The 288,358-nt window shown below is 39.8% G+C and overlaps 2 protein-coding genes across 2 annotated transcripts; one reads left to right on the top strand and one right to left on the bottom strand.

Annotated features, from left to right (window-relative positions):
• The first annotated feature begins 50,346 nt into the window (after positions 1 to 50,346).
• SULF1 (sulfatase 1) lies at positions 50,347 to 181,096 on the top strand. Its single transcript, XM_034067644.1, has 23 exons — positions 50,347 to 50,507; positions 51,774 to 51,866; positions 75,223 to 75,320; positions 110,494 to 110,553; positions 110,873 to 111,107; positions 116,634 to 116,873; positions 138,361 to 138,512; positions 140,553 to 140,722; positions 151,117 to 151,267; positions 152,288 to 152,463; positions 153,025 to 153,153; positions 153,420 to 153,476; positions 154,488 to 154,617; positions 167,767 to 167,983; positions 170,935 to 171,181; positions 172,635 to 172,731; positions 172,817 to 172,911; positions 173,321 to 173,386; positions 173,783 to 173,955; positions 174,078 to 174,220; positions 174,329 to 174,452; positions 175,328 to 175,361; positions 180,553 to 181,096. The coding sequence occupies exons 5-23, from the start codon at positions 110,936 to 110,938 to the stop codon at positions 180,581 to 180,583; spliced, it is 2,604 nt and encodes an 867-aa protein (XP_033923535.1). The 5' UTR covers positions 50,347 to 50,507; positions 51,774 to 51,866; positions 75,223 to 75,320; positions 110,494 to 110,553; positions 110,873 to 110,935; the 3' UTR covers positions 180,584 to 181,096.
• Positions 181,097 to 194,054: 12,958 nt separating this feature from the next.
• SLCO5A1 (solute carrier organic anion transporter family member 5A1) lies at positions 194,055 to 257,371 on the bottom strand. The gene is made up of 9 exons (XM_034066177.1): positions 256,462 to 257,371; positions 228,715 to 228,847; positions 222,999 to 223,225; positions 214,915 to 215,079; positions 209,993 to 210,191; positions 200,970 to 201,129; positions 197,121 to 197,362; positions 195,718 to 195,782; positions 194,055 to 194,500 (listed from the first exon to the last, which is right to left on the bottom strand). Exons 1-9 carry the CDS (start codon positions 257,369 to 257,371, stop codon positions 194,055 to 194,057), a joined length of 2,547 nt encoding a protein of 848 aa, XP_033922068.1.
• Between the last annotated feature and the right edge of the window lie 30,987 nt (positions 257,372 to 288,358).

Below are 288,358 nucleotides of genomic sequence, written 5' to 3'. Positions count from 1 at the left end.
TCCTTACAGTTTCTAGGCATGTTGGAAAAAGTGTGTGGCCTGGCTGATTTGAGAGTGGCCTTCCTTTCCTGAAGAGTGCTTGGTAAACAGAAGCAGCTCAGGTACAGAGACTTATCTTTCTCTAGAACCATGCTGAAAGTAGAAGCCTTCCCCTCCAGGAAGCAGAGAGAGTGGTTCAAGTTGATTAGGTTTCCAGGTGATTTTCAATAACTTAGGCACCACCTGAATGGCTGTTGGCTTAATACACAGAGTAATTATTAGTATTATTACTACTATTACTATTAATAATAAAATAGTGTTTCTTCCAAAAGTGCCTAAGGAGCAAGCTGAGGTAAGCTTCATCTTGCTAGGTGCTCTGCAACTTTGGGCTGTCATTCAAGAACACAGTAAACACTGCTTCAGGGCTCCCACTGCTGGATCAAAAGCACCAAAGCCACATGAGCCAAAATGCTGACCTTGTATGAAATAATTCTGCAAATTCAACTGTATATTTAAATGTTGGTAATTTAGCTTTATATTGGTTGGGTTTATGCCAGCTTCAGTATCATCTTCCCCCAGCCATCCAACCTTGTACCAAACCAACTGCAGCCTACTTTCTCAGCACTGATGCAGAGTCAGCATAAACCCCAGATCAGGTGCTCCTAAAGTGCAGTTGTGTGCCCTCTTCTGTGTCAAACCTTTGCTGCTCACACATCTGGGGTTAGTTTTTACAGCAACATGGTTTCAGAAGATTCAGTGGTTTTCTCCTGAAGAGCTTGCTAGCTACACAGACAAGAGAGCTGTCAGAGAGGAGGTTTAATGGCAAAGTGAAGGGGACAGAAAGATGCCAGTAAAACTTGGTCACTTTTGCAAGGGCAGTGAAGAAGGAGTGAAAGATTGTAAGGAGAATACCCACATGGAAAGGTGGGTGAGGGCACAAAAACACAAGGAGAAATGAGAAAAAGGAGGTGAATGGGGAAGCTGTTAAAAGAGCTGGCTGAGAGAAGTGAAAGAAAGAGACAATCAGAAGGGAACTGGAAAGCCTGGGCTTAACTGGAAAGTTGATGCTGTACAGTGAATATCCCTTTGCTTGGGCTGCTTCTGCTCCTTTCCATGTTTGGCTGCAGCTTTTTGTCTTCTGTTCTCTGGGTTCCCTGATACATTCCTGGAAGAGGACCCAAAAGGTTTTCTTGCTCAGGGGCAGCAGGAATACTTCTGCCACATCCAGAGCTGCAGTCCTTCCTTTCATCTACTCTCCTTGATGGTCTTTGCTGATTCTAACAAAGCCTCTTCTAGTCTGGGGTAGATAAGGGAGGTATAAATGGCAGCAACTACCTGCAGGGTTTGCTCATCACAAAAGGCTGAGGTGCTCTGTCTTCTAAAACCAACACCTTAGCAGAAATGCAGAACTTGATGACATTTAGCTCTTGTTGCAAATATTTGCATGTAAAGACGTGTCAAATTTACCACGCTCAGTCATACACAGCAGAGTCTGGCTTATTTATAGTAGGTTTTCACATCTCACACAGCTTTAATCAGACTGGAGTATGGACTGGGTTTTTTTTCCACTGGTGGTTCCTGCATGTAGATTAGAAGAATTATTATTGCTTTGACTTATCTAGTGTCACACCATGAGGACATTATTGGCAGTAGTTATTATTATTATGCCCTCCAGCTCATTCAGTCTGATTGTAAGTTTGGATTAGTGATGTGGTTTGGCTGCTGTGTCAAGATCCAGAATTAGTCTTTTTTTTTTGTCTTTTTTTTTTCCCCAGTATTTCATGTGAAAACTAGAAGGCAGCAATGTGTATGCATCTGCATACTGAAACTGATTATGAGTAAGGTTATTGTAAGTGAGTATGGTATCATCTGATACCAAGATTACTAGACACTATCATAAACCTCTGACATCTGCAATACCCATCTTCTGCCCATTTGGGCTTCTTTTCCCTTTCCTTCTACTACTGCCTGCCCCTAGCTGGGGGCCGTGCTGCTGCACAACTGCAGCTCTCCTGAAGGAGTGGAGAGCAGGTCTGGAAATGGACCACACTCTTTCCCAAGGCTTCCCGTGGGTGCGTTGTAGCACACTAGGGCTGCTGCAAATATGAGCCAGGTGGATTGCAAAGGCAATGTCTGAAGACTACAGTGACATTTTGTTTTCTTTAAAGGAAAATCTGTGCTGTTCCCAAAGGTGTTGTGATATAACTATGAATATCTGTGGTGGTAAAGATTCAAATGCTACAATCTGTATCTATTAGAGGCTGCATGTTAAGCCTGCTATCCCTGTTTCAGAAGAAGAAACTTCTAGTGGTGGCTCAGCATTTCCATTTGGCATCTTTTATTTTGTAAAATGTGTATAATCACAAAATGCTGAGGTGATGTGCATTGTAAAAAGGAGACATGACTCCTGAATAGTCCTGGCAAGCAAATTGAGGAAATGGCTGTCAGGAGGATGAAGGAAGGCACAATGGATGTGGCAAACAAATCACTGTATGTCTACCACAATTGAAATATCCCTGATTTACTAAAATGAAGAGGAAAGGTAGCAATCTAGAAAGGCTTCAAAATCTTTTTGAGTAACTCTAAAAATCTGAAGGAAGTTGATCCAAAAAGAAAAATCTTTTAATAAGTCAACACTAAGTGATTTATTAAGCATGTTACAAATCGCACAGAATATTACACTGTAAATAACATCTTCTGAACCTGTGAACTAATTGAAGGATCACTAGTCAAACTCTTTATTCCTTTTCTACTGTTAAAAAGGGTTTAGTATATAAATGTTTCTCTACATGAACAAAAAGATTTGTTTTACTGAGAACAGTAATGAAGTATTAGTTGCTACTGGTGTAAGCTGAATGCTCCATAATTTTATATTTTTCTGTACACTGAAGTAAATTATGAAATTATATTCCTTTAAATATATATAAGGATTATTTTGCATTACCTAAGCACTTATTTTACAACCCTACTTCTATCAGAAATAAAATAAAACCAAACTGCAAAAGGTAAAAACCAAAGGAGATCAGCAAGTTAAGAATAATCTCAGATGAAACCATTGTGATCAGGTTATCTGTCATTGTGAGATATATATATATATACATATATATATATATATACTCACACACATATTCTCAATTTTGAGGAGCTTGTTTTATGTGATGGCCCTTTACCTTCCCTGAGCTCCAGTGAGAGTTTTCAGAACGGTGGACCAGAACTTGCAGTTCCGTGGGCTTCCTCCCCTCACCTTCCTCCTTCTCCCAGGACTTACACATTTTCTTCTAGAAAGCCTATTTTATTAAGTAAATCAAGCTCAAATTCAAATGTGCATCAGAACGTGCTTGCAAAGTTGGGAGTGCTAATAAAGGATCCTGCGGGTGTGTAGGGCAGTGATGGTGCTCCCTGGGGGGGAGGATAGGTGTACAGATCAGCCTCCTGTTCCACTGTGCTGCACTGCCGCTGCTGATGGAGAGCGCAGGGGGAGGAAAGCAAAGGCCTCCTTCAACCTCTCCAGCTCCTGATACAAAGCCTGTAAAAACATCTGTCTTTACAGATTTGAAAGGAAAAGAAATTCTTTTACATAAGAATACAAATTGGGAAACATATTTCTTTACAAGCCCTTGGAAATGAGTGTCACCCACCACATACATTATGTCCCTGAACTGAACTAAATTGAAACCAGACATATACTTTGATGACTCCATCAAGGTATGTTTTAATTCTTCTCCCCAGTCCTTTAGTCTCTCAAAAGATACATGTGTAGATAAGGGAGCAGCCTCAAACCCATGCAAAGCAATAGCAGCCCAACAAATAATTTTAAAAAGAAAAATCCAGCTTTGTAGTTCTTTCTTCCTGCAAACAATTTCCTTTTCCAGTTATAAATTTCACCTTCTAAATTAAAAAAGCCCTGAAAGAGGAAGAGGAGACAGGGAGATAAACAGAGTTTGAGTAACCCTATGCATTCTGAAAGTGGAGAAATCTAACTCAAATTTTCTAAGCCTTTCTCAGATGTACAAATAATTATGTGAAACACCTCTGATTTGCCTGCTTGCATGTCCTAGTCAGGGCACATACACATGCTTGTCAAAGATCTAGTGGTGTTCAACAGGCTTGCTCTGCAGAATTTGAGTAGTGTAGAGTTGTTTGATAGCATTGTTACTGTTAATGACATTACTATTACTTGATAAATGCTGCTTATTCTTTATTACCTCTTCCTGTCAAAACCAGCCTAATAGCTTATCAGTATTTGACATATACTGTCAGGTCTAAGAACCAAAAACTGTTGTGAATTATACTTTGAAATGTTGGACCTGCTGAAAATATACCAGATACCCTCACTGGAGGCCAACCTTCCCCTGCTTTTGCAACTGCTCCCAAAGACGTCATCATGTCTTCAGAGATAAATGGCCCCTTATAAGATCAGGAAGACTGGATGAATTGTTAAGAAAATGCACTTCCTCACCAATTCCCATCTCCATAGAAACTCCATGCTTCTGCTCTGTCTTCTGCCTATACAGATTAGGCAGCCCAGTTTTCCAATGACAGACAGTGAAGTCTGACGCCTGCATTGTCTCTCAGAGGGGTATCTTGAAGAGCAGAATTTAAGTATAAAAAGAGAACTTTGCCAAGTGCTTAGCATTGCTTCCTCCAACTTTCAGATTCTTCCTATTGCTTTTCAGGTTCCTAAGAAAATTTCTCATGAGAATCATCAGTATCTGCTGCCAGAGTATCCACAACTCTGATGATGCTTTTGTTGACTATTTTTGCTTCAAAGGATTCACTGTCATTGAAAGAGCAGTGCACACTATCCAGTATCACAATTCATGTCACTTATGGGGAAGACAGGGAATCATCAGGAGCAGACTATGGGATGCTGATTTAAACATAAAGCTTTATTTTCAAATTCATTGGATAATTTATGCATGAATGTATGTGCTTTGTCAGCAGTTCAGATAAGCAGATAAAGATAGTTGGGTGGTTTTTTTTTTGTGAAGCAAAATATATTAGAGAACATTCATTGATTACTGTTAGGAAAAGAAGTTATTAAACTGTAGTAGCTAAGCATCAGCATGTAAAGTTCTTTTGTTAATAAGAATAAATTAATAGATTTATAGACTTTAAGTTCTGGCAAGATCATTTGATTGTCTCATGAGACCTGTAAATCAAAGCCATTAAATCTCACAGTATTACCTCTGAGCTGAACAGAGCTAGACAAAACATGTTGATAAAGCAATACATGAAACAGAAGATGCAGTTCAACTTGATGCAAGCTTTATAGCTTTGGGTCAAATCTACCTTCCTTAAGAGTCAAACATAGTGAGAACAACTAAAATTGAAGTGCCATTTTCCCCAGTTTTTCTGCTTTGGCTAAATGTACTGCATTTGGGTTTATCTGTGAAAATGGCATGTTGTTTTCTTTGTTCTAGACTTAGTCCATAACACACATGTGGCAAAATCATACCCCTCAGAAAAACACAGTTTTGACATGAGGATTTCAAACAACAAGAGTTTCTAAAGCTTCTCTTGTTTCAGGGATTGATCTCCTATTCTATTTGAAAACACAGTGTACTTAATTTCTACATACATATGCCCAGCTTCAGCCTTCGACCTCTATCATACTTTCTTGGCTTCTAAAGGGCCCTCTATTTTCATCTCATAAAAGTGCTTATGCACTATAGTCAAGTGTCTCAATTTTCTTTTTAATGGGACTAAATCTGTTGAAGTATTCAAGTCTCTCCTAGTAGGGTACTTTCTGTGGCTCCTGAACAAGTGTGTGATTCTGCTTTTAAAAGCTCAGTCTTTTCCAGTATATCTACCTTTCTAATTAATTCATCTTGGCTATAAAAATCACTTTGCAGTATTTGTTCTTTGTTTTCAGTCTGGTGTTCTGTACAAATTTTATCTGGAATACTTTGTATTTGCAAATTATTAATTGAAACAGTAATTGGATTTAGTCTTCATGCTAACGTGACCAGAAATATGCCATTTCAGTGTTGTTATCAGCAAGTATTTGAGGAACCTTAGGAACAAGAAAGTTACGTACTTTGATTTCTTTCCACATGTATATTTAATCCAAATACAAGTGCTGTTGCTTCTGCATCCTTTTACCCAGCCCTCCTTGTCCCTCTGTGTCATGTTGTCCCTGTCCCATGCTCTCTGATTCACTGCTCATGGCTATCCTCAGGTTCTTGTCTCTTCCCCAAACTCTTCATCTCAGCTTCATTTTTAACAAAAATTCTCTTACTTTTTCCTCTTGATGGCTTTTGGGATACCTTCCCTGACCTATAGTTCAAAGTACAATGTAGAAATAGTATTGCTTGGGTGAAGGATGAAAAATTGTGTGCTGATCTCATGCTTCATCTATAAAGACTTTCCCTTCAGCCTGCAGCCCCAGCCTTTTGGAATTTACAAGGTATTGATGCCAAAGGGGAAGAATTAGTGTCTGACATCTATACCATATTCTATATTAGCAGCCAAAGAAGAGCTGGGATTTACCTAATGAGGTTTAAATATCTCCTTTTGCAGCTGCTGGAAGAAGGAGTCACTTTTGAGATGCAATTAGTATCAGGGCTATGTCTTTTTGTCAGACTTAAACACCTGAAGCACATTGTCCCTGGAGAATCTGGGCCCTTTCTTGAACACCATGTAGGCAGAGTTGTAATGATTTCTCTGTCTCTGTTCTGTCACTTATTTCAGTATAATATAAATATGGAGAGAGATGGAAATTTCACAGTTTAGAAGAAATTAATTGTTCCTTTCATCTGTGAATGCAACATTTTTTTCCTGTGGTTCCTGTAATACTAAAATAACTAGGTAGCTATGCAGGTATGTTACATATATGAGGCACAAAACGAAGTTTCCTGAGGTGTCCTAACACTGACTCTTGATATGTCAAGAGTATTCTTAATATAAACCAGAAGGAGTATACAGTTGTTTCCAGCAGCAGGCATTCGGCCATCCTCTGCACTTACACATCTGAGAAGAGTTTCTCTCTGAGAGATAGGACAAGGTGACAAAATTTCTTTCTTTGTGATTCATGATCAGCCCATGATACAAAGTATTACAAGGGTAATATGAATTATTATAAGTCTGCTTGGCTTCCTTCGTCTTCCTCTTGACTACTTAGCCTTTTAACATCACAAAATGGCTCTGACATGAGCTATCAGAAAGCAGTGCACCAAAGTCACTATTGCACATAGGGCTGTCTGCACACACTAATAAGGAATTTGCCACTACTGTTAGAAATCCTTCCTCTCTTATTTGTTTTTTCTGCTTTGGGAGCTCTGGGGTCACTAGATGTTATCATTTAAACCCACTCATTCTTTGCATCATCCTTCTTCATGCTCAGGAAAGTCATGTGAACACCAGCCTTGTTATTTCTCTTGCACAGCCATGGCACCCCTTGCAACCAGGAAAAAACATGAGACTCATCATTTCTGTATAGAAATACTCAGCTAGATACATAATTATGAGTTAGCATTTCAAAGCAGTACTTTTTGAATCAGTCTAATCATAAATTGCATCTCGGTGTTTGCTTTCATATTCCACTTTTCCTCTTCATTCCCTGTTTTGCACCATCAAGAAATATTGAATTTTATTTTTTAAGAAATACTCAGAGTAATCTTGGTCCCTTTAATCCTATCATACACCTACATAGGTGTCATATCAGATTATCCCTTAAATCACTGTTTTTCAAACAGCAGGGAACAAAACAAAGCTCAATAGAGAGCTGAAATGAGCCGTCCTCCTCACAGAGCTGGAACACACTCTTTCCTGGAAATGGAAGAAAAATAGGAAGGTTTGGGAGGAGGATATAGGAGTGTGAGGGAGCCCTTCTGACGCAGAGTGGTTGGGCAAAATGGACATGTAACCTGAAATAGCTATTCAAGTGTTAGTTTTAAGTAGTTAGATTTTTTTTTCCTATGGGAAGACATTTGGATCTTCCATTGTGATCAAAATTGATATATTAAGTCATTTGCACCCAAAATGTCCTGATTTTAAAGGATTCTATTGTGAACTACAGCACAGCTCTGTAACAGTTGCACTCTCCTTTTTAGCAACTTGTTCTTTTTCTCCACTTTGATAGTGAAAATTCAGGCTGTCTTACTTTCCCATTTAAGATGTCTTCAAATGGTTTTTAGCCCCTAGAGAAAGCTCGGACAACAACCATATATCGGTCTTTCTTCAGCTAATGCCTACCACAGCTCTTTCCCCATACTGCTGCTCCTGTGCTCTCCATGCCAGCTTTTTAATTGGTACCTAGAGCAGGCAGTTACCAGGAGAGTTTCTCTAGGGGAGCCTTATCTACAGTAGTTCAGCTACTTTGCTAAGAAGGGTTTTTTCAGGTACCCTTCAAGATACTTAGAAAGAAGAAAGATTCGTTTTGAAATTGCATTTTCTGTAACTTTTTCAACTTGATTCAATTCCTGCTTTAGAGAAAATTATCATTAAGAGCTCATAGATAGATATATGATTATTATTCTTCTGAGAAAACATTTAGCATTGAGGTAATTATGTCTTTTTAAATATTTATCTTGAAAATGGTTGCAATGCACAACCAGAAGTTGCTCTGAATACATTACAAAAAGAGTTTCTTTTCTTTCCACGAACAACTGAAATGGAAATCCTTCTATTGACTGGTCAGGCACTTATACAATTTGTTAACGATTTTCTTAGGGAACACATTGGTGGTATTGATTTACAGCTGTGGAGAGGAAAAGGTTCATTACTCTATTTAAACATGAGTGCCAAAAAGATGACTGCTAAAGGTACCAGAGGTTGGCTAAACACGGCCTCTTCATGACAAGCTTTCTCGAATGTTACTTCTCCCAGACAGCTAAACTAAATGCTATATGCCTGATTTCCCATGTGTTTTCATTCACCATGACAACTAGTTAACTGTGACCTTGACTTGTAAAACCATGTGTTGTCATCTGTAGTAAAGATGAAAAACTCCTTCACATTTTTTCTCCCAAAGGAAAGGTAGGAGTATTATGTGATTTCCTCTACCTTTGGACAACATGGTAGGAAAAGTCTGCTTAATTAAAAATAAGACAGTAACAAAAGAGGTGCATTTGTGTTTAGGGCATGAAAAATCAGTCAATATTAAGGCATAATTTACTAGGGTTGTATTAGGATTGTTCAAATATTTTCAATGATACTGTTTTTCTGTGGAAAACATGTTTTTCAACTTTTTTTTGTGCCTGATGTATTTGGTTTTTATAAAATTCTCTCTGTCCCTCTTTAAGGTTCTCAAGTATTGAGTTAGAATCCATTTTCCAAATTAGGTTTACTGGAACTGCTGTTGAAGTCTCTTGTGTCCCATATTAACCACGTTTGCAGCCAGATGTCACCTCCTGTCAGCAGTCATAAGGATCCCCAAGATTCAAATTGCCTGGGAAGACCGGGAAAAATGGGAAGTAAACCTCTGGTGTTTGGATGGAAGGTAACCTCAAAATGCCTTTTTTAATATCTTTTTTTTTTCATTTTTTTGGGGAGAACTTTCAAGAAAATGAAAGCAAATTAAAGGGAATTTTAAGTAAGTTAAAGATTGGTAACTTCCCATCTTTTACCAGAGACTTTACCAGTTAGGTCTTTCTTCCAGAACTGGAAAGTGGGGATCAATTTTCTGATCCTCCTGATTTTAACATACATGTCCCATTTTCTAGAGCAGTGCCCCAGCCAGCCATCAAACATTAGAGGTAAGATCTTCTTCAGCTAAGAGTTTTCTACCTTGCTAAAAGAATTATGCTTCTCATATAGAATCATAGAATCATAGAATAGTTAGGGTTGAAAAGGACCTTAAGATCATCTGGTTCCAACTACCCTGCCATGGGCAGGGACAGCTCACACTAAACCATATCACCCAAGGCTTCATCCAACCTGGCCTTGAACACTGCCAGGGATGGAGCATTCACTACTTCCCTGGGCAACCCATTCCAGTGCCTCACCACCCTAACAGGAAAAAACTTCTTTATATTCAATCTAAACTTCCCCTGTTTAAGTTTTAACCTGTTACCCCTTGTGCTATCACTACAGTCCCTAAAGAATAGTCCCTCACCAGCATCCCTGTAGGCCCCCTTCAGATACTGGAAGGCTGCTATGAGGTCTCCATGCAGCCTTCTCTTCTCCAGGCTGAACAGCCCCAACTTTCTCAGCCTGTCTTCATACAGGAGGTGCTCCAGTCCCCTGATCATCCTCATGGCCCTTCTCTGGACTTGTTCCAACAGTTCCATGTCCTTTTTATGTTGAGGACACCAGAACTGCACACAATACTCCAAGTGAGGTCTCATGAGAGCAGAGTAGAGGGGCAGGATCACCTCCTTCTACCTGCTGGTCATATAGAGTATTCTAAGGCAAGCACTACTCAGTTGTCCATATGAAATAATCCCATCCTGTATAATATAAAAACATGCACATTTCTGACACACAATGAGAGTGACTCAGGCTAGGCTTGTGTCAGAAAAGGGCTGGGCTATTCTTCTACCCAAATCTGGCCAATTTTGAAGACTTTTTAAATTGTAGGTTGAACACTCTCAATTGAAACTCCATAAGGAACTTGTTTCCAAAGAAAATTTTTACATATGAGTTGGATGTGTAATTGAAATAGACTAGTTTGTGTTGTTCAGGCTTTCAAATCCATTTAACCATGTCTTTAGGGATTTCCTGCCAGGTCCTGGCAACATGGAAAAAAAGTGGTGGTGTTCTTGAATGAAGAACAAGACTTGAATGGCTGAGCAGCAACAGGAAAACTAGAAAATAGATGGCAATAGGAATTTAAGAGGGAAAGTGATTGGTTGGAAAATAATATTGCAGGAAGAATTGGGGTGGGAAGATGATTTGGACCTAGGGTAATTGGGCCTGACTGGTGTGCAGGGTAGATGAGACAGTGGGGAATAGACAGAGGTCTGTGCATGCCACAGCACACCTTTCTCTAAAGGACAAGAATAGATCACAGTGCTTCTGAGTCTTACTGGTCTGCAGACAGAATACAGCTCTTACACCTCCACAGCACAGCTGCCCATGCCAGATATGATCCAGCTTGTGCAGAGCCCATAGCAGCAAGAAGTTGTCCATACCCACAAGTATCAGAAGTTAATGTGATGGCACTAAGCCTTCTAGCTCTGGGGTGTCCAGCACAGGTTTTGTTATGAGAACAGAAGGGAAACCTTCTGTTTTCCACCAAGAGTTTTGTGAGTAAATTCCCAAGGTATTTTCCTCTTTAAATACCAGCTTGGAAGAATATAATATTGCAAAGCTAAGCAAAGAAAGATGGAAAATGCCAGAAGGTAGTTTGCCTGCAAAACATCTTTCTCTCATGCATCACACCCTGGCACCTTGCCTATACAATCCCATCCTCTGATTCAGTGAGCTCATAGGGGTATCCAGGGGGAGTTACACTGAATGATACTAGCCATCCACCCCACTGAAGTAGTCAGAATTGCTCTTTGGAGGCACTTACCTCTCTTTGACTATACATGAGCTTGGTTCCTAACTATAAGGTAGATGCTTTAGTGTAAAGGCATCCAGATGATCTTGACTCTGCTTTTATTCCACAGGACATCATCCTCTCTATACAGAAAAGCTACACCTTTTCTGAGAAATAATCAAAGCCATTTAACAAAGACACTGCGGTTTGTGGGACTCTGCTGTTTGCTAAGGGCAAACAGGGTAGGAATGGCAAGAAGTGAAAAATGAACCTTGTCCTTAAATTTTGGGCTTCTCTGTGATTTGTGGCCATTCAATGAAGCCAAAATTTTTCAAATGGTCACTTACATTTGGCATGTTTTTCTGGATGGATGTGGGCACATTTGTAGAGAGAAAAAAAATATACTTGGGTAGGAAGTAAACAAAGTTATTTGTGTTTTAAATAGATGAAGATCTTCTTAATGTGAAGTACTCTCAAAAATATCAGGTCCTTGTGCTTTAAATTACATGTCCCAAATAGTTTCAGCCTTTTGACCTTAAGTTCCCCCTGCATGAAACAGTGGTAACACTTGCCTCTTGCAGTGTGTCCCTGTCCTCAGAAACATGCTTTAAAAATAAATTCATTTTGTTCACAAAGCCCTTAGACACAATACCATGTGTAAAGCCATGAAAAAGTTCATGGGGAATTTAATAACTTTGTCTTCAGAGCAGGATATGAATTGTGTATAGTAAATAAGGCCTGCGGGCACAAATATTGCAAAGCTACTCATTGTTTGAACTCTGCCCGTCCTGTGCGCTGAAGAGAGGAATGGAGAAAAAAAAGCTGATTTTACTTTTTATGCTTGCTTTTGCCTAGACAGTTTTGCTTTTGATTCTTCTCAGCTTCTGAAAGCTTGCCTTGCCAGCTCTTGTGGACTTTTAAGATATATTTAACATGCAATTAAAAAAGCGCTCTTCAAGTCAGCAGGAGGTTTGCTTTGCATGCAGCTCCCAAATTGCTCCTGGCTACATCCATGTTTTGATTCAGATCAGATTCTAGGCAGCTGAAAAAGGTCCATAAATATATCTGTTCCTCAGAGCGGGCCTTTTCGCTGCTCCCCCGTATTGATGTCAGGGAATCTCAGCTGCTATTAGTAAGAAAACCTGTGCTGATAAGAAAGACTTATTGTATTTTTTGGCACTGAAAGCAGATACAATTCCTCATAGAACCGACTGCTTAAATTAACACAAGATAGATTTAAGATTTTTTTTATTCTCCACCTTTGCTTATTTTAGTATTTAAGATAATCTTGTTCACTCCAAAGTCTAACTTAAAGGTTTTTGCTTGGTCTTGTCTCTGAGTTATACTGACCATTGTTCTGAAAACAGTACTGTTGGTGGTGCATCCTGTCATACAAAGTAGAGGACCTATCATTCCTAAAGCATAGCAAAGAAATATCTAGAATGAATCATTCCAAAACATGAATATAACAAGGTGAGATATTATTTCATGTCATTCTTTCCTACATTCTTTTAATTCTCTGTATAGCTATAAAATAGATGATACTGATAAATGAGTTTGAGTACAGTTTGCTTTCATTGGTCTTGCTTATTTTCCATCCTTTTTTTAAGTAAGAGTCAGAGATATACTTCTCTTTGGTCCCTGAAAAGGCAGGGAGAAACCCACTTAGGAAATAACTAGCTGATATGATGAGGTGAATTGCCTGCCTGCTACAAGGGTGGATAGAATGGCTGGGGGTGAGCCCTGCTTGAGCTGGTGCAGAATCATAAAACAGTCAGGTTTTACCTGTTCAAATTTGAAAAGATAGCCTCTAATACAGGTTTTTATCTGGGGTATTCAAGTCAACAATTGCAATCTAGTTTTCTTGAAACAGCTGCATCATGTCATGCATCATCACACACGCACCTCTCTACTGAAGCCAAAGGAATTTCTGTTAAACCTGAATCTATGCTTATTGTATACTAAGCCTACTAAAGCTAAATAATATCTTCCTCCTGAAATCCTTTTTTCCCAGTTAGCCATTTCAGACATCTTCAGAAATAACCATCTGTGGTACAGATGCTACAAGTTAAAGATCAAGTGGTAGACTTAATGCTGAATTTAACTTTTATGTTTAGACTTGTATGACGAGGTCTCATTCTCTAGTGAATTTATATGATTCTATTTTCCTCTTTAAAATATATGAGATAAAGTTTCAGATGCTTAAATGCAGCAGTATGAGTACATCACTGCAATGAGTGGCCTGGTCTACTCACCTCTTTTTTTATTTTCAGTGTACAAGTCCTGTGGAGTTTGCAGATTGATTCAATTGCAAAGTTAGATTCCCACTGTGATGTCAGTTTTCAAACTACTGGGCCTTTCTGCCTGTCCTGCCAGCCAAGGAACAATGGGTGCTAATTAAAACCCTGCTTAAAAGGTTCCCCTTTACTTCAGCATTGAGGCTTTCAGGGGGCAGACAGGGGAAGGATGCCTTGTTCTGTTTATGCATATGCAAGCACTTAGTGAGCTGGGCAGCTGACTGTGGGTCAGAAAACACTACAAAAGCCTGGTGCTTATAGGAAAGGGCTGGATTTCAACCTGATGAGGTTAGTTAACAGATTAGACTGAAGACAGCCCAGCTGTATTTTCTTTCCAAAATTTGAGGGATATTTCAAAATACAGCTTGCTTTTTTTGCCATTTGCCTCTACTGAAATGCTCAGGTCTCTGTTTTCTTGTACTAAAGTGAGCATTTTTCTTAAAGTGCAAGGATAAGAAGTAACAGTTTCCTTTATTTTGACTAGTAAGATTAATATTTTAAACAACTGGATTTGCTGATAAACTGGACTGCCTTTGTCAAAATGTACATAGGGAATAGGATTACTTTTCTATGTCAACATTTTTTTCTTGAGCAACAGTCTTTTTAATGGAAAGGATCTCATCAGACATTTCTGTTGCTCAGTGCTCTAATAATTTCTAAGTATTCAGACTTCTATTTCTAAGGATTCTAAGTATTCAGACTTCTGCCGTTTTTGACAAAAAAAAAAAAGAGAAATTAACTACACCTTAGAGCTTTATTTGTAAATGTATATGAAATTGCTCAGTGCCAGAATATGGCAGATAAATAATCAGCTTCATTATGGCAAGCAAATTCAATATGCTTTGGTTTTCAGCAATAGGAAAGAACAGAAAATGCAGCATTGCAAATAAACTCATCAATAAGCCAGACAAGTTTCTGTTTGATGTTATTTGTAACTGACAGTTTGATCCATCTTACATTGAATGTCACCTAGAAATAACAAGAGTAATAGGAGCAGAATCTGTCTCATGTCTTTGTTGAATAGCAGTTCGCTTGGTGGCATTCACAAACCTATCCTGGCCTTCTTCAGCTGTTTTTCTTGTATAAAACTATCTCTCCCATTGAGATAGTAGAAAATATTTCATGGGACAAATTGCATTTTATTGATAGTGAATGGTCAAAGTGAACAATTCACAGATAACCTCACAGTTTGACAGGTATTATTCTAAAGTTGGGTTTTTTTTTCAATCTCCATGAAGAATGAGTGCTTTCCCGGAGATCAGGAATGCCTTACAAATAACTCACCCACCAAAAAATACTATTAATTTATCTTTCTCCCTGTCTACAAACATTGCCTAGGAAGTTAGCTGTACAGCTATTTTAATTAAAGGACTTAAGAGATAGTTCTCATTTTTATCTTTACAGCCATATGCTGTAATAATTAATGCTGCTTAATAGAGCTACTTGCATGCTGAAGACTGCATAAAAGACTAAAGACTTCTAGGATCAGGGCATATGGCCTTTGTTGTGAGCCACATGCACCTAGGAATAAAGGCAGTGAAGCCCAACCTCCTACTCTTACTCTGTCACTCAGTAGCTGTTCACACTGTGATTCCTGCTGTGGGGAGAAGACAACTGCTTTTTTTCCTCCTTCCTTTATTTTTTTTTAATTGTTTAATTGTTTTAGTTTTTCCATAGAACTGAGGAGTGAGACTGTTGGAGAGAAATCTGCCTCTGCCCATTTTCCTTTCCCATTTAAACAGCTGGTCAGGCAGAAAGTCCCTTCAGAAAATGGGACAGGGTCCATTGTGTCCCCCCAACCACCCTTCTCATGGGCAGAGCTAAACGCCTATGAATGCAAAAGCAAGGTGCTTCTGACAAAACAGCAGTCAGTCCCAAGCCCAGATGCAAATGCTGGTTCATGAACTGGAAGGAGCTTTACTGGTGCAACACTCAATGCAGCTATTTAGCTCTGAAGGAACATGGCTATTGTGCAGCCTCCAAGGCCTGATCTTGTACCCACACATACCACTCTGCCTTGCCACAGTGAAGAGACAGGAACCACATAAGGAGGCTCTCTGTATAACAAACACCTACAGTGGGTGCTAAGGACCAGTTCTGCAACTGTCTTTGAAGGCCTCTTGACCAGATACTTCAGAGGGTGAAGATGATTTTGGGAACACCTCAACTAGGCTGTTACTTCCTTATTGACTGGAGCTTTTTCAGGGAGACTGGATCGCTCAACAGTAGAAGCTGAAATAATCAAATCATAAAGGCTGTTGCCAGACCTCTATTAACAAAGCGTGAACAGCATCTTGCCTGGCCACAGGAGAAAGCGGTGATTTGTCAGTTGCTGTGGCTACAGGCAAGAATCCAAAAAAGATTAACAAACCCCCTCTGAGCGGATAATCCCTGGAAAGGTATTCTAACAGAAGACTTCTCCCTCTTCTGTCAGCATCACCCAGACTTACCTAGCTTCCTGTTTTGATAGCTAAACCTTGAGAAGGTGCTAATTTCAGCTGGGCAGCTGGCCAGCATTAAACAAGTTTGCTGTAAAGGAGATGTACATATCCACACCAAGTGCCTTCTGATCTCGTCTCACCTACTCATCTTCACACCTGCTGGTGCCACTGCCACCTCAGGAAAATGTGATGCCAGCTAAGGGCTTTATTTCTCATCAGATAAATAGATTTGAATGGTGTAATTTGCCTCAGCCCATCTATCTCCACTTTCCTAAAGGATCATACCATCTGTTCCTCAGCTTGATGCTAGCTAGCCAGGAGCAGATAAGATTTTCTCTGGAACATGCTATTGATTGCTCCTGGGAAACTAAGACAGAGATTCCTGGGAGACTTTGACAAAGTGCTCCACTGCATTAATGTAAAAATGAATACTGCATCTCGTCTGTCCTGTGATCTTCACAATGATACTGTGTGAGATGGTAGCAAGAAAAAGATTTTCACCGTTTTCACAGCTATTTTATGCATAAGTTGGGCTGTCTCATCTGGTGTGTCCCAGTCATCTTTTGTTCTCTGAAGCCAAATTAACTCTGTTACCTACACTCCTTCCCTGCTCTCTGCCAGATATAGACAGCTCCAGTGTAAACCTGAGTAGTCAGCTTCTGGAACAAACTTTCCGTCAAAGTAAGATGGGGAAGGAGGGAGAGAGGGGAAAATAAATCTGATTTTAGGGACTTCGTGAACTTGAAGGAATTTCATGATCTGAGAGTGGGTGACTAAGCTGATGACCCAGGAAGTTGCTTCCAGGCAGCTGTAGTGCATGGATTTGTTTGGTGGAGGAAAACAGGACAGCTGTTAACCTTGGGTAAATACAGTCTGATCTAAAGAGAATGTTTGAACTTTGCTGCATGATTGGCAGAATATTTTATTAAGATGCTGCACATGGGCTTTAAAGTATTGAATTCTCACCTTTTTATGACATTCTCCGACAAATGATAGTATGTCTCTGATAACTAAATCCCTATTTGCTTAAGGACGGTAGATTCAAGGTTAGTCAGCAAATTCTTTCCTTTTCAAACACCTCATTTATACAGCTGCTGAGCTTCAATCTTGAATGAAGTTCACGGGTACCATGATTAACACAGTTATGTGCCAATCAGTTTCTTCTTATCCCCTGTTCTATCGCTATGATTAAACTTTAGTACCACCTGTGAGACTAGCAGGAAGGGGGGTCATGTCTTCTCTTGCAAAGGAGAACTTGTGCTGTGCAGAACTGAGCTGGCCAGGGATCCTGTGGGACCTTTCTCTCATCCCACTTATTTCTGGCTCTGCAAATCAGTGTGACTACTTAGATTGCTTGATTGCAGAAAGGTCAAGAATTTATGGAGCCTTCTGGGAGTCAAGGCAGCTCTGCAACATTTCGTAGGCCAGCTCTGACAATGTACATGCATTACTGCATGCTCATGCATAAACCTTGCCCTAGACTCTAATGAACTAAAAGTTGGTGATTACTGTAGTACATGTTTTAACCTAGATCTGTCTAATTCAAGCAGGTGGTTAGATAACCTACCATTTAACCCAGCCTTTGCCCTCTGATGGAGTCTAGCCAGGAGCTAGGTATACTGGATGTTAGTTGAAGCTGGCTTGGAAATGTCCTTAGTTTAATCAAAGGCAATCTCATCAACCTTATTCTGGTAAGAAAGACAAGCTTTCTCTGGTGTTCCCTTTTCCTCTGTTCTCAGGGAAGGATCTGAAAAAAATTCTTAAGGGTTCATATACCAATGTGAAGGTATTTATCATCATTTTGCTGTTAATTTTTAACCATTGCCATGGAGGTATTCATTATTGCCAGCAACCAACGTTTTGGTGGGTGATGGTGATGTGCTGTGATGTGTGTTTATGTTTCTGATAGCCTTTGGAAGCCTATGCCTGAGCATTTTTAAGAGTCCAAGAGCAGTTTGTATTTATTCTACAATTTGCTCCAGTAGTACTGAAGAAATCAGCTTTTGCACTGGGGAAAACATGACACCATTTTGTGATTTTGAATGTGTTTCTCAAAGTATATGTGGATGAAACTTCCAGCTACGAGTGACAGCATGTGGGTGGATGTTGATCAAATAGGTGAATAATTGTAATAAATTTACATTTACCAATATAAACTATAAACATCATTTCAGTATGTTGCAAAAAAACATTTTCAGAGACTGTGCTGCTTAATTTAAATGTGATTTGAATATAGTTAAGTAGATTCTACTGGGTTTGGTAACAAGATGCAGGTGATGTGCACAAAACAGATGTAGTGAAATTGTACAGCTTGCTGACAGTGGAGATTTCACATACTTATGCTTTATCCTGAATGTTATAGTTTCCTGCTCTGGGAAGCTTCAGAATATGTATCAGACAGTATTTTTATAATCCAGCTGCATTTATACATAATGGTGAGACAAATGCCCATGCCTATAATGTCTGCAGTTTTGCATAGTGGAAGTTTCTTCAAAAGTGACATCAGTGTAAATCTTTACTGAAATATCGAAAACTGCAGCCTAAAGCTGGCAGCAAGTGCTCAGTCTGAAAAAAAAGTGTAACAAAAACAATAACAAAAAGCTGCTTTCTGTTCCCTATTAGTGCTGAGGACCTTAGCACTGTGCAGGTAGTATATAAATAAACCACTGTGATCAACACCTGAGAGCTTATAAATGTTTGAAATGTGTGGTGACAATTTGCAGAACCTCTACATTGCTCCCTCATGCCCACTTACAGACTATTTGAATAATCCAATATACCATATACCATATGCAATAGAATATACCATTTTTTGGTGGTCTCCTCCATGCTTACACAGCACAGTAATGAACACTGCAAGGAATGCTTCAGTTTACATGAGGCAGCAGTAGAGACATACAGCTTTCCTTCAATTTTTGCAGTGCAAGTGTGCCCAATAAAATGAGTCACAATCAGGTTCCTTAGCCACCTGGTAAAAACCATGCCTGCTTTCAACTACCAGTATTACATCTTAATAGTTCGGGTTTCACCCAGATTTGCAGTATCCTTCTTTTCATGTGTCTGAGTGTTTGTGTTACTGTAGTTTTATCACTTGGGGTCTGTTTGCTGCGGGAAACTAGGTCTAGAAAACTGTAATGCTGGCTCAGTTCTCCTTGACTATAACTCTATGGATTCAAGAGTACTTGGCGTCCAAATGCCCCTGCAGCTGTTTGCGGCAAGCAGATGGAAATTCCGCAGAGGTCTCTGGACCTCGTTCAGAACTGACCTGAATGATTGTTACTCATCAGGTGTAAGTGATCATTAAAAGGCTTTTAAGTGTTTCCAAGCTGTTCCCCAATTTATCGCACAGTTTGGATGCAGGAGAGGAAAAAAAAAAAAAAGAAAAAAATTCAAGTTCCAGTTGAAGAAAAGGAGCAGTAAAAAGAACAGAGAAGGTCCTGTTCACCTTCTACCCTCCTCTTTCCTTGCTTCTTTCCTGCTCTTTTCCCCTTCTGTGCTGTTCCACATCCATACGCCCTTCACATATCCTTCCCATCACTAATTCCTACACTGTCTAAAATGCTTTTGAGTCCTATTTCAGTTCTGGTGTTCAATAGATGTAAGTCCCATTGATTTATGCCAGGGCTGAATTTTGTCCCCATAGCATACCAAATTGCTTCTGCACACAGATGGAATGCCAAATCAGTGTACAGGCATACTACTTTGTAACTACTTTATTACTCATTTGCACTTGGAATGAAATTTATACCCTTATTTATGTCACCGCAGAGTCTGGATTGTTATATAAATTTGATCCTGTACAAAGCTGGATGGTTTAGAGGACTGGCAGTGGATACAACACCTATCCCTTGTAAATTACCAGCTCATATTCTAATCAAATCATTAAATCAAACCAACCAAAACTTCTTTCTGTGTGATGCTGTTGTAAAAGTAAGGTTGGTCTCCTCCTGGTTCCCAATACACGTGTGTCAACACCACAGTTGACTCTAATTAGCACCCTTGCTGGCTACGAAAGCTCCCAAGCCAAGGATTTAAGCAGGCAAGGAGACTGAACTCTTTGTCCTGGCCTCAGGTCATGGCAGGTTGTTGAACAAGCACGTCCTACTTCTGCCTCAGCTATAGCTGCCTTCAGTCTCTGGGACTAGCAGCTTGGCACCTTTCACAAGCATGTTGTTTTCATAAAAAACATTTAACGCTAGTCTCATTGTATAGCATAGGTCTTTTCTCCCTTTTTTAGGGTAGTTTTAGAGTTAATAGTATTTTGGTCTGAGTAAGGATTACAGGATCTTGACCTCTCTGGGATCTTTGTCCTAGATTTCAGCTTTGGCAGGTGGAGCATTCTGTAGCCAGTTGACATTTTAGTGGCTAGTTTGTGAGTCAAGGATCTTGGTTTATGTTTTCCTTTTTGGTTTGGATGAGCTTATATGGGTTTCTGGAGTATTTGGGAAAGTTGCATGAGCTTTGTGGTGCCACTGCACCTTCCTTGAGCCAAAGAAGTTGCTTTCCTCATTGAGAAATCACACTTCAAAAGAAGTTGGGATGTTTTTTAAATTAATGTTTCAGATGGCTTTAATTTCCAAATGTCTGCATCACTCAGAAAATCTGAGTTTATCCTGGTTTGTGGTATTTCTGATTTATTTTTCCTATTTAAAGGGATTTTTTTTTACATGTGTCCACTTTCTTCACACACAAAAACACACACACAGAAAAGAATTTGGAGTGACCTCTGGTCTAATTTCAGTTTGAGGAAAGAAATAAGAATGTAAAAAGATTCTGGACCTCAGCCATTACAATGAAAAACATCTGTTGAAGCCTTTGCAAGCATAAATTTATCTTACCATGGGCATGATTATTGATTAAAATTCAGATCCTTTTTTTTTCTAATAAGTTGCTTCAGCTTCATAATCTGAAAAAAGAAAGAAAGCAGCCTTTTTCATGTTGTTGCCACTGTAAAGCACCAATGATCAAACTTTATTTTAGGCACTACCTGATAGTGGTCCAGAAAGCTGGATGATCACACAATGCTGGCTCCTTTGCTCTCTTTCTTACTGTTAAATTACATAAAATAGTTTCCTACTGTTGTGTTTCCATGTAAGCAACCAAACAAAGTAGTGTGGAAGTATGGTGGAGTCCCAGATCAGAGGGGTGGCTTCTATGACTGTAAATGTGAAAGGCAGTTTGAGGCAAATCTGTCAAACTACTATTCATATTTCAACAAATCTGTCATATTTGAGGAAATCAATGTCTCCAGAGTTTCAAAGACAGTGCATTCCTGTGGCCAAAGTTACCTGTGGCAGTTTGGATATGAATGTGTATTACACAGTCTTGCTGGGATACCAATCTGTTTTGGGATCTGTGTTAGAGCCAGGACTTGCCCTCACCTGAGTCATACCAACGCATCTGAAGAGTCAGAAGCGGCCAGACCTGGAAGGGTGTCAGCCCCATCCTGGGCTGGGAGCCTGCAGGAAACGCTTGCCACAGAGATCTCCATGCACTCCCACCCCAAAGAAATTTTGGTGAGGAAACAGGAAAACGCTCTCTCAACAGATCCCATCACACAGCTTTCTTCAGGGTGGAATTCTTCTATAATTGCACTGATGAAGCTCCTCCTCATGATTTATTTTATGGGACTTCTGTAGGTTTAACAAGGCAAGTGAGCTATGGTGAAGGTATGCTCTGTGCAGTTCTGTTCAAACTAAAAATGTATCTTCCACAGAAAATCCTCTTTTCATGCCCCTATATTGTTTTTTTGTTTGTTTTGTTTTGTTTTAGTCCTCCAAACCTGTATGTAATCTAAAGGTATAAATCACTTTCCAAGATACAGTAAATTCAATGGGTGTGTTATACTCAGTTAGGTAACGAATCTGGCCGTGGACTTACTTAGCAATGTTTGATAGAAATTGTAAATGATGCCTGTTTTTATTGGAGTGAAGTAACATTTAAGCATAGGTAATAGAGATGATAAACTTGCAACGCTAGCAAACCAAAAAACACATGGGACACATACGTGTGCCAATTCAAATACAGCTTTATTAAACGCACCTGATTTTAAGCTACCTTTTAGTATCCCATTTAGTAGTTTAATGAGAACCAGTTATAATATAGTTGGGTTTTTTCTGTGTTCAGCATTCAGCAAGCTACACAGCTGACATGCATATCCATTCATTTAAGCAGACAGCATCAGAAAGATACAATGAAAGGCTTTACTGTAAGTAAATACAGGACAACTAAGCGATCTTCTAAACCAGCACATCATTTATGCAGTCTGCTGAGAACATCTGAAGCAGAAGCTATCAGTGTTTTCTTGAGACCTTTTAGCATAAAGACTGTATCATGAATTAAAGAGCTCAAGCTGTTGACTACAGGGACTCCAGCATTACTAGAGAATGGTACCTAGCAGTGTCCATTCTTACACTAACATCTGCAGCCATTGAAATGGCCACTTGCTCCTGAAGGCAGGGGAGCAGTCTATTATGGACATGTTATAGAGTCCTCTTTCAGCTGCTGTTTTGCTGAAGTGCCAGGTGCAAAAGATGTGCTCAGAAAGAGACTATAGAAGAGGGTAATGGTCACATCGATTACAAACTGATAATTGCTCACTCACTATTTCCTTGGTATTCAGCTGACTAGCTGTTTCAGCAATTATTTTCCTGTTCTTTCTTTCTATTAATGGCGTGCCCAATATTGGGGGCTGTTTTTCTCCTTTATAGCTCTAACCCGCTATTGAAATCGTGGAAGTGTAATGTATAGCATTAACTCTAGTGTGTATGATTAATGTAATCACAAGTTTAGCTCTGGAAGAAATCCACCCTGTAGTTTATATTAGCTGTTAGATGACCTAAAATTCTCCCCACTCCTCCCATCCCTGTGCAAAGAACTAGTTGCATATTTTTCTTTTCACTTATTCTTATGAATTTGTCAAGTCTGGTGAAAAAGCTGACTGCCTGCCATTTTCCACATTCACAGTAACCTTGTAGTTTTGAGTTCTGTTTTCAGACACACAGGGATGATGAGGGTCACAGAGCACTACAAATCTTTGTTAGCTTAACTCCTGCATCTGTGGCTGCTGTTTCATATAGGCTAGAATGCAACCGTTCAAAAGCTATTCACAAAAGCCTGCAAGCATCTCTTTTTTTTTTTTGTTTTGTTTTGGGGTTGTTTTTTTGTTTGTTTGCTTTTTTGGTTGGTTGGTTGGTTTTTTTTTGTTTGTTTTTTTTTTTTTTTTAGTGACAATTCTTCATCTTTTTTTTTTTTTTTTCCAGCTGAGATATTATGAGGAGTGACACCCTTTGTGTGAAGTTATCAAATCATTGTTTTTAAAGGTAGATAGGCAAATTACTACCACACAAGTTCTTTAGCTATCATTTCTTTTCTCAAGACAGAAATTTCAAGATCATATGCAAGTTGACTATATTTTATTTAGGCTCCAGAAATGTAGATTCTTCGGGGGGTTGTTTAGTTTGGAGCTTTTTGTTGTTTTATTCTTGGGTTTTTTTTAAGTTATAGGGAATTAAATTCCATGGCAGCATATACCAGTTACTAAAAGAGGCTAAAAGAAACAAACCCTGCAATTTCCTGTTCTCGAAGAAGAAGAAAGTGGACTATTTGAAGAGGCCAATTATGGAAACTGGGATCAATATAGCATTAAAAATCAGTTAGGATAAAATGCCAGACGATGACAGATTATCATATGAATTAGATCTTTGCTAGAAGGAACAATTATCACAGCACCTGTTAGAAGCTCTCTGTTATTATTTCAGTACAGCAAATCTCCTCTTATCAATGAACAAAAAAACTCAATAATATTGACTAAAAAGAAAAAAATGATGGCAGATTCCCTACTGTGGTAAAGAAGTCAGGGAACAGTATAACAGATAAAATGCCACTAAAATGTGGCAGGTTGCAGGTGGAGAGCTGGAGATGAAAGTGATCAAATTATTTGTAACAGTGTTCTCCAGAGTGTCAGGCTCCTCAGAGTTATCCGCAAAGCTGGTGATATTCATGAGCCCAGAACAGTTTTCATGATAGCTGCAAGAAGCTTTTAGAGTCAGTAGCTACATACTACCATGTAAAGCTTTGAGATATGGATTGGATTTAGCCAGTGAATTGAGATACTAGAAAAATCGCCCCATCAACTGGAATAAAAAATTATTCCCTCCCACTCAGGTTAAGCAGAAATAAAAGGCAGGGGTCTCTGGGATTATTGTTAGTGCTGCTGGAAGTGGGAATGTTGAAGCTCAGGAATACACAGCATATAGTCTGGCCTCCCTCACTGCCAATGTATGTTAATTGTTTTATTTCTAATGTCAGAAACTCAAGGCTAGCAAGTCTGGGGCAAGCTAATTGTTGAATCCTGTGTTTCAATGTCATTCAGTCACGAACAAAATTTGCTGCGAGAATCACTTGGCATTTTTTATGAGTGTTATCAAGTCTATTCTGGCCTTATCAGCAAAAAGGTTGAGTCTACCCCAAACAGAGTAAAAGCAGATCCCTTTGCCAGTGCAAGCAGTCTCAAATACCTGCTGGCTCTACAGGCAGCTTCCTGCCTCCCCAGGGCAATTTGCTTGCTGTTGGCTGAAAGAGTGTCACTTGCTCCTTCCATTTTGTAGTGCTGCTTTCTGGTGGCAGCTCACAAGCCTGGAAGGAAGCAGCAGTCCTTCGTCATCCTTTCAATATGGTGCTGTACAGAAACCCTGATATGCACTTCCCTGTGAGGAGGACAGTGCATACAGAAAATAAGTATAAATTTTCTGGTGGTTATTTCACCCAAATATAGGTCAGGGAGCACAATCCTTACCTTGGAGCTGCTGTGCCGGTGGAGCAGGGCTGTAGGAGGGAGCCTGTGCTGAGGAGCTGGGCTGCATGGCAATGGCACGGCCTGGCTGCAGCATTGTGTGAGTGCCCTAATTGGGAATGCCAGGTCTCATCCATCCAGCAAAGCATGCTGAAAGCACAGTTGCTTGCCCAGGCTCAGCACTGTCCTACCCCCTTCCTGGCTGAGAAATGAACTGTAATCACAGCCAGACAGTATAGGAGACTACTTGTGGTGAGTACTGTATATGGCAATACGTGGGAAGGGTTTTAAGCCCCTTGTTGCAGTTACAGCTGGTGCATCGGATGTTGTTCTGTGTACTGTCTTTCCTGAACTTTTAACCTCATCCTACCTCTAGCCATGCTCAAAATGACAGCTAGCGAAAAGGTGGGGGTGGGTGAATGTTTTCCATTCCTTTCTCTGTCTAAATATGCAAATATGCAAATATACAAATACACTTAAGCTGGCCATGGGACTTGGTAGTGTTTCTCTCCTGCTGAGTGACTCCATCCTCCTAGCCAATGTAGTGGTCCCCATGAGTAAACGGGAGATTATTTTGAGGTAAGGTACTTTATTGTAGGACAGATGCCAGAAGAAAACAGGAAAGCACTTAGGCAGTTTTAATGGACAATGGTTTTACTGATGCTCTCAACTTTGAGCTAACATATGGGGTATTATGAGCTGTCATCCAGTTGTATGTACTCACATTTCTCAAAAAGAAAACACTCTAACAACTATAACCTCTTAATGTTACTGGAGAAGGCTATTCACTTTCCAGTTCATTTTTTGCTGATGTGTGGATATTAAAAATGAAAAGCCAAAAATAGTTTTTAACTTTGCCAGCGATATCCACATGAATGCATATCTGTCAGTGCTACCCACTTAGTCTGTGGTTCCCCTGTGTAACTTGACAGAGGGTCAGAGCCATTCTGACAGCTCCACAATGGGAGTAAGATGTGGTGACAGGCAGTGCTGAAGAGATGAAGATGTCAACAAGATCTCCAAATATCCAACAGCCTTGAAAACCAGAACTCTGAGCTGCAGAAAGGTAGTAAGTTTGTCTAACATAGGAAAGGCAATCTTCCATTAAATGGGTCTTTTAGGCAGAATCAGAGGATTCCTGGAGATACTGGGGTGCCTAAGCATTTATGCATCCTATTTATGGACTGCCAGGCTGCCCAAAAACCACTGAAGTCACTTTGCAGCTGACTATAAAAGTTTAACTGATCATTTTTTTCCAACTGAGGGTTAGGTGGCAATCTTTTTGTGCTTCTCTTACAAATCCCATTAGAAAAGAATTCCAAAGATTTTTTCTCAATTTGTGATTTTCTGGTAGTAACTACCGATCCTACTATATGGTTTATTTTAAGTGGAATAAAATTATTTCATTTAGTTCACTACTTTCTTTCCCAAAGTATCTCATAGCTTGCAAGGAAGACAGCAAAGAGGATAATCGTTCTTGTTTTATATTTTGAAAGAGCAGGGGTAACTGTGGCTTAGGGTTAGGTTTGGAGTTTATGAATATATATTCCTTGTAATCTGATATCTATACTTTTGCCATCTGTACTTATGCAGTTAAATGTATAATTAGGATTTTAGGTGATACAAGCTTATATTTCCACAGTCTTGGTTAATCACTTAACTGTACACTGGCTTCCGAAATGATGTTCAGCAATGATGGATGTTCAACAGTGTGGATGCCCCATCCCCGGAAGTGTTCAAGGATAGGGTTGGATGGGGTTTTGAGCAACCTGATCTAGTGGAATGTGTCCCTGCCCATGGCATGGCACTGGAACTAGATGATCTTTAAGGTGCCTTCCAACCTAAACCATTCTGTGATTCTGTGATGGGGATAATTTTGAATTTCCAGACTTAAAGATAGGGGGTAAGGATAAATTCATCAGATGCTATGTGATGCCTGTGAATCTGTTATCTGCCTGCGATACTGGCAACTGGCAACTAACAGAAAAGGAGCTAGAAAGTGGCATGTTGAGGAAACTTAGAAAGGAAGGTTGACATGATTGCTCTCAGATGCACACTTAAAAATCTATGATCTTTTGTCTAGATACTGTTATTACTCCACAGAGACCCTGTGAAATACTGAATAACTCTAGAGGGAACACTCTGGAGAAAAAAAAAAACACCAAAAAAAGAGAAATTTTGTTGCTTCCTGGGTGCTCAGATGGTAGCTGCAGTTAACAGCTCCTTGTTGAAACTGAGATCTTGGCTTGGTCAATGAACTGGAGCATAAGATTTGTGAAATACAGAGGGGACATGATTCTGTTGTGGTTGCTGCATCTGATGGACATAGACCTGAAGGCATGGAATAAGATATACAATTTCTTAGTACTACCAAGGTCCTGCTCCCCCTTTGCAAATCTTGCTCCTTCCACACTCTCTGCCACGTTGTCCCACTGCTTCATTTTGGCACCACCCTCCATGAGCCAGCTCAACTCCCCAGTCTGACAGGAAAGGCAGCAAAAGCATGGGCAATTCTCTTCTGGTTTTGGTGAGTTAAATCTCTCAGCTAATGGACTCTGCCACAAGGCAAGTGTGGGAGGAAGGCATGAGATGAAGAAGAGGCAGAGGGACAGACAGTGGAAGGTGCAGGGTGAAGGAGAGAAAGCAGGAGCTGATGCCAGCTTAGCACATGAAACCACAGCGAGAGCATGTCCTGGAGGCAGAGAAATGCAACCACAAAATGCTCTGCCCAACTTCATTGACCTAAGAAAGAGGTACCTTAGAGAATCTGCCATGGTGTTGGGAACACATACTTTAACAATAACATCTCTTTAAAAAAAAAAAAAAAGAAAAAGACAAACCCAAAAAGAATATATGAGTAATTTGGATCTGGGACAAAGAAAAAGAAAATTTTGGTTGTTTTTTTCACACAGGATGTGTGTGTCTATTTGACTGAGAGATACTTCTTTTTTTTAAAGAATTGTATGTTATGTTTCTTCTTGCTATGCTATGGACTAAGGCAGCAATTCCTAACTCTTTTTGAAGAGTTAAATGACTTAAAATGGTCCCTGGAAAAGGCTAGAGGGGAAAACTTATGAACTGCATAGAGAAAAGTATAAATGTCCAGCTGACACTCCACAAGTGTCATGCAGATGTTTCACATCATATTTACATTCCATGAGCATGTATTGGATGAGCAGCGCAAAGTCCTAGATAGAAGGATTATACTGACATCCTTATGGCCTAGTCACCAAACCTTAAAAATGAATACTGGTATTTCAGTCATTATTAAAAATACTTTGTTTATGTTTTATGCGCAAAGTAATTGTGCGTTTGTTCTTGCCAAGCCCTGATTTTTCAGCTATTAGCAAGACTTATATGCAGAGGTAGTGTGGGATCATAAGGGTTAAATTTGACAGTTTATGGTATATTAGGGTAAAGATCCTTCTCCTAGATCTAGTGAGTGGAAAATCTGACTAGCTTCTACCATAATATCACCAAGGAAAACTTGCTGGTTCCCTTTTTCTACAGATATTCAGGTCCCACCATTTATTTCCTGTCCATGTTGCAATCAGAGGTATGTATGCATATTAAAGCTACAGCTGATCTCAGGTCCTGGTAACAGTGGAGTACTGCTGGCAGCAACCAAATAGGCAAAGTCCTGGTGTCTCATTGAGGCAGTACCATCCCCCTCTCAGCAGCACATTTAAACTCATTTGGTATTCTGCAGCTGAACCTCCAGCTGTAGTGCAGATGTAGCCTCTGATAGGCCTGTTTAAAGTCCTGTTCTCACTGTCCTAGTAGCTTTCCCTCAGGGTAGTTTGTACTGCAGTGGTATCCTAAGCAAGGAATAATCCTCAGCATTTGCCTGGATTTGCCTTTCGGATGGCATGCAGTTGGGAGATCTGGGTGACACTTCAGAGTCTCTGTAACCCCTCAGCACTAAAAATGGGTGAGGAGCAGGTGCAGAGTTAGCCGTCAGAAGTCACCTACTGCTCTCTGCAGAGGGAAGCAGAAAGGGTATCCTGCACCTTTTCCCATTCCCCTGAATTTGCCTGTCTGGGTTAGCTGAAGAAAATAATCTAGATGCAGAAGGAAAGATGAAACTCAGTAGCTGTTTCTGAGACCATTGTAGCTTGCTGATTTAGTGAAGCAAAGAAGATATATTTGTTTAAATGCATAGTGGGACTGTAACGTATGTTATATCATTAATACGTGAAAAAACCCCACAGCATAGACACAGTTCTTGGAGGTGAGAGCCATGAGAAGCTTCTACAACAGTGCTCCAGTGGTGTTAGGGTATAGCAGTGGGAGATAGCCTTAGCTATGCTTTCCCATTATTCAACATCCTCACCCCAGTCGTCTGCCCCCCCTCAGGAGGGTCTGGCACAGCTGTTTGCCCTCTCCTCACTCCACACATTGACCTGTAAAGCAGAAGCTGCTTTATGGAGGTCTCCAGGGTCATAAACTTTGGCCAATAGAATCATAGAATCATAGAATAGTTATGGTTGGAAAGGACCTTAAGATCATCTAGTTCCAACCCCCCTGCCATAGGCAGGGACACCTCACAGAAAACAGTATCACTCAAGGCTTCATCCAGCCTGGCCTTGAACACTGCCAATAGGGTAAGCATAACTAAGTCCCTCGCGCAGCTTTAGAAATCTGTACATCACACGTTCAGTACTTACTAAGGCATAAAAATTCAGCTGCAAGAAAGGGTTATACTGCAGATCATCACAGACATCTATGGCTCCAGGCCTCATTTGGAAGTGTGATGGGCTCCAGTGCTCTGTTCAAGCACATGTCCATCAGACAAACTGCCAGAGGAAGGGAAAAACAGCATTTGCAAAAAAATATTACTATCTGGTTTCTCTGGGATGTATAGGATATGGATTCATATGCTTCTCTGTGAGTTTTAAAGCAGTTGGAATGTCCAACTGCCTCCTTTCACGAGAAATGTTTTCTGACAAGAGCGTTGCTGGCCCATCCATCTATAGCTAGGAACGCTTTGACTGGGTACTGTTCTTGATGCATAGAATAGCTTATGACTCTTCTGTGTGCAGTGATCTTTTAATGATCAGCAAGGTGTTGGGAAGAATAAAACAATTCTTCTAAACCAAGAACTTACCTCACTCTGAAATTAAATCAGAAACTTCAAATGTTACTGACAAATCTGTATGAATGTTCTGCCTAGGATGGATGACCAGTTGGTCTAAGCATACTTCATTAACTGTATGACAGCAAAACCTGCTATAGGTGGAGTACTTAAAATTCAAAGGGTTCAATATTTCCCAGACATTTTATTTTTTTCCCTCTAACCCATGTCCTTAGTAATTAAGAAAGCCCACCTTTATAGGTGGAGCAATACCAAAAAAGTACCAATAAAATTTTTAAAGCACTCTAAAACATTTTAATGCCTTATTTCATGTGGCATATACAGAGTTATGATGGTTTGTAAGGTATAAAGTTTTTATTAGTACTCCACGGGGAAGAGAGCATAACTCAGTCATTGCTTTGCAACTCATTTAACGCACATCACCGCAGCATTTGACTAGCATACTTATCACAAACTGAAGTCAGTAAAATACTTGACATTCCATTACACACTTACACAAAGAGAGAGTTAACTACAAACTAATTTAAGGAATTAGTGGTCATTTACAAAACACGGCATAAACACACCAACTTTTCTCCAGATTATTCCGTATTACTCCCAAAAGCTTCGAGGTCTCACAGTGTTTTCCCAAAAAATGTGTGGTACAAAAATTGTAAAATCAAATGACTTGTGCTGTAACATCTTTCTGTAGAACAAATGGTAAAACTGATATGGGAGGTATAACATTCATTTCTCTTCTCTGTCCCTTAGTAGCTGGTCTACAAAGGGCATGATATCCTACTTTATTTTATTCAAGAACCTGGAAACCCAAATCTGCTATAGACTTCTGCTGGGTAGCATTGAGGTAACATCAGTTTTTCGATTTTCCTTTTTTTTCTATTTTTTTTCTTTTTTAAAAAAAGTGGTCAAACTCCCCTATGTAGATGTTACCAAAACAGTTGAAAACTCATAAAATTCCTGGACAATGGCTTCAGCCAGAATTATGATAATCTAAGAAACTTCAGGATTCTCTTTTACATCTCCAATTATAGTCTTAAATTGTATGTGACCCATACCTTATAAATGACACCTTAATTTGAGAACTTCTAAGTGCTTTGAATACTTGATCATTTAATCTAAATGTTCTTTTAACTTCTTTTAAATTCCTTCAAAAAAAAAATCAAAGTACAAAGCATATTTCAAAGAGCTAGTCCTTTGTCAGCAGTTAATAGCTCAGTTCTGCTGTGCATACACAAGCAAAATACTCACTGAGGTCAGTGCCTAAGTCCAGTGAGTTCCTTTTCATTGGATTGCTTCAAAGTATGGAATTCCTGTCCCAGAAGGTATATGACTTAAATTAAATTGCCACAGCAGTTAGGTTCAGGGGCCTGGGGGACCGGTAGGATATTTAACAGTGTGGGTCCATCAAAGCTGTATGATCTGCTACGCTTAAGAAAGCCAGGGTAGATGTGGAAGGAAACTGGTGGCAAGGAAGGAAACCTGTGTGCCACTGCAATGCAAAATGGCCCTGAACTTAGACTTCCAGAGAGCTTCACATTGTGCACAAACAACTACACGTACTATATATACACTCTGTGTTGAGCTGAAGCTATATTGAAATGCTCATTGAAAGATTACTGCAATTCCAGCAAGGCAAGTGTTTCCATTTGCTTAGCAAACAACAGTAGGGGACTGTATCCTCCAGCCAGTTTTTAGCTCTGGAGACTGACAGGTTATCACCCCTCTAACTGAGGACTACCAAGAGATGCCTGGAAAAGCATGAGATGTGCATGGTGTTCTCCCCAGCTGTACTCCACCATCAAGAATGTCTTGCAGAGAAGCTGGATACAGCTAGAATTTGTAATGCCTTTAGCAGGAAGGATTTAGCTGTAACCTGCTAAGATGCTAAGACTGCTTGTAGCTGCCTACTCTCCATGCCTGCTGGAAATAGCTTCTTCAACATATTAACCCAAGAACACAATGAAACTGAGCTTTTTCTTGTACATGGGACTGTGAGCTGGGCAGACAAAGCATGGACCAACTGCAGTTTCTCCCTACAGGCTGCTGCCCAAGGCAGCTGTCTCTGCTGTCAGTTCTCTGCCTTCATCCTAGAAACTCCTGAATGGAGGAGGCAGTTCCATCTCTCTTTCAGGGCTGTAACTCCTAGGTAGATTCCCTTGCAGGTCTTTGCTTAGTAACTCTGCATTTCAAGTGCATTTCATTCAGCTTACGAGTACAGATATTCACCTCCATGGTAAACAACTGCCATTTTACACCACAGAAAGCAATTTATAAAGACAATCAGTTCAACTATCAGATAAATAAAACAGGTGATATCATCTAAATGTCATCTAAACATTACAATAGTCATTAACCTCATCTTCCTTCTGTAAATAACAATATTTTTCTGAAAAGAAAAATTTTATATGTACTAGAATGTGACACTAATGCAAATGTCCATATTCTTTTTCATATGTCATATGTAATACATGTCTTTATTTTTGAAAACTTGTGCTTATTGCATAACTCTTCATAAAATGACTCCATTTGAAAGCACTGCTTTCATAAAGACAACATCCTAGTTTAAGTTCTTCTTTAATGTTCAAACTAAAGGACAATTTGGGGAAGACAGGAGACACTTGCACTCAGCTAGATTAACCAGGATCTTAACTGTAAATCACCTTTGGAGTTAGCAATAATTTCTGCTCAACAGCAGAAAACTTTGAGGAAGCTTTTCCACAGTAGCAGGAAAATTTGCTGTAAATTACTACAACAGGTGCTTTTGAAGTAATATTATTTTGTGATCGCCTTTTTGGCTATTGTTTGAGGGTTGTTCTCTTGTTCATTTGAACTGATCGTGATGATGCTTTTGTTAAAGTTAACTATAGATTGAGGCTTGTGCTGCACAATAGAGAATTACTCTATTGCTCTGAGAAAACATATGACCCCTATCCCACTTCATTAATGGTTTCCTGAGTTTGAGCACAAGTTTTTCAGGAATGGAAATGGCTGTCATTCCCTTGTTAAGATATTGATATGAATATCCCTGGAGAAGCAAGGAAAAGCTTAAACATCAAAATGAGGCTTGGGGCTGAAAGTTCTTGTCTTGTTCATTTATTTGCTTGTGGTGTGGTACAAGGGAGATTTAATGGATACTGCAAGCCAGAGACTGCATATGAATCTAAGTAGTCACATGCAGAGAAATATACTTTTAGTATGAGCTTGCTGTTGGATCAGAGGTTAAAGATGAACATTATTCATTGGTGGCAAAAGATATCTACCTTTATTTAAGGAAATGTGTACGTGTATTATCGTACCTGATAGGTCAAAGAACTGAATTCTCTGTGTAGATCCCTAGTTATTTTTGCACCTGCCAAAATGCTTCTGGATGTCCTCTTATACCCTACCACAGGCCCTGTTCTGTTCTCAACCCTCACTGCTCACATTGCCCAAAACTGTTGCAGGAAAACTCTTTTCATCTTCCAAAGACCACTGCTGAAAGAAAGAAAGAAAGAAAGAAAGAAAGAAAGAAAGAAGAAGAAAGAAGAAGGAAGAAGAGAAGGAAGGAAGGAAGGAAGGAAGGAAGAGAAGGAAGGAAGGAAGGAAGGAAGGAAGGAAGGAAGGAAGGAAGGAAGGAAGGAAGGAAGGAAGGAAGGAAGGAAGGAAGGAAGGAAGGAAGGAAGGAAGGAAGGAAGGAAGGAAGGAAGGAAGGAAGGAAGGAAGGAAGGAAGGAAGGAAGGAAGGAAGGAAGGAAGGAAGGAAGGAAGGAAGGAAGGAAGGAAGGAAGGAAGGAAGGAAGGAAGGAAGGAAGGAAGGAAGGAAGGAAGGAAGGAAGGAAGGAAGGAAGGAAGGAAGGAAGGAAGGAAGGAAGGAAGGAAGGAAGGAAGGAAGGAAGGAAGGAAGGAAGGAAGGAAGGAAGGAAGGAAAGGAAAGAAAGAAAGAAGAAGAAGGAAGGAAGGAAGGAAGGAAGGAAGAAAGGAAGGAAGGAAGAAAGGAAGGAAGGAAGGAAGGAAGGAAGGAAGGAAGGAAGGAAGGAAGGAAGGAAGGAAGGAAGGAAGGAAGGAAGGAAGGAAAGAAAAAATGAAGGAAGGAAGGAAGGAACGAAGGAAGGAAGGAATAAAGGAAGAAGAAAGAAAGAAAGAAAGAAAGAAAGAAAGAAAGAAAGAAAGAAAGAAAGAAAGAAAGAAAGAAAGAAAGAAAGAAAGAAAGAAAGAAAGAAAGAAAGAAAGAAAGAAAGAAAGAAAGAAAGAAAGAAAGAAAGAAAGAAAGAAAGAAAGAAAGAAAGAAAGAAAGAAAGAAAAGAAAGAAAGAAAGAAAAATTCCTGAGACCTTTCTAGATTTATCCAATCCAAAGTGAATTAACAATCCTGTGTATCACATTCTTCCCAGCTTCCTCTGATCTGAATGCAGTAAAAAGTACAAGAATAAAGCAGAATCTAGGACTAGCTAAAGCAAGCCTCACAAATGGGGCTACCTGTGTTCTTCAAGATAAGAGGAGATGGCATTTTCTTAGTAGTGAGTTACAGTGGAGCATCACTTCTGCTGAGGAAACTCTACCATTTCATCTCCAGCTCTGCTCCCAGTTCTGCTGGGGAACTGAGGAGCTTTCTTCCTGGTGGATTCCTGGTGCAAAATTGGCCACCCCTTTCTTAGTCTTCTGTGGTAATGAACTAAGCATATATAGTTTTTTCTGACCCCTAATTTACTTGTTCAACCTTTTCTGTATGTAAATGTCCTTTCTAAAAATGTCACCTCCCAGACACCTGATTTTTACTATAATAAGTAATAATTGCAGGTGAGTGTTTTAAACTTGGTGGTTTTGAGTGTTTCTTGCTCTGGGTGATCAGCTTGAAAGGCTAGAAAGGGTCTGGAGTTTATGAAAACACGTTTCTCCTTTTGAAAGATCTAAAACTTATTTACATATGGCATCACTAAAAAAGTTACCTCCAGTACTGACAACAGCAAAGAAAAAGTCACATAATGAAAGACTAGTGAAGAAGCCAAATTTTTGTATATATATATGTGAGGGTAAGTAATAGTTCCTATTCAAAGATCCCATGGTACTTTTCATATTCACTGGGACAAGACATTTTTTTTAAGCCTGCATGTGAATGACCCAAACACAGTAATCATGGATGCGTGTAATTTTTTTCCCCTCCTCCTGCTTGATCCCAAATTTAAATCATAATGCTGAACTTGTGACGTCACTCTCAATCATTTCCACATGGCTTCACTTGTAGGATCAAAAAGAAGGTGAAGCTCTCTTGTGTCAGCAGAAAGCTGATTTGGGGGATGGCAAGATAATTCAATGAAATTCCTATTAATGACAGAAATACTTCAAAGAAGCCTGCAGGTAAAGTACTACTCTTTTTTCAGTAAACATTTGTTCTGCCTCAAATTTACCATACTGGTAGAGGTTCAGTTTTAAAGGGGGCTGTGCTCGTGAGGAGATCCCAAGTCTTCAGATGCTCCCAGTTCCTTTGGAAAATCTTTCCTGAATTTAAAACCCACAAGTGAAGTCCAGAAAATAAATCTCAGTGGCAAACAGACTAAGATAACAGCACTTTGGGTTGCCCAGCTTCATATTTCCATTTCTCTGGTCGTTAATTTTCTAAAGGTGGCATTTTGGCTCCGATCGAATGAAAGGGCAAAGGTTATTGAATGTGAGGCTGTGGCTGCTGGAAAAGAGAACAACCACTACAATGGTGGGGAAAGGCAGGCCACCAGCACTAAGCACGGAGAGATGTGGGAAACTGGCAAGTAGGAAGAGGATGTCATTTTCTGAGAAATCAGGAAATGAGCTCTGTGTTCAAGCATGTCTGTTTATGGTGTAAGAATTGCAAATATCACAGGAGATATTTGATACTGAAATGAGGAAAAATGTGCCAGGCCTTTCAGTTTTAAGCCTTTGTCTTTGCATGGGTTGCTTTTGTTCACAGAAACAACAATGGAAAAGAAGGGATTTGGTAAAAAAAAAAAAAAAAAAAACTTCTGCTACAGCACCACAGCATTTCCAACTATTTTTCCCGTACACCTCTCTCAAATGAACTCTACTATTTGTGACCCTTGTCTCTCCCCTCCTTTCCTCCCTAAGTCATCCAGCATCCAGCAGTCAAGATTACAGCTGCTCATCTCAGCTTTCAGCCCTGCCAGTATCTCTGGTAACCCCCCTTCTTTCCCAGAGGGTGAGTCCCAGTTTAGGAACTGCTGTTTCCACTGCGTTTCAGTTCCTGGCAACCTATCTGTAAAATACTTTGACCAAAAGGGAGCTGTTCCCCAGAGACTGTGATGCTAATTCTGCTGTGTGGTGCTGGTGTGAATTCAGAGTAAATCTCCTGGCTGCACATTAACGTTCTCCTGCTGGGCTTGTCCCTATATGTGTAAAATGACAAAGCCTCTACAATGCATTTTTTTAATGTAACACCTCACTCTTCTGCCCCTGAGATTAGCTGCACTGTTTTGTTATCAGAATGTCTCTATGCTCATTTCTGTTCTGCTGCAGCCCAAAAACATTCTCCCTCTTCTCCTACGAGCCTTTATTAATTCATATACTTTTCCTTTAAGTTTCATTAGTTCGGTGTTTTAAAGGAGAAACCAAGCATTACTGGGGCAGGAGGGTGTGTGTGGGCGCACAGTTTTCACTGCTCTTTATGGAAATGCACAGGGATAGACTGTGTAACTCTTCTACTTCTATGCAAGAATCTTTCTCAGAGCTAGTTCTCATCCCTGCTTTTCATTTACACTGATGGCTTATCAGAGCCACTGACTCACTCAGCTGAGTGAGTGGCTACACATCTCCTGGGAGCCATTTGCTCATCCCTTACAAGGTGGAGGCAATAGCAATGCTCAGCACTATTTGTTTATCTATACAAATATAAATTTTAAAGGCTTATTATAGTAATTTGATTTCAAAACATCTTGGACTCAGAATACCAGGTAATTAAAATAAATTTCATGGAATTTCTGTTCTTTTGTTCAAAGGTTTTTGAGTTACCCAGTCATCTCCTCTGTAAACCAGTGTATCCTTCTCCCAGTGCCTATTATTTCAAGACTACAGCATATACATCTAAACCAAGGAAAATAGTAAGATGCTTTGGAGAGAGTATGGAAGTGAAGGGAAATGATTAGAAGTTGTGATCTCAGTATTACTACTGGACATAAGGCACTTGCCTGGCCTACGCTTATTGATCCTGAGGGGTGACACCATTGTGGCAGGCACCCCGTTCCTCACACCACCCAATGTGTGAGATATTTTTAGTTTCCCTGCCATGCACTGAAGGTGCATGCTAGGTGTGATTGTGGCCATTGTTATCTAGGGCACCTCACCCTCTTGCCATGTGTTACAGTAGGTGAAGTAGGATTATACATTTTTTTTTCCCAAAACCCAAGACTTGGTGCCAGTCACCACGGATAAGTCTCTCATGAACAAAATATGTTGTGGTTCCACCTCTGTGCACATGAGAGGTTTTTGTGCCTCTCTCTCACACAGTAACATTTGCTGTGAAAGGCGGCCCATGCTGGCTGTGTGCAGCCTGCTGCCATGTGCCAGAGCCACCAGATTCCCGGCAGAGGATGAGAAGCGGCTCTGCAGGAACCATGGAGAAGATGTCCATCACAGCTCCTGTCAGGCCAGCACCTGAACTTGTGTGAGATGTAGGTGATTGCTAAACTTGTTTCTGAGACTGCTTGTAATATGAAAAAAGACAGTGACAGAACTGCATGGAAATACGATCTGATGTAAAACCACAGCGGTTTTCTACTTTTCAGAAAGGTTTTGTAATGTGTTTGAATTGGCCACCTGGTTATCTTTGGCTGTGATTGCTAGTCCTTCAATGTCCTTAGCTGGTGTCCTTGATACTCTAAACTAGCGAATGTTTGTAGAATATTTTAACTTTTATTTTCAATTATGCAATGGATATATCAATGGATATTTTATATCCCAGTATGATTAAAATGCCTCATTTCCTCACATAAATTTAAATTATTTAAACCACTGTTAGAATTCAGCTTTAAGAATTAGGAGAGTAAAAAGCCGGGTAAACTTAGGAGGCATCAATTTTTCCTAAAGGCTTTTTCACTTGCCCGAAACACTGAGATGGTTAGTTTTTGTTGTTGTTTTTTTTTTTTTTTGCAGAGGCAAGTGCCATGCAGGTATGAGGGAATGTCTTCTTATTCATAAAACTGGGGTGCCCCAGGGGTGGGGTTTGGGGCCAGCAGAGATTTTCTAAGTAGCTGACGGGAGTATGACACAAAGCAGTGGTAAGCCCTGACCTGACACTAGGGACAATGGAGAGACCACATGGGTGTGTTTAGGAAGAGTCCAGATGAACCAGATCTTATCCTGAGGTTTAATTCAGGATGGGAAGCACTCTCATCAGTGGCTGCTGCTTTGGCAAAATGATTAGATTCAAATTCCAATGAAACAGTCTTGAGGAAACAGGCTATATGAAGGGCCTTAGGTCTATAATATATTTCTGCTTGTGGAAATAGTTACCTCGGGAAATACAATCTTTGTGTAAAAAAGATGAAATAACTTAACCAATACATATGTTCATAAAGGAGTTCTTTCTGTCAACCCTTATATTCATTTTCTCCACATTTTTCAATATACTCCTGACTTTTCACCCATCAGTATGTAGTGGAACTTACATCTTGATCAAATAACTATTGAGCTGTATTAATTAAACATTTTTAATTTGCCTAGGTGATGTTCAAATTTAGGCCTGGGTTTCTCAAAAGTATTACTGATGTTGTTTACCTTTAATATGCACTGTATTGTACAATCGGCATCAGAACTCTTTCAGGGAATTTCTATGGTCTAAACAAATGTCTTTGTGATTATTAATATTCAAAATATAAAAAGATGGTCTATTCTTTTTGTGTTGTTTTATTCTTTTGAGAAAGATATTGAAATTTCAGAATCACAAAGGGCTTTCAAGTATATAGGAGACATTTCTCCTTGGAAATGTGCAGATAGTTATTTTCAAATCCAGCATGCCTGTGAAGAGTGTCTGTGTTATTATAATGAATTGCTAAATTATACATCCAGCAGCTAAGAGTTATTGCATCAAAACATAAGTGCAGGAAATGAGATCACCCAAAGGTACCACTGATACTGCAATACTAAGAACTGGATACTGCAACCATATTTATTTCCTGGTTTCCAATCTCCCCCTGTTAAAACTGCTCATTAACTATGCTGCTGAATGCTGTGAAGGAGACCGGGCTGGTGTGGAGGGATACAATGAATTCGGACTGAGTTTTCAATTAAACCCCACAATCTGTTCAGTTTCTGATAATCTCTAAATTCTTTTGAAGAAATGATCATTATAACTGTGTTTAATCTGTTTTCAAAACAGAGTGTGAAATAGCCATTGTGTATGCACCTTCTGTTTTTATAACTTCTGTTCTTTGATATTGTAATTGATGCAAGTGGGTGCAATTAAATCTTTATTTGGAAACTTGCAGCAAGGCAAGTCATTCAGAAAAAAAGCCACCAATGTGCTTTGACTCTAGATTCTCACACATATTTGCACTTACAATCAGAGCTTTTGTTCTGTTAAACTAACAAGGGCTATTTAGCATAAGAAAGAGTTAACACAAGCTGCCTTAGGTTGTGCTAATTTCAGGGATAACACTGGAATGAGAAAACATTCACAGGAAACTATGCTGTACCAATAAAAATTACTAACTTCTATTTTCTTAAGTAACTCATCACAAGTGGAAAGCTTTATTGTGAAAAATATTACTGTCATTCAGTGGTCAAATACATCTCTGGATTTTCTTAAGTAAAAGAAAGATAACAGGAGAGCAGATCAGATCTTTAGCTGAAACTGCAGCTAAAATAGTCAACAAACTTCACTACTTTCACTTGTTGGGCTTTTACATCAGCATATGAGACAGGCAGGGATCAATATCCACAATCAGCTCTAATGCATGGTTTGTTAGGAAGTCTTTATTATCACTGCTGTGACACAGCTATTGATCAGCTGTCACATTACTACGTGTGTTTCAGGTACTGCTGTCTTAAAACTTAGTTGTGGATTCATGTAAAAAGGTATTTTGTAGAAGGGTAAATATTATTTGTTTCAGTGAGATTATCAATCTGCTTGGTCCCATAGCAGGGCAAGGCTGTAAAAGCACAAAGTTTGGTACAGGCTGTCAGCTGCTTCTGAAAAAACTACAGATCAAAAGCTTTTTTCTTTTGTGGGAGCTCTCAACTAAAAGGGAAAATCTTAAATGCAGTAAAATCTGGTGTGTGCATGTATATATATATATATATATATATATATATATATATATAATTTCTTTTTCTTCTGAGCAAGTTCAGGTAGACCACCTATGAAGCAAAGTGTGCTAACACGTAATGTGATAGCACATAATAGTCAAGTTTAAAAACCCTTACAGCAGGTTTAAAAAACTCTGTATTCATTTATCTGGAAAATACATCCAGGCCTTCTTGAGACACAAAGAAGATTACTTCAAAAGGGCACTCTTTGGCAAAATATATATCCAGCACAAGCCAAGGCTATTTATGGAGTTCCCATGTCAAGCTATCTTCCTGACAGGAAAGGTCAGCCTCCTCATATCTCTGAAACAAATATGGCAGAGGCACTAACCTCAGTCTAAGGCTACTAGTATGAGGAATCAAACTCGGCTCCACTGAAAACTTCTTTATTGTTGATGAAACTGGTTCAAATAGCACCTGAGCTAATGCCTAAAAAAAGTGCTTGTTTCTGAAGATTGCCTCTTGAGGTAATTCAGCATTTCAGTGACAGTTCTCATCTCCTGTAGTGGGACAATTGCACATTAGTAGAGCACTTTCTATCCCTCATGCCATCCTTGAGCAAAGGACACTTGTAGAACTTCTCCAGTCTGACTTACCTGGAGTTTGTTTGAGTTCCAAAAGTTGATTTTAAAATCAGCTTAACACCATTTGAGATGAGACTGGCTTGAAAGGAAATGTATTTTCTTCCATCTCTTCCTTGGCTGTACATTTCTGTGCCTTTTCTTGTGTCAGCACTAGCATTTTTATAGCTTTATGGTCTGATTCAATGTGACTGAAATTTAGGCATTAAAAAAAAAGAAAAAGTGGTTAGCTAATGTTTATGTAAAGGAGTCAGCAGGAACAAGAACCCGGAGGAACAGAACAAGGGAAAAGGATGGATTGTTGCTTCCAGTGTGTTTTGCGGGATGTGAACCTGCCCCCTGAAGCTGCATCATCTGCAGTTGAAAAGGAGCTTCTAGCTCCCTCAGTGGAGCTGGGTGTTGGACTGCAGGTCAGACCGCAGACCTTACTACAATTCTTTTGCAAATTCTGATTTTTCAGTGTAAAAGTGACTCTCCAATAGCATTTGATTTAAAGAAAGGGTTAGAAAGGCCTTGGGTTTATTAAATTGCGGAATGAAAACAAATTTCAAAACTAGTTGCAAAATGGCATTTCTGTCCTTTTAGAACAATGTGTACAGCCTTGGGAGGAGAATGAGCCAACTATAAAAAATACTCAGAATTTCCTAGGACCATACAGAAGTAAAAAATGGCTCTGCCTCCTATGTGAGTCTAAGTAACGAGGTTCCACCTTCCCACTCATCAATACCATAATGAAGGAAGAGGAAAATATTTTTCCCTCCCTTCAACCAAATGTGGAATTCAGATAAAACCAAAATAAACCAGCCAGGCAAATATTACAACTTCCTGCTTCATTTTTTTTTTAAACTCAACTTCACTGACACAAGCTTGGAAAAGATTCAGTGCCCTAAATTACCACTGAGAGTAAATAGTAATTATATTTGCCATGAGAGGAGGTTTTGGGTTAAGTGTCAACCTAAGGACAGCAGATGAGACTGTTGGGACTTTCCCTCTGCTGCTGTAGTAGATTTTGCTTGGATGGAGAGGAGAGGGAGAGCTAAAGGGCTGATCAGGCACACAGTAACACCAGGATCAGCAAATGCTTTTCCAGCCAGACTTCCATTTTGCCCCTCTCAGTCCTGCCCCTTTCCTCTCTCCTGTGTCACATCCCCTTTATAGTGCTCACAGCCTGGGAAGTGCCAAGGGACTACCTAAATAGAGACTGGGAACATGACTGCTGTGTTAAATGGCAGTGGGGGAGAGCTGTGGGTACTGATAGAGAATGGGGGAAGCCATGAAAATAAGGAACAAGACCCTCCTGTGCCACAGAGTTGAAGAGAAAGTACAGAGAGGGCAGACTGTCAGAAGGGTCAGGAATCTCTTTTCTTACCCACAGCTTTTCAGAAATGCTACAGACAGCAGGCTCTGCAGCCCAGTGTCTGTTTTTTCAGACTGTCCTTCGTGAAAACTTCCCTGAAATGCTTTGAACACCACTCTTAACACCCCTTTCCTGCAACTATTCCCTGAAACTTTTCCCTAAGCCCTGCAAACCCTTATCCTTTATTTGAAAACAATCTAGCTCCTTGCTGCCCAGCTTGAATGCCCTCAGTCTCTTTTGCTTTCCTGAAATTTTACTAACACTTTCTTGTTCTCCAAAATAGTGTGGTTTTTTCTGTCCTTTATCTTTTTCTGTCTTTCTGCCACTGCCACAATGCTGAATTTCACCTATACTTTCTTCACCCTTGGGACCACAGAGTTCCATCCAGTCAATACAGCCAAACAGTCTGCTGCTCAGTAGGCCCCTCAGATGGCATCACTCACACCCACTTAAACTAGCTCTGCTTGGAAAAAAAGATAACTCTATTTTCTTCATCACCCAAGACACCCACCAACATTGATACAGGACCTGCATCTGTTCTTGGGACTTTTGTACATCCAGAGGGATTGTTCTCAACTGCAAAGTAATCATGATGTCTTCCAGTAGCTCTCCACCCCATGTTAAAAGCTCTCTTTTGACCCTTTTCAATATCATATTTCAGTTTGTACTCCATCCTCACATTTTGAGTTTTCTCTGAGATAATTTACTGACACAAGATGTGAGCCATCGTTGTTTTCAGGAGGTGAACTAGAGGTTTCGGCAGTAGAATGAGAGCATTCTGGGCTTTTGTCACCTAGAAAGTGAATGACAAGTGGTTTGGGTCAGTGGGATAAGCATATTAACTTTTTTCTTTTATTTTCTTGAAGTAGCTGGCTACATTCGAATTGTTATCTTAAGGTCATGTTTATAAACATACTTTTTAATGCTGTTTGTGTTTGGTTTGCAATCTATGATATCCTTACTTTAGGCCTAGCAACAAGAACTTAGATGTAGAATTGTATATATATATAATCCTATGCAAACATGTATTTTTATATGCATATATACTTGATTCTGCATGCAAACATTATATAGACATGTCTACACATACTTTTTTAGGGATGGATATTTGGCATTTAAGTCATTCCTATGTGTAGAAGGTACTAGTTGCACCCAAGACGATGTTAGGAAGACTTAGTTCCACCAAATGCATTCTCCTATGCAGTGAATAGTGGCTTATCATTCTTTTGGTGACCTAGGACTGTTATATGATGTTAGTATGTGCTTACCTTAGGTGTTATGACTAGGTCAAGATTTATGATCCGAAGAGCCTTGAGTGAGTCTATCAGCTATTACAGCTGCATTAGCCTACCTGTTTGTTTGTAGGTACTTAAGTTAGGTACCCATTTCCTTGAGGTTAATTGTCTTAGCAGGTGCAACTCTGAAGTTAATTATATAGAAGAGGTAACCTAATCTCATTGGCTCGTTTTCTCAGTCAAAACAGAAATGAAACTGAAAGGACCTTGCTACCGTATAAAAACTGCTATGTAGAGGTATAGTTGCTCCTGCAATGTGTCTTCTTTCTGCTCCCAAATATTCTCATCATTATGTCTGAGATGAGATCACAAAGGGGTTAAATGAAATATTTTCCTCAAGTGTTATGGGATTTGCTGATGCTTTTTTGTTATAAAAATAAAAGGGCTACAGGGGCTGTTGCTTCCTTGAATCTAGGAAAAAAATGAATCTGTATGTTATACTATGTGTATTCCCACGCTCTGCCCAGAACAACATCAAGAGCATAGTTGTTTTTTTAGGCAAGTGATACCTTGATTATATGCAATATTGGAGTCATACTCAAGGGGGGAAATGTAAGATTGAACCTTTATAATGACAGTTTTACTGATCTTGGTGAGTTTAACCTAGGAGTAATTCAAGTTCTTCATTCTTTGTCATTGCAGTTTTTTCAGGCTGAAAGTTTTGAGTAAGGGCAAGGAAGAGAATTATGTAAAAGGGAAGGACTTAAAGGTGACCATTGGTCATCAGCTTGCTCATAATTAACATTAAGAGCTATGAGACATTCTAAATTGTTGGCATTTTTTCAATTTTTGTTAACTGTTGGACAGTTTACCTCAATTTTTTCCAGTAATGACATTGAAATCTGTCCAAAATTGTAAAGTCAGCAGAAGTTCTGAGAGCACATTGCTCACTGAGTTCTCACACTGTAAAGCCTTACAGACTCCATATATACTCTCCCCTTAACGCTTCCCATGCTGCTGAGCACGAGATCACCTACCTTGTGCTGACTGTTTAAGTCTGTTGATTTTCCTGCCTCTATTTGCCCCTATTTTCCAACAGTTGAGCTCTTCCCAGACTCACTGATCACTTGTTTACTGTGCTGGAGTTGGAACTCTTGGCCAGCTGGCAGCTCAGAAGGGAAGAACCACAGCTTCTTAGTGCGTTAAATCGTCATAGTAGGCTCTAGCTTGGAAAAACTTTTTCTGGCTTTGTTGTTTTGTTGTTTTTTTTTTTTCCCCTAAGCATGACATGACAAATATGCAGGGTTTCATTTGCTGGGATTTTTTCTTCTTTTTTATTTTTTGATACTTAAATAAAGAGTTTAGCAATGACAAATCTAATATCTCTCCTGATGATTGAGAAGTAAGTAAGTAGGAAACTTGTAAGACAAATAAGAAACTTTTTTCATTATTGCAGTGGTCTTGCTTGGTAGTGAATTTCTATGGAACCACGAATAAGGGAGCTACCTTAGGAGAAACAGTAACTGAGGAAAATCAGTATTTTGGGAGGGAATGGAAGGGAAGCCATACAAATTTGGGACTGAGGATCATTGCAACCATTAATCTTCTTCTGGGGACAAGTGATGGAAATGACAACAATCTGACAAATTGTAAAGTCCTGTGATGAACTGAGTCAATTATGAACTTTTGTTTGTCTCTCCTGCATTCTGTCCTCTGCTCTCGTTATCCCTCAGGGGTACCATTTTTAGCACTGCAGATGTGAGTTAAATTGTAGTTGGGGATAACTTCCATACCATCCAATTCCACTGCCAGAAAGATGGAGAAGAGCAGGACAGCTTCCTTTAAAAATTTAAGAAGGTTAGACTCTGCCATCCCACAACAGCTATGCAGAGGAAGGTAATTGTGAGTCTGGAACTGTACCCTTAATGCATTTTTAAAGGAGTCCTTTTGTACCTAGCATATGTATGGATTCATACAGAGAGAGGATGTGTATATGTCGATATACATACCCCAGAAAATATGGACATTGCTCTGAGACACCTGAACTAGCATCCATGCTTTAAGGATACAGAATCCTGCATTTTCCAGTACTTGCACTGTATGTAGCTCACTGAATCTTGCAGTGTTTTCTGCACATTAACCTTGTATTTTTATACAGAATTGTCATTGTTGGAATATTATGTTCAAATGAATAGGTTCAACAAGCACAGTAATAGTGTGTTCTACTCTATTTGGTTGCATGTCCTATAAATATTTTGTTTTTTCTTCCTCTGCCCAGATTTTAGAAGAAAGTGTTGATCTTTAACTATGCTACTCAAAGCTCTCCAAGTTTGGTAGGTGCACCCTGGGACCCCAGTGAAGCAATTCAGAAGACTGAAGTGAAGGAATGCTTGACTCCTGAATCTTGCTTGGTCTTGGGCAAGAGCTTTCAGCATGGGTGAATGCACAGAATTCACAGAATGGTTGAATCTCTTTTAAAAGCAAAGGGAATGCTTTTAAAAGACTATGTGTCTGTGGAATTCAGGTGATTCCGGGTTAGGAAACAGAGCAGAGTTTCTCACAGAATATAGTTTTGGATTTAGCATACAAATTTTACATGAGCCCATGTCTGACTTTGCAATGCTTACATATGGAGAAAAATAAAATTAACTGCTGGCTTCACTAGCAGCTACTGTATACTCAATACTTTTGATCAGATCACTTTTACTTAGGTTCCTGAACACAGATTTATAAGCCAACCTTTAAAAACCTTGGCTGAAGTTCTTAAAAGGAATCAATTTCTCTTATACTTCCCCTGATGTGGCCCAAAAACTACCAATGGCTAAATTCTTTAAGAAAGAAAGAACAGCTGTACCACACTAAATCATGGGTATACTAGGCTTGGCACTCTTCAATAGTGGAAAATAGTAGATGCTTGGGGTAAAGTGTAAGAATAGAAGCACGGAATTATAACTGTCCAGGCAGTTCAGGGATTCCCTGGACTAGAAGTTCTGTATTTGTATTTTGCTGCTGTCAGTAGACTATTTTTTTTCATTAATTTGCCAAAACACTTGAATACATGCAGTTTTTTCCTGCACTGCATTCTGCAGCAAGGAGTTCCAGGTCTTCGCTGTGCTCCATATGAGGAAGTGTATCTTTCTGTGCTCCTCTGAACCTGCTATTTGCTGGGATCTTTAAAGAGAAACATTTGTTAGTAATTCCTTATTTAGCTCTTTTTTTTTTTGCTACTCAGGGTTTTAGAGGCTTTTTGATTATATCTCATCAGTATATCACCCAAGCCCAACATAAGCCTATACATTTTAGGCTAGAATTTGACCATGGACTTTTCTGTGGATTTATAGTTTTGTTCTAGAATTTCTCCTTTTCCTATATAAACTCTTCTAAACTAATTAAATCCAGGGCAGATTTATGATGATTCAAGGAAATAAAAAAACAAATTCTCTTCATCCTGGCAGTGGAGATAGACTGAGGTTGCTGCAGGAACCATGAAAAATCCCTTTCAATTACTTCTGAGAGCTGAAAATGCTGGAGCTGAGAATTTTATGAGGTTCTTGAGCAGTAGTGCTCATGTGGGGATGTGTATGTATGTCTGCAAAGACACACAAAACTGCCAAGGCCATCTGTGCTGGAGGGAAGGTGGTGAGTTTAGTCTAAGCAACACTGAGTGAAGCTCAGAGCCCTGGTTTAAAGATGCTGCTGGCTACCATGGAAACTAATTGGAGCTAATAAGTGAGGGACATGTTAATTGTGGGGAAAAAAACAAGACTCTTTCTCAATATCACAATTGCCTATCTTGCATATTAGGATTGACTTGATTTACTTGGGTAAAGCATTATTCATTTTGTTACAAGTCTTACCTGAGTGGGGTCAGTCTGACCTTAGCAGGAGTTCTCAGGTCAATAGTCAACCTAGGAACCTTTTTTATGATGCATTATTTTTCAGTATTCAGGTACAGCTCTTCTAGTGCAGCTTTCATTTCAGCCTTTAAAACCTAAACTCTTTGCAGATGGCAGTCTGGGTAGAGGAGAAGCAACGGAAAAGTCTTTTATAAACTGTCACAGTAAACTAAACTGGCTGTAGTCATAGGAGTAGCGGTTAAATTATCCCACAACATCAGCAGTAGCTTTTATGTGAAAACATGTTTGTGCACAAAGTTTGAGGGTTATTGCTAACGTTGGTTTGGAGATGAAATTTTATATTTCAAGTAACTGAAGGGTCTTTGAAGATAAAATGTTGGCATGCATGTGTCTTTGTGTACAAAATGTGCAATTGGGGGTCCTTTTAACCGTGTCAATTTTACACTCTTGTGACTTGACAGGCATCTGCAGAAGCATCCCTGATTTACACATGCATAAAAAATAACAGAACTAGGCCTGTACATTTTGTGATTGCTCAGTATCTTATTTATCTTTACACACAAATATAATACACAACATTGTGTAAGCACACATGCAACACTACTGCACATAACTGTCATTCATGGTGGTTAGAAGGAGCTAGAGTTTGAACCTTGTTGAGTTTGCAACTAATCTGACCAATATGAAATGGAGCATGAGCAGAGCTGCATTTCAGACAATGAGTCATTACACAGGAAGATGCAGCACAATTTGGGTTTTTTTTTAATACTCCCCATCTCTGCTCAATATACATTTTTAACACAGAGTTACTAATACAACACTGTTAAGAAGTACAGCTAAAGAATATGCAAACCAGTTTAATAATGTCTCCAGGGTTTTCCAAGTGTGTAACTTTATCCAGCCTGTTTACAGACCACATTCTGCTAGAATAAAACAAAATCAAACCAAACCCTTGCCCTGAAGACATAATTGGCAACATTATAAAGCTTACGATACCCCAGGGACAGTAGTTGCATCCCTACTTCACTACATATTATTGTCAAAAATATCATTTAGTTGTTTATTTATCTGGAAGTAGCAGATTAAGGAGTTGTGTTTTAGTGAATACCCAATATCTGTGAAAGCAGTTTCAATTTAACAGGCTGAAACAGACACTGTATCATCACTTTGGGGATTAATTTGAGCAAGTGCAGTAGTGACTACAGTTTCTTCTTTTTCCCTTCTTCTCCAGGTCTGCTCTGATAATAACTAACTAGGCACAAACCACAGCTTTTTAATCCCACTTTTTATTAAGTATTCACTTTGCCACTAGTGATTTCAGAAATAGCTTTGTATAGAGTATTAAAGAACAAGTAAGCCAAATCAACATTTGAAGACTCTCATATGACTTTTATATAGCTGGGCAGAGTGTCTTTTCACAATTGCAAACCTTTCTTCAAGTTGGATGTTAACACTTTTGGAGTAACTTTTAATGCCAAAACGATGTTCCTCCTTCTCAGTTCAAAGAAAACACAACATCTGTCATAATGTGAAATGTAGATTTAATGCAAGTGTCAAGTTAGGCACTTGGTAATGAGGTAAAAACCCTTGAGATTTTAAGTCTCTCTTCCGTGCTATCATATTACAGGGAGGGGAAAGGAAAGAACTATTTCTTTGGCATTTAGCAGCTTTTCTATGTCCCTTATCTATCCTTCCCGGACATCTCCTGTAAATTAGTATATTTTTCCTGGCAGTGTCTCTGAGAGGGCCGAAGCTGTGATAATGCTGGCTTTGTGGCCGAGGGAAACTGAGGTACAGAGTAGACACAGTCCAGACCTGACGACCTGACGAGGCACTGCCCAGAGCCCCCAGCCCTGGCTACGGGTGGGTGGCTGATCCCGAGGGTAAGGGCAGTGAGCCTTATATTCTCGGGCTGCACCCCGCAAGGGAAAGTCCGAGGGGGCGCAGCGTTGGCGGAAGCGGTTGGGCTGGGGGAAAGCAACAGGCTGCTGGGACCGTTTCCCGGAGCGGGGTGAAGGGGGCGCGGGGACCCGGCCACCCGGCCCCGAGCTCGGTGCGGGGAGTCCGGTGCAGGGAGCCCAGCGGGGGGAGCCCGGTGCCGACCCCGTTCGGGTAGGAATGTGTGGGAAGCCCGATACCGAGGCGCGTGCGGAGAGCTCGGTGCGGGAAGCCCGCTGCAGAGCCCGCTGCAGGGAGCCCGGTGCGGGGGGACCGGAGCGGAGCTGGGGCTGTGACAGCCATGCTGAGCGGCGGCAGCAGTCCCGGAGCGGTTGCGAGTGTGTTGCGGACACGCCGGGGAGCCCGGGAGTTTACACCAGGTGCGGGGAACCGCGGGCTCGCGGGGAGGACTTGCAGGTATCTGGGCAGAAGTAACAATATTTGCCCTTCGGATTTGCCCTCTTCTCCCCGCCTCGCCCCTACCCCTTGGTTTTCCTTCAGGCTCCCTCCACCGTTCCCCGGGAAGGTTGGAGGCGGCCACGGGATAATCACGAAACGGTAAAGAGCTGGGATTTCGGGACGCAAATGTCACGTTGCGGTGCAAACGACTCCCAGATTAGCACTTTATCAGGATTTCCAACCTCATCTTTTATCTCTCTTAGGAAAGCGTCTCTCGGAGGAGATTGCCCTCAATAGACCCGCCATAAAAAAAGAGATTTTAGTGTTACTCTTGTGCTTCTGTGCATCCCACTGTGAGGGGGTCCCAGTGGTCCCTTGGGAATACAAGGAGTTGTGAGAAGTAACACAACTGGCCACCAGACTAATCCACTCCCTCTACCTTCCCGCTAGTACCTCCCCCTTCTGCTCTTTTTTTTCAAAAGCAGCCCTTTCTCAAAATCTCAGGTTACTTTGCTAAAGAGTTCTCAGCCCTATAGTTTCTGCCCTTGTCTCTGCCTCCAGCTCCTTAAGAGCCACCCAGCCCCAGCGATTGGATTGGGCAGCCCGACTTGACACACCACTGTGCCGAGTGCTTGAGGACGTGTTTCAACAGATGGTTGGGGTTAGTGTGTGTCATCACACTCGAGTGGGGATTAGGGGAGAGAGGCAGCCTTGCTGGAGCTGTGTGGTCTTCCCCAAGTGTGAGCTGCGAGCGAAAGAAGAACACCTAGCTTTTGGGGAGAAGAGGGAGCAATCGTTTTCAGCAGCTCAGAGGGAAAAGTAAAACCCCACACTTTGTTCAGGTAAAGTAAAAGGCACCTCATGCCTCTTTTTTTTACCTTTTTTTTTTTCTTTTTTTTTTTCCCTCCCTTTCTATTTTTTTTCCTTTTTCCTCCACGGATTTCAGAGGAATGCTAGCACAGCACACTTGTCAAAGCCAGTTGCTGCTGCCTTATCAATGCTGCTATTGTACGGCTGACAGATAACAGCGAGCACAGCCTGATGCTTGGCTGTCTTCATAGAGCTAACACTCTTAACGCGGCTAAGGTCACGCTTTTGAAGGTGTAGATTGGAAAATCTCCTCTGGAGAGGAGTATCCCAGCCCTGCGGGTGCCACCTCTGTGCCCCCCCTCCTCTCCTTTCTGCTGCTGACGCTGCTCCGCTTCCCTCACACACGGGCCGCGCCAGGACCGCCGGCAACCGGGCCGGGGGGGCTGCAGCGGGGAGCTGCTGGCTGCTGTCTCGGCGGGTATAAAATACCCCTCGTGTTTCCGTAAATCCGTGGAAAGTGGTGGCCGGGCGCGGAAGGGATCAGGGCAGAGTGTTTCCTAGGGTTGGAGGAGGATGCTTGAGCAGTGTGCAGCCTGTCTGGGGCTCATCTGGGAGGCAACCCGGAGTGTTTTTGAATGTGCGTTTGAGATCTGTAAAGTTTGAAGACTCCTTTATAGAGACCTGGCTGGACTTCTGATGATCGGCATCGAGATGGTTTGGCTTACACATGGGCTTAAAGAGAAAACCAGTAAAGTAGGAAAAGGCAGGGTACAATGTAGTGCTGCTCTTGCAGCTGCGGCAGAGCAGATGGATGTAATTCATTTGCAGATCTGTTTGTGAAAGTTTTACAAGTCATTGAAAACTAAGTAGCATCACTATAATGGATCATTAAAGTCTCACTATATTTGTAGATGTTAAACTAGCGATCTAAAGTGCTAATTAAAGTAAGCAAAAATGTATGTTTAGGAAGGAAGAGTGGCAGAAATGTAATTAAAAATTAGTTATGGAAGTACTCTGTTATCATTTTCATTTAATTCTGCTGTTAACTTCATTGATGTCTGGACCATGGGAAGCCCAGCAAATTAACTATGAAGTCAGAAATGGTATCAGTAATTACAGTATGTTAGCCTATCAGAGAATTAAGATGTTCTGATTGTTTTACTCTAAATGACCTAGATGGAGAGACTAGAGGATGGGTTATTCCCCCCACCCTTTTTTTAATAGCAGATTTATTGTATATATATACTGCCTTCCTCTGCAGAGTAACAGAATGATTTGTTTCTTTCTCACTATAACAGATCTTCACACTAACTCTCAGATACCTGTGGTGTTTTCGAATTATTGGCCTCTTACTTGTGAAAGAAATCTAACACTGTCCTCACCATTTACAGGTGAGATATTCTATAAATAATACTGTCTATAATGTGTTCTGAAATAAGATCTGTCTAGTAGGCTGAGCAAGGGGATTTATAGCTGGTGTTTTGTGATTTTGGCATTCAACTGTGTAATGATGCCCATAAACTCATGTTTCAGGTTGCACATATATTTTTGCCTCAAACCAACTTTTTTTAACTTTTTTTTCTTTTTTTTTGAGCAGGCTATTTGGCCCCTTTACAGGTTGTTCTCAGCCTGTATTTTCAAACACACTGGTCAGTAGGAATGTGTCCTCAGAAGGGACCCACAGCAATCTGAAACAGGGAAATAACTAAATCCCTACTATAACTGCATGATCAGACCAGAAGTATGTGAGTACATTTGACTGTTTTGCTTTTTTTCTCAATTCACTCTTTCTCATTGTAAAAAGTGATGGAAATTTTTACAAGCTTGAAGTGAAAAACAAAAACAAGGGAAACCCTCATTATGACTCTGCATTAAAGCCTGGTATATTGGATTTCTCCTCTTCACTCTTCCCAGTGTGTCCTGTGAGAAGCCCAATCAGTTTCCTTGCACAGGGAAGCAAATCAAAGGTGCAGCACTATGAGCTGCACAGCCTGCTGCTGTCACAGCCTAACTGAGACACATCCCTCTTGGTGGGTATCATCAGATCACACATCAGCTGATCTATAAGAAAATGTATTTTTCAAGAAAGTGCATAGCTAACTACACACGCTCAGCTTGTTATTGTTTTACTAGGAATAAAACGAGTTTCTCCAGCACTGCCAGAAAATCCTGATGAGAAACTAGGAACAGCAAATCATGTTTTTCCTTCCTTTATAATGATGGGGCTGTTTAAAAGACAATGCCCACGGGGCAGTCCAGCTTCTTGTCAAAATGTAATCTACTGTTCCAGATGGTAAACATTCAAAGACATATTTATGGTGACTTCTACATACCTTCCTTTGACACTGGCTTTTTTTTCCCTGAGAGCACTTGTACTGGGTACACACATGAAGTTCCCATTAGCATCCTAGCAGCTGTAAAAGTGTTCAGAACTCACAAAGATGTTCCTCACAGTGAGATAAAAATAATCTGAGACAAAGATCTGAGACCAGTACAACCTCAGTAGATCTGCTCAAGGTAAAAAATTCCAGAGGTACAAAAAAGATCCATAAACTGCTGTATGAAAGCTGCAACACATTTTTGTTGCGGCTAATTCATCTTTGCTTGATATGGAATGCTGAACATACCAGGCATGTCTGTACTATCAACTGTGTTTGTGATGTGAGGGAATCTGCAATGCACAAAAGCTGGTGAGTTTCTTTTTCCCCCAGCTAGTGAAGACTAGGTGGAATAGTGATTGTATCCATAGAGTTGTTTTCAAAGTGTTGCCTCTTTTATTCCCCTCCTGCTTTGAGCAGTGAGGTAGAGCCCAAGACAATGTTTTCCAGCCAGAATGTGTTCTGCCCTGAATTGACTTAATTATGTGTCAGTTTATTGCTTGTCAGGGGCTTCCTCTTCTTAGCACTTTATAATCGAGGTGGGTGAGCTTGTTCCGTCATAATATGCAACTTCAATTTCTGCTGCTTGGCATGTATCCTTGGCCTTTCATTGATTTTTGTCTCTGTTTCAGAGGGGAAAAAAAATTAATTATGATTGGTGTAATTTTGCCTGAACAAACCTCCCTTGGTGAATTTCCAAACGACATGTAAATACATCTTCAAAAAGTAGGCTAAATGAGAGGTTGTTAGGGAAAAAAAGAAAGCATGTAGGAATCCAGAAGTATCCTAGAGATGGCAAGTATCAGTGTGAAAATTATTGTAACAGCTCTCGTTCCAATCAGGAACTGATAAAAACAGTATTAAAAATGTTGTGATGCTGGGGACAGGGTTTCAAAATGTGGAATCCATTATAAAACCCACACTCAGTGGAAGTTACACAGCTATGGAAAAAAGTATTTTGAAAGATCTGCAAATTCTGCTCTGACTAGACCACTTCATTGAAGGCTATTTTGACAGTTTGCAGTTTATCATCTAGCTTTGTTTAACTTACATACTACGCTTAATGTTATATGCTTGTTCATGCAGGATAAGGAGTTTGAGCCTTGTGTAACAGGAGGACTTGGGGGAGGCTAGACACTTGTCACAGATGTCATGGGAGTCATGGGTTCCGTGATTCCCTTAGCTTTAGAAAGTGCTTTGGGGGATTTGTGTTTGAGTGGGATGGCAGACTGATGCGATAACAATTGAGAAAGCTCCTTTCTGAGTGCCTTGAGAGCTGCAGTGTTCAACAGAGAACGAGGGTCCCGTGACAACTCTGCGGTGACACTGAAAGAATCCAATTAGTGACCACTCATGCTGTTGATACTAGATCTGGCCTAAAACATTTCCACCATTACCACCCTCATTGTAATCCCATCCAAGACACTGATAATGGGATCAGGAGTGTGTTTTCAGAACACTGGTTTAAATTTTAACTGCTGTCTTCAGAGATTTTGAGGATATTAAATTGGGAGGCACTGAATAGCACAGCTCACAAGAAAGCTGCGTGACACACGTGTCACCCGGTGGTTGTCTTTCTCGTAGTAGAGTTTCCTTCACCTCCACCACAGATAGAGCTGCTCTAAGGAGGCTACAGATGAAGAAGGGGGAGTTGTATGTGCATAGTTAATAGGGGGGTGTATATGCATAGTTAATAGTCCATTGAGTTGTGGCTGTCTTTGCACTACAGTTACCTGTAGACCTTGTCCCTCTGCAGCTCACAAGTGCAAAGCAGTGGGAAAAGGGAGTGGGGGGAGATATGATCCCCTTGCTGTGCCTCAGTAGTGGCAGCGAGTCTGCCTGACTTTCCCTGCAACAAACCCTAAATCATCTGTCTGCCTTCCCAGCTGGACCAGCAATGTAATATTCCCCACCACCGCCTTCTTTTTTTTTTTCTTTCACTTTTCTTGCTCCAACACTGATTCACCATTTCCTTATGATCAGAGAGCAGTAACTCTACTGTTCCTACCAAGTAGGGCATGTTCAACAATGTTGTGTGCTTCCAGAGGACACTAGAAAGACTCAAAGCCTTCAGCAGTGTCACCTCAAAATGCAACACAGTAATATATGAATTGCCATGCCAGACACTTTTTAGCTGAATTAGCATATCTCAGTTATGTCAGCAGACTTCTGAGAGCCCTTGCAAGGTCTTTGCTTTAGTATTGCTCAAAAGTTGTTAACTGGTAAGAGTAATTTCATTTTAATTTTTGGAGTCTTAAGACTTTTATTTTCTGAGAAAACTAATACTTGTTTCATCTTCTGTTTTATGCACTGCACATAGCAGATCTGTTATCAGTGGTTTCCCAGAACTTTAATTCCCACTTTCAGAGCCTGCTTAAAAGGTTTGGTAAGCCTTTGTTATCGTGTGTGCTCTATTAATTGTGGAGCTCTGAGCCTTCCCAGCCTTAATCATCTCTGGTGATTTGGTTACAGAGAATCATTTCTGTACTAGTTGACCTTTTCACCCAAGATTTTATCATGACTTTCTTAAAATTTTGTTTCAATTTATTTTATAGCAGAAATTAATTTACAGTTGACTATAATTCTGCACTGTAATTTTTATAGCTCCCTGCAAAGTTGGTAACATTGCTGGAACTCCAACAAAAACATTCCTATTCACCAATTTTATCACAGACTAGTGTGATGATACCATCATTATGTTCTTGAAGATTTCTAGATGTGGTACCATGCTATGGAAATCTAGACTGTTTTGTAGACCAGTGCTAGATTATCTACAGCATATTTCATGGAGTTTCCAAATGGAAGTAAAATACTGAAAGTCAATAATTTTATCTTGTAAAAAAATCTCCCCTGATGCTGTCTGAATGTAATTATGACACTGCATGTTGCCATTTCTCAGTGGTGTAACTCTAACCCATCTTAGTAAGGAGAGGAGCTGCTCCACAGCAGCTGTATTTTTGTGGTGCTTCACAGGAGGTGAATGCTGTTTGGAAAGCCCACAGAGAAGATGGGGAAGCTTTTGGCACCAGAATTCTGGAGAATAAATGTAACAGGGAGCTGAACATAGGGATTGTTTTTCTCAAAAGCATCCATAAAAACAGAACAGTGGTCTGTTCCAGTATTGTAATTGCAATGTGCCAAGATGTTCATTATTCTAGCATGTGCACTGTTTTGTCTGTTTTCACTTAAAAACAGAAAAATGTGTTACCAAGCCCATAATGTCTGTAGAACTGCCAACTCTCCTGACTTTTATCAGTAGCCTAATGGTATCTAGCCTCCTTTGTAAAGCTCCAAGTGTTAGAGTCAAGATATAACGTGAGAAGTTCAGATCTCTCTTTTCTGTGTTGTTTTGGTTTTTTTAAATCTAATCCTTCTGGTTGCTGAGGAAGCTTCACTTACATGCAGCTCCAGAAATGTGAAGGCAACTAGCGGAAATCCCAAATCTCACTATGTAAATGCATGCAGACTTTGTGAATAAGGTGGATTTATTTATGCCAGCCTGGCAGTTGGAAAAAAAAAACAAAACAACCCTTTTTTTCCTAAACAAGGTTTGCCATAAAGAGCTTCTCCCAAAATTCCTGATAACTCCCATTTTGTTAAAATGGTCTTACTGCAACAGAGGGTGAGAGTCCTTGACTCCTCTCAGCCACTGGAATGGCGTGCTGCCCTGGAGAAACCCATTCTTGATCCTCCAACCCTCTGCCTCCATGAGTGTGTTCCCATCCGCTCCCTCGTGCCAGGTTTGGCTCTTGGCTGACCTGGCATGCTGAATGAGCCCACCACAGCAGCAGGAGGCCGCACTGGCTGTCTGCTTAGTGGGTGACGGGTGACAACCCTTTTAGGGGAGTGTGAGCTGTAAGATCACTCAGCTACGAGGTGACACCTCACCCTGTGAACTGAGGCACTGTGTGCATCTACAGGAGGTGTGATAATAGATATGCAATAACATGCCAGTGTCACCATGAACAGAAGGCTAAATGTGCACTTTCAATAAAAGCCTATCTGTTGCTTATGGAGAGGATGGTTGCCGTGTCATGCAGAATACGGAAGGGCCCTGCATACAGTTTCTGACTTTTTAAAACAACAAATAGGCTTTGGAGAGAAGTGTGGGGAGAAAGGAAGAAACACAAGTGCCAACTGAGCTGCTGCCTTAAAGGTAAATGAGATTCTGTCAATGGAATCTAGTCTGGAGAGCCAAGGCACTTGAGGTGTCCTTGGGTCTTAAATGCTTATAGAGCAGCTTCCTAAGGGCATGTTCTCTCTCTGATCAAATAAGGGAGTCCCTCTGAAAACCTCCAGGCATTGCAGTTGGGAAGGCAGGATTTCCAAGAGGAAATCTTCAAAGGCACCTGCATCTTTCAGTTGTACATGTAGGGATGGAGTTTACCCACTTGCTTTAAAAGGATTGCTAAGGAGCTTAAGCCAGAGGGACTTGATATCATCTTGAATTTGTTGCTTGGCCCATGGATCAACAATGCAATGGATAAACACTATCTATTTGAACAGCTGTGATGTAATTCCTACACAGCTCTTTAAGGTGTCTCCTATACTTTCCACAGGAGAAAGCAAGAAGCAGGTCTTTCATTTGAACAGTAGAAGCTGCAATTCACTTGAATAAACTAGGATGCTCATTTTAGATTAAATGTAATTGTGGTACTGACTGTGGAAATGGAGCACTGCACTCCAAAGTGTCATGTTACAGTGCTGGGTTATGCCAACAAGAAAAATGCATAGCCTTTTCTTATTAACTTATATAATTTTCTTAACTTATAAAATTTAAGTTACAAGAAAGTGTTTTAAAAATCACTCACTGTTGTTACTAGAAGAAATGTCTCAAAGGCCTGTGGCTTAAATAAAGCTTAGGGTGATCAGAGATGTTGGTGCCTGCAGGCATTAAAGATGTAGTGTGGAATAATGGATGACCTTACAGGGATATGATATTGAAAGAATGGAAGACAGAATTGCAAAAGATTCAGTAGCAATGTTACTGGATTTAGCTATGCTAAATCTTTTAAGGATTATCTCCCATTGACTTGACTGCCTCAGGGCATGCCAGTCACAAATTAGAGAACAGTAATGCAATAGTAAACTGAATATGCTGTAAATAGTCAGCACAGTGATACCTTTTAGCTATCACTTTTTCCAAGGACTGGAAAAATTCCAACAGTGGAAGATTTTAGAATAATACTTGGGCTTTGGTAGCTTAGCATCAATAAACAAAGAAGTATGCATTCAGCCAACCTTTGTAGTAATTTTTAGCAGTTTCTCTTAGTGTCATTCTCTACTATTTTATTGAAGAGAATAGCTGTAATACCTGAATTCCTGAATGTATCCCTAGTAAAGCACACATGAATTTACCTTGTTGTTATCTAGTCTGCATCTAAAGCTGATTTATGAACTGAGACTGTAACACTATCTGTTTGGCCAACATTGTGTCGGATTTAGAGAGCATTACCATAGTTAGACCAATAAAAATGTTCTGAAGATAACACAAGTTTATCAGCCTGGTATTTCAGTAGTTTCTTTTATCTCTATATCAGTAGAGGGTTGGCATTTCTTATCTCACTGTAAACTTCAGTCCATTGCTGGTATATAGGCCCACAGAGGACGGCTTCCTGTGCTCTGCTGCTCTGCAACTCAACTCCTAAGTACGAAAGGCCAGTGAGATAGGTTTTTTTGTTTCCATATGCTTTCTATGGAGAATTCCTCTAAAGCTCAGATTTTCTGAAGTGCAGAAGGGTGAAATGAAGAGACTTTGAGGTATGCATAGTCAGGGATCACCAGGCTTCTCAAGAAAATAACAAATTGTTCAACATAGGAAGATGTGCAGCCACAAAAAAGACGTTGAAACAGGGTCATCCCTTTTTTAGGGCTTTTCCATCCTTTGCAGCTAATATCCAATTTTCATTTTCACTAAATTGCTCTGCAGACTTCTTCTCTTCACAAATTATGCAACTTTTTGCACCTCAGCAACTTGTGAAGGGTTTGAGATGTAGTATAACCATATCTCAAGAAAGAGATCTGTGTTACAGATACTAGTTTTGGGTCTTTAACAAGCCAACAACAAGTTGGCTAACTTTAACATAAAAAAGAATTCTATCAAATCCTGTAAATCCTTTAGAGTGGAGAATACTTGTCAGCATGGTCTGCAAAAGCCACGTAAAAGAAGGGCATGGATAGATAAAACTGAAGTCCATGCTGTCTTGGACAGTGACATTGTGAGCCATATCTTTACATTGTCTGTTTTGAGGAACCCTGTCTACCTTGTATTTATGCCTGAGAATTCACTGCTTCTCCTGGCACCTATACAGCATGGGTAGTGTGAGAATATCTTGTATTTTGTGTGTTCCTCATTTTGAGTGCCATGCAAGAATCCTTAATTGTTGTCAGTAACCCACAGGGTTATTGGAGAGAATCATGTGCCAAGAAGCTTGAACGTATTCCTGTGCTGAGTGAGTTCTGCAGTCATACTCAGGAGTACACCTACTACACTGCTCACTTTCTGTAGGTTCTCCCTTTGGGTACTGGTTCAAAGTTGCTTTGAATGAAGTTGTTTTCTACATACTATGAACTGTTTACTAAGGTCATTGAAACAAGCATCAGCAACTCCAATTGGGATGAGTGATGCTGCTGCTCTGACCTGCCTGCTTCGCTCCTCTGCTGGAGATTACCAATGGAATGCACGCACACACCTCAGGAGCTCCAGTGCAAAGTCCATTGCAGAGCAAATTTCAATTTGCCACAATAATCTCACCCTTCTATCACAGGCAGTTCAGAAAATAAGCAATGGCAATTCAGCCATTCTACATTTGCTGCACTAATGCAGCCCAGTACTGAAGCCTGAACTGCTGTCACAACAGTGGAAAAGAGATACAGACATGTGGAGCACCAGAGTGTTGAATTTGGTAGCTACTTGAACTATTTGCTGTTTTTTTAGTCTCCAGCCAGCTATAGCTGCCAGAACTGCCACTCTTTCCTGCCTGCAGTTGAAGAATGTGCTGGATTCTGTTTGGAATCAATCTCAGTATGCATGCAGTTATGGGCCCGGAGTTTTTCAAGTCATACCTTACTGTCAAACAACTCATCTTTAGAAAAAATGTTTAAGTGAGAGCCTAACACCGGGCAGAGCAGGTCTCCCAGAATGCCTCACTCCTCTCTTCCAGACACCTTGTTGAGTCACATCTGGTATGAAATGAGGAGCCCATGTCTTCAAAGGAGGAGCTCCTTATCTTCAAAGCTCTGTGTGGGCCACTCTCATTGTTTGAAGAAGCTCTTTGTCTTGCTTCAGCATGAATCACTGGCATCCACACTTAATAGAAACAATGTGACTGAACAATGGAAGATGAAAATTCAGGTGGGCAATAAACTGCCATGCTGACACTACAGATACAGGCATCGCAAATGAGTCTGAGTGGCAACTTCTAGTAGGCAACTTCAAAAACAGAGTAGGAGACTGAATCATAGCTGATACATCTCCCAGAGGAATGTAGACCAGACTTGGCAAACAGAGGATGTAAAGAAAATGCACTTTCTCCCTCTCTCAGTGGCATTTCAGTGTACTTCCTACACATATCTATTGATCCATCCACATACTAGTGTGCTCAAATGTATACTTTTTTTCCAAGACAAATTCTGAGTGTGGTATTGCATCATCAAACATTTCTAAGATACCTCTAGTTGCTGTAAGGGACATGAGGAAGTGGTAGTGTCAAAGAGGAGCTAATCTGTTTCTTCAGTAGTCTGGAAATGACCTTAATTTTCAGCTTACTTTTTTGGATGAAGTGTTTTAATTCCTTAGAAGCCTCATGTAAAACAAAATCTTCTACCTCAATAAAACCATATATGCCCTGGTAACTGTTCAGTTTAAGTACATGTATGTAGAAGTACACTGGATAGGAGACTACTTTAGGTACCACATACTACATAATTTGCAAAGGCTAAAGGTATTGTTTCTCTTTTGCTCTTTCTTATGCATCCTTCATGTTTTTCCCTATTTTGTATACAGTACAAGAACTGTTTTCCATTTACACCTTTATATTTTTATTTTCCTACTTTAAGATCTTGTGTTTAATGCTGTCAGGAAACTGCTTTAAATAAGTGTGGAGTGATGTGGAATAGTTTTAATGAAAGCCGAAAGAATGTGAACTTAATCTTTTTCATAGGAAGTTTTGTTCTGTTCTGTCCTGTGCCCTGCTTAAACACATTAGCCTTTTTTGACCTTTTCCTCGAAGAAGGTTAAGTGGGAAATATCTTGGCTGTAGCCTTTCCCGTTTAACCAGAAAGACTTTCCATAGTTCATGTTTACTTTCCCCGCTAAGGGCATTCATTTTGCCTGAATCAAAACTGTTAAACTGGGTTTTCAGAGAGAAATTAATAGCTTGTGGCAATGATGATGAAGTGTAAAGCCATCCTCTCGCATGTCTCCAGCTCTATTTTGTTAGTAATGATTTTGCCAGTCCTCTTGCTAAAGATTAACAAATCTCAGGAGCAAATATGTTTTGGTAATGGGTTCCTCCCAAGCATCTTCTTTATTGGCAGTAAGATCAAATGTAGAGGATTGCTACATCTGCAATTTATGAATACTGAATGCACTGCTTCTGCAAAAATCTAGAAATGTTGCCATATTTTCCATCTCTATCTGGGCATCTTTTGTGTCTCTGTAACATACACAGAGTGAGACTAGCTCTTGGCTAGTGAGGGGTCTACTCGCGGTTCTTGGTGTGCTCGCTCCAAAATGTTTTGGCGGTCTCCCTGTAAAAGTTTCAGAGACAACAGGATCTATGCCCTCAGGACACTGCTGCTTTTAATAGAAAAGCTGTCGTGCTCTTCAGTTACCACACTCTTGAGAGGAGAAGAGGTAGATCTGAACCTCTCTCTTGCCCTTAGTCCCAGTCATAACCATTACCTAATTTTGCAGTTTGGGATGTCTCCATTTGTTGTGCCACAGCAAATTGTGCTCCATGGAGCTTTGTTATGAGGGACACCACAATGTGGAGAAATAGTGTGAGAGCTGACTGTGTAGTGCAGGGCAAAAACCAGCCATTCTTTAGCTTCATATTTAATTTTGGTTTAGTTCCCAATTTAATCGAGCCACTTCCAGCTCCCACAAAACACAATCATATGATTAGCACTGTGTTCTTCCATAAATAATCTGAATTCAAGTAAATTTTTTATCCCTCTGTCAAGAATAAGGAAAGTCACCCTTTCCTGTAAAGAAAAGAAACCTTCAACCAGGGTTCTCACAAGCATATTAAACATTTCATATACTCACAGAATGATCACTGGAAAATTTACGTTGGAGAATCGTAGGTCCCACTCAAGCTAGGTTCAGCTATGAGATAAAATCCAGTCCCTCAGGGCTTTGGCCAGTTGGATCTTGAAAGCCCCAGAAGAGGGAGAGTGCACAATGTCTTGGGCAATGTGTTCTGCTATTTGGCTTGGTCACAGGCAGATGTAAGACAGCTACTTCTCAAAAACATGTTCACTTGGGATAGTCCGCTTATGGGCTTGACCAGGTCTGTCACAAAAGACAGCTTTAAGATCTCCCTCAAAGAAGCTCTTTCAAATTCAGTGTGTTTCTGTGCAGCCCAACTAAACAGAGTGTTGAAAAGTACTACTTAAAACATACAGGCTAAAACCATGTAAGATTTTTATTCTGAGTTTAGACTTTATGTCAGCTATGAGTTTTTATAAGTTTGAGAGGACTTTAATGGAACTTTGTGAGTCCTGAAATAAATAGATCAATTTCAGACTGCAGCCCACAATTTAGAGCCCTGAAAACAACTTTTACAGTTTTGCATCTCTCATCACTGAACATTCAGTTCATTCAATGCCAAGCATTTAATTGGAGCACATTACATATACCAAATTCTGGTAGTATTCTAGGAAATACAATTTTTAGTTTCATCTGTAATAATTTTGGGTAAAAAGTATCTAAATCACTTTTTTAGTGAAAATGTTGTTCAGCATGTAAGAGAGATCAACTACAAATTCATACATTATGCAAGTGATGTTACCACCTGCACCATTCAGCTAGTTTGTGAATACTGAGAGTGAAATGCATATTTACTGAAGCTCTGTCCACATCTGAGATATCTTTGTCAGAGTTCCACTGTGAGGAAATACAGAGAAAAGGACTTTCATGGATTTTTCTAGGGTTGCAGTGAAGGGGAAAACTTGTTTCTGACACTTGTTTATAAGGTTTAGCATTGAAAATAACCTAAACTTCAGTAGCATTTATTTCATAAAACCTGGTTACTGTCTTGCTATTTTTGATGTTTTCACTGAATTGAGCTCCTAGCAAGCATGACCTGAGTCAGATTTTACCCATGCTTCTTCACTATCCATCATCTGTAACTACTCATAGGTAACCAATATGTGATAGCAGTCATCATCACAAACATGTAAATATCTCTGAAACTAATAGCTTGTCTACAATGGCATTTATTGACTTTTTAAATCAGTGCAGACCTGCTTGTATAAATGTATTAAAACTTGGTCAGCATTCCTCAAACAAAAGGAACATTGGACCCACACCAGCTTTGCATCTGTGTGGTAAATATACTCCCATAGAACAGACGTGTGTGACCACTCTAATCCAGAGGATATTTCTAATTTCTTTGGTAGTCTTTTTCAACCCAAGAGCTTTGATCATGTAATGGTTGGGGACCTCCTAGAACCTCCTCAAGAAGATGAATCGTCTGTTCCTGCCTATAGAAAGTTAAGACACCCAAACCTGAGAAGGCAGAAGTTTCTTGCTAGCTACTTAGGTCTAATCTTTGCATAACAGGGCAATGGGTCTGAAATGTAGTCTTGGAATCCTCACTTGCACCTTCGATCCTCAACACAAATCTTTATTCTGCATTGATTCATGATCTCTGATGCCTTGGAGAGATTTCAGAATCACTCTTCCCAGCTCTTGCTCTGTTAATCTGGAGATTACAAATAAAGCTGAATGTGCTTTGCAGCATCTCCTTAACTACTCTGCATCTTGATGTAAATTGAAGTGGCTGTTTTTCAATGGTAGTTAATATGTGGGCTATAAACAAAAAGTACTCTTGATGGGGAGCTCTCCCATCAAGACACATCTCCCATTCTGCTGTCTATGTTAGAAGATCAATTACCTTGGCCAGAGATGGGGGTATAGAAAATGGGACAGCTGGAAGAACTACTTAATTTAACAGAGTATGAATTTCCAGAATGTTGCACGAGGAACTTGAGTTTTACTGGTGTTTTCATATAGTGTTATCCTTTATACTGTGATATTAAGGCAAGACTGCTGATACCAATTACAAAGCTTTGACATTTCAGGAAAAGTTAACAATGTTCAATACAAAATCTGAATGAAAAATGTAGGTCCAAGTTTTTAAGACCTAAAATTGCTTTTATAACTGAAAGATTTCATGGTCCTTCATATTACTGGGGAAACTCAAAAGATATATGTTTTTAAAAAAACTCCTTGAAAAGGAGACTTAATGTAGCTGAAGCTTGACTCTAATCTAATTTAGATTTTGTGGTAGGACATGGAAAAAAAAATTGTCTAAGTAAGAACTAGCTGTACCATCATGTTTTAATAAGGGGAGTGAATGTTTGTTCTCTGTGTGCCTGTACACAACAGAAGTAAATCCCTGTATACATAGTTAGAATATTTCACTTGGTTTTCACTTTGTTGGACACATTTTACTTCAGGAGTTGCTTATTTTTCAGTTTATGATGAGGATATCAATTAGTATGTAGAAGCAGCGCAAACTATATCTCCCAGACCATCCAAAAGTTCTTTTGCCTCCATCTTTAATCCAGCTATGCCATTGTGGTAAGATAAAATTTCAACGAAGGAGGATTTTTCCTTGAGGAATAAAATTTACTATCATTATGTATTATGTACTGAGGATGCAAAATATCTATGGGCAGACTGATAAGTCACCTTTTTCACTGATAAAAATATCTTCCAACTGATTACTAAAGCCATGTTGCTTGAGGACAATGGTGTAATAGATACAAATTCATCCCACAAATCTTTTAACCTCAGTAAATATATTGCAAATGTTTAGTGTCTATTGTGGTAACATAAAGCAGAAGTCATAATTAGTCTAAACAAAACAAATACATAGAAGAGTTCTTAAGTGTGTTTCCAATTTAAAAAAAAATTCTCATAGATATGCTTTTTTTGTTTCACATCTTGAACCAGACATGAGCAAATCTGTGTGTCTGTGTGTGTGTGCGTTTTCCCCAAAGCACTGAGAAGCATGTTGTGTGAGAATTATCTTTTACAGTCACAGTCATGCTGCTATTTGATCACATGTAAAAAAAAAGAAACCAAAAAAATAGAAGGTAGGGGGAATTGAAAGCTCACCAGAACTGCTTAAATGTGTCCAAACTTCAATGGTTTAATAGAAGGCAGATCTCAGTTGTGTCTGTGGAATGGTTCCACATTGCTAAAAAAAAAACCAAAAAACAAACCAAACAAAAAACCCAACCCAACAAAACACCAAACAAAAAAAAAAATTTTAAAAGCATTGACATTAACAACACAACATAAAAGATTTATGACTTATAATTCTTTTTCTTTCTGTCTTTTTCAGTATCTTACGCATTCTCCAAATCAAAGAGGCAAAGTTTCCAGCAAGTAGCCTTCCTTCCCTCCTTCCTTGCCTTCACATTTTTCACTTTCTAAATTCCTCCTCAAATATTTAAGTTAAGGTCGTCTTGCTTTTTGATTCATTGATTGTAGTCACATTGTTCTCTATGTTCAGAAGGCAAGGAGTAATCAGGTTTCAAGTCACAGTGACTTTGTTATTTTAAGTCCTGAAATATAGGAGAAGCCTGCTTTACAAAACCCCTGAGTTATTTTTCTGTCTGAAGCAACCTTGTCTGTTGTTTGTGTTTCTTGCTAAAAAAAAAAAAAAAGGCTATGTTTGGTTGTCTAAAAAAAATAAGTCTGCCATAACAGTATGGCAAAGGGAGATGCTGTATTATATCAACTAAGAAAGCACACACATAACTGGGAGCTTATTAACCCTCATCAAGTCACATCTAGAGAAATTTCTTCCTCCACCTCCTCCTTCATGTATTTTCAGTATCAGTTAACATTTTAAGTGTATTTTGTGGCTGCCAATGTCTCCCACATACCTAAACTAAGATAGACGTTCTTTTAAATGTAAATGATTTGTTTTATTCTTCCACAACTGGTAGCAGAAACACAGGAATACCTCACACCCTGAGTCGTCATAAAAGTTTGCATAGAAGTTAGTTTTGAGGAATAAGTGCCTCTCAGGTTGAGTCTCTTACAAGAAGATTCTGACACCTTTTTGGTCTTTCCAAAATCAGTCATATTTGTTTCCACTTTTCTCAGTGATTAATTCCATTGGAATAACGATAATGGAAATATCCCTGAAGCTATACTTCCATTTAATTGGCATTCACTGGCACATTTACCAAATCAAACTAATCCTACAATCATAGAATGGTTTGTGTTGAAAAAGGCATTAAGGATCATCTAGTTCCAACCTCCATACCATTGGCAGGAATACCTTTTGCTGGACCAGGTTGCTCAAAGCCCTGTCCAACCTGACTTTAAACACTTCTAGGGATGGGGCATCCACAACTTCTCTGGGCAACCTGTGCCAGCCACTCACCACCCTCAGAGTAAATAATTCCTTCCTTATATCTAACTGAAATCTACCCTTCTTCAGGGCAGACCCTGATCCTAACACCACATGCCCTTGTAAAAAATCCCTCTCCAGATTTCTCATAGGCCACTTTTAGGTACTGGAAACCTGCTATAAGGTCCTTCTGGAGCCTTCTCCTCTCCAGGCTCAACAAGCCCAACCCTTTCAGCCTGTGTTCATAGAGGAGGTGCTCCAGCCCCCATTCATCTTCATGGCTCTTCTCTGGATGTACTCCAATAGGTCCACGTCTTTCTTATGCTGGGGGTCCCAGAGCTGGACACAGTACCGTAGGTGAGGTCTCACAGGAGCAGAGCAAAGGGGCAGGATCACTTCCCTTAACCTGCTGGTCACACTTCTTTTAATGCAGCCCAGGATACAGTTGGCTGTCTGGGCTGCAAGCACACACTGCTGGCTCATGTTGAGCTTTTCATCAACCAGCATCCCTAAGTCTTTCTCCTCTGAGCTGCTCTCTTGAATCTATTCTCCACCCAGCCTATGTTTCTTCTTGTGATTGTGTGGATTTATGCACAGGACCTTGAACTTGGCCTTGTTGAACTTCATGAGGTTCTCAGGGGCCCACCTCTCAAGCCTGTCAAGGTCCCTCTGGACAGAATCCCTTCCCTCCAGCATATCAACGGAACCACACATCTTGGTGTTGTTGGCAGACTTGCTGAGGGCACACTCAATCCCACTGTCCATGTCAGCAACAAAGACACTGAACAGCACCAGTTCCAACACTGACCCCCGAGGAACACCACTCATCACTGGTCTCCACTTGGACATTGAGCCATTGACCACAACTCTTTGAGTTCAACCATCTAGCCAGTTCCTTCTCTGTTGAGTGGTACATCCATCAAATCCATGTCTGTGCAATTCGGACACAAGGATATCTTCCAATTCAGAGACAGGAACTGTCAAAATGTTTTGCAGAAATCCATATAGATAATATCAGTTTCCCTTCCCTTATCCACCAATGCTGTAACCCTTTTGGTTAAATAAAAGTTGGAAAAATTGCAAGTTAAAATGCCTTGTTGTGTCAGAGCTGATATGAATCTTTTTATAAATTTAGATTGTTTATTATATTTGTATTGTCTGCTACTTTGGCTTTATGATTTTTTTTTACTTCACTTAATGGTCAAATTTTTAATTTGGCTTTTTTAAATTTAGAAATTAGAAGCAGTATTTTCTCTTTGTTCTTTTGAAGTGTAAGAGTTGTGTCCAGGTTTGTCACTAGATAGCTACCTAAGCACTTGGAAGCAGACCTAAATCTTATAGCAAATGTATGTTTACCATGTAGCAAAATAGACTCCTACATCAGGCTAACACATTTTTCCAAATGGAGAATCAAATGCTATGGTAAGTTTTTAGTCATATCCACCAAAATCATGTCAAAAAATTAAATGAGGAGAATCTGTTTTCTCAGAAAAAAAAATATTTTTCTCACTTATTTTTTTTTAATTTAAGGGTTTTGCTCATGACTATTAAAAGCAATACTGCACACTTCAAAAAGTTGACACCAAGAAGTTTTCCTCACTGTTTCACGCAGGGGTCATTTTGTGATTGGTATAGAATTGCCCCTAGCATGTTCAGTATATTGACAATGGAAGTTCTCTTAGCAAGGAATCTGTAGCAGTGAGTAATAGAAGCCCTTTAGAAACTGAGAAACTGAGATAATCCTGCTGTGTTATGAATACCTAGAAGCATATGAAATCACTTTTAAACATTACTGTTTTGCAAATAGAATTAGAGGTTGTATCGATCTTCACAGGCTCATCCACTTTTTTTAAACAGTAGATGTGTGATTGTTATGGTAATAGTGCTGAATGAATGGTTAAGTCCGTAATGTTTGTAAGTTGCTGGCATTTGGTGCCTTTTGCTGCTCTGACTTCTGAATCTGTTATGAGCAAGGCTAGATGATGGCATGATAACAGTGCCAGGCAGCAGGAGAGCTCTGTGTATGCTGGAGCTCCCTTATGTGTCAGTAATGGAGCTTCAGTTCTGAGATATATTATGATATCACCTTATTTAGAAATACTTTTTACAGTGCCTACTGAAGGCAATGAGAAATACAAGGTCAGAGGAGAATGAAACACTCAGATAAATTGCAGTTCCTCAGACTAGTCTGCAATGATTCTGAGTAAATGGTCCAGCAAAAAAGTATTGGATAATTGGAACTGGATTCTCTTGTCCATTTACTGGCATTTGTGAAGTTATTTACCTAAGTGTTTTCCAGGTAATTCTGTTTTCAGTGACTTACAACTGCAATCACCTTGCACTTGTAACTTGTGTTTATAATATTTAAACCCTGGAAACACAAAAGCACTTTATGCACACATTTCTGAGTTCTCCACTGGAATAAAGTTGTTTCTGAGTGAAATGGGAAGCGGCTGCATAAGGACATTCTTTATACAGTGTTGGTCTGAGTAAGTGATGGACATGTCTCTGGCTGAGTCTCTAGAAAGATGTGGGTCTAGTATTTTCCTATTTTCTGAAAAAACTCCCTTCTGCCATTAAACTGAGAACTGACTCAGAGATGGAGTGAATTACATGCAACACTCCCCACAGTCTCTCAGGTCTTCCTTGGAGGCTTTGTGACTGTGTTTCTTTTGTGAATTTAAGACAGATGTTTGCAGCCCCAGAGCATGGTAACAGTCATGTATTACCACTTCTGGAATCACTTCTGTGATTTGGAAAACTCTTTGTCACTAGTATATCCCAGGTATGGAAAAAAGGTCTGCACATCCTAAACCCTCTTATTTTATTGGTTACCTGTGTTATGTAGGAAGGATTACTCTCACTGTCACACATACACCTACACTCCCCAAAATTCCCAAATGATACACCATCCAGCAGCATCTAAGCACCCGCTGTACAAAGGCAGAGCAGTAAATACTAATCTTGCATTACAGCATGCTGTAAGCCTTCCTCATTGCGGGATGCTGTTAAGTATCCATCTGTATCACAAGATAAAAATGTGTTGTGGCAAGCTTCCTGACTAGGGCTGTATTCAAAATTTAGGTAGGAAATGGTGCACAGAAATCTGAAGAAAAAAAAATTAAATCAAGAAAAAAAAATAAAATGCTTCTTTAAAAACAGCAACATTTAAAGGAAGTAATGGGGTTTTTTTTTCCATAGGGTAAATTTATGGCATAACATCCTCCTTAATGTTATAGGATCATAGAATAGTTAGGGTTGGAAAGAATCTTAAGTTCATCTAGTTCCAACCCCCTGCCAATGGCAAGGAAATCTCACCCCAGACCATGTGACCCAAGGCTCTGTCCAACCTGGCCTTGAACAATGCCAAGGACTGAGCATTTACTATTTCCTTGGGCAGCCCATTCCAGTGCCTCACCACCCTCAGAGTAAAGAACTTCTTATGTCTAACCTGAACTTCTCCTGCTTAAGTTTAAACCCATTACCCCTTGTCCTGTTCCTATAGTCCCTGATGAAAAGTCCCTCCCCAGCATCCCTATAGGCCCCCTTCAGATACTGGAAGGCTGCTATGAGGTCTCCACGCAGCCTTCTCTTCTCCAAGCTGAACAGCCCCAACTTTCTCAGCCTGTCTTCATATGGGAGGTGCTCCAGTCCCCTGATCATCTTTGTGGCCCTCCTCTGGACTTGTTCCAACAGTTCCATGTCCTTTTTATGTTGAGGACACCAGAACTGCACACAATACTCCAAGGGAGGTTGCACAAGAGCAGAGTAGAGGGGCAGGATCACCTCCTTTGACCTGCTGGTCACGCTCCTTTTGATGCAGCCCAGGACATGGTTGGCTTTCTGGCTTCCACGGTTGGCTTTTGTGTGAGTGCACACTGCCTTCTCATGTTCAGTTTCTCATCAACCAACACCCCCAAGTCCTCCACAGGGCTGCTCTGAATCTCTTCTCTGCCCAACCTGTAGCTGTGCATGGGATTGCTCCGACTCAGGTGTGGGACCTTGCGCTTGGCATGGTTAAACTTCATAAAGTTGGCATCAGCCCACCTCACAAGCACGTCAAGGTCCCTCTGGATGGCATTCCTTCCCTCCAGAGTATCAACCGAACCACACAGCTTGGTGTCATCAGCAAACTTGCTGGGGGCGTGCTCAATCCCACTGTCTACATCACTGACAAAGATGTTGAGCAGGATCCGTCCCAACACCAACCCCAAAGGGTCACCACTGGTTAACTGGTCTACATTTGGACATTGAGCCATTGACCACAACTCTCTACTTGTGGCCTTCCAGCCAAAAATATAAAGTCATAATGAACTAATTTGTACACTTACTGGACAGCATTGTATTTTCATATACTCGTGAAGGTGAAAAACAGGGATCTGGGCATTTGACAACAGTAGCTGCCATCTCTATGTGTATTTTTCTGTTCTATATGGTCTAGTTCAATGCTCAGGAAAGTAAGTGGAAAGATTCCTTGGATTCATTCTTCTGTATATCATCTAATGGCTTATTTCATCATCACTCTGATTCGTCATCCAATGTTTTTACTCTTTTATATGTGTAGATAGAGGCTTCTAAAGCTAATGTTTAACTCTAGCTGGTGCTAGTAAGTGATTCTTGATTTTGTCTTATCACATGTACTTGAAACTAGCATCTTAAATACAGTGGTGAGCAAGAAAAAAAAGATTTAAAAAATCATGGCTCTCACAATGAAAGGAAGTATCCTAAAAAGGTGGGGATAGCTCACATGCAGTCAGATTGTTGACTGTGAACAGGAATGATGTGAGGATTGGTTTTTAAGCATCTTCCCTCTTAATTTGCTGTTCTGACAACTGTTTTCTTCATTATCTTATTTTCATCTCAATAATTTGTTTCCTTTATTTTCTTCACTCTTACATTCTTGGCCATTAGAAAATACTTTCCTTCCAAAAGCTCTTTGCCCAATTTGTTTCCCATAACAACAACAATAATAGGGGAAAAATACTACTTTTTATAACAATTTAAGGGCCAAAACTTATCCTTCGGTCCTTACACGCAGTCGCCCTTTCAGTGGGATTTGCAGTCATTAGTGCAGCTAAAAATCTAGCCTGTGTATTACAGCCTACCCTTCCATGTAACTACAACAAGTAACTGTAATAAAACAGCAAGACTCCATTTATTTACTTCAAAATGGAGGGAATAATATGATTAATTATCTTCTAGTGTTTGCATACGTATCCCTCCTTCACATCCTCTTGTGCTGTAGCTGATAGCTAACCTTTCATTGCATCATGTGCTTGAGCCTTGGTCTAGCTAATACAGTAAGTGGGAAAAATGTCAGCTGTGGCTTCATGGCCTTTCTATTCATCACAGATTTTGCTGGGGGAGAGAAATTGCTGTAATACCACTGTGCATTCAGCCAGCTCCTGTGGGAAGGGACTTTGGTGCACTCACCCATCCCTAGCACTGTTCACCTAGGAGTTATTGCACTCAGAAGGTCAGCAGGGCATTGCTGGCTTCTATCATGTGGTCAAAGAAGGGTTTATGTGGCCATTGGGACAGATAAGTTGTGTTGAATGTGATTGACTATGAGAGTGGGTTTTTTTAATTCCAAGGCTCTTGGCCCAAGCAATATACATGCCCAAGAGTGGTGAGGGTATCCAGAGACAAAGGCAAGTTTTCGTTAGTTGCCCATAACTTTATGTGATGTTAATGATAAGCAAAAAGGTTCAACAATAGCTGGTGAGAATGACAAAGAAACCCTTCAGTCTGATTATCCTAACTATTAGAGCACTATTAAAAAATTGGAAACAAATCAACAAGAAATAGATTTTTAAAAGCTGGACAGACCAAAGAAAGAGAGCAAACCCCACATATTAGGTAATACAATAATAACATTTTTCATGTCTCTAATTATTTCATGTCTATTTTTTTTTTACATTAAGAGTGTTCAGTCTAGATTCTGGGCTTAAATTTTCAAGGTGAAGTCCCAGAAGACCTACTGGTTTTTAAAACCACTACCAGCTTAAAAACCTAACAGCACATTGGTTTGGCTTTTTGATTTATTAAGAAGCAGGCTTAACTGAACTTACTGGCCAGAATCTAAATAAGTCCTGCTGGATTTCTGCTTTTCACCTGCAGAAGCAGCTTTATAGAGCTACTGCCCACTCTAGATATTGTACACTATCAATATAACCTTCTCAACAGAAGAATAAAAGGAGGAAGAGAATTGTTGATAAATGAAGAAAATTGCAGTAGCAATGTACTTTGCTGTAACCCTTCTGTGATGAAATTAGAGGCAATGATCCCAGTGAGGCTTATAGGACAGCTCAAAAAAACATTATTCTCTGAAATATCTTTCTTCTTGTGCTGGGATATATTCCTAGAAATAATGTATAGATGAATGCAAGTGATTTGTTGTTTTGTTGTTTTGGGGGGTTTTGTTTTCTTTAAAAGTATCATTGAATGTACTGCTTAGAAACTGTTGCAACTTCCTATTGGTTCAATTGTTACAGAAAAAAATAATGACTGAACTGAGGGAGAGCAGGAAAATAAAGACAGTATTTCTTTCTTGTGTAAGAAACAGGTAAGACTCAGAGGACCGTAATATTGCAAGTACTTATTTACAGCATAATAATAGCTGTGAGGTGATTGGTTAAGTTCACAAATACTGGCATCTTTTTATTTAAACTTATTCAGACCTTCACAGTCTTGACTACCTAAGAGACAGTGATTTCAAATTCACAATCCTTTCTGATTAACTGACACAATGAGTACACTGCCAGGTACTGTATGTGCCATTATACTGACCTGTTCTGCATTGGATAAGCAAAAGATTACGTTTCATTTTGAACCAGCACACTAGGGGTGTATGTGTTTCAGGTTCCTTGATTTACATTTTGGGTTTGTTGAAGGGGAAGGGAGGATTCTTTTCTTTTCCTGCCATTCCATTCCCTGAAAGCTATAAATGCCCCAATTTTTCCTGGTATTTCTTTTTTTTGTCCCAGGTACCCAGCTGTGCATGAAATAATGCTCCCCATATGTGTTCATCATTACTGGTGTCTGTGCAAGTCACCAGAGTTTTCCTAATAAGGCCAGGATTGATCTTTCATAAGTTCTCAAATGAAGAATCTAACTGCATTTGTTATCCTGAAGACAGACTTCCCTGCCACTTCCCTTGTAAAACAACTGTAAGAAACAGTAAAGCATGCTTGGTCCAAAACCAAAGTCAAGCCCCAGAGCTATTCAAGAGTACGCAAGCATGAGGCAGCCAGGCTTTGGCTGGCCTTTCCCAGAAGGGTGGTGCACCAGATGGAGGCTGATCCTGAAGAAGGGAAGCAGACAGGCTGACAGGGACTTCACAACAGAGGAAACTAAAGCCCAGAAGGAGGCTTTTTTGACTGACAGGCTGGTTTAGGAAGGGCAGCCTTGTCTGGTTGCTTTAGAGCCCCATGTCCAAGGCAAAGGTTTCATGATGTATGTGCTGACTGCTGGGGTGGTGGCCCCAGTTTCTGCTCTGTTCTTGTGACAGCACTGGCAGTGGTGTGACAAGACAGGGAGCCAGATGACAGAGCTGACACATCTGACCAGCTTGTTGGCATGTTGATATATTTGTGGCTGACAGGATGAACACTTGGTCATATTAGTTTTTTCACCTGGTTTCCCTCAACCCCAGCAGCATGTGTGCATTGGAGAAAAGCACAGCCAGGTGGTTATATCTCCTTTGTCAGAAGCTTGTGACTAGGCAAGGCTAAGAGAATGTGAAGCTACAGCCCATCTCAACAGAATATTTCCTGTATTCATAAAAATACGTGAAACAGAGCTGTTTTCTGTCAGTGAAAGTTTCTTCTGACTGGAATCACCTGTGAGATTTTGCATCTTAATAGTAGTTCTGGTCAGAGGAGAAAGTAGATCTGAATTGTTTCTTGTCAAAGGAAGATAAGTGAGGAATTGAGATTAATATAGTAGATACTGGTAGTTACCTTTCAGTTACCTAAAGACAAAATCATGCTAACTTATGCATGATTTCAATATTACCTCATTGTAGAAAAGAACAAATAAATTCATTAACATTATGAAAATCAAGGCAAGGATCTCCAAACCTGAAAATTCTATTAAAATATTACAGGTGGGCTCAGAAAATAACCTGACAAGTGACAGAATTTAATGATGGACATGTAGCTATTTGAGCCATCCATTAGAATCTGACGCTGGAGATGCAAAAATTTCGTTTGCCAAACAGTAAGATAACTCTTAACTTGAAAATACGCACATCTTTTAAATTTGGTAGAACTTTCCCACAAGGAATACAAAAGGAAAGCACTTCCATTTGATTTTGACAGCTAAATAAAATATAGCTTATCCTTTCTGTACAGTTATTTCACAATACAGTTAATTTAATTTTTTCTCATGTAGAAGTATACCTGCCATAAGTTTTCTCAGCCTATAAGAACATAACTTTTAGGTGTATTAAGACACTGAAAAATCAGGTACACATTGCTTGGTACTTCAATAATGAACAAAACACAAGGCAGTCTGGATCTTGAAAAATTAATGTATGCTCTCTAATGTTTCGATCATTTTAACTGTGGCATCTTACTAAGTTTTAAGGAAAGTAGTTAGATATGGATAAACTTGGTTCTGAAGGGTGATTTAGCAAAGTAAATAGGAATGAATAAGTTTAGTTTTGCAAGCAAATTTTAAATGTAGTATGAACAGAGCTTGTGTTACAGCTTAAACGTGTGACTCCTAGGATCTATTACTATTAATGTGTTTTCCCCTTTTTGCAGGTTTTGCTTATAATAAATTCACTGAGCAACACATACAGACTTCTGTCCAATGCTATGAGAATTAACCAAGACACATTAACTACAGGAAATCTTCAAAGGTACAAAAATAAAATGCTTATTCAGTAATTAATTAAACCAAACAAGCCATCAGCATGTGCTACATAGCCTGAGTATTATGTCAGGTCAATAATTAAACTGCAGTAAATCTTCTGGAGGTTCTATCCTGCCAAACTTTAAAGGCTCAAGACTAACCCAAGGACCCTTAAGGTTTTAGTGAGCCAGTAAATGATTACACAAATAGCTTTTCAATCTAAAGTTTGCTACTATTAACTTTCTATTTTTTAAGACATTCAGAAACTGTATGTTTTGTGGTTGTTGAATAATATCCTGTGAACAAAATGTATGTCTTTCTTGAGCTTATGAAAAAGAATACTTTACAGGCTTGAGTTATGTCAAGATAAAAGTGTGCTTTTACTGCAGGGAAATATATACATGAAACAAAAAGTAATGGTTTGGAATTTTCCCTTGTTTATGTGAACATGATGATTATGAAAACTTGAAGCTAATCTCACTGTATGCAGCTGGTCATGGTAAAGAAAAGCATTATGCAAGCTGTCTTATGTGACTGCCAAAGCAATTCCAAAAGATCTGCAGTAGTTACATGCTTTCAAGGCCTGGCTGGCTTTTAGGTAGGATTAGGAGGTCACAGCAAGTTGTGTGGTGACCTTGTGATGTGGGAATTATGGCACTAGGCTGTGTATCAAATCATATGTCTCAACTTAACAAATAAAAATATAAAGCCACAAGGCAGAGCACAGAGGAGGAAGCTTAAAATGCTCGGAGATTTATTTTTTCCTTCATCTGTATTATGTTCTGTCACCTCATTTACATAAAGTATATCTGGTTAAACAATTTGCAAAAGCATGTGATTTAATAGCAGGTATATGTGTGGCAGAGGTAAATTTGGATTTAAAATTAAGACATTACCAGCAATGCAAGACAGCTGGTATACATCAAGTTTATTTCACGTGCAAGTCTTTGTATGGAATTTTGTTTGGAACCCGTTACGATTTGACATGTTAGCTCATAGTTTATTTTAATTACAGAATATTTAAATTGCCAGATCTTCAGATAAGGTTTCATAACAATTAGAACAAATATAAGATTATTCAATCTGCTTTCTTTTCCCTCCAGATGTATGGCTGTATATTAGTCCCATATAAAGCGCATATTGTGTGCTTGCATACAGCATATCACGGCTTTCCTATGCCATCAATCTAATCATTATCTCCAGTTCCATCTTTGTTTTCTTCCAGCTTTATCTAAATTTTCACTAGATTTATCTATAGGTTTATCTATATTTTTCCTAAGTTGCTTTGAAAGAGGTCGACTAGAGTAGGGTCAAGAATTTGGCCTTAGATTTTTGTAGAAGTGGAAGTTATGAAATAATATGACCTGCATGAGTGATTTTGCTTTTGTTGAAGAGAATGAATTGGATCACTATTATGTCCAAATGTCTGAAGCACAAATAATCTTATGAAGGATTTTATATTGGAGGATTTTGAAGCCATTTTTTCAGATACAACTATTAATATAAAAAAATAATTAAAATAAAGGCTTGGATATTGTTTATCTAACCTGAAACTTTAGAGGTTCACTTTTCATTGAGTACATCATCTGCTGTTGTAGACATATTTCACAAGAAAAATTTATAAACATACTTTTTCTCGACAGATTTAAGGTCATGATATCTCGTACAATGAAACTGTAACTGTGAAGTATACATAAATGTAGTTCATATTTGTCAGTATTAGGAATTTAGAATATTTATTATGAAATAAAGTGTTATCATTTACACTATGGATAAAATAGTTGGAAAGTTCCAAGAAAAATAAAAAGGTGGCTTTTTGACCTGAAGCTTAAAAATCATGTCTCTTATGTATATAATATATTAATGACACTCTCAGTGCAAAGACTTTCCTGGCGCATTATCCGTTGACATTCCAAAAGCCAACTTCAGTTAATTATATTGAATAGAACTTAACCCTTGGGGTCAGGCTTTTCAGAAATGTAGTTTCATTACTGCATACTCACATATCCTAGTCCCAGTTCCAAACAGGCTTTAGTATCCCAGTTTATTTTGGGGAATTGAAAAATCCATTTCACTTCATCTGAAATGAGCAGGATCTTGAAACAACAACTGGAGAGACTTGCTTTATGTCATTTCACTCCAGGTTACACGGCTTAGGACAGTGAATCTGTGTGAGAGATCTATATATAGGTCAAGAGTACTGGGCTGACCATTGGTGTTTCCAAGCAAGAAACCTGGGTAGATGGTCAGACAGGACTCATAGAATAACTTGGAAAATTCCCAATGGGCAGTAAACTATCAGGAGAGGCTGGGAAGCTGAGAAAAAAAGACATACAGCAAGTGCAAGTATAACTTTTTACAGTTCACCACATTACCCTTTATGCACACTGAGGGAACATCCACTGATCTATCAGCAGAAGGTATTGCTGAGTGTCCTGCTAAAAGGTGTACAACAGAACCAGGGTCTTTTTGTAGGGTTCCTCTTTCTGTGCTGTGATATTTCTTTGTCATCAGTTGTCTGCACAGGACGCAGCTAGGTCATGCTGAATGTGCAATTAGGCAGCCTTTCTCTAGCCATGGTCTTATGAAGTGTCTTTATCTGCTTATCCAGAGGCTTTTTCTTTGTCTCCTGCTGAAAGTTCACAAGGAAATACCTGCCAAAACCAGGGTAATCCCTTGGGAAAAATCCTCTGTCACTGATGCACACCTCTGTTTTGCATGCATATACATGTTGAGACATGCACCCACACAAAGATTATCTGCTAAAAAGCATGAATTAAACTATTTGCTTCTGCATCCCTCCCAAGTGACCTTTGTCATCAGTGACCTTAATTCTATCTTATTAGTATATTCCACTTTTGGAAACAAAAATGATTCATTCTCAACTATTTTTTCCTCTCATACTGTCAAATTTTCAGTTTGGAAAACAGGATTATGCAGAAGGGGACTATTAGCTGAAAGATAAGGATGTTTCCCCCTAAATGCATTTGGGTAAATACCTTTTAACTGTAATAGGTATAGCTAATGAGCTATTCCAAGGAGACACAAATTTGTCCCTTCAGTTTCTCTTTATTTTGTGACTTTCTTGTCCACAGCACATTTCTGATCTGACCTGGTAAACACATGCTCTTTCCATTTGGTTTCCTTTTCCATCACCCTCTCACACACAGACGTTTTATGTTTCTCTATATATACCATTGATTAAGACCCAGAGGGAGTTTTTTGCAGCCTGTCAATACAGTAGAAACTCCGTGATCTAGGATTTTTCACTTTAGAAGCTGTGAAAATGAAGATTCTGGGACTCACTTTTAGTATATCCATAACCTACCACATGTCACCCAAAGCAACAGGCACTTATTTGCCTTTGTGGCTGCTCATCCGTATTAAATTAGTTCATACCGGTAGAGGTACAAAGAGGAAGTAAAAGGTTTTCCTCCTCTGTTTCCTCCTCCTCCTTAGTGAAAGGGGTTCTCAGCTGCTGGTTAGGTTGCTTCATTGGTTTTAGGAGCAAGTTTCTTTGCACTGCATGCCTTAATAAGGGAATGGTAGTCAGCAGTTTGGTGAGCAGTATGCTGAGAGTATGCTTGGGAAAAGAGATGGGCAAGATAAAAATAGATCCACAAACTTCCTTCCGTACCTTGCACCAAACTGAAGGCAGAAACTTTTGTGTAACTGTACCCTTAAGATTTAAAGATTAAGTTTTTTAAATGCCAGCCTCTGGAAGTGTTTGTGAACCTTTTCCCACATTCAGGTGGTGTTTTCCTGTAAGAGCCAAGTCACTTGCTTCCTATCCAGTATCAGTTTCATTAGTACGCTTTAGTGGAAAGTTGGTCCTATGGAAGAGCATTGAAATAAGACACACATAGTCTGATAAAAATAATTCTAACATTTCATGCAGTCATTTTTTTAAAGTGGATTTTGTAAGGGTTGTGTGTCACTATTTCCTCTACTCCTTCCAAAAATTTCCATTCTGCTGCATGTTTAAGAAAAATGGAGAATTTTTCCTCCACCCATTTCTACTGCCAGTAGCTTGGTCCAGAGACATCCCACAGTTTTACTTTCAAAAATGCAAATGTCTTTATTAGGAAGTAGGCCTATAATATCATTAAGAGTGTAATGATCATAGAATCATAGAATCACAGGAATGTTTGGGTTGGAGGGGACCTTAAAGATCATCTAGGTACAGCAGGGACATCTCCCACTAGACCAGGTTGCTCAAAGCCCCATCCAGCCTGGCCTTGTTCAATGCCAGGAATAGGGCAGCCACAACTTCTCTGGGCAACCTGTGCCAGTGCCTCACCACTCTCACAGTAAACAATTCCTTCAGTATATCTAACCGAAGTCTACTCTCTTTCACTTTAAAGCTCCCCCCTTGTCCTGTCACTGCAAGCCCTTGTATAAAGTCCCTCTCCAGATGTCTTGTAGGACCCTTTAAGCACTGGAAGCTGCTCTAAGTTCTCCCGGAGCCTTCTCTTCTCCAGGCTGGACAAGCCCAGGTCTCTCAGCCTATCTCCATAGCAGAGGTGCCCCAGCTCTCCCATCACCTTCATGGCCCTCCTCTGGACTTGCTGCAACAGGTCCACATCCTTCTTGTGCTGAGGGTCCCAGAGCTGTGCACAGTAGTGCAGGTGGGGTCTCACAAGAGCAAAATAGAGGGGGATAGTCAGAGCTTACAGTTGGTTTTCTGGGCTGCAAGCGCACACTGAATCTGGCTCATATTTATTTTTTCATCAACCAACAACCCCATATCCTTCTCATCAGGGCTGCTCTCAAACCATTCTCTGTCCAGCCTATATTTCTCCTTGGGATAATTTGGACCTTCAGGCAGGACCCTACACTTGACCTTGTTGAACATCATGAGGTTCACACGGGAACTATATTGCATTATATAATCAGGGAATAGAAAGAAAGAATACTAGAAAGAGAACTTTTTGATGGCTTTATGTTTTAAAACCAGAATGACTAAAGAAAACAGCTAGAGCAAAACCATACAAGCAGAACTGCCTAACATGCCATCAGTTGTGAGATACAGTAACATTAAAACTATAAATATTTTTTGAGTGAAGTGTATGGATAAGATTAACATTTCTTCACAGAAGACTTTTTTGGTCATCTAAAAAAAAAGACATATCTGCAACTGCTTAAATCTAGTTGCAGTGGGAAAAGCACTTGGACATGTGTTTATGTATGTATATGTGCTATTGACATAGCAATGAAGCAGCTTACTGACTCAGGGCCAAGAAACCGTAATGGGAAACCTTTCCAGCATTTGTTGTTGTCTTGCAGATTTACAGAACTAAGACAATATTTCTTTGCTCATTGTTGCCTCAAGTTGCAATCATTTTCCCTACTGCCTCCTCAGTCTGTTCCCAGATGGAAGAAGAAAATGGCCTATTGTCTGTGTCATGTGAAGGTCTGGTAGGTTTTGTTCTTTACAAACAACCAAATTATGTGTTAGTGAAGCACAGGCTCTCACCTAAAGAAATGTTGAGTGTGAGGGGTTTACTTCTGAGGAAGAATTCAACCATGTTTTGCACTTTATTCCTCATGTGGAAGAAAAATGCATGGGTTTCCAGCCAGTTTTGCAGTTCCTAATATATAGGAGTGTGTACAGACAAGAGATGAGGTGTACACAAGTGATTCTCTAAGAAGTCATCATCCTTTTCTCAGCTTCTTTGCTGCTGCACTGCAGTGAGAAAGCTAGTTAGTCGATTAGCCTGGTATTTAGAAAAGTTTAGTCTCACCTTCTTGCTCCAGTCTAGACTTCCTTTATGATTGTACTGCAGTTAGTGCCACAGAGAAAACAGTGCTTCACCATCTCATAGGGAACCTGCAAAAAATAATACATTTAAGGTTATAGGGTGCTTGGATAATGCAATAATGGGATACTCATAAATGCCACAGAGAAATCCCAGGCTTCATGACTCAACAGTTGAGTATCACACAGTGGGCAGGTTTACTTCTAGGAATGTATCCAAGCCGGTTCCAACTGACAGAGTTCTCAGACCCCTTGTTTATTAGGTCCAGAGCTTCTATGGGATTTTGAAATCATGAAAGATGTAAATTAGGATGACTAAGACAATAAAATATAATCACTGATTAACCAAAGCAGGTCTTTATAAACATTAATGCTATATTTCTAAGTAGCTGGAGACATGACTGAGTGACAATGCTCAACCATGCAACTAATTGAAAGCAAATGAAGATATGATGAAATGGGAATCGCAATTGAAATTGAAACGTTCTTCACCAGTGTTTTTAGGTTCTTATACACACATTAACTTTTTCTTTTAGACAGGAGGCCTTCCCCACAATTTTCATAGTTGAAATAGTACTAAATTAAATCATCATGGACATTGTGTGTTCCTGAATATTTAAAACTATGCATATATACTGAAATCATCCAGATTACCATAAAACAACAAAAAATACAGTTTTTCTATGGAAACCTGGACTTTGAATTTAGGTTGTGATTTAGATAAATTTGTAAATATCCCAACTAGTGTCCATGATGCCATAGAATTGGTGTTTGCAGTGTCTCATGTTTAGGTTACACTAAATATTATAGAAGGATTATGGTGCCCAGGGAAGTTGCCAATGCTCCATTCCTGGCAGTGTTCAAGGCCAGGCTGGACAGAGCCTTGGGTGACATGGTTTAGTGTGAGGTGTCCCTGCCCATGGCAGGGAGGTTGGAACTAGATGATCTTCAGGTCCTTTCCAACCCTAACTGTTCTATGATTCTATGCTCTGAACAAACACAGTGAATGGCATTTATATGTCAAGATACTCAGCTGGATCATGGTGAATTTTTTACCTTATGAAAGAAGATAAGTATTTTGAGAATATTTGGGGTTATTCTGGTAAATTTTATCTTTTTCTCATGATTTCCCTTCTAGTCACTACCAAGTGATATTTTATCACCTTCTGAATGTATGATCTGATTCTCAGGTACACTGAGATTTTCTGCTGGGTCTCTGCTGAGAGATTTTCTCCCAGTCTGAATATTGTATCAATCACACACATGGCACAGGCTGGGATAAAAATAAAGAGAGGTGATACAGAGATGAAGGTGAAGCATGATGCTGAAATACAACAGCAGCAAAGATCTGACTATGAACTCAAAGGATATTAACTGGAATAGATGGCACAGGGATGGTTACAGGTATTTGCTTGAAAACAAGGTGATGAGACAGAGCTAAGTGGATCTGTCATATTCCAGGAGCATTTCACAGGTAGAGTTGTTTATCCAGGTTCTCAGACTTCTGAAAAATTTGTGGTGATTTTTATGAATGTGCAACTCTGTCACAGGACCAATATCATGAGGTTCCCATGTGATCCATAATGGTTAAAATCATAGAATCATAGAATAGTGAGGGTTGGAAAGGACCTTAAGATCATCTAGTTCCAACCCCCCTGCCATGGGCAGGGACACCTCACACTGAACCATATCACCCAAGGCTTCATCCACCCTGGCCTTGAACACTGCCAGGGATGGAGCATTCACAACCTCCCTGGGCAACCCATTCCAGTACCTCACCACCTTAACAGTAAAGAATTTCTTCCTTATATCCAATCTAAACCTCTGCTGTTTAATGAATGTATTAAAAGTTATACAGCTTGCACTGTCCAGCAAGCAATTTTACAAATATAACTTCTCGTATAAATCACTAGTTCTAATGGTATATAGGATACATTGACATATTCCTAAAAAAAGATTTGCTGGGTAAAATCTTTAGATGCCCTATATAAAATTAATTATTAGAGTATCGCCATTATAATATCTGAACAAGCCATTTACTGCTGGGGCACTTGTCCTACTGTATCTGAAAGGTATGCAATTAACTACTGAGTTAATGCACACAATGATATATTTTGAGTGACATGGTTTAGTGTGAGGTGTCCCTGCCCATATCAGGGGGATTGAAATTAGATGACCTTAAGGTCCTTTCCAACTCCAACTATTCTATGATTTTAAAAGCCCATTTGCTTTTTTAACATTATTGGCCAGAAAGAGATAAAAGGGTAAAAAAAAAAAAGAAAAAAGAAGACTACACTTTTCTTCTTTTTTGCCATTGGTTTAGTTATGAAGTTTGTTATTCACTAAGCAAATGCTGATAAATAAGAAGGAGTCACTTTCAGTGCAAGGTGAATTTTCAGTGCAGGACAATAGTTTATGTACCTTCTTGATCAATGCATTGAATAGCAACAAAATACTTCCATAGATCAGAGTTTTAAAATACAAACTTGAAATCTGTGTGCCTTCTATCTAAGTAACAAGGGAAGAGATTTCTGCCTCTTATGTTTCACTGGCATTTTTAATTTTCTGTTTGCAGACTTATGTCTTTTCTATTAGTATAAAGAAAAACATTTTCATGTAGCAGTTACTTCACTATATGAAGGAAAGAAGAGGGATTTTTTCACCTGTCATTGAAATGCAGCCATTTCAGACATGTGTAATTTTATTGGTGCTAGCAAGCTAAACAAATAGTTTAGTAAGGAGTAGAATAATGTGTGCTGTTAAAACTGCAGAGAAAAAGTATGTAGGGTAGAATGCAGCTACTTAATTAAAATATCTTGTATATGTCTTAGAGATGTTGATTTTAAATAATGGGTATTTTCTTTAGCTGTGTGAACTCAAATGCTGATTCTATAAAGGGAGATGTTTGACCTGCTTTAAGTTATAAAAGAAGATTTGTGATTCTCCTAAGTCCACATGCCCTAGATTAATGTTAGTGTCAAACTGATTCTACGTTAAGCTCATTTAATGTGCCTCTGGGCTATAAGATGTTACTTTGCCAGCAGCAAAGGTCACATGTTTTCAGGTATTGACAGTGCAAGTAATGACAAGTTGTTTCTGTGTTTGAGTGGATCAGGGTCTTTTTAGTATTCATTCAATGAGTTCGACAAATCGTAGCCTCTGCCCAAGATAGCTCTGTGCCTTTGAGCATACAGCCGGGGAAATTATTAAACCTCCAGCTCTGAAATCTATAGCTTCACTTAGTCAGACCTCCCAAAGGAATTCTCATGCCTTTAGCTGAATAACAAACAATTTTGAAGCTGACTTTACCTAGGTAGAAAATTTTTTCTTGATCAGAAGAAACAAAAATAATCATTTATATATTTACTGTCTCCTAAGCACATTTTTTGTTCAAATGTATTTTATGTATAGTAGGTCAAATTGTCCTTACAACTGCAGTTCTAAAAAAAACCCAGCTTCTATGAAATATTGTAAACATTGGTCTTAAGAAAGGAAGCCTGATCAGACATCTGAAACTCAGCAGAGCTGAAGTGCTGCTTTCCTGCTTCCTTCCCGGGTTGTTGAGTGATGAAGCAAGTCATGTAACAATACCAAGATTTACACAGTGTTGTGAGTCATCTTTAACAGGTAATCAGAAAATGCATTAAGCCACTCAGATGGGATCCTGACATTTCCCAAACAGTTATAGACTACACATGGCTACTTTCTGTACATTTTAGTGGTGAAGAATGCTTGGAGAAATGTTTTATTCTTTAAGGCAAAAGCCAACAAAGAGAGTTAAGGTTATGACACTCTGGGAATAGAATTTGCTAAGTATTATCAGACACCTACAATCTGTGTGGTAGATTTTTTCTCCCAGATTTGGATCTGAGAAAGACAAAATGGAAACAGTTTATAGTGGATGGCAAAGGGACGGATACCCTAGATATCTATCTGTCTCTTGCATAAACGCAGAAACCTAGGTCAGCACTATAGTCAGGCTTCTCTGGGGGGCGGATGCTTGGAGTCTGAAGTCATGTCCTCAGTCTCAGTGCTTGATCCTAGGCTGTTTATACATTATCCCCAAATTGTCATTTGATAAAGAGCAGAAAGGCCTCATGAATGCCAGCACTCTGCCCCACATCAAGTGATCTAACCTGCAGAACCAAGCCCCCCTCTTCTTCCTCCCTAGCATGTGGACTTTGCCTTGGAGCAGCTTTTTCTGGAGAGGTTGACTCAACCTCTTGTCTCCAATGCCTGGTGACTGAGGCACTCTCCTGGCACTGGAGCTAGAGCTGCAGACATCATCATGAACAGGTGTCCTGGTTTGAGCAGTAGCAGTCATTTTTCTCCTTCTTGGTAGCTGGTGCGGTGCTGTGTTTTGACTTTCGGGCTGAGAATGGTTGCTGATAGCCAGTATGTTTTGAGTTACTGCTCAAATGTTTGGTTTGTTCAAGGCCTTTTTCTGAGCTCATGCTCTGCCAGGAAGGAGGGAGGCCGGGAGGAAGGAGAGACAGGACACCTGACCGAGGCTAGCCAAAGAGGTATTCCATACCATAGCACGTCATACCCAGGATGTAACCGGGAGAGACCTGGAAGGGCTGGAGCTCTGGGGGGACGGAGGAGGTATCACTTGGTGCTCGGTCGGGCAGGGTGGGGTGAGTTATGGGTCAGTGGCTGGTGGGGTGTTGTATTCTCTTCACTTGTTATTTGCTTTATCATTATTATTTGTAGTAGTAGTAGCAGTAGTGATTTGTGTTATACCTTAGCTATTAAACTGTGCTTATCTCAACCCGTGGGGGCTACATTCTTTGGTTTCTCCTTCCTAACTCTCCGGGACTTGGGGGAGCGAGGGGGGGGAGTGAGTGAACAAGCTGTGTGTGGACTGGGTTTAAACCACGACAACAGGAAAGCTTGAAACTCAGACTTCCAGTTTTCTGGTGGATCCCCAACATCCTACGAATTTCTGTGGCCAATGTGTGCCTCATAAATTGGTCTTCTTTGGAGACTTATGCCTGTTTTGCATCTCCCAAGCAGCTTTAGCTAAAAGGCAGGATCTTAGGCAATTAGTGCAACAAAGACAAGGTGACAACTGAGCAGACCCAGAAGCCTAGCATTAGGTCTCCAAGGAACTTTAGGTATCTTAAGCTGTGCAGCACGATAGGTATGGATTAATCTAATTGCTCTTCTGAAGTTAAGCTGCTAAGTTTCTCTGAAAGGACACTGATGTGAATTGTTGCACGCTTGCTGAAGAGCACATTGGTTCGTGCTGTAATGACCCAAGTCCTGTTAGAGATTTTTCATTTGTTCACATATGTATCACAGTTCCCAGAAGTGTCCATGCAGAGGTTTAACTGAACCTGATTAGCTTAATCAGCGCAGATTTCTGCATGGACATGCCTTTCTCACATCTGTCTCCCTTCTCTCTTTCCTGTTGTCACATTTTTTCTTATCAAAGTTTCCGTAACTTTAAACACATTCCTGAATCTTTTCCTTTTTATGGTCTTCCCAGTTGCCTTTTTATCTTTGTAGAAAGCTGTGGAAGATGTAAAAATGGCAGATGGAAGATGAGACTAAATATGGTCTGAAAATGCAATACAGTTTGCCCCCAAGCCCTTCATAGCAAAATTTGGGATATTGACAGCTTCCTTAGCTTGCTTGGCACAGCTGAGCAGAGGAAGGGGAATAGGGCACTGTTCATTGCATAATAGGCTTCAGGAGAAACAAAAAAAAAAACACATTAGAGGGCAAAATTGTGCTAAGCTTTCTCTCACAGTAGCATTGGGTACTCAGGCGCAGCTTCCTTAAAGCATAAGGAAAAGCAGTAAGTGAATATTTTTAGTGTTGCAAGTGAAATCTTATGTCAGTGTCACTCTTCCAAAAGCAATGGTATTACATTGGCTTATATTGTTAAAATTCAGGATTACAGTTGATGCTTCTGAACACAACCCTATGTTTTTCCTCCCAGATGCAGATTATAAGACACTAATATATTTTCTCTGCCCTTACGAGGAAATAAGTTTACTGTGTTTTAAATTCATGTATAAGAAAGGAAAATAATACATATGTAATGTTTGTGTGGGCCTGTAGGTAGATGTAGATAAAAACATAAGATAGGAGTCAGGGGTCAGTACAACAAAACAAACCTAGAGATTATGAGTCACAGGTTAGGAAATCATAAAAATTTAAGAAACTCTGCCTAGGGTGACTCCTTCATCCTATTCCTCTTTCTCTGTACCTTTTGTGGTTGTATAATGGTTGTACCTTTAAGCACAACTTGAAGGAGCATCTCCAGGGAGATTTTAGTCCGTGTATGTACAGTAGGTTGATTATATCCTAAAACTCTTTCAAGTCTGTGGGATTTTCATATATTTTCAGTAGAAGGGAGTAGGCAATAACTCAGAAATGACACGAATTACCTCATCTACTGTGTGGGATTCAGAGACCTAGATGTAGGTGTTAGTGTGTGAAGATCTGGTCTCCCATTACAGGAAATAACATTTGGGTCAATATAGCCAGTGAGGTTTGGAGAGCTGCACCTGAACAGCCAAATAGTTTCCAGGTTGCCCTAACTGAACAGACTAGATTCTCTTCTGCCTGTTGTGGAGCATAGACACTTACTGCATGTAGTGACACTGACATTTTGATAATTAAATCTAGGTGTCTACAATGTGGAGGTGAATCTCACCTAGTGTAATTATTTAAGTAGATCCAGATGTATGTGTGAGGTAAAGATGGTGAATGGATTAAATTTGTTCCTGTGATTTTAGTGTGAATAAAATCCAACCTATTCAACCTGTTATGTGTCCCTCAGGAGTAATTAAAATCCAGTGTATGGCTAACTTACTTTTATATGCATTTACCCATCATAAGGGGATATATATGCCTGTACTCATAAGGCAAGTAACTCTAGAGTATCCTTCTACTGTTTAAGATATTCAGGGTGCTCGATAAGCATTTAGTAATGCTAACTCCCATTAAGCATTACATAAGTCTATTACACTTACACATTTCCAATGAAAATATTAAAACCAGAAGTTAGAAAACTAGTCCTGTAGAGTCCAAACAATTCCAAATAATGATCAGTACCAGAAAGTATGAACACTCGCCACCTTCAGAAGTTGTTTAGTGCTAAGCCGGGTGAAGTCCTCAGGGTCACATTCATACGTGAGCCTGGAGAGAGGCTCAGCACTAACAGCTGGTCACAAAGTGATTCATAGATTTTTGTGCTTGGGTAACTTTAAGTAATAAAATTCCTTCCTTTAAATAAAAAGATTCAGTCTTGTTTTCCTGTGCAAAACAAATTGTTGACACCCTCAAAACAAGGAAGGTTTTGAACTTCTTTTAGGCTCAGAGCTCTTAAGTTCTATCTCTGTACTGCCTCACTAGATATGTTGGTTGTGCACCCATTCAGTAGCAGGGTACAGTCAGTGCTTGATTATCGATGCGTTGTAGATTATTCATGCCAAAGATATTAACTGAAGCTCAGAGCCACATGAATGTGGCTACACTGCTTCCAGGAGCATCTCAACTCCACAATCAGTACATCTGCTTTTGCATTAAGCAGAACTGGAGTTAATAACCCCATATGAATCTTATCTGGCTCCATGTTAAGCCAGTTCCCTGGGAAACGCAGAGGCTTTTGATGGTGTCAACCTGTATCCAGCTGGGCTTTATTAATTTGGGCTCGATGCTGCTCCGCCAAGCCTATAATGGAGCTGGCATGGGTGGTAACCCTGAGCCTGGCAGGTGACAAAAGGTGGGGGGAGTGAAGCAATTGCTTCTATAGCATGGTCTGTTTATCTAGAGGAAGAGGTTGTTATTTATTAGTGGAAGCACAGTGCCACAAGACTTCAGACAGTTTGTTAATTCTTTTTTTTACTATTTATATTTTTAATTTTAACTAACATGTCTTTCTGAAGTGCCAGGAAGAATTGCTGGACCTGTGTTCAGTCACTGTTCCATGTGTTCCAAAATTCACTCTGGTTACCTGTAGGCTACAGAGAGTTTAGTGCTTATTTAGGTTAAGTAGTTTAGACGTTTTTAAGTTGTCAATAAGAGATTGATTTTAAGGATGTGTATTCATGTCTAAACTGTACTTCATGTCAGGATTCTCTAATGCATCAATTCTAGACTGACACTGGCACCATGACCTGGACAGCTCTTGAAAGCCTATGGCAAGAAGTAGTGCTCCAGCACTGATTATTTCAGTTTCTCCAAACTTTTAATATTCGTGCACATTTCTTCACATAACAGTGAGACATCTATGTTCTAGAGTAATCTTGAAAGCCTAACCTCAGATTTATTAAAATCTTAGTGGTTTATGATGGCTGTGAAAGTTCCTGCAGTTGAAACATGCTGTTTCTATACCTCATAGAGGCACTTCCAAATGAAGTTGCTCTTTGCTGCATTTGTAGAGAATTCTGGACAATAAACTTTTGGGATGCTCCTCCAGGTTTTTTTATGATTGTTATATTGATTTCTTTAATTTTCTTTTCAAAAGTCCTATTTCAAGTGGTGGAGGTTCTGAAACTATAATGTTATCTTGTGTATAAATGAAACCCAGAAACCTGAAACATTCTGTTAGACAACGGAAAACTAAGATCCATGGACAAGATAAACATAACTAGAGAAAATATAACAAGAAAAACACCTTATATGCTGAAGCAAAGGTTCCTATGGACTGCAAATATTTTTAATTTCTATAGCAACTTATAATCAAGGACTTTCTAAAACATTGACTGAGCTTCACAATTTGAAAAGTGATTAACAGTTTTATTGGGATAGTCCTGTTTATTACTATAGCAGTCAGATGCATTTGTGATTGATATTTGGCAGCATATAGCCCTGTTGATCGAGACGGTAACAGTCACATACAGCAAGTATTTCTAGGTTATAACTGTAGACAAGATTCTTACCCAAGCTTCTTAGACATTTATTGTGAACAGTGGCAAAATTAAGACACTGCCTAAACCGAGAAGGAAACTACTGTCAGTATTGACTGTTAAATGCACTGGGAACTCCCACTACTACAGATAGTTCCAACCACATCTTGCTATGTGCCTGGACAAGTCCCTTAATCTTTTCTTAACAAAACAAGGACCAAAGAGAGACATGCCATGTGAAACAGATTCTGAAATCTCTGTGCAGCCAGAAAAATCTGTTGCCTATAACCTCAGAGAAAACTTCATTAAGGACATTTAGTAAGACTTTGGTTTCCATGTATTTCCTTGGGCCTTTCTGCTAAGAGTGTTTAATTATTTGAACTATGTCAATAATTGCCTAAGTTTGTCTACATGAGCTAAGTCATTTAAGAAATTACTTATGAAAGTAGTGAATCTGATGAGAGCAGTAAGTTAAGCTAATTAATCATCAGTTAGTCATGCCCTTATATTTAGACAAGCAACTGTCTTGCAATATGCAGTGCCTGCAGGCAATAACAAAGAAACCCATACCTCACGTAAAGCTCTGGGGACATTTCTTTTTTTATTTCAGTGTGATTTTGCTAGCCTATAGACTTACTATAAATTCATTAAAATGCAAAACCCAACGTACTGTACAACCTGTGCTCTTCCAGTGGTGTAATCCAGACACTATTCTTCAACTGAATTTCCTCAGCCTGTTGGAAAAAGAAAGTGCAGGCTGCAAAAGTCCCTGTGCCATAAACTTGCAACTTCCCTAACGCTTCATAAACTTTAAGTATATACAGCAGGTAAACTTATCTATCTTCAGGGTTTACCTGTTGCAGAACTGAGAAGAGGTGATCTGTTGGTTACAATGCTTAGGTCCATTCCTTTGTAGATTAAAATCAGTGCTTATCACACTATCCAGAAACAGTTAACCAGAGCAGGTCTTTACATCATTTCTGTCCTGTAACTCCCCAAGTCAAATGTTCTGTAGCAGCTTCAGAGCCTTAGTGTGTTTCTAACAACTCATAGACACTCATGATGTAGTACTGTAACTGAGTGTTGATGAGACAAAGGTTTTGATATTGATAATGGGTTTTTCACCTAGAGGAATAATATCTCCATTTTTATAACAGAAAGCTTCAGAAAAGCCTTGGTGCTTTCTGCTGTTATTTTCACCTTTATGGGTCTAACTTAATGGCCATTCAGCATACTTAGCTTTCACATGGCAGACCTGTGATGTGTCCTTTGTCTGCAGCGAATGCTTTCCTACCTGGGAGTTCCTTTCAGCTATGTGAATGGACTTTCAGTGAACCCAAATGAAACTGTTTCAGCTGATTCTATGGCTGCCTTCTTCTGTGCTTCTCAGATTTATCTGTCTGAATTGTACCAAAATTAACAAGGCTAAAAACAGAGCAGTAACTAGAAACTATGAAGATTACAGTATCAGTGTCACCAAATGTACTAATCATAAAACAAAATAGTAAAATTTCATTGCTCAAATGACAGGTTGTTCACTGTACTATACTGTTTTCTGTATATCACATGCTCAGTCGAAGATTGAAGAAATGTCTCTTTTTCAGGGGATGATTCAGTGCATTCATACCATAGCCATAGGCAAAATTCCTCAGTGTGCTGTGTTTTGCTGTGAGAATATTTATGCTCTCAAGTCAAGCCCAAATGTTCAGTCACTTTTGCTATTTGAACAAACCAATTGTTTAACATTTCAAGTCACTTTTTAACAAAGTTCATTTCTATATAGTAATGCTCCTAGTTAACTCTTGAGTTTACTTTGCTGCACCAACATCACTGAACTCCTGAACACCCAAGGAGTAGGTAAGGAAAGTAGGAAAGTACAGTAAAAAGAAATGATTTTACTTACCTTAAGTAAATTAACTGTATAGGAGGCCCTGCATTAGCAGGCTGTCCAAGGAACTTAAGGCAATTATGTAATGCAGAGCTGTAGTAGCAATACTAATGTTCCCAACCTTGTCAGCATCTAAGAAGAAGATTTTTCTGTGGTCTGCCTTGTCAGCATCTAAGAAGAAGATTTTTCTGTGGTCTGAGAGGAGAAACAGCTCTTCTGCCTGTCTCCCTCTTCTTCCCTTCTTCCCTGTCATGATGAGTACAAGAACAGTATCCTCACCAAATACACTGCATGATACAGTGCCTACTGAGGGAAGTTTCTCATGCATGAGGGACATACCAGCTCATGTCTTTGTAAGGAGGCCTGCAGAGCTGGGAAAGGCTGAAATTTCAGCTTCATATGGTTCTGTGGCTTCTTAGACGGGTCCCCACCCTTACAGATGTGAGATTAGTTTATTGTAAAGAACAGAAACAGGGAATTACAAACTTGTAATTCTATCAAAATGAAAAACATGCTTCAGAAACATATAGCTGGCTTGCCTCAGTACATAAAAGTGTTCCCTCCTACTCTCGATTTTTAAAGGAGGCAGTGGGGAACACAGATTAAATTATTAAATCAAATCAATTGACTAATTACATTTAAGCAGTAAATTGGATAAAATTATTTGGGCTTGCTTTACAATATTTTGTAGGCTAATTCCCTGTGCAGCTTCACACATAAAGTAGGAAAGACTCTTATTTAATGGGATTTGGTCACAGGAGTTATGCAGAGGATCAGAGCCAGAAATAGCAGTCAGAAAGAAATGATACTTCAGACAAAGTGGAGCAGTACTCCCTGACAATTCTGCCAAAGTTGTTGATTTATTTTAATCATTGTTTTCGAAGCACTGAATGATGCTTTGTTTTAGTGGAGGTAACCTGCCCAAGCTAGCAGGCTACATGACACTGAAGTCATGTTTTGATTAGCATCAAGATTCCTACATACCTAAATCAATTTATTGTGCAAAGGTACAAGAGCCAAAAGGAGTAATACTCAGAATTAATGATGTTTGGTCATCCATTCTCTGGCAAGGCTAGAAACACGGATGAATGTGGTGCCCTTCCCATTGTGTGTCATCAGAACTCTCTTTTCCTCAGCCCTGAAGAAAACACCTTTTTAGCCTTGCCAACTCTCTCTGCTTTATCACACACCTCATTTTTGGCATGGTATGATCCTAGGAAAACTTATCTTTCATTTGAAAGACAAAATAAATGTTCTTTAGTACTTAGAATTGCCAAAAAACTTTCAAAATGCACAACCATAGGGGCAATAAAGCCAAAAGATAAGTAACATGAACACAGTATTTATTATGTTTTAAATTATCATTATTTTGAAAATAATTTCTTGATTTATCTTGGGGTTTGACACATACCTTTTTTATTTAATGTTTGCTGTTGGCAGGAGTAGAGTCTGTTCATTTTTCAGTTCTCCTGATTTTTGCTCTTCAGTAAAAGTTGAACATTTCTGTTTTCATTTTCATCTGCATGGAACACCTTCTTTCTTTAATGTTACCACTACCATTGAAGTAAGAGAGTGTTGCCGATAACTTCAGAATGGAGCTTAATAAAAATATCTTTTGGTAAATTTAAGCAGAATCTTTTAGATTGTTTCATACTGGACCTTTTTTGAATCATTGTTATTCTTTTATTCCCTCTATATAAATACAACAGCAGTATAAAAATCTTTTTGATGTCTAGGATAGCGTATGGCATCACAGGAAAACTAAGGAGGTCTTCTAAGCTGATTAAATAAAACCAACAAGAGTCACAGGAGGGAAGGGAGGAGGGAAAACACTTGCTCGCCTGATCTGAGATGTTTGCAAAAGCTAAAGCAATTCTCCATCAGTTAAGGATTGAAGTTTCCCTGGTGGACTGATGACCTTTGATGTGATAATTGCTGGTTTTCCTGAAACTCCGAAACAGATCATGTATAGTATGGTTAGAAGAAAAAGGGATAAATATTAATGAAGCATTGCATATTCATTCAAAACCAGCAGGAGCCCAGCAGTTAAACACCCCTTTTCATCCCATGAGGCAGGATGGAGACTAAGATCCCTATAATATTTGCCACATAACTTACACACCTTAATCTGGGAGCAGTTTTACAGAGTGTTGTGTATCTCTGTGGCTAAAAGCTTATCTTGTTATTGAGAAGAATATTCTTTCTGTTAGGTTTTCCTTCTTTTGAAATTGTCATCTAAAGTTTAAATTTAAATATTATTTAAAGTGTTTTTACCTCTTATGTAACACATACATATATGTGTAAGAGTATCAATTTTCCGTCATGGTGGCCTTAGAACTGAACCCAGGTGGATCCTAAGTTACTGCTTTTCAGCATCCTCTTGCACACAGTTCACTACCATCTGCTTGATCTTAGAAAATAACAGCTAAATGTGTTATAGTTAGCATACAGTTCTCTTGCTTTCTCAGGAGTTGAGAAAAAAGATAAATGTTTGCAGAGCAAAGAAGGGACAACATATCCTATTGCTTACTGCAAAGACTTTATTTTTATTATAATAAAGGTGCAAGTGTTTTATTTACCACTTGAAGTTACTTTCTTCTGGAGTTAGTTGTTGCTTTAGTTCATAGAATCATAGAATTGTTATCATAATCACATTTAGTAGGTGAAAAGATACATAGAGTTTGTCAAAAGGCTTATCATCCCAGTCAGATGTTAATTTGCATGTCTGTCATGGCTTGGAAAAGATTAAGTATTAGCCTTTCTTCTACCATGTCAGCCGTATTGTGCTGTTATCTTGAAGTATTTTAAAGTCAAATAAAATTGAGATTTTCAGACTGATTAGCTGGTGTGACTGCAAAGGCATTTTTGTATTCAAGAAATGTCTTTGTTGTAGCAGCGATCATATCTGACCTGCTTCCTAGGTCAAGAAACTTGAAGGGCTCTTGGTCTGTTGCAGAAGCAACTCGTTGTGGCCTGCAACTGGGCCTGCTTTCATACGCAGACACTTACTGCCAGCCTAGCAACATACATGTTCTCTTCAAATGATTAATTTAGCATCAAATGAGACATACTGTTTCTCTGGAAAACATCCTTGTAAAGCTGACTAAAATGGGAGGTTAAATATCAAAGGGCTAACACAAAGAAAGGGAATGATCAAACAACTAGGCTATTTTGTGATTTACATGGGTTATTTTGCTGATGATTAAGTAAAGAAAAACCTGCTGGGATGAAGAGTAAGCAATTACACATTGAGGAAACTCTCATACTTATTAGTAGTATTCATAGACTGAGAGACCCTCCACAGGGTGATCACTTGCTAATTCCTTGTAGCCAGCAGCTTTGATGTACTTACACTATGAGATTTTCTTAGAGGAAGGGAATAGGCAGGAAATATTCACTGAATGCATAACCACTGGCCATCAAAGAAAAACTGTGGAGTGCGGAAAAGATCTGTAAATAAAGAAGGCTTCATGCAATATTGATGGCTGTATCCTGTCTTCAACTGTCAATATCTTTTTCTAGAAGGCCAGTTAATAAGAATAATACATTAATCATAACCCTTGGTTATTCTAAGATACAGAATAATTGCCAAAAGTGGGAGGAAGATATTTCATTGTCAGCACAGGTGACAACAGCAGTAATAGACATGGAAGTAGAGAAAACTTTGATTACAAGACCATAAACATTTATTTTTACTGAAGTTCCAGTGTGTTGCACTGAAGACTTGGGAAAATATTTTCACTGCACTAGTAATTTCTGGTTCCTCCCATGTGCAATATAGTTTCCTTTCTAAGGAACCTTGACTTTACGCTGACAGCTCCTTTCCTGCTGCAAGGACAGGGGAAAGATCCTGAGCAAAAATTAGGTTCAGATGTGAATTGATATTGTTAGATAGATTTAAAACCAATTCTAGTAATGGTGGATAGAAAAGAACATCTTACCTGTGCCTGTGCCAGTAATGAACAAAATCATCAACAACAGATGGTGACTCCTGCTTGAATGCAAGTGCTGCTCCTTGAGGCACAAGCATGTTGTGAGGACTTTTTTCTGTGGGACCTAGGAACAAAGTACAAGATAATAACACTAGCCTGATTGTATGATCAGCAAGTTCATCCACTGGCACAACTGTGCTAACTTACAGTTCAAGATGTGCTCCACTTGCTGCAATGGATGACATGCCTAGTTAACAAATGATGCATCTGCCATGATAGTCCACAATAGCAGCAAGTGATGTGTCATAGTTTAGTTCCCACTAGCATTGTCATTGCTAAAGTCTGAATGCCCTGTAGATTACACAATTTCAATGCCCTCTGTCTTCAAAGATAGAAAAAGCAAGGGTGTTGAGGAGCAATTAAAGATTGAATGTTCCATATTTACATATGGCAGAGAACCATAACACAGATGAAGACTGTAATATGAACCTGTCTGAATTTTGTTTAAGTAAATAGGTAAACATCAGTAAAGCTTTCCCAGTTCCCCTGTTTGGCTCCTAAGGTAACAAGCACTATACACTTCTGAAAAAATACAGTATCATGGCTTAACCCCACTCAACAACTTAAGCACCACCCAGCTGCTTTCTCACTCCCCATGCACCCCAGGATCATAATCAAGAAATGAGAAACAGAAGCATAAAAGTAAGAAAACTCATGGGCTGAGGTAAACACAGTTTAATGGGACAAAAGGGGAAGAAAGGGAAAAAAGAGCAAAAATAATAACAATAACAATAAAATAATTACAATATACAAAACAAGGGATGTACAATGCAATTGCTTACCTCTTGGCGACTGGTGCCTAACCAGTTCCTGAGCAGTGGTCCCTGGTCAGCTTTCCGCCACCCTGTTTATTACTGGGCATGACATCATGTGATATGGAATATCCCTGTGGTCAGTTGGGATCAGCTGTTCAGGCTATGTCCCCTCCCAGCTCCTTGTGCCCCTCCACCCTTCCCACTGTCAGGGCATGAGAATCTGAAAAGTCCTTGAATTAAGTATGAACACTATTTAGTATAAGCACTACTTAGCAACAGCTAAAAGCATTGATGTGTTATCAATGTTATTCTCATAATAAATCCAAAACACAACACTGCACCAGCAGCTAGGAATAAATTAACTCTATCCCAGCCAAAACCAGGATATACACGCTGTCTGATATTCCTACAGTATGGAGCAGTAAGTGAAACGATGGTAATACTTTGAACACTAACCCAAATGCAGCATTCTCAGCTTATCATTATTTTAATAATTTCTGAATAATGTGTGATAAGTTTACAGGTAAAGAGATGAACTAAGTGTAAGACAGTCTTAGCTCGAATGTAAGATTGATGAATGGAAACAAGTCAAGAATACATCTTCAAGGAGGTTTAGTTGGGTGATTATTAAGGATCAAAGCTCTTTGTCCAGTCTAACTTTCAAATCATCATCCATAATAAATTACAGAATGGTGTTGGATTTGGAAAGCCCTTCCTGTACAACATCCTTAGCAGTAATATTATCAGATTTTAAGGGAGGTCTTGTTCTTCTGACTGTTGCCATTTAATATCATAGGGATGTATGATCTGAACTATGTAGGGATGTATGATCTGAATGATGTCTTTCATTAAAGGTAGAGCTGGACAGAGAATGACAGTTTAGCTTTCAAGAATTCAGATTTTTTGATTTCACACTGCAATGAAGACAAAAGCCTTCCAGTGGAATTTTGTTTGTTTTTCTTTCCACCACATAAAAGTGTATTGACATTTATTTTCAGGTTGAACAGTTAAGGATTGAACAGTTTGAACAGTTGAACAGTTCAGGATTTCCTACTGAGCCTCAAGTCTCGGAGTAAGTAGGAAGCTTAACCTGGACTCAGAGTAGTTGAGCTGATCCTTCTATGTTTTAGTTTCAATGTTTTTTATTGATACCAGTGATAATCAATTAGCTAATTCTTTGCACAGTGAATCCAGAAACGTACATAAAGACATCGTGTAAGAAAGCAGGAAAAAAATTCTGAAGGTTTTATATCCAACATAAAGTTTGCAAACAGAGAATGACACATTAAAAATTTGTTCAAAAGCCCTATTCAACAGGATATTTCCATAACATATGGCAGAAGGCGTTTTTCAGCCAAGCCTTAAGCAGGTATTAGATGCTAACTTGTGACATTCATTGCACTGTCTAGGAGACGCATATGATTCACACTAGTCAATCAGCTACCTTGGTTTTAAGCAATTTCACGCTAAAAAGAAAATGTATTAGCAAAAGCTCTTTCCTATTTGGTTATGGTTATGTGCTTCCTAAAATTGCCTTCCCACTGTGTCGTCACCTGTAAGCTAAAATCTGTATCATTTGACTGTTAACAGTTGATTTGTATTTTGTATAGACTGCTGAACTCAATGTTAAACCATAGAAGATAGGATAATTTGTAATAAATAGATCCCTTTTAATCATACTGGTAAAGGTGATGATTTGTGATATGCTCCATTCTACTGTGTCAGAATTTTTGTTTGTTGCTATTTACAACCTTCACCACAAAACTGAGGATTTATCCTTAAAGGTTGCCTTGTGAAAGGTGCTTGTCCATTTCAGCTTTGAGTGCAACCTTTCTGTAGTTATAGATAATGGGTTTTGATTCTCATTCAGCTGTGTAGATACTTTTTCATTCATTTACAACTGATCTATTGTTGCCTGTGCATGTCATGAACATGAGGTACTTCTGGCCCTGCCTGCTTCTGCCCACCCCCTGGGGCTTATGACTCAGGACCCCATTCCAGCCCCCTGGGGCTCCTCCATCACCTACCCATGTCACAGTGATGGATTTAATTTGCAGATACATAAAAATTGCATTAGCGAACATAGGAAACACATTCCAACGTTCAGGCATTTTGCTACATCTCTTTGCATTTCTATCCCATGAAAAGCTGAATACGCAACTCAATATTGTAATAAAGGCCTAGTTTGGCTAGAGAAAGTCATGCAGGAGTTTTACAAATAGTTGCAATGTTAAGATAAATGCCTCTGAGCAAGGGTCAACAGAGTTTTAAATGCAGGAGACAACGGAAACATAATCCAGTGCCATATGATACATTAGTGTAATGCATTTTGCATTTCAGATTCTCTCTCTATACCCTGAAACCTTGGCATATTTTTTCCCTGAGTTTTAACATATCTATAATCTAAACATATTTTACCAGCTAAGGAAAAAGTTTCTAGGAGCTTCTAGTAAAATGGGATAACCCAAGCAGGTGACCAAGAAGTGGGTTATGCTGTGTGTTATATGAGTGTTGTCATCCCGCATCCCACAGCCCAGGGGAGGGAATTTAGGGTACATCATCTGCTTGAAACCACTCTGCTTTTAAAGGAGATTCTAAGGAAATCTAGTAATTTCTGCATCTGCTGTCCAAGAGGCACTATTTACTCTTCACTGTAAACCATGGAAAGCACCTCTAATTTGGAGGGGGGGAAATATCTGGAAGCTATCATAATCTAAGAAACCTGTGATCCTCAGTCTCTATTAGAGCTTATGATCAGAGTTGCCTTTCTGCGGACACAAATGCATGTTGTTAGCTTCATTCCCAGTGTAAAAAAACCGTGGGAAATGCATTAATAGATCATAATAATATCTTCAAGAATAATATGGGGGTTTGATAGATTTTAAGATATTAAGAAATAAAAAAGATTTGTAAAATTTAATACATGAAGGGCTGGTTATGATTTCCCTTTTTTTTCCACTAGACTTTTCCTATAAAACTGCTTTATTGTGGTTATAAACCTTCCATCAAAATTTCTTAAATAAAATCTAGAAATAAACACATTTTGAAAATGCGGTGCCATTGTAAATAGAAGCTTTGGAAAATTATAATTATTCACTGTCTGCAGCCTGTGTTTAGTTTTTCAGTCTTCTAAGAAACTCATAAGCAGCTTGAATGATACTTTCAGGAACAATTGGAACTTGTTGACAGCGCTAAAAATTTGAAATTCCATGTTTTAAAGCAGTAACTGTTTCACATAGTGAGACAGAGGTTGTAACTTAAAAACTGCCTGCATTTAGACTTTAAAATCAGCCATATGGGACAGAAAGGGTCCCTCTGGAAAAATATTCATTTAACTCTTGATAAATTACTCATTTTTGCTTGTTTATTTTAAAGGACAACATACACAGGTATGTATTCATGGCAGATGAATTAGCTCCTATATTATGAGTGTGGTGTGGTTAGTGTGAAACATTTACACCACCCAGCTCATCAGAAACCAGTCAGATCATTTGTTTCATTCCAGCTGTGCTCTTTACATTTACACGGGGCCTGGGACAGATGGGATTTCAAATCTCTGTTCCCTCATATATAGAGTTGCACTTTTCCAAATCCTGACTGCTTTTATCACTCTGCTTTATTAACAAACACACACACACACACACAAAAGAATGTTTAAATAAGCTTTCATTTCTGTTGAAGCAGTCACCCACTGAAATAATTGGAAGACTTCTGACCAGCTCAAGGGACTTTGAATAAGGCCTGAAATTCTGTCTAATTCCTGTGACTGGGGAATAGAATTTGGCCTTTAACATTTAAGACTTTTAAATGGGAGGGACAGATGTCAGACATCTCTTATAAACTGTGTATAGTGATGAAATTAAGTGGACCAAGAAGACAGTAGGAAGAGTGTTAGACTTGTGGACAATGAGAGACACGGATGCTATTCTGTGATACTACTATACACTGAATTCCAGGACTTGCTTTGGTGGCAGTGTCCTTAAGAAAACAGTCTACTAATGTACTGCTGCCTTCTGGATCATGGTCAGCCTGTAACTGTAACAAAACTTGTGGGGTTTTTTTGTCATTATTCATTTCTGGTCCTGAGAAAAACACAGAATGTTCAGAAATAACCAGAAATAGAAAAATCGTGTTTTAGGTCAATACAGATCTTTGAAAATCTTTATTGATTCATTTGCTTTGAAAGGAAAGGCTCTGTGAAAGTTTTGTTTCATTTAATTCATCTCACTTTTCCCTAATAGCAATACCACTTTAAACAAATATTAAAATGTATTTGAGTCAACACTTGCTAAACAGCATCTAAAATACCATGTCCAGTTCTAGGTCCCTGATAGGGGAAAGACATAAGCAGATGGCCATCAAGACGGCTGGGGGCTGGAGCCCTTGTCCTGGGTGAAGAATATAGGGAGCAGGGTTGTTCAGCCTGGAGCAGTGACAGCTTTGGGAGGTCTAACAGCAGTACCTCAGTGCTTACAGAGAAGTCATTGAGAAGATGGAGCCTCTTTCTTGACAGTCATGAATGGCAGGAAAACAAGAGGCAGTGGACATAAATGTGGACAAAAAAGGCTCAGACTGAATGTAAGGAAAATCCAATTTCACCCTCAACTCAGTCAAGCAGTAGAACAGGGCCCCAGTGCATTTGGGCAGTGTCCATCCTTGGAGTTTCCAAACCTTGGTAAAGTTCTGAGCAGCCTGGTCTGACCTCACAGCTGAGCCTGCTAAAGAAGTGGATTCTCTATGTGTTGGTCTAAGCATTCCTGAATTGGGTCATTGATGCAGTTTGTGAGACACCTTTCACATAAGAACATCTCATCTACATTTAGGGAAAAAAAAACAAACCAACAAACAAACAAACCATCCAGTAAAGCAATCACTGATGGTTTCCCCACAATAATCACTGTCAACTGGGATGCCTCCCAGATTCCTTCCCACACAAAATGAAGAAAAGCACTACATTTCTGTACTTTGCCTTTCTATCTCTTCTCCATTAGGTGGGAATTATTTCAGATACATCCTGCTCCTTTCCGCTCCTAATCTGTACTGTATTATTCAGATGCTTCTACCTAATGATTACCAGTTTCCATTCCTGTCTTCCCTCTCTGTGCATAATGCAGTCAGACACTGGGACATCAGGTGGACTGCCTGCTCCATCACTGATAGAGAAAATATTTCAGTCAGTGTTGTGTCAGGCATCTTAGTAGAAGCTTGGCTCATGAACAGGCTTACCATTGATTACCTATAAAGATATGTTATATATATAATTTATAAATATGATATAAAATCATGTCTCTTCATTGCTAAATAGGAACTTCACTTAGTAAGAAATGCGTTGTAAATAAAATTATGGGTGCTTCAATATATTCAGTTTTGTCTTGCATCCTTTAAAACTGCTCTCTCATCTACAGAAGCTAGGATGGTGAAATTGAAAGTACCTGTATGTGAGCTTGAAAGATGAAGAAAACCTTTCTGTAGGCATTTTCCCTTGGAAAATGAAAGCACATTTATATGTGCTAGCCTTTCAAAATGTTTTCTGAGATAAAATTATTCACAGAATAATTTCAACAAGTCCTTCTGGAGTCTCTTAGATCTCAGACTGAAGATTATTTTCAAACAGCTCTTTGAGAACAAGTTACCAGAATTCAGGCTGAGAGAATTTATATTCCTCAGACAGATAAGTTGTATATGGTATATTCTGTCCTTGAACAGGCAAGGATAACTCTGATTTTGGGCTTTTTTGAAAGGTATACTAATTCTCAAATGAAATTCATTATCCAGATGATTCTTATATTTTGGCCTTTCTCATGTGTTTAGCTTTTCTTGAAGTATTTAGCAAAGATCTTAAAGCAGCTTTGCACCAGAGATATATCAAAGAGCCTGCAAGAGGTTGTTTTAAGGACCTGACCAGTCCTGTTGAATCCAGCAGGCATATTTATTTTACATAGCGGAACATATGTATTGGGATCTAAGTAAGGACCTGGGACGTCTGATTTGGCAGTAAATGCATTACTTGTGTTCCTTGCTCATAGTTGCTGCCATTCCTGTGCAAAACCTTTTTCACCTGGAAGGACATGGCCATGTGGAGCTAACTTTCTGAGTTTTCCCACAGTGAGTCAGTTGCAGGTCACTGGGAATCCCCTCAAGCATATGCAGGTGTGTGTTTGAGTGGAGGCTGTGGGACAGCAAGGTGGCAGGACTGGAAGAATTGCTATGATAGACACAAGTCCCCTCTGTTTGTGGACTGGGGATGTACCTTGTGCCCCCCCAGGTGTTTACAATTATTAGTAAGCTGGTTTCTCTATAGCACAGGTTTGTCAAGGAGAACTTATTTGAAAACAGATTTCTTTATCTGTCAAGGAGCTTTTACATGTATATCAGAGTAAGCAAAATTTATACTGTGCCAGGACTGGAAAAGCTGCTTGACAAAAAGAAGTAGGCTAGTGAGGACAATCTTGCTTTAAAATCAGTACTCAGGACCTGATCTGTTGGGTCTATCCTAGAATTCCTACTAAAGTCAGTTTGAACTTACCTAGAGTAAAACTCATTTGAATACACTGCACTACAGCTTAAAGTACATCTGAGATCCTCTCCTAGGAGTACAGGTGATGCTATCTGTTTATGTACAGACATCTATATAGATTCATAGTGCCAGTTCCTCATGCTTTCAGACCTAGCATTGGCTCCTCTGGGCCCCTGAACTCCTGATGCTTCCCCCTGTGCTGTCAGCAAGGAAAGTAGCCAGAGCAGCCATGCATTAGGCTCTGCTCCCACCGAAAGACCACCCACCCACACGATGGCACAACCTACCTTAACCTCTCCCTGTAATAATGGAGATGTGTACATTGCCATGAGGAAATTGACATGTTCTCTGCCTTCTCCTATATACGTAGATCCATAGCTACTCTGTGCTAAAGATGCTGTATTCGTATTCAAATTGATCGTGTCCATTTATTTAGGAAAGCAAACTATTTACCAAATAAAAAATAAAAAGTCCCTCTTTCAAAGAGAATTTCAGAAATTTGAGGGGAAGTAAACATATGTAGGAAGGAAGCTTTTTAAATTGAAAGAGTTCTTTACCTAAAGGGGATGTGAAAATCTGTACTCTTGCACTGTTTCTAAAGCTGGTGGACTTAAATAGAAATTTAAAGAAATGTGCAAACTGTGTCGCTGTTGTTCACCTCTGTTATATGATCTCCCAACCAAGACTACTTACTGGATTACTGAATCGGCACTGTGTTATTGTAAGGTATGTTTTCATAATGCCCCACACTGCTGAAGTGAGCAGGGATATAGCAAAGATATGTGGGTTTAAATGGAATTTTAAAATTATCTGCAATTCTTTCATACACAGAATTTACTCTTTATGTTTGAAAAATAGTTGGAGTCTCTTAGTAATAATACTACCTGGTAGCTGGAAAGCCACTTTCTTTAAAGATTAAAAAAAGTCTGATATCAGAAGCCTGTTTGGACCCTAGTGCACATCTAATTATCTTTCTCAGTCTTAATTATTTAGCAAGTGCTAATAAAGTGCACGTATCATGACACTCATGTTTAATAAGCATATAAATTTAATTGATTTTTTTTCCTCTCTTTGAAGACTAACAGACACGGAATTCAATCACAAGGCAATGGCATTATAACTTCCAATATAACATCAGGTTTTAATAAGCCTCCTGTTTGCTGCACACATGTGCTTAAGACTGCCTGGAAACCAAATCAGTAGAGAAAAGGGATTACTTTAGATTACTTTGAAATGTGCATTGTTTGAAATGGCCTCTGGTGACCAGCTTTCATGAATGGCTGATTTTACTTGTGGGGCACATCATCTGGCTCAATTATACCAGGCTCTTTTGTATGACAAGTGCTCTTCTTGGCTGTGTTGAAATATGAAATTCTAAAACAAAGTAAATCAGATGGTGAGAAATAAATTGAAGTAACTGTATATTATTAGCAGTTTGTAACTTAGCAGCATGCTGAAAAATATGCAGGAATTTTCTTTTAAAACTTTCACAGATTTGAAGCTAATACAAAAAACATTGTTTTTATTTTTCTCTAATGTTTTATTCAACTATAATAACAGCATTAAAATCAAAGACACATTTTCCTTTTCTCAAATATAGAGAATTTCTTCTGCAGTTACATATTTTTAAAAAGTGATTGGAGTTTGTTGTTTTACTCTGACATACGAAGTGTTGGAAACTTTTACCTAGAAGAATATTCCTTAGCCTATACAAAGCTATAAAAGTGGGTTAGCAAGCGTGCGTTATACTTTCAAGTCACTGCAGGCTTTTTCCTTTCCTGTCGGTAACTGTGAAATTACAATGTAAAAACGTAATATAAGGTTATGATTCTCTCTGCCTTCAATTGCTTTAAATTACAGCTACTTTAAATTAATCTAGCCTGAGGCATTGACAATACATCATTATAATACACATATTATGTTTGGAAGGAGAGCAGATAACTGATTGATTAGTAAAGTGTGCCAATAGATAATTATTAGATTAGACCCCGATAGGAGCTACATTCTTTGTGTTCACTGCAAATCCTCTACTTTACAACTAAGATTAGGGGATTAACCTTTAAGAAGAGATGGTAGATCTTACTTTTTCCTGACTTCTGCTGTACTGTAAATGTGTTTCCCATGGCTGCAGGCTCACTATTCCCACAGGAAACTGACCTGCAGATTTACGCGGTCATGCCTGGTAGTCTGAGATTGCAGTGTTTGCCTTTTAAATATAAGATAGAAGTGTAAGATGTGAGAAGAGCACTAACATTACTAAACTTTAAACAGTCATCTCTCAACAGCTTTTTCCACTTAAGTACTCACTGTATTAGAGAAATTGAGAGTTGTTGTTGTAGGGTGTTACAGCCTTCTAGTTGTCAAAGCAATATGGTTTAAGGAAAGGTTTAAGACTTCTGAACCAGTAGGTTGCTTTGGACAGATGAACATCTCACCTCCCTGACCTTATGTAATTTCTATCTATCTGCACAATTACTAATCTCATGAAGTTACTAATTTTATTGGGTCTCTAACCACACACCTGTTATAATTCATTTAACATAGACTATGTGAGGCTTTAAGAAGTCCATCCACACTTTGACACAAACATCAAAGGCTCACAGAAGCCATATGTGTGTGGCTGAGAAAACATCTTTCACTCCTTTCACTTTGGAGTTTCCACATATGCAGAATGTTCCAGAGTACAGGGCATTGCTAGGTGGACACAGCTCGCTTCAAAGCAAGGAACTGAAAATGGTAGGCATAAAACATGGAATGTGACCTTTGCAGGGGTATGGATGTGTGAAGCCACCTCCAGCTAACTTGATGACAGTGACAGTGATTTCTGGTACTACAGGCAGACGGGCAGGTGTTTGGAATGGTGTTGACAAGGTGCTCACCAATGTGACCAACCCTCAAGTTCATACTGGAAATTACAAAACTGTGTCAACAGCAGAATCTCTACTCTGCTGTTTATGAATTATAAGAATTCTTCTTGTTGTCCTTTGCCTTTCTACTTTTCTTATGGAGAGTCTGATTTGAAGGAAATGTAGAACACTGGGGTCATATTTCTGTAAAAAATGTTCATTAAAGCTAAACAGTCAGCAGGTCATAGACAAAGTGCATAGGAAGATAATGCTTTTCTGCTTGGGGTGAGGAAGGAAAACTCATTTTATTGTGGTGATTGACATCTGAGGTCTTGTTTGTTTGAGAGGTTTTATCCACTTATTTATCAGAGAAACCTATAAGAAGAAATTATCCAAGATGATCTTTTACATTAAGGAAATGAGGCAACTTATCACTTGCAATGACAAGGCCGCCTGCTTCTTTTCTGTGCTTTTGATATATTTTTATGCAAGTTCCTAGTATTTGTCAGCAAATCTTAGAAATATCCTAAGTAGCAGAACATTAATTTTTGGACTATATCTTAATAATATACGCCTATGTAAATTTTTGGAGGCAGTGAAATCTAAGTACAGAGAAATAATCAGTAGGATACTGGATAGTAATGAGGAACAAAACACTTAACCAAAAAATTGCTGCTGCATTAGGAGTCTCTTGATTTAGGATCCCTGTGGTAACTTATATTCTCAATTCACTGGGCACATGTATTACTAATATAAGCGGAACAGAATCCAGACTTCTGCTGCTTAAGCTCCACAATAACAGTCCACATTATTACTAGTACTATTATTATTTATTATTACTGTGGCTTCCTTTATTGTCCATAGTTGATCCATATATCTTTCTAAGGAAAGGCCACTAGAACAGTGGGCCTTAACCTATGACTTTGGATAATGTGATGTCCTCAATATCATGTTCAAAAGGAAACAGCAGCTCTGTAGTGCAGAGAAGACAAAGTTGTCTCACTTGGCCATGAATGTGGGGCATTGCATAGCCACTGTCCTTATTAATTATCTCCACATTTGATTTCAGATTTACAAGCAAGAAAGAAATCTGTTCATGTAAGCCAGATGCTCTGTGTAAGGGTATGTGGAAGCCACATTTGTAGAATGTTAAATATGGAGAAGTTCATACACCTTTAAAGCTCATAATTGAGTATTCTTGTTGATACTCAGTGCCCTGTTTCAAAAGCAAAGTGTATGATTCTGGACAGATTTTTGTTGGCCAAAAACAAAATGGCACTTCTAGTGATCATAGTAAAAAATGTGGATGTGAAAACAAAGCGGATTTTCGAAGGGAAAATTCTCTTTTTTTGAAAACTATGTCTTTTGTTGTGATCCAAATTAAACACTTTCAGTCAATGCACTGAAAAATCTTGGCCAAAACTGATATAAAAACTATGAATTGTTTAAAAAAATACTATGCTACCTTTTGTTCTTCTTCCTAGTCACTGAACATCCTCTTAAGAGACCTAGAAATAAAGTCCTCCTAGTTTTTATGCCACATCACATGAAGTGGTACTGTAGCCCTTCTTTGCAGTGCCCTGCCAATGTAATTCAAGTTTCACAGGTACTTAATTCTCCACATCAGTGAGTCCATGAACTGCCTTTTATAATAATAGCAGCATAGAACCAACCAAAAATCCAAGTTTTCAGATTTTATCCCATGAAAGATGAGTACAAACGGTGAATTTGTGCTCCTGGGGGATAAAAAAAAAAGAATCACTGAATGAAAAATTGCATCCAGATGAGGTAAAACAGTTTCTTTGGATTTTTCTGGTTTCATTTATTTACTGATTACATTTCAGTTGTCCTATGTACATTCTATAGGGAAAATATCACTTAAATTTCCCAAATAGCATATATAGAAGTTATGATCATCACTTGTTTACTTGGCTAGAGAAAAGCATTTTATAGTTTTTTACTGCCTTGATTTCTGAACACTGCACAAAAATTTTATTTCTCCAAGTGGATTTGAAAAGCTTCCTTTTAGAATTTCTCCTATTTTCATCTATTTCTCGAGACAGCTACAGTGTCCATAGGGGCACTTACAGATTACCAGCCAGTAACCCACACAAACATTGCAGCCTGTCTTCCCTATCAAGCCTATATTTTGATAGTTTACTTCGTTTCCTTCTAGGGCTGGGAAACAGACTTTAAAAGGGCAAGTTATCAAAGATCACCTTTCAATAAAGATTTATCATATGCAAAACTGAAATGAGCAAGAAAAGGTGGCATTACTGTGCTTTTGTGCAAGAAACAGTCAATGAATCTTGGGTAATTAATTTTATACGCATAGGTCAGTCCTGATATCTTCCTTTGTCCTGCAAAGACCAAAAATAAGAGTTGGTAAAGAAGCCCTTCACACTTCTTCCTAGAAAAGGCTTGTCTAATGTGGCCCTAACATGCTAAAGCAAAAGGAAGATTTAAAACTAACTAATAAAGCCCAAAAATGATGAAATGGAGAATACTTGTTAATGTTCATTTGGGTTAATATAAATTTTATTAGCACTGAGGTGTAATTGTCAGGAACTTGCAGTTTCATCCTTGGGGGATTATTCAAACACGTTGGTGCCAATGTTTGCTCAGTGTAGTCAGGATGACTGCGCTTTCTGGGTCAACATTGTCAACATTGTCTGAAAAAGTTTGCTGTACGATACAACTGAGGTAAGAAACTAAACACTGAGTCTCACTTCACACAGCCTTTCGTGCTTTGTGAGATGAGTCAAAGGTTTGCTATTTAAAGATCAGACATTTAGAGAAATTGTATTTCTGCTGTTGCACCAAGAGCATGGTATCTGGTGTCTGTCAGAAGAAGGCTGACTTCGGTAACCCTGGTCTTGGGGGCTTTTGTTGGCTTTTATGTGACTTAGAACAAATACATGGAAATTGAACTATTTTTAAAAGTCAGTCCAGACTAATTACAGACTTCCAGTGTACTTATCTGAATGTTGTGTAATCACTGAAATGGTATTTAACTTTAAAATGCCAATCCCCTGTATTGTCTTTGCAGTGCTCTAATGTAAAGTGGGAGGCTGGACTGTTTGTTGGTGTAGAGACAATGAAAGACAAGATTTCTTTGCCACAGACGCTTGGATATTCCTTTTAAAGATGTTCACACTGTTCTGGTGTAATTGCAGCCTGCCAGAGTGAGGAGCATGAAACTGTTTAGCTTGTGAAGCTTAAAATAAAAGGTGTATGTGAAAACAATCCTTTTTCTAGCAGTCCGACACCAAGTCCCATCCCCTGCCTCTCCTCTGGCTTCTTCCCCTGAAATTTAAAGCACCTTCCTATTAATGCATTTTTAGGTAGGTGATGAGGCCTTTTTTGTCTTCTCTGTTGCTCTTATTAAATTATTTCTACTTATTAATCTGTTTGTAGCTCATGTTGCATGTCTGAATGCAAAGTCTCAGGTGTGGGTGCACACAGATCTCCTGATGAATTATGCTCCAGTCTAATCATATACTGTACATCCCAGTTTCCATGCAGGCTTATCCTTGGGCAGACGTCTTAAATGTTTTTGGGCTCGGGTGGGATTGTGATTTGGGTTTTTTTTATTGACAGATATCACTGTGCTTTATCCATAGCTCCAGAATAAAGCTAGAAGGAATGTATATGGCAGGTCAATACCCTGGAGGGAATAGGCATGACTCTGAGGTTTCTTTCCCAACCCCTTCCTTTTTGCCCTCAGATATTCCCTTCCTTCCCTTGTGTAACAGGATGGTTTTGCAAAGCTTCATTCAGTAATGCCAAAAGTGTTAAAGTGTAAGTGGCTACCTACTCCTTTCCGCACAAATCAGTCATTTGCAGTCACAAGTTTAAATCTGCTGCAGCAAAGACAAGCCTCGGTGCTTGCATCAGGTCTTACAAAAGCAAGGCTGTTTGACTGACAGGTACAGAGGGGAGGTTCTGATAATGTACTAAGCTGAGTCTGAAAGCAGAGTATCGAGGATGAGGCAGTGCCAGAGGTACTGTGCATTATGGATGAGGCACTCAGGTCTGTTGTTGATTGATTGAAGGACAGTTAAGGTCTTTCACAATGCTGGGTAAGATCAGCTGGACTGTCATTTAGTATGAGCTTTCTTGTCAATGGGAAGACGACTTTTCACGTAGTGATCGAATGCAGATTGCAAAAGATAGCCATGCTCTCCCCTCTGCTTTGTAAGGGTTTAGTTGCTCACGCAGGTGATTTAACCTAAAATAACTTTATCACTCTACCACGTGTCATATGATGTAATTAACTCTTATTCTTGGAATCTTATGCTGGCTATAAATATTGGAAAGTACCTGTGTTTGATGACGTGAGATACACGTCCTTCATCTCTAGCAGCTAAGGTGCCATCTCATGACTGCGTAGGTATGGTATTAAATTAAGCAGGGAAGCTGGGGGGAATGCAAATTTTCTCTACGTTTTTCTTTCAGAGCAGAGAAAGAAGCTGTAGTGAGCAGTTCTGGAGACTTTGAAACACAGCCACAGTACTGAGGTCTTTGACTGACAAGTCTTCTTCTTTCTGCTTCTTACAGGACTCCTCCTACAGATGTTCTGAACACGTCTGCATCCCAGCAATTTTTTACTGCTCCCAGGTATTGAGTATAAGGAGCAAGCATAAAAAGAAGCGTGGGGTGTAGGAGAAGCAGCACTGTGAGGAGTATACTAGAAGTCATGCCTATACAAAATGCAGGCAGTGGCATGACTTCAAGCAAAAATTATTTGAGAAAGCATAGTTGCAGAATGACAGAATTTATTCTTATAGAATGACAGAATAGAGCTGTTATTCAACTATATGGCTTATGATCTTGTTAAATGGTATGTTTCGGGCTTGACTTTCCTAAGTGTTATCCTTTCATTGTGTGACTGAAAGTTTATTTATTGCTTGAATGGAATCTCTTTTCTTCTCTGCAGGTCTTGAAAACTAGAGCTCAGGCAATTCTGGACCAGTCTTTTCATTGAAATACTGGAACTACTATGAAGTCTTCCTGGTTTTCACTCATCTTGGCAGTGCTCAGTACTGAACTGCTAAGAAGTCACTGTTCCACTGTCAAGTCCCCAAGGTTTAGAGGACGCGTGCTGCAGGAGAGAAAAAATATCAGACCAAATATCATCCTCGTACTCACAGATGATCAAGATGTGGAGCTAGGTGAGAAATAATTGTTATTTGCTCCTTCATTCATCATGTGTCTTACAGTAATTTCTGCCAAGCAGAAAGTACTTTAAATTCAGAGAAGGTACTAGCACTGCAACAATAGCAGAATGTGGGACAAGTTTGGAAAATGAGTTAACTAATTTAATTTAATAACATTCATCACATTTAATTAAAGACTTTAGGAAATGTATGCTTATCAAAATCCACCAAGGAAGGCTTTAATCACCACTATAAAAGGATTTAATAATACATGCAAGGATATACAGGTAAAAAAAAATTTCATCAAAACCTCTTTTTTCCTTTGTGGCTTTCTGTAGCACATCAAAATTTGAACGTTAAAAGGTTTTAACCCTTCCCTCAGAGCTGTATAGGTCAGTATTTGTATTCTCTACATATCTGTCACATGCGTGCATGTCTTCTGATATGTTTATTCACACAGACAAACTGGTCTGGTTTCAGAACAGATGCTTATCTTTTCCAGAAATTATTGAACCATTTAAAATCCATCTGCTTTTGTATAAAAATAGGATAGTTTTGCTTTCACAAGTATACTAAATATCTGAGCACAACCTGGACATACCAGCCAGAAGTGATTTTTATTTTTTTCCTTAGGGTGGAAAAAGTTAAAACACTTGGATGATGTTCCAGGAGGCCTTTGAATGTTTTCCATTAAGTTAGAAAGTTATTAATGGTAGTTATGCATATAACTGATTTTTTGGTTCACTGGCCAAAGTGAAAAATCAAGGAGTGCAATAGGATCATTTTAGGTTATCCCCCAAGCAAATATTTTAGTTTTGGGGGTGGAAGGTAGGATCAAAAAGGTGAAAATTTGGCAAATCAATTGAAAGTGAAATCTTGCATTCTTAGTGGTTTTTAATGTCAGACATGTTTTTAATAAAACTGTAGTGAATTTCTAAACAAAATACCATATGACACTGAAAAATCAAAACTCTTCATTCCAGAAAACTTATAACAAAATAGTTCATTTTTTTCCTAAAATCACATACTTGTAGCCAGAAAGTTGTAGACAAAAAGCGGTATAGATCTAAAAGCAATTCATTAGTTGCCAGCATGCTTGTATTGTCATGATGCAATAATAATTTATGCAGTCCTTCAGGACTGTGAGAACACAATTAATGAACTATATTTTATGACTGAGAGTAAGTGCTTTTATGTAGCAGGGATCCAAGACCAGGCCTTTAGATCTGAACACATCTTATCTTTTTTATTTCTCACTCTTTCAAATGTCTGCTCTGTTTAGCCATGCTGCATAACGAATGGCTGTTCCCAGCTCTATTTCTGGCCTAAAATACAGCTATTACAATAGGAATGCATTTCTTCTTGATAGAGTTGTTCTGAAATCTTCGTTAAAAGGGTCAAGTCATGTCTTCCTTTTCATGGTCTAAAAAAACTTACTTTTTCCAAGACACTGGGAAAGGTAGGTCAGCAGACACATGTCTCTGTTACTGACAGTGTTACTGACTTGCTGTCTTCAGTCTTGTGAGAGGGTTTGCAAGTGGTGAAAGAGGAGGAAGGATGTGGCAAGCCACTTTGTTCATATTGTGGAGCTCCTCTCTTTGAAAGCTCCTCTGGATGTTCGCAGGGCACTCTGGCTCCTATTAGCAGGCAGCTGAGCAATAGCCTGGATGTGTATGCATTCCCACTGCCCTGAATGAAGACACAGGTTTCCCTTTTTCATAGATCATTTCACAGGAAACAGGATTCAGCCCCAAGACTTACTGTACTGCATTATTCTCACTTCTACTAATAAATCATTCTGTTTATTTGAAAAGTAAAGCCATACTGTTTTCCATGTGTGAATTATCCCCTCACCCTTCAGTGATTCCTGAGAAAAAATTTTAGTTTCCCAAAGGTCAGTGCAAAGTAACACTTTCTGCCACAAACAGAATAAAATTTCGGCATTGGTGTCCAAAATTCATATGACTGAAAGTCTCTTGATTTGGATTCTTTGCTATTGTATTCCCTGCACGAGCATTTCTAAAAGCTGTTCTAAATGAATGTTTTAACATAAAAGCATAAAAGTACATTATAGACTTCAATCAGGAGGAATTTGTCTCCAGAGCACGTATAAGCATTGAACTAAAATATTCAGCTGCCTGAGTGCAGAGGATATACTCAGGAGTTATCCAAAGTAAAATCTACAAGAGGCAGAGAGCATACATTTAGCTAGTGCTTGAAGCATAAGGAGTATGTACATCCTCCTATCTATCTGCAGCATCCCCTTAAGTTTTGCATTCTGAATACAAAGAACTTTAGCAGAGCTACTGTCTCATTCAACTTACCAGATAAAATGCACAAATTGCTCCACAACTCCAGTCAGTTCCTATTTATGCTGTGAGGAATGTGTCACAGAGGATATTACAGATCAGCTGGTGGATGGTAACTTACGTGGTGTGAAGCAGCCTGGCCCACAGCTCTTGGAGAAACTCAGCAAACACCTGGGCCCAGAAGCTGGGAAATGTCTGGTTAAATTATGCCTTTGCACTTTCTCTCCCCTGCCAAGCTCCTGAGGGTAGAGAAATAACTGCCCAGCACTGAAACAGATGGGCATCTTGCTCAGTGTAAACACCAGCATCCAGGAACCAGAACTGCCCAGAACTACTGCCCCCCTCGAGAAAACAAATTGCTCCTCTTCAGGGCAGCATCCCCAGCTCCCACTGGGGTCAGGTCTGTAATCTGTTCAGGCCTGAGGTCAGGTATCTACAACCTTTTGTTCATTCTTTAGTCTCTTCCCCTCCTCTTGATTCTCTATCACTTGCACATATCAGTACTCAAACCATGATCCTCAAACCACTTTTACAATCCTCACTGTAAATAACATCTTGTCAGAAAGGAGTCAAAATTAATGAATACATTGGTAGTTTCAGTGTTTCCAACCTAAAGGCCTATGAGATGTCAGGGAAGTGGGAAAAGTTTAGGAAAAAAAAGGAGTGAGAAGTCCGTTTTAGACAACTGCTTTTTTCTGTACCCTTGTTCACAGCCCAATGCATCACCCAGTGAAATACATATAAACCATCCACTGAGTACAGCACTGGCTGAAGAGATCACAGAATCATCTGAATACATCAGACGAGGCATAATTTGCTCCGTTTGCTTTCCATCTTCATTAGAGCTAAAGCACCAGAAAACATAAAATGACAAAATGGGGATATGTGCTGTGACATGAGAAAGTCCATCACCTTTCTGGGGCCTTGCATACAACCCATGTAAAGACAAGGTGGCTCTAACTATCTCTGTGTAGAGATGCCCACCTGTGATGCACCTGAATAAAAATCCATAACTACTTTAAGACTTGCTGTGAAACCTTGGTTACTAAACATATTTCTTGACATATGAGAATCCCCTGAGAAGTGACACTGAATTTCTTGCTTGCCAAAATTTCCTAATGTCTGTGTCCAAAGTGGCCATTCCAGTTACTTGTTTCCCCTCAGGTGCTCCCCAATTGGTCAGGTAGAACACAAGTGTGCTGCTGTCAGACAGTGCCTGGGTACATGTGCCCTGAAGACTGTGGACCAGATGGTAAAGCACAAGCTGTGACGAGAGCTACAGACAACAAAGGGCTATAACTTATATCAGCAAGTTTTATCTCCTAGTTGTGTTTTATTTTCCGAATGAGGAAGTCTCACCTGCTTTGAAGTGCCTATTTTAGAATTTCCAGAGGGGCTAAATCTATTATCAGTGTCAGGGAGTGCATGCCTGGAAGAAAAACTTACGCATAAACAGCAGGTTTGCAAGAGCAGAGGGCTGACCAAGCAGAGGAATGAAGAAGCGCTCTAACAGCTGGTCATTTATAATGCATAGAGGCATGAAAGTGCATATCAGCTCTTCTGTTGTTACTGTGCATTACTGCACCTGAACAGTGCACTTTTCATCTGAGGACCTCAAAGCACTTCACAGCTAAGCTCTCAGCAATAAACTGTGACATTTCAAAAACAGGAGAGCTGTGGCAAAAACAGAACAAGACAAAACAAAATAAAAGCTAAAAAGAAAAAGCCAGCTTGTGGTCCAAGATAAAGACAGGTAGAATGAGGATGATCTCTCACTTTTTTACTCAACAACTTGTTGAAATGCTCCCACTCATACAGATGGAATTTTGTGTTCAGCGACCACTCATTTACTCCTCTACTTCTCTGTATTTTTAAACACATGGCTTTTGTACGTATTAAGTTCAGGAAAGCATAAATACAGATGATCTGCATTTGGAAAAGAAGGGCTGTGAAAGAGGAAGAGTCCAAAATGATGGTGACTTACTTGCATTGTATTAAATGTATCCTTAAAGACACAGCCATTGACACTGCAAAGGAAATGCTGAAGAGCTATCTCTTCCTCTTTTTAACCAAATAATTTTGATGCAAAAGATTTTGTATTCAGCACTGACTCCTTAGTCCAAAGGCAAACCAGGGCATGCTTAATTTCAAAGACAAATTCTAACTTTTTAAAAATTTTATTTTCAAGTTACCCAAACAAAACAATCAAGAAAAACTCTCACTGTATCAGTGGCATCAATGGACTTAAACCTGCAACTGTTAACTGTGCAAAATTAAGTGTAAAACCGAGGTGAAAAAAAAAGTAAAATTCCAGAAACCTCTTTTTACCACCAAAATTTTGCAACTATTACAATTCGCTCTGTTGGTATGTTTCCTGGGCACATACTGACATATCAGTGGTTCACCCTCACCCTTCAATCTCTGTTCTGTTGAATAACAGAAATCAAAGTTTGACAGCTGTCAGCAAATACTGACAGGCCCTATTAGGAGCTGCTCAGTATTTCTGCAGTCAGAAGTCTGCAAGCCCTGCTTGTCTCACCTTGTTGTTCATTAAAATGTTTTGAAGCATGCAAAAAAGGTCTTTGTACTTTAAACTGGATCAATGTAATTTCTTGACAAAGGTGATGAATTTTGCCAATATTTTTGTGCACAGATTTATCCCCAGAAGCTGATTTTGAGCACAGTGCTTTGGCATTGGAGTCAGATATGCTGATCCTGTGTCCACGTAAACTTCCCTCTAGAAAACTGTTGCTGAATTCTGTCTCTCCTCCCACCATCTTTCACTCCTTTTACCTCCTTCCTCTCTCTCATATTATCTGATAAAATGGAAAGAATTGTAGCAGATTCATTGGTAAACACAGCATTTTACATATTTTACTGGTGCATTGACTAATGATACGATCTCTGTAACACACTGTTTTCCTACAGCCATGTTTGAAGAACTATGCACCTATAAATCTGATGCAGCTTTAAAGTTTAACATTCTGTTTCTACATCAGTGTTTTGAAGCCTGAGATAAAAGAACTCTGTATTTCTGGAATCCTGAAGAATATTTTTGGTGATATAATAAAACCCTTATCTTCTAAAATTACCTAAGCTACAGAATAGAACAGACTGATGTCCAAAGGCAAGCTAATCACTGAAACTTTACTTTTAATAGCGTAATAGCAGCCAATATATTCTAACTATTTTTTTTTTGCAGCACAGTGATGATCAGTACCTCTTATTGCAGGGTCTTTGCAAGTGATGAATAAAACCAGGAGGATTATGGAGAATGGAGGGGCCACTTTTATCAATGCATTTGTAACCACCCCAATGTGCTGCCCATCGCGTTCTTCCATGCTGACTGGGAAGTATGTGCACAACCACAACATATACACCAACAATGAAAACTGCTCTTCTCCCTCATGGCAGGCTACTCATGAGCCACGTACCTTCGCTGTGTATCTCAATAACACTGGGTATAGAACAGGTAAGAAACAAAACAACAGTAGTTCTTTGTTTAAAGTGAAGATGACAGATGTTCAGCAACGGGTCTCAAATCACTGCCTAAAATGAAGCAACTGTTGTCCCAAACTGAGTTTACAGAGCATAGATTTAGTGTTCTGGAGAGGGAGGGTAGTGCTGCCTGCTGGTCCAGATCCGCAACTAACAGCCATGTAAAGAAACTCACTTGTAATGAGCAGCATATTTTCACATGTGGATGTCCCAGGTGGGAAATTAGCTGTTGAGCAGTTAAACCTAGTGTGAAAGAGGTGCTTTTTAGTGGCATTGTGGGTCTGAACTGGCAGTTCCAGCCATGATTATGGTCAGTATTATGGTCTGCTTGTGGACAGCTGCTGACTGTTACAGAAGAAGATGTCAGGGCCAGGCTGGAGACTGGTGCCAAAGACCTCACAGGAGCGAAGTGCCTGTCATGGGAGTGAAACAAGGTGAATGGTATAATTTAAACTTTGCCATGGGGTGATATTTCATTTGCATTTTCTGCAAAGGAATAGAAACATGTCTTTAAAAAGGATTGTCTACTGTGCACCAATAAGATTTGATAGTTTTCTTGTAAATTCCTGGTGGTTTTCCGTAGTCAGGAGATCTCTTTCCTGTCTACAAAGAGCTCTTCTTATTCCTCCCGTCTGTGCTTCAGCTTGATGTAAAACTTGATTCATTTCTGCATCACCTAACCCCTAAGATCCAATCTGTAGACACGTTAGGCTCCAGCCTGACTTCCCCTTCATAAGGTACAGGAGCTCTGCGAGGTCATCAGAGTGCAATTTGTCCAGAAGCACCGTTTGACTACAAAGACTCCCCTTTACAGGACCAATGAGGCACAAATCTTGGTGCCAACTATGTTTTTTACAATGTAATTGGCAGCAAAGAAATTTGTCCCTATCACTGACTTAGGCACAAGAACAGACCCCTTTCAAAAAACACAGAACAGGCAAATGTCTCCATGCTGTCTGCTTGTCCTAATTCTTTTAATGCTGCTATATCCAAAACGTCAAATTTATCTGCCTGTTTGCCATCTTCACTAAACAGGCAGTTCACTCTTCTTAATTCTGTTTCTCTGCATCTATAGTTCTGGAGAGCATTTGCTCCATGTTAAAAGCAAAACCAGACAAATACTTAACTTCTTTGAATGTGGTGCTGGGCATGTGCTGAATAGTATTTCAGTCTCTATTAAGCTGGTTTTAGTGAAGTTTCCATCTGAGTACAGCACTGCTAAATCCAAGTAAGGGTCAGCATCAAGGCTTAGGAGAACAAGAGTGAGATAGAATTGGGAATCACTGCTAAAAAAGGTGCTGAATTCACCCTGAAATATAAGCACTGTCTCATGGCTTATGTCTCAGAAATCCTTTCTGTTTGATCTGCTTCATGTGGATTTCTTTCTTTAAAAAATTATTATTTTACTGATTCGTAATGATTTGGAGAAAACTCCAGGAACAAACTTGCCAACAAAGTTTTCAAGCTGACAAGCAGGTATTCTTTATTGCGGCGCCGGGAGACACGGGGGATAACTCCTCCTAACGTATGTCTCTCTATTACTACACAAGCCATCCTTATATAGTCCCTGGGCATACATACATATTCATGAGGCTACGTATGGATTACATCATTTTCCAGAAAGCTCCCCGCATGCGTACAGAACTGTGGTGGTGGTCTCTGAGGGTCGTTTACTTCTTCCAACAATCTTCATCACTTCTGGCAGCCTTTGAAGCACGCGCAGTAGATGCTCATACCAGTTTAATTGGTTCACTAGCACCAGAGACATAATAATCCCCCTATCCTCCTACTTATCAGTTAGTTTACCCACAGCCTATCCTGGACACCTGCTATTCCCAGATACTCCTTATCCCTGTGTCCTGTTTTTCTAGACTGTTTTTCTTAAGACCACATCAACTATAACAATTTATCTTGTGCCAGTATGTTCTCTATCTGTACTCTATTTTTTCTATGTATTATGCACCTCAGTAATTTTCCACTGCTACTGTTACAAAGCCATTGAACTTAACATTGCTTAAAACTAATTCTAAAGGTTTATAAATTCCATTTTGTGATTTTCTGTTCCCCTTGTTTCAATTCCCCCCTTTTTCTGTCCTTTTGCAAATTCTTTTGCAACATCTTATATATTACCATTACCATCAAAAGTCCTTTGAAATAATTTCCCATTTCTACTCGGTGCCTAATTTCATTCCTTTTTCAATCTTCATAATTTATCATAGATAGTTTACAACACCAGAGGGAACATTGTATCATACCACAAGTAAACAATATTAAAATAATTAACATCCATATTCTTGCAATCAGTTGCCTCAACCAGGAGAGATTAGGTAACCATGTAGTTTTTCCATATTTCTTCGAAACCATAGGAGGTGTCATCCATGGCCGTCCCTTGAAATATCTTAGTTTGTTTCCAAATTTCCTCCAGATATGTTTCAATTCTGCCACTTTGGTCTATGTAGGAACAACAACTTTCATTGATTATGGAACAAACTCCTCCTTGTGATGCCAATAACATGTCTGGAGCCATTCGGTTTTATACCACTTTAGATAGGCTCGTTATGTTTTGTTGTTCTGCCTGCATTATATCAATATCTTTACTTTCCATTTCCTCTATGGTTGCTGAGATATTTACAATTGCTTTCTCTAATTCACTTACTCCCAAAGATGGAATTAGCCCTCTCACAAAACTATGAAATACAGTGTGCCGTTCAATAATAGGGTTAAACCTTTGCTTAGCCCGTTTAACAAAACTTCTAATCCAGGTTCCGGAAGGATACCTGTTGATAATAGTAAAATTGGGTATTATAGCACCTAAGGTGCATGCCCCCTTCCAGTTGGGGGTAAAGTTTTATAAGCATTTTCTCCACATAACCAATACCATCCTTTCCCTTTAGGAACGGGCCACCACTGAACTACGATACCATCTATATTAATAGTGTAATTGCAATTTGAATGGTGACCTACATCTGTGGCATTTAAGCAAGTATAGTCTCCTACCCTGGTTCCTGGTGTAATACATCTTTGTGCACAGGTGTAATATTTATTGCCTGGATTAGGATTAACTATTCCAAATTTTAACCTTTCGCTTGAATACAAATTGCTAGTGTTCACCCACAGATTTGTCCATGAAACAGTGTTAGGAATTGGAACTCCAATTAATGGGAGTTCCAGGTTTTCTCTTGATTTAGGCAACTGTGCACACACCCGACAGTCACTACGATTAAAACTTCAGTAACATTTTGCATTAATTTCAGGTATAAATTTTGGTCTCAAGCTTATGCACCAGTTATCATATGAGTCCAAATTATCACCGACGCAATTTCATACGTAAGAGTACTGAAGGTTCCATCTGCCACGTCTTCTCTGGTTCTGGTGCTTTCTTTATTCTTGAATAATGTATCCAAGCAGGTTGTTCCTTTATCTTCACTGCTGTAAAGGTGGTCAGTAATATCTGGTACAGTCCACTCCAGTTGTCCTGTAGAGGATCTCCTGAAAAATTCTTAACATAAACTCAGTCTCTAGATCTGAAAGGGTGAATCAGATAATCCAAACCTCTTGCTCTTGTCCCTGCTACTCTCTTATTTATCTCTTCCAATTCTTTTCCCAGATTGACCAAAAACTGTCAGAGATAGCCTTCCCCCACTTCCTGCAGACTTTCTCCTTTAACTTGGGACTGTTATGGTCTTTCATATAAAATTACAAATGGGATAACCTCTTCTTTCCACCGAGGTTTAATTCGAATTCTTAATAGAGCCAGTGGTAAACCTTGGTGCCAATATAATTTCATTTCCTGACATATTTTCCTAATTTGTTGTTTGATCAGATGGTTTATCTTTTCTACATGCCCACTGGCCTGAGGCCTGTATGGAGCATGTACTTGCCAATCAATTTCCAATTTTTGCTAATTTCTCATAACAATTTTGCACTAAACTGCAAACCTCGGTTGGAAGAAATTGCTTCTGGTACTCCAAAGCAAGATATTATCTCATTAAATAATGTTTTAATGAGTTGTCTTGCATTATTTATCCTACAAGGGAATGCTTCTGGCCAGCCAGAAAAAGTATCTGTTAACCCCAACAAATATTGATAACCCCCTTTTCTTGATAATTCAGAAAAATCTATTTGCCACTGCTGTCCCAGGAAACTTCCTCTTACAATTGTCCCAATTTGATTTCTATTTTCAGTTTTATGCTTATTCTTAAGACATAGCTGACATTGTTTTGTCACTGATTGAACTGTGGTGTATAGATTTCTTCCTACAATTTGTTTGTCTAAATATTTATATAAAGAGTTGCTACCCCAATGAGTTTTATTATGTTCTCCCTGAACTAACTTCCAGAGTTGGTTATAGGAGATTAGAATTCGTCCATCAGGTATCTGAACCCAATCCTCTTTATTTTCCTGTCCTCTTAGATCCTCAATCAATTTTTATCCCCTTTTGAATACCTAGGTTTAGATTTTTCAATTGTTAGTTTGCCATCACGGATTAAGGACATGATTTGTGATTGTTCAACTGCTTGTTTGGCTTCAGAATTGGCCAAATTATTTCCAATTTCCTGATGAGAGTCACCTTGTTGATGTCCTTTACAGTACATAACAGCTACTTCTTCAGGTAGCTGAACAGCCTCCAGTAATTGTAGAATTTCTGCAGCATGTTTGTTCAAAAGTCCTCATTCTTTTCAGATAGCACCATGTACATAATCAGTCCAAATATTTATCCTTTTGTCTTTAGCCAATTCCAGGGCTCTCATTAATGCTATTATTTCTGCCTTCTGGGCAGAAGTGTTCGAGGGTAAAGGTTTAGCCCCTGTTACCTGTGAAGTGGTGTTAATAGCATATCCTGCCTTTCGTTTACCATTCTTCATGAAGCTACTACCATCAGTAAACCAAGAATCAGCATCTTCCAGAGGTTTTTCTTTCAAGTCTGGTCGGCTCAAATATACAGTCTCTATGGTGGCCAAGCAGTCTTGTGTTAGTGGTTCTGTCGATTGTTCCTGCAAAAGGATGCTGGATTGACAACATTAGTGACCACACTTTCTAGATCATCTTGTTCCACAAGGGTGGCCTGGTATTTAAAAAACATGAAGGAGATAACCAGTGGGCTACTTTCTGTTCCAGGACTGCTGATACAACACGGGACATTAGCACAGTAATTTTTGTCCCAAGGTGAATTTGCGAGCTTCTTCAATATTCATGACAACTGCTGCCACAGCCCTTAGGCACCTGGGCCATCCTTTGCTTGCTTCATCTAGCTGTTTTGAAAAACGTCACTGCCCTTCTGTAGGGTCCTAGATTTCGAGCAAGGACCTCCAGAGCTATTCCCTGTTCTTCATAGGAATATAGCCAAAAGGATTTAGTTACATCCAGAAGTCACAGAGCTGCAGCTCTCATTAGCTCTGTTTTTAAATTTCTAAAATCCCCCTCTGCTGAATTAGTCCATTCTAAAGAGGGAGGATTTCCCTTCAACAGTTCATATAGTGGTCTTACCAGAACATCGTAATCATGGATCCAAAGTCTGCACCATCCAGTCATTCCCAGTAATGTCCGGAGCTCCTTGCCAGTTGATGGTTGTGCAGTCTGACAGATGGCTTCTTTTCTAGAAGCTCCAAGTTCTCTCTGTCCTCCTGTTATTTCATATCCTAGGTAGGAAACTAGGGTTTGGATTAGTTGGGCCTTTTGCCTGGATACCCAATAACCATTCAGTCCCAGAAAAGTTAATAATTTCACTGTCCACTGGATACATTCTTCCTTTATTTCTGTAGCAATTAATAGGTCATCCACATATTGTAACAGAGTCCCCATCTGAGCAGGTGGCTTCCATGATCCTAGTTCTCGTGCTGATTTCCAGAAATTGCTGGACTATTTTAAATCCTTTAGGTAATACTGTCTAAGTTAATTGAGTTTCCCTTCCTGTGTCAGTATTTTCCCATTTAAAAGCAAATAAATTTTGGCTTTCTTTGGCCAATGGTAAGCAAAAGAAAGCATCCTTTAAATCCAAGATGGCAAAACATTTCTGATTATTATTCAATTTAGTCAATAATTCTTACAAATTAGCTACTACTGGACAAACATCCTCTGCAGTTTTGTTGACTGCTCTGAGATCTTGAATCAATCTACAACTTTTATCATCCTATTTCTTTACTGTCCAGAATATTATATTCCAATTCACATTCAATTAATAATGTATATTTTAAAATTTATCAATGACTTTTTTTTTTTAAATTCCCTTTGATCTTCTAATTTTCAGGGATATTGTTTTATTCTAATTGGGCAGGCCCCCCTTTTTATTTCCACTTTAACAGTCAAAGCGTTTTTCACCTTACCTGGAATTTCAGATGCCCATACTCCCAGACATACCTGATTAAGGATTTCTTCTATTTCAGGGAGGTTCTCGTGTTTGCTTTTCTGTTTAATTAAAGATAAAATCAAAACTGCAATTAACTGTTTGTTTTTCACTCTAAATTCCATTCTGCCTTCTTTAAATGTTGCTTCTCACCCTAAGAAATATTTTAGAGAATTTGGCATGCATAAAAATTTATGCATTCCTATTTTTTTCCCAATTTGTACTTTAAGGGTTTCAGAAAGAATGCCTCGGGTTGGTTGTGAGTTGGTTTTTGTTGTTTTTTTTTTCTGTTTTTCTTGGTGGCCAGTAGCTCCCACATCTGTAACAAATTCCTTTCTCTCAGATTTAACACCAAATAAGTTGCTCCTCTATCCACTAAAATTCCACTTTATTTCCTTTAGTTTCTACTTTTAATTTAACCAGTGGATCTGCCAGGGTAGATTCCCCAGGTCCCTGTCAGTCTGGTTCCAATTCAGTCGCTGGAGCCACACTATGGCACTACCCCCCCCAAGGGCAGTCTCGCTTCCAGCGTCCGAACTCTCCCCCCGCAGTTTCAAAGCAACCACCGCAGCCGTGGCTATAGCACGACCCGGCTTTTTCTTTTCTACTCGTTCCCGATTCCTATACGCTCTCCATGCTTCCTCCTGTCCACATTTATTCAACAACCCCTCAGTCCCGCCCGTGCACATGTCTGTTCCCACTTGTTTGCCTGCCCCAGCACCCATCCCACGCTCAAACACAGGAGCTGCGCGAGCTCCCCTCCTTTCCCCCTTGGTTTTCCTTTTTTTTCCTCACAGCTGCTCACCCTGCTCTGCAGGGGCTGCAGATGCCTCTGCAACAGCACTCCTGGTTTAACCCTTTCTGAACTCGGAATGTGCATATGCCGCTTGGTGCCAGTGACAGTCATCTCTCGCTCCTTATGAATATCAGAGAGGAGAGATGCAGAGGGTGCTCCTCGGAGGTACCTGTGATAGATAATCTTACAGCCTATCTTCCTGATTACTGTTTTTTAACCTTAAACATCTTTCCCCAGTATCACAGGCTGAACAACATCTCTCCATCTTAACTTTCAGTTTTTCCCTGTCCTTTTCCAAAGCTAAAATTAAGGGATCTGGTGGAGCCATATTAATTTTGCATTGCGTCTGTCACTCCACGTGGTCTCTTAAAGTGAAGAACATATCGGCATACATTACTTCATGCCATTTTCCTTGCAGCCTCAAAACAACATTAATTGTAACAATGTATTATAGTTCAGGTTCCATTTTTAGACCATTTTTCCTGATCTTCCAAAGTATACAAAGGCCACCATCGGTTACAAAATTTTTCAAAACAGCTGGACAACATTTTCTTATTTACCAAGCCCCCAGGAGACCCTCCCAGTTCTTTCCAGTGTGCCAAAATGCACCCTAAAGGACTCTTTTGCATGATCTCTTCACTCTGCTGATTTTCCATTATTAATCTCTCACTCACACACACACGGGATCCCACAGACACACTCCACACAGTTACAACACTTGAAACAGACAGAGACTAAAATTCTATCAAACAAACCACAGTTAATAACACAGTTATAATATCCTGTCACCAATACCAAAATCACAAGACCAAAATCCTTAATGTCACAAGCCACAACAAGATCCAAAACCATTTCCACGAGACATCCCCTGCATCTTGCAGGACCCAAACCACAAGAAGCCCCCTGCTTCTTGAGGGTGTATACCAGTAAAATCCAAAACCTTTTCTACAAGACTCCCACTGCATCTTGTACAACCCAAACCACAAGAAGCCCCCTGCTTCTTGTGGGTGTATACCAAACGGACGCTAGCAGCCGGGTATACGCCTTTACCTACGAGATTTCTTATCTCGATTTACGGAAGGCTTCCAAACCTTGCGTACGCATACCAAACCAACCCAATTACCAATGCAGTCTTTATGCAAGATGCCCCCTGCACCTTACAGACTATAGAAAAGAAAAGAATACCTTTTATGAAGATGGTCCTTGTCTGCTCCCGCAGTGATCCGAATGAGTCGAGGGGTCCCTCCGGGAAAAACTCCCGAGGGCCCTAGGGAGCCCTGTCCTCAGCGGGTCCTGCAGCCGAGCAGAGAGGGTCCCATCTGGGTCGCCAAATTGATTCGGAGAAAACTCCAGGAACAAACTTGCCAACAAAGTTTTCAAGCTGACAAGCAGGTATTCTTTATTGCGGCGCCGGGAGACACGGGGGATAACTCCTCCTAACGTGTGTCTCTCTATTACTACACAAGCCATCCTTATATAGTCCCTGGGCATACATACATATTCATGAGGCTACGTATGGATTACATCATTTTCCAGAAAGCTCCCCGCATGCGTACAGAACTGTGGTGGTGGTCTCTGAGGGTCGTTTACTTCTTCCAACAATCTTCATCACTTCTGGCAGCCTTTGAAGCACGCGCAGTAGATGCTCATACCAGTTTAATTGGTTCACTAGCACCAGAGACATAATAATCCCCCTATCCTCCTACTTATCAGTTAGTTTACCCACAGCCTATCCTGGACACCTGCTATTCCCAGATACTCCTTATCCCTGTGTCCTGTTTTTCTAGACTGTTTTTCTTAAGACCACATCAACTATAACAATTTATCTTGTGCCAGTATGTTCTCTATCTGTACTCTATTTTTTCTATGTATTATGCACCTCAGTAATTTTCCACTGCTACTGTTACAAAGCCATTGAACTTAACATTGCTTAAAACTAATTCTAAAGGTTTATAAATTCCATTTTGTGATTTTCTGTTCCCCTTGTTTCAGTAATCTAATACTTGCACAACTAAATGCTTCATGCATTAACTAGATAGTTCTGTCACTAGTCATCTCTGCACTTCTGGGGGGAAACACTCTGCTTTAGGCATATCTTCTGCACTGCTTTGTATTATGAAGCAATGTGTAGATATCTGCTAAGTACAGACTTGGCCCTATTAAATGGAAAAGAAAAAAAGGATCAAAAGAAAAGGAAAAGGGAAAAAAATCCCTTTCTAAAAGTAGGCAGAGAGAACATCGGTTCTAAAACTGTCAGGGTAGGTGAATTTTAACAAGGGACAGGAAGGAGAAAAAAGAAATGGAAACATGAAAATATTTGTGTGAAACTCCAATTCTGACCAAGTACATTGTTCAACCCTATAACAACATGGCCCCAAAGAATTTAACCATTTACTCCTTGCAAGATGAGACTACCTTCTAATTACCCCACAATTATTTTTTGAAGTGGTGGCTTAATTATCAGCAGATCGTATAATACATTTTTCAAGGACAATGTTGCCTCATTAAGAAACCATCAAAAGTTCACCAACCAACTAATAATCCACATTTCACAGCTATAAAGTCTGGTAAAATTATAATGACTCAAGAATACCTGGGAGTGAAGAATAATTGGGAATGAAAAAGAGGGAACTGGGGAGAGAGTAGCTATGTGCCACACAGGCTACTGGTGACTCTGTGATGATATTCCAGACATTATGGGTATTTATCCTGTGCATTTCTGTGTGTTTTAAGAGGATATTGTCATCCTCCTCAACTGGAAACTGAGGAGGAGAAAAAGAAGTGGGTGACTCAAGGCCACTCAGTTTGGTGACAGTCCTAATAAGGCACTGGTCCAGAGAGCTCCAGTCCAGAAGAGGCAATGTGCGGTACCTCCAACCTGGTTCCGTGTCTGAAATGTTGAGAATTTAGCTCTTACTTCTTACATAGGTTGAAATAATTATGTAAGTCGATTGAAGTAAAGGAGTGGGAGAGTGTTTATATAATATCCTTACTTCTGTTCACTCCAAATAGTTTCCAACATCTATAAAGCATCTGCTGTTTAAACCTGCCACAGCCTCAACTAAACCCTCTATATTGCAATTGATCACATGTGGGCAGACTGCCTGTGAGGGGAGTCCTGCTGAAGCCATGAGGACTCCACATAAGAACAGCAGGACATTTAAAGAGAGGTCTGAAATGTGCTCTAATAAACTGCAGTTGTAATTAGAGCCCACTGGGAAAACCTCCCAAAGAACAGAATGGGTTTTTCTTCTTTCTGTTTTACTGTTCTACTTCTGTTCTACTCTGATGTGACCTAATGGAGAAGTTGCATTTCATTTCATGGAAAATATTCAATTTTGAAGATGATATGTCATTGCTAAATCATAAAAAGGGACTGTGTCAGGTACTGTCAGGGCATACAATATTCAGAAACAACACTGCCAAACCAAAATCACTTTTGCTTCCACTTATCATTTAAAAAAAAAAATCCCAAAACCATTAAGGATGTTTTAATGTTTATGGTTTCCCTTACTCACAAGCTGTATGCTAGAGTGCAGCAATGAGTCAACTGCACAGTTTCCTGATTGTTGGAAGTTCACAAAATCAGTAATATGAAACTGGAATTTGTAGGAAAGAGAAGGGAAGACTCAGTAAATAGGTAGAAAGAGAAAACAAAGCAGTTCTGGAGAGCTTCAGAGAGAAGATATTTGTTTCAATTACATAGGCTCTAGCTGCTCATACTGGGAAGGAAAAAGTCATTTTGTAATCACTTTCAAATTTTGTGGAAACAGAGAAAAGCTTGGGAAGTTTTATTTCACCTTGTAGCTGTTAATGTCAGTAGGCATCCCCTCAGCTATTTAGATTCAGAAATTTTAATCATAAGATTATTAGATGCAGGATTTAGAGAGTTTGCTTTGCGCATTTCAAAGTATTGGCTGATTATTTGCTGTTCTTCCAGTCCTCCCTGCAGTTCTGTTGGAGTCCCTTACTTTCCTTGCTTTCTACTGTTCTATGCCAGCTCTACAGGACATAGCTTTGCCTCTCAGATATGCCCTTTAGGGATGTCAGTTCACACTGCCATTCACCTGCACAAACACAAAGGAAAACTTCAGGAGTGTACTACCTCAGCCTTGGCTTCCTCCATCTTAATTACCAAGCAGTAGCTAAGCGTTATCTTAGTATTTTAGAAGATGAAGATATGAGAGCAACACAGACAATATTCAGTGTTAGACAGTATGCCACACTTTGTATACTGCAGGATTTTTACTAGCTGAAGTTTCATTCCTTTGCAGATACGAAGAGAAATGCAAGTTTAAAAATCTTACCTTGACTGAACATGTTTATGTGTTCAGAACCCTCTCTGCTTAGTGATACTTTGTAGAATTACTACCTTCTAATCCTCTCTCCTCTTAGGCCTTCACAGGGAGTGCAACTGTGCAGGAGAGAACAGGAGTCTGCCCAGGCTCAGCAGCTGCTGACAGCCACACAGCAGAATGCCAAACTCAAGACTAGGGGCTCCCCTTATGGAATCTCTCTTGAAAGAGCTGAGATCACCAAAGCAGGCAATTATTTGCTGACCGTTTTTTAGAATTGCCTTTGGGAAGATTTATTTCCCAATATTTTATTTCTTGCTCAGAAATATCAGCCAAGCAGAACAACGTTCAGGATTCATGCATGCAGGTGTCCTAATGGTATTCTCAGCCTTCTGTGGGACAAAAATTGAGCAACTCAAAAATTTCTAACTGCTTGTTTTTGTAAAACTCAAAACTCAGGAAGTGACTGGGCAGCAGGATGTCATTGTCTGGCACATTTGGACATTGTTCACAGACTTCTGTGTAGTGATGAACATAAATGGTCACTTGGTTGACATCTAGTTAATATGTTCAACAGTACATGTCAGCTTCTGATGTGTGTCAGTTGACATCTGTCACTTATTGGTACATTTCTTAGTGTCGTGGCCAAAGAACTAACAAAATGCCATGATGACAGGAAACTGAGTATTTAAACTGTGCACTATTCCCTTCTGACACACAGGGGAAAGTTAATCTTTCACAGAGGGAGCAAAAACTATGCCTGCTGAAGGTGTGGGCAGACAATATGTTTCCTCTGGAGGCAAAGCCAGTGTGTTTCCTGTTCACAGCCTTACAGTAGAATTCAGTGCCAGCGCATCCTATTTTTAGTCTGCATCGTTTCAGTGACCTAATTTGTATCCTGCCTCATGCACCCTTTCAAAACAGAGTGACAAAATATGGTACAGGGGATGAGTGAGAAGGGGATGAGTCCTGGTTTTCAGAATATTCCTAAAGTGAAAATAAAAGAAGAGAGAGAAAACTCTGAGCTTTCAGGTTCTTTCTTAATTGGTATAAAAGAGGCTGGAAAGCACCAAATACAATTTAAATTGTAAACATTTTAAATTATTAAAAATAGGCCTCACTTTACAGAATAAAATTGCACTTTCAGTCAAACTAAGAAATATATCAATAAAAATGAAATATGCTGAACATATTCAGATAGTCCACAAAAAGGGAAATATAGAAGAAGGAAAAGGCCAAAAAGAATAACATGCAGGATTTTCTAGTAGTATAGTATCATATGAAGTGAAACTGGTTTCTGTCTAGGACCTCATCACTTCTGCTTACTTAGGCTTAAAACAGAATTCTGTACTATTAAAAATTGTACAGAAAACTGTACACTGAAATATATTTAGCATATTTATGCATTCAAGTGCTTCATTTAGGAAAATCTGGGTAGAACATTGTGCGACAATTGCATCTCTTGTTCACATGGCTGAATAACTGCATAATAACAAAACGCTTTTGGGAGGGTGAAGTTTCCTTGGTTTAGAAAGATAGACCAGCTTTATCAAAAGGCATGATGCTGGCATCTGCATCAGCAAGGATGGGGGTCTCAGATCCCCTCTGCAAATCTCTACTGCTTTCTCACTAAGTAACAAAGCAAGGTGGGTTTTTGTAACATATATGGGCAGGGTGGCGGGGGGAGACAGCTATATGTTTTCAGAAGTATGCTGAAAGCATGGTACAAGTGAGACTCAGGAGTCCTTTCAGGCATTGCTGTGGCCTCTCCATTATCCAAAAGCAATTCTGGCTCCTTCCATCCTACCTTGTTAGGTAATGCAGTCACTGCTCCTTGGTTCTCTCACCCCAGTTTTCTGGCCCTGCAGGACTTCATCTCAGCCTCTGCTCTGATTCTTGTCCCCCATGCTTGTATGTCCTCAAGATGTTCCCACCCACCATCCCCTCCTGGGTTCAGTCAGTCCTCGACAGACATGTCCTGTTTCCAGTTCTTACCATTAGCAATGGCCTTTGGAGGCCTGATCAGCAAATCTTCCTCTCCCACCCCCCTTGCCTTGTCAGTCAGCATCTTTCTCCTTTCTGCACTCACTGTCCAGTTTCTTGTGGTTGACATTACCAGTCCTGGGCCCCCAGGCCTCTACTGGCCTTCTGCTTGCCTTACCCAGCTCCTTTGCTGGATCTCCTGCCATTCCCCAAACTGCTTGTCCTTATCTGGTTACCTCCTGCCCTCTGCATTTCAATCAACTTTCTCCCCACTACTGACACCACTCACAGGTGGGCAAGAAATAAAGCCCTGAGATGCCCAGGTCTCCAGTGCACACAAACTGCAGGGATGTTTTGAAAACAGAAAACTTTGGACAGTTCTCGCCAGGATGATAAAAGATACCTCCTTGACAGAGAGCCCATCATGTCTTTGACAGGGCTCCTGCTCTCAGTGCTGAGCATGGAAGTGCTATCAAATGAAAGCTCACTTAATATTTTTCAGATGTTAAACGTAATTCATTTTCCATTACTGCGGTTCTCAAAGATGGCTACTGTTTGGGCTAAGAAGTTTCAAAAAAAATCAGCCTGAGGCAGACATCCAGTGTGGAAAATTTCAGTCCAAGTATGAGAAAGTTATAAGCAACTGAAAACAGGGCCTTATAATGAGAAGTGTCAGACAACATCAGTGTTGGAAAGTGCTACCAGCTTGGCCCATAATACAGGCTTTGTTAAAGACATCACCCAGTCTAACGAGTGTTATATCAAGTTATAGGCTAATGCCTTTTGCAACTGCTGAGTTATAAAATCTTTAATGCTCTTTTTGGTTATAATGGTAAAACTGGCAGCAACTGGGAAAGATTTACAAAGCCGGAGAAGAAGTAGAAAACCTGAGGTTTTCTGTTGCGGTTAAGTTACAAGACTGGGAACTGAGAAATCTGAATAATATTCTTGGCAACACCACAAGCTTCCTGCATGACTTAGGTCTAGCTGAAGGTTAACCTCTTGGTGCCTCAGTTTCCTCACCACATTTTTGGGATAGTGCTTATTCCATTTCCTAGGCAGTGCTGGCATCCTGAACTGGCTTTCTGCACTTTAATGACGTGATACACTAATCCTCTGTAATTTCTCACAGAAGGGAAAAATCAAACTTCTCGGCTTTGAATCTATCACTTGCATAATGGGAAGAAAGCAAGGAGGAATTTACTGGAATTATCCAGAAGTTGCAGTTTTGCTGGGCTCTGTCCCCAGAAGCACAGAATCCCTGTGTGTCAGCCCTGAAATATCATATAAACAGTGCTTTGCAACTCCTGTAAATGGTTTGCTGACTTTGTTAAAGGAAGTGGGCTGTCTACATAAAGCTCTTGTCTGGGTCACGGTGACTAAACCTTACTGCAGCATGTAAAGGCTTGGGTTTGTTTTAAATTGGAAACATTCGCATAAGCCTCAACAAATAACAAGGGCATAGAACATAATATACGTCCTTTGATCTGTGGGAGTACAGAGATGTCTCACCAAGTAGATGTAGCCCAGTTCACCTGTACTCTAATCTGCTAATGCCAGCAGGAGTTATGGGGCTAATTCTATTGTGTAATACTGTAAACGTTAGTCATAAATGCTTGTGGAAGATACTGGGGGAAAAAGTACTGGGAATCTGGAAATTATGAAAATTTGAATCACATTCATCTATAAATACCCTGACTTCAAACTCCAGAGATCCTCTTGGTCAAATTCTCCTTTTCTTCCATCCATTGGAACCCCTATAACTGCCAGACCAGTCCAGGAATCATCAGCTGATAGCTAAAGAGAAAACAAAACCTGTATGAAGGTGTCTATTCATGTGAGGTACCAAACATGTATAGTCTGCAACCACTCCTGAGACTCATCAATGTCTGTATAACTGTTCACCATGTTGTTGTTTGCATAAACTTAATTGAACATACTCATGCAGAATACAATTACTCTGATATACTAAGCTACTCTACATGTGATTAAAAACTAACAATGTGTCCTGGGAACAGTTAGCAAAACTGCCAGAATGCAGATAAAAACTGCCTTATTAAAATGCAAAAATCGGTATTTATCTTTCTTGTTATCCCTGTGGGGGCCATTACATGCAATAATGAAAAGATGTCCCTTGAAATGGCATTACTTTTTAATGAGGCTTTTACTCATTGAGCCATAATCTCCATTTTATTAATTACAAGCAGAAATTATTTCCTAAACTGCTGAATTCAAGTGGCTTCTAGAGCTGAGCATTCCCAGTCAGACTTGGACAATTCAGCAAGTGTTGGGCTACAGCTAAGTTAAAGATGTGGGTTGTCTTTACAAGCCAAGCATGTGAAGATCCAACAAGGACATTTACACATCATGGTGTTGGCTTCTAGGCAGTTCTGCAACATATTTTGCAGCACTTTAATTGTTTACAATCCTCTGGTTAACAAAAAACCACCAGGACACCCACCGCGATTACATGCTGTTATTATTTGTCCCCATGGGCACTACTGTGCTTTCCTTTTACTGTGGCACTTGTCTTCATTCAGAGCGTGAACAGCCAGACACTAACTGCTGGCACAGGGCTCCAGCTCTGACTCATTTGCCCTATCCTCAGTACTCAATGGTACTCAGAAAACCCCACCATGAAGGAACTCAAACCTTATGTTTCAGTAAAAGCCTATTTTTTTCCTTTCATCTGTCAAAAGCTCATATCTTCCTGAGCTTTTGACCAACAAACCACTCTTAGTTAAAGCAGTGTGGCAAATGTGATGATCCATTATCATGGCTACCACTGCTCCTATTAGTATGCAGTGCTTTACTACACATTTGACATGGGAACTCTTTATTCTGCAACAGAGGGAAACATCTAATTCTGCAAACCGTCACTCCAGAGGCTGCTTAAAACTTGACAGTTCTGAGATTATTTTTATGATAAAATACTAAATTGTTGCCAACACAAAGGTGAATTGTTCAGGCTGTCAATCCAAAGTCTCATAACATGGACCAAAATCTGGAGTTCAGGGGGCCACAAGGGAGCTAACAAAACATTATTAAAGTTAGAAAATTAGGTAATCTAAGGCAAGGAAATTCCAAGATGAATTGACCCTCACCAGCTCCAAGCCTCCCTTTCCTTTTCTAAATTCAGTTTATCTTTTTTTGTCCTTATGCCCCAGGTCATTTCATCTCTGCATTTTAAGCTGGTGGCTTTCTCTCAGGTAATGCCTGAATATCAAAAAGGGAGAGGAAAGAAGGAGAGAAAAAAGCTGACTTTTCTTTGGTTTAGTGCCAATACTGAAAGTGTGGGGACTTTTTCAGGTCCATAAAGGAACAACCTATAGTGACATTAAACTGCGAAGCTGTAGTTAGTCTTTCCTGACCATCTGTGTGCTATTGTCTGTCTGCTATCACAGCTTGGCCATTTTGAGACATGCTCATAGCCAGCCCTCTTATTTGCAAAGACACTACATCAAAACCTGCAGATACTAACAATGCTTAAAGAAAAGTTTGCCAGTGATTTTTAAATGGTCAAATCCATTTATTTTTCCCTAGCCTTTTTCTTGGAAATTGCTGAACTGTTCAGCTAAAACGTTCCACAGAGCAAAATATAGCCTGAGTCAGATAGCATGGAAACTTATCATCACTAATGATTGAAGTTTGGCAAGACTGTAAATAGGAGAGTTCAGGTCTCTGGATTAGTCAATGTTAATTATAGGTGGTGCTATCAAACCATTCTACATGATAAATTGCCATTACTTCAATTTCACAGCCTAAAAAACTCTGATCTTTGTGGGAGGTTGGTTGGCAGTAGAGTCCCTTAGAGAGGAGTACAGCATGCGGAGGTTCCTCAAGGTCACGTAGTAGCTGCTGGTGGATCTGGGATGGCATTCAGGAGGGCTGACCTCAGATCTCCGCTATAACCACAGACTGTCCTTGATTTTGTTTGGCTTGGTAATGCTTCCTTTGTCTTGATCATATCACTTTCCCATACTTTTCTTCACTGTTGTCTCTGTCTTCCCTTTCTACAATTTCCTTGGCTTCCCATCTCACAGTGTTTCAGCATTTATCCTTACACTTTCCCTGGACATCTGACTCCCTGAGAGTTTAACCCAGTTTGGCTGCCTTCAAGGAGAGGTATGGTTTCCATTCCAGCAGGCAACAGAGCTGGGTACATATTCTCTCCCCACATTCACCCTCTTCACCTCAAGCTTCATGACTTCTGTTTGGCCTCCAGAGAAAAAAGGAGATGGGCTGGCTTGCTTTCTTGGTAGCTGCGGGAGGAAGAGCTGGAAGCCTGGTCTAGTATCTGTAGGATTTGTTTATATGTCACATTCCAAGTGGTATAGGAAAGTAACATTCTAAATGACCGTAACCTCTGGTTAGTGACATTTGGCAGTTATATGGTTTGCTTGCACCATATTTATGTTGCCTCAGTCAAGTCTTAATTATGAACATCCTGATTTTTCCACCAGTTTTCCCAGGAAGTTCACCATGCCCACATCAATCAGATCTGCTTTATTTAAGCCCTTCCAAAAATGTGCGTTTTTGGTTAAACTGAACGTGTCTAGGTTGAATGCAAGGTTTTCCAAAGTGACTTCATTTCCTAGTACTAAAGAAGTGTGGGGGCTTGATGTTTGTCCCAGTGCCCAGGCAATATCATCTCTCTGCAGTCAGGCCTGGCTGGCTGAGCCAGGGCTGTCAGTGAGGGGGCTGTCCACCATGAGAGGTGCAGAGAGATGGGCAGCTATCACCCAGAGGAGCTCTGTCCCTGGAAAGGGAGAGGTCTCTCATTCCTTCCTATCCAGGGGTGTCTCATTTTGTGAGTACCTTTGTCCTGACTGCTGGGGCACACCCAGCAGAAATGTTGTCACAGCTGACTTTCCAGGTTCTTGAGCTCAGGAGTGTTGCATCCCAGGTAGAAGGAAGTGTAGCAGGAGGGCCAGGAGACCTCCTTGGATGGATAAGGAGCTGCTGAGGAAAATTCAAAGGAGAAAAGAGGGTTATAAAAGGTGGAAGCAAGAACAAGTGGCCTGGGATGAATACAGGGATGTCTGGGAAGCTAGAGACCAGGTTAGAGAAGCTAAGGCCCAGTTAGAATTAAACTTGGCTAGGGATGTTAAAGATAACAGGAAGGGATACTATATGTATGTAGCGGATAAAACACAGAATAGGAACAATGTAGGCCCCCTCCAGAAGCTATCGGGAGAACTGGCTACACAGGATTTGGAGAAGGTTGAGGTTCTGAATAACTTCTTAGCCTTAGTCTTCACTGAAAAAGGCTCTGACCGCACCATCCAAGTCTTGGAAGGCAGATGCAGGGACTGTGAGATTGAAGACCCTGGACCCACCATAGGAGAGGATCTGGTTCAAGATCTTAAAAACCTGAACTTACAGAAGTCCATGGGAAATGATGAAATCCATCCACGGGTCCTGAAGGAGCTGGCAAATGAAGTTGCTAAGTCACTGGCCATCATATTTGAAAAACCATGGCAGTCAGGTAAAATTCTCAGTGACTGGAAAAAGGGAAATATAACCCCCTTTTTCAAGAAGGGGAAAATGGATGACCCGGGGAATTACAGACCAGTCAGTCTCACCTCTGTGCCTGGCAAAATCTTGGAGCAGATTCTCCTGGAAGGCATGCTAAGGTACATGAAAAACAACAAGGTGCTTGCTGACAGCCAGCCTGGCTTCACTAAGGGGAAATCTTGCCTGACCAATTTGGTGGCCTTCTATGATGGGGCTACAGAACTGACAGACAGGGGTAGAGCAGTTGATGACATCTGCCTGGACTTGTGCAAAGTGTTTGACACTGTCCTACACGACATCCTTGTCTCTAAATTGGAGAGACATCAATTTGATAGGTGGACCACTCGGTGGATAAAGAACTGGCTGAATGGCCTCATGCAAAGAGTTGTCAATGGTTCAATGTCCGGCTGGAGACCAGTAACGAGTGGTGTCCCTCAGGGATCAGTGTTGGGACTGGTCTTGTTTAATAGCTTAGTCGGTGACACGGACAGCGGGATTGAGTGCACCCTTAGCAAGTTTGCTGATGACACCAAGCTGTGTGGTTCGGTTGATACGTTGGAGCGAAGGAATGCCATCCAGAGGGACCTTAACACGCTTGTGAGGTGGGCTGATGCCAACCTTATGAAGTTTAACCATGACAAGTTCAAGGTCCTAGACCTGGGTCGGAGCAATCCCAGGCACAGCTACAGGTTGGGCAGAGAAGAGATTCAGAGCAGCCCTGTGGAGAAGGACTTGGGGGTGTTGGTTGATGAGAAAATGAACATGAGCTGGCTTCAGTCTGTGCTCACAGCCCAGAAAGCTGGGTTGCATGAAAAGGAGCATGACCAGCAGGTCGAAGGAGGTGATCCTGCCCCTCTACTCTGCTCTTGTGCAACCTCCCTTGGAGTATTGTGTGCAGTTCTGGTGTCCTCAACATAAAAAGGACATGGAACTGTTAGAACAAGTCCAGAGGAGGGCCACGAGGATGATCAGGGGACTGGAGCACCTCCCATATGAAGACAGGCTGAGAAAGCTGGGGCTGTTCAGCCTGGAGAAGAGAAGGCTGCGTGGAGACCTCATAGCAGCCTTCCAGTATCTGAAAGGGGCCTATAGGGATGCTGGGGAGGGACTCTTTGTTAGGGACTCTAGTGACAGGACAAGGGGTAATGGGTGAAAACTTAAACAAGGGAGGTTTAGATTGGACATAAGGAAGAAATTCTTTACTGTTAGGGTGGTGAGGCACTGGAATGGGCTGTCCAGGGAAGCTGTGAATGCTCCATCCCTGTCTTTGTTCAAGGCAAGGCTGGATGAAACCTTGCATGGCATGCTTTAGTGTGAGGTGTCCCTGCCCATGGCAGGGGGATTGTAACTAGATGATTTTAAGGTGCTTTCCAACCCTAACTATTCTGTGATTCTATGATTCTAAACCACAAGAAAATGCAGAATGGAGTTACTCAGACACCCCATTAACTTACTGCAACAGAGCTGGAGCTAATAAATCCCTAAAAACCCAAGTTGAAGGCTCTGTCAGGTGTTTTGTCACCACACTTCCCAGGCAGTGGAAAACCAGGGTAGAGCCATCCAAACTGACTATTTTACCCAGGCCAAAGACTATACACAAGTAGCTAAAGAGCTTTCATACCCATCTGTCCCTATAAGCAAAGCGGCTGTAGTTGCCAGGGTGCCATGCCAGCATTAATCTTCCCTCCCAAAGCCAATTGCCTGGCTTTTGGTGTCTGTGCATCTTTGGCATAACCAATTCACAACTCCAAGATAGCTGGGAGCCCTCTGCACCATGATATTGTTTTTTTTTTTTACTTCCTTCTAGAGCAATTGGCAGGATAACCCGCAAACCCTCCTGGGCTCAACAGCAAAAGCTGAAAGGTTCTGTCTGGGTGGGTTCTGACTTGTTACCTGGAGCTAATGGAAAAAAGTACACTTAGCTTGACACGCCAGGCAGAGGTGCTTGACCTCCAAGTGTTCATCTCTTCATTAGTTTTGCTTTAGAGAAGCTGTGGCAGCAAAGCAGGGTGGGTATTCCCTCTTGCTCTACCCAAACACGGCCCATGTGATGCAGATCTGGACTTCCCAGGCCTTTTATCAAACCAGCAAATGCAGCCAGGCTGCCAAGACCAAACTTTCAAAAGTCAGAAACAGCTCCAAAACATCACAGAACTTGCTTAAAACCACAAGGTGTTTCTCAGATGTTTCCTCTGGGCACTGCGTTTTTATTCCATTTTCAAGTGGAAACCAAGAGAAACATACTTATTCTAAAAAAAAGAAACCTGAAAATGTTTCGTGTGAGCACTAGATTCCAAAAGATTAAGAGTCACGAAGGCTTTCAACTCTCATAAAAGCTCTGGAAATAACTTAATTTTAATTTCAAAACCCTCAGGTATAAAAGGAACATTTTTGATAAAGCAACTCTGACTCATTATAACACATTTTATCTTCATTCATACATGCTTTTGATGCAGACTGTGTCTTGGATTGCAAAGCCTCATGTGTGTGTGTGTGTTCTTTTTTCTTTTTTTTTTTACCTTCACAGCTTTTTTTGGAAAATACCTCAATGAATACAATGGCAGCTACATCCCTCCTGGGTGGAGAGAGTGGGTTGGATTAGTGAAGAATTCTCGCTTCTATAATTACACCATTTCTCGCAATGGTAACAAAGAGAAGCATGGATTTGATTATGCAAAGGTACTTTCCAGACACATAAATGCCACATCATTAATCCATATTAAGATAGCTTTCAGATAATTTATTAACTACATAATTAATTAATTAACCAATTAAAACCACAAAATTGAGATGTCATTTTCTCTCCATGTCACAGCAGATCAATTTCCACATAAGAATATTAATCACACAATGGAAGAAAGTTTACAAAGGCTCTTCAGTAGAGCCTGGTGATTCAACCCTTCCTTTCTCCCTTCCTCCTCCCTCTGCTAGAAAGTGATGGTTCGGTGGCAGAAGCAAATAGTAAATAAAGACCTTTCCCCAAAATAATTGTGTTCCTTGCACTACTGAAATCTGAACGGAACTGACTGTTTTCAGTTACTACCTACATAAGAGACCTTGGTTAATGTTGTTTTCCATTATACAGTGGACACCAAAAAAAGGCTGTCAGCCTTTGTTGTCAGACTCTGGGTGTGACTATGAGAAAAGATAAGCACGAGAATACAGCCATTGGAAAACTTTAGAGCTTGTTTATGCTCTTGACAAAGTTTGGAAAGTATGCCAAGGTGACCTGCCCACTGCCGTGAAGTTTCTCAGAAAGGCTTAGGAGTGCAGATCACAGACTTTCCAGCCTGGAGAAAGCAATCTGGAATTTCCTCAGACTGCAGCTTACGGAAGATGATACAGATGTTGCAGCTGTGGTTTCTGACCCATGTAATGAGATTTTATTGGAAGTTTGCAATGCCTGCTTCTGATTTCCCCACATGTAGAAATCACATTATTATATATTTATATAAAGTAAAAAAAAAATAATGAATATTGGTTAGTTATACATTCCTTACACACCCTGTGTATGTAGCTAGAATAAATAGGGAAATAGGAGGGGAGTAAATGCTTTTGGAGAACAGTCATACAGACATTTCGCTTGAACAGCCCACAAACCCAGAAATTATCACAACCCTGGTGCCTCACATTCATTGAAAACCAAAAGTGGAAACCAAAAGGTGACTCACTGTCTCTTCCATATCCTTGCAGAGACTGTAGCAGCAAGGGCTACTGGGTGTGCTCCAAGCATGCTACAGGAGAGGGGAAGGGGCAGGGGGGACAGGGAATGGGCAAGCATGGAGGTCACAGCTGGTTGGCTTGTCCTAGTACTGACATGCGGCACAGACCTTGTCCCTCAGGCTCTGCTTTTGCAGCTGTTCGGGGCCTTGAATCCACAACATAAGATTAGTCATGCCTGGAAGTGCTTGAAATTACAAACATTGTCTCAGCACTTTCTCAATGAAGCTCGCGCTAGACCTCCAGGCCAACAGTGAATACTCCAAGGTGGCAGGTGGTTTAATTTAAGTTTTCATCTTTTTTTCTTAGCTCCATTTCCTCCCTTCCCCTCGTAGGCTTCCATTTGCCACCTTGGCTGTGGGTTAAGCCAGTTTATTAGCGAGTCACAACCTTAATCTCAGCAGCTGCACTTCTTAAAGTTGCACAATTAACAGAGCCTGCAGGAATTCAACTGCTCCCTGCATTGGTTTTTGCAACTTCTTTGGTAAAGATTTTTGCAGTCTGCTGCCTGTTGTAGCTTTCTTCCACTTTGTACATACATAAAAGTACACTCTGAACAAAATGTGGGCAAGAAATGTTTATGTAAACAGAAAACCAATGCAAGCGTCAATGATCTCTTGCAGTTAGGAGCCATTACCTTGTGAAAGTGTTTTTTTCAGTGAAATTCAAAAATCATATCTTTGTCAGTATAGTCTGTTATTTTTAAATGTTACCTAGCATTATATTACAAAATCTGGTAATCATTTTTACTTAATGCCTTCTGTTGTATCTGATTTGCAAAATACTGTCTCATTTTATGTGGCATCGCCAGCTTAAGAAAGTCATTACTGCACAGTCTCCCCTATGCTCCCTTGAATCATACATCTCTTTGATGGTACGTTTTTACTTCCTGATCTGAGCTTTAATGAGGGCTTGAAAATAGCATAATAACATGATAGTATGTGATCTAATTAATCTTGCACTTTGTAACTTTTGCTTTGTGTTAATCATATGTTCCAGGACTACTTCACAGACCTAATCACTAATGAGAGCATTAATTACTTCAGAATGTCTAAGAGGATATATCCCCATAGGCCCATAATGATGGTCATCAGCCACGCTGCGCCCCATGGCCCTGAGGATTCGGCACCACAGTTCTCAGAGCTCTACCCCAATGCTTCACAGCATATGTAAGTCAAATTCACATGCTGCCAGACCCACTCCTTGTAGCTGCTTCTTGTGAGATACTTGTTTATGGAGATGTTGCAGGAACAGAGAATTCAAATATAAGAAACGCACAGTAAGCAGCAAGTGTTTGCTTGTTTCTCTTGCTGTGCTTGCTCCTCTCTGGGAGAAGAGTGACAGCTCTGGCCATTATTAAAGCAAAGAGAAGCTCTTTTCCTCCTGGGAAGTTGTGGGAGATTAAAAGGTCAGTATTTGGCTTTGTAAGGGCAGCTTCTTACAATACCCTGAAAATATGTAGATGCAGGTCAGGATCTGTTGGAAAGATATTACTTCCTTCATCTTCCTCTAAGATATGTGCTTCCTGGGCTCTAACTAAGTGAATACACTGAGTAAAAACACCCTTTCGTAGCTTTTGAGTGCAGCAGATTTGTTTTTAGACTAGATGCCAGCAGATTCCCAAAATAGCCTTTTAAAGACTGCAGTTTTAAATTAAATATACTTAATCTTTTCTGGTCACTTAGCTACAACAGTAATTTTCGAAGAATTCCTCATTTTGTTTCTAGAACTTAAACCAACTCTGGGTAAAAATCTGTAGATAGTCCTGGATTCCACATCTTGCTTAATACCCTCTTAAGCATATTCTGGGTCCTTTTCCTCATAGTGAGGTGTTATGGAAGCTTTCCATTGCCTTTCTGTCTACCATGGGCACATAGACCACTTTTTCCATTTGTGCTTAAGAGATGTCTTTGCACCTCTTTCCACACTAATAAAATACTTTACCTGTACTGTACATTGATTTGACCTCTGAGAATGAGGAGGAATCACCTTCATCTCACAGTGAAAAACCTCTTTGATCTACAAATTGCCTTTTGGACATTCTAGCTCACACTAGGGAATGTTTTTTGTAGTTATATTAACTACTTTAAAATTGCAAGGAGTAGTAGTCACTGCATAAACTGCATGCATAAACTCATCACCAGTTATGGCCAGAAAGACATTGTTCATGGCACATGGTTAAATATTTGTTACTTTGTACTTTTTTGCCTTCCTATTGGCTGCTACTTTCTAGATGTGCCACTTTCCCTGACCTTACATACTTAACTGTATTTTTCTTATCCTATATTCTCAATGATCCCACATTCCTGAGTCTAGACTTTGCAAGTAAAGCAAACCAGCCAGCAGTGTCTCATAGCTATTTAGATGTTCAGGATAATTTCTACCTGTGTACAGAAGTGATGAGATTCAAGTTTGTGTATATTCACTTTAAACTGGTTCTCAGGTAATCATGCTGAAGAATTATTATCACCTTTTTATATCCAAAAGGTAAAATAAGACAGACATGAACGCACAAAACCTGCCACATTGGGTTGTATGAAAGAACTTTCTAACTCAGGATCCTGACTTAATGTGATTCAGCAGAAGGCAGCAGGGTTTGTTTGAGGAGGGGGGAGACAACACTCAGACAGACAAAACCTCACAAAAAAACTGGGAGAGATTAATTTTCCCTGTTTTTCCAGCTTCTGAATATTACCAGTTCAGGCAAAGCATCAGGCCACTGTGCCCCGTTCCCTCTGTACCAGTCTGATCACTATTTGAACTGCAGTGGCAGCCCCACATCTTGTGGCCACAAGTTCCACAGTGTCACTCTGTATACTGGGGACAAAGGACTGCCTTTTCTTTCCTTCTAACCTGGAGCTTGCCCATGCAGGGTCTCCCCTGCTTCCCATCTTGTGAAGAATAATGAAAGTCACTACATCAAATTTAATGGACCTCTCCCATGTCTTCTTTCAATCACCCCTTTTCATAGGAAGAGAGTTATATCTATTTGTTGTCGCTCTGTTCAACAGATTGCTTCCCATTTAGTGGCACAGATTGCCTGGCCTCAGGCAAGCCATCCTGTCTGCTGGGGGACTATCCATCATTCAGGAGGGTAGAATTGAAACTGTTTCCGCTTAGCTGTGGGGACTGTGTCTGGAAGAAAAGCACTGAATCATTGTATCTCACCCTACCTCTCCTCAGGCCAAAGCAGCTCATTTTAGGCTCCATGCTCAGTGTCCTCTGATAAAAGAGTGCTTGTAGGAACTTGCATGGGTTTATCATGCTCCTGGCACTTTCTAATGCTTTGTGTTTTCAGCCTACTTGTTTTCTAGCTCGTGCTGCTAGAACCAAGGGTTTAGTTAGCATCCAAAATCATAACACCCTCTCCACCTTACAGGTTGGATGCTATCTGCAAATATCAAGTAAAGATCCTAGTTATCTGTTTGCAGGCTTAGTTTCATTTCAATACTTTAATTTTTATTTGCGTGCACTACTGGGGTCTGAATACCTTTCCCTGCTAGGCTGCTTGTGAGAATACCCAGAATATGAGACTCAGCTGTGCTGCTTCTTGTCTTCTGGTGTTGTTGATTTTTTGGCAACCCTCTTGCAAAGAGTTTTTTTCTCTCATGACCTTAAGAGATCCTTGCTGGGTTGTTTTGTGTTTCTTCTTTCATTGACTGACTGCATGTGTCTGCAGACTAAGAAATGAGACAAATTGAAGATAAACTGCCAATCTGTGTGGCTGAGGCCTCCAAGTAACTGATTTCCCTAGCAAAAAAATATTAGCAACATGCTCTAAAAGATATAGGAAGTTTAGTTCTCATGGAAATATTCTGTGTTCCCTGTGAAAACAGCACAAGAACAATAAAATCTCTCCTGCCAAGGTTTGTATAATTTGAACGTTTAACCCTTAGGTTTTCTTCCTTGGTGGTCAAGCAACATTTCAATCCATTTCTTTCTGACCTCGGGTGGCAGCCATCTGACCCTGGATTTTGTTTTTAAAAATGTAGTTGCTATATCGTGTTACTGTAACGCCTACCTCCAACAAAGAAGGGAAACCAGGTCAAAAGCTGCTTGCTGGCTTTACAAACTGAGATGGAAGGTTATACCTACAAACCAAGGATTAAGATAGCCTGTCAGCCACTTGTGAGGGGAAGTTTTGCTTAAAAGGACAGTAGCTGAAGCAGACCCTTAAATTAGGCAATGTTTCTTTGCTGGTAAAGTACCTGTCATGTGATTGAAATATTGCCTTTATAAATAAAACAAACAAACAAACCCAAACACAAATAAAATATTTGTTTAGGAGAAGTTTTCCATTTGCACATATGAAGAGGGGAGCAGCCACAGCAGGAAATGCTCCAGTTCAGAGAGAGTATTTCTGCCCTCAAATGTGGGCGTCTGTTGGTCTCATTTCCCCACTTAACAATGTGGAAAGAAGAAAATTAAATGAAAGCAGCAGCGAAGTCTGTAAGATCTATGAAAAATCACCAAAGACAAAAAGAAAAGCAAGAATTGCAAAGCAGTGTAACCTTACAGTCATGTCCTCCTCAGCAAAAACAGCCTGCTTGAGTGGCATGAAGAGCCTTGCAAGGACAAGAAAGGTAATGATGTATACACTGCTTAATCATTAATTTTAAGTGGTTCCTGCTAATTCTCATTAGCTCCAGTTTAACATGAAACACACACTACATCATCCTGGAAGCAGCAGACACTCTACTGTTTTTAAGCATCCATTCTCTCTCTCACTCTCCCACCTTAAATATGTCTTATTTGTGACACCTAAAAATATTTCTGAAAATTTATCCTGGCTACTATCACCAAAATGAAGGATATATTTTCTGAAAAGAAATCATACTAATGCATGTACTCTAGCTGTGGCTCTAGAAACCATTTCTGTGGAAGAAAATGGGATTTGAGAAGATGTACTAGATGAAAGCAATACCTATGTTTTTGCTGTGGTAATGAACATCATCTGTGGGGGAATAGGGTTGGTAGACCTTTAGAAATATTGCTAAATATGAAGTTATGACACAAGAAATGGCTCTCTAGGTGTCCCTGGCAGCTGTTAAAGGGCAATCTTGTTCCATCGGACAGCTGAGCGGGAAAGCACTGACCCAAAAAGATGGTCTAATGAAAACCTAAATTCCCAGTTGTGTTCAGCGCCTCAGGCACTTTAGCTTCCCTTTACCTTCAAGTGTGAACCAGTCTTGGGGGAACTGTGAATCATACCTAAGCTGTTTATAAACTGTGAAGCAAACATTAGAAGCAAAAATCTGTGGGAGGCAGGTTTACTGAAGAATGTAAAAAATGGAAATCTGGAACACTGATGTTTGTGCTGAGTTAAAGATCCTTGGGCTGGCAGGAGGACTGACAGCCAGATTAGATAGACTGGAAGTTATACTGCTGCCAAGCTGAAAATCTAAGGAGGAGCAGCTACAAGTGGTATCTTGGAAGAGACTGGAAAGTTTTCCAAGATAATGTGAGAAAATGTAGATAATTCAAGAGGCAAAGCTTTATATTTAAAGATACTGTGAAGGGTGTTGATTGACCACGTCTGGCTGTAGCCATGTGTTTGCAGTAATGAAGCATGCAGAACAGTTCTGTTGCACCTCTGCATGCCCATTCACAGTCTTAACTGTGAATTTGGGGTGTGAGGATGGCTGCATTCAGGATGCCTTCTAATTGCTGAGTCTGAGCCTCACACAGCCACCAGTTATGATGGTACTTCTTGTAATGTGGGCACTTACTTACTCATTAGAGTGGGATCGTACATTTGAATCAGTCATAAATCTTCATGTATTAGTCTGTGTTGTCACTGCTGGCCTGAGGCCTACTTGGAGTCCCAGCTTAGAGATTTATGATCAAAATCATTGCACACACCATTACCAGTGTACAGGGCTAGAAGAAATAGTGTGATACAGAAATACAGTAAGATTCTAGTTACACAATTAACTTCTGTATCAGCAGCAAATATCTATTCCTAAAATAAAAAGGTGTTATATTTAACGGGTAGCAACTTTTTTCTTCTTTATTGTGAAATATAGCAGTTGTTTACACTTCAGGAGTGAAACTTTCATACCTCACATCCCCAAATATATAAATATCCCTGGGTTTCAAAGATTCTCCACTTAAAAGGCTGAAAAAATAGACCAAGAATGATGAAATTCAACTTCACATTAATACTGACCATGCCACTGATCATGTTTTTTTGACTTTTAATTCTGCCCAGAACCAAGGCTTCCTGCTTTCCAAGAACATTGTCGAAGCCTGGAAGTCTACTTTCCCTGGAAACCAAGGATTTGCTTCCTTTGTTTATTTACCCTTTTTCGGAAGAAATATGATCACTGATGTAATGTTTGTTCATCATATCTCAAGGAATAATATAGGTGTTAATTTTGAACGAGGCTGATTAATTTTAACAATGAGTTTTAGCATGGATATTATTTTAAAGATTTGTTGACTTCTATTTTCATGAAATGAAAATATTCCTGGGGTGTACAAGTACTGTATTATTTTCACTAACTGGAGGATTCCCAATCCAAACAGAAGATTAGCCAAACACTTTGGGATAAAAACCCCCGAGAGCTCTATGGAATTAATCAAAACCAACATTTTTAGGCAGTATTTTTGTGAGCAGGATTTTCTTTTGTTGAATAGGAACAGGAGGGAATTAGGAGATTGTAAATAGAGGCAAATACAGATTTTTAGTGTGAACAATTGAACAAATGTTTGTAAACAACCTTGTTTCTTTCCACATTAACCCATCTATAAGGAACATGTATAGATTTAGATCAAATTTTTAGAAAGCAAGTGTTAATTTAAAGTTGCACTGAATTCTGGGAGCTTTTGAAACATGCTGTACTCTTCTTTATTTCTTTTCCACACAGATACCACAACTGTGTAAACAGAATTAGCCAAGCCGAATCTCCCATTCTTTGCTTAACTTGTAAAATACCTTTTTGTAATAATGATTTGCAGAAGGATTGTATTCCATTTGATTCATGGAATTCACACAAAAAGCAGTTCAGTTACTAGTAAAAGATAATCTAAATAATTCCTAAATGATTTGCTGTTTGGGGACCCCATTTCAATAGGTCCTCAAGTGTAAACATCCATTCTTTTGTGCTATTTAGGATTTTTTATTTCTTGTCAAACTTGAAGTTATTGTGATGTCTTAGAAGCCAAATAAGATGCATTCTCTATTTTGAAGTTAAAATTTAAATACAAATATGTTGTCAGAGTAATTAAAATGTGTGATATGAAATGCTGATTGTTCATGTAACTAAAGGGTATTGAGGCCTTTTGGATTCAGGCCACAAAGCTGAGTGCTAATATAGTTTCTTTCCTCTCGTTATAACTTTAATTATCTGCTTGAACTGATGCTTACAGATAAACAAATGATAGATCTCATGGTGAATCTTTCTTTAAAGAGAAAAGTGCACTAGTACTTACAGCTATTTACTCCTTCTATAACCTACAGAACACTTAATATCACCACTGGGGGCTTTCCTCTTGCAGTTTAACAGGTGGTAAAGAGACAGGAAGTGCAATTTCCATGGTGTAGTATGAAAAAAATAATACACGTTGATATTGAGACATTAAGAACCCAAACCACAAGTTGTTACTTTCCTGAGGATACTGTAATCTAAGGCCTAGAGAAGGACAATATTAATTTGCTTTTTTGTTTTTTTGCAAATGTGCACATGAAATGGGATGATTTCTCTGTAAATGTATTCACGTAAGTAAATGGTTATGAAATCTCAGGGTTTATTTATTGTTATCATACTGAGCACGTGTTTATGGAAAAGTGCCTGACTGGGTTCAGCAGTTGTTGTTAAGTATTTGGATTTTTTTGTTTGTTTGTTTGTTAAACTACGGGCAGCAATTTGAAATTTTATGAACCTGGCATGTTCTAGTATCCTGCCCAATGATGGAATTTCAGGAAGTCTCTGTGTAGTACGTTCCACACGGTATGTGTTGGACAAATGTAAGTGAGCAACTGAGCGATCTAGATCAGTCCAAGCTAGTATAGCCTGTATGAATGCTAAATACTGTACCTTTTTAGTAAACTAATCATTTGCTCTCTCAGTACTTACCCTCTCTACAAATTTAATATTCGTGTAGTATGTTTTTAGAACAGAGTTACATGAGGTGGAGCACTTTTTCATGTATCTATTTTTGTAATGTGTAAAATGAACTCTCAGTCAGTCTCTGGGCACACATTCAGAATTTTAAGTGCTTTACTATTTGCTGATCAACTAGCAAGAATGACCTTGAAATCAGAAACTGCACTCTGGGGCAGCATCTGAGAGCTACTCAGAGCAGCCAGCAAAGATCAAAAGGCAGGTGAGCAGTAGCTCCTTGCCAGATTTACGGACCATGGGTAACCTGAAAATAATGGGATACCTGGCATTGTCTGCTAATCATGGATCAACAAAATGGGCTTAAGACAAGATAGGCTCCATTACTGAAAAGAGGCAATAGTGAGAAGAGGCAATAGAAGACACATCTGCAATCTTGTATTCACAGTGCAAAGAGGAATCAAGGAAATGTAGATGTCGATGTTACTTTACAGCAGTGATTGTCAATACACAGTAAAGTTGTTCCCAAAAATGGAAGAATAGAAACTGTGACAGACTTTCAATGTCTTATAACAGTTGAACATTTAGTTGATATCTCCAACTGCTTCAAGAAAAAATGTTGTGATAAACAGTTATCACTGACAGGGAAGATGTCTGTCTGCTTGGAAAGGTTTTCAAAAATCAGCAATATTCTCCCCAGAATTCACCTCTGTTGGGTTTGTTTGTTTATTTTACACACAAAACGGTAGACAAATCTGAAGGCAATGTCAGATCTTGTGCCAGGCAAGTAGTGCTGTTCTGGTGGATTTCTGCAAGGCACAACAAAAGGGGTCTGCAGGGAATATAGGTGATCTGGATTCCTTTCTGTCTCTTCCTTAGTACTCTTTCTCCTTTACTTTGGACCCCTGTGTCACATTTCTCCATCAGCCACTGCACTGGGTATTTCTCAGAAGGTCCTGTTCCTTGAAGTGTCTGGGAGGAAAATTCTACTCACTCTCTGCCTACTGCATTTCTCACCCAGAAAATTCACAATGCATTTGGAAAGTGTCTGTGAAAGGTTTTAACCGCCCTGCTAAACCCTTGAGTGCTGCTTTTAGAGACTATCCATTATGTGGAGGAGGCTCCTCACAATGGGCTGGGAACATGAGACCTGAGCTTGCTTCAGCAGCTGGCTCTCCTTCCTGGCACAGTGGCAGGCTGTCACAGTGCTGCTGGCTGAGTGCAGCTCACAGCCACCTCATCCCTCTGTGGCAGGCCCCTCAGGAGTCCACTAAAAAAAAAAAAAACCCAGGCTTTCGCTGGAAAAAGCTGGTTAATCAAAACTGGTTAATCAAAACTGAGCTCTTTCATGGGAAAGCATCTTGTTTGACAAAATTACACAGAAACGGAGGAAAGTTTGCACTGTCAGTGTGCCTAATACCTCGAAACTCTGAAGACTTGCTTCTTCTTCAAGCTCTAGGGCTCCATAAGTCCATCTGCTAGGGCTGCTGGCTAGCCAGCAACCTAGAGGACTGTGCTCCTGGGCTCAATTTCATTGATTTTGTGGTAGTAGAAACACCCCTTTTAAAAATCAGATATTAACCATGGGAAGTGTAAAATATTTTGACTTTTCATCTGAACTAAAAGACTTTCCAGCAGAAGAGTAGTTGTAGTTTATGTTTTGTCTCTGCTAAGTAGGAATCTAACCTTTCCATATTTCTTAATATGAAGCAAAAGTTCACATATCCTTTGATACCACTGTCTCATTTCTGTTTTGCCCAGGGCTAATGGCTAAATAGGTTAGTCTAAACTAGCTGTATGTACTAGACACACACATATTTCTCACATTCTACATAGATTCTCGAAAACAGTCTCCAATTAAAGTATGGACTCCATTAAATTGTTGCAGTTGTCTATCAGTCTATTATGTTGTCCATTGAGCTGACTTTTATCCTCGGAATATATAGTTATAGATTATGCATACGATAGCTGATAAAGTAAAATCAGCTGCTTCACTAAAATAAATTGCTTCCATCACTCTGTGGTTGTATATATCTATGACAAGAAAAATAGAAGCTAGTCAAGGGTGTGACTTTAAGTTATCAATATACGATGTTCTGATAGTGTTCTGTGCTACCTCTTCGAAAAGACAACTACACATAAACATTTATGTGGGGAAAATGTACTTTTGAGTAATGCACGTATTAGAATTATCAGTATCTAAACAGTAAATCAATATTGAATTGGTGTTATAAACTGAAAAGAGAACTGCAGAAATCAAATTAATTCACACAACAGCATTTTTTCATTTTCTATTTATGTTTATTTTTCAAAGGTACGGCTGCAATGCCTCTATCATATACTGGAAATCAAAATGGCAAAGCCTAGATTCTGTGACTCTTAGAGAAGCAAAATGCTCATCCACAGATGAAACTGTTACAGGACAGGGTTCTTTTTTTTGTTTCTTTTCACCTTTAAGTTATCATGTATGATAGGTATAAAAGCAGGATTAATGAAGAGCTTTTGTAATGTGCAAATCCATACAGCAAAATTACTTGGCATATTTTTTGCAGTACCTTTTCTTCAGAGATGATATCTGTGAATAGATTCTTGTTTCTTACATGATGTCCTTCAAAAATTCACTGGCTTTGGATAGAACAGCTCTCTTATATCTTCCTTTTATGTTTGTGCAAACTCCTAAGGCATCATTCTTTGCTTCAGTAGGACTCTGTGACATACTTCTTAGTACTGTAGTATCACTACAGGTATTAGTTCAACATTGTTATCACAGTTCATGTTATGCTGGTAAAGCACTGTGCTTTGCAGTCACATGATAAAAATAACACTTCAACAGTATTCAATATATAAATAAATACTATTTTGTTATGAATGGAATTTGCACATCTTTGGGTGTCGCTCAGGTGAGGGCCAAGGGAAAGTCTTGGAGAGTGAACATGGGTCTGGGGTCAATGTCACTGGCTGCAGCACTTTCTCAGCTCTCTGATGAGTGTCGCTGTTCTTTAGAACTGATTACTGAATTTCTTTATCCATCAAAAAAATTCTTCCTTGTGACTTTTGTCCAACTTGTGCTAATATAAAGGTAATTTCCCCACTGGAAGATCAGGGCAGTTTACCGTAGTACTAAGGGGAAGTAGTCATCTTTGGTCTCTGACTTTCCTTCATTATTCTGCTTGTTGTTACAGGATGCACTATTCAGATAAGCAGTTTTAATGTTTACACATTCCTTTGAGAAATAGATTTGGGCATATCTTAAATATTAATATGTATCTGGTAGTGGTCTTTGAGCCTGACAGCTCAGAAATCAAGTGGTTAAAAAATTTGAGGAAGTGATGTATGAACCAATGAAGCTTGGAAGCCACTGAAGTGATGTTTGTTTGTATTTCACACTGGAAATACCAGATAGAGCATAGAATCTGTGGTTTAACTGTTTGTTGGCTATTCCTGTATTAGGGAAGTTCCCACCTTCCTCTAAAGCCTGTGATCCTTTCTTTTCCTCCCAGCACTCCCAGCTATAACTATGCACCAAACATGGATAAGCACTGGATCATGCAGTATACAGGGCCCATGCTGCCTATCCACATGGAGTTTACAAATGTCTTGCAGCGCAAAAGGCTTCAGACCCTGATGTCTGTTGACGACTCTATGGAAAGAGTGAGTGCAAGAAACTGCTGTGAATACAAACTTATTAGTTGGTAACAAAATTAAACTATTTCCTTCTTTACCTTCACCACCCACAGCCTGGGAAAAGACCTTGAGCTACAAAGAATTACTCCATGTATCCCCAGTAGAAATTAATTCTGGTTCTCTGCAGCATAATGCCAAGCTCTTTGCTGTTTCTTTTAATTGCTGAGTGGATAAACTGACGATTTTTTTTAAGGGAAAAGTCACTGGGCCTAATATAAAGCCTGGCATTAACAGAAAATGCATTACCTGGGTGTACATGTAGATAGACACAGGTGCGCGTATGACCACGTCTATTCATTTCACACACTCCCTTCACAGTTCGTCCTTCAGCCGAAATCTGGGAATTGGCAAATCACAGCAACTCAGGTGTCAGTCTGCTAGTGTTTGCAGAAGTTAGGCAATGCACTGTACAGCTAATTATAAGTAACATGATACACAAACTGTTAGGTGTACTTTGCATGACTTTTTGTTCCAAAATCAAGCACCATGACCAAAGATCTTCCCCCAGAGAGACTTCTTTAAACTTTAATAAAAATTTACAGCCTTTTCCCAAGCCCACAACTGTAAAGAATGAAAAAGTTGTAGACTAACACAGTAAATCAAATCTAAGTACCATTTGCCCTAAAGCTGTAACAGACTTTTTTCCCAAGCTGTTTGAGTGTGTTTGAGCTGTTTGAGTACACAATGACTTTTGGACACACTAATGCAACTTCACCAGTATTACCATATTTTGCTACTCTAATTTTCCAGACCTGTTTAATTTTCCCATCTGACAAATGTGAAATTAAACTTGTAAGTTGATATTTTTGGCAGCACAGTAAAGACAAGATGTAAAAGTGTCCATCCCGAGAATGACCACTTTGACAACCTCATGAAGGCCATATTTGGTTCAGTAAATTTAAGGGAGTAAAATGATGGTTATACCTGATTTCAAAAAAATTTGTTTTGCTACATTTAATTCAGAATTTTTCCTGTGCTCTGTTGCAGTTGTACCAAATGCTTGCAGAGATGGGAGAACTGGAGAATACCTACATTATTTACACTGCTGACCATGGTTACCATATCGGGCAGTTCGGACTGGTCAAGGGGAAGTCAATGCCATATGACTTTGATATTCGAGTTCCTTTCTTTATTCGTGGTCCAAGTGTAGAGCCAGGATCAGTGTACGTTCTCTTATGTCTCTAGCACAGCTGTTGAGCCTAATGTAAAATGTTTTTAAGAACATGTAATTATTGCTTTGTGCAATTTCTTTTCATAAAGGATGTCATATTTTTGCAGACCAATGAGTCTAATAAAGGGAAATGTCTTTCATTTTGCATATTATTAAGTTACAGTGCAGAAGAGGAAATTGTATGATGATGTGTCCTGTAAGATTAGGCTTTGGGTTTTGCTTTTAAACATTAGGCGCTCATCTTTATTGCTCACTTTTTGATTTATCAGAATGGATGGCATCATGCCGTCATTGTCAGTGAGATAAGAGTAGTGTGGCTACTGCTCCTCCATGTTTTATTGGGCTTAACTTTTTCTTTGTGATAACAGTCTGCAGTGCTGGCCTGTCGTTCTGAGATGTACACTTCAAAGTGGATTTTCTAAACTTAGCGCTTCTGTAGAGCTTTACCTCTTCAAAGCCCTGATATACATTAATTACCATTCTGTTTCCAAGAGAATGTGAAGACTTACATATTGAACATATGACAACTGTGACCTTTTCTGTTGATTTGCAGAGTGCCTCAGATAGTTCTGAATATTGATCTCGCTCCAACAATTCTGGATATAGCAGGACTTGACACACCTCCAGATATGGATGGTAAATCTGTCCTAAAGCTTCTGGACTTGGAGAGACCAGGAAACAGGTGGGTCCCAGCATTGTATCTTTTTAACCAGTTCAGAAGCAAACACCTAAGTAAATCAACTGAGTGGAAAAAAGAGATTCTGTGAAAATGAGCTGTGTCATGGCAATGACCACAGCGTTTGCATTTTAAGAGTCTCTTAAATAGCACATCTATAAAATTGCTGGTGTATATATAAGTGGAGAGGCGGGTGTTTTTTTAAAAAATAAATTGTTAACCCTGGCAGTGCTATACATCGGTGGCAATAAATATTATTATTTTGCTTTCAGATTTCGAACAAACAAGAAGACCAAAATTTGGCGTGACACATTTCTGGTGGAAAGAGGGTAATTATTAGGGGTGAGAGAGTTTTGGGACAGCTTGCCTGCTGGGAATATTCTCCTGTACATGTTTTCCTTTCTGCTCCCTCCTCTTCCTTTTTATGGTCAACAGAGCAGTAAATTTTGCAAGCAAACTTACAGGCCTGACTTGTTTCCTATTTTCCCACCACTGGCTTTGCAAGCTGCTATGCTCCTAAATCCCTGTCTCTGAAGAAATTTGAAAGCATGCTTTTCTGGTGACTTTCTTAGCTTGTACCTCCTCTTTCTTTGACATTGTACTTATGCCCATTTATGTCTCATTATCTGACTCATTTTCTTACAAAATCTCTGTTTCAAAACCAGCAGAATCCTTGTATCAAATACTTTTGTATTTTTTATCTCATATCCAAAGCATTCTTCATTTTTGTTCTAGCTAAGAAAAGGTTTATGTGTAAATGAGATCCATAACTGCTCCTCATTTCACTGATATTCCTTTACACTTTTTACTCTCATCTTGCCAACTACTGCTGTGAAAGTTTTCTCTGGGTAAAAATTTTACAGCAATTTCCTCATGGCACTTTATGGCTTTACAGAATATGGAAATTTTGGGTGATGTAGTACAAAATGGTGCATATAAGGCACATTGTAATGTGTAAGATATAGCCAGGCTAAAGCTGAATGAGCATGGGAGCCCTGCAGTGTCTTCAGCTGGACTTTTCAGCCAGGCAAGTACTGATTCAACATGTTTTGCTTCATGAAAGAACGTCCATTTATATATGAATGGTGCTGAACTGTGTCACTTAGACATATTTCAGCAGCCCTTATTTCTCTTATTTCTCTTTGGGTAATTTCCAGCAAATCACTTGAGTCGTTTTTTTTCACTACATGACCTACCTTTAAGGTCAGTAACAGAAATGTGCTGGGGTTTTTTCCCTGAGAAGATGTAAACCCGTAAAGTAGCTTTGCTTTTCCAGTTAAATTCGTTATCTCCAGAGTTTAGAAGAATGTATCTAAAATATTCCATTTATTTTTTTTAAGCAAATTTCTGCGTAAGAAGGAGGAACCCAACAAAAACACTCAGCAGTCTAATCAACTACCAAAATATGAGAGAGTAAAAGAATTATGCCAGCAAGCAAAATACCAGACAGCCTGTGAACAACCAGGGCAGGTAAGACACAAGCAACTGCAGTCTTCTTGGTGCCACAGAGAAATACATATTTTCTCTATGGGTCAAAAGAATTCAAAGAATATGCATTTGGAGGATAGCTAAAAGACTATTCTTCTCAATACCTTCAGAGCAAAGAAAACCATACACAAATTGTTCTAAGCAATGGTCCAATTTAAGATGTTGGAGGGCTGGTCCATAATTTGCTGTTTCAGTACAGGGCTTATGGTAAAACTCCCGTGCTCAAATATAACATGAGATAACTAATTTTAATTTGATTCAGTGTATAGCTCAATATGCAAGATAATTCAATGATAATTATAAATAAGGGAGATAACCTTTTTGAGCAGTGAAAGCTTGTACTCACTGGGATAATTCAGAATTACTGAAGCAAACTGGCTAGTCCTATGTTTACGCATTATTTCATTTGCTGGGATAAAGTGGACAGCACTTGTTGAAACACCTTTAATAGAAGGACCCCTTGCTCAGATACACTTGCCTTTTAAGGTCACAGTAAGGATTCAGAGAATGATACCTATACTGAAGCCTTGTTTTGTCCTCTTGTAGACTTAATGATTTCGGTATAACTCCTGACTCTGATACAAAGGTCTAGTTGCCTGCCTATAAAACCTAAAGTTACTGCACCACTGACTTCTTTACTTACACCTGCAGCTCTGTAGTGTATATACAGGGAGGGAGCTAAAATAAGAAAAAGTGAGTCTGTCTCCAGCTCTTTTCAATCCATTCTGAATTAATACTATACCTATGGTAACATATGAAGATGAATTTACTGGGGAGGTGTGTAATAGAGCTGTATGCCTTCCCACTGACACCACCTACAACCAGGCACATGCTAGGGGCCCCAGGCAGTGGCTCGTGCCTACCCTGCCATCCTCCCCCTCCATGCCCATCCCCACACACCTCCCCACTGGAGTGTGGGATGATTTCTCCCAGGCAGGCTTTTGCGCCTTTCCCTCAGATGTTTGCTCAGACCACTGCAGCCAGCTGTAAACCTGGCGCTGAAATATTGGTAAACTGTTCTGAACGGGGACATAAAGCATTCACTGTGTTCTGCTTCCATCTGCAGCCACCCATGGTGCTTCACTCATGCCAGCTAGAGCTCTTCACAGCAAACCTGAGGGTGCTGAGGAGAGCTTGCTCACTTAGAAAAATGCTCTATCCCTACCTTTCCCCTTCTCATTCATTTGAGTGTAGTGTTACAGTGAATCTCAGTTAATCCCAGATTGGACTGGAATATGTTTTGGCTAGCATATCCTAGGTCAGGTCCTCTGCTACAGCTCTCACCTCACACATGCTCCTTAAACGCAGCCACTTTTGAAGGGATATACACAATATCACAGTCTCACCCAAGGGCAAAGTTTTCAGGAGTTTAAACACTGCCATTGTAAACAGAGATTAAATTTGAAAAACTGCATATATTTATAAAAACTAAAGGAGATCAATGGAGTCATTTAGACTGTTAGACGCTAAAATGTTTAGTTTTAAAATACCAAAATATTTTCTTTGCAGTTATTTCTTATATTTATTACCTCTTATGCCAAAACCCAAGTTTTAGACAACTTTACTTTTCAACATGTGAATAGAAGAGGTTAAGTGTCCTGACCAGATATCACACCTGAAGCAGCAGCAAACACTGCTCACAGCCCGTTCCCAGCCTACTGTGGTAGACTTGTCTTTCCACCCCATATTGGTGGATCCTGTTTGATCAAAGGAAGGAGAAGGCCTTGAGCCAGCAAGGAGCTTATGAGAGCCATTCTGTTTGGTAGTGGCTCATGCACCTACAAGCTCCCACTGAGGTCCTTTAAGAGCAGAAGATGCACTTGGAGCCCAGCAGCCATCCCTCACAGCTGAATGAAGGACAGGGCTGAACTGATCTCTTTCAGACTGATTTTCAGAGCCAGCCCTTGGTATTCATAAATTATTTTTTTAAAACAAAGAGATCAAAGTTGCCCCTAATACTCCTAACATCCTGAAGTTTTCCTGCAGGGATGCTGGAGTTAAATGTTTCTACAGAAACCTGTCAGACAGAACACCATGAGGGGTGCATCCTCTGGATTTGTTCAGCCTGTGGTGAATGGAGCCACTTCTCCTGCCCTGTTTCCTCCTGTACCAGCCTTGAGAAGCAAGGGCAGATTCTTTCTCAGGGATGGACTACATGAGGTACTCACAGGGAAGTCAAAGTAGAATAAGTCAGTTTGAATGGAACTTCGAGAAACTTGGTCTAGTGGGAGGTGTCACTGCCACTGGCAGTGGGTTGGAACTAGATGATCTTGAAGGTCCCTTCCAATCCAAACCATTCTGTGATTCTATGATTGTATGACTAGGAAGGGTGTGAATTTAAAGAGCAACACTGTAATAACATGAATTTCAGTGAGGCATTGCAGTGTGAAATAAGTCTCCACAGGATTTTTTCCATGTAAAAAAGTTCTTTATATAATTTAATAACCCAAACAATTTTACTTTAGCCCAGATAATTTCCAGTGTGTAATATGAGGCATCATAGTTTACTATGATGTTCCTCCAGCACATTTCTCCTAGTCATTTCGCACTTCTTGGAAAAGAGAAAGAGGAAGTACTATCATGTGGGTCTTAATTTTATCTTATGAGATTAATTTCTTTAATTTCAATTACATAGATGAATATATAGAAAATAAATCTTCATTTTAATTATGATGGTTTATAATACTTCCTACATTTACTCTAACCAGTTGCAGTTAACATCACTTAAATTAAAACTACCTTCACAGAATGAGTGATTGCTGACAGATTTTTAAATAGTGAAGTTACTGGTCTGTGGGAAGCAGCTGCTAAATGTATGGAACTAAGATTAAGCATTGGGGGAATATATACACCAATGTACTGTCTAGTACATTTAGAGCTTGATCTGCAATTTAATTTACTTTGGTCAATGTCTAATATATTTGAAATGGAGAACACAAATGGAAGTTGAAAAAGAAGAAAATTTGTTTATCCTGTATTAAAATGAGATGTAATCCTGAGACCTATGAATTTTAAAAGCTCCAAGGATGTGGTATTCATAATTGCTTCAACTTATTTTCTATTTAATAAGCAACTTCTAAATAAATTAAAAATAAAATAAAAGGAGAAAAAAAACCCACTGGCATAGTAAATACATTTTTAAATTAAAAGGTTTGAAATTTAAATTTTTTCTGTGTTCAATGGCTATCTGAAAATAGGTAAACTTAAAAAGTGAAAAAAAGGGGAATATTAAACATCTGTATAATTGCTATCATTATTCCATAATTTTGTAACTTCTAAATGGCTGTTTGCCAAAAAGATATAGGAAATTTAGATTGTGGATTACATTTAGCTGCAAATCAGCAAAGCTTTTAATGACCAAAATAACTAAATAAATTACGTTTTGTTTCATTAAGAAAAAGTAGGTATAAAATGCGTATGTAAAGCTGAGTTAAACTATTTTCACTGTGATTTTTTTTAATGTACATTTTTTAGCATTATTGACAGATTTCATCACTTCCATTGCAGAGCATTCTCCCCTGGCTATTTTTCCATAATCCCCTTTACAGGAGAACAATTTCCCAGAGTTCACTACCCTCTATGAGAACATATCAGAAATGAGATATGCACAACTGCATGGAAATATTGACTTTTGAGTTATGTTTAAGCAGTCATTATCTTGGGCCAGCAGTGAATCCTTGTGGAGGTGAGGACCATGCCTGCTGAGCTGCATTAACAAGAGAACAGCTAATAGGTCATGGGAAGTGAATACTCACCTATCCTTGGTGCTTGTGCACTGCAGCTGGAGTGCTGCATTTGGGTTGGGACCTCTGTTAGCAGTGGGACTTTGGTAAGTCCAGTGGAGGACCTCAGAGGGGGTAAGGAAGTACTGAGGAGAGGCAGAGCTTTGTTTAGCCAGCAGAACAGAAGGCAAGAGGGGAATCTAATTGCTTCCTTCAACTAATGGCTAATTAGAAAGAAGACAGAGCCAAGCACTTCTTGAAAGTGCACAGCAAAACAGGTATCAGCAGCAGACAAGCAGCAGCAAGGGAAAGTCTGACTAGGTGCGTGGAAAAAGAAATGTTGCTATAAGAGTGATTAGGCACTGGAGCCCAAGGAGGCTGTGGAATGTCCATCCAGGGATATTTTCAAACCTAATAATGTTGTTCCTACTTTGAGGAGGAGTTGGTCTAAATGACCTCCAGATGTTCCTTCCAGCAATTGCACATGCTCTTAATTTTTGCTTGGTTAATACCTGAGCTTGAGTATTTCACGTTTTCTTCTTTCCCATCTGCTTCATAACTTGAGAAGTGCTATTAGTTTTGTCCATCTTGTGAGTTATGGGTCATCTGCCCATGTTGTGTTTGCTTACAGACCAGATTTCAGCTCCCGCCCTGACCCAGCTGTTGACCTGCACTCACTCACAGCACAGCCAGTCCCATCACGCCCAGGCCAGGTTCACTCCCCCTGCAAAGGGAGCATTAGAGGGGTGGGCTCTCTGCTCAGTTCTGGGCCTTGGGGCAGGGTATAAGTTTCCTTTGCAGTCCCTCCTTCACATTGCAGAGAGTGCTCTAGAAATTGTGATGGGAACAAGAGTTTTCCTTCATAGTATATATGCCAAATTTGTCACCAGTTTATGTAGTGTAACTTACTGAGGTCACCTGATTGAGCCCTGTTGGTTTGGTAGTGACTATTGATGAGGCTTAACATTTAAATTGTTTGCAGGTTTTTTTTTTTATATTTCAGTGGTACATTTTTCCTCTCCAAGCTTTACTGTAATAAGCTATACAGTACAGAAATATCTACTCATCTGTCACATTGCTTCCTTCCCTATCATTTTAAAATGGGAAACAATTGATGCAAAGTTTTAACTAAAACTTCTTTAACTTTCCAGTAGAACAGAAATAATAGCATGTGAACAAGTGTTTCTCTGGATTAATGCAACCTTATCATGACACAAATCTCCTCTCAGATTTCCACTAAAATAACCTAAGACGAGAATATATGTTAGTTCAGGAAGTTTAGAGACAAGTTGCTCTTAAATCTTCTGGCAATTATTTTTGTTGAACTCACTCCATCTTCTCACCCATTAAATTTTTCTAGATACTTAGCAAATATCAAACAAAAGCATGTCAACTGTGTTTTCATTTGTACTTTTTATTTCTCTCTTTGCTTACCCAAACATGTAATTAATGAGTTAATTCCGAAGTATCTATTCTTTTTCTCTCCACCAGTCTGAGTCATAAAAGATTTTCCTAAGGCATAATTTTGACTTCTGGGACTTAACGCTGTTTCCCAGATAGCAGTTACCTTTTGAGCTCTTGTGACCAATAGGGAGGGTGTCTCCAGTGTACTGTTCAATCCGTAGCCAAACATGCATTTTTATCCTCTTACAAAAACTGTAGAACCCACAACTTTATTTTAAAATTTTCCCAACAGGGAAAAAAAAAAAAAAACAACCCACCCAAAATGAGGACTGTGAAGCTTTGTGTTTAGCATTTCAGCTCTTAGGCTGGATGACTCAGAAACCAAACCCAGACGCAGGTCTGTTTATTTTATGGGCATACATCTCCTACCATCTGCTCAGCACTACCTGCCAGTTTCTGAACAGCAAAGGTCTGAAACTCGTAAAGATCTGTGGTCTGCTGCCAGCTCCAACGAGCACTGACAGTGGGCAGAATGGAAAAATGTGTCATGCTGCCTGTGTTTGTATGACATGCATACCCATGAGCACAAACTGAACGAGACAGGTAGAATGCTGAAGTTGCTAACCTTCCTTGTGCTCTTTTTTTATACATCTCAGCTTTAGAGGTGCAGAATATTGTTTCCTCCTGAGGAAGTGTGTCCCTAAAACTCCCTAAAGAAATAATGTTCCATTTGGAGAATACGCCTGAAAATGGTACAGTGAGATTTTACTGAATTAGGTCTCAATGTATTTTACAGTGATTTAAGGCTTTACGGGTAATCACTGGAGACATGTTGCTGAATCCAAGCATCAGCTCTGTGGTAAATGTGAAAGATTCTTCTGGCTCTGATCCAAAGAGCAGGTTATGTCGTCTATACATACCTCTTTTTTCTTGCATATCCTTCATCATTTAAAAATCTAGTGTAAGGATGTAAGTTTATTGTTCATATTCATATTTGTCACATTATCATATCAGCATTCAGTTGATTTGTAATGCTAAAGCAACACTTGCCATCAATCAGCTTACAGATTATATTGTAAAGGAAATTAGAATGGGGCTTATTAGGTGTAGTCTGGTTTGGCTCAAGTATCTATGTTCTCATAAAATAAATATCATAGACCATACATTTGTAAAGGTCAGCTTTATGACCAGCTGTGGAGTATGAATAAAAACACATAAGCCGGTAATAGCTGGCCAGAAGTGTGAGATGGCTGGCCAGCCACTGACAGCCAGACCCCAAGCACACACTAAAACCTAACTGAAATTATGATATAGCATATAAACATCACTCATAGATCCTCCCAGTTTCAGAACAACCCCCTGGTGCTTGCAGGATTCAAAAGGCACTGGTGATCGACCAGTTTTACCAGAACATTGATTCAAAGCTGGCTCTTCTTTGCCATCTGCCCACTGATACCACCTATTCTTAGACAACATTTAGCAGACCATCTATATAGAGGTTTAACTGGAAGCATATGAGTTTGGGACCAGTTATGCTTAAGTACATATTTCAGTGCTTTCACGAACAGCTCTTGCAGCTATTGCTCACTTTAGGCACTGTAGAGTCATCCCTCATAGTTGACAGAAACATGCCTGTAACTTAGTTGCTCAAGAATTCATAGGAATTGCCAGAATTATGATATCCCTTGTTAAAATACCACTCTGTTTATGGTTTAAAACCAAATATGAAGATAAGGTCCTTTATCTCTAAAAATAATTCTTCAAAGCATGACATTTCATATTTCAGCCTAAATATTTCATATTTCAGCCTAAATATTTAAATTTCCTATTAACCAGAAGACAGATCTTTCCAGATTTGACAATTCTTCAAATTTAAGCAATCCTTAATCTGAAGTACCAGCTACATTCTGGATAAATTCCAGAAATATTCCAGTCTGGGAAGATCACTGGTTTCATTGGATGCACAACTGTGCATTTTTACCACTATCTTATCAATGTTCTCTAACAGAAATGGTAGAATGGTAGCTTTAAAAACGATTCTATGTACCAAAAACATTTAGACAGAAAACATAAGTTACACAAGAATAATTTTTAGCACTTTCTGTAGTGCTCCTTTCTCTTCTTACATGGTTTCTATTTTAAAGCTTCCAGTGAAATATAATATAAACTAAGTCTTCTGAAAATTAAAGATAAATAACCAAATAGTAATGGATTATTATTGGTATTGCTATTTATAAGTGAAAGGCAAAATTTATCCTTTGCATTGGCTCCTATTTGTTTGCACCTGAGAATGGACATTTATTGGATGATAACTAAAGTCTGTTGATGTTGCGTTGTAACTTCAGACAAGCTAGCAGATTTGGTGGAGAATGCTAAGGAAATGAAATATTTGATGCCTTGACTTAAGTGCCTACACTTTTAGAGCTGACAATGCAGCCTATGCATTTTTTATAGCTATAGAACTGCTATAACTGTGACACTTAAAATAAATCTTGTCTATGCATCAAGAATGAAAAAATTGTGGTCTTCCTAGGCTATTTTCTCTTTCTTCTATTTTTTAAACATTGTAGCTCAAAATCGGCAATTTTCATGGTTATTTCTGTTATACAGAGATTAATTTCTTCATTCTTTTTTTCCTCCAGTTCTGTAATTTAACTGTGCATTTAACTGAATGTATTTCTAAAGACTGTCAGAATTTTCCCCTTATATTACATCAGTTGTTATAGGAAAAATTGCTTCCTTATCTGTTGAGCCACCAATCATTGCACTTTTCAGGAGCACTTTCTCAGGGGGTGAGGCTGTATATAAATAGCCATCTTTGAATATATTCATGTCAGTAGACTCTGGAGCTGTGCGTGTTTCAATAGAACATGGTCCAGTTATGAGGGAGTGGTGCAAAAAATTGGGATCTGCCCTTATGGGCAGTGTCAACACAGTTCTAAAATGAAGGACGAGATTTTCATTCCACAAAAATGCAGCAATTCCAAATCCACTGAGCTAACCTGGCACACCAGCCCTGCCAAACATCTGCACTCTCATGCAGTGTTCAAATACTGCTGAGTTGAAACAACACAAATTCATATTTCCAGCAGCATTTAAGAGCCTCAGTCAGGACCAGGGTTCATGACTGCTCTGGGGGAGTGCATAGAGGACATGGCCTTAGCCCATAAACATTTCTCAGTATTCGTGTCAACAGAAATAAACTGTGCTATTTACCATAGCCAAATAATTATAGGCCACTTTTCAATGTACTGTGTGACATGGCCTCTTTCAATGACACAGAGAAAGCAAAAACAGGACTCGGTTCTTATTGCAGTAGCACAGTCCTAAACCAGACTCCCTTATCAGTATTATCTCATCAGGTCCCCTGACACTCCCCCAGATCTGGTTACTGCTAATAGAGGAAAATGGTACAAACATACACAACCCACAATGTCATTTTTATCTAAACTGTTTTGCAATTTAGATCATACCTTTCAAAACAGGAAAAAAGGGAAATGAGATCTTGAGGACATGTTTAAATTCATGAAGTCTTCCTTTTCATATCTTAACATTCCCTAGGCTGAGCAATAATACTCAAAGTCAGTCATACATTACAAAAATGAAAAAGCACCTGTAAAAATATAGTGGCTGTGTTATATTTCCGGTTGCATGTTTTTCAGGGTTTCATAGCTTCGTGATAAAGTCTGACAAGATGTTTAACACTGAAGTGTCTACTGCAAATACCCAGTAATTACATTGCATAGAAACCCTTAGCTTGCCTACTGTTAAGACACCTTTCATGAACTAATAACTTCCCCTCTATATAAGGGAGCAGCAACTCTCTCAAAGCTGTCACAACCTATTAACTAAACAAAGTTAATTTGAAATCCTACTTAAGTAGATATTTACGGTGCAGCACATCACAATGATTCATGACAAATGCATATTTTATGTCTTAATTATACTCAGTAATGAAATAGACTTACTAAATTTTAAGGCTGTGCACAAACTGATTAATACCAGAAAACTGAGACCTAAGGTAGTTATGAAGTGATTCGCTGTTGTCTTGCTCATGTAGCAGTAAGTTGCAACTGGAAGCGTGCCAATAGCAACGCAATGCAAAGCAACCAAGTACAAACAGTACCATTTTCATGAGCCCATTTACTTCCCTTTGCCTTTGAAATGACTTTATAAGGGCAAACTTCTATCCACAGAAGAAAATGCATCATGAGGATGACATCATCCAAGGAAAAGGTCCTGCTGCAATCCTGCTGCAGTCTGATGCTTGCCTGCCCATGGAGGGGCAGGTGTGTGTACATATGTGTTTGAGCTTCAGGCTTGACAGATTAAAGCATCCTGAGCTTCTGAATGACAGGAGAGGGGAGAGGAGAAAGGAGAGGAGAGGAGAGGGGAGGAGAGGAGCAGAAATTATAGTTTAGTTGGAAGGGACATACAACAGTCATCTAGTCCAACTGCCTGACCACTTCAGGGCTCACCAGCAGTTAAAGGCTGTTATTAAGGGCACTGCCCAAATGACTCTTAAACACTGGTAGACTTGGGGTATGCGGCATTGACCACTTCTGTGGGAAGCCTGTTGCAGTGTTTGACTACTCTCTTAATAAAGAAATGCTTCCTAATGTCCAGTCTAAACCTCTCTTAGTGCAGCTTTGAACCATTCCCTTGTCCTATCACTGGATCCCAGGGAGAAGAGATCTGCACCTCCCTTTCCACATCCTTAGGAAGCTGTCGAGAGCAATGAGGTTGCCCCTTAGACTCTTTTTCAAACTAGACAAACCCAAAGTCTTTGTCCACTCCTCAGAGATTCTTAGTCCTTTTGCGCGTTAACATCTTCTGAGCTGCCTCTGCAGTTTTCTGCCAGGGCAGGGGGGAGAGGGGTATTTTCTTCCATGTTTTGTTTGCCCTCTGAAGTTAAATTGAGGCAGAAGGAAAAATTAAGGTGGGGAACTGAGGTGAGAAGGAAATAGTTGCTGGAGGGTAGGTGATGAAATAAGATGAAAGAAAGACATGATGAGTCAATGACAGGGAAAAGGCTGACACAGGTTAAGTTTCACAACATGACTGAAATGATATAGCAGCTTTTTGCAGCCAAATGGCAGGGTCCTGCTTTTTCTCCACTGTTTGTTTGGGTTTTTTAACTCTTGAGTTAGTTCCCTTTTCTCTTACTGAGGAGAGAATAAATCAGTGCAATCAACATGCAGCCAGAAGCAAGAACTATCCCATATTCCTATGGCAACAGTGAATTGCTAGGTGGGCTTAGGTATCTTGTGAAACATCACCATCAGAAGGAAAATAAGAAAATATATACAAATTAAAATTTAATGAAGACATATTTAGTTGTGTATGTGCCAATGTTTTTTTTAATTGATGGAGAAATGGAGACCCAGAAATCAAACCTAATAGTCCTGGACATTAAACAATATTTTGGTATTCATAGCGGGAAGGAAGGTAGAAAATAGAGGAGGGGAAGGGGCAGTGCATCAGCCAGAACCTTCTTTTATGTGCATTAATGCATTTTATAGATTTAAGGATGAGCAGAAAGACCATTATGACTTACTGCATAATGCATGCTCAATGCCCAATTACACTGGCATGGGCAAAGATTCAGGAAAGTTAGTCTAAAAATCCCATCTTAGAACTCTGAAGTATCTTTATAATGACATCTTTTAAAGAAAAATTAAAAAAAAAAAAGAAAAAAAGTAGCTGCATCACTGAATTGCATTTAATCCCTGTTTGAAATAGAGAACTGTTATTGGCTTGCACTAGACACAGAGAGTCTTGTTTCAGTGTTAGTCATAATAGTGTTGAAAGTGATCTAAATGGCTACTGAAGCCACTCCTGGAACCTCTTGCTGTAATTAATGCTAGACAAAGAGAATACTTATTTTACTTTAAAATGGTGCTTTTGAGACTCATTAAAAACTAGTTCCATATGTTTATAAATGTAACATGTACCTAATAAACACAGGAAATATAGTGGTGCACTCAGTTCTTATCCTGTAACAATCTTGCTGTGGTAGGAAGAGTGCACATGCTGTTGCAAAATAAAATCCTGTGAAGTGTTATAGCTCTCAGGCACTTGTAGAAAGTCACCCTGTCACTTGTAGGTGTATGTTTACACTGAAAGTCCAGGCATGAGTGTGGTTTCTCAGGCAGCCATCAGACTTGTGCCAATCTATGGCCTTTTACACATGGTTTACTGTTCTGGGGTCAATCATGCCAATCCACAGGCAGCACTGGATCTGTCTTTTAACTCAGCCCACATGTTAGGACAGAGAGTGCTCTCACAGTACTGCTGTTCAGGGCCACATCAACTCACTCCTTGGGTTATCAGGTCAGCAAATATACCTGCAGCTTAGGTTTTTTCTTCCTTCCTCAGGCAGCTAGACAGCACTCCAGAAACAGTCCAGAACAGCCCTTAGTTAATGGAAGAGACTTACTGAAATGTGTATGCTCTGATATTAGCATCCATTTCAAAAGCTAAGTTGGGGACTCCATTAAGGCCAGCATCTAGCTGTCTGGCTATTATTAATGAGGCACAAGAAAGCTACGCTATTCAGTCATGGGAACCAAAAAATTACACATAATAAGGAAAGAGCTGAAACTGCAACTAGAAATTTCCAGCTATCAGTAACATTACTGAGTTTTGTTCTCTATGCTATGCAGCCAAACTTATGTGCTTTGTATAAAGACTGGTCATTTGGGCTAAAGATTTGAACAAAAGTGAACAAAACTCACTGGGTAATAGTCATCTATAGATGTACTAAAATTGTAGATAAGCATAGCTATTTCTAGTTCTCTGTTTCATTATCCAGGCTACAACTGACTTAAAAACTTTATAGGCTGCTTAGCTTGTACAGGGTGTTACGAGCGCTGTATATGGTAAGCCCTGGGCACAGGCAAAGGAGCTCTGGTCTGTCAGCACCTAGCCGTGTTTTTAAAGAATGATATTCAGCTTCTTTAAGGAAGGTCAGTATGGAAAGGAAATGAAAGTCCCAGTTGCTTTTTAATTTGAAATGTGAAGACAGTGGGATCCACTGGAAAAATCCACCTGGAATCTTCCATCTGGTTCAGAGGTGTTGATAGTCAAGTCAGACAGATACTGTGCAGACAAGCTGAAAAAGCTCTGTTTCATCTCATTCTTCCACAGTTGCTCTGATATTAAGCATGTGGCCAATGCCTTTTACAGGTACTCCTTCCAGACTGCACCTTTTCCTCCCAAGTCTGATACAAATCTCAAGATTTTGGTATCAAGAGAGTTTATTCAAGCTAATTTATTTTTTCACCATCCTTAAGGTTTTCACCTCACTTGCACCTGCTGGGCATAGGGAGGCTGGCTGAGGGTATCATGCTCTCAGGCTTTTGCCTTCTCACATGAAGTACAAAGAGCCAGCAATGTTTGCAAGCGTGAGTGCCATGGTTTGCAGAGGCATGTCTTAGAGTGCAAGTCCTAATTCTAGCCACTGGAAAGGTAATAAATTACATGCTGTTAGTGGTTTATGTATTTTTCTATAAATCACACCCACAATTTGTTCTTCTCTTTCCAAGGAACTCTACAATTAAGCCAGTTTTTCTTCATCTGTGTTAGAAATTCCAAGTCACAGAACAAAGAAAAAGTTGTCTTTTTCAAAGAAATAAAAGAGTTGATGAAAACAGCCCTGACAGCTGTACTCCCTGGCTCAGTAAATTAAGACTTTTTACTTGCTCCTTTCAGGGATGTGTTTAGTCTAGATACTCTCGATTTATATATCTTTTTTGGCTCGGTTGTATTTTCTTATGCAGATTTCAGTGATTTCATTCAAGCTTATGTTTGCCCAACATGAGAGAGATGTTGAAAAGAATGTGAGTGAATTTAGTCCTTAAAATTTAGCTTCTCTTCTCAATTTGTTATTTAAAGGACTGCTTAATTTTTAAAGAAATTCGCCTGTCTTTTCTTATGATCCACCCAAAAGTAGCAGGGGTTTGGAAGGCTGCTGGGAAATCATCTTTGTTTCTTTCTCTCACAGAAGTGGCAGTGCACAGAGGATGCTTCCGGCAAACTTCGAATTCACAAGTGTAAGGTATCTAGTGACATACTTGCCATCAGGAAAAGGACCCGCAGCATTCACTCCCGGGGATACAGCAGTAAAGACAAAGACTGCAACTGTGGAGACACTGATTACCGGAACAGCAGGACCCAAAGAAAAAATCAAAGACAGTTCTTGAGAAACCCTAATGCGCAAAGTAAGTGTTAATCTGATCTCTTGGACTTTGAGGCAAAGAGCAGGGGGAAATGGCTTATTATTTCACCTTTGTGTCTAATGAATACATCTGTAATTAGCAGGTTTTACATAATTGCCTTGGTAATAACAATAATAATGGTAGTAGTAATAATAAGAATATTTGTCCTGTGGGTCACAGTGAGGAATTGTTTTCAGGCTGGTGGTGGTGGTTGCAGTGGTGGTGGTAGTAATGATGATGGAGGTGCTGATGGCAATAATGGTGGTCGTGATGGTAGTGGTGATGGTGGTAGTGATGGTGGTGGCAGTGGTGCTGGTGTTGGTGCTAATGCTGCCAGTAGTGCTGGCCGTGGTGGTAGTGACAGCTGTGGTGGTAGCAGTAATGGTGCTGATGACAACCCGGTGGCACCTGCAGGTGAGTCGGTACCTCTACGTGTGAAGATGGCCAGTGCAAGGGGTTTCTTACATCGCTGACACTGAACTCACACGCTGCTCGGTGATACTCCAAAGACATCTTTTACATGAGACACTGCAGTGCTGCGGCTGCTTTCGCACTGAAATACTGCTCAGCTGCAACTCTCCGGCGGGGACACGAGTGAGGTAGCAGTGTCCTCTAGTGGAGCATGAGCTGAATGGAATGTACAAGCAGGTTTTAGGACAGGATTTATTTCTGCTAACGATTTCTACAAAGTAGGTCTATTTTAAAAAGCCATTATTTTAAATGGAACAAGTGTTTTCTTCTATCTGCCCAGTGATGAAGTTCTGCAGCTACAGCAATGCAACCAGACTCGGATTTCAGGCTTTGTTCAAGAGCAGGCTGAATTCTCCTGCTTTCTATATAGAATACTAGACTGGGGAACAAAATAAAGGATGGTTTTTAAAACAGGAAGACAGTGAAGTGGTATGAGAAACACAAAATTTAAAAGATGCTGAACAGATGTCTATGAAATAAGAAAAATAATGTCAATATAATTCCAAATATTTCCTGATTTAAAGCCTCAACCACTCTGGATGTGAACAGGAATCCCTGGTATTCTTTGTACATTCAACCACATATTGTCTGTCTTGAGCTGTCTCATTGTTCAGACTAAATTCTGCCTTGATATATTTTCTTCCATTTGTTCAGTGTGATCTAAGGAACCTCACAGCGAGTACAGGCAGACTCTGCTGAAAATTTGCATGTCACAGACTGACAGGGTGATTCTCACCCAGTGGAATGTTATCCCAAGTGGTATTTTCAAAGTACCTCTCGTGTACATTGGAAAGAGATGTTGCCAGGGCACCAGCAAGGGCTGAATGAGGATTGCAACTGAGAAAAGTGACTTGGGGAGAGCAGGTAGAGAAAGGATAGAAAATAACTGAAGAAGGCATCAGAAAAAGTCCATTTGTCATACTTTTCTCCTTTAAGGCATTCTTACACCTCTTCCCTCCTCCTCCTCCAAATCTACCTTAGCATTCCTCTGAGCAGAGCAGGGAAAGACTCATGATGATGAGATATTGTTAAGGGAGTGATGAATTCAGGCCTCAGTTTTTAGGTTATACTTACATAAGTCGCTTATATTTTCTACTCTTTCTCTTGATTCATAAGTGCTATCATGAGAGGCTGTTAAAATGCCAGAAATTGTCCCATCTGATCCTATGAATCTTTCTACATTATTTTATTAAAGAGGTTAGATGAGAAAGATGCTTTGAAATGAGGGGCTTTCTCTTTAGGAAGATGAATGTCTTGACTGGGAATCCTTTTCTTCACCTGACAGCAGGCAGACACTGAAAAAGTTTAGGACAGGGTGGTTTGAATGAAGAGCTGGATGAGGATCGCTATTTGCACTTCTAAAAGATTCCTGCAGGAAAAGCTCTGTGTGAGTCTCTCAAAGACACTAACATAAAACCTGCAGTAGAACTGGCACTACTGGCCAAAGGCAGTACTTTCTTACAGTTTCCATTTTATTCTGCTGCATCAATACTTACTCTTAGGTGACAAAGGTGTAGTCAGCATAGATGTAACAATGGAAATACCCTACAACTGATTTTTACAAGCAGTTATGAATTTCTAGGGCTCTGTGTGAGTGTGTTTGCTAGACAGAACATTATTTGGTGTGGTATCAGCTGTGGAGTTTACCAGATAGATTTGCAACAAGTACGTTTAGCAAAAGAAGTAAAAAGTGTAAGGTCTTCCAGACTGAGCCCAGACACAGGTATTATTGTACATAACATCAAAAACCCCTCAGAGTTAGTTGGTTTAGCCAATGCGAGTCACATGCATAATAACTAAAAGAGCTGTAACCCTACTAAGCTCAGAGCTTTCAATGGGTAAAAGTGAACTAATAAATCTCACTGTAGCTCTATAGTGCAGCAAGTTTTTGGTGGTCTGTGACTTGCACACATAAATATGGATGATGTGCATGTCAAAGTATAATGTCCATATATATATATATATACACACTGATATACGATGGATTCTTGCCCTATTAGTGCCTATATTTAAAAAGAAAAGTGTTCTTCTTTTAAAAACTCATTTTTATTCTAAAGCGTAAGTCAAACATGTCACATGCCAATTTACAGGTGGTGACTTTGTTTTGCAGTACTGAATGTTTTCATTTTCTGAAGTGGTTTCTAATCCTGTGGTCTCTGATTTTCTGAGTCTCTTTCTAGAGATCTGATTTCTGAGATACCGATTGTATTTGGAGATTCAGATGCTTACTGTGGCATAAGGTCAAACTAGCTTGAAATGCAAACCTTGAAGCAATCAAAATTTCATGCTACTCATGAAAGTGTGGGTTCTGATGTGTCAAAAAATCATTAAATAAGTTTCTGTAAAGACCCAAATCCACCTCACCACCACTGCTTTTACTGCAAAACATTCGTGCTGTTTGGAATATGTTTTGTGTTCATGGCATAGGTCATGTAGATATATATATATGCAACATATGGGAATGTTTCTTTCTTCTGCTTCAGAATACAAACCCCGATTTGTTCACACTCGCCAAACCCGGTCCTTGTCTGTGGAATTTGAAGGTGAAATCTATGACATAAATCTGGAAGAGGAAGAGCTGCAGGTGTTAAAGACCAAAAGTATCACCAAACGTCACAATGCTGAAAATGAAGGAGAAGCAGAGGAAACTGATGGTGCTGCTGGTGACTCAATGATCGCTGATGGTGCTGATGCTATAGGTCAACCTAACTCTGTCAGAGTGACGCACAAGTATGATTACTTTTCTGTGTTTTTATTTTTCTTAAAATGAAAGAATTTTAAATTTCTATTTATTTTCTCTCAATTTTTAATGATTTTATAGTTACAATGTTTAGGAACTTAAAAACATCATTGTAGATTTTAGATAAAGCTGGGTTGTATTTGTTAGTAGGTGGAATCGTTTAACTTTAGCATGTGTATTTTAAAGGGAGGCATTTAGTTTGGGTTTAATTTCTGAGGAGGAGTAGGCATCTCCAGAAGGAGGTTCATTCTCCATATAGAAATATACATCTTATGATGGATTAATCACTCTGTGAAGCTGACACTCCTGCTGTTCTTTATAAAGAAGCCTAGGCTACCAGCTTAGCAGAGAGGCCTAAATTTGAGATGACTGAAATTGCACTCTAGATGAGGAAAGATTAGATGAGCTACATCATCTCTCTTAATGCTTAGCTGTTTGCAGCCACTAACATTAGCTAAAATACAATTGACTTGTTATACCTGAAAAGACCCACAATGATTTTAGTTTACTGGGAAAATTACTATTTCTCCATAAAGTGTTGTGACTTTTACTGAATATAGGATTGCTTTCAGAATTCTTTGAGTGAAGAAAAACACATAATGGGATAACATGCAGAGAGATAAGCATCTACATCTCCCTTTCTGCTGTTCTTCTCAAAAATTGCAAGAAGGGTTCTGATGAAGCAGGACCCAAGAAAGGTCTATAAAACTGGAATATTTCCACAATTAAGGAATTTCTGTTTGTCAGAATGATAAGTTTGGAACCCCAGCCTGCAATCTGTTGGATTTGCCATCTCAGTCCATCTCCTTGGTTTTCCATGTGTGTGTTTTTCTCTTGGTAGAGCTGTTGTTTTCAAACACACATATGAGTGTTTCTGAACACTTTTTAACTTGAGTGCTCTGTTGGTGTTTTTTAAGCCATTTGTTTGAACTCTTTGATCTAACTTTGATTTTTATTAATCTTTATTGATTATATTGATTTTCAGTCCACTGACTGTATGGTCTTTTCTTGACTATTTTGCATAGTTGGAAGATGGGTCACATTCATGTGGCAAGAGAAGTATATTTCTCAGAAGCTGGTGATTAAATAAGCAATGGCACATTTGGTTAACAAGAGGCTTTAACTTCTGAACAGGTTTTTATGTAGGTTTCAATTTAATTTCTAATTGGATTAAGAATCTCCAAGATGGCATTGTGATTGCATTTTTGCTTAGCAGGCACAAAGCATCTGTCATGGTTGAGGATTGTTTCTAATTATTAATTTGCAGAGAAAACAGATTGAAACAATTATTAATATTGTTAAGTCAACAGGAGAAGAGTTTATTTATTTCTTAACATGATATCACAAAGAATTGGTTAGGAGTGTTGGAAGAAAAAAGAAATGGGTAGCCAACTGGGAAAGCATTGACCTTCTTTTTCCTATTTGTTAAACTCATGGCTACAGATGTTTTATTCTTCCAAATGACACTATTCACTGTGAGAGAGAGCTGTACCAATCCGCCAGAGCCTGGAAGGACCACAAGGCTTACATTGATAAGGAGGTAAGAGGTATTTTAAAATCTGAGTGAAGTCTCTGCAGTGCTACCTGTCCAAAGAATAATTCTGACTCAGAAATATTCTCTTCAGATTGAAGCTCTCCAAGACAAAATTAAGAATTTGAGGGAAGTTAGAGGACACCTAAAAAGAAGAAAACCAGACGAATGTGACTGTAGTAAACAGAGGTAAGAGAGATGGCTTTCAGTACCGAAAGGTACACTTGTTGGTAAGGCTTACACATTTTCTAAGTTTTTTGAGATGGAAAAGAAAGAACATAAGCTTTATTGATATTTATAACGACTGTAGGTACTAATTTTAGTTAGATCCTTTCAAGAGTAGAAGTTACTGTGAGTTAAAAGAAATGTTAACATTTTCAGATTAATTGCATTCTATTATATGCATTCTACTGACATATTTGAATCCAGCTGTAGTTTTGCTATAATTTACCATACAATCACTCACATGTTCTTTAAATGAAGTGAAAAACATCCTGTGTATTTCTTTAAGAAAATGTTATAGATGGAATGTTTCTGGTTTGGTTTTATGTTGAAAATTGTTTCATGACTTGATAATTCCTAATAATTTTCCCTGTAGTTTTTACAACAAAGAGAAAGGAGTAAAGGCCCAAGAGAAACTCAAGAGCCATCTTCATCCCTTCAAGTAAGCTTGTTATTAACTTCTCACCCTCTCAGCTGGCATTTTGATGACCAGAGAAATACATCTGGGAGAGAGTTGGGTTGTGGTTTTTTTTTGTGGATAGGGGAAGGGAAGAGGGGAGGGAAATAAAAGGTTACATATAGCAAGCACTCACAAGAAACCCTCATTAGTTTTGGACAGACTTGTGAAAGTTTATGCATACTATTTATGCATTATTTCTCATGCTTACTGAAGAGAATTCCGTGTTGTAACAGCTGGGGTGGAAGCTGAGCTAGAAGAAGGGCATATTCTCATCAGTCCATCTTTAAAAAAGCCAGAAAGATGTAAAAACTGATAGTGATGTTGTTAGCCAAATAGAGACTGTTCTCTGTCAGCATGCCCAACTTTCTCTGTAAACAGAGAAGCAGTGCAGGAAGTGGATGGCAAACTGCAGCTGTTCAAAGAGAACCGGAGAAGGAAGAAGGAAAGGAAGGGGAAAAGGCGCCAGAAGAAAGGAGATGAGTGTAGCCTTCCTGGACTGACGTGTTTTACCCACGACAACAACCACTGGCAAACAGCACCATTCTGGAACTGTAAGTATCATGTCCACATGAAGATGTGGTCTAGGTTATCTTCTGCTATGTAACATGTTTCTGCTTCATGCAATCAGAACATTTTTCACTGAAAATTAATAATGTGTTTCTTTAACTTATAGTGGGCTCTTTCTGTGCTTGTACAAGCTCGAATAACAACACTTACTGGTGTCTGAGAACAGTTAATGACACCCACAACTTTCTATTTTGTGAGTTTGCAACTGGCTTCTTGGAGTATTTTGATATGAACACTGATCCATATCAGGTAAACCCCTTTCCCTGTTACAAAACATTGCTTCACCAGACTCCTCTATGGGTTGGTGGGTTTTTTCTGTTAGCAAGTATTTTTTATTTACGTTTCTCTATCTCTCAGCTGACAAATACAGTACACACAGTGGAAAGAGGCATTTTGAATCAACTACACATACAGCTAATGGAACTGCGAAGTTGTCAAGGTTATAAGCAGTGCAATCCAAGGCCAAAAGGACTTGAAACAGGTACAAGAAAAATAAGTGTTTATTTCTATTTTATTCAGATATTTATTTTATCTGCTTAAATACCAATGAAATCCATGAAGTGTCACTCTCCTAAGTGTTGCTTTGAACAGTTTGGAATGATGCACATACAACATCCCGCACAGCTGCATGACTAGGAAGCTCCTTTGCAAGTTTGCACAGGTTATTCTAGACAAAAAACATTTGACAGAAATGCTGCAGAAAGTTGATCATGTTATTTTAGCTTATTGATAACAAGCATATGCAGGTCTTCAAAATCATAACTTTTCTCTCTTGCAGGGTTTATTTGGTTAGGTTTTGCCTCCCAGTAGCAGGTGAGGTACTCAATCCTGCATTTATCCCAATTGCTGTCTGCCTATATGAACAACTTCAGGAAGCTCTGCACCACAATTGAGACATAACATTGCAAACTTCTCAACAACAGTAGTTTCCTCCATTTTTGAGGAAAGCAATATTTCTTTACAAGAGACTCAGAGTATGAAAATAGCTGATATTATATGTCATGACTCGAATTCACTGCACTTGAATTTGGTTAATTGAATATTGTGATTTTTTTTTTCAGGAATATTCCCTTCTACATCTTTTATGTTGTTGCATCTTTGTATCTCTTTCTTCAGCTACAAATGTTTCTCCTTATTACAATATCTAATTGTTCAGGGGGGTTATTATTTTTGAAAAACGTGATTTTCCATTCTTTAATAAAAAGCTTCCAGGAAATCTTTGTTGGACTACAGCTCTTATTTAACACAGTACATTTCTTTTTAGGAATTAGATGCTGTGCATGGGAAACTACATTGTGAATGGGTTTACAAATTCTAAACACTAACAAAAGTTACTCTTGTATTTTCCTATATCAGGAAATAAAGATGGAGGAAGCTATGATCCACACAGGTATCCACACTTTTTTATTCTCCTCAGCAGCTTCTTTCCAAATAATTGCATGACTCCGGTTCATTTCAACTAATGTCTGTACCCTGCCATGTTGCACACAGCATAGCTTTTGGTGCATGCATTTTCTAACTACTTTACACTGAACCTGGCCATTTATTTTTTAGCTGTACCATTCTGCATTTAACGTAGCTCATTGTCATAGCAAGACTTCATACAGCTCATACTTCATGCCTGTATTCCTTAGATGTTTACCTGGGGAAAATTACACAAAAAGTATCACCTCTTTTGGGTTGTTTTCCTGTTATTGGGTTGGGATTTTTTTCTGCTTTTGTTTAGGAAGTCTGTGCAGGTGCTCTTTAAACATAAACCAAATGTGCTTTAAAAACTTTCTGAGGTATATGTATCCAAAGAGTCTAATGAGACCTATGGAAATTAAGTAAAATCTTCCCACTGGCTTTAGGATGCTGTTTTAAACAAAAGCAATGCTCAATATGAGCAGCATGTGCTTAGAAACCAGTGGGAGACTGTACAATAGAAGTGTGGCAGAGACAAGAGGTACCTTTTGGCCGAGGGTGTTACTTTCAGAGAAGATCACACAAGCATGAAACAAAATTTCTTTTAAAGGTTGTAGCATTTGAACTGAGGAAGGGCACCACATGAGGGTTTTTTTATACCTAATGCTTGAACCTGAAGAATACATGAAAGACTGCTGTTTGCAAGTATATTTATCTGTTTGCAGCTATATCATACCTACATGTTTATCATACAGAGCTCGGTTTCTCTTGGTGGAAGAACCAGTCAATCATAAAGCAAAAGCCTGAAGAGACTTAAAAACCTCAGGTTTTAGCAGGATTGCACTTGCTGTTCATTGTGCAATGGTGAAAAACAGATTAAAGTTTGTTGAGTCATATTAGACTTGATACCTTTCCACAGTATACCAGGTTTATCCATTTTCATGTCTATTCACTTTGGTGGAGTAGCTCCTGATGTACACTGTTTGCCTGAGAAGTAAACTGGCTCCAGGGAGTATACAAGTCTGCATAAACCTTTTTTTCACAGGGTCTTCTGAATAGAACCTTGTCATTAACTCTCAGCAGCCAGTGAACAACTAAGATAATGTATTTCAATGTTTTATAGATCTCCAATTTAAGCAGCTAATTTTTCCTTGCAGCCAATTTTGTATTTTCCCACTTGAGTAGCTTTAGGATCTAGGAAAATGATAAGTTTTTGTTTGGATATATCCCAGTGGTTTGCCTTGCTTGTTTCAGCCTAGTGGGGACTGGTTGCTACAATGATAGAGAGTAATCCCTATAATTATGCTTTTAAGTCTTTCATTAGAAGATGTCTTTGTAAGCATTCCTCATTTTAACTACAGATCTAATAGAAATGGCATTTTCAAATTGTAGGATTGCATTAAACAGTAGAACACACAGGATTAATCCTTAAATTATATCTTGTTACAATGTTTAGCATTGGAAACATTTTAACTTCTGATACCAAGTCAATAAATATTGTGCTACTGGGATAATTAGCAGGTATAGCATAACAGAAGTGTTACTGCTCTGTGCCATTGCAATATACACCCAGTTTCTCAATTTATACAGGTTCCTGAGTTCAGCATTTTGGTTCAAGCACCATCTTTGTGGAAATTGGTTTTATTTTCTAAAACAAAAGAAAATTAAATGAACAAACACAGTTTATCAGGAATCATCAAAATGATCTCTTTTCTTGATGCCTGCAGAGAAACCAGTGGAATAAGAAAGAAAAAGCCCTATGCTGCTGTCATTGAACTACCCTTAGGCTTCCTTCAGATCATGTGGTTTCTCCACACAGACCTGTCCCCCATTCCAAATGCTCTGCATTAGTACAGCGCAAACTGTGTTGCACGTACACTGCTGGGACAATAGGCCTGTATGGAAACAGCCAGTGTAGTGCTTTTGGCTTAACACATAGGGGGAAGACTTCAGCAGGGAAGCACTGGTGTCATCCATGCCCTTTAATGGACAGATGCTTCTCCAGATATGGCTGGCAACAGGATGTGGAAATTGCACACTACTCCCTCCTCTCCTGCTGGTCTGAGGTTTTTCAAAACCACCAAGGAGATGATTGTACCTACTTGTCTTTAGTCTCAGTGGAGATATATCCAAATCTCTTACTAGTTTGGAGACAACACAGACAGGGATGGCATCATGGGACTCCAGAGTATGATAACTGGAGAGTAAAGATTAGCTACTGCTTGATTTTTAAAGAATCTGAGGAAGGTTTGCTGTGAACAGATAGCAACAACTTCTCTCTTTTGGGTCTAACTAAGGAATTCCAAAATACTGATTGAGGAATCCACTGCCATGCTGTTAACGCACATGCACACATCTGCACTTTCCTGTATCACATCGATTTTTAATGAGATTTCTTACAGGGGAAAACCTTTTCTTTCCTCTCTCCTTCCCCCATGTATACTTCAATTTCAGTGGGAAACTTTTCATGCTTACTGCTAAGCTGTGGAATTAAGCTGTGAGGCAACTGGCTGACCCAACGAACTTACAGCCAGGCCTAGGATCTTAAGATTTTGTTTTCGTATTTGTTTAACATGTATGAATACAAGTTACCTTTGTCCCATGTGTTTAAACAAGTTCTTCTGCTTGACATGAAGATTACGGAAACAATTTCCAGTGCCTTCCCAGCTGTGAAGACTCCTGAGAGTGCAGAAACAATGCCAGAATTAGAGAGTAAAAAATAGATCCAGCATGAAGGACCATGTATCTCTGACTCAGTCTTTGAGCTATTTTGTAGGAATTCAAATAACTCCTTGCTGATCTTATTTCTCTGTAGCACAGCTCCATTCCTCCTCTGCTGAGGCTGCTGAGAAACCCTGATCTTCACTGCCTCCAGACTTCCCACTGCCCACCCTGCCACCCCAGGTTGCTCCGCTCAACCCTCTGTCCCACTGCTTGGGACAGGCAGAAAAGGTTCCTCTGGGCCCAAAGGCATCTTTCTAACTCCTGCTTTGCCCCCACTGCCCTGGTCCATCCCCAGACCTCTTACTGGTCAAATGGCAGCACTCTTCTTTCAGTTTCTGCCATCACGTGTTAAACCATTTTGGGGACTGACTGTTGCTACAGCAGTTTGTATTCCTATACAGGCTCTGATTTGGCAAAGAAAAAAAAATATGAAACCATCAGTAAAAATAATAACAGAACAGAATTTAAACATTGTCACATTTGCAGTGTGGTTAATATCCTACAGGGTTTGGTGACTCAGTTCCTGAAAAATGCATCCCTTCCTATGATGTTTTCTAGGGCCCTTTATGCCTCTAAGTGCTGGAATTGCAAAACTTCTTTCTTGAAATATCTGCCTGATTTAATTATTTTTTCTTTCAGGAAACAAATTATCTGTAAGTCAACTTAAAAGATGGCTCTCATGTGGCCATGCCATGATTTCGTTTCTCTTGTCTACCTCAGGAAAAGAAAGAAGGAAGATGCTCTGTCATAGCTGTCCTACCAAATCCAAAAAGCATACATTGCTTCCTGTAACAGGAAGATTGCCAAGTGTCTGCAAAAAAATATATATATATTTATAGAACTTGCTTTAAAAAAATAAGATATTTAAATTTTATGTTTTAAAGTATTTACGGCTGTTGTATTAAGTGAAAAAATATCAGTTAAGAGCAAAGATTCAGGTGTTTCCAAATAAGAACAGTGATCTCCCTTTGGTGGGGGAAAATCTTTTTTTTCTGACCATAATGATATTTTTCTGACTTTCCGTATGATGGCCTAATAGTGGAGAAATTCTTTTTACTGTGAAATCCCAAGCAAGTAAGGAAGCAAAGAATATAAGCTGTAATAGGAAAAAATGTATCTTCTGTTTTACTTGAATAATGAGAAAGTGCAAGTTAAAATACAAACAAATTAATAGAGATGGCACTGTAGGGATGGAGGACTCAATATAGACAAATATCTGTGCTGAGTTCAGTCTTTTTGACTATAGGCACTTCAACTTCCAAGGTAATTGCTACCAGCCTACTTGCCTGTACAATTTCCAGAAAGAATGCAAGTAATTTCAGTGGACTGATTAATAAATATTGCCTACAACATCTTTTGTAAGGACAAGTTGGCCACTTCCCCTGACAGGCTTTGCATTACCTGATTAGTTTTTCCTTATAGTCCTCTTTGTTGATAACATCTTTGGACTGAACACAGTCTGCACAGTGATTTAAATGAAATAGTAGTGTTCAGTGTTACTTGTCAAGATAAAATGGGCTTCACGCTACAGCTGATAAGCTGAGCCACTGTAGTCATCGTAGTGACTTCAAAAATCTTTTGGAAATTACTTTCCTTCATGTCTCTGTTTTTTCTGGCTGTGATCACTATAAAATGAAGATACTTATAGACTTTTATCTGTGCCCTTCATTCAGACTTATTATTTGATAAAGCTGTTAGATGTTTTCTTTGAAAGCTTTTTTATAAAAAAAACCCAGCCAATCAAACAAACAAAACCTTTAGAAGGTTCTATCTCTATGCATATTTTAACACTATTTTACAGAGTTGTGCAGTGCTAAAAATTAATTCACACCACATTTTTACAGCTTTTATTTCTCCTATTTGCTCAATGTAAATTAAAATGAATGTTTACAAAGTAAATAAAAGCCTACCTTCAGCTATCATTTATTAAATAAAACGTGGCTGGTTGTTTTGTAGACACATGTTTCAGGCTACCCAGAAACCAGATTCCTGTGGGCCTTGTTGAAGTTCAGGTTACTAATGGCTTTCAGAATCAGTCCCATTTTTCATACTTAACCCTAATTCAGCTATTGCAAGTTTTGGTGGAGTGTTCAGGAAAGGTGAATGGATTTCTCATGTATTGAAGCAACCTTCCTGTCTTGAAATATCAGAGTACTTGTCTCTGAATGTCATCACAAAGGTCCATTAGACCAGGTTTTGTTCTCTTTTACTCAGTCCAAAGATGCAGCAGAAGACAGGGAGTTTCTTGCTGTGTGTTTAGCAGGAGCTGCAAACACACCTGAGGCCAGAACCATCAATCTGATGGCAGAGGACATGGAGTATCTCACATTTTGAGCTAGTTACAGTGTGAATAGTGGTACTTTTGAGCAATTTGGAGTAGAAACACATGTGGAAGTTTTCCTTGCACTTTTAAGATGGTGTTCACCATTAGGCTTTATTCCTTCTTTCAACAGAGGACAATTATGGGATGGATGGGAAGGCTAACCTGCCCAGTTTCACTGACGACATTGACTGGCAAGGACTGGAAGACTTGTACAGTGTGAATGAAAGTGTATATGAATACAGATACAACTATAGACTTAGTCTTGCTGACTGGACTAATTACTTGAAGGATGTAGATAGAATGTTTGCACTGCTGAACAGTTACTACCAGCAAAATAAAACAGACAGGGCTAACACTGCTCGAACCAATGAGGATGGGGATGAATCATCCACTCCATCTACCTCAGTGGAAACGACTTCTGCTGAAGAATCGAGCGGCCTGCCTGCAGAAGAGTTGCAGCTTATTGTGCCAACAGACTTTGCAGCCTTCACTTTGAGCACGGTGGATATAAGTCAGGAGAGGAAACTTGAATTAAACAATGATATTCCTGAGAAAAGTCGTTTGAATGACGCACACTGGAGAAATAATCATCAAGCTGAAAAATGGATGGAGGATAAAGAATCAGACCGTTTTGATATGGATTTCAGTGGAAATGGTTTGATAGAGTTGGAGTCCCGGCATAGCTTCATTCTACAACCCATCAGCATTCCTCAAAAAGACACTCATCAGGACAGTGATTCTGTGGAAGATATATTTGAAGATCAAATATATCTCCCCATACGGTCCGATGAACCTCTCGTTCATCAGGCTGTAAATGTATCCATTAGGGATTCATCTGTCGGTACCCAGAAAACAAGAACTTCCTTAAGAAAAGCAGAACAGAGTCTTGCAGGGGAAACTTCACAAATCCTAAATGTAGAAGGCAGTGCCTCAGCTCCACTCTCCTTGGATTAGATCAAGTTGTAAACCATTAAATAAGTTCTCCCTTTTCTTATTAGCAAACTAATAAAGGTAATCATGACAACTGACATTCCAGGTTTATTGTAGATATGTTTTGCAGCTAAATTGAGCCCAGTTCAGTGTTTGTCTGTGTGCATTTATTTTTAGTCAACACACACATATTCACAGTAATTCTCCCCACTGGGAAGCAAGATTTCCAGTATTTATTAAAAGAAACAGTGTTATCATTCAAAGGCAATAGCACATTCTCCAAAAGCTAAAAGTTACTTCTATGAAGAGGATGTTCAAGCTACTTTATTTCCAAGTGATCCCACCATGAATGAGTGTTTCAGTCTACCCAGTCTCTCTGCATAATGTCTTTTTCATAAGTTATTGTAACCACTGGAAATTCCTAATGTCATGCTTTTAAGTAAAATGCACTTTTAAAATCTGTATGCCATACCATTTATGAATCTAATACCTTATGCGTTAGTTTGCTCATTCTCTCATGTAATTGGGAAACCAATAAATAGGTTGACAAGAAGAAGGTAAACAGCATGGATTAAAGGAAAAGATGCTTTGAATATTATTTTAGCAAAAGTATTGCATGTTTTTGTTACTTAAATTTACTCTCAGAAAGGTATGGCTAATGATTGTTTAACTGTAGAAGGATTTGTTTAAATTGGATTGTTTCCCTACATGTTGATATTGTCAGTATTAAAAATCTGTGAGGTTTTTTGACTTTTTTTTCTGATACTGGTTAAAAGGTTTACATCAATACATATATGCTTTTGTCACCACATTTGATTTTTATTATCCTGAACAGCATCTTGAAAGCCTTTTAATTTTTGAGGCTTCATTTTTTTTTCTTTTCAACAGGTATTAAAGGGAATGATAAAATCATGTTAGATTTACATTATTTTAGATTTTAAAAAAGGCACATGAGAAAATAGTAGTTTAGATAATTATTGTTGTTGTATTCTAAATTTTTCTTCAACTTTACCAAACATTAAATTTTATAAAGTATAATACAAAAATGACTGAAAATCTGTATTACTCAAAACTTAGTATCTTCCCTTGCTTCTTTATGAGTTTCTAAATAATTAGCACAACAAAAGAGAATTACCTCAAACAGATGTAATTCCATAGTGTCAAATTCATGGGTGTGTTTCCTATCTGTTATGTTATTTAGCGTAGTGAGTATTTTTTGGCTGTTGCAAGCCCTCCAGATTAAACTTACATTCATCACATTGTATTTTAAGTTGAAACTTTTTAAAAAGGAGATTCTTTTAGTAGGATTTTAATAATTTTAAGAAGCAGTCTTTTTGATGGACTCTGTAAATATGTTAAAATGACTAGATCTTTGATGTATGTGTCACGGGCTGATTGATAGAAAACGTATTTATGGTCATGAATGATGCTATTTGTACATAGGTTTTAAGTTACTAGGATACAGACTGTGTTTTTAAATCTTGTATAATATTTCTGTGATACTTTTATAGTACAATTCTGGCTTCGGGAAAGTCTAGAAGCAATATTTCTTGAAATAAAAAGTGTTTTACTTTACCTGCGTCAGAGCAGTCCAGGTGATCCAGTTTTACTCCTGATTAAGATTTATTTTAAAAATAGTTTAATTTCAGTTTTAAGAATCCATCCACATTTAAAGCAATGGGTAACAAAATAACACACTACATTCTGTTACTTATCAATTATTCCTGAGGATGTGAGTAATACACACTTTTTGTGTAAGACATGCTGTGATTTTTTTTTTTAATCCCCAGTTCACCGAGTCCTTTATTCCTTTAAGTCATTGCATTGATCTGCGCAAACTGCAGTTCCCAGAAGTAAAGTTACCCTGTGCCACCTTTCCCTCCTCCCTGCAGTGCTCTCCCTGTGACAGCAAAGCACAGCAGACCAGACTCACAGGGTTTAACAAGGGTGGACCACAGATCTCTAGTCAGGAGTGTCTCCTTGTGCAAGAGTCATAAAAGGGAACTTGGGTTTCAAGGTAAACTGTCTCTTACTTGCACTCTGTGTTTGCTCCATGGCCTATGAGTAAGATTAGCTTAATAGCTAAAATCAGCCACTGAAGCTATGCTTCGTGAACTCTTCTTTTTTCTACACAGTCCCTGGACACTGGTGCTCCTGCAGACATGAAGTTACAGGTGATGTTTGTGGGAATCAGGAAAGTGGATCAACTTAAGTGTTCAAAAAGCAGTTGTTGCAATGCCAGATAGACCCCTGAGAGATGCCTACCTCTGGAAAGCACACTGACAAACACAGGATGCATCTCAAAGCAGTATGTAGAGCAGGCTGAGCCAGCAAGTTTGGGAGGACTTCAAGGACAAAGTCAAGTTGAAGCAAGCATACAGTTACCGCTCATACCTTTGTGCAGGGAGTTATCCAGCACCAGCCATGTGCCCTCCACTATTTAAAAGTGCACTTTGAAGGCAAGATGCTTTCCTCTCTTTTAATGCTTAGTTAGAGATAAAGAAGGGAATTATGCAATCATGTGGCCCACCTATTCATCCTACTTGCCCTTCCTCCTTACATGAGAGCTTAAAGTACTCAGGAAATGGAAGAGATCACATCTTCCTGAAGTTGAAAATGGTCAAACTTTCTTCTTCCAGGACAGTGCCCAGTCTTCTGGACTATCAGAAGCTTAGTGTCCTATCTATCTATCTATCTATCTATCTATCTATCTATCATCTATCTTCTAAACCAGGTGGGAGCCTTTTTTAAGCTCACTTACAGAAATATAGACGGGGGGAAATATAAGAGAGGCTCATTCTGCAGCTAAGAGGTACAGGGAGCAATGAGCTCTGCACTTTGCTCTCTGGAAACATGCACCAAATATAAAACCAGATCACATGAAAGAAACCAAAAGCTGTCATATCCTTAAGTAAGTGTCCTAAGCAGTGAGTTGCTATCCTAATACATTTTGGTTTTCTTTCTGTACAGTACTTGTCTCGTAGCTAAGGCATTTGAGTCCACGTGCAGCGCTTGCTGATTGTCAGTCTCTTCCAGGCATTAGACAGTTGCAGGCTTAGGAAGGAAACAAATGCCTAAATCTGACTTTATAGACGAATGCTTCTCACAGGAAGCAAGCAGAGGGCAGGGAGCAAGAATAGTGGCAGGTGTGTCTATTCTGAAAAGCAGTACGCAGTTACATTCTAAAGGGGGCCTGGAGCTGGAATAGAGTAACTTTAAGGCTTGCACATCTTTGGGTGGTGCCATTGTTACATGAAGTGTTTCTTCTGGGGTTTAAAAGAAAGCAGCAAGTACTGTCCTTACCCCCTTGATCTGTGTGAGACATTTTCTGAGACCCACCAACTGAAAGTCCTCAAGAAAAGCCCTCAAAGATAGTCAATGTTTAATTTCCAGAACTTCAGACATGATTTAGTGGTCTTATGGGCAGGTAAATCCTGTTGTTCCTGAGGTGTTAATGCACACAAACAGAAACCAAAACAAAAAAACCTCACACACTTGGATCACAGCATCAGTCTGGAGTTCAGCCACCTCTAGGTTTATGTGGCAGTTGATTGAAGGTTTTTTTTCAGAGTGCAGGTCTGAGCATAGATCACCTCCACTGTCCCCACCAAAATCCCTTTAGATGCCTGCAGATGTCTACATTGGAAGTCGTGCAAGCAGCGCAGGAGAGCATCTGTGTGTAAAACAGTGACATCTGAGAAAGCAATATCTGCAACAGCCCTGTTCAGGGAGGAACTGCTCAGGAATAATCTTGAGATCTGAGCACTCTTGGGTGGCTGGTGCCTAATGGGTGTTAGGCTGTAATAAAACATCCTTTTTGGTTTCAGCAAAATCCAGTACAGTTTGTGTGCTTTGACACCATTTTTCAGTGAGAACCAATGTGCAGTAAGTGGGGTACAGGACACAGAGTCACTTCAAAAACATAACGTCCCACCTGAAGGGACACAGTCACAGCCTGAGCCCCCTTGGGGCTGCCCTGGGTAATTTTACTCCTGCTCAGGCAGCAGATGTCAGTGCAGCGCAACAGTGCCTCTCCTTGACCTCTGTACTACTCTGCTCTGCTTCCAGCCCCTGCCAAGGTAGCTCTTTTATTCGGTTTTCAACTAGCAATGATACCCATGATGTGCTAGAACTATGCTGATGATAATTTCATCCACAGCATATTCCTTGGTTTAACAGTTCTAGTCTTGGACAAAAGTGACATTCAGGGGGATCTGCAAGATGCTTTTTTGTGTGCTTATGTGTATTGGAAATTAAAACTGTTAAGACTTACTTTGAACTTAGAAGTCTGAGAGGATCTGGACCCCATGGATTTCTCTACCATTCATGAAAACAGTAGCTCCTCCCTCATCACATACATTGGCTGAAGCTGCTCTGCTGGCTGAGGGCTTGATTCTGGTAGGTGCTGCGCACCACCACAGTTTTTGCCTATATTCTAAAACCAAATGCACTTAGATACCTCCAAAAGGCAAGCCATGTCCTGAATCAATGAAGATTCAGCTTCCCTGTGGCAGCAAAGTTTTGTTTGGTCATTGCAGGGGTAGGGGGGGGAGGGGGGGCTTGTAATACTTACAGTACACCAAAAATGAGAAAATTTCATAGAAACAAGCCATAGCTCACCCAGCCGTGATGAGCACAGCAGGTCAAAACACTTTGAGTGTAAAGGCTCAGTAATGAAACATGTCTAGAAAGACACTTTCAACTTCAACATGCTATTCTTTTGATCTTGAAAGACATGGCTGCCTTGGGACAGAATTTCCATCCATGGATAGACCTATACTTTTAAATTAAAGTGAGTCCAGAGAGTAGGAAACCTAGGTATAACACTTACCCACAAACCACATGGAGGTAGTTTGTTGATGTGGTCCAAATCAAAGCCCAGAGGTGAACTAAGCACTTAGCAGTTGTAGATATCCAGAGTCCAGTCCTTGGATTCATTTCCTATCCCTCTTATATTGAGTAGCATAGATGCACATGGACTTGTACCTTCTGTATTTTTTCTGTCAATATCTATTTGAAACAAATCTGTATTTTTTAGCATATAACTTGTATCAATCAAATTTAGTGCTACAGGAAAGAGGAAATTATGGGATTTTACAGTTTATTTCTACATGATGGGTACTTAGTTGGGATTCAGTGGTCACTGAATTCAGTGGTAAGATTTGGTTTTGTCTGACAACTCATTAAAAGACCAAATGCTTCATCACCTGATCCAGAATGATTGCACTGCTACCAACATACCTTTTATGCTTCTTGATTTTTTTTGGTCAGAAATAAAACACACATGATGTGCTATTTTTTATTTCCAAATATCAAGTATTCAAGAATTTGGTTTGTAAACACATGTTTACAACAGCTGTTGACAACAGATTTCATTAAATGATGTGTTACACAGATTTAAAATTATTCTAAGCTCTCTCGAGAAATAAATACCAATTAAAAAACCCCATACAGAAGCCTAAAGTATGCAAAACAAATCGCATAAACCAATTAGTCTCTTTTCACCACAGCACAGCACCCACACACTCATACGATCAGACATACTCTACAAATTTCCTTAATACTCTACACATTTGCTTAATAATGAGTTTTTTTAAAACCTAAACAGTTATAGGCAGTGTGCCCACTCCATGCTCCTAACATACTACCCAGACCTTTGCTGTTCTGCTTAAATCATTTGGTAGAAGTATGCACTGCAGCTAAGGGCAAAACTCCTGTTTGCTCAAAGGGGAAAAAGAGTGTTTTCATCTTGGAGAAAACCCTTCACTCAACAATGGATCTCACTGACTCCAAATTAACTCTTTTTTTTTCTTTTTTGTACCAAAACTCAGTTCTAGATGATTTTGTGCATTTTTTGTTTTGTTTCGAAACTACCCTGCGTGTTTTCAAATACAGGGTTTATTACAGAGGCAACGTTTCTGACCCGTCAGTCAGAGGTGCACCTCTTAGTGCTATTTACAATAGAGATACCTCTTCTGTATGAGCAGTCCAGGCACAGTAACATAATTACCTTTTAGAGTTCAAAATGGGAAAGAAACGCTTCTTAAACCATAACTCACTTTAAAGTTGGCCAGGTTTGAACTTTTTCAAATGCTAAAGGTAGAATTTGCTCTTATTCTACTCCTCTCTTTTTTGTATTCCATGGAAAAATATTAGTATTTGAGATCTGAATCCTCAGTTCAATGCTTACCAACAAAAAAGAATTGCTTACTAACATTGCTTGGTTTAATGGGTCCCAGAATTTATCCTGATGTTTCTTGTCATTACTATAGAATTTATTTGCAACCTCTGCTTAAGCAAAGCCACTAAAAGAAATAACATGCTACAGCAGCATGAATACATCCTACATGAGATTTCTGTGGTCAGCTTTTACCTTAGCTGTTAGCACTGGGCCAAATCCTATACAGCCTCCTGAAATGACTTTCCCACAGAAGAGCTAGGCAGGAATTGGCCCACCAGGAATTACAAACACTGTCTTTGCTGGAGCAGTACAGACATTAAGAACAAAAACACATGCAGTTGCATCACTGACATGCCTTGAATATGTCATTTAAGTCATAGTGAATACATTGTAAAATACTTCAGTACCTAGTAGCACCACAGTGTTGTTTAGTTATTTGTCCAAAGATTATCAAGCTGTCTCATCCTTCCTTGAGGTGAACAATGTTTTGGATGCTTTTTGTAGCCCTTCATGAATTCCACAGCTTTCCACTTCTATATCATGAGCAAAATGTTGTTACAGGATAACATTGTGACAACTGGTTTGTTAAGACAACACAGTACACACAACAGATAATGTAAGTAGAAGAATATGTAGAAGATAATGTCAGAAGTGTAGAATGAAACCTGAATAAATGGCCACCTGTTTCATAACACTTGAAACCAAGAAATGTTTGTAGCTACTTTGAACTTGCAGAGCTATCTGTGTTTAAAAGGATGTATTAAGTCACATGAAAATAGCTTACTTAAAGGACTGGAGGGGGGGATTGTTAAAAAGTACAGGTATTTACCATAGTCAACATAATGGATGTAGCTATGGATAGTATTAGCTGTCCTCCTTAATTTATGTAATGTATTCTGTGGAAAGGATAAGAAAAAATTCCTTCCTGATAATCAGGCAGGCTTTCAAACTTTTGGCCACATAATAACATGTATTTGTTATATTCAGTGTAAAGAAGACAAATCATGTGAACCCTGGCCATGCCTAGTGCCCAAGCTGAAGGCCCCACATCTCTACTCTGCAACAGTGTACATACATAACCTTTTAGCATTGCTATTCATAAAACAAAATGTTATAAGATAAAAAGAAAGCCCTAATTCTACCACCATAATATCATGTTGACTGTCCGTCTTCTAAGCACTCTGAGGGATACAAATGTGTGTAAAATCAAGTCTGATATGTGAAGAATCTGAAATGTGTTGATACAGGTTTAATCTACAAGAGGCAAACACTGTCCAAAGCAATGCTGATTAAGACTGCAGTCCAGGTAAATCTCTATTGCCAGATGTTTTAAGGCCCTGGAAGGAAACCACAGCTGGATGACTTCTGCTGGGGAACCCTGACACTGCAGCATGCAGCACAGCATCTCTTATGCTGTTATAAATTGCATATTATTGAGAAAACAACTTATTCAGGAAATAGTTTGTCTTTGATCTAACAACCAGTAACAGAGTAGTAACAATCAGTGAATAGAGTATAAATGCTAAACAAGCATTTGGTATGTCTTAGCTAACACACACTTGCTAAAGCACCAGCTTGGTAATATCCAACCCAAGTTACTCGTCCAATTCTTTAGCCTCATCATCACACTGGTGAGACTGAGAATCTGGCTCCAAAATAGACGTAAGACACTTTGGACTACTTATCATCAGTTTTATGTCAATATAACACCATGAAGAGTTGTGATATTACACACACAGGAAGTGTAATAAGGCAGCAGTAATTCAGGCATTTGGAGGGAAACCTGCAAGAACAGTACAGGACCTGCTGCTCCCTCTCTCAGCCATTCTGTCTGAGTTACACTGAGCAAACAGTGCTCTGCTCTGTTTGTGCTGGATACTGAAAATTTGCCATCTGAACCTTTAGTCCAAATTCTGTGAAAGGGTAAAATCTAATGCATTACCTGAAGCAATTTCATTAGCTTTAAGGTCAGAAAGATGCCCTTATTTAATCTATCTCCCCATCTAACACACATTTTCAGCCAAAAAACTGAGAAAATAAGAGAATGACAGGAAAAGCTAGAATATATCTTTGATCACTGAATCCATGGTGAAAAAACTTCAGCATGGAAATTACTCTTTGGGTACAGGATCTCCTTTTTGAATGAAAATGAGATTCAGTCCAATACTTTCGTATGTGCATTATTTTTAAGTGCACTACTTAAATAAGAGGTATATAAATTCACAGACATATTTGAGTGTTCTGCTGGATCAGAGCCATAATGCCTGGGTAGTTAATGATAAGAATTAATAAGCTATATTTTTTTTAAAAAGAAGAATCCATATTTTTCAAAACACTACACTCAGGTGTTTGTAACTAATCTGGGGCTTTTCAAGCTTATAATTCTAATACCTAGGAGGAGATTTGTGCCCCTTCTTCACTTATAGAACAGCAAGTTCTGAAGATATTCATGTTGCTACGCACACTCTCAAAGATATAATGTTTGCTTAAAGAACAAAATGTCTCCAATTAAATATAAATTACACCATAGTATTCAATGAGTTTCTTGCAGGTCTCACACTACTGAAAAGATACAAAATGCCACCAGTTACAAATTATACCATATTCTATCCAGTATGCTCATGGAGAAGCCCAAAGAACAAAACCACAGGGTTTTTGCCTATAACTGGAAATACGGAGAGTCCAAATCTCCAGGTATTCCAACCTCCAAAAGATCTGTGAACCACCTCCGGAGGCTGCTCCATGCATAAGCACCCAAGGAAATGGCTTTGCCCTTTCTGAGGTTTTCCCCTTCTTCGGGAAACAAGGATGAATGGGAAGCTAAGCAGGGATCTGTTCAGTCAGGTCCATAGGGAGCTACTTTTCCCTAAGTACTTCTCTCTAAAAGTAGTCCATGGGGCTACCTCTCTCATATCCCTCATGCTAAATCAGGAATAAGCGGTGTAAAAGGAAATCAGTATGTTCTTGAGCACTGTGCCTTGGCCTGATGGACTTGTAGATGATGACAACAACTTTGTGGACTTATAGATAAAAGTAACAACATGATTGCTCCATACTATCCCTGTCTGGTTAACTTCAGATAGGTGACTTGGGTTTGCTACTACCAATAGCATCCTGTGAGTGTTCGGGACACCTGCACTACCTTTTCTTGTACTCGCTACTATGCAGCCTTTAGTATTTGGGGGTAGAGAGCGAAGGTGACAGAAATTACAAGTTAATGGAATTATATATTCTATGGTCAGAGGATTTCACAGCAGGAAGATAGCATGGCCACTTTCACTACGTGACAGATAAAGTTCCTTTTTTCTTCTTGTGAGTCAGTTTATCACCATACATCAATCATGACTACTGCTAGGGATGCACACAATTTCTCTAGCAACTGTGCTTCTTCCTTCAGCAATGACAACCTCAGAAAATAGTGTTTGTTCAGCAGGTCTCAGCCCACATTTCAGTCAATGTTGACAATGCTGAAATTGAGTTCTCTAAGAAGTTAATGCGCTTCCTCTGTGTGCTTTTACTGGCTTAGTTTAGATTGTTACAGCTTACTCACAATAAAACCTCTTTCAGGAATCAATCAAAAACAGGCCAGAGTTTGGATTTTCTTTCAGAGGATGTTGATTTAATTAAGTTATTTTGTAGAAATATATTCATATTGTCAAAATCATCTATCTCCAAAAACACTAACAAATTTGTTTGAAAAGTAGCAAACTACTTTTTTGTTTTGCATATGATTTTGAAAGGAAAATTAGAAAGCTATTGCAAGTATGTAAACAAGGCTTTTTTGGTGTTTCCAGATTGAACATCTTTCCCTCAACATTCAGTTTCTCAAACATTAAAAAAAAAATGTTTTTAGAAGCTGAAGTGACAGTATTTCCTAAAAAAAAAAAAGTGGCCACCATTCCAACAAGCTTTGAATTCCTTTGAAATAAGCTCAGAAGCAGCAGCAGTTGCAGATGTGTCACTTCTATCACTCTCATTCTTTGCCATCAGGGTCAGCTCCTGACAATCCTACAAGACTAATCTTCTCTCCTTTGTTATTTACATGGAAAAGAAGCACATACAAGGCATGAAATAAAATAGACCAGGACAGATGATTCATCTCCAGCCTTTTACAATTTCCTAAATGTTGTTTCTGAGGTATTTGAGAAGATTGTTGTTCTTCATCTCACCCCATGATGATTAAAATGGGCAAGTGATTAAAAGTGATAGGTAACAGGCTGCAATGGCATTTTGTCCTGCTACTTTGCCTCAATTTTTGCAATGGCAGGAAATTCCTGGTGCAAGAAGCATTTGAGACTAGAAAAAAAGGGAACATTTTTATCATCTATTCTGACCTCCTGTGGGGAAAAGAAATATACCAAATACATTTGAGCTAAGGAAATCTATTTCTCAGGCTGAGAATTATAGAAGGTAACATCTCAGGTGGCACATGCTAACTGAGGACGTATTGTATCTGGTGGCTGCACAAGAGAAAAAAATTCTTAGGCTTGATCCCAGAAAGCTATTAATATGTACTTAATAGGAGGAGGTGATTATAACAATATTCCTCTATGTTGTAGTTTGGGGTAAAAGCATCTGAGTTTGCAGACAGAGTGAGTGGAAATTATTCCAAGCCATATAAATGGACTGAGATACTCTGAAATAAGCATCTACTGTTTCAAGCAAGGAAAACAACCCCATGGGTAGTCCTATGTGCCAGTCAAAAACAGGCATGGGATTAGGAAAGGCAGTCAGCAAAGGAGGAGCGGGAAATCTGCTTTTCCCTGGACAACTCAATGGATACCAAGAAGAGTATTGCCTTTAATTTCAAGGACTTGGTTCCACATTACATTTGATCAACTTTCAATTAAAAATTAAACCAGGGTTCAAGTTCTGCTCTTTTCTATTTATTTTCATGCAAGCTCTCTACATGGCAAAATCCAAACCTGACTATCAATGAACCTTGAAAGAGTGCTTTTAACTTCCTATATTTCTGAGACTTTCCCTGCAGGGCAAATTACAACTTTGATTTCCTACCGTCCACCTGAAATCATTCTCTACCCTTTGAGACATCATTAGTACATCATGTGCATGCCATTACAAAGCCTCCAGGGCAAGAAATGAAATGCCAAGTACATTTGATTAGAAAGTCTCAGCACCTCCTGGGCAGAAAGCACACTACAGTAATTAGGAATATTCAAAGGCCACATCACACCCTGCGGGTCCACACTTGCAGGCAATTTCTATTGTTAGCTCTTCTCTTGGAAGGGCAAAGGAGACATGACTCACCCTTTGCCTTCACAGAAGCTTTTAATGAAGCTGGGAAAAGGAAAGGTGTCCACTTGTTGGACAAACCATTCAACTAGGACCTCCAGGCCTGTCCCACCATGCTCATACCAGGCACCACAATGGGCAGGCTGCTCAAAGTCACTTAAAGGCTCTCTGCTCACTCCCACAGCAGGGCAGCAAGCGACGACAGCCCTGAACCCCATGCTGTCACAGGCTGCAAGGGGTCTGCTGCATTCCAGGTGGCCAGTCAAACATGAAATGAGGCCCTTAGCTCTCCTAAATATTTGTTCACTGAAGCTGGAGTAGACTGGCATGTGTTTCTGAAGCACAGCCAAGTTCTTATCAAGCTATACCTGGTTATTTTCTTCTTCAGGAAAGTATGGATCTGATGCTAGTAACAGCTCCCCAAATAACATGACAGAAATATGTACTTATCTGCTCTGGTATGTGTGTGTGATTTCTACATCTTAATGTTGTTATAAATTAATACTGAAGTTTTTTACTCCAAGCATTATATTTTCCTAGCTTGTGTACTTTGTGAAGAATGACTACATTGAAAATTAATGCACATTTTGACAGGATAAAAATATTATGACTCAACTTTTGCAAACGTTACCTGATGCATAACTTTTGTATGGCTTAATATGTTAGTAACAGTACTTTAAACCTTATGTTCTTTTAAATTTTAACGCTTATGTCTGAAAGTAGCTCCTTTCAGTTCAATTGCAGTAATGTCTTTAAAAGCAAACTTTAAACTTAATTTGCTGCACATACAACTGTCCAAATAAGTTGCATAGTTTAAACAAGTTCAGTTGTGCTTTGTAGCAGAACTCACAGTAATTACTCATCTCTTAAAAATACAATTTGTGGATATGAAGTTGACGATACGTTTAAGCATTTTTGTGATGTCTAGACATTAATGATATGAGGTTTTGTCACTCTTTCACTGACTTTTGTTGTCCATAGTACCTCACCCTTACACTGATATTAGATCAGAGCATGGACATTTAATGGACACATCTGAAATAATTATAAACACAATTTTTAAAACTCCATTGTTGGGAGGGGAGAAATAAGAGCTTAGGTTGATATGAGGTATCCAGCCCTCAGGAACATACTATGGTTGTTTGCATTAAGCTTTGTTGGTTTTATCATGTTACATCTAGGTTAAAAATAGAAGGCACACGTGTTTTACAAGGCGCCATAAGTAAGTCAACCAACAAAACTAAACACTACATTACCAAGCCAAGGGTCTATATCTCAGCAGTGACTTCTTCCAATGCATTTTCATATGAGGAGTTTATTGCTTCTGAAAAAGGGCCAGGGTATGTCTGTGCTACGCAATTCATTCGTTGTGCCACACTGATGTCCCCTCGGGAGCTGAAGGTAGGGCAGGATCTAGTCCGTGCATAGTTTTGTTGGGGTCCAGTCTGGCCAACCATTTCACTCACAGTGTTCACCGGTGAAGCCCTCCATCTCTGTCTCTGAAGCTGCTCTTCTTTACACTTAATGGAATACCAGGCCAGGAAAATAAAAAAGAATCCCACGAACTTGAGAGCAGCTGCCAGCCCAAAGTAGACAAAACGAAACGAGGTGACATCGTATTCCCAACAAGATCCTTGTATGCCGCAATCCTGTTGCCAAAGCATGCACGTGGTGTCAATAACAGCCCCAAAATAAATTGGAGTGGGAATGTAAGCTGAAAGAAAATAGCAACAGAAATAATGTGTTAGCATATAGCTGAGGGCTTCTAAAGAAACTATTTGCCTTAGCTGAACAGTGTAGGTTAATAATTTTTGAGATTTCTATATCACTGTTCTCACATGAAGTGCAGGATATGGAAAACTGGTCAGCCAATATTCCCATCAACACTACCTATCCTACACATGAAATGAACCAAAAAATGGGAGAGAATTCAAGCAAAGAAGACAATGCAGCTGCACCTTACAAGCAACCTGCTGTCCACATACACTTCTTCTTGAGCTATGTGTCCTCCAAAAGAAAACCCAATGATGCTCTCAGGAAATAAAATGCAGGAAAGGAACAAAATACAACATTGTCTTCAGAGCATTCCTTGCTGAACATCCATTGACCATGAGCTAGGAAAGGGCTGAGGTTGCTGCTTTAGGTTAGGAGAAAAAACCCCCAAAGACTACAAAATGTCTTACTAAAGATGCATGGAAGCAGTAAGGCCACTAAAATTGTTATAAATTTTCTTTCAAATCAATCTTCTACAGAAATGGACTTTTCTAAGACTGCCAAAAATGCAGCCAGCTCACTGAAGGCTCCTGCTTTCTCCAGAAACACAACACCCTTAAGACAAGTCCAAAATGCCCTTCCTCAAAAGAAACTTCCAGATGCGGTTATACAGGCTTTTCCTCTTGTTCTCTTAGAAGAGCCCTTGCTTGCTCTAGTCATATGCTTTGTAGCAGATGAACCCAAAGTGATCTTTTCAGAGTGTTTCTTTATAGAAGTTCGATAGCTTGAAAGAAACTACTGCAGTAGAATAGACTTTTAACATGTACTCTTTTTGATTTGAAACATTTGAAATTACACACTAAGCAATAATTGCTTCTTATTTTAAAAAATGCAAAAAGCTATTGTTCTTCCTAAAAGCAATAAGAATCGCTCTTGAAAAAAAATCCTTATAAAATTTAGTAACTATTAATTTTAAATAAAATTTGAAACTGTAAAAATATCTCTGGGACAAAAATGTTCCAGAAAGTCAATAATAGATTAAAAAAGAAAATAAATATATTATTAGTTACAATATTTTTAGAAGCTAATAATTTTAAGTTCCTAATAAAATTAGTCAGACAATTATTTGCAGATTTATGGAATTTTAGTATTTTTCTGGTACATTTAAGCTGAATACAGGGAAACTTTACTGAAATGCTGAATAATTGTAAAACTTACCAAGAGTTCGTAATAAAACAAACTGCATTCCTAGTGCAAAGGGCCGCTCCCCATCTTCTACAGACCTAGCAGGCAAAACGAAAACTCCTCTGAAGAAACAGTCATAACAGATAATCATTGTGGGATGTCCTGCTTTTTTTCTGAGCTATAAAAAGATCCTTGTTCAAATTTCTTCTATTTAGCTTTAATGTTGTTAACTCTTATTGCTAGGAAAAAAATGCTGCCAACCCCTCCTGTTCCTGTTTAATCAAAATCTCAATCACACCTTTTAACCTTTCTTTACTTGTGTAAAGCCTGAAGAATGTGATTCAAGCCCATTAAGGAAATTAAGATAATCCATCCAAAATATTTATGTCTTCTCATTATAATTTCCTATTATTTCATATAATGCCTTGCTTTACTTTCTTATTTTTTTTTAGATAAATTAGACTTAATGGAGAATTAACTTGCTGAAAGCTGGACTCAGCTTCTGAATGTAACAGCTATCTGTGCAGCATTAGTACTTCAGAGATGCTTTAGGAAAAATATTGGTAGATACATCCAAACAGTTTCTTTGAACACCGTTCTTTTTCAGTACCATTGGTTTCCAAGGGAAAAAGTCAACCTTTCAAAAGACCAGATACAAAGTAATGATATTCAACAATGCAATTACAACTTTAGTAAACCACAAATTTTCTTTTAATTAAAAAAATATTTCTAAAACTTAACCTAAAGGTCTCAAATTAAAGTTAGGCAGTTTCTAATAACACTGAAATATAAGATAAAAACACACAAGGAGGTGCAGCTGTAAAATCGAGGTTTTGAAGTCAAGCACTCAGAAACTGAGAAATCAGAGAACCAACTTGGGTCACAGAACTTGGACCAAAGCACTGTGCACAATATGGGGTCTGAGACAGTGGGTGTCACTGTTCATATGTGTGGGCCATCTTTTTTTCTCTGAACAGTTTACTTCTGCATAATCTCAACATAATGACAATGATTTTATAATAATTATTGTACAGGTGGAAAACCAGGAATCAGAAGGAATAAGGTCAGAAGTCTCTGAATTATGACAGGGCTGTGCACATGGTAGTTGAACTAAGGCTGCATGAGCAACTGAAAGTCTGATGTGCCCACTTCTGATAATTTTAGGTACTAACTTTTTTCTTCTGTACTTGAAAATCCAAACTATTGCTTTAAAGAAAGTTGAAAACTTCTTCAGGAGTAAAATTTGAAATTTGCTGGGCACTTCATGTTTCCACATATTCTAAATACAAGCAAGTTCCATCCTATCCTTGTCAGCCCTATTCTATTCACTTAAGGATACAGAAGCTTGAAGGAGTTTGGCTGCATTGCCCCAGCCTCTTCTGACACAAGCATTGGTGATAGCAGGCACAGCAGAAAAATCATGACTGAGTTCTTACCTGAGTGTCACTATGATTGCTGATGGCTGGGCACATGCTGTTATGAGGGTAACAATGAAGAGAAATATTAGGAACGGGATAAGCGTGTTGCAGGTTCGATCACACTTCCCAGAAACAGCATAGCCATTCTCATTCAGGTAGGTTTTGACAATAACCAGCCGGAGCTGACTACGCTGGCCCACCGTTGGTGGAGTGATCACCTGGCGACTCTGGACACAGGCACATTCTGTGTAATTTCTTACCTGGGGAGAGTGAAAAGAACATCTCTACATTAAAAACCCATGCAAGAAAGACACTGCACAGAGACATGGTATGACAGTCCCACGGTACACCCCAGTCTTCTGTCTCTAGCATCATTACCACAAGTACAAGTGAAGTTACCATCCAAGTATTTTTAAAGCTGGACAGGACTCTCCATAATGAGATTGCACTTCAATTGTTTCATTTAGGCTTCATTAAAAAAAAATCTGGAATATTTTTGGAAGATTCTGCCAAAACAATTTAATCACTTCTGACAGGGAGGCTGGAGACAACGCATGTTTTTACTGTATTACAAAAACGGTGAGGAAACACTCTTTAAGCAACACTAGCAATGACATTTTCTTGAATTTGGCAGGCTGTTGACCTTCATATTTAGGAAGTATCTTCTGCCATTTCAGTGGAAGTACACCCAAATTCAGCTAAAAAGCAACAAGCTTCACTTCACACTTGGAGCTCAGGACCTTCCAGCTAGATGTAGGAGGGGATGTGGATGGGATGTGCACAGGAACAAAACAGAGAATAAGGGGAAAGCAGAGATTTAAACAGTGAGACTGGAGGACAGGAACAACTCCTAAATGAACAGGATGAAGAGACTGAATAAAGAAGTAGCATTTCATAAGCAAAGGGAGTCATGATTTAAGCAAGGTGAGAAAGAGTGGGCGTAAACCATGACAAAGAGCTAAATCAGTAATAGCCTCCTGTCACTCTTATTTTACTACTGTTTTCAGCAAATCTAATAGCAAAGGGATGTGCAGCAGATCAGAATACTCTAGCACTGGAGAAGAAACAGGTCACAAAGGAGATTTTCCTTTCAGTGTTTTCAATCATAAAACCTAAGACCACACGTGCACAGAAGATGCATTATGACACCAAAGATTGAAAATTTAAGCACTTGGACACAAGGAAATATCCAAATTATGGTTGCTTGTCAATTTTAATGTATGCCTTTGTATTTATTTGTGCCCTGACATAGCCTCACATATTTCCCCATGGGAGTTAGCATAACAATTTATCAATTTTTACCTCCCACTTTCAGAATGTTGCTCAAGGTATTTTTCTCCTCACACTAAACATATTCCTCTACAAAGACAGAATGACTCGTTTTTCATATGTATTTTTCTATCACACTCACCATTATAGCTTAACTTTTTCAAAAAGGAGTAACTCATCTTCAAAACAGTTATGAGATGAAGCACTGATGCTGTTATCTCTATTTTGTAGCTAAGTAACTGAAACAGATCAAAAGTTTCATAAATGTGGGTGACTAATTTGAAACAATTGGAATAATTTTTTTGCAGAACATTTTCCATTATATATAACTTACTATATTCTAAACATATTTTTGTGCCTTTGCATACTATTTAGGCAGTCAGTGCTTCTACAAATAACATTTCTGGTTATCGCTCATGTTCCTCATTCTGCAATATGAAAAATACAAGATTATTGACCATCTGGGAAATGTTTTGCTTAACTGACTTGCCCAAAATCACTTAGCAATGAAGGCAATGACAGAACCCAGTTTCCAAAGGCTCCACTCTAATATCAAGTGAGTACCTGCTTCCTCCCTACAGTCCTTCACCTTAATCTTACTGCTTTCAAATGTAAATGCCAAATAGGCATCATACATCATACAGAAAATAGCCATCTTTACTACACAATCTGGGTTTATCACCAGAGAAACCAAGTCCATGCACTAAATGAAAACGACATGGTGCAACAGAAACAATACAGTAGAGGAATACATATAAAACCCAGGTAAGAACTGCACAGTGGCATCTTTTTCTCCCATTTCTAATTTTTAAATGGTTAATTCTGAAAACACTGTATATTCTAAATTTAAATCTCCATGCTATAGGTTAGCAAGAGTTTGTGTGTTATGCGGTGGCACAAGATTATATTTAGTTTTCTAAAAGTACTCTACATAAAGCATTATTTGATGAAGATATGTATTTTCCTACCAGTGCTGGCCCTATTCTATTCCTTGCTAGCTACAAAGTTAAAACTTCAGGCCATGAAGCATTTTTTATCAAGTTGTAAGGGGAGATAGTTTGTTTCAAAATCTGTAGTGAAAAGCACTCCCAAATTACCTCCCTAGTAAATGTATTAATAGTGCCAGTTTGATATCAGGTGAAATGTAGCAAAGATCAAACCTACGACTCAATTCAGTAAAGTAAAAATAAGGTATATATAGACACTGAAAGTTAAGCACAGGCTCACATCACAGGCTTTTCCAATTGGACCAATTCAATTTTCTGCTAAAAAACATCAAGATACTTTTAACAAACAAAAATAGAAAGGAAAATAATCCGTTCTGTGGCATCTGTGTATGAACCTGCCATTTCAGACCATTATTTAGTCAACTCAGAAAGCAGAGCACTGCACCTAACAACCTTCTGCTTCACAAGCTGGCTCAGGACTGCAAATCCTTATTTATAAAGCATTATAAATAAGCTTTCTGGAAAGCACAGTCAAGTCCTGAGAAAATCCGTATTTACATTACTTCTTGTCATAATTATTCCTTTTTAAAGGATGGTTCTGTAACAGAATTAAAAGTTTGGGGGTTGTACAAATTTAATGCTCTGTTGTTATTTAGGTCAGACTCTACATTTCAGCTGTTTTCTTTTGCCCACTCCTAGAAACTCCCAAATTTCCGTGGTGTGATTTTACCAGCAGGATGCCCTTTTCCAGTCCAGCAAAACTGGAAAACTGGGCTGTAACAGGCAATATAGTTCCAAGAAAGAAAGTAGATTATTAAGTCTTTTACGTTCTGGTTACTTGAGTTCAATGACACTTCATTTAGCCTGGGAGAGGTTTAAAGAAAGGTTATGAGAATAGCCGAACTATTTTACCAGAGCAGAATACACTGGCAGTCTACACAAAGACCTATCAATGTACTGTTGCATGTGCAACAGCTATGCATGCAAAATGACAAGGCTGTCACAAACACCAGTGACTTTACAGCTCATAAATCAATTTAAACAGGAGCTTTAAACACTTCCAACTACCTGAAGAGTGAAGTTTTTCCTTCCCTTCAGAGAGGGAGCCAAAACAACCCAAAATGGTTCTTATGAGTAACACTGATGAGATTGCAGAAAGGTAGTATGTCATGGCTACCTATGCCTAGCAGAAAGCTGAATTAGATGATATTGACTCAAGGTTCCTGCTCCAAACCCTGCAGGAACAAGCCTCTCCATGTATTATTCCTACAGAAACAGGAAAAGAGAGTTCCTGCAGCAACAGCAGATGCACAGGCCACTGCCGTCAGGGACATCCGAGTCTGTAATGGAAACACCAACCTTCCATACACTGTGGCACTTTGCACTCACTTGGCTGGAGAATTTACTTGGTACAAATGAACTTGTGCCTCACATTTGTACATAACTGAAAAGAAGAGGGGGGAGAGCATGCAGTAATAGCATTACCAGCCTCTCAGAACATGGAAATACTCATGGACTAATCAGTTGTAGAGCAACTCCTCTGAAGCTTAGAAGGGGGATGTCTGAACTAGAAGCAGAGCAGTCTTTGATCCACATCAGTCCCAAGGGGCTACTTGCAGGTTCCTGGTGTTTGGGAGGGTGAAGCACTTACCCCTGTGCTATGATTTCCACCACTGATGCAGCCAGCTAGGCAAGGATTAAAATATGTTATTCCATCTGATCCACAGACAGGCTCGTACTCATGAATCTTACATCCACAGTTAACATTACAGCTCCCAGTCAGATTCCTGTGGGCCATGGCAAGAGTGGGACTGAAAAAAGGAAAAAGAACATGCTAGTAGAGAAAGCAAAGGTGTCCCCCCTGTTCAGAGGCAGAAAACATCCCACTCAACTCTGCAACTGAGAATATTATCACAGAAAGACTGCATTAACTCGAGTTGTATCCATGATTTAAACTATATAGAAGAACAACCAAGGCATTCTTGCCATTAACAAAAAAACATAATACAAAAATAATACCGAAGTTTAAAACTTGTACCTTATTTGCCTAGGTGATAGTTGAATTTTTCTTTTATTTTTTTTCCCTCTAAGAGTTACCGTATATATATCTATCCTGAGCTGCAGCAATTTGTTGTTGATTACTAGTGAAAGGCTCAGTGACAAGATGTAAGCATTATGTGAACTAATAGGCATCTCTGCCCACATACCAACAACTGCTCAGAAAACTTAATGCTTGTATTATTCATATGAAACCGATGGGAAGCTCTCTAGATCTGGAGGAATGCTGTGCTTTTACCGAATGTCTGTAAGATAACCACTACTCCACTTCCCTAACCGATTCCCAAAAATCTTGTCAAAGCCTAGCTTTCTTTGTCCTCCCCAGAAGGGTTTGGCAGTATACTCAGAAGGAACTAAAGGAAATTTCAAAGCTGAAGGACACATACACCCCCAAAAGTAGGCTCTTAACTATCACAGAATCACAGAATGGTTTGGTTTAGAAGGGACGTTAAAAATCATCTCATTCCAATCCCCCTGCCCTGGGCAGGGACACCTTCCACTAGTCTAGGTGGCTCAAAGTCCCATCCAACCTGGCCTTGGCTATCTATCACTGTTGCTCCAAAGAGACAGCTGAGCATATTTCATCTGCCACAGCAGAGAACTGTATCAACTCTTCACTGGCAAGTGCCACGCTAGCTTGGGCACATCCTTATACAGTACAAAAGGTACAAAGGGATGCCACAAAGTCAAGCAGCTCATGGCACTCATCTGAGCTCAGTGGCTCATGCAACAAGGGCCAAATGAAGCAATGCACTGGGACAGCTCCAAATCCCTCCTGACTCCCCCTCTCCTCCAGCTAAGCTAGGACCTCTGCATGGCACATCTTGGCCCTTTCTGCAGAGAGCAAGTCATTTGGAAGCAGTTTTGCTTCCCCAACAAAATGGTCCTTTTTGCTGCCACTAGGAAGAAATCAACTCTGGTTACAACTGATCACTGGCTGTCACTACCACAGGTTTTGACACAGGCTAAGTCACACAGTCACCAAGTTAACCAACTCCTGTCTTACATACCATGTCACTTCAGCCCTGCTCAAAGCAATTCTCAGGTCACTTAAAAATGTCCAGCTTCAGGCACAAACCATAGAAGAGACACCCAGCTACTTCCCATGATGAAGGAAAGTGCATGGTGATACTGGATTTCTAACATTCCTAGGTTGGGCAAGGGCTTGAGTACCAAAGGAGGAAAAGCATCAACAGAAACAAAGGCAACCTCGCTGAAAGAATAGTTAAAAACCCCTATGTAACTGTATATGCAAATTTTGGTTACAGAGAAACAGAGAGCATTAAAGAGAAAATGGATACTAATTTGTTCCCAAATTAAAAACAGACTGGCATAACTGGACCCTGTGTATATAGAGCTAACATCAGAGGATGTAAGGTATCAATCTCTATTATCTAGAAGGTCCGCATTAATGAGTAAGTAGTCGATGACCATATAATATCTTGTCTTGGGAATTATGTTGGTATGCACAACCTCTCCACATAATTCTGAATTAACTATTCTTCATAGTTAATGCATTGCTTCATCCTGCTCTCAGTATTATTCAGCGATCACTGCTGTTTAAAACTACCTCAAGTATCTCTGCTCTAAGCACATCAATAGATATTCAGAGAATTTTAGCACCTCTTCAGCCATGTAGGAGCTGAACAGGAATCTGGTGTGGGTTGGTGGCTGCAATGTCAAAATCCTGTACACATGCTCACATACTGTCATGGCTGGGGAGCCCCACGAGGGTTGCCATTTGCTTGCCTTCACATCTGCAATGTGTGGGCAGGACCACTGTAAAGGTAAACAGCTAGCATCAGACTTGCTGCACCCCAACTATCCCATGGACCACCAGGGATATTCTTTTGCTCCCATCTTTTATACCCTACTAGACCAGAGACTCAGCTTGGGAGACATTCTACATACAACAACTGTCACCTGTGTTGTCTGTCACATCACCTCCTGTCATTAGTGACACTAAAAAGTACGACCACTGCTTAGTGGCTTCCATTTGACTCATATTTAATGTATTTCTACACCACTATTTGCTTTTGCTGAATATGCTTGTCTTTCCAGCTGGGCACTTTTGCAGCTGATCAAATATTACTAAGTAGCTCTTAAATATTTATTGACTGTCTACTGATCACACAAATCAGGTTCGCAAATTTAGCTCTTGGAGCTACATTACACTTTATGGTCTAGTTGGATGTTAACCAAAGCCTTTCTGAGTGTTTTCTTTCTTGTGTCATAAACAAACAAGGCACAGTTTTAGAAACAAGCTGCAGCTTGACCAGGAAATTAAATATCCAGGATTGATATTGACTGTGTTGCCTTCTCAGCTACCAGCTGAAACTTGTCTTATTATATCACGTTGGATTCCGGAAAGCAATACACAGCAACACATCATATAGCAACAGGCAGGCTCTTCCAGTAATCTCTCAACAGAACCTTTTCTCCAATGGAAAACACCACATCATCAAAACATTCCTCGGGAACATACTGATTTCAGCAGCACAGTGACAGAAGTTTTTCACACCAACAGGAGAGGCAGCATTTTTGGAGTTTCACACACCCCTCAGCAGCCTGATGAGTTGGATGTCCCAGATGCCTGAATATTTGGGGTAAGCAGGGACTCCCCAGCCTGGCTGAAAGACCCTTGTGCCCACATCCTGGCTTCCAGCAGAGCTCTGCCACCCTGCTCATAGACAAGTCCAGGGACAACCCAGGCTGCCAGGAAAGGTACAGCTTGGGTTGCCCTCCCCAGCCTCTCCCACCTTGTGAAATACGTTCTTCTGACCTCTCATTCCACCACCACCCAAACCCATTCTCAGCAGCAGATGGGTTGTGCTGTTCCACGGGCAGGAAAGAGAACTCCCTGGCTTGCTCTGCTTACGTGGCTCACTCGCTTCAGCTGCACTGCTGAACATTACCATGACACAGAGCTTAGGAAATCAGCTTAAAAATAAAGGTGAATGAAATCAGGCATGCAAGAAACGAGAAGCATGAAACTGGAAACTAAAATGAGGACACTGTGATTATTTAATCTCTGGGGCATTTTTTGCTTGTCCCAGAAGAAGGCTTAAGTTTATGATAAGCAATGCAAATATGCTCAGATTACTAACAAGCTACTGCAAGCTGTGTCTCTCCAGCTTTCATCACTTTTTGTACCTCTGCACATCACTGTAAGGGGGATTTTTTTGTTGTTTACAGCAAATGCCTTGCATAGAGATATTTTTTCCAACCTTTCAAGAGCACATGATACAAAAAATTACCTATTAGCTCTGTTTCCAAAAGCTTGACCTTGACATGCTTGTGAGGTGGGCTGATGCCAACTTTAGGAGGTTTAATTAACCATGCCAAGTGAAAGGTCCTACACCTGGGTCAGAGCAATCCCAGGCACAGCTACAGGTTGGGTGGAGAACAGTAACAGTTGTAATAGATTCATGTTTTCATCTTTATTACCTTCACTGTTCACTCCTTGTTCACTCCTTTTCCAATGATGAGAAACTAATGAAGGAATTCAGATGCTGGGAACATGAAATCTTTACTTACACATATCTATGTAACCCCATTCTCATCACACTAATCTACCATTTAGAATATATTATAACAGATTTCTATGAACACCTCTCCCAGGAGGGCGTAATTTTTTCCAGCAGTAAGATAAACCAGAGTACTCTACTAATCCTGCCTTCTGACACTGGGAGGCTACCTACTCTCCACAAAGAAAAACAGAGCTTTGACACTTGAATTCTGCACATTGTAGAGTTACCACTATCCGTCAAAAAAAGCAGGATCTTATGGAAATTGCACCCAAGCTTGTAAGTCATGCTTGTGAGCTGTAGCCTGTGGGGAAAACAGCTTAGTTTCAATGCACCCACTGCTCTAGACACATAGAATGTCAAATAAATAGCTGCCCCGCTTGTTTCAGAAGGTACAGATACCGCACCTGAGCAGCCATGGATACTCAGTATGCATGAGCACACTGACAGAAACCAGACCTGAACAACAGCATTTCCTGAACTATTCTTTCAATTACAAACAATGACACAGCTTCTTTCATCAACAAGCTTCAACTGCAAGTTTGCTAAACATGTGCTGGGACAAAACCCAGAATCCCAACTGACAAATTGCATTTGTTCACTTCTCAGGGAGACTGTTCTTTGTCTCCATGACATGATGTTAGTAAAGCTAATAAAGAGGAGACCTTTATTAGATGTGACTAACAATAAAAATGACTCTAATTCCTAACATTTTGTTTTCTAAATCCTGTTTTCCTCTTCAACTGCTACTCCATGGAAGGCTTGTGGTATAGGAGTAAAATAAGAAAAGGAAAAATATAGGTAAGATTTATTGCCTGGAGTTTTTAGAACTGTGACCTGTGATTTCAGATACCCAGGCTTGGACTGAAATCCCATTGTGCTGGCAGTCAACATACACATATTGGAAAACAAAAAGGTAGACTCTCTTCCCATGAGGCTAGAATCTAAATGAAACAAAGTTTAGGAAAAAACCAAAACCCCCCAGTGACTGACTATATTTTGGTAACAGCTAAACAAAGAATTGGTTAGCACATGGTTTTATTAATATTTTTTTAGATCACTGTAGTAACCTACAGGACCAAGGAAATAAAAAGGAAAGGAGACAAGCCCTCACCCCAGAATTTTTGTAACAATATTGGGCTATAAGATGAAAAGGATTATCTTAATTTGATAGCAATATTTTTGGATTGGTATTGAAGGACATTCTGATGACAGAGAATTGCAGTCTCCTTCTTGGCAAGCAGCTGGAATTGAAGTGGTGATGCAATTTTTGTGTAGCTGTCAAACAAGGGACCCTCTCACTGTGTTAGCTGGACTCCTTTATTGTTATTGTTCTGATCCAATTAGTCAGTGCTTTCAAGTTAGGGGATCCAAATGGCTGATTGCACTGAAAGAGACACAAGAATAACAGAAACCCAAACTGGTGGTACAAAAGGAAGAACAGAATTACTTTTTTTAATGTGAAGTGCCTCAGTAAGTCAACTGTATGCTTTAACTAAACTTTAATTGCACCAAATAAACAGAAAGCAATCAATGAGTCTGCTTTGATTCATCACATACCAGAAACATGAGAAATGAAACTGAACTAATTCAGTAATCTGTCACTGTGAGTGAGCTCCCAATGAAGCCTGTTTTAGTTGCCATCTATCACAAAACAGAAGAGACAGGTCTACAAACAACCAAAGCAGCTGATCACTGCTATTTCCTCTTTATTCAGCACTGGTGAGGCCACACCTGCAGTGCTGGGTCCAGTTCTGGGCTTCCCAGTAAAAGAGAATCATGGACATACTGGAGAGAATCCAGCAAAGTGCCACTAAGGTGCTGAAGGAACTGGAGCATCCGTCCATTCAGGAAAAGCAGAGAGAGTTGGGGCTGTCCAGCTGGAGAAGAGAGGTTCAGGGATCTCACCAATGTCTTTAAATACCTGAAGGGAGGATGCAAAGAGGACTGTGTTGGGCTCCTTCAGTGGTGGCCAGTGACAGGACCAGAGGCAATGGGCACAATCTGAAACACAGGATGTTCCCTCTGAATAGGAAACACTTTTTCACTGTGAGGGTGACTGAGAAGTGAGTGGCACAGGTTGTCCAGAGAGGCTGCGGAGCTACCCTCCTCAGAGATACTCAAAAGCTGTCTGGACAAGATGACAATTCATTGATTCAGGAATGCCCATTCAGATGATTATGGTGCAAGAAAAGGGATGCTGTATTGTGGTTTGTAAGGCTCCTTAAACTGTGTTCAAATACCAAACACACCTTCAGAGGCAATCCTCTAAGCAGGTTCTAAAGTGTTGAGATGTATAATATAGAGATGCCCTTGATCTTCCTGATAGCAGAACTGCTGATGACACACCAATAACAGCAAAACTGCTTGTTTCTAACATAAACCAGCAGAAAATCCTTGCAAATGAATTCTAATCTGTGTGTGCCTCCAGGTTCCATCCACTTCATTGCAGTTAGAAAAATACTGAGTTATGAAACATACTGAATTTTAAAATATTATTGCCCTCTTTGCTGAGTACCAGCATGTACATACTTTTATGTTAACTATACCTCACCTTATTCTTCTCCTCTGTAGTGCTTTATGTTTCAGCTCATCTAAGGAAAAAACAAACCCTAATCTCTGAATATAAAAGAACAGTAGAAGTGAACATGTTTGTCCAGAGACGATTCTTCTGCAGGGTATGTCTATACTGCCCAATGTAGCTGACATCTCTGGGCTGCTGTCAGCAGAGGTAGTTCAGATCAGACTAGGAAAGCCATGTTAAAGTAGAGCATCATACAAGGTATTTCTCTGAACCAAGAGTTGTACTGCTTCTCCTGTTCAATCTAGCCTGTTGAACTGGCTCTGATGTCCATACACTGCACTTCATTGGAACTAGAGAATGAAGCATGTGCTTTATTAAACCTCAAAATGAAAGCATGCTTTTTTGTTACATGAACAATACCATTCTTTGATGTCTGAGTTAAAGAGCATATCAAGTAAATGATTTGAAGCTATCAAATGATTGATCATGAGGATTTAGAGGATGTTTATCTTGTCTAATATTCAGGCTGAATTTATGTGTAGTGCTACTTCTTTATTATCATTTTGATAATAAATTTGGATTTGATCCTGCATTAAAAAAATCCTATAGGGCTGGGGCTGCAAACTCCTGAACCATGCTATATACCATGCTATATAACATCCTGGTATTTCTGATTACTTTACACTCTGCATACTGATTTGAAAGAACTGATATACCTCAACATCTTTGAGAATATTGCCATTATCATGTCTCACCTCTTTTCTCACTAAGAACAATTAGGTGAAGGTGGTAAAGTAATGCTACTGCAGAATTTCAGAACAGCTGTGAATTAAGTGCCTATTTCAATCATGCTATGTATTTACTGTAAATGTTACTATTTACTGGAAAAAAATAGATACTCTTACAGTTCCAGTGTGAAGGGTATGTGTTACATAGCAATAGTTTGCCTTGTCTTCAATTTAGAAATAAATTACATAGCACTTTTTCACAAACAGAAGCCTACTGCCTTCTCATTAGCCAGGCAGGGACATTCTGACTTGCCACACAGTTCAGTTAACTGCTATCTGAAATTATGTTTTAATTCCTCATAATTTTCATTTCTTCATCTACACCCACAGATTGCCACCAATATCATAGCAGGTGGACAATCATACATTCCAACCCCTTCTCATCCTCATTCTCTCCTTCTTCAGCCCACTATGCTCAGGTGAGAATATATCACCACACTACTCCGCTCTACAATCAGGCTCTCAGCACCAAGCTTTACCTCTAGGTTATTAAGAATACAAAGGAATAAAACAGCTTTCCATCAGCTCATGACTTTCAGTTGCTGTTTTTCCTTGTCATAGGATTAAGGTTTGACAGCAATGTAATAACACCCAGCAACACGCAATGCGAAATATTCTCTGTGTAAACAATGCCTATTTTATTCTGCTCTTGCTTCCCATTTTGTCTCTTTGTTTTTCACTTGGCTTACTCAGTGCCCCACCGCAGCTCTTCTTTTATCCATTTGATCATATCTTTTCCTGCTTCATACTCCTACATTCTCTTCCAAACCTCAAAATGTTAAGAGGCCAGAGCTGGCCCTTAAAAGCAAGATATTCACATGGATCTGATACCTGGCACCTGGCCATAAATAAAAGGCAGATGTTGCCTCAGATCTAAAAGCAAAGGGATAAATTGCTTCAGGTAAGTTCATGCTTTTCAAATGCTTACTCTGTTCTAGTGTTTAAGCTACATGAAGGCAACAGTTTGGGGGGAAAAGTAATGAACAAAATAAGCAATAAAATTAAAGATCATGATGAGGCTTCTGAGGAATTACCTTCCAGCAAAACACCTTCTTACAACTTCTATCACACTGTCTTCCTTCCAAAGTGTTGGAACTGTTTTTAAATGCCCTTCTATGCATTTCTTAATGTCTGTTTAAATCCCTCACTCCAAATACCTTCCTCCCTCCACAACTTTTTTTTCATTATAGCCTTCCTCCTTCTCAATATAACTTTAACGGTTCTGATTTAGTTGCTGTCTTGATGATGACCCAGGAAGTGCTGAGGGCATTCGTACAACTAATAAGTGGTTCAGAAGCAGCTCACACCATTAACATTGATAGCACATGCCCAAGTGTTTCCTCTCAAACAGGGAGTGTAGACCTAAGATGCTATTATGGTGATAACAGATAAACCTATTCAGAAATAATCTTTATAATCCCTTTAGCATTTTCACAATTTTCATGGTCAGAAAACATTTTGAAACACCAGCTAAAGTCTGAGCACTCTATGGGACACTATTCCTTCTTTCCTGCAAAAATCACTGAAGCCCCTTCTGATGCATTTTCCCACCCCTCAAAAAGGTGAGTCATTACATAGCCTTCACTATAAACCAGATGTAAAAAAAGAAAGGACCACACACAATAACAGTGTGTGTTTATATCACAATACTCACCAAATTCTCATTTGAATAATGTGGCTTTTTCAGTATCTCAGCCATCAGCATTTTTTATATTTCTTTACCATTTTCTTTATTGGAAAATAATGGGTTTGCCACAGATGATTCCAAGATACTTACCCAGTAGTGTAAGGTATATTTATTCCCCCTAGATTAATGCTTTCACATCCAACAATGAAGAGAGTTGAAAAGCACAGCAGAGATACACCACTGCAGATCATAGCCAACTTTGCAGACTCTCTTGCACCAAGTTTCAGTTTTTTTATAATGTAGCCACCAAGGACAATACCAACACCAGCACTCGGAACAATAATCACACCTGCCAGGAAGAAATTCAAGCAACATTAAAACAGGACCTATAGAAATGGTATAAAACATAAATATTGGCTTCATTCCCTAATTAGATGACTGCAAATGCTTCACTAAGATCTCCATTGTCTAATTTTCTGTTAGCAAACTGAGTCAGACTTTTCAAACCTCTGGAGTGTTGTCAAAGGATTAATAAAAGCCTCCTTATGATATTACCAGCAACCAAAGCACTACAAGAGAACTATTGTACTGACAAGCAGAAACATTCCTTTGTATTTATTTTAGAATGGGGAGAAGGGCTACATATTGCTTCAGTTTAAGTACTGAAAACTTGAAGAAATCCAGATTTGGACATAGATCTTCTTCTCCATACTCTCACAATTAATGCCAGTGAATCACAAGTGCTAACCTCAGGCCAGACCCCAGAAGTCTGCCCACCTGGGAGTGCACACATGAGCCAGGCTGCTAATTCTGCCTTCTAAATACTTTACTTAAGCTTTCCTACATCAGCACCCTCATTCATCTTGGCACAGCCACATGGAGTATAAATTGATCAAACACAATTAGAGAAATTAAGATACTAGAATTAGTATTTGCGTAAGTTTAAGACACAAAAGATGTGCCTATGAAATTCCTCTTGCTCTGCTGCTGTAGTTGTAAGGTAGCAGTTCAGCAACACATCACCAGTCCATCCTCATTTGTCAGGGCCTAAGGAGGCATTAAATCTGTGAATGTCTTGCACATCTTCACTTAGCTTAGCTTTTGCTTTTCACTGACATGTAAGAAGGTCTTTAAATTAGGTCTTTGCTAATAAAGATGCATTCCCCATAAATATGTAATTTGAACAACTTTTGACAGTTTCATTTACTTGAAAGGAGCTATACCTTATAATCCAAACTCTTAAAGTTGACTATAATTTGCAAGTATCTTTAATATTATTGCAAAGTATTCTCATTCTCTGACAATTTGTCAAAAGTTGAGGGGGACATTATTTTTATTGAAATGTTGAGATCATGAAAATACAAATAATAGGTAAAAATAGATTTTATTTTAATTATACTGCCATCACCAATGGCAATAAAATAAAATGTCATTTCATGAGGAAGATTCTTAATAATAACCCTCCACAGAATCAATACCAGTCTTTCTCATAGAGCAGAAATTGGAAGTTTATGTACTCCTAGAAGAATTAAATGATTTTCACGAAGTTCAAAGCTGTTATATCTCTCACAGTCAATGACTGAATATGAACAAGGAAGAGAAATAATGCAAATCCTTTTACTTGCATTGAGAATGTTCTCTCTGGGTGAGAATTGTAACTCAGCCATCTGAGTCTACTAGTCATGCCCTGCTCTATGAAATCTGTGTCAGAGAAGCTGACATCCATACCAAAGGCAGACCAGGATCAGTTGCAATATCTTCTAAAACACCTCTGTTAGGTGAATCAAATTCTGTGGACATTATCCATGGCTATATCAGTTATATGAACTAAGGATCTAGCCCAAGGTAAGAGCTTATTGACAATAAATTAACCTCAGCATCTTATTCTTCCTTCCACCTGATAGCTTAGGCTTGAGTGCTTAACCTCTTTTGGACCTGAATTTACCTTTTCTTTCTTATTCTCTTGAAAGCATGGATATTGAAAAGCCTTTCACTAGAACTGAGACTGTGTGTCTGTGTCTAGTACCTTGTAAAAACTGAGCATGTCAGTATTTTGCTAGGCATTAGGTTAGTGGTTCTTCCGTTAGTGAGTTACCCTGCGCTGCTGTTTTCATCCATCTTCTGTCACACCATGAAGATCAGAGCATTAAACACGAGAAGAACACAAGCAAATTGCCTGCTAAGGCTCGCTCTCATTCAGGAAAATGGAAAGGTCAGATGAAAGCCTAGACACAAGATGTATAAAGACCAATTCTCCATGCAAGTAGAGCTGGTGATGGAGCTCTCTCTGGGAGAAACTGGAAGGGCAAGAACAGATTTTGTTGTTTGTGGTGAAGGCCACAGAGAGAGGCACTCATTCCCTTCCTATCAGGAAGCCTGACAGGTTCTTTTGCCCCAAGTACAAACTCTTCATCCTTATGCCCCTCTCCACAGAGAACGTGAAATCAGAAGTGATGTACTGTCAAAGGAATGCAGCACTTCCAGGCGAGTTTCCAGGGCAAAGCAAAGCATGTATATCTAATCAGGACACACATTCTTCTTTTTCAAAGGCATTTAGAGGAATAAAGCTTAAGATCCAATACTAAGCTGTTGCACGGCACTCTCCTTCATTTTATAACCACAGCTTGGCTTACAGGAATCGTGCATGTGCTAAATACACTCCTGGATACAGTGCTCCAAGGCAATATCGGCTTTCAGTCAGCAGTTTTCAAGCTTTGTCCTTTTTGCTGTTGTCAGGATACTGCAGCACTTGAGGCTTGCCACAGCAGCAAGAGATGATCTTAACAGCCACTAATAGTCTGGCAACAGAAAACTGCACTATCTGCTAAGCAGGCTACACTTCCAAAGGGAATACAATGGACATTTTCAAGCTAATTCTGTCTGGGATATATATTATACCTTTTCTAAAGCTAAAGGTACATCCAATGCATTTGTAACCTTTTTAGCAGATGTTACCAGAACAGTGCTTTATGACATATAGTGCGTGGTTCTTCCAGTTACAAATGATTTGAATTGTGATTCTCTCTTTCACATGTAAATCTGTTAACAAAGCACCTGAAATTTTAACCTGGATTTGTCTAAGATCTACCTGTACTCTATAAAGTTCTTTCTTTTTTTTTCTTGGACTTAAAGCATGGAGGCTAAATGCCACCTTCTCTGCACACAATAAACAAAACTCCAAGCAAGACAAGACTGGAGCACAAGCTGTACAACTTCAAGACAGAAAGTTTGGCACATGGCATTTTTGCTGATGATTAATGCCAGGTTTGTTTAAAAAACAGAAAGAAATTGAGACTTAATGAAAGAATTGTTGCTTATGAATTGAGATAGAAAATGACCAATAACTTCACGTTAATCACATGAAGGGATTCAGCAAACACATGTACTCAGCTGGCAATGCACATACAAGTGTAGATGTAGTAATATAAATAACATGTTAAGTCCTCCTTTTGTTGGCCAGAAGTTTGTAAACTATACATGTCTTTAACTAATTAGCCAGTAGCTACAAAAAGAATTTATAAAACTAATAACAACTGTTGATTTTAATGCTAAGTTTAGGGGTTGGGGTTGTGGAAGCAACGTTCACTTATCTGTATTGCACACCCAGACTAAGCTATTCCATCTTCTGCTTCTGATTCATTATAATAGTCTTTATCAAGTCATTTATAACAGGGAAAACAACATAGCTTCACACTCTGGACAGGGTTGCATCACTTTTTTTTCTTTTAATGTACTGGCTGTTAAATATCTTGCCAGCAATAATGTTTCTGGTTTATCCTGAGAACAAAGCAACTTATGGATCAAACCCATCAAGACTCATTACAGTACATGTGTATCTACCCTAAACTTCTGATAGAATGAGGTTCCCATCAATCAATGTTTCCTCCCTATATGCAGTACACAGGGATTTCATGCCCTGAAGAAAATCTCATCTCAACAAGCTCTCAAACAGAAGTCACTATATGGTGCTTTTCTGATGTTTCCCCTCTGCAGTCTAGAGGGACTCGTATTTCTTCCAGCCACTGCAGATGACATTATTCCCACGTGAGATCTATGTGTCTTCCCTCTTTCTTCTGCTACTTTTTGTTTTTTCCTTGACTGATGCCCCTGGGCCCCTTCACCTCATACTTCACCCCTGTTCCCACAACCCACTCTCCACTCCATCACTCATTCTCACACAGAGTATCTGGAAGCATGGGGGAATTAACATGCTTTGCAGTTAGCAGCTATTCTATATGGGAAGTACTATGGAGAAGTCAAAAAGATGCTTATAAAGATAAGTGTCTTTGATGCCCCTAAGAGAGAAGGAAGATGGCCTGCATGACACAGGCCCCAGTTCTGCACAATATTTTGATCCCTTTCCCTAGGGAAGTTTGCGCCTTGCCCTCCCACAGAGCAATACAAAGGTTAAAATTTAGTACTTTATAGCTCTGTTAGAAGTTGTGCTTGGCTGTACATTGCTGCAGCAGCAGGGAAAGAACCATACCTGCAAAACAGGGGTCTCAGACTTAAAAACACAGGTGGGAAAGGATCTGGGAAGCTCTCTGGGCTAGAGTGGATTGTTACGCACTCAGTGTGAAAAAGTAAATAAGGAGAAAACCACCAGTCTGGAGGGGAGAGATAACTGAAGGATGGGGCAGATAAATCTTAATTCGTCACTGGGGAAGAAAAAAGATTAGGGTATTTTAAAGATCAAAGAGGGAGTAAAATTCACAGAAAATAAGAACAGCCTTCAAAAATCTTCAAAAATCACAAATTGCAGTAACGCCTATAGGGTCTCTAGCCTGTTTTTGTTGCTTTTTCCCCTCCTTAGAGACCATTAGTGTATTAGAAAATGTCTGTCTAGGCTTACGTAAAAACACCCAGCCCTTTAGCAATACAAACTGAATCCCATTTTACTAAACATATATAACAAACATCAAAAAATTGCCTGAATATCTAACAGAATACACAAAGCTGTATCCAGTCACCTGCTCCAACAAGCACATTTTTGGTTCATTCCTACACTGATTCATTTCATCAGTTGAAGAAAACCAACCCTTGCAAGGTTATACTATGTGGCAATGCCTTACCAGTGTAGATGCTGGCATTGGAAGCTGGGATGCCAAACTGTGACTCGATGAACTTGGGAATGAAGGTAATAAAAGCTGTGACAATGGCACTTTCAGCTGTGTATGACAAACTCACAAAAAGGAATGTCATGTTGCTTAAGATCCTGACAGCTGCTCTTGGAAGTTCTATAAAATGACAAAAATTACAAACAAATGTTATCAATAATAAGCGAGAAACAAAAACTGAAACAAACCAACTTCATTTTCTCTGAGATGGACTGGCAAGAGTGGCTTGCTAGCATCTGGCTACATTTGCTAAGCGGAAGGGAGACTACATATTTGGGACTGCAGTCTTCACTATCTGCTCTTACCCTATCTCACTGCATCGCCCCAGGGCTGCAGTCCTACTTTTCACACACACAACTGAGATCTGTTTTAACAAAACCATCTGAAGAAACAGGGTCTACACAGTAACACTCAAAACGGGGGAGAAAAAAAAAACAGTAATAAAATGTAGCAATTTTGGAGGTATTCTGATGTCTCAGTTCAAAATCTTCTGAGATAACATGTCACACTTGTGGACCAACAACACTGAGTTTTGCACTCCACAGGAGGAAAACAGATCACACACTCCCCCTCACCCCGTAACTCTGCTTCAAGGACCATGCTTGAAAACTGAGATAATAATATCAGAATGTTAAAAAATAACAAAAAGATTTTTAATTAAATATTTTTCTATACAATTTAAAAGTATCTACTGTAAATGCAGACAAAGTATACTGAAAAATTATGTCTGTGATATCACTGAATCTCAACATAGCTTACACACAACTCATTTAATATTGTCAGAAGGGGTAAAACAATCAAAAATGAGAACACATCATTAACTTAAATTGAAGGAGTATTCACAGATGTTGCAATTATTCTCAAATTGAATATCAAACCCCCATGAAATTCAGTACTGTAGTTAAAAGAAACTCCTAAATAATTCTAAGTGATTCTTGTAGTGATGTCAAATTATCATCACAAAATGATATCTCTATTCAAGACAATTTTTTCAGATTAGGCAGTGTGATTTTAAACTTTTTTTCTTTTTCCTTGAGCTTACACCAAAATCAGATCTTCAAGTATTATATCGAACCTACTATGTTTTGAGGTTTTTATTTGCTTTTCACTTTGTAAAAAAAAAAATGCTGCTTGAATCAAAGCCCATTGAATTCAACGACAACAGCACCCATTAGAAATGTAACATGTTGAGTAAGAGCTCTGGAGTGAGAATTTCAATTATGTTAAAAGCTGTCAAGTCAAAAATCTGTCTTACTTTCTACACTGATTCCAGTAGGTTATATGTATTAAAGCAGCAAACAGAATTTAGACTCTTGTCATGTCAAAAGTTGTCAGGCTGCAAATTAGCATGTAAGTTGTCTTACTGCATTCAGTCTTAGCTTATGCCAGTTGTCAAAATTTATATTGAATTCATTATGAGTACAGGGTTTATAATTTTAATGTAGTCAAATGCTCCCCTACTGCTCCCTATGAAGAAATGTATTAAATGTTAAACACAAAATGTTAAATACAAAACTTGGAACTAAGTAATGAATAAATCATTAAGAAGCATTAATATATTAGAATGTTAATGGTTTTTATCACCTACAGCTTTTTTTTTTTTTTATAAATATATGTGTCTGCTTGCAGTAGAAAGACAGAAAGAAACAAGATAACAGGAGAATGTGACAATATAGTCAACATGAATATATGGAAACTGTAACACAACCATACACCTTCAGAACTACATTACAGTGGCAAGTTTAGATAAAATAGCATCAATAATTGTTGGCAAATATGATGCATGCTTAAAACACAGCTGCTCAAAATTTATCTCATTGTTCCAGAGGAAATGAAAGAGAGAGAGGAAAAAAAAGATCTAAAATACCATCAGAGGTCAGCCCTCAAATCTCACCAGCTTCAGCTTTGTGTCTATTTTGGGGTTCAGTTGGGTTAGCTGATGGGGACTTAGATGGAGAAAGAATTCAAAGGGTAACAGCCAAGATGCTCTAACCCAGCTTTTGCAAAGCCTCTCATGGGCTACATGATGAAGTTTAAAACCGCTGCTGTAGCAGGATTTCCACAGGGACAAGGTGCAGGATTGAGTGCTTCTCCCCCTGTAGCAGAAGCAAGAGCTTATGACCTTACTGCTGCTGCTGCCTCTGCAAGAAAGGAGTCAGGAAGCAGAAAGAGGGAATGCCAGGATTGAAACTGAGCTATTTGGTGGCAGCTGCTCACTGGTGCTGAAAACATGTGGAAGAAAATTAATAAACCAGTAACTTTCAGAAGACTGGATATTAGAAAGAGAACTATAATTTCACTAGTACGATGAACTAAGTGCTCTTTGTAGAAATGAACTGGAAGTCCTTGGCCAAGGGGTAAAGATCACTGCTAAATCCATTACTTTACAGGGCATGGCCCAAATATTGTAATACCTGGTAAAATTTAGCTCTTCCTGGTAAAACTGAGCTTCAGGAAAATGTTTGGTTTAGTATTTTTGATCTAAAGATACTGAAGAACTAATAAGGTAATGAACTGCAGAGTTAAACATTTTGCTCTGGTGTTTGGATGTAGAGCTGTACCTTCTGTTGACTTCTACTTGCATCTTATCTGAGCACTCAGTCTAAAGGTCATTATTAATTTCAAAACTAATTAGTATTTTGAAATTGGATTTCTACTGATAAATAGATAAAACTCAGTGTCTTAGAATAAGCACAAGTTCTCTTACACCCATGTGAAGGATTCTTCAGGGAACAGCTGATTGCTATAATTTTTGGTATGAAATGAAACAGCTTATTTGTGCTTGCTGCACTAACAGACACCACCTGAAGCAGTTGAGACTTGAAGCTCTTTGTGATTTATACACAGCAACTGTCTGGCATACATGGAAAAGATGCTATATAGTAAGAAATTCTCCAATAAAAAAGAATTATTCAGAATTAGGTTTTCCCTGCTTTCCTCCTATGTTTACTGTCCAATCCTGTGTAACAAAATCTGTATTACACTTCTGAATTCAGAAACCTGTAATAAAAAGGTGTTATAAGTGTCTCACATCTTTCAACCACGCTAATTCTAGTAAAAAACAAGAATGCTAAAATCTTCAAGGATCCTTTCTATTACAAATCTATCATGGAATTAAAACATATCATCTTTGTGTGACTAGACATAGGGCTAGGTTTTGATTTCAAGGCCACTATTAAACCTGTCAGGTTCTGATATTTAGGTCTTAAAAAATCATCTTTTCTTTTTTTGCAAGTGTGCACCAGAAACAAACCAATGAGAACGTGCAGTTCCCCTCATTCTGTCATTTGAACAAACAAATCTCTATCAACTACATTCCTAAAACTGAAATGATCATTTAGTATGTCTGCAAACATGTTTATACTTCTGTGTAGTAATTCCAGTCTTAAAACATCCTTTCCTTTCTTTTTCCTTTCCTTTCCTTTTTCCTTTCCCCTTTCCTTTCCTTTCTATGTAACTAAGAGTATATTAAAACCTGCCTTGATGGACTAGTTTGCCAGTCTACCAGCAATTTTCTTCCTTTCAGGGTCTTAGACTATTCTTTCTCTGGTCAGAATTAATTCTCTTTCTTTCATGTGCTGGACCACTGCTTGATTCATGGTAACGGAAAAGCGTAAGAAAAATCTGCAAGCAATACAAATATTCATAAATACTACTCTAAACAAAACTTTTAAAGCACTATAAACAGAATTCCAATAAAAAAATGAAGTAATTCTGACTTCACCTTTTTTCATCATTTCATATATATTCTATTATCCCTGTTCTTGTGCATCTAGACCAAGGTGATGCAATGAATACAACCAAAGGACTAAATCATCCCAGTCTACAACACTGTCCTCTTGCTGTCCATCACTGAAACTCCTTGTATGGGTGACACAGCTATTAGCTAAAGGACCTCATTTCTGTTGATGCCCCAAGCCTGGACAATACTACCCATGTCTGCAGCCTTTGAAGGAGGCTGCCTCCGCTTCAAGGTCTCAGGGCTAGCTTCCACTCTTTTGGAGTACAAAGCAGAGCCAAGATTTAAAACAGATTTTCTGGCTTGTATATTAGAATGGAAATGAGCATTTTTTAGCCACACACAACTACTCTAAACAGATCCTGCATGGGGCTAATCACTGAATTCTAGAATAATATCTTCCCATGTATTTAATTTCATTATCTACAGACATACCATTTAAACAACTGCATTCAGCTTGATTCCTCAAGCATTTTCAGGACATGCCTTAAGTACCTGGATGGTGGCCAAATCGCTGAACAGCCCCAAATATCCTATCAAAAGGAAGGAGTTTCAGAGAAAGTTTGATCTGATTGTTGCTTTTGTTAACTTGATTTAGAGCAGCTTCTCAAGGCTCCAACTAATGCTGCTCATCACTGCATGGAGTCATGTCAGCCTTTTCTATTTCGAGCTCTTCAAAACAGCCTAAGAAAGGGGAAGGGGGGAGCAACTTGCTCAAGGTCAGTGTCATAGCAGGATCTCCAGACTGCTGAACTCCCTAACATTTTAAATGCTCATCAAGAACCCCACAAGCAGATCACTGTCTTCTCCTCCTCTTCTGACTCAACTAGTCTCTCGATACTGCAGAAAGAAACTCCAATCCAGGTCCTTGGGGAAGCATTGCAGTGGGGTTACCCTACAGCCAAAAACCCTTCAAGAGTTTCTTTTACCTTTGCTGATGCCCTGACAAGTGTTATTAACCTGTCTCTGTCCCTGCCAGGGACTCAGTGGGAAGTGCATGTGACAGCTGGTAGACATGAAAAGACAGACATATTTCATATTCCATGTTTAAGTAAGGGCTGTATATAAGGACAAAACTCAATATATATATATGTGTGTATATATATATAAACGAACAACCCATAGACTACAAAATACTCAATACCCTTCAGATTAGATGAGTACATTTTAGGTAACATATACATGTGCTTTCTTTACACTGCTCCTTTATTTGTTGTGCAGTAAGTTTCAATACAGTGGTAAGTAAAAAGGACTGAAGATGCAGTTTCCATGGACAAAACCCTAAGGGGGTTGATGTAATAAATGAAAACAGCGGTTTTATCTGCTCAGGTTCATGATTTATCTGCATGCATGGGTCTGAAGCATGGTTTCTTCATTAGAAGTCTTGTTTAGCTGCCTTTATTTCTCCCACTAAAATACATCAAATTTTCTTCCTCCTGAGACCTATTTAATATTTTATTTAATTCATTTGATATATGTCTCAGAAGCATTCTCCTTCTCACATTTTTTACTTGCAACATAGGTAAGAAAAGACTTGATTCCAAACTCTTACATCTCAAAACATAAGAAAAAGCAAAGATGTATATGGATTTTTAACTGATCTCAGATCTGCGGTGGGCCAAAATAAAGCTCAAGTCACAAGCTGAAGGCTACTTGCAGAATGGAACCAATTTTGGTTTATTTCTTCAGCCTCTACTGGTATCTACTGCAGGAAAAAGGACCCCATTCTTCTACTTTTTTGATTCCTTTTCATTCATCTTGAGAACTAACCCATGTGAAATTAGGACAAGTGACAGCTGGCCATGAATCATTCTTCCAGGCTTCCCAGGTAAGATGACATCATATCAGAAGACCAAAACAGTTTCTTCCGTGAGACTTCCTTTATCGAAGCTGCACGGATTTTCAGGGATGGCACTGACCTCTGTCATGACAGACTACAACATCACTGATACTTATTAATACAGAACAGAAGACATGACCTACTAAATCATCAGTCTCCCAGCTACTGCCTAAGTGAAATTTCTGTCCATCGTGCTATAAAAAGATGAAGCCCTGAAACCAATGGGAAGTATAAAATGTACATTGCATCTCAGAATAAGCAATGCTAAATGACTTAAGACAGATGCGATCCTCTTTTCCTTCCCATTATAAATGAAATTACCTCAACTGAGAAGCCTGAGGCATGATCTCATGCCAAAAAGCCTGCTTAAACTTGAAAAATAATTAAATGATAGTGCACTCCTGCTGTAGGCCCCCTTTGCTAGGGTAAATGACACCTAATGGGAAAGCTGTTATCAGCTTACAGCAAAATACTTTTGTCTACATTATCTCGACTCATTTAATATCTTTCTGACATGTGGAATACAAGGCTGCTTCACTGGTGAAGTGTTTCCTCTACAGAAAATTAAAAGTTTCATGTATGAAAAGCTCTAATTTGGTAGATCCTTTAATATATTAGTATAGGATTTTGTAGAAAGTATGGTACACATTTAGGCAGTTACATATCAAAGAAACATCTAAAATTAGATATACAGAAGTTTTAATTTCTGTGAAAAAAAAAGTACTGGGAAACGTTCTCCTAAAAGAATACTTGTTTTCTGTGTATCTATTGTGCCTGTAGAGACACAACATGACCTGGAAGTGAAATTATGTATGGAAACAGAGAACTAGCATCAGCAAACTCATTCAGATGCAGAATACCTGTATGTATATACCTACAGGATGAAGCAGCCCCTCTGTCCTGCTATGACTTCACCTGCAATGACTAGGAAGGAGCTCAGCAAAGACTGAACTACCCTTCCCTCTTCCCCAAGTTAGTGAGAAAACCTCGACAGAGTAGACCTGAACTACTTCTGTTAATCAGAGGCCAGTAGGTTTGAAGTTAAAAAAAGACCAAACCAACCAGCCGTATGCATTTAGGAGAAAAGACCATGTACAGGGACTCAAAAATAAGGGAATAAAGAGTCTTAAAGAAGGAAGTAGACAACATGCTCTTCTTCCTTCTCCACCACTTTGCAAAGTAGCTAAAGGGATAACATGGAAAGATCTGATATTGCAGGTTTACCTTGCTTGCTCTGTGCCTTGATTAAGATGCTGTTCTATAAGCTAATAACTAAGAAAATTCTAGTCTCCACTTTTCAATTTACTTCCGTAGAAATTAGCACTAACTTCAGGTACCTTGAGAGTACAGCTATAAATGCAATGTAGAGCAAATCAATATACATGTGGGTGAACATTACTCAGAGTTACACTGGATTTAGTCTAAAACCAGCATATTGTATTTACTAAGCCTTGCCTACCTAATACAAAGACTGATCATAAATGTATCATTAAAAAATCTACCAATGACTATATCTTCGACTGATACCCAATGCAAAAGATACATTAGTGTTCATGTCAACAAAGAAACACTTGACGTTTTGAGCTTAAATTACATCTAGTGGTACAAAGGACATTTCATGGTTTTTCTTAGTCCCATTGCATTCATCTGGCTACCACAAAATGGAAGAACCAGCATTTATACCATGGAATCCAGGGAGGACACAACAGCATTGGCAACACAACAGCATTAAGGCACGTTCATTCTTGTCTTATGCTGTTCAATATTAAAACACTTTTAAGCCTATATTGTCAATTCCCAATGTATATGCCTCACAGTAATTAATTTTTAACAACACTACCCTTCCTTCTGCAGCATTTTATTAATTTTTAATACTTTCTGTTACATTTTACATTAACGGTTTACTTCTTGAGTAAAATAAAAATCTCTATTACTTGTCAGTCTTTTAGTCTCTTCATGTTTCAAAATCCGCATAGATTTCATTTGTCATAGCCTTCTGTGAATAAATAGCTTGCAGTGAAAATAGCCAGGAAAGCTGTATGAAACAAATAATCTCTCTTAATTAGCTTACCCAAATATGTGAATGCACTTGAACTCACATACTAGAGTTCTTTTCACTTGTTTCACTTTATTCTGTGAAGGGCAACTTAAAGGAAGTATGACAGTTACGAACTGTAAGGTGCACAAATATGTCTAGTAATAGAAGTCCTATAGCTATAGGAAATAGGCTACTGGTTTGTTACAGGTGCACACTAAACACTTCAATAATTTAAGTAAATGGATGTCTTACACTCATCACTGCATTTTGCAATTTTAGGTGATGACCACCCATTAAAACCTTGATAGCAAAACATGCTATTAAATACAGAATGTCAACTCTGCCTTCAATTACACTTACATAATTCTATATGACCTTGTATACAAAATATAAAGTATTTAAAAATTAAAAACAAACTTCACCTTTAACATTCTTTCCAAATCCCATAGAGGCAGGAACTGCACTGTCTGCTTGTATTTTACTATTTGTTTTCTCTTTCATCACTTCATCATCACTTGAAACATCATCAGAGTTCATCTTCTTTTTCTTTTTCCTTTTTTTATGTCGAGGAGGGAGTTTTTTCGGAAAGGTAAACATGGGAAATATCACAAGGAGCATTGCAATGGCACAAAGGAGAAATCCACTCCACCTAATGCCAGGAGACAGGAACAGAAATGAAAGCTAATGCATTACAAGAAATGAAAAAAAACAAAGTGATCCTTATAGGCTGTACTGGCTGGAAAGACATATTTGCAAAATATGGAACATTGACATTAAGAGTAAAAGATTGGAGTGGGTGAGAGCCTTCACTGCACTAAAACCCTTAATTAGAAGATGTTTCTGTTGGCATGTCTACTCATAAAGGTATTCATGCAGAACCTACCAAATGCTATGAAACAGTGTCAGCTTTGAGTTCCCCTATTTTTCACTTTTGGTAATTATACAGTACCAAGTGCTGAGAAGCAGATACTCACTTTTACTTTCCCTTTCTAGGGTAATTTCCAATAAAGTGATACTGTATTATCTAGAGAATGTAGAATTCTACAGTTATAGAATCACGGAATGCTTTGAGTTGGAAGGGACCTTAAAGATCATCTAGTTTCAACCATGCTGCCATGGGCAAGGACACCTTCCAGTAGACCAGGTTGCTCAACACCCCTTCCAACCTGGCCTTGAACACTTCCAAGGATGGGACAACCACAGGTTCTCTGGGCAGTCTGCTACAGTCTCACCACCCTCACTGTAAAGAACTTGTTCCTAATATCTAACCTAAATCTCTGCTCTGTCAGTTTAATCATTCTCCCTTGTCCTATCACTACATGTCCTTACAAAAAGTCCTTCTCCAGATTTCCTGTTAGATCCCTTTACGCACCAGAAGGCTGTTATAAGGTCTCTCCAGAGTCTTGTCTTCTCCAGGCTGAACAAACACAACTCTCTCAGCCTGTCACCATAGGAGAGGTGCTCCAGTCCTTGGATCATCTTGCTGGCCCTCCTTTGGACTCGCTCCAAGATGTCTACATCCTTCTTCTGTTGAAGAGCAGAACAGGGTGGCAGGATCACCTCCTTCAACCTGCTGGTCACGCTCCTTTTGATGCAGCCCAGGATACGGTTGGCTTTCTGGGCTGTGAGCACACACTGAAGCCGGCTCCTGTTAAGCTTCTCATCAACCAACACCCCCAAGTCCTTCTCCGCAGGGCTGTTCTTAAACTCTTCTCTGCCCAGCCTGTAGCTGTGCCTGGGATCCCCCCAACCCAGGTGTAGGACCTTGCACTTGGCTTGTTTGAACTTCATGAGGTTGGCACTGGCCACTTCTCAAGCATGTCAAGGTCCCTCTGGATGGCATTACTTCCTTCCAGCGTATCAACTGAACCACACAGCTTGATGTCATCAGCAGACTTGCTGAGGGTGCCTCAGTTCCACTGTTCATGTCACCACAAAGGTGTTGGAAAAGACTGGTCACAACACCGACCCCTGGGGGACATGACTCATTACTGGTCTCCAGTTAGACACTGAGCTGTTGACTGCAACCCTCTGCATGTAGCCATTCAGCCAATTCTTTATCCACCGAATAGTTCATCCATCAAATTGATGTCTTTCCAGTTTAGAGACAAGGATGTTATGTGGGACAGTGTCAAATGCTTTGCAAAAATCCAGGTAGATATCATCAACTGCTTTGTCCCTATCCATCAGTTCTGTAGCCCCATGATAGGCCACCAAATTGGTCAGGTATGATTTGCCCTTAGTGAAGCCATGTTGGCTGCCACCAACCATCTCATTATTTTTCATGTGCTCTAGCATCATTTCCAGGAGAATCTGCTCCATGAAATTCATATGCATGTGTAATGGTTTGTGTGGTAAACAGCAAAAATAAATGCAAAGATAAACATCAAACAGCCTTGTGTATTGCCATTTTTGTTAGAAAGATTGCAGGGGAAGCTTTTGCAAGGCAAATCTAAGCGACTGAAAGTTTTGACTAGTTTTGATATTATGTAAACAGAAAATCCTCCACTCATTTTAGCTGATAACATACATGGATTAGAAAGCAGACTTTTAGGAGGATTATTCAGCACTATCAGACAGAGAATAAATCACTAGACCGTACAAAAATGACCATCCCTTTTAGAATCTCAAAGTCAGAAGCTAAAATGGCACTGATCAAAGAAACAAACTGTGGCAATAATACACAGAAATCTGAAACCACCCACTCAGGAGGAAACAGCAAAGGAGACAGGGCTGACATAGCATGAGATGAAATCTAAAACCACAGGGACTGTTATGGTAGCATACCAAGTGCTGGAGATGTCACAAATGCAGCACTGGATGAAATTATCTGCAATGTCTATACTTCACATCTTCCTGGAGAAATATTAAAGAATTGAAAAACAGACAAAAGACATTATCAAAAATAATATGACCTTTGAAGGTCCCTTCCAACTCAAACTATTCTATGATTCTATAATAAGGACACCTACAACAGGTGAAATGAGAGGTCAGAACAGGAAATGAGAGGTCAGAACAGGATACGTATTAATTAAAAAGCCCTTGATTTTCTGTCTTCTAAAGTCAAAGAAAATATGCAGGAGAATACCTCAAAGGCATATGCACAAGCCCTAGGACATCAAATAAAAGCAATTAAAGCCAAGGAAGGACTAGATAGTGCTGAAGGAATTCCTTTAAACTTCTTGTGTGGAATGCTGTTGAAAGACTATATGGGAAGATCCAAGTATTAAACAGATTCAGAACCAGGCAAACACTCCGACAAGTATCAGCAAAAGAAAATTTGATTCAAAGCAGCTGACAGACTGCCAAGGGCTACTTCACAACTAATGAGGTCCTTATATAGCATATTAACAATTCTCAAAGACAACTTGCACTTGGCCTTGCGATGGATGATCTCTAACAGATATCCCTACAGTTACCACATTTGAATAACAGCAATTCTAAACATTTGATGGGCTGGCACAGACAGCTGGCCTGAAATTTAAAAGCCCAGAGCACCTACTGGTAGCCCAGGTGTGTAAAACCCAGGAGCACAAGCCCAAGTTCTCTGAAAATCAAGGAAGAGTCAGATCAGAAATAACCCTGAGGAATAACTACTTACTTTGTTTATCAAGTTTCACAAAAGATGAACCAAGTTAACTACCCTGCATACATGCAATATACCTCTGACAAACGACCACCTTAAGTAAAAAATAGGCTTTACTGCAATTTTTGTAGCCTTATATCACAGTTACTGTACTCACTATATTGCCTGACATCATTGCCTCTTTTAATAATATGGTGGGGTTTTTTTACTGAGTCCCTGCGATAAGTTGCACTAGAAACCTTACAGCTGTAATAAAAAAAAAGATGGGAACAAAAGACACTAATTCACTTCATAGGAGAAAAGGCTAAGAAATCTCAAATACAACTGCCCATTAACTTATCTCAACTGGACCCTACTTTTTAAAAGTGTGTCATCTGAAGTAAGTGTTAGGCTACTCTTATATTTCAAATTGTTAGATTACATAAATAAAAACAGAAAATTACATGGTCCCTGAAAATAGATTTTGGTGGAAATCTATTTATCACTGAAAAATAGGAAAGTCTATACTTCCAGGGTTCTCTGCAACCAGGCAGTGAGTGGTTAAGGACAAAAGATCAATCCTTACACCATTATGGTCTCCATTTTAACGGGTAGACAAAGCTTCAGAAACAGAAAAGAGAATGAGGTGCAGATAGTATGAACACCACCAAACTTTCATGGGAAGCCACCACAGACTGTGAAACAAATTGCCAGAGATCTGAGCAGGGCACAGTCTTCAAAAATTTGAGAATAAAAATTTGGATAGCCAAAATTAAGACACTAATACAAGCACCTGGAACACCCTTCAGGGAAAGCTAAACTCTATAATCAACTTGATGGAAAAAGGAAACTTTGAATGACTTTTGCTTGTCTATGCTGATTAGAATACAATTTGCCTGCTGAAAGGCTATGACAGCTGATTTCATGCCCTTGCTTCAGTCATATTTCCATGACTTCTGCTGGCACCCCCATGCAAAGTTGAAATCACCAACACATTTGTTCAGGTGATATTAAGCTTGGAGATATATAAAATGTATTTAGCAATTTGGCATAAAATCTGCATGCACAAACTAGGCTCTTTTCTCTATTTTGCTTGCAAGGCCTTGCATAGTAGATGTTTTGTAAGCCTGCCCAGAGAAGTGGTTGTAATAGGTGACTTCTCACTTTTGCCATGGAGCTCAACAGTTACAATATTCCCACAGGATGCTGGGGATCCATCCTGGCACTGGCCATGCCACTCACTGCTTTTGATGAAGAGTAGTTAAACTTGTAATTCATGAGCAAGGACAGGCATATTTTTTGACCAATCTCTCTTACACACTTGGCTATGACACCACTGGATGTTTACCAAAGCTAGCTTTAAACAACCAGTATTGGCCATCCATATAGACTGGTGCAAAAGGCCCAAGAAGCATCAAACTGATGTGCCCATGCTGCTTTGGTTACTTTACCTTCACCAGAGCTGCTTAAGCTGTTAATAGGTATGCCCAGATGATAAGGCAGTTGTATCACTGGTTGCGTTATAAAGTCAAAGCTTTGGTTTAGGCTCGGTGATTTCAATTAACAAATATATTTACGGGTCTGTTCACAAGTTTCTGTTGAAAAGTAATGCTCTTGGACTAAGATGAATAAAGCAGGACTAAATCTTCAAAGGTTTATGAACACTACAAAGAGAGAATTTTCACATCAAACTGTCAGGAAACATCACTGCAGGATAAATAGAAATGGATATGAACTGACTGCAATGGCTCAGTGACAAACACTAATCCAGTGTACAAGAATGAATGCTACACTCCACAACTACAAACCAGAAGACTCCTTCCAGGATAACGAACTTAAGTGTTTCCTGGGCTTGCATGAATGCTTCAAGGCAGATTTATGAATTATCTGAGAAAAGACAGTTAAAGCCTCCTCAAGATGTGCTTCTTCAAAGAAACATTTACAAGGAGGCTATACCTCAAAGGCTGCCTGAAGCCATCAGCCAACAACTATAGCTGTCACATCTCAGTGCTGCTTGAAGCATACTATTTATTAGAAAATAATGTGATGGTTTACATCATCTGCTGCCTAAGCACATGCTATCACCTTAAAAAGCAAGACTGGAAAGGCCATGTTCTGATGCCATCCTATCTCCTTCTTCTGTACCAGGGTAAATTAAGTCTACTGTTTCCCATCCAGGCAGCAGAGCTCAGTGTTTGATGCTGTCTGCTACGGAATACCAAATAAGGGATTAATCCATCTTCCATGAGGAAGGGCTCAGTCCTGGTCAGCTGTGATCCCAGATGGCCTCCTGCAATACCAATATCCTGTCCTGCCATCAGTCGGATCTCACAGTGTCCAGAGGCAGTTCAGAAGCAGCCAGAAGCAGGTTTTTCATGCAGTGTGCCCATGAGCTTCTGTGGCAAACATTTCCTCTCTGTCAGAGGCTAGTTTGTAGTAACCAATAGAAGCCTCCTCTTCCTTGGTCTCCTTCTACAGCTTTAAACAAGCCCTCAAGATATATGATTTCCCAACCTGTCTCAATTCCCTCCTGGCCATTTAGAGATTAGTTTTGAAAAATGCTTGATCCTTACCAGTTTCCAATAAATCTTGGGTCACTCTGGTCAATATAAACAGTTGTCCTAGGATCAACATAGAAACCAATAAGAAGTCCTCCCAGCAAGTATCCAGCTGCAGGACCGAGTGCTCCCATTACATACATGATGGCTGAGGAAATAAAAGGTCAGGGTTGTACATCAGTAAACTGAATGTTTCATTAGTAATTTACACATAAAATCCAAAAGTAAAAGATGCTTCTTAAAGCAGGAAGTTTTGCATGCTAAAAACTTAGGAGCCCTTTTTTGCAGCCTTCAAAGGTAAAAACTTTTGCATAAGTAGCATATTGATTAGAAATTTTTATGGGTATTTTCAGTCAAATTATGAAGTATATGCTTTGGCATTTTGGAGGGAAAGCATACTTGACTTCAGCATTTTTCATATTCAGTAACACTTCCTTTGAGTCAAAAAAAAAACTTAATACATAAATAGAAAAAACGTAATTAATGGTAAGCAAACAGAAAAGCAAAGGATAAAAACTGTGTTAAACACCAAAGAACAAAGTACAACAATCCAACTTACCATAAGATTAATACTGGGTTTAAAAGAATAATCCAAATTATAAAATCAAATATTCTTATTTCAGAGATTGACAGAATTATGATTTTATTTGTGTAGCCACAGACTTGTCACTGTTTCACATACTGATACTACACGACCATATATAATGTATTTCCTGCAAGGCACCTGCCTTATTTAGAATATCTGATCTTTTATGTTTACAATCTTACTGCTATTTTAAAAGAGATTTCCTAATTTAAAAGGCAAGTAAAATGAGGCAGGGAGACTACATCTTAGAATGGCGCAGGACACAACTGTACCTGAGATACAGGAAATCTTTCTGCATCTCCCAGTAAAGGCATAGCTGTGAGGCACCAGCAGGAGCAGCTAAAAACATCTGGTCTGCTTGCTGACAAGTACTGAGTGCTGAGAATTAGGAATCCTATTCTAAATTCCAGGTTTTGAAAGGTAGATAATTTAAAGGCTGTCAACATTAGCCTTGCCCTTAAGCCTTGCCAGTTCTACTCCTTTCCTCTTCTACGTCTGCAAATCCCAAATCAATTTTTTACCTAAGCCAAGGTTGGTTATCACAACTGTAAATTCAGACACCTTTTACAAGATCCATATGATCTTGACCACAAAATTATGACCACAGCCATCTTGCAAAAACTGCTGTATTGTAAGGAACCAATTGTATCAGCTGAATGTTCACAAGTTCACAATCCCTGACGGGATTCATCCCAGAGTATTGAAAGAGATAGATGTTATGACAGGACCCCTCTTGATCATCTACCAAAGGTCTTGGGAGTCTGGGGAGGTTCCTGATGACTGGAAGCTAACCAATGTTATTCCATTCTACAGAAAGGGCAATGAAGGGAAAGTCTTCACCACAAAATCTCTTTATTTCCACATAGTTTCTGTGGACCAGTCATCCTCTATGATAGTATGCAGCCTCCATCCTTTTTGGTCCAAACCTCAATCTGACATGCTGCATCCTGGACTGCAGTAGCTGAGAAAGCATAACTGAGTTGTTAGAGCTTAGGTTTCTGCATTATTAGTTATAGTAAATTATATCTCACAAAATAAGCAAAATGAAATCACTAAATTTGCATGATTAAATGAAAAGAACTAATACATTTTCATCTTACATTTTGAAATAAGAGAAAGAAGAAAAAGTATATTCTCATGAGTAAAAAGGGGCTGCTATCTGAGAACTGTATTGCAAAGGAACAAAATCACAAAAGCTGCCACAAAAAGTAAACTGCTCATAGCAAAAAATGCTTCTAGACTACAGATCAATTAAACATATTTACCACTTTTAAGTTAGTCCTTCTTAAACACACTTTCAGTTTTCATGAAACTGTAATTTCCAGTAATTAGATTTTGCTGAAGTCCTTTCTGTATAATGGTTTCTAGAATCATGTTCACTATTTAAACTTGTGCCAGCCATGTTCCCTTCTGGATTGACTGTAAACAATTTCTGTATGCCTAAAGTGTTCCATCAGGCATTGTAACACTGCTCCTTAGCAGTAAGTTGTTAGATAAACCCCACAGTAACTTTACTTGCAAAATCCACATCATAAGGATGTGAAAAAGGGGGGGGGGAATAAACAACTTCTACCACTATAATAAATTTTGTTTTACAAATGTTTGCTTAGAAGATTGATTCAAACAACTACAGCAAATTCAGATCTCCAAAGTTTACAGAGGAAACACAAAGAGAGGAAAAGAGTGACCTAATCCATTCATTTCAGTATGCAGAAAAAATACTTGTGCTGCATTTATTCAGCTTCAATTCCACCACTGAAACAGGCAAAATGCAGCAACTGCTTAGGTTTACAAGCACTACCCAGTCTATTTTGTACACCTGGTAACTTCAGAGGGTTTTCTTCCTAAGCAGAAATACTGTAAAGTAAATATAAAACTGACAGCGTTCACTGTGCTCCATTAGACAAGGGAATGCTATCAGCAATTTCAAAAGCATTTTAAAATTACTATATGCTGTTCAGACTTCAAGGGGTTTTGTAATATAACTAACAGACAACATGTAACCTTCTGGATCTTTCAGGAAACAGAGAGCCCCCATGTGCCTGGTCCAAGGCAGGCTAAAACCTGTGAGCAGATGAGTTCCACAGTTGACATTTTACTACACTTTACAGCATCTTCCTCAGCACATAGTACTGGCCACTATCAAAACCCAGACAACAAGCACAATAAACTGATTTGGACTTCTAAACAGGACTAAAGATAGATATTTCAAAATTATGTACTCAAAAAATCTGCCCCAAACGTCCAAACCTTGTTGGAAACGAGGAAAGAACCATCTCCAAGAGTCACTCTGGCAGGCTGCTCTAGGCTCCTGGACCCTTGAAATTCTGATCACAGCCCTCACAGCTGTGCACTCCAATGTCCAGGAATAAAGAGGCTCCTGATTCCCAACCAGGCTACCAAGACTACTGGATGATACAGAAAAAAAAAATACTATATGGGAAGGTTCAATCAGGGCATCATCAAAACTGAACCCACTTCACAAATGAAAAATTCTATGGAGAACTGTTGCATAAATTTTCCACTCTGGTCACTAGGATGTCTCCAGCTTCTGGATGAAAAAGGTTCTAAACATGTAGATGATGTAGATGGCATGTAGATGCCTTACTTTCAGCTCCCTACCTGCCATTTCAGATAGCTCTTTTTGGTCCTGTCTCTTTGGGCCACGATCTACGATCTTGATCTGAGGAGTTGCACTGACTCAACAGCTGACAGGTTTCAACAACAGAACAAATATTTTTATCAGGGGACATATAGCTGGAGTACTGTGATGCGGGTATCTAGATGCTTTCTTAAAACGCACTTAAGGAAGTCCAGCATTTGTTTTTTAACCTCTTAGCCATAATCTTGACTGGTGCTTAGATATGCAAGTTGTCTTAAAATTTCTTAAGTCATAAAAAGGTATGCTATAAAATAGCAGTAATATCCCCTTTCCCATGATAAAATAGAAATTATGTACACACTACACACTGTAGCTCTACTCCAAAGAATAAGCCGTCTTCAAAAGATTAAATTAAGAAACTATTGTTAACATAGACATATGGGCTACAACATGCATCTGATTCTCTTCTGATTAGTCTTAATTGAAATGAAAATCATACCCCTCAGAGTTACTGCAGCAGCCATGCATGTTTAAGGCTGGCAAGTCACCACGTGCACTTCTCTAGGAAAGAATATCTACAGATCACCCACTTCTAGCTGTTCAGTTTCGAAACTGCAGCTGGCTATGGCTAGCCAGCCTTAGCCACAAACATCCATCACAGCGAAGATGCTGGATGGAAGAGAGGGAGTCAAAGCAACAGTAACTGAAATACACATGGAATTTACCTACCAAAGCAAAACAAGATTAAGCAACGCCATTCTTCTCCACTGAAAATTTATCCTGGGACATGCTGCAATTCTGACATTCTGACGTCCGCAATGCTGCCATTCTGACAACATTTGACAAAATTATAATATTGTCAACTGCTTCTGTTCATAGGAGATTCTTCTTCAACAGATGAAAGCTTTACATGAAGACTACTGTAGCAAAGTCTCTACAACTACAATAAAACGGACCACATACTCTGCAAGTCTGAAAATCCCTGTGTTCACATCACATGCATGAAGTAACTTTGTTGCCAAAAATTTATTTTTTTGTTTTAATCTACCTACACTATAAAAATACACTGAGACAGAGAGATCATAAAAATACTTTGAATGTCCTCTTCCTCCTCTAATCACACCAAATGACAACTTCAATACATTTTGCATACGGCAATACGTAGCATGTCCCTATGGCATCCTCAAGTGCATACAATGTTAAGCCCCTGACTGTGCCTTTTTAGATTAGTGATGCTAGAACCAAACAATTACAAGCATCACATTGTGCCTAGATGAACAGAAAGTACACAACATTAGTGAGCTACAACAAGCCTTTTGGCCTCTGGGTTCTTAAAAGTCCACTTTGGTGTAAAAAGTAAAAACAAAGACAATAATTGCTCAGCCCCTCTCATCTCCTCTGTGTGCACACACATGTCACCACACAGAGTTCATCACTGGATGAGGAGGAACATTTCTGAAAGATCTCATTGTTCAAAACTTGGCAGCTCACCATTGTAGTACAACTGTTCATTTCATACATGTGTAAGGCAAGCAGAATTTGACCTTTATTCTATTTTCAATGGAAGTTTTAGAATTTGTAAAATCCTGCAAAACCTACAGTGTGCATTCTGGAGGAGTTTATACCTATATACATAGATAGATAGACAGATAGACACAGACAGACAGATAGATATGCTTTTTTTTTTTCCTGTCAGAATAGGATGGCAATTTTGAAGATTTTGCAGTCACAGAGAAGTATAATCCTTCTATATCTGCAGATTTCATTTTTTTCCTCCAAAAACTTAACTGTCGTTAGTATGAGGGTCTTGACTGGAAAATCAAGAAATACAAAAGATAAAATTAATATCCCATAGCTATAGAATGGGAAGTCCAGGAGAATAATTTATTTCATTGAAGCCATAACTCAGTGTCCTACACTCATCCTGAAAGAAACAGCACAAGAGAGAATAAAAACAACAAAAGAAGAAAACATTCATATGAATTCACAAGAAGAGCCCCACGCTAATAGCTACCTGGGGTTACCATAGGATTTTACAAGCAAAAGAAACATCACCATACTATGGTACCATAGCATATTTTCTAATCCTACTAGCAGCAAATTCTCTTGAAAGCTGATCTATGCCTTCACTGGAGAATAAATAGCAGGATGTTTCTTTAGGGTGTAAAGCAAGCTTTATTTTCCCCACAGAACAAAGCTGACAGGAAGAGGTTTCGATGGGGAACATGTCTCGGCTCTCTCCTGTCCCTCTCATGTCCCAGCACCATGATGGGATAGCAAAGAACAAACATAAAGCAGCTTTCAAAGAAACATTGGTCTCATTCATAACAGCATATTTACTTCATCCTATCTAAATTCACTCACAGAGAAGCTACCCCAAAAACTATAAGTTTTAACCACTCTTTTGAGCCTGAAAACACAAAACAGAGAGGAATTGTGAGCAGAAGTCAGGCAGACTTCTCAAAAGGTTTTAGGTCAGGAAATCAGTTTACTTCCCGCTTTTCTTCATGAGCACACAACCAAGCCTATCTATACATGCTTCAGGATTTTCTTCTTTAATGTGGTTATTTGCTCAGGAAATAGCAATGCTTTGAGCATTATTGTAGTTCAGATGATAATGTACAGCTCAAATCTCTAAATCACTTCCTTTCAAAATATATTAGTGTTACCATGACTTTAAAAGTCTCTCAGACCCAGTGCTCCACTCAAAACAATAAACAGAGCAACAAAACTACCCCAGCAGCCTCCCTTGATCTTTCTATTTTCACAAGCAGATGCCACAGATCTGGGAGATAAATTTCTAGAGGAGCACAACCAAAGCATAATTTTACATTCCTACTGTGAATTAATACCTAAAATGAATGGTCCATCTTACCACTCCATTAAATATGCTGAAATCCGAGTATGTCCAGTGACTTGCCAATGCCAGATGAAAAGCATTACATTTCACTTTTCTCTTACAGATTTATTACTAAGATATCATTTGGATCACCCCCTGGCTTAAACACCTAAGCTGCTTTATGCTTTGTATTCTCCATTTGTGGTCACGTTCTAAAACATTACAACCACTTTCACAGGATCCAATTCTAATATTACAAAAAAATCCAGGAAAATAAACCCAAACCAGAAAGCTAAAATAGGCTGCCTGTCCCAAAGTGTACCACTCATACTTACTGTCACAGCAATGCCACTCCAAGTCACTTGCTTTGCTGTGGAGTCACAGTATCTATACAGCAATTCATCTCCACCAGGTGGAAGCAAGGACAGGTAGACTGGGAGAAATACTGAGAAATTGTCCAAGCAGCCAGAGATCAGGTGAAGAAATCTTTTCTTGGGCCCAGGGAAACTTCATTAAGTTCAACAAGGACAAGTGCAGGGTCCTGCAAATGGTTTGTGGGCAATCCCAAGCAGAAATACAATCTGGGCAGAGAATGGATTGAGAGCAGCCCTGAGGAGAAAGACCTGAGGATGCTTGTTGACAAGAAGCTCAACATGAGCCAGCAATGTGTGCCTGCAGCCCAGACATCCAACCATATGTTGGGCTGCATCAAAAGGAGCATGACCAGCAGATAGAGGGAAATGATTTTCCCCATCTACTCTGCTCTCATGAGACACCACCTGTGGTACAGCACCCAGCCCTGGGGTCCCCAACACAAGAAAGACATGGACCCATTGAGGCGAGTCCACAGGAGGCCAGGAATATGATGCAAGGGCTGGAGCACCTCTCCTATGAAGACAGGCTGAGAGAGTTGGGGTTTTTCATCCTGGAGAAGAGAGGGTTCTGAGGAGACCTCCGAGCATTTTCCAGGGCTGAAAGGGAGTCTGTGAGAAATCTGGAGAGGGACTTTTTACAAAGGCATATAGTGATAGGACAAGGGGGAATGGCTTTAAACTGAAGAAGGTAGAAATAGGTTAGATATTAGGAAGAAGTTCTTTACTGTGAGGGTGGTGAGGCACTGGCACAGGTGGCTCCCCAAGAAGCTGTGGATGTCCCATCCCTGGCACTGTGCAAGGGCAGGTGGGATGGGGCTTTGAGCAACCTGGTCTACTGGAAGGTGTCCCTGCCAATGGCAGGGTGTTGGGACTGGATGAGCTTTCAGGTCCCTTCCAACCCAAACCATTCTATGAAGCTGTTGGCTGTCTTTAGCAGATACTGCAGTATCCTGTTTACTCAACACTCACTCTTTCTGTTAAGTCACGTCAAATGGGAATACCTCCGTCTCTGCCTATTAATTGCTTGGGTTTGGTTTTTTTAATGCTTTGGCAGTTGAGACCACATTTACACTTAATTTTCATTAGGGACTATCCCCAGGCACATGCTTAAGGAATCTGTTGATCTTAACATCTTCAAACTAATTTTAATTTCTTTAGCATTACTTCTAATTAAACTGAAGTGAGGCTGGGTTGTTCATTTGCATCTGATACCTTTTTCTTTAGGTTATCATAACTGACATACATCAAGCTGTGAAATCTGAAATTTGGCCTGCAAGCATCTGCAAGGTCTCTTGCCATGTAGATCATGAATAAGTAAATGAAAGGAAGATACTGAAGTATTTTTAAATCCTATGAATTTAAAATTGCAGTGAGAAAGCCCAGATCCATAACTACAAGAGCAGCAGAACCTAACCCCGAAGAGTATTCCAGAGAGTTTCTATCTGTCCTAGGTTTCTATCACATTCAGGCAGTCTAACAGTGTAAGCAGACAGGAATATAGAATTTAGGTCTTTTTTGAACCGGGAGAATGCACACACTCCTGGAGGAAAGGCAGAGAAGAGCCTGGTGAGATTTATCAGGCACAGGACCAGATGTTAAGAGTATGTCATCATGCCCCATAGGAAGAACCAGGACTAAGTACCAATTCCTTAGCACAATCTATGTACATTAAATACCTAATGTGTATGGATCTGGGGTTCATAAATCAGGTAATGGCATTGGTAAATATCTGATTTTCAGAGGCAGGTTTGATACACATTTTACATACTTCAGCATTATTCAAAACCAGGCTTTTTGTGCCTAGGAAAGAAACTGAGGAAGAAATGGAGATAGACCAAATATCTACTGAAAGGGAAGGTTAGGTGTGACAGTCAGAGAGTTTCTATATATACTGACTTCACCTTTGTCCCACCAGCAAGACAACAGAAGAAAGAAGTAAAGGCGGAAATTACTTCAATGTTCTCAGAATTAATTTCCTTTCAAAAATTTGTTTCTGCCTAGGAGGCACAGATTAATTATTGAAAATGTTGGTGATTGCTTTTCCCTTGACTACCTCTTGCTAATAGATTGCAAAGCAAAGCAAGCCAAATAGCATTTCTTCTTGTTTTCTTTGCAAATTGTGCTTACATTTTCATCTTTCAACTGAAACAACAGGAATTACAGTTCATTACTCGTATCTGACTGAGAATCTGCCTGTAAGCAAAAGCACATTATTCCAGTAATTTGCAGATGACCCTGTTACTTTTATTAACATTTATTGTGTTACTTAAGAAGTTATTCTATGTTCTAAAAGGCTGAATGCTGCAATAGACTCAAAAAAAAATCAAACAAAAATTGGCAAAGTGAAATGCAGAGTCATATAGCCATATTTGAAACCATATTGAAAATATTATTACAAGTCAAAGAGTCTGAAAAACATTTCCATTTATGTGTAACAGTTATAAATAGCAAAGGCTATTTATTTTGGCGATAGGACAACATCACCATTTTATGAAAACCTCCAAAGTTTCAAAATTTGCTCTGTATTCTCAAAGGAACAAATATTATTTGGGCATTTTCACGATATTGGAATTAGGTTGAAGTGGTGATTTTTTTTTCTAGAAAAAAAATTGGAATTTTGGGTACTGGGCAAGGGGTCTCTCCTTCTCTGTGTCTCCATAGAGGGATCATAAAATAGACATGAGAGATTATGCAACTTCGTGTTCTGCTTGGAGACAACAAAGATTTTTCTGCAGCACCAACATTAATTTCTTCACCGTTCAAGCACAGTCTCCTTATCAACCACAGATGGATGATGGAAATAAAAGGCTTCCCCTTCCTTCTCCACCACTGCCCACTACAAAAAAGTTTTTGGGTTTGATGCAACAGCAAAATGTTCTTAATGACTCTAATCACAGCTTCTAATAGAATTAGAGCAGGACAATTAAAACCACCTAGAAGAAAAAGGTGCATAGCCAGATCTTCAATAGCCAAGGTTAGATATCTAGTTTGATACTATCTAAATAACAGGTTTTGCAGGAAACCCAGGCCATGACAAGCCTAACCACAGACCACAAGGCCTTAGCATCAGTAAAGCAAAAGAAAGCTCTGTATATCCCTTTGGCAACACCACATACCAGGACCACTGTGAGCTTCTAAGTCCTGACTTGGATTCACTGAACTAAAAGACTCCTGGGATTTAATACCTTGAATGAAAGAAGAAATAATCCTGAGTTAAGGAAAGGGTTATCTTCACCCTTGTGCAGATATCCCAGACTACAGAGAAATGCCAGCAAGAAATGCCCCAGCACCTCCTTCCCCATAGTTAAGGAGCTAATGGGTGCCCCATGAAGAAACAAATAGTTCCCAAATGACCCTAGCATACAGAAGCACAGAGCTGCTGTTGTTGATCCCTGAAAAGGCCCTGCTAAACCCCCTTGATCAAAGGATGTGAAGTTTTGTTATGTATCTTTTGGTTTGGTTTTGTCTGTGTCAAGTAAAACAACTTGATTTTTTTTTAAATACTAACCTGTATTCCTACATTAAGATCAAAATAATGCAATGTAAGTTAAATATAAATATAAAAAATAAATCTACACAAGTAAAAATATTCAATAAATATACCCCCAAAATCAACATTTAATTGAATAATAATTTGCCAGGGCAAAACCATCGGAACATCTTTACCAGTGCTAGTAAATAGCATAGTTTAAACACCAAGTGTAGCATTGGGAAATTTATTGCTCCTATAAAAAGTTCTTGTCAATATCATAACTACATTTGTCTTCCTTTTTAAGATATAAATTGTCACTGTGATTTAAGGCTCCATTTGCAGCTTATTCCCAGTCACAGTAAGTTATGTTAATATGTTAATAAATTATGTAAGTATTACTAACTGGCGGTGTTAACATTTCCAAGAGAAATGTATATTTATATTACAGGGATTCTTCCTGATGTTCAAAAATACATTTCCAAACACCATGCATGGTTGATTTACAAAACCTGAAAAATTCAAAATCAGCTATACTTACAGTAATTAGGCAATTTAATTACTCAGCTGACATGTTTTGTGGAAAATCAGCCAATATCCTTCAATTTAGTCTATGATTTTTTTAATTAATAGTGTTAAATAATAGTGTTAATTCCTGTGTCTGTCTTCCATGAGTAGAACTAGGCATGACAGCTTTGTTTTTCAGCTACTTAGTTTAGCAGATTATTAGGCATACTGTTATTCTCCAATAGTAAAAGATGTTTTTGCATTTAGCAGACAGATGTGGTGGCTAGAGGCAACATACAAATGACTTTTCACCAATTTAAGGCACACTTTCATAGCAGTAACTTTTTAACAAGAAATTAACTGTATTATATTCTTATGAAAGTGGCAGACTCTCTATTACCTGTAAGTGGTTCATTTTAAGCTAAATGGTTTTATATAAATAGAGCTTTGCATAGGGACAATGCTCTCATGAAATCTGATTCAACACAGATATCAGAGTAAATTAACATTAACAGTCCTTTCTGGCTCAGTAAAGCAGGAAATTATCCTATAAATTCTCTTTTCACCTCTAACAGTAGATCTTGCAAAAAGTCATCTTTCTTTGCGAAGAAGGATGCCAAGAGACAAGAAACTTCTTTACCTTTCTTTCTTGGCCATGCTGCCTTCAGACATCTCCAAAGTCTTTACCCAGATAAGAGAAGGACCAGAGCTGACCCCCTGTCCTTTACATATTTCACTGCTGTATCAGTTGACCATTTAGCAGAGTGAGACCCAGAATACGTGGCAGGTGGGGAGCTGCAGGCTGTCCTGAGCCACCCTGAGGCATCTCTACGAGCTGACCAAAAAGCAAGAACATCCAAGAAAAACAGGAGCTGATACTGATGCCTGAAGTCACAGAGACTGCTCAGCCAGGGTTAGGAAAAAGCATTAAGTACCTATGAAAATAAAATACATTTCATAACAGATTTTGTTTTCTCGAGCAATTCAGTGATTTTTTTTTTAGTTTCTTCATCCATTTGCATCCCTTCTCATAGGAAACATGGGTTTTGTTATTTACATTAGGAAAATTCAGTTGGAAGATTACACTTATGTATATAACCTGCGAACTATCACAGCTTTCCACCAGTTTACTACAAGCAAGTTACCTGTTGAAATTTTAGGCTTGTTTTTGCAAAGAAAATTAAATCTGAGCCCTAAATCTCACTGAAATTCATTGAAAGTCAGACCCCCTGATGTGCTTAGGCTCCTTGGGAAATCCTAACCTTCATTATTAATCATTTTCACAGAGAAAGAGGGAGACTGACAAGGAGGTTCTGTCAGAATGATACTGGAGTTACCTGAAATAATTATGATTGCAAGTGCTACCAGTGGTCTCTGCTGTTGTCAGAGCTGTTCCAAGTCTAATAAAAATCAATCTGGCATCTTTCCACTGTAAGGGAGTCATAGAAGAGAGATTGTCTTCACACACTACTGGACCCTTGACTACAGGTCATACTGGTAAAGTTTACTTCTGCCATCAGTGCTGACTCTACACTCAGACCACAAATGGCTCAGACAAAACAGAACAGGTTATAAAAGGGTCTTTGGAGAAAGAAATACAGGACTTTCTGAGAAACACAGATCTTCATCTACTTTATCTTTTTGTACAGGTAAAGTTCTTCAGCTGTTTTATAAGGTATATCATCGTAACACTCATACACAGAATACAGGAATCAAACACACTGCACAGTAAATTCAGTTTGAGATACCTCTTGACACAACTTCTTCTTCCCCTAAAGCAAGCACCTCACCTACTGCATCACTGAGGTCACCAAATGTTACAGTGGAGTGACACATCCTTGTCTAGTGGCCGATTATAACCCACAAAACGGTAAACCCCTTTCAAACATATCATAGCTATTCCATTTGTACTCTCAAATTTGCTTACTGCTTTCTAAGTGCTTTGCAGAGATTTTCTGAGCCAGAAACATACTTAAAGAATGAGGATTCTTGCTGGATTAAGTGCAGTTAAATCACCATCTGCTAAGTCATATAATAAAACACACAGGCAAATTTTCCTTCAAAACAGACAAATGATAATAACAGAGTATTATGCTTTTCAAATAGTAAAATTTTGGGAATAAACTAGCAACTAAAAGATCAAAACACTGCAGTGATGAACCAGGACAGATACCACAGCAGAATCTGACACTTGTTCTTAGCAAATATAACAGAGTAACCAAACTAAAATGTTACTTCTCAGTTTCACACATATGAAACAATGTGTAGAAAACTATTAACAGCACACAACTCATTTTCCAGAGGAGGCACAATTCAGAGTTGCCATCCCAGGCTTTTATCTTTGAGATATTCAGCACAGGGCTGACAGACAATGCCTTCCCTAGCCAATTTTATGAATCCATCCTTTCATTCCAGCTGTACCTTTACAAGTGTCCAGAAAGAAAATCTTGTATTTAACAGAGTTGTTTTTTTTTTTTAATTTTCATATTATCACAGAAAATACGTAATGTTTCAATCATCTTAGAAGATCTGGCTCAGGAGATGAAGTAAAAAATTAACTGTCTGCATAGGCCTAAAAAAGAAACCAAAAAGTAAAAAGCTTAGATCACACTATATTCTCTGTTACATTGATGTGATACAGGGGAAAAAATCCCCAGAAGTCAGTGAAATATCTGCAGGCTGTTGCAGGAAGAACTAAAATTATAAAGCATTTTTTTTTCTCCTTATTGCCTAGTTTCAGGAACATCCTGAAGACCTTTGGGTGGAAAACAGGAGCACTGATTTGGGGAACAAGTCAGGCTTGAAAATAAGCCCTTCCCCACTGGTGGGGTTCAATACAGGTTCCCTTTTGCACTGGTGTGTGGTGTTGTCCTGCCTTGTGCCTTCACACCGCTTTACCAGCTAACACTTCTGCAAAACCACTTACTTCCATTTACAGCCGTTTTTAAGGCAATAACAACAAAATGTTACTGCATTTCATTTACCTTCCTCTTTTATAAATTTTAGATTAAAAACCTTTGACCTTTCATTGTAAGAATAATCTATTCTGAATCAAACACCGTATTAGGCTGTAACATCAGTCTCCCTGTGTGCTACTTGGAAAGGGCAGCACTTTAATCTCAAAGGTTACTCTACACTATTTATTTATTTATTATTAGACTCGTCATCACAGCATCTGAAAGCAGATTACAACAGGCAGACTTCAGCATGAGTCTAATGTCTCCTGGTTTTCAGAGACAAAACTGAAATGCTTTAGGTAGGGAGCACAAGGTGAGTCTGGCAGCAGTCCTCAGGAGATATATGATTGTCTGTGCAAGATACTGTGAGAAAAAAATATCCTACTACAGAGGAAAGAAATGAAGCATGTCTCTTATAGGAATGATCAATTCCCATATTTTTTCTTTTATTTATTTTATCATTTATTTTCACTATCCAGTGCTACATGAAAACAAGTGAGTTTTATATTTGGCTGCTATTCTACATAAGCACCACATTAATGAATAATGTATTACTATTAGTTACAATATTACCTTGAAAATTTTTATTTTAAAGTGTGTAAAAAGAGTATCAATGTCTAATGTAGTTAACTACAGTGCGTGAGCTTCAAACATTTTCAACAATAGACGGGAAAAAACCTGCAGAGAAGAGATTGCACTGATAGATGTGCAATGAGGAAGTCATCATTCCAAATATGATATAAAAGAAAAATCCTCTCTTCCAAATACTAAAAGTACGCAAGCTATATGAGCTGCTTTCTGGCTGCCCCAGCTGTACTCCTCCTTCCCATAAGGGCCAGCAAGACAAGGGAGCAGATCTGGGGTGAACCTGGCCCAGCCAGCAGTGGTGAGGGAGTTTTGTGTCAGAGCAGCAACAGGTGTGATCCACACTGAGTGACAGAATCCTTCAGCCCAGAGCCAGGGAAGCAGCAGCATTACATACCCACAGTGGAAGGAAAACAGCGGTGCAGTAGAAGCCATGCTGAGGTGAAAGCACATCTACTGACTGACAGAAACTAAAGGACAGCCTTCAGAGAACATGGCATCCAGATCCAATACAGGTTAACACTAGGCTTTTGGTTTGGTTTTGGTTGGTTGGTTGGGTTGTTGTTTGTTTGTTTGTTTTCTTTATATTAACAGCATATTAATGCTGTTAAGGGGATTCAGAAGCCTGTAATTCAGAATTCCACTTGTTATGTTCATTTACCAGACCTGTAAGCTATTACCACTGTACTAATAACATTCAGCTGGGGAATCCCAGATGACTAAGGAAATTAAGTGCTATACACTTAAAAATCCACCCAACCAGGAAAATCCAAATGTTTATATTCATATTTTTTTTCTTGTGATGTAAGCAATCATTAAACTTTGTGACTCTAATCCAGTACTTCTGATTTATTCATTGTAGAAAGTATAGACTAATTACCTTGATACATAACTCTTGAACCATATAGTAGTGTACAGTAAGAGTACTTTAATCACACAAAGCCCACAATATATGAATATATGCAGCAACAGGCACTCAGCACAATACGACAATATATTAGCATCAATGTGATATGGAAGTTTGCTCCCAAAATGGAACAATAAAACTGTTTGTACAGATAACCATTGGTAGAAGAGGTGACACAGGATTACCTAAACATAGGCAATCTCTAAACAAAACTGAAAAGATTGTGGATGGCCCCTGGGAATCATCCAGATTGTCTGTGATTACAACTTAAACTGGATTACATTAGTGCCCCTACACAAAGAGTAAATCACCACAGAGATCATACTTTTATTAACACACATTACTGAAACCCATCAGGGAAACATTTACAAAATGTTAGATGGGTAAGCCTGAAGCCACAGAGCTGGTATCCTCAGTGGAGCCAAACGGAAAAATTTATCCTCTCCAGCCTACTAGAGTCTGTGTCTTGAGCAATGTGCTAGATGAAAACAGGAGCAAGAGGAGTTGCACAGAGAGCAGTCTTGAAACCAACTGGGGTATTATTAGAACTTTCCACTCAAGAATGAATGGAAGATGAAATGAATAGTAAAAAATTAGAATTAAAAAGAAAAAAATGCATCTCAAAATGTCAAATTATGAAAATAAGTGTACACTGATGGATAAACATTTTTCCACTGGAAGTATTTCTGCCATCAAACTCAGATTAATGAAAATGATACCTGCTCCCAAACTGTTTTCACGACAGCAAAGAAACCTTGTTTTGTTTTTCCCTAATTGGATTGGTGACTTAAAAAATGTTTAATAAACTACATGCATTTTCATTATTTCAGATTACTTAAACAGATTTGGCACAAAAATCCAAAGAGAACTTATTATCTGTTTAAAAGTGAAAAAGCTTTACAGATTGGATCCCACTCTCATGCAATTCTAGGTGTACCTCCTTATCTTCAGGGGGCCTGGGAATGTGCGATAGTTAGTGTGATTGATTAACTTTTCGGGAGCGCTTTTCTAAAGGTAATGCTCATTGGAAGCCAGACCTGAGAACAAGACCGAGGCAGCAGTAACCTACCATGACTCTGGCCCTCATCAGTACAAAAACATTAGTATTAATTAAACGCCTCCAGACCTTCCTTTCTGCTCTGACTGTGCTTGCTGCAGAGCTAATTGCTTCTCTCCTCCGGCACACGCCTGTCGTGTCTGCCCTGCTTCACAGCAGCCAACTTCATGTTCTCTAAATGGGATGAGCAGCCTGCAGATAGTAACTCTGATTGCTTTCAGGGTGCCTCATAAGACAATTGACACGCTTTATGCAGACTAATCTCGCACTATTTCCTCATCTGACTTTTTCATATGAGGAAATGAGTTGAATTCTAAAACTCAAAATCTCTGTGGCCTTTTTAAAGCAAGTGCATCAATTAGAAAGATGAATAGAAAGGTCTTGATTGCAGCTGACATTACTATTGTGAAGCATTAACATATGCAGCTGGAGAGAAGGACTTAGTTAATATACAGTTTAAGAAGTACTAAAGAATCAAGGAGATACAAGTGACAGATAATGTTTACCAAAAAAGCAGCTCTGAACTGATGGCACTGACTTATGCTCTATTATTACTTGCTTCAGAATCCCACGTAAGAGGATTACTGTCTAGTTTGGCACTATGTACAACAAGACTATGCAGCACATCACCAAGGGGTTGTACCAGGAGGCTGCCTCGTATCATCACACCCACACATATATTCTTCAAGTCAAATCTCCCACACCAGAAAGGCACCAGCTGCCAGCTCCCTGAGCTCCACACCCTTTTGTAGCTCAAGAAAATGGGGGAGAAGCAAAAAATGTCAAGAAGTCTTTTGTTTTCAATATAGCAGGAATGTAACATAGCCTAAATTAAGGGCAGAACTGTATACAAAAAATAAGCACCACACTGCTCCACACACTCCACTTCCCGATTCAGCAGAGAAGCAGCAGACAGCAGTCCTAAGAGCATGCAAGGACTCTCTGACACAAGGGTTACGCTACAGTCTATTCCAGTGCTATGCAACTAATTCTTTGGACAGACCATGCAAATTGGTATTAATTCAGCACTAAACTCAAAGAGTTGCTTAGTACAGCAGTTGTTCTTTGGAGAAATCCTAATGCTTGGACCACAAAACAAGTGTTCTGAGCATCATATTAAGCTAGACAAAGGAAATTCAGTACATTCCTTACACACCGCACCATTTTTTTCCTGTCAGGCAAAATTCAAACAAAAAGCAGCTGGCTCATAGTATAGGATGCTTATCTGCTAAAACAAACTTCATGGCTATCAAAGTCTTCTACCATGTCCATTCAGCACTCCTCTAAATGTCTGAATCTGTTAAATCTTCCCCTCCTATGGGAAAGTGGTAAATCTTGACCAAACAGTTAGTATAAGATTTCACAATATCAGTGTAGGAACTCTCAAATTTAGTTCACATATTACTCAATTTTTCTCTAGTAAATCGAACCTCTTACCTTTATGGTAGGCTGAGAAGGCATATATGCACCCAAGGCTTCTGACTCACCATGTTTAAAAGCGTTTTTCAACACTTTCCCCATTAGCTGGCCTGGCAAATACTAATCAATCAGGTTTACTTAATTTCTTACAGTAGGCTGATATTCTTTTAATCATCACAAACGCATGGATGTGGTAGCCTTACCCACTCTTTTTATTTTGCCTTCAAGGTAAAACGCCTCCTTACTTGCTGTCAATGTTCTACTTGCTTCTAAGTGCCCAAAGTCAGTGCAATTCTCTGTAAACTCAGTAATCATAATAAGTGTCCACATCTGAGCAAAAATAAATTGCTAACAAATCTCAAGTAAGCCAAGGAACAAAAGCTAATGAGGAAAGGTTTTATATTTCTTCATAGGCTCAGTTGCAGAGGCAGTCCCAAATGTAGAAAGTGCTCTCAGAAATGATCACCTTCTCCAGAGCATCTGGAGAAGCCATGGGAGTAAACATGCAGATACTATTGCCTACTTTGCTTCTGCAGCCAAAGGAATTCACCAGCCAGCTGTATCTTTGCCGTTATAATCACTGTCCCATTAAAATATTCAGTCACTCAGGTCAATCAATATAGAGTTTCCACATATCAAAAAAGTGCAATTCCTACTTAGGAATTATGATTTAAATTACTACTCTTAAGCATCAATTCAGTCCTCAGCTATGTTTTTTGAGAAATTATTTACAGCATGGCATCGCATTATAATGGTACAGTGCTGAGTTCTGAGCCTTTTTATTCTCCTTGTGCAGCAGGACTTAAATTCCTCTAATAACACAATGCAGGTTTAGTAACAAACTAACACCTACTTTTTTCAAACAACCCAAAAATGCCAATTCCTTCCCTCAGTCATGCTATTAGCAGAAGAAACAGTTTTCTGAAATTCCTATTTTAGGCCAATTATGTAACTTACCAAATAGATGCCTGAATCTGTGTGCCTCAGCACTACAATACTGCAGACTCAAAAGCCCATGTGTTATCTAAATTCCCCCATGACTATAAAATATCCTTAGGGATACCCTCTATTTCTGTCACTAGATAGCTGTATTAAATCAAGTTGATATAAATTCATCATCCTGTTTACAGACATTATGGACTCTAATATTTTGTATTGGTCTTCCTCGAATTTTTTACTTAATTTAAATGGGAGGGTTATTACTGAAGTTATTCGCACTCCAGAAAGTTACACTCTCTATTAAGCCTCTTCTTCATTCACCAGGGTGAAGCTACAAACAGAAATGCAAATTCATATTAAAAATCCCAACGTGGCAAATTCTTCTGTTACTGCTTTCAAATTACAGCTACTGAAATGGCAGGGATTGATGAACAGCATGGAGAGGCATGTTGGGCAATAGCAGGAAATGCTGGGCAGGTGTGAAAAAAAAAAACATAGGCAAAAGGCAAAGCTTCTCTGCTCTCCCCAAAACTCCCCAGCCTGGACAGGGGCTTTCCTGGACTTCACAGTCACCTACAGCAGCTTCAGTCCTTCCCATAGATTACACCTGGAAGTGGCCCAGGCAGATGCCCATGGTCCTGAGCCCCTTCTGGCTCTGGCCACCACCACCTTGGACTGCACCATGGAGGCACTGCTGGTCCCACATCACTGGCACTATACTCTCCTCATCCTTCACCTTTCCTTGTTTTTCTTCAGCTAAAAAATCCTACCTAGCCAGCACCTTCTGTTCATGAATTTCATGTGGTTTGACCTCTGAATCTATGAGCTGATTACTTGGGGACATTTAATGGAAAAGGTAGTGTTTTCAGTTGTCTTACACATAGCAAAGTCTACTGAGCCAACAGCTCACCTGCATACACCAATATCTCTTTAAGTACAGGGAAAGTTTAACACATAGCAACATCTGATATTATCTTAAACAGTACTTCCTTTAGACATTCTTAGACACAAATGAGGCTTGTTTGACACATTCTGAGTAATTATAGGGTAACAACCACCACAGTGTGCTTGCAACTATTTCCCTGTCTACTTTGGTTTATCTATAAAAACACATTACTTAAAATGACTTCTGGGAAGGTCAGGTATTCAGACTTTCATCTAATGAGGGATGGAACAAAAAGGAGAAGTGGGAACCAAGGTGTGACTGAGAGCACTTGACTTCAGCAGTGTCTATATGGCACCTGAAGTCAACTGCTGTGAACAAATCTGTGACAAACACCAATGTAAGCTACAGCTTGAGTATCAAACAGCAAATCAGAAGTTATCAGAAGATCCACTTACCTAATATATGGATTATCTGAAATATTCTGACTCTAGAGGGTATCTTAATTAATCCAGAAGGAAAGTATACAATCACAGAAGAAACCATCCAGCATATACTTTTTATCACTTAGAAGAAGCTGCTTCAAAACAGACCTAAATATGGAAAGTAGCTGCTAATTTACAAAAGTTTACTGAATTCAGAGAACTGAAGAGCTGGTAGCTGGTTTCAGTGGAGCACTAGATTTTAAGAAAATCAATGCTGAGACATTCTTGAGGCTTTAATTCTAATCCTGGAAGCATCAGTGATAAAAGACACAGGGGGTAACCATCAGATTCAGGTGCTACTGTGCATGGTGCAATGTAAAGAAAGTTTCAACATCAATATATGCAATAAAAAGGAAGCATCCCAAAAATACCCCAGCAGACTAACAAAAAGAAAACAAGCTGCTGAAAAAGAACCTGTGCTGAAATAGAAACAGCACAGCAGCATATCATTAGTTGGCATGCAGTACTGCTTTGCAAATACTTCATGTGATAGTTTGTTTATTTTCTTTGAATAATTTTCATATCTACTTGTTCAAATCACAAGTAAAAATAAACATGTTTTCTACCACATCTCCTCCAAACTCACCATAAAATGCAATTCCTACCAGAGTATGATGTTTTGTGTTTGTTGCCAAGTAAGCTGTTTACCTACATGAGAATTAGTACTTTCAGATTAAACTATTGGATGTAATGGCAGCGTAAAATAGCACTCAAGCTTCTGGGTTCACACTTCCCAATTCCTCAGGTATGAACAAATTCCCTGTGGCAGAAGATAAGGGAAGAGGACAGGCTGGGGTTTCCTAGCTCTCCCGTTAATGCCATGCAGTGTGAATGAATCTCTGGCCTTGTGACAGCACAACAGATGCCCAAACTCCTAACTCTTCAGCAGCAAAGCAGGACACAGCCTATACTTCCCCATGCTGCCAGATGCTGACATACTCTTTCCCATCACAGGAAATGCCCTGTTATATTCTCGGCACTTGGAAGGAGTTGGGGTATGGATCTGACTGACAAGTGAAATTAGCTTGCATGCATACTGCAGAGCTGTCTGTTGTCAACTTCGCTAGCTCCAGCCCATGTGTCCAGATAGTCCAAGTGAGCTGTGTTAAAAGCACCACTGTGCTTGAATAAAAGCACGGACACCAGGACTCAGATGTTTGCTCCGTGCGCAGAACCATTCCTCCTAGAGGCTTCCTGGGGAAAACATTTCCCTCTTCTGACTGTGTCACTTGAGTGCCTTCAGATTACAGCTCTAATGACTCCCAGCATCCCCTGTAGCTGCTATAGGATGCTGCAGAGGCACCCTTGGACTTGGAGATGAAATTGACAGCTCTGTCAAGGATTCACAGGAAGGCAGGCAATGGCTTGCCCTGCCCTCAGAGTCCATCTGGCACCACCACATCCATCAGCAGTGCCAGACAGCGTTAACACTTACTTTGACCCCCATAGGGAACAACTGCCTGAGGGGACCAGTACAAGTTTGCGTCATTTCTGCACGGTAACTTCTCAGCTCTTTTCAAAAGAAATAGGAAAGGCATGTAAAAACAACAAAAAATGAAAGCTGAGTTCATGCTTCCCAAGTAACAAGGGGTTTTGAAAGTGCTATCAGGGTAAAAAACACATAAAATAGGATTAAAAAGACAGCGTGAGACTCGAGTCTAATACAGTTGTTTACTTCTCTTTTAAAATCCATGGATGAAATCCATTTACCTATTTTTAAAACTTGAATTTTTAGCTGTTGGCCTTCAGGATGAAACAGCAGATCAAACCTCGGTTATATAATGGCCTGTGTTCCCTGCACAGCCAAGACAGAAACTTATATATCTCTGAATGACGGTAGATAGAAAGAAATCCTGCCTCCTCTCTTCTGACTACATAAGTGCTTTTCACTGCAATTAAGCCCTCCCAGGTGAGGCAGTCACTGAATGAAAGTTAAGTGAAAATACATGAAACACAAAGCATCTCTAATCCACTTGCAAGAGGAGTAGTTACAGTGACCCTTTACAAAATAGTCAGTGTATCCAGCAGACAGCTAAAGTTTCCAGCCCTAGGGTAATCAGACACTAGATTCCAAGCCTTCAGTTCCTGGGAGAAGGTACAAACAAGCTGTTACTCAATGGCCACTCTCACATCTAAGTTTCCAAGCTTCTCTGGGGACCACGGCAGGTTCAGATGCTTGTCTACGCAAACCAGCCCTGCTGCAGAGCTCACCAAAGAAGAAAGGAGCTGCTTCCTGAGAAAATAACATTCCCAAGTTCAAGGTATTGTCAGCCTTAGAAATGATATGTGAAGCATTTAAACAGGTGCTAAGCAAAGAAAACAACTGAGCCTGGGACTTCAGTGAGTTTCAGACCTCTGGATCCAACTCAGTTTTTCTTCTCCAGCATAAAAGAAATGGACTAACAGGAAAGTATACGCATAAGTCTCTTCTTGCTCCTATGAAGGGCAAAGCATATTTTACTATTCACTTCAAGCGATGTTTTGTCAATACAGCTGCTTGTGAACAATGACATAGCTCATGGCAAGGTCACAATGCAAGAGATGCAGAAAGCATCCCTAAAGAATATGACACTGGCAAAGCAAGGGAAGGTATATCACTCATGACACTAAATCCCTCAGGCAGAAAAACAGAGGAAAGGCTGCCCCAACCTTTCACTGAACTCACTGCATGCACACACTGCTTACACAGAGATAGAAACCCACCTTCTCTAAATGCTTACGAAAATGGTATCTAGGATTATACTATCGAAAAGAAAATAAGTGTGAGTCCACCTATAGAGCAGGTGACTAAAATGGAAAAGTACAATTTATCCTTTCTGTTTCCTCAGTTATAGGAAAGGAAAACAAAATTGCATAGTGCTACTTTAAATAATTATTAGGAGCCATGCCTGGCACCTGATCAGTGTTTTAACAAAAAGATGTTACAGAAATGCCAGAGAAGCACAATATTGTACCCTCTAAATCATTTTGTGTGGGAAAACAGTACAACCTGTGTACACAAACAGACCTGCAGTCACTTTACCTGCATGTCATGATGCTCTCTATGCCCAGGCAAGAGCACTGTGCTTTCAGCCTGCAACTACCTCTACCCAGCAGAATGTGCAAACAAAGAAAGCATGTGCTTGTACAAAAAAGACTGCTGATAGGGCAAGTCTTAGTGTTAGCATATAGATACACGAAGATGTGGCTTTCAACCAAATAAGCTCAGATCCTGTATATGAGAGATAAGCTCAGCACACTGCTCTTTTACAAGGGAAATACAGCAAATGAAAAAACATGCCCTTTTTCTTCAATTTTTGTTTCATAAAATCCTGCCTCCTCACAGGCATGCTGTAAAAATAAATACACTATGTCTGTATAGTTTACCAATTATAGAGATCAATGCTGAAAAAACCCTGTAGGAAACTAGGAAGCATATTCAATGTAAACCACAAGTGGTCAGAGGCTAAATAATGAGAATAAAATGAAATGCTGATCAGCCATTTCACTGCTTCCAGGCAGTCCCTTCTGCTCATCCAGAAAGTTGATCCTGCCTTGGAAACCCTCAGTGATCTTGCAGCATCCATACAGAGGACTGAGGTGCCCTTAGCAGGTTCCAGCTCCTGTTCTCCAGTGGCATCCGTAACCCCAGAAGTGGCCAGACCAAAACGAATCAAAGTGAAACAAATATCCAGTGCTTCCTGTGCAAATATGCAGACAATGGCATGTTATGGCCCAGCTCTGTAACAGCTGGATCTGCCCTGAGACCCAGCAGGCAGAGATCGTGGGTGTCTTAGGGAGTATGTGAAATTATTCCTGCTCTCTTCTTCCAGGTGGGACATGGATATAGGGGTAGATTTAACTAGAAATACAATAAATACGATCAACATATACGCATATATACAGGCTATGGGTAAGTCTGTAAAAGATATGTGGGGTACACAGAACACCCTGCTGAAAAACACTGTTTAGAAGGTGATTTCCAAGCAGAATACAGTCACAGTGAAACAGTTTACCTAATGCTATAAACTGCAACCCACAAATGATCCTCATGAAAACAGAGCCAGATCCAAAATATTTTTGGAGCTAGTCTAAATATTTATTCTTTTTCCAGGTCAGAAAATCATTTTACCTCCCTGGCTCTCAAGCCATTATCTGTAGCAAACCCACTTAGACAGGTTTATGCAATTTTCCAGCTCTGATCTCATAAAAGCTTTATCTTTGCATTTTGTAATTACAATTTGTTCCCCAAACTATGGAGAGTTTGCATGAAATTAAACCAACTTAAACACTTTTCTCATCATATCCTAACCTATAATGTTCTGGAAACTGAAATAAAACATCCTTAGCACAATGACTAATTTATCTACTAGTCATTCTTGGGGTACTGGTGAAAGCCACTCCTGAATGCTAAAATATTTCTGTAAAACCAAATATTGCCTTTCTATGCATAAACTTTCAAAGTAAATACCTTTTTTATAATACTCACTTGCAAAAGAAGCAAAATATCTAAAAGTTATTCAGGCACTGCAATGCCACTAATAAAACTTCCCTTTCCAAGTGCCACAGTTAATTTTAAGGAACTGCTTTTAAAAGTCATGATACAATCACAAGGAAACCTCACATTCAAGACAAACTACTGGCTCCCTACAATATAAAAAAAATAGTTTTTAGGGAAAGCATGCTGTATTTTAAGTGCTAGAATCTAACAAGTAGCAGAAACACCAAGACTTGTGAAGTCCAATTCAACTCCAAATTAAATTGCAATTAATTTAATTTAATTAATCAAAAGGAAAACATGCACACATCAGGCAGCCGACAACAGACATGCTATGGCACAACTGAGCACAGAAGGAAGAGACCTTAGAAGAAGACAAGAACTATTTAGTGATTGCCCAGTTTTTATAGAAAGAGTGTAACTTCCATTTTGGATTATCTGTGATTAAGGGAGCCAGTTCTAGTATTTCCTAGGCACCTGTTACAATCACCACTTGCTTCCAAGCCTGATGTCGTACATTTTCCCAAAGTTAGATCGAGGCATCAAAGTACTGCCAGGCTTAAGGGGCAGGAGGACGTGGAGACGGCACTGCCTTCACAAGGAAGAAACATGCCACAGAAGAGTGAGCATGAACATTGCTATTCAGGCAGTCCAAATACACATCTCTGTTTGGCACCTCTGTCTTACTAAAAATGACATAACACCTTGTAAGCTGGCCCTGTGCCACCCTGACAGATGGACTTAAGTGTAGCCAGCCAAGAGACTATGTATAAGCATCAAATATGTTTTTTGAGAGCAGGACTTCCAACCAGGAATGTTAAAACAGCTGTCCACATGGAGCTTGCATGCCTACACTTAAGAGGATATGCTATTGCTACTCGAGCCCTGAGCTGGATTAACTTGGAAAATAAATAAGATAGCTTCCACAGCCACATAAGGTGAGTTTTTGTAGGATCAGGATTAGTAATACTCAGGGCGGCTTTACTGACCTACGCTTAGTGGACACACTTGCAGGATTGAAAAGCTCTCCAGTTCTGCAGCTCAATGGAACTTTCATCATGTGCACACTTGTAAACAAATGTTTCTCATCTGAACACATGTTTATATATGCTACTTTTCTTTGACATAAAAAAGCCATAGAATGCAATGCCAGCATGATCACAAACATGTTAGTGACCTTCCACTTCGTGTTAGGGGTTACTTTTTTTAGACGAACTGTCCTCACTCAGACATATGTATCAGTGTGACTGGGATCTGTTTCAACAGGCTTTCTTCTCTTTTCAAAACTTCAGCTCCCATGGTCCACTCCAAGACTCCTTGTTAGCTCACACCTACATGCATGCATACATTTTACATTTTGACATCATGTGCATAGTTAGCCCCAGTAATAAAATCATACCATGGTAGCTGGCCTGCAGCGCCATGCCCTAGCCGCCTCTATCCTATCCTTGTACCCAGCTGGGCTGCCAGCCGTCCACAAATCCCTCTCCTCGAGAACAGGAAACATTCCAAACCACTGAGAAGCTCCAAAAAAACATGTTTGCTCACATCAACATGGCAAACAATGTTCTTCTTTTTTTTTTTTTCTACAGAACTCAGACTTTATTCCTGCCCCTGAGTCATTTGCCTAAGCTTATAGTGAGACAAATACTTAAATATGAAAAAGTTAAAAGTTTACTTAGAATTTCACACTGTTTAAAAAAGATTTCCAATGGGAAGCAACATCACTTCTAGCCCTGAGTAGCTTAAAGACTGAACGGATGTGATGGCACATTTTACTCAATGTTTAAACATGCTTTGTGTTTAATTCCTCCCCCTGTGGTTACAATCAGACATCAATTTTTCATATATACTGTAGCCAGGTGCTTCATCGTTACTCTTTTGAATCACAACATACAAATTTCAGCTCCACAAGGGGACTCTCAGTATAGATCAAAGCTGCCTTCAGTGCCTGTCAGGTAAAGGGTCACATAATAGCCTTCCAACAGCTGCTGGTGTCTTTTACCTTTGTTAACTTTAAGGCTGATCTTTGATACAGTTAACAGTTACCTGAGTCACTTGATTACGATTTCCTGTTCTAGAAGCCCTTCTGTAGCCAGCACAGTGAGGATTTCAACCACTGACCTTGCTGCCCCCTTTGGTAAGGACTTCCTCCTCCTCGCCAGTTTATCACTTTTAACCTTCATTTCTCACCTACAGCTTTTCCATTTCCTTTTCTCCCATGTGCTTGAGGATCTATTTGTAAAAGTTTCAGCCTCATTTCTGTTGCTCCAAACTACAATTGCTAACCTCACCAATGAGATGCTTTGCTTTTTCATACTGCCAATAAAGTTGATTCTAGGTTAATCTATATTTCCGTACCACTTAACCTTTCTCAGAGGGAAGACAGCAAAAACACTTTGACAAGTATTTCACTGTGCAGATTACCAATGCTGTGAAAACAACAGAAAAAAAAACCAGATTGATACCTCTCCCTCCTTCTGAAAACTGAAAGTGCCTCAGGCTCTCTCAAGACACGGCACATAGACCAAGTACAGATTTAAAACGGTTCAGGGAACAGACAAATTGCTGAACAACAGGTCAAAAGGAATAAAAATACCCATCTGGATCACTACTTTCACTTAATAAAGTAATTACACACACACACTCCTGAGTGTATTCCTTTCATGCATGTCTGTTTTACATGGAATGATTATGTTCACTGTTATCACAAAATCAGAGTAAGCTGAACTGCATACAGTAATGCTGAGCATCCAAAAGCCCTTGGCAGCTCTCAGCCCCATAAGTGCCTCTCCTTAATTGAAAAGAATTTGACGGAGTATGTGAGGTTAATTTCTTACAGAATCCTGCAGGATACTAATGCAAAGTCATGGAACAGTCAATCTTCTTATGTATTGCACAAGCTATCAAAAATGTATGGTGCTCATTATCATGTTGAAACTCCAAAAAAGTTTAGTATCCAGCTCTCTGAGAAACCCCTTTCTCCTGTGATAAGAACACAACTATCAGTAGAGACCTGTCTGTACCTGTCGAAAGCCAGGTGCCAGACTGGACTGTCATTTTGCTGTGTCCCTTAACATCTTGTTAACCGAGCTCTTAAAGGTTTTACTTGCTGTTTTATCGGTTTTTAATTCTTTTTGATTTGCCAGTTTACTTATCAATGCCAGCCGAAATTCACTGTTAGCTAAACGAATGCTGGGAAAGTAAAACAAAGCATGCCAAAATCTCTCAAAAAAACATTAACATCATAGAGACTCCAGGCTTGAGGCACCCTGACCAAAATTTAGGAATATACAGCTTCTGCATTAGCAAAAAGAAACTTGAAGGGGCATGGCAAACTTTAACATTGCTTTCTGAACACACCACCTGCTAATGTCAAGTGCTGAAAAGTGCCAGAGAAGCCAACCTTCTCTGGCGTCCTGTTCCCCATGCAGGAGCATGAGAGCCCAGCAGCCTCTACACCCACCACCTTAGCTTCGCTTGTCACTGTGGTTCACCACTCCCCAAATATTTTGAAAACAGGAAAGCATGGCAATTTTACTTCAACAGCTCACGATGGAAGGAAAGCTTAGCAGGGATGTTGTTCAGAAAGCACAGGGCAGCAGTACCTGCAACTGGTCCCTCAGAGAGATCTGGGGCTCAGCCTTTGAAGCACCCTGGTTCATAGATGCCTTACCTAGGTAAAGCGAGGCGTTTTCTTTCTTGACATTGTCATCTAAGTAGGTTGGTCCCAAGGTATAGATGGGTGTGGAGCCCATGCCAATGAGGATTTGAGCACAAATGAATAAAGCTACATAGAGAGAGTGGTCGTTTCCGACGGAGTCCTTGACACAGGCTGGCGACTCCCACTGCTCTTTGGCGGTACCATTGCCAGTCACACACAAGCCCTCATTACTGACAGAGGAGTTCAATTCCTGGATCTGGTATGGCGGAGAGATGAAATGAGGTAAGGAGAAGAGTGCAGCCCCAAGGGCGATGAAAAACCCCCCTACAGCCAGCCAGAGCGGCCTCCGTCCACGCCCCCCAAAGTAGCTGATGAAGACCACCACCACCAGGCTCCCAATGTCAAAGCAGCTGACCAGCAGCCCTGATTCCGAGCTCTTGAGGCTGTATCTCCGCTCGATGGTGGTGATGACGCTGCTCAGGTAGCCGGAGACCATGAGGGACTGGATGAAGGTCAGGAAGCACATGCACACCAGGAAGAAGCGCGAGTCTGCCAGCACAGCCCGCAGGCACGCTCTGCCCGGAGGGCCCGCCAGCAGCACCGGTGGCAGCGGCAGCGGGGGCCCGGGGGACAGCCCGGTCACCGCCGGCCGGCCCCGCTCCGTCCTCCAGGGGAAGCTCCCGCTGGCGCTCCCGCCCCGTTCGTCCTCGGGAGCCGGTCCCGCGGCGGGGCTCGGTGGGGTCCCGCCGCCGCCCCCCCTGGCCGCCAGGGCGGAGCCGAGCGCGGCCCCGCGGCCCAGCGGTGCCGCCCCACCGGACGCGGCCAGGCTGTGGCTCCGCGGCGTCTCCTCCCGGCCCCCCGCCGCCACCGCCGGCCGCTCCGCCCCGGGGCGCCGCTGCGCCGGGGTCCCTGCAGAGGCCATGCTGGGTCCGGCCGCGGCCTCAGAGGAACCCGGCAGGCTCCATCGCCGCCGTGCGTCGAGCGCGCTGAGGGGCCCGGCAGGAGCGCAACATAGCGGGGAGGGGAGGAGGGAGGGAAAGGGGTGGCCCTAGCCGCACGTGTCAGACAAAGTTCTTTGTGGCTCCATCCTCCCTCAGTCTCGCTCCGCTGCCGTCCGCTCCTGCCCCCCCCCGCAGCATGCCCGCGGCGCCGCGCTCAGCAGCTGCCCGCCGGGGCCTCGCGGCCAGCCCGCCCGCCGCGGGGGAATGCCGCCCGCTGCCGCTGCTGCCGCTCCGCCGACCGCATCCTCCTCTCTCCGCGCCGCCGACACCGGTGTCAGAGCTCCGATCTGCGGGGGGTGCTGCCGATCTGCGGGGCGGAGAGCAAGCACGGGAGGTCAGCGGCGCCGGCCCCACCGCCCCTTGCGCCACCACCCCAGTCCCGCTCTCTGCCGACCCGACACCACGGGCTGCTTTGAGGTCCGGGGAGTGCCCACTGCCCACACCGGGAGGAGGGTCGCGGGAGTGCCCCAGGGACCGCGTCCTTGGGGTCAGAACACGGATTTACATAAGAACAGGGGCTAACACACACGTCCTTGGGCCTCGACCAGAGTGCGACCCTTTTATTAGGCGCCGGATGCGACAACCAGAGGTCGCCGTGCCAAGCCTTTTATTTTCCAGCCTAAAAATAAACACGCTGAAATAAATACTCCGCTACAACTCGGCGGCCCAGGGAGCGGCAGCTGACGGAGGAGAGGGGAACAAAGCCGATACCGGGCACCGGAGGCGAGCACCCTAGAAGGCAGCACCCCGGGGCCGACCTCTCCTCCCAAGCTTTCCTGGGTGCTCCCCGAGCCCGCGGACATGCGGGACCGCCGAGCGACCAGTGATGCGCAGCCCTGCCTACCCGGCAGCGAAACACGCGTTTTGCCTCCTTTGTCCGCTTTTGTCTCCCCGCCGCCTTCTGCTCGGTGCAGCAGCATGGAAGGGAGGGCAGGGGAGGTAGCGGCAGACCGGGCAGCCGGGCCCCAGAGGCTGCTCTCCCCCGACCCCCGGTGTCGGCAGAGGGGGGAGCCGGCGGGGCGCACCGGGCTCCCTCCTCCCGGCTGCGGCGGGGAGGAAAGACGGGGCTACTCACCGTGCCTGCGGAGCGGGAGGCGGCAGAGCCTGGCAACCAGCGGGGCCCCGCGCCCGTCACCCAACGCCAGGTCCCCCTCGGCCGCCTCCGCCTCCCCGGGCGGTTCAGTGGAGCGCAGGCGCGGCAGCTGCCGCCGCCGGGCCGGGCAAGGCTGGGCGATGCCGCCTGGCACTCGCCCCTCTTCCAGTCTCCCCTCGTAGCTGACAGCGAAGAGGCTTAGCGACAGTCGCGCCTGCACCGACCGGGCAGAGCGGCAGCCCTAGTAACACCCCCATGCAAGAGCCTGTGGAGCCCCTCCTGGAGGGTGAGCCCGGGGGCAGGGCTGGCTTTACGACCGGCTGCCCGGTGTCGGGGCTCTCCCTCCCGTGGGAGCTGCCGAGCGCCGCAGCTTCGCGGCGGTGGCTGAGAAAGTCAGCGGAGTGCCCCAAGAGATACAGGCACAGTGGTCAGCCCCAGGCACCATTCGGGGTGTCTGCGGTACACACCGCGGTCATGAAGTATCCCGGAGACGAGACCTCAATTTTAGCGTCTGCTGCAAAGTGAGAAGAAAGGACACAGTGATTATTTTATTTATTTAATGATTTATGAAAATAGAAAGCTCGGCCACCTGATGATCTATTTTATCCAGGGTCCTGTCTCCAATGCAGACTATCTCCGAAAGTGGGAAACATGCACAAAACCTGTGCTAGTGCAGGAAAAATTTGATGTTTAATCCTCACAGAGTTTCTTCCTACTCCCCTTCTCAGTTTGTGTAGTGTTACGAATTGCACTGTTTTTTCTCCCAACTCTGATTTTAAAGATCTAGTACTAAATCTAGGTATTCCTGCAAATGGTGACATTTGCTGTGGTTTGAGGCAGGGTGAGCTGATGAGGTATTCCTCTTTTTGCTCCAAGTTTACCATAAAATAATGCCGAAGAATACACCAAAGAAGTACAATATCCTAGACATTTCTGAACAGCTAGTGCTTTCTGGCAGGATTGAGGATTTACCCTTGATTTGTTTCCCTTCCTTAAAAAAAAAAAAAAAAAAGACCACATTTGTTTACTTATTTATAATCCTGATGGATAAGATAGTTTCATAGGGTACTATTTTTAATTTTTATCAAGCTTCTGCTTGATACCTCTTGTGTTTGCTCAGCACTCAAGTAGCTAAACTCAACACAGCCAAAGCAGTACTTAGTTTTTCCTATGTTGAATATGAATCATCAGTATGCTGAGGTAACCAAGAAGGTCAACAGCATCCTGGCTTGCATCAGAAATAGTGTGGCCAGCAGGACTAGGAAAGTAAACATCCCACTGTACTTGGTACTGGTGAGGCTGCACCTTGAATACTGTATTCAGTTCTGGGCCCCTCACTCCAAGAAAGACATAAAGGTGCATCCAAAGGGGGTCAACAAAGCTGGTGAAGGCTCTAGAGAGCAAGTCTTATGAGGAGCACCTGAGGGAGTTGGGGTTGTTTAGCCTGCAGAAAAGGAGAATCATTGAAGACTTTATTACAGAATAACATCACAGTTGCAAACACTAAAGCCTGAAAACAGGTACAATTTCAATTCTTTCCAAAGTAGCAAACCTATCAAGAGATAAAATTGTGCTTAAGACTAGGTGAAGTTGTTTGTCTCAGGAATTTATTCCAGCTGAGTACAGGTGCCAAAATGTGTGGCTTCCCTGCTTACTTTTGGCTTTGAATAACTTAAATAACAGGTTAGTTCAGCAAAGAGAGTATTTGTAGTCTGCAGTGGGTATGAGCATCCAGTGCCAAGTGATGAATGAGAAATCATTATTACTGTATTCACTTGACAGGTTAATTACAGAAGGTGCAATTATGGTACCCAACTTCACAATAAAATACAAATGTATAAGACTTACTATTCAAACTTTCTGCTTTTAAAATTTCACCATAATGAATTCAAAATATATGATATCACTCAAGCACAAAGCAATCAATTAGGGTTGCAGAATGGTCTGTTTATGGCTACAACTGCAAAAGAACTTAATTCCCATTTTGCTAGATTAAGGACATGGGCTGACATCCTACTTTTGATTTATATGTGTTAGCAAAAGACATTATTCAGTTAGGACCACTGGAAGACAGACCCTTCATCTTAACAGTTCCTATGTTCCCAGCTGACAACCTCCTTTCTACTTATGTGAGCTGCCTCTGCTGTGGTGGTGATCACTTGCACAGCACTCTCAGCTGCTCTTGTTCTACTCTGCTACTATCCCTCTCAGAGGAATAGTAACCATGAGCAGAGGTTCCTTAATGCAGGCTGTCTTGGTCTCACGAGCTCTGTCAGTTTCAGAAGAGAAGAAAATATCTATGAAGACACCATCTTTTTTAGGTCACACTTCAGCTGTGATGAATTTGATGCTTTAAATGTCCTTGCTAATCCAGGGAGCTGTTGACACCCAACAAGGTGCCTCAGCCTGATCTATTCCAGGCCACAAAGAGAGGGAAGAACTCAGCTGAAGGGGGTGTGAGATGGCTCTGCTTTTCCTTTAGTATTTCACATTTCCCAACAGGTTTTCCACTCGATGCCATGCCACAGGTGCAATAAATCAACACACTTATCTTCTTTCCCCTTTTGCCTAACACTGCTGCCATTTTTGGGCAACATCTGCTCTTCATTCCCAGCCTAATATTAATAAAGCAGTAAGCAAAACAGGATGTTCATTAGGAGTTTAATGGGCTTGATGTCCTCCTGGAGTGTGAGCATTGGGAAGCATGAAGTGAAAGGACAAGTAACTTCACTCCTCAGGGACCCTCACCAAGCTAGTGTCCTAATGAGCTCCCGAGGGCAGCTCACTGCTGGGAGGCAGCAGCTCATTATTTTTATTTGAGCTGTAAGAGAGAGCACTCATAACAGCAGATCCTAAACTAAAGAGCTCATTTAGTATGAGAAATGAGCTTAACCACAGTCAGATACCATTTAGATAAATTCACCTTAATGTTTCTTGGTCTCCAGAGAAGAGCTAGCTACAGTTTCATGAATGAAATAAAGAAACCATGAATGCCAGGGAGGTGCAAAGCAATAGGGGAAAGGAAGAAAAGGCAGTCTCAGAAACAATGGTTAGATTCAGGGTTGACAGCTGTCAGCACTGAAACTGTACATATCAGAGAAGAAAGGGCTACCTTTTCTCACTGAAGTCATTGTTCTACATTATAGGTTGCCCTGTGCCATGCCCTCCCACCCAGGGAGCAGCATCATGATCTACAGTGGGGCCAGGGTGGTGGGAGCAAAGAGTCGCAGGATAAAGGCTATGCCACCTGTATTAGTTATAGTGATGTTTCTCAGAGGCTTACTGTAATCTTTTAGAAGATGCCAAGTCTCAAGAGGTAAGTTACAGGGAGTCTACGTGAGGTAACTGTGTAAGCAAAAATACAATGTTTAAGTGTGTTTGTCTGAAAAAGCTAGTTGAGCATCAGAAAAGTGGGTCTAACTTGTGATTATTTATGTTTGTCTCCTATGCAAGTGCACACAGAAAAACTCTTATTTTGAAAAATAAATTTAAGTGTAAAATGTCTCAGTTGTTCCTTATACAAAAGGAATAAAATTAAAAAAAAATAGGAGAGCATAGAAGAAACAAGGAGAGACTAAAGCATGTTTTCTTTCACTACATGCCATTAACCTCTAGAGATTGTATCTAAGTGACAAACTAGGAGGCAAAATAATTCCCACTCCTGGAACATGTCAGACTGTGCTAGGAATTTGTCTGGTAGGGCAGAGGGAAGAGGGAGGATGCAGGAAGCTTTCAGAGTCAGCACAGGACTTCTGTATGAGCAGTCCCTCAGTTCCAAGAAGAGATGTGAAGGCTCTCTGTCCTTGTGCTGAGAAGAGGAGCAGGCCCTTTCCTCCACTCTGGAGCAGGACTGGAGCACCTCACTCAAACACCTCAGGGTGCTGAGTCTCTGGGCAGCTTTGAGCCACCGTTCACCCTGCAGCACAGTGCTGCACTCTTGCCCTAAGCAAGGAATATCTAAAGGCAGATAATCCACCAGCTAATCATCAAAGGTATCTTTTTTCCCCCAAGTTATTTACAAGTAAGATATACCAGATTATTAAACACCAGAGTATTTTGTTAGGAATGTATACAGGGCTGTCATAGCCCAGCGGCAATAAAATGAGATATGCTATATGCCTTGAATGCAAAAGCACTTTTAGTGCCTATAATAGTTTCCTAAGATCTATGCCTATGGTTTTAAGTCATTTTTGGTTTTTTCCCTACTGCCACAGCAGTGTCAGGCATTAAGGACATGTGAGATACTCACCCAGTCTATGTGGGAGGGGAAGAAGTGTGTTGTACTGTGCCTTTCTATGCCATTTCATTCTTTATGTTCACAGTTTTTCCCCAAAAGTCCCAGTTCCTCTACCACACCCTGCTTTTAAAATGATACAAGCATTCATCTGAAAGTGTGGAAGCCTGTTTGAACCCAGGATCAAAGCCATGAATAAAGCCTAAACCAGATTTCCCTCTCACTCTCATTCTCAGAGATCTCATTTCTCAGCATCTGCTGATTTATTTCAATGTCATCTTTCAGTATCCTTTTGGCAAGAATTCTGTATCACGTATAAGCTAATGCATTTATATTTGGTTAATATATGCATTATGACCTTAACCATCCTTAAACATCATTCTCCTCTTTACACTTACATGCTTTTAAGTGTCCTAGTTTTAAATGTTAAGTAACAAAGTCAAAATGCTTTGAAATAACAGTTTGAATCTGTACGAGTTCCTTGCCCATATACAAATTCAAAATTATGAATTAAAATAGAACATTTGCTCATTGTTTTTTCCCCCACCTGATCATTAGTTTCTCTCAGGGGAAACACACTGTCAGAATCACAAAATATTAGTGCCACAATGGCACAATAGAAGAAACATGGAAGAATGCCACTGAGTAAAAATATCCTCTCCAAAAGTCAGTACACAGGAGCGTAAAAATGTCTGGGAACTCCTGGGTCACCATCCCCCAATCCTAGTTACCGTGACACCATAGACTTTTAGTCTGCTGTGTACTGCAGTGTACCCTGACCACAAACACTACTAACTACAGAATGTAGGGAGTTTAATACAAACCACCAAAAATCCCACAAAGTCTATAATGAACCATTAAACAGAGTACAAGAAAAAATCAATCTCATTGCAAGATTCTAAGTAAATCACTGTGTGTCCAGAGGTAGTCACATTAAAATATACCTTTCTGGACTGTGCCAGTGTCTCTGAATTGGTGCTCCAAGGTGTCACCTCCGCCAGTCACCTCAGATGGGAGTCAGCAGTGTGCCGCCTGCAATCAGCCCTTGTGTCTTTACAGAAATGGAAAGAGCATTTGTCCAGTGAAAAGGCATGTAATTCAGAACTGATGATTTTAAATAAAATAATGAGAAAGTGTAATTGGTAAGTGGCAACAAAGTAATTGAACCTAGAATAATATAGATGGCACAAAATAAGATTAACACAAGAAGGAGTGATGAGAATAGACTCTCACAAAATACATTGCCATCTAAAATACAACAGTGTAATTGGTTCAGTAAATTTGAGAATATTAAAAATGTTCTTCAGTTGTGAGTACAGAGGCTAGGTTCCCCCTGTTTCAGTAGACCTGAAAAAGGAGAAAACTGCTGCAATGAGGAGAATTATACTCTGAGATAAGTCCATAAGACTTCTATTTCCTACATCTGGAGTGGTAAAGCCATTTCAAAGCCCTGGGGCTACTGTACATCTCCAGCACTTAAACCGAATTCTCTACTTAGAATATGAAAACCAGAAAGGAATGTAGTGAGCTATTCATGAACTATTCACAATTGCCTGGTCTGAAGCAATACAGTGTAAAAATTAGAGATACAAAGAAGTAGCCCGGAAAGCAGCTGGTAAATATGCACCAATGTTCAAAACAGATTTATGCCAGATATGAGAGCAGGGCTTTGCTGGGTTTTAGGAATAAATATTTTGCTCATCAAGGCATGTTTTACAGCCTTAGGGTCCCTATACAAATAGAACTTGCAGATCTCTTAGAGGAATGCATGCAAAATTATCCTGAAGTTATGTATTTATTTTTATAAGGCTGAAAAAAGAACCAAAGGAAATGCTCTAAGAGGAACCATGTGCTGAAACATTATTCACCTTTTATCCTCAAAAACATGTTTTTAATGTGGGCACTGTGAAAGCTTATTTCAGCAACCAATAGCCTCTGCAGCTGCTGACCCAAAGAAGCTTTCAGGCATGGCAGTCACGGAGGCTTATGTACAAAATCCAGTGATAAATTTCAGCCTCCCATTCCATGTTTAAGATCACCCTACTATTGCCCTGAGCAATAATCTCGGTGGCCCAAATTCTCATCTGAGTTATAGGACAAAGTGATTCTCCCATGTTCAGGACAATACTATTGGGTTTGTTCTACCCATAGGGTTGAGCTGCCACAAAGGATGAGCATTGGCTCTAATCCAGTATCCATCGTCTGGGCAATGGCAGCAGAGTGGAGATGTGGTGACCATTGATCTGGTGGGTCCTGTACACAGCACGGTTGGTGTTTCTAATGTTTCCTGAGTGTCATCAGACAGGTGGAGAGGAGAGACAGGCTGAAAGGGCACTTTCTCAAAGGGGAAAAGCAAGCTAGCACCATTTTTTCTCCCTCAGTCTCCTACTACAGGCTCTACTGGTACCTCCAGATGTGATTCAAATGCCTTGCTGCTGTCAATAAGAGGAAGGTGACTGTTGCAGTGCTTCTTTAAATTACAATATTCTCTATCAGATAAGCCAAGTCACCAGCCTGTGCAGCTCTTCAGTTTAGGATCACAGATACTAGTAAAATACTTACTGTCATGACATATTAAGGAAGACCTATTCTCAATTTAGCTTTAATTAGAAGGTCAAATCATAGCAGGAAGATGAGAAATTTTCATTAGAAATACTGGTTAGAATAGAGCAAGGCATTGCTGGAGCAAGAGGGGCTCAGGAACTGAAGTCCCTTTTGCAAATGCAGTTTCCACACTTCTGTGGAGGGAGAAGGCTCTATCTGGTCCCTTCCTCCACTCACCCTGGTTGGCAACATGGTTGTGGCCTGGGTGCTAGGTGCTATTTTGTCTGTTGTATCTGTGAACAATAACACAAGTTACAAAAAAGTTAGAGACCCAGCAGGGTGGGAAGACTGTTGACCCAAGTGTGCTCTAGAGAATTAATCCATCCAGGCAAAGCCAGGCACTACAGTCCTCCTCTCACCCAGATAGTAATATCTATATGGACCGTTCAGTCCTGGGAGTTGTGCAGTGCTCAAGGACACACTGCAAGTGTGACCTCAAGGCTCTCAGGGTGGGCTTGAAGTCATATAGGACATTGCTGGGACTGTGGCTCCCATTATAAGCAGGAGCAAACATTGAGTTTCTTATTGCATTTACTAGTCCTCAGAAACCTTTCTGGTCCACAAGGACAGAGCTTGTGTTTGTATAAGAAAATCTGCAGTGTGTTCACTTTCAATATATAATATTACCTGTGGTGAATAGAGTTAAATTATTTTACATATAAAATTTCTATGTAAAATTAATCCTAAATAAGGATTAATTAAAGGGAAATCCCGCTTAAAATTATGCTTCTAAAGCAGATTTTCACTCAGATGTTTTTCGGCTGTCATTGTTGCCACTGCAGCTATTGTTGATGGATCTGAAATGTCAGGAAATGGGCTTCCTGTCACCTGAAGGAAGAGTTGCTCTCGGCATAAGGACAAGATGAAGTAAAACTTCAAAGGCAGGTTTCTTTAAGTATTGAAACTCTTATTTAGAAGTAGAAATAATACTCAACAAAGTGAAAGAGAAGACCATTAAAAACACATGCACATGTGCACACACACACATGGAGACTGCACTCACACTACAATAAAGAGAGGGTTGAAGACTGAAAGGAAGGGTGTGAATTCGATAGAGCTGTATAAAACCACTGGAGAAAGCAATCCAAGCTGCAGGAGGCATTTCAGTTCTCTCCTTATAAGGTCCCCAATGCTAGCTCCTTTACTGCTCATTGTGTAAGCAGAAATTACCACTGGCACGTGTTTGTGTTCTGTGAATCAGCAGATGGGGGAAGTGGTGAATTCAGCAAGGGGATTTTTTTAAGTGTTAGCTACACCCAAGTAATTAAATGCTGTCCAAAGTCAGAGGGTACCCTCCAGGTTATTGCCTCTTTCAAGCCCCTTACTATCTTTTGAAGAAACAGAAAACCTACATGCATCTAAAAACTTTTTAGGAGTGTCTTTGACTCTATATCTGTGGAATCCTGAATAACTGGGGGAAAAATATATGGTCCAGACTTTTCAAAGGAGACCAGGCTGGAGAACTGGGAGGGTCAATCCCATCCTCCCAAACATGACGTCCGGTTAGTGCCTCTGAAGAAGTTAGCGCCAGCAAAGAACTTAACCCAAAGGTGTCAAAACATCAACCCCACTGAAACACAGCATTGCCTCACTCTTCCCCACTGGCAAGAGCCAGGTCACAGTGTGCAGATGACAGAGCATATATGTTGACCACCACTTGAGGTGCCTGTCCCTGGCAGCAGGTCCTACAACAGGGACAATTGGTGGCAGACAGCACCTCTCAGAAGATGTGATTTCCAGTAGGACCCTGTTAATAGGGGCCCTGTGCTGAGAAGTTTGACACCCCTATCCCCCGCTGGCCTTGGGTCAGCAATTATGTTTCAGCAACAAGCATGTAATTCAAACACAAAGAGAAATACGGCTCCCAGAAAGATGGAAGCAAAAAGCCAAAATTCCTTTGCAGTTTTTAACTGTTTAAAGATGGCAGAAGTTAGGTTTTTGTGCAGGGGTTATAGACTAAGAAACCACTTTGTCCAGCAATCCTTGAACAGGTGAAGTCCTTGAATTCAGCAGTATTTTGGAATGTTTCATAGTGTTCAGATACATAAAGCAGAAAATTTCTGTCTCTCTTCACAGACAGCAGAGAGACAGCAGTAGACAGTAAAGAGCCATTCACACTCAGCTACCTGAGGGGACAAGTTTTGTGTGATGGGTCTTCAGACGGAATTCAGACTACAGTCTTCAGGTGCAAACAAATTCCTTCAACTGGCACTCTCTCAAGCTCCACTGCCATCATTCACAATTTGTCATGTCTTCCTACATATTTACTACTTCCCTACCTTGCACTCATAAAAAGGGAGTATGAGAGAAGTCCCCAGCTTTCAAATACTCTGTGGAAGACACTTCTGGAAAAGAAGACAAGATAATTTCCCCATCATTCACAGTCTAAATGACAACGTGCAGCATCAACTTATAAATGTCAAGGTCATTTGTGGTATTTTTATTTTGAGTAAAATGGCTCCTGCTGTTTCCATGGTTTCACCTGAAATATGTACTGAGCCTCATTGTTAAGAACCTTGAAACCCCATCATTCTAACAAAAAAATAGCCATCCTCTTCTGTACATTTGAATTTAAATAGAAAGCAGGCTGCATTTGCCCTAAATGGGTTTATGGATCTCTGCACTGCATTTGTGAACAAACCCAGATGTTTGAATTATCCAATTTACCATTCTTTTTGGTATATTGTGCAATTATAGCTTTAATTATTTCTACAGCATAGATTGCTTCTGAAGCAGAAAGATCAGCTTTATTGTTTACTACACACAAAGAAATAGCAGCTTTATTAAAATAAACTATTGAGAAAACATAGTAGCTCACAGTTATAATGAAAATGAAAAAGAAACACAATATTCTTTAGAGAGTGATTTTAAAAGGGTAGCATTACTTCAGATTGTATTCTGTATCTTCCCATTCAACTGTGGAAATACTAACAGTTATTAGGACTGCTGAATTTTCCAGGACAAAACAGTCATTTTCCCATTATTGGTGTTACTACTCAATAACTATTAATCAGAAACAGAATGCTGGAAGGAGGTTGAAGAATGACTCAAATGAATAAGGCAAAGAATAGTTTAATGAATTTTAAAACCTCAAAATGCAAAATTAAAACTGTGGATACTGAAAGACAGAAGATTTCCATATTAAGGCCTTCAGTACTGTTTGTTTTGAGTTGCCAGTTTCAGTATACTCATATTTGCAGTATCACTGGCATAAACACTATATTTTGTCACCAAAATGAGGTTACAGAGATGTAGCTCCACTGATTTAGAGAAGTTGGAGCAGTCACTGTATAGCGAGAAGCCCATTTGTTTTATTAAATGGACACCTTTACAGCCCAACTTTAAGCAGAATATAGAATATAACCAAGAGTTAAGCCAAGTCATTATTTAAATTATTCCTTTCTTTTTTTCTTTTCTTTTTTTCCTTTCCTTTCCTTTCCTTTCCTTTCCTTTCCTTTCCTTTCCTTTCCTTTCCTTTCCTTTCCCTTTCCCTTTCCCTTTCCCTTTCCCTTTCCCTTTCCCTTTCCCTTTCCCTTTCCCTTTCCCTTTCCCTTTCCCTTTCCCTTTCCCTTTCCCTTTCCCTTTCCCTTTCCCTTTCCCTTTCCCTTCCCTCTCTCCTCTCCTTTCTCCTTTCTCCTTTCCCTTCCTTTTCTGTTTTTCCTGAAACATATCTATCAGTAGACTGTCATCAGCTGAAGATGTTACCATTCATTTGACGTCAGCCTGTGGTATTTTTCTCTTTTGCTAGTTAGTTATTCCTTTTACAGCTCTAGAAGACTGAAAACATAAATACATAGAGGAAAATTTCCATTTTATATCTGATAAATATAGCAAAATCCACACACACAATTTGTACATCTGTGCATTTTCCTACTCTTATTTAGTCAGCAATGTTGAAGAAAACTAGTGTCAGCCTGGCTTACATTCTCCATTCCTCCTGTCTGTTCCCATCCTTTTTTTTATCCAGCCTTCCAAAAAGGTCTGTCCCATTGCTCTGCCAGCTATGCTAGAAGCCATAGCTTCTGAGGTCTGACCCACAACTCACCTTCTCCCTGCAGGCCCTGATCCCTCCTCATCCCAGAGGTACTTCTTGGCCTTCCTCCCAACTGGGACCACCACAGCCACTGCCCCACAAGCAACAGTGTCTTGACCCAAAAAGCACTGTTCTCATCTTGCAGCAGTAGAGCAGTCCACTATTGCTCCTGAGCTGGTTTGTACCCATTTGATAGAGGACTATTAGAGGACTAATAATTTTCTTTTTAATTTACCTGTTTCAGTGAAATATCAGGTTGTTTCTTAGATTTTATTATTATCCAAATCCATGATATCTCTAAGCTTTTAACAACCATCAGTATAATTTTGCACTACATGTCTATTTTAAATCAGCAAATCACTGTTAATAAAACCCATAAATACACTATCAACTTAAGTGCAAAACAACAAAAACACCTGAGCAGCAGGAGGTAGTAGGACCCAAACATTGGTAGTACCCAGTAAGGTTGAAATACCTAGCGGGAGCTTCTTACTTGTGCTGTGCTGTCTGCTGCATTTGATTATATCCTAGTCCTGGAGCCGTGGCTGTCATTTTCAAGCCAAATCCCCCATCAGTGTTAAAAACTTGGCCTCCCCATATAAACTGGTTATCAGTCTGATCCAAACTGATCCTACAAAAATATCCTACTGTTACTATTAGTAGCTGATCTATTTGAGGAAAGATGGACCGAGTGTGATGTAGAAGTTAAAAATAAGCTCAGAGATTTATGTGCTTGGCCACCCTGCTTTCTGTCCCTGTTATCTAACGTGCTCACCTTGGAAGAAACCTCTGATTTAATTAGAAGTAGCAATCTGGGATTCATGCACTTACATAAAAAAGCACCTTGGGAAAGAATTTTAAAAAGGCATTTTTACCAAAAATGCTCTCCCCAGATATTAATTATTCATGCTTGTAATAATTACAGCATGGAACTGCACAACTAGCCAGCTCACAGCTTTGCATATGCTGAATTAAAATAGTTGCAGGCAGTGAAGGCCAGAACCTGTGTGATGCTGATCACCCTGCAGAAATATGATGGGTTCCTCTAGTTTTCATTCTTCACTGATAAAATGGAACATTTTCTTTTTTTCTAAAACACATTCTGGCTATAGTTGCTTGGGGAGGGGGTTATTATTATTTTTTATAGCCAGACTATCTGCCCTCTAGCCAAAAACTGGTTTAGCTTCTATTTTTAAATCTCTGCATTGAATGATGTTTTGGTTTGGGTGGTTTTGTGTTTGTTTCTTGTTTGATTGTGTTTTCTTAAACTCACATCTGCCACTTAAAAGAAAAAAAGGCAAAACCCATGGTTCACTTCATTTCAGTGGATTTTTCTTAAATCCTGGCAGATTGGCTTGGCATGTTTTTGCAGAACACATAGGACACTTGGGATTAAAATCACCCCTTGTAACCATGTCATTAGCATCATAGCAGCATGCAGGCACTGATATTGTTCTCTCTGCCTTGCTCCCACACCTCTAATCTCAGAGCTGACCTGATTTATATCACTAGCTTTACATGGGCTTGTGTATGTTAAAATCCAGGAGGGGAAAGGGCTGAGATTCCCTGAAAATAAACTCAGCTGGCAAAGAGATTAACTCATTTATAAATTCATTTTCGCCTATTGCTGAGTGTGCAGAGTTTCATCCATTTAAGGATCACAGTCCTAAATCCAGATACTGACACTGCTTGGGAAGGAAGAAGAATAAAGCAGATGAAATAGCAGTCCAAATGGATCAGTCACCAGCACAGCAATTTAAATTATTTGGGAGTCTTTTGGGAGGGAGGGAAGGAGAAGAGTGAATTAGGATCTAACATTTCAGAGCAGTCACTTGCAGCAGTTGATGTAAGAAGCTGTTCTTTTCCTTTCCAAGTATCACACATTATAGGTAACTTTGGAAAACCTGATGTACCCTTAAAAGCATTCCCAAAGTAGATGCAATCAGTCATCACTGGCAGGGGTTTATGTAATGTCACATTTCCAGTGGGGAAAACAATTTACAGAGGAGCATAAACATGAGACACAATGGTCCTCAGGCCTTTGTCAAAGGATTCCCAGCAAGCAACTCAGCTGACACAGAGATTAACCAGCTTCTAAGTGAACTCATATGCTTTTCAGCATGAAGAGTTTCACCCATTCAGTGATCCTGGGTCTAAATCCAGGTTCTTCTAAGCTTGAAAATACATAACACAGCTTTTTTTCCATCAAGACCACTTTTTGCACTTCTATAAAAGCTGATGTTGAAGCATCAAATACACAAGACTAGGTTTAAAAATAGTCCTTTGAGAATGACATTCACCCATAAGACTAGAAACAGCAAGATGTGTGTACGGTATTCCCTGAGCTGTGTATGCCAGGCATGAGTGGATGAGATGTGTGGATTCCAAATGTGTGAATGAGACCTTTTTGCATATGGAGACCTCAATAACTGGGGAACCATGGCTGGGGAGGCAGAATGTCCATGAAGCTCAGCTAGACTGGTGGGGACTCTGCTCACTCCCATATTTGGCTCTGCTCCCCTACTCTGGAAGAAGGCAAGTCAAGAACATTTATAGCTCTAAACTGTATTTTAGGCATGTTACGTCAGCCCCACCAGCACACCTGGCTGTAGACCTTGAAGGCTCTGCTGGTTGCTCAGAGTGCATCTTCCAGGCTTATGGAGGAGAAGAGGGAAGTATCCTTTCCTGGGACCCCAGGAAATCAGGCAGTACTGGGAATCAGACAGTAGCTGTGCCTGGAACAAGCACACTGTGGTTATTTAGTGATTTCTTATAATGACAGGACAGAGCACGTTATTTCACCAGAAATACTGGGGTTAGTCTCATTTTCCCCTATAAATATCTAGCAGCAAAATCTCCTGAAACTCCTGATAGTCCAAAGCAGGAGAATGACTTCTCTAAGAGATGGCTCAGACCCTGAACATAGGTAGTTACAATAATTTCCAATACCTTGAAATCAAATCAAAACTACATTAAAATTAATACAGGGTTAAAAAAAATTGGCTGACCAAAATTCTTACCAGAATCAATTAAATAACCCAGTCTGAAACTGTGAGAGGAATCACACTGCCCTTGTCCGCCAGAAAAATGTGATGATTGCATTGTTATCAACTCTCTCTCTAAATAAAAAGCATCAGGTTTATTTTTGTACCCACTATTATTGCATGATGTATTAAATATGTGTAAAATCCCTTCTTAGGAGAAACATCAATTAAAAAAGGAATTAAAAAGCAAGACTACTCTAGATGTGATGTAGTAAGTGAAACATAAAAAATGTAGGAGGAAGCCAGGTAACAATCCCATTTTAGATACTTTGTTATGTGTTTTCTTCAGACACCTGCATAAATTTAAGTATGCAAATATTATATGGTCTCTGAAGGGTAATAAGAGAAACACGTAAGACAGTATAATGCTCACTTCAGAAATCTATTCTACATGTAAGTGGATTTAAGGTTGAAAGCATTTGCAATAATTCAAAGGTAAAATACATTAAGGGGCTACTGTAATTATCCAAGCAATATAAACCAGGAAACTGAGAGTCAAGGAACTGATTATAAAAAATCCAGCCATACAATCATCATTATCTTGTGGTTACTGTATAGTGTTATGACAGGGCAGAGTTAAGGCCAGCTGACTGCCTCTGTTGTGCCTGCTTTGTCTACATGTATGTCGACTATTTTAAATGTAAAATATATATTTAAATGTAGCTATTTGCTGACCCTAGTGCCTTTCTAAGAGGCAATCAACCCCTCCAGAAAAACAGCACAAATAAGGTTATTCCCCCATGCATGCAAACATAAACAACATACTTTAGTGAATTAGAGCAAGAAAGATTAAATTAAAGACAACCCCTGGCCCCTGACAGCTGTGTTTCCCTTCCCATACACAGCCCAGAACAGGACATCTTGTGTGTTTGAAAACTGCCTAAAAGAAACTGATCTGTGTGTAAAATCATGGGAAACAGGCTGAAAGAGATCTCAGGGGTCCTGCCTATCATACTGCTACACCCTAACTCCATGCAATAACTTTTTAGTAGGTTGCTGTCAAAGACAACAGCAAAAGGGAATCAGTATTTATAACAAATTATTGTCTCTGCCTTTCTTGTTAATCCTTTGCCTTCTTAGCTATGACTAGACCTCTGAAGTAATAGATGTTCCTTTAGAAAAAATACCCTTTAAATATAAAGATGATGAAGTCCTCTAGGGAAAGTGCTGAAATTACAGATGACATAACCAAATGAAATAAAACCTTTGTGATGGGCATTGGTCTCCCATTCTCATGTGCCCAAGCTGTTCAAAGTGACAGAGGATACCCCTGTCACACTTTGGCATCAGAAAAGAACTGCGATTTTGACTAGTTTTCCTAGTCTCCATATCATCAAACAAATCTGCACAGCTGAAGAAAAAGGGACAAATAATAGATGGTTTTTTGCTTGTCCAGCACCACTCACTGCGCATCACAAATCAAAGCTGATTAATTCTTACAACTCATGTTTTCTTCCCAGAGAATAGCCTGCTAATCAGATCACAACAAGGGAATAAAAACACTCCACCTGAAATTCAGCCTCATTTAACCACTGCAAGGTGACATGGCATCTATGTGCCTCATGCAGAGCACACAACTGATGACAAAACAGAAACAGGAACAAAAAAATTGAAAATCATCCACTCCATTTATTCTGTGGTTATACGGTTATCAGGATTTAAAAACACAACCTGGATGCTTCTCTCTCTGCTATCTTCACTCAGGACCTTTGAACAATTGCTCTGAAGTAGGTTGTTGCAATAATGGATACTTTCAGAGCTATCTGCCTTCCGCCTTCTTGCTGGTCACTGAAAAGCCAGTGCCTGATGCCAGCCAAAGAAAGATTTGCTCCCAGCAATGTGTGTGTGACCTTATTGGTCCTCAAGCCATCCTAGCAGCCTGATATAGAATGTTTTCACTGTGTCCTTCTCTCTGTCCCAGGCTAGATGGTAGGAAGTTTAACATAGGCCAGCTTGGAGGTAGATTTGCTGCTCTTCAAATGTTTGTTACATTGCATTGAGAAAATCTGTATTTCTAGATATTTTTCTAGAAACAGACTTAATCAAACTTTTTTCTAATCTAAGGGTTGGGCTGCAAAACTGGATATTGAGCTATAAAGAGGTCAAGCACACAAATTTCTAGCTAGTGTACTGGCTTCATCCCTGTTCCTTCACAAGCTACAGTAATGTTAGTGGACAGATCCTTGATCAGCAAGTTCATTGATTTTGGTCTTTTATTTTGTATTCCTCCTAGCTTAGGAACACAGTGAGGACAAAAAAAGCATGGCAATAAATCTCAAAATCCTCCTGATCCTTTGGGGACGGGGCATCAGTCTAGCTTCATTTGTGTCTTCCTCCTTCCCTCCTCTTCTGCTCAGGAAGCTTGTAGTGTGTGTTAATAGGAATGGAAATGAAGCAAACCCTCCTAAATCAGGCAGTCTGAGTAATGCTTAGTCTTTAATATAAGTGCAAGGAAAGGATTTGTGATACTTCATTGTGCTTCTTACACTAACTAATTAACCAAAGATCTTTATTTCATTATAGAACATCAGAAAACACGAGATTTGTCTGAACCTCCCCCACTGCACTTTCCCATTGCAGTGGCACTCCGCTTTAGTCTCAGAGAAATGGTAATCAGGACTGCGGAAACTATGTTAATTGTCAGACCTCTTGAACAAAATGGAAAACAGTAGATCTGGAGTCAGATACAGAACAATATATGTTCATTGTTGCCTCGGAAAGAATAATTTATTCTGTGCTCGCAGCAGTGACAATCTCCCCATTAGGTCTGATGATTAAAAATAGCATTTGTATTCATTGCAAGTAATGATCAAGATTACACTTCAAAAATATTCCTCAGTGTTTGACTGTCAGGTGGTACAAACTTGGCTGAGTTTATAGGAGCTGTGTCAATCAATTAAGCTATAAATCTGGCCGTTCAAATCTCAGCAGCCCAAATATTGAGTAAGCACAGAAACTGTATTAATACACAGTGATAAACATTCAGAAATGCAGAGAAAGACTTTAATGAATCCAGCTGCAGCCAGTTTTCTCTGTAACCTAACATCCTCTGCTTTGAGTTCTGCCATACACTGTTTTGAAGGTTGACCCAATACCCTCAGCTTTTGCTGCCCTATTTAATACCACAGCTCCACCTCCAAGAACCAAGAAAAAAATAGTTAAAAGAGGCTCCCTCTAATGTAGCCATTAAGGGTATTAGTCTCACATTGTTTAATGGGCAGTGCATTTCAGCAATGCTGCAGTGAAAGCAACAAGGCAGATGCTATAAGCCGCTCTTATTTCCAAGAACAGCATTTGAGATAAGCTGTTCCTCCAGTGGCCAGAAAAGCTTTAGTAGCTGTGAGTCCTTTTTGTGCTTGGCTGCAGTTATGTTACAAGAGCATGCAGGACTGATTCGGTAGTAGTATCCTCAGGGATGATGCCTTCCAGAAAGCATTCACCTGAGCTGTGATAATAAAGGACACAAGTCAGTGACTACATTACCCTGAACCTGCTCTAAAGACACAGAGGAACCAAGCAAAGAAGAACTCACAGCTGAAAATAGCACAGACAGGGCCAACTGGCAAGTTTTAAAGTGGGAATTTTCTTTGCAACTGCATGTCTTGATGCTAGATCAAGTCCCCAGGCCATAAGCTACACAGATAGAGTTGATAGTCTGCAGCTCTGAGAGAGGTTTGCCTGATCAGGTTTAATTGATTAACTGTCCCCTCTTTTCTGCATGTGATTAAACCCTAAGAAATGAGACCTCATGCCCTCCAAGGCCTGTATCTTCCTTCATCCCTTACTGTTTCTTGTACCTTCTCTGCCAGCTGCTCTTGTAGCTTTTCCCTATGCAGAGTCCAATGTCATACTTGCAGTCACTAAGCCAGAGTGCCTTATCTGTAATAAACCATGGGCCCATGGGATCACAGGCTCATTTGTGGGGGACATGGGAACTTCTTCTGCAGTTTGCCCAACCTTATCACCTTTTCTCTGGCATCAGGTAATATGAGCTTCCACTATGAGAAAGCAACTGTTCTGCATTTTTAATTCATTGCTAACATAGGAATATATCACTTTTATACCAGTGAAAGTTGTTCCTCAGACCTCTGAACAGAGTTAGTCCCAGTGTTTATTCAAGGTTATGTAGCAGCCCTCTGTGGTGCTCTCTCATGTTTCATCAGCCATGTAACACAGGGTTGTCTAACTGTAATGGATAAAGCAGGCTAAAGTGTGGCCTGTTAATAGATCTGGTACAACCCCAAAATTCGTAAGTCTGTTCTGCATGATGTGATGCTGCCTAGGGATGCTCAAACCAGATACAGCATCAAATATCATTTATGATCCAAAGAAGGATGTTCTACCTTTGCTTATCCATCTTAGTCCTCAGAGCAAAAATAGCATCCAAAATTCCTTCAGAAGAAATAAATGAAGAAGAAAGATATTTGGGAAATATTTGTTCATGTTTGGGGCAGCAGTACAGCAGTAACACAGTTAATGCTCCTACCACAGGCTCCTTGAGGATCACCTGTACCAATAAGACAATAAAGAATCTGGGCCCAGATTCAGCATCACCAGTGCCAAAAGTAAGCTCCTGCTCACCTCACTGGACTCTAAATTAAGCCCTCAGGCCCTGAGAGGCAGCTGCTCAGACAATTGTGCTAAGCCATGGCTAGAGACTGGGCACTGCAGCCCTGGGGGTTACTGAATATTTTATAATTCAGTTGTTAAAAAAAGCATGTATCAGACATCTATCAGTTTGGGTATCCATAACCCTGACTGCTCTTGGAGAATTGAAGGAGGATATCAGCAAAAAAGGTATTTCAGGACTACAGGAGTCAATACTTCAGCGCAGTGAGGGACTTTGCTGGATCCTCTTGTTGCTGTCAGCCAGGTGAGGGGCTGCCTCACACTGCTGCAGTAAACAGCCATAATGGATTATTCAGGGGTGAGCTGCCTTGTCGATGTCCCTGGCCTCCTGGGGCAGAGCAGGGCAGGGCCAGGGCAGACACCTGCTAATAGCCGCTTTCTCCCAGGCTTGTATGTACACAGGGTCACAGGCTTTTGCATGTGAAATAGGAGCAAAAAGCTTCTGGAAAGAGGCTGGATGCAGGGAACTGGACACAGTGAGGGCAGGTTCTGACAGGCAGCTCAGGGTACTCCTGTGGTTTCAGCAGTCAGTTCATCTAAACTAAATCAAGCTGTTCCCAGCACAACCTTGGAGGTATTACTTTGAAAAATAGGATCAGCAATAACGCAGTTTCATACTCATTTCTTCAAAACAATCGCAAATAAAACAAATCATTGTTAATTAATTTTTATTAATGATTGTTAAAGTCTGTTATGATATGAAATGCCAAAAAATTCATTGTTTTTCAGATAAGAATAGCAATTCCTACTTGATTAATTCTAGTCCTAACCTATCTGATCCAAGATGAATAGCAAAAGACATATGGGAAATGAAATCTGTATCTAAAAAAAAAGAATAAAATAAAATTGTGCAACCTTTAGTTCCAACAGCTGGTACTTTTTTACTGATTTAGTCTTTGTGCCTATTATATCAATGTTTGTAAGACAATATAATATTTCACATGTAGACAGAGTGGTCAAAGACAGTACCTATGTGCAAGTCCTGGATGTCAAAGCTCATCTTCTACAAAGCAATCCCTTAATGACCTCCCTCAGTACCGGTTACTGCCCTCACACAAGTTCGCTGGCTGTCTTAGCTGGCTGAGATGAGGCAGATAGCTCATCCATCTGGACACCATCTGCCTCACAGGAGTACCGAGTCATGCTAGTGACAGCTGAAGAGACCCCATACAAGCTGTGATGTGAATAACCCACACAGGCAAAGAAAATCCCTCTGCAATCCCTGCAAGGATGCTTCAGACACTGCCCTTAATCTCTGCTGCAACTGGCAGAATTACAGTGATAGGGCACCCATGGGGTCTTGCCTTGTGTTTGCAGTGCTAAAGGAACTCTGTGTTCCTTTTGTGGTTCAGCTGCATGGCAGGCTGGTCACTTTGAAGCATTTCCCGGTCTGCCTCACAGCTGACAGGCAGAAAGGAGATTTGATCATTTGAAAAAAACAACAGTAAATCTCTCTTGCAGTCTCTAAGGAGGTAAGGAGGCAGTGTGTGCTCTTAATTACAGCCTCCAGACTGGATCATTATCCTGGAGTCAGAGAGCAGGAGCATACGATTACATTTAATGTATATATATATATACATTTAAGAATTTCAGAAGTCATTTTTAAAGTGATTCTGTGTGAGCCTTTGTGGAGGGAAAAAAAAAACAACAGAAAGATTACACTTGAGGACACTGTACATTTCACTCACTGTAACCTGCATTTCACTGCACATCAGATGTGAAAGAGCCACGTGGAATGTGTTTCTAGCAAAACATCTCCCTCTCAACTGGTGTTTGACTTGTCTTTGCTGCAATGCCTCTCACCATGTCATGCAGGAGGGAGACATCCCTGGCCACTCTACACAACACAAGTACTGGCCGAAGGTCTCAACCTGACCCAGCAAGGGGAGGAGAGGGAAATCAGAAATGAACGTGTTTGGAAAGTCTGCGTATTTTCAGCTGACTGCATTAGGGAAAATGAAATGTTCTCAAAGGATATTTTTAAAGCTTATTTTCATTAAAAATAAAACCTTCTGTGATGTTTTAAAGGGCAGTGGTAGTGTGGTAAATGTAACTGGTCAATAACTGCAATGACAAAACAGAGTCTTTGTAAATGCTGTGAATCATTTATATAAACATTAAAAAATAACATTATAGCAACACTTCCTACTTCTGAAATATTAATGAGGAAGGAATTTAAAGTGCAGTTAACTGTCTGCTGGATTGTAATCAGGGACCTGGTTCTGGCACAGGAATTGATCAAACTTTTGCTAGTACTTTCTGCAGGCTTTGAAATCTCTGCAAGAAAGGTCTGCATACCACAGTCACTCCCTGCTTTTGTCAGCCCAGACAGGACTAATTCAATTCATTTGTAAGTTAGGGTTGCAGCATGAGCTACTGAACTTCATTGTCATTCAGTGGAAATAGGCACTTGAGGAAGGCAGTTCATTTTACTTTAGGCACTCAGTTTATAGGATAACACATCCTGTGGAGATGCTTTCCTGCTTTTGACTAGAATCTAGATGCCACAACTGACTTTTAAAGGGAGAGATGAACTAAATAAGATGGGACTCTTGCTAACCTTGCAAAATGGAAGGACAGGCACAAATGGACAGCAACATTGCCCAGCTGGACAAGTCATACTTCAGTACCTTCTGCCTTGCTCTAGTCTCTCCTGCCAGCCCTGGGTTAAGTCCAAAAACTGAGCACCATCAGTGTTATTCCATGTTATTCTCCTATAGTTTCTGTCTTCTTGGCTGGCCTTTCCACTTATGGGTTTCCTGTGCACATGTGACACAGAATAGGTGTTGTCACCTTTAGGTGTTGTCACCTAGGCAACACCTGTCTTCATAATCTCTGAGACCACTACTTGGCTAAAATCATGACAGGACACAAAATCTGCTATGAAGAATATGAGGGGGTCATGAACACACACCCACATATGTATACTTCATTGATAGCAAGTCAGGAAAAAGATCCTGAATGGCCCGATCAGTCATGTCTCTTTACAGTGTACTGGTGGCATATATACTCTATCTGATCTCAGATCTAAATATAGGTATGTGCCTCACAATTGTTATCTTTTGCCTGCTCACAGATATGCCCAGAACCCATGTCAATTTTTTCATTATGCATACTTTACATACGAATGGGCAAATTGTAGCCCATATTGTTTATATAAAATTTTTTAGCTAGATTGGAAAAATGTGGATTTTCCTCATAAAAATTCCTCCTTTCTGTGCTTAGACAGTGGGTGACTTTCATTATTCTATCTGTAACCACAATTTAATTACTTTGACAGCTCTTTCCTATCAACATATTACATTATTGTGCCATTATTTCATATACTCTAAATCTATACCTTGCTGGATTCCAGCACTTCTGCACTGTGTGTACTGCGCACTGAGTGTACCCTGAGTGTGCACTGTAGAGCAGGGCAGGACAGGAGGAAGACAACCACCCCAGTTTTCTGCTCTATTTCAGAAAGTGCTGATGACCTTTCATCCCTTGTTCTTGCTGACTGGTAAGAAACAATGATAACCCTCTTTAAATAGATTGTGAAGTTGCTTACACTGCATTAAAATATACCCTTCCTACCCCAGCTACAATTGTACCTGCAGCTAAATACTTGAACCATCTGTCCTACAATTGACTAAGAAAATGAAGACATGAAAAGGTATGCTGACAAAATCAGCTGCTGCTCTTAGTAGGGCCATTTGTTTGCAACTTTTGATTGCTCTTGAAGGCTGTGCACTAGATTTTCACTAGTACAAACACCATTCAGGAATATGTACTAGACAAAATTCCAGTTATTATTATATTTTGCCATATATTAGTCTAGTCTTAGAAATCTGAAATATGTGGGTGTAAACTGCTAAATGTTATTTTTACAGCCTGTGACACAATGGTAACAGTGCTCTCAGCAAACCATTTGCACAACAGATTGCAGCTGTTGTGTTATATACAACTCACCTGCAAGCAATGCCCTCAGAAGATGGTATTTGCAGGGAGGATGTCATAAACAACAGCAAATAGAAACGATCACTGGGGAAATTGCTTCCGTGTTCATACCTCTGTCTTAAAAAAAATTAGGAATGATGCTGGAAATCATCAAGGGAGATCTTGGAGTAACAATTCAAAATCATAACAGCTATATGTTGTTCTGCTGCTTGAAGAACATGAACATCTTCCTGCATATCTTCTGCCTTACCTATGCGTGTCATTCATACCAGTAAGTCAACTCAAGCTGAAGTTATGCACCAAAGTTGTCCTTGGAGCCACACCAAATGACTCAGCTGGAGTGAGAAGAAAATCTTCAGCTGGTTCTGGGGAGAGCTTTAGATTCCTAATCTTCACCAAAAAAAAAAATATATATATATATATAGAGAGAGAGAGAGAGATGTGCAGTGGCCCTATTTCACCTGCATAGAGAGGAGACCATCTGTGATTAGCGAATATTGCAATCAGCAACAGTCACCTTGAAACTCAATTTTTGAGACTTTAACAAAACATATACTGCAAATGAAGCATTTTACTTTATACCAAAAGGTCATTGAAGGCTGAATTACTTTTTAAAGGTGAACACTCCAAGAATGCCATACATTAAGTTCATGCCTTAAAGCCCATTGACCTTTAAAACAAGTTTGCACATTTCAGTTCAAACAGTGCTGCCAGGCTCGTGGCCATCTTCAAAATAGTACAATTACAACAAAGTGTACCATGGTTTCAGGATAAGCTAAAACTTCTGAAGAATCAGGATATTACATATTGTAGGCCTTATGATTTTAATCAGAGAAAGTTCAAAGAATCACAGAATGGCTGAGGTGGGAAGGAACTTCTGAAGGTCATCTGGTCCAACGAGGAGCAATCTAGTGTGAGCTGTCCAGGACCATGTCCAGGTGACTTTTGAATATCTCCAAGGAGGGAGAATCCACAACCCCTCTGAGCAACCTGTGCCAGTGTTTGGTCACCCTCACAGTGAAAAAGTGTTTCCTGATGTTCAGAGTGAACCTCCCATGTTTCAGATTGTCTCTGGTCTTTGTCTCTGGTCCTGTCATTGAGCACCACTGAAAAGGTTCCATCTTCTCTGCACCCTCCCTTCAGGTATTTATAAACATTGAAGAGATCCCCTGAGCCTTGCAACCCCATGCAATGCTTCTAGCTTGGGGAAGAGTGGCTGGAAAGCTGCCCAGTGGAAAAGGACCTTAAGGTGTTGGTCAACAGACAGCTGAATAGGAGCCACCAGTACACCCAGGCAGCCAAGAAAGCCAGCAACATTCTGGGCTGTCTCAGAAACAGCACAGCCAGCAGGACCAGGGAAGTGATCATCGACACTGGTGAGGCTGCACCTCGGATATGTGTTTGGTTCTGGGCTCCTTAGTGTAAGGAAGACAGTATGAGGTGCTAAAGCCTGTCCAAAGAAAGCTGGTGAAGGGTCTGGAGAACAAGTTTTATGAGGAGCAGCTGAAGGAACTGGGGTTATTTAGCCTGGAGAAAAGGAGTTTCAGGGGAGGATTTATTATTCCCTATAACTGCCTGAAAAGAGAATGGAGAGAGGTGGTTGTCTGTGTGTTCTCCCAAGTAGCAAGTGATAGGATAAGGAAATGTCCTCAAGTTGTGCCAGGGGAGGTTTAAATTGGATATTATGAAATAGTTTTCATTGAAAGATTTGTCACACTTTTACCCAGGCTGCCCAGGGAAGTGGTGGAGTCATCATCCCTCGAAGTATTTAAAAGATGTGTATATATGGCACTGAGGGACATGGTTTTGTGGAAGACTTGGCAGTGCTAGGTTAACAGCTGAAGTCAATGATATTGAAGGTCTTTTCCAACCTAAACAATTCTATGATTCTGTGATTCTTCAGGCTGAACAATCCCAGCTGTTTCAGCCTTTCCTTACAGGAGAGATGCTCCGTGCCCTTCATCAACTTAGTTGTCCTTTGCTGGACTCTCTCCAGTATGTCCATACCTCTCTTGTGCTGAGGAGCCCAGACCTGGACCCAGCACTGCAGGTGTGACCTCACCAGTACTGAGTAAAGGAGCAGGATCACTTACCTCCATGACCGGCAACAGTCCTTTGATGCAGACATTATATATATATATACACATACCATTATATATACCATTATATATATATATACAATTAATTTCTTTGCTGCATGGCTGGCTCATGTTAAAGTTGGTGACAAACAGTTCTTTTTCTGTAAAGCTGCTTTCCAGCTAGGTGGTCCCCAGCCTGTGCTGGTGCCAGGGGTTATGCAAGACTGCAGTTCTCCTTACTGAATTTGATAAGGTTCCTGTCAGTCCATCTCTCCAGCATATCAGTGTCCTTCTGGATGGCAGCATGACCCTCTGTTGTTACTGGTTTTCCTTCCCTCAGAAAAGAAGAACTCTGTTACCCTGTCACCGCATGTAACAGACATCTCTTTAACCTGCACATACAAATGCGTGGTGAGATGCTTGTGTTCAAATACAGCCTCACAAATTCTACCAGACTTGGTTCAAAGGTCTTTCCAGACAGGGGCCTTTGAGAGACAATTCTGCAGGACATCACCAGCCCAAAAAGCCTGTTAACATTAGTGGGAATTCTGCACATTATATGCTTGAAGGCCAGGATTAATATAAATAAATATGAGCAAACCAATGACCTACACACAGGCTGTGTTTGTCTTCAGGACTCTGCTTGGGTGGAGATGGCTGGATGAGTCCTGGCTCTGTACTGTGTTTTGATCCCATGGAAATCAGAGTTTGAGAGGAAGGATGCCAGATCTTGTCCTAGCTCCATAACAGGAGGGCTCAAAATAGATGTTCTCTCAGGTCTTGCTGTTTAGATGTGCCTGTAGTGACCTCCATATGAACATTGTGATTTAAACCACCAAAGAACTTACTAATTCTGCATTTGGATTGTATATTTCACCCTAATGGTGAGAGGTTTATATCTTCTGACAGCTAACAAATAAAGTTCCACTATATTTAACACATTGAGTGGCTCTTAACAAGTAATTCAGAGGCTCAAAAGATTTGAAAGATGGCTGAAATAATGTCCTGCCCAGCACAACACAGACCAGCTTCTGAATGGATGCAATGAATATCTGGCTTCTGCTTCAGGATTTTGGGAAGGTGGGTGAAATGGCAAGCCAGTGCTACTCAGTAGCACGCAGCAGACACAGATCAAGAAATCTGAACATAAGCAACAGCGTTATTTGCCTGAACAGTTACCCCAGCACTTCATTTTACACTGGGTGTAAAACAACCTAAGCAGAATGCAAAGGGATAAGCTATTTGGTTGACACAGCAGTAGCAGGAGATCAGGTAAATCATTGGCTTAATCGCACATGCCTGTAGGCCTCCTGCTTGCTCAGTGCACTGGGCACTGAGCATCATTTGGTGAACATATTTTTGTCTAGCTGGAAAAAAAAGGACTGCTCCAATCCTCAGGAGCTAAAATCTGACTGAACAATGCAAGAAAGCCTTTCTGAAACCAAGGCCAGAGGAAGCCTGGTTGCTAGGGGAGTTGTAATAGCCATGGGCTTTTAAGACTTGTGATATGTGTATTAATATTAATTTTCACAAAGCAATCCCCCTGTCAGATGCTACTCACCCCGTGTTTCTAATAACTGAGCAGGTACAGTTGCAAAACAGTTACTGAGGAAATAGAAAAAGGCTGGATTTAAACCTTGTGGAATTTTAGCTGCAACTCAGTGGAAGTCATTCACGCAGGACCTGCAGCCCACCTCAGCTGGGTGGTGAAAGTCTTGGCTACTCTAACACCCCAACTAAGGAGCTTGTGAAAGGCCTTGGCAACAGCAGAGCATCAGCCCTCTGTGAGAGACAAGAGCCTCAGCATCTCCTGGCAGCACCTTGGTGGCACTCTCTGTCTGACTGCAATAGCAGAAGAAATCCTAAGTTTGGTCCCTCATTAGGAGAGGACTTCCTTCTTCAGTTACTTGCAGAATGGCTGCAGTCCAAAGCAAACAAACACCTCTGTTGCACCTGAGTTCTGTTTCCAAGATTTCCTCTGCTGCTGCTGTGAGAAAAACTGTCCTTTTTGTTACCAAACATTCAAATTATGCTATGTACTCCAAAAGTGAGACACAAATCAGACATTCATCTTCATTCACCCAAACTGGCATGTTCTACTGTATGCAATGACAATTATTTTCCATGTAATGTTTTCTCATAGACTTAGAAAAAACCCAAACAACAGAACAAACAATCAAGGAGGTGGAATTTGGTTATGAGCTCTAATGGGCTCCACTTCATTTTGGAAATAGCCTCCAAATGGGTTGTGCATATTAAATGTAATCATAGGAGAGTACATTGAATATTCTGTAGTCAAAGGACAGATAAGGGAATGGCCAGGGACAAACTGACCTCAAATGTAAATGAATAGCTCAAGCTTTTCAAGTAGACAGTGCTGTCAATTTTCCCAGTTTTAATGCAAGTTTCAAGATTTGATTTTAGTTATAAAGACAAATCTCTGGAGAACAAGAAAATACACAACATTGTGATGATTTTTTTTTCTTATAGAAGTACAAGGTCTTTTCCCATTAAAAGATAGGAAGATTTTATTTATTTTTTTATGAAAGAATACCTAAGAAAATTTACTTAAGAAAACAAAGACGAAAACCTTCTCTGTGTAAAATTCACTGTCTTGATTTTGTGGAGCTTAACTTCCCAGCACTTTCACCTAGCAACATTAATTAGTGGTTATTTGCAACATGTGCTTGCATTTATGCATGCAAAAAGCATAGTGCAGTCATTTTTAGTTATCTACATCCCAGATTTGTGAGGTTGAGGGAAATCAGTGCCTGAGCTGAGGAGCCACCGGTGCTTGATACTTGCAGCCACAGGGAGACCTGGTGATCCCCGCCAGTGCATCTGCACGCAGAGTTGCAGAGCTTGCTGCAGTGGTTGCTGCTTGCTGCACTTTGCAATTATCACGGAAGTTTCTTAAGCCTCACTGAACATGACGCGTTTTGTAGCTGCTGTCGTTCAAGGCACCTTGCGTTTTCTCGCAGGAGCAAAGCTTGACATTTTGGTCTCTTTAACCTCAGCCCAAAAAGTAATTTCCAGATGTAGCCAGAAGAGGGCACTATTACGTCACATAAAACATCCCAAAGTCATGCCAACTTCTTAAAAGGCCAGAAATCCATGCTACGAAAGGAAGGTGGAGAGGGAGATAAAGTTTTATGCCAATATAACATGGCATTTATACTCCTTTTAGAACTATATTGTTTTGCTTCTTGATATTATTCAGGCATGTGTCCTGTTAGAGCCCTGCTCACCAGAAGAGCTTTCAGTCTTCCTGACTGCTGAAGCTTCCACCTGCAGGTCTGAAGTGATTTATCTTCAAACAGCAGGGGTTAATTTAAAGCATATGTGCAAATGCAGTTGCAGAAGGGCAGAAATAAACAAATGAATTTATTTTAGGGTTTTGACAGTTCAGAGAAGGGGAAACAACGGTTTGTGAAGAGGTCAATTCTGGTACTACTGCACTGGCATTGCAGACTTGCATGTGTGTGAGGCAGTGGACATAGAGTGTACACAGCCAGTTACAGCCTCCACCCTCCCCACCTCTGCTTTCTGCCTTTTCATCTTTCTGCCCTCCATTTTCACCCAGTGTGTCCTCCTTGCCCTCCTGTCACAGACCTGTGCACTCTCTGGGTGCATCTGCTTCTGTGGTTCCCTCTGCACCCAGTTTAAGCACTTTCAGCAGTGCCACTCTGTGCTTTGCCACTTTCCCTGTGAACTTTAAGCCTGTGAAAGTAAAGTGCTTCTCACTGCCCCTTCTTCTGCCTCTCTGCTTCAAAGTTTGTGGGGGAAATATCTTCCTCACTAATCCTGAGGAACAGGCTCTGAACCATAAGACATCCAGGGGGTTAGGGGATGTCCCTCTTAAAGGTTTTTCTCAGACTCTCTGGGTGGTATCAATGTACCATTTTATGAGAACTTTTGGCAGATCAGAAAAATGTTTATTTATTGAACTAGGAAAGTGAATAAAAATAATTTCTATTCCTGTTGTCAGTGCTTTTCACATGTAATGAGGGCCAAGGGGAGGTTTGCACAGTGGAGCCAGGTACCAGGAAAGCAGCTGAATGGCACAAAACCCTGTACCCAAGTGGTTTTTTGGAAGTACCTTATATTCAAAGAACTTTTGCAGATCTGTGGCAAGTTTTCTGCAGACTGACAGGGTTTCTCTAACATTCACCCACCACAGATGATCTCTATCAACATTACTCCAGGGCAGTGCAGACAAACAGCATCCTCCAAACAATTCACTGGTTTCAGCCTATTTTTTCATATCAAAAAGCCAAAGCTTGCACAATTTGACTTTTCCTTCAGAAACTTTGCTTGCTGACTAACTATAAGCAAAATACTATGGCTAGATTTTTCTAAAAGCTCTTTCATAGGACCTTTAGTTGTTCTGAATAACAAGCAAGCAAGTTGCCTACTCCTGCAGAATCACTGGACACCATAACAACCATGGCCTGAGTAATTAGCAGCTTGTGTGCTTCAAAGAGCTGGAAAGAGCTTCACAAACACTAAATAATAAAGAGCATCAGCTCTATTGTCTAATATAACCAAGGAAAAAGAAGGCTCAGCTGACACACCATGGACATTCAGCTCTGGAGACCACAGCAGCTGCACACTGGTTCAAGACAAAGAGTCAAAAAAAAATACTATGACACCTTAAAAATTAAGAGGGACTTTAATTTAATCCAAATTAGGGATTTAGTCAGTCCAAATACATGCAGCTGGACCTAGATGTTCCTGTGAATAGCTCCTTGGACTTTTAACTATTGTAAAACCAAGAACCTACTTGCATCCCATCAGCCCAACCAAAGGAATCATTGTGGGGTAGTGGCTTACAGGCAGAAGAGCTGCCTATTGTGTCACCAGTACCACAGCACCTCAGCAAACATACAGGGTCTAACTAGAACCAGCTCTGCTAATCCACGAGCTCTCACTAGTTCACTGCACAGGCAATGAGGCTGTTGCCCATAACCTGAGAGAGAATTATTGTCTGCCAACATTTCCTTGGCCATAGTACCTGTCACAGAATAGTGCTACAGAATTTAAACTGTCAGCAAAGCCAGGTCACACCATCATGAGTTGTCCTGTTTTCCCTCTGGTACTCATGGGAATGCCTTCAAAGACAACAGTGATATTGCTGTATTAACGCATTTGCACCTGCATAAAAAAGTACTTGTGCAATGTGGGCTGGTTATGAACCACACCAGTAGAAAACAGGGTGTGTCCGTGGCAAGGTTTGCACTACCAGAAACACAAA

This window comes from Melopsittacus undulatus, chromosome 1, assembly GCF_012275295.1.
Source record: "Melopsittacus undulatus isolate bMelUnd1 chromosome 1, bMelUnd1.mat.Z, whole genome shotgun sequence".
NCBI classification, from domain to species: Eukaryota; Metazoa; Chordata; class Aves; order Psittaciformes; family Psittaculidae; genus Melopsittacus; species Melopsittacus undulatus.
The sequence above is the reverse complement of the archived record's forward strand: the minus strand, read 5'-3'. Positions and strand labels throughout refer to the sequence as shown.

What these genes read in the sequence shown, in the direction of transcription:
- SULF1 (XM_034067644.1), top strand. Translation starts at nt 110,936, where the DNA reads ATGAAGTCTTCCTGGTTTTCACTCATCTTGGCAGTGCTCAGTACTGAA. An exon ending in AGTGTAGAGCCAGGATCAGT is followed by an intron (nt 152,464 to 153,024) that starts GTACGTTCTCTT and finishes GTTGATTTGCAG; the next exon opens with AGTGCCTCAGATAGTTCTGA. An exon ending in CCTGTGAACAACCAGGGCAG is followed by an intron (nt 154,618 to 167,766) that starts GTAAGACACAAG and finishes TTTCTCTCACAG; the next exon opens with AAGTGGCAGTGCACAGAGGA.
- SLCO5A1 (XM_034066177.1), bottom strand. Translation starts at nt 257,371, where the DNA reads ATGGCCTCTGCAGGGACCCCGGCGCAGCGGCGCCCCGGGGCGGAGCGG. An exon ending in CAATGCCAGCATCTACACTG is followed by an intron (nt 210,192 to 214,914) that starts GTAAGGCATTGC and finishes TCTTCCTGGCAG; the next exon opens with GTGTGATTATTGTTCCGAGT. An exon ending in GTGGAAATCATAGCACAGGG is followed by an intron (nt 197,363 to 200,969) that starts GTAAGTGCTTCA and finishes CACTCTCCCCAG; the next exon opens with GTAAGAAATTACACAGAATG.